Here is a 288,358-nt window from a genome sequence, read left to right on the forward strand (position 1 = left end):
TCATGCTGAAGTTAAGCACTCTTTTTTCTTCTCTTTCTTCTTGAGGAAGCTTGAGCAATTAGAAGAGATTGTGTCAAGTGGATGAGGACCACCTTCAATTCCATATTTCAAATTAAAAACCAAAATTAATATTCAGAGCATCACATTATCAATTGGCTGGAAATAAAAAGATATAGATTTATAAAAAGAGAAGGCAGGTGTATCACTTCAGTAATTTCTGCTGAAAACAAGAAAATTTTCACTAATTTCTGCCTCCCTTTCCATGTGAATTAGGAAGCTGAGCACTGCAGCCTAAGAAGTCGTGGTCTGTGTCTCATGCCGATCTCCTCTGCGCTCGGAATTGCCCGAAGCAATGGCGCTGATCTCTGGGCTCCTGCCGGTTCAATCAGACAACCATAACTCTCAAAGTTTTATCACTTACTCCGGCTGAGTAAAGAAATGGCATCATGATCATGGTGGAAGCTTTAGAGATAGATTGCAAGTTAAAATCCTAACTCTATTCATATCTAGTAGCGCAGGCTATGGTGAGGATGTAGTACTGGGCTACAGTAAAGATGTAGCATTAGGCTACAGTAGAATGCCCCGTGAGCTATACATCAACATCCTGCTGCGGGAAGTAGCCAAAGCTCTGTTATGTATTACCATTCATCCTACTGAAGAAATGGATATGAGCATATGGTTCTGATTTTTATCGCATCTTGCAGCTTAAAAAGATACAAGTGCATGGCCATTACCTGTTTGTCCTCTTTCTACCCAAAGGAGAAAAATTTAAAAGTGTCGCGTAGCTTTTTTTTCATCCCTCAATTTCCCATGGATGCCACCAAGATTTCCATGTCTTCAAACTTAGCATAGTTGTTACAAACCTTATCAAGTTTTGGTCCTGCTACATTCTCATCTGAACAACGGCTTTGCATATTTTCTTGCTGTTGATTTAATGTCAGGAAACTCTCTCTGTTGTTGGATTGTGTATCTCCAGGAAATTCACTGATCATAGAGGGTAAAAAAAAATTAAGTGAAACTTTTTAGAGCAGTTGTTCGATTTATTTTGCAAAAGATATTGAGAAAGAATGGCTCCAATTAATGGTCCCTTTACCGGGCACAAGTTAAGAGCTACAATCCCAACACAATATGTGTATCAAGTGAATTGAGAAACAAAAGTATATTTGACAAGAGTTTGGTATTTGAAGTCCTTTACATCAAAGCATATAGAGATCTGATATTAAACATTAACTTTAGCCTCCAACTTTTTTATTTTTCCATTTAAAAAAAAACCTTTAGCCTCTAAACGGTCCTAGTTGCTGCACACCATTAGCTCTTGCAAAACAATTAGCTGCACCAGCCTCTTAGCAGATTATAATAACTGCTTTGGAGTTGCTTCTGATATGGTAAGATATCCTATGGAGAATTGTCCACGGCAGCCAAAGTAACTCTTGCTTTTGATACAAGAGAGGGCATGAGGTGGTGACTAATGGGACTACCTTTCCCATTAGTCGCCTTCTCATCCAAAAAAAAAAAAAAAAGGAAGTGAAGAAGAAGAAGAAGAGAGGGCATGAGGTGCCTTATTCCTTGTGCACGCTATGTCCTGGTCTTGAAGGTTGGGAAGAACTCTTTGAATCTAATACATTATTCTTAAGCTCAACTTTTGACATCATGTATGTTCCAGCGCCAACTGTTAATATAAAATGCTATCAACTTGCTCATTGAGACTGGTAAATAATTCATTCCTCCAAACCAACAAGCCCTCAATTATGACAATTGTCAAACTCAACCATATAAAAAGTATATGCATTTTTTCTCTTCCATTTAACTCGCTTATTTAAGTCGCTAAAGGCTCATGTTGGATAAATTTATCTCTCAAACCTGACCATAACCCACCTTCTTCTGAAAAAAAAAAAAATTTCCTTCAATTGAACACTGGCAGCTTCCTTGTATTTGGCATCATATACTTAATATTTACTTCCACAAGAAGTCTCACGGGCAATTCAAGGAGATAGGTACAAAGTCTTGAAGACAATCAATAAATCATAACCAGTGAATTAACAATGTCAGACCAAGCTCCTTCCCGTTGATCTACTTGCACAAGACAACATCTCTTATTTCTATGTTTTGAAATTCACCAAATATGATTGGCCAACTTTGTCTAATGATTGACCATGGGTAAAAACACTAATTATAGACAACTACCCATATTCCCCCTAGTATAGCGTGGAATCGTTGTAAGAGATTAATCTAGGCAGTTCATGCAGATCCGCTACTTCACTGAGATAACACAGCAGCAGCATTTAAAATCAGAAGTGCATCTTCATGAAGAATAAAATATGAAATCTTACCAAATTGGTCTGCGTTAACAACTCACCATGGACTGACCAGCATTGGGTTGGTGCATCCACTGCAATAGGCATTGAAATGGCATATAAATTAGCCTCTCTATCATATACAGACACGTGGCAAGTAAGTTTATGAAGATTTGAATTCTGGACACTTGCATATTTGCTATTAAGAGAATTCAAAAATAGAAGGATGATTATGACAGATTTATATTTAAATAAAGAGAAAAAATGATGGCTCATAATGAGAGATGTATATCTCATCCCTTAATTTTCATCTCCAACTATAACTGATCCTTGCTCCACACTTATATGAACAAGGCAAAGAAATCCCAAAAAAGACAGAATTTAAGAGAGAAAGACTCCCACAACTCAAAGTTCTTATGGTGAGAGGCTCATAGCATTCATCTGTCATATTCTTTTCTTTCCTTAATGTAGGTCCATAGGTCATTAGAAATCTAAGAAGGCTGTAAAAGCCGAGGAAGTTGGGAAGACTGAGAAGTTGAGAAAGCTGAAAAGACCGAGAAAGCTGAAAGGGCTAACAAGACTGAGAAAGATAAGAAGATCGAACAAATCTAATTCATTAGAAGGTCAAGTAAGTCAACCTCATCATAAGGCTAAGCAAGTCTGACCCCATCAGAAGACCGAATAAATCGATTCCATCAGAAGGCCGAAAAAGTCCGATCTCATCAAAGGGCCAAGTAAGTCGACTTCATCAGAAATTCGAGAAGGTCAAGCTCATCAGAAAGCCGAGAAGGCCAAAATGAAAAGAGATAAAGCCGTCTAAACTAGACCAACCAGAATAGAATAACATTTTATCCTATAATTCTTTATTATAATCTCGTCATTCCTATTCTTTTAAAGCCCAATTTGATTCAAGTATCAAAGGACCTGGTCGGAGTCAATCCAGTAAGCTCTTTCATCTTTTTGTTATACACATTTGCGACTCTAAGGTAGATTATGTTTTACCATTGTGGATCAAACAACGTCCTCATGATGATTCTAACCTTGCCAGATTTTGGCAGCAACTGACATAATTATCCTAAACCAACCATAGCTAAATTAATCTCATGTATTACAAATATGAGAAAAATTCCATGTTAGGCATGATTATTCAATGCGATAAATATGTACTATTGAATCCTCAGAAAATCAAGATTAATCCATAGTAATTTATATCTCTTTTTCATAATCTCAATCTTTAAAAGGTTTTAAAGAAATTTTAGGGACATACTAGAAAATAGCTCTCAGAACTTGGACAACTGAATTCCCACAATGTGCAATCTAAGAACAAACTCACCTAAAGATGATGAAACCCTGTACATTGGAAGTATTTAAGCTAATCATAGAAAGATGATGAAACACTGCACATTGGAAGTATTTAAGCTAATCATAGACAAAATCCTGAGTCCTAAGTTAAAGATAGAACTTCAGTTGACCAAGGCATTTACACAGTTTAGAGTACTTATCTACTATCTAGTCACAATACAGTGCTCAACAATATGCTACTTTTCCTAATAGTTACTAGTTTTCCAAGGTCATGGCCAGATGAAGAAATGGTATAATGTACCACTTCCTCTTTTTTTTTTTTTTCTTGTTTTCATATTTTTGATAGGATAAGGCAGCTTTTATTTTGTGTGTAGAGGATAGAGCCCTTTGCTGCCAGGACTGCGATGAACCAATTCATGTTGCTGGTACACTTTGTGGTGATCATCAACGTCATCTAGCTATCGGTGTTCTTGTAGCCCTGAGTTCAATTTGCAAGGAGGACTCCCAATTGGGTCGGTCTGAGCAATTAGACCATAATATTGGTGTGGCCCCTCCTCATGTGGGACCTACAATTGAAAGAAAAATGCGGTCCCCTTTTTTTTTTTTTTTTTGCGACAAGAGAATCTTTGTGGAAATAGAGATGGTGGAAAGATGAAGAGGGAAGAAAAAAAAGATGCGAGAAAAAAAGGATGCTACTTTATTGGATGAGCGGATAATTAATTTTAACTTAATTTTGATAAAATTTTAGCATATTGTTTTCGACATCAAGAACTGTAAGTTGAATAATTTCAATCTTTAAAAAGCATTATCTATTGGTCATTTCAAGCTTTCATACTTGATGAGATCTGTCATCTATTGTTGTTTATTGTTGAAATTTATTTTATTAGTGATGATTATTTTTGTTATAGAAGCTAATATTTAATTTTGATGATATATTTGTGTAGCCTCTAGTTGATCTAGAGAAAGACATGCAATAATAATCTTATTATTCTAAATAGTTAAAGATTCACATCAAATAAATTTTCATCTTAAAATTATGGTACCTTTTAATGGATCGTTTGATTACTTTGCTTATTAATTGTTTGAGAAAATCTTGAAAATTATCTCATCAAGGCCTTAGCCAATGATGCCCCAGATACCATCAGCATGACGTCACTGAAGCTCACTACAAAGCCCTTGGCAGTGGTGTCGTTTGTGATGGCCGTATCTCTGTCTTGCACGAGCTCTCACAGGAAATGTGAAGAGAAGAGAGAGCTTAGAAAAGGTGGAGGAGATGATGGACATGAGGCGGAGAAGATAGAAGGGCTGAGGAGAGTCTCAAATGTTTAGTTTTGGACTGGCTGAATACTAAAAAGAAGGTATTTTAAAGATGTTAATATATATATATATATATATATAGACTATGATTTTTTTTTTACTGTGTGGATAAGTGGACACACACACACACACATATATAAACTTCATCTGGTCTTTTTATGAATAAATTAATACAGTAGGATTTTTATTTTCAAGAGAATCTTTATATGGTTGATTATGCTGGATGTGGTTGATAATTAGTGGAAGTATTGGATAGGGGTTAATAATTAGTGGAAGTATTGGATAAGGGTGTAGGCAAATAAAGCCGTGGATAATCTCTATATGGTAATAAGTAATAACTTCTTCTCTTTTATTTTTTGAGTAAAGCAATAACTCTAATTTTTTTAAAGAAGGAGCTGGATAAATTTCTTTATTTATTATGTGAAAGAGAAAGTTGGGCAGCCCAATACTTATAATAAGATTGTTAAATAATGAATGCTATATTTGATGAAGGACCATCTAATAAGAAATCTAGACACATTTCTGTTAGATACAAATATAGAAATTTTAAAAAATTATTTTATTGTAAAACTTTAAAAATCATTTTTTTGTGGAATATATAACTAGAATTTTATGAGGGTCCTAATATTTTATTCTTATATGGATTCCTAGTAGAATTTTGGATTGTTTATATAAATCTATTCTATGTTAATTAAAAACATAATTTATATTAATAAAATTTGAGCATTCAGAATATTGAGTTCCTCTATCTGCTTCTCGTCTTCTCTTTCCTCCCGTTCTTCTTTCTTCTTTTCCTTGTTATGTCCTCTGTCAATATTTTTGTCTATTACATGTAACTCCATAGTATAAATGTATTACTATATATACACCATGAGATATTATGAGAAGATTCTATGGTTCATTTGGGTGTAGAATTTAGTATCTTATTTGATGTGCAAGACTTAATGTTCAATGTTAATAGATATTTTCTCTTCTTTTTTTTTTTTCATGTAACGAGAACCATTGAATAAGATTTATTGCTACCGGTTTTGTTTAGTGTTAATAAAACAAGTAATAGAAAATATTCATATCAATAGTGCCAATCTTTTGTGCAGAATACAAATTATTAAGGTCTCTCTTTTGTCTGGCTCTATGAATTCAACCACCATAGGATAGCACAATTGTCTATCAGCTGGGTCTAGATCCCTCCTACTTTGTCGAGTCAAATCTTATCAAGAACCATCGTGAATAAGATTTATCATCTCGATACAAGATCCTGTACCAATGAAATCCTACTATAGTGTCAGTATATAGTATGGTGCGGTACTACTGTATTGGTATGGGATGGTTCGACATACTAGTACGATATTAATACATCCCATTTTGCTCGATATGGGGCGATATAGTGGACCAAGATCATGAGACTCCCATGCATCATTAGTGCTATTGGGTTGCGAGGCTTCCCCTTGGGGAATATCCTCTCTCACTTGTGTCATGCTTGTTCTCCCATTGTTGCTTTTAACAACTAACAAAGAGGCATTGAGTACATGGTATCAATAAAATATATTTAGTAGTCAGGCAGGAAATTAAGCAAAGAGTGGATCCCATGTAGCCGTGGTCCCATGGACACCACGGTGTGAGCCTTGCATGGGAAACCATGGCCATTTCCTTGTGCCAAAACTGGAGGTGGTCAACGTCCTAGGTGCATGAGCTCACGTATACATGGTACACATTATAACATAGTGATGGGAATGTTTTCTTCACCTTTGGCTGGTCCAAGGGCCATTCATAGTATAGGAACTAAGAAATTGGCAGTTCAAAGGGATGCTTTCTTTTAAACAAGATGATTTTTATAAAAGTATATAAAGGTCTTCCTTGAAAATAAAAAAGGAGGCTAGCATACATTATAATGCAGACAGATGGTTTTTAATATGGGAATCAAGACTTGTTTTTGTGTTATTTTTATTCTATTGAAACTAAATGAATGTAACAATCCATAAGGGCATATTATACCATGCTGCAACATATTTGCTTCATCTCTTTTTTCCTTTTTTTTTTTTTTTTTTTTTTTTTTTCTTTTGATAAGGGGGTTGGGTGAAAATTTGATTGAATATCAGAGTAAAGGCAAGATCAAACCCAAATCCCTGGTATCGATACAATTTATTACGGAACTTTAATATTGTTAAAATTTTTATATTTCAATCAAAATTTTATGATGAATTTGCTATTGGAAATTATGAGATGATTTCCAACACATTAAGTTTTTGACTCCAAATTTATCCCCTGATAATAGGTCCTTCTTTAGTTATTTTTCCAAGGGTCACCTTGTAATTTTATTGAGGACACATTTCAGTTGGAATTTGACCATTTGAAATCAAAAAGTAAGTTTACTTTTTGAATGCTCCTGCCTTGTAATTTTAGTGAGGAGACATTTCAGTTGCAACTTGACCATTTGAAATCAAAAAGTAAGTTTGCTTTTGAATGCTCCCATGAGAATAAATGTTTTTTTAGAATTCAATATATTAGGTCCATCGTTTCTTAACTTATAAACCTTTGAGTGCCACTAAACCATAATCACTTGAAAACATCTTATCAAGTCATTATGAGTATCAATTTTCAAGCCAATTAATATATAGGTAAGTGACTTCAAAATAAATGATTCTGGATTCATAGGTATTTTAGATGTTCTAGATCATCATCAATAGTATATTAACTGTCATTCCAAAATATCATACTTGATTTTGCACCGAGTATTGAGGCCTCAATCTCCTTGAGTATATAGAAGTCTACCTTATGGTTGACTTTTGCACTCACTTGATGCATTGGTTAGAAATCTATTTTTTTTTAAAAAAACTAGATCATTCCCTCAAAAAAAAAAAAAAAAATTTAAGACATGGTTTGTGAGTCCAAAAAAGAAGTGCAGTGTATATCACAAAAATACAAGTAGGTGCATGATCATCTTAATCCTCGATAAGACATGAGAAAGAGATGATTGACTGCTGATACTTTTTTCTTTTTCCCTTCACATACTATTCTTGGGGAGACGAAGCATTTTCCTATTGGTTACTTACCTAGATTGGTGTACAGGTCTGGTTGTCCATGACCTAACCAGGTTCTCAATTTGACAAACTCTGAGAGCTATGGGTTGGTCCACATCTCTCTAGAAACACAAGTATCGCAAGGATTTTCCTTTCACAAGTTTGATGACACAACTAATTCACATTTTTCTTTTGACAATCCAACTTTCTCTCTTGATGGCTTTCATCAACCTCAACTTCTAAACAAACATGGGCTGAGGAAAAATTCAACACCATCAAGGTTATTACAAGAATATAAGACAACAGTTTTTTAAGAAGAAGAGAAAAAACATGGGCTTCACAACAGAATAAAGTTTTGCTCTGTTATTATTAAACCTAGGCATTAAACACGTACGTTAGTTCCATATTTTGGCCTTCTTGCTAAAACTAAAAGAGCTTTGGCCTGCTACTTTTGGTGCTCACTTCCTTCCAATGCCACCATCAAGGATTCCACTCCATGCAAAACATCTTTAACATATTTCAGTCTCCTTTGGGGCATTATTCAATATGTTTCTTTGAATTTGATCCACCTTAGGAGTTGATGCTTTGAGATTTTAGGCCTTACTGCCCTTATCAAGCTAGGCCCTTAGGCCATTAATCATTTCAAGATGAAAATGATGGCTATCGATGAAGGTTTTGTGCATCAATCTATCAAGGACTGCAACGTTGGTCCGAGAAATCCTAGTTGGTGCATCCATTTGAATGCATGGATCATCTCAGTGTGTTTCTAGAACATGTGAGAAATAGATGGCTAAAATGTGCAAACGAAGGAAGCAACTGTTAGCTGTTCTCTTTCTTCACATTTGTCATATTTTCAGCATATTTCTCAATTTGACAAACTCAATTACCTGTCGATTGGTCCAAACATCTGGTTTCTCGAAACACAAAAGTTATGAAATTTTCAATTCGTAGTTTGATACGACCAATTTCGCATTGTTATTTGACAATTGAACTTTTCTCCTTTGATTACTTTATTGACAATCCCAACTTGTAGACAAAAACATGATTTCAGGAACAATTCAACACAAACAGGGCAACAGGAATATAAGACCAAAAAATTCTGAAGCAAAAGAACCAAGAGACACGGGCAGCACAACAGAAAAAAATTTCCCCTGTTATTAAACTAATTGCATTAAACAAGTTCATGGATCACATGTGTTGGAATTTTTGATAAAATGACAAGAGCTCTGGCCTAATCTTCTTGGCACTCAGCACCCACCGACACATCAAAGATTCCACCCCATAGCAAAACCATCAATGGAGAAAAGTTGAGGAAAAATTCAACACAATAGGGGGAACAAGAATATGAGGAGAACATTCTAAGAACGATATGTATTGGGGGAAAAAAATCCTATTATTAAACTAATTGCATCAAATGTGTTTCCTGGATCACATCTTATTGGCTTCTTGAGAGAATCACAAGAGCTTGGGCCTGCATTTCTTGGTGCTCACTTCCTTTCACTGCCACCAACCAAGATTCCACTCCATACATTCCTCCATTCTCAGCTTACTCTACATTTTAACATATTTCAGTCTCCTTTGGTGCATTTATCTCCCAAATTGAGTTAAAGCTGTGTTGGTACTTGGAAGGAGAAGGGAAAGAGAGGAGCCAAATTGAAGGACAACCCAAACAAACTAAAACTTTACATAGCCAAAAATGAAGATGAAAAGAAAGAAGGAACATGGATCCAATTAAAAGACAAGATGAAAACAATCAAATCCAATGAACCAACATACTGCATGAATATGTCGAGTTCTCGATCTTGTACTTTTTAATCCCTTCAAAGGCCCCCCCTCCGACCATTATCTACAACCCCTATAAAAGGATTTCCCCTTGCTTCCCTTCCCTTGTCCTCCTCCTTCCATCCAACCACCATCATCCCAAGGCTGCGAACCCTCCGCCCCTCATCATCTGCTTGAACTCCTTGAAATTGACCATCCCATCCCCGTCGACGTCCACCTTGCTGATCATCCTCCGGCAGTCCTCGACGGTCCTCCCCTGCTTGAGCCCGAGCGATGCGAGCACCGACCGGAGCTCCTCGACGGTGATGAACCCATCGCCATTCTGGTCGAACACGTTGAAGGCCTCCCTCATGTCCTCCTCCTCATCCCGCTCGTCCATGATCGTCTGGTAGAGCGCACCGAACTCCTCAATGTCGACGCAGCCATCACCATTCACATCGATCTTCCCGATCATCGACTCGAGGTCTCCCTCGGGGATGTAGATCCCCAGGTTCTCGAGGGAGTCGCTCAGCTCCTTCTTCGTGATGCGGCCATCACCATTGCGGTCGAACATCTGGAAGACCCGCTTCAGCTCCGACGGGTCCATTTCCGGCGGTGTCGCCAGGATCAACACACGGGGTCGACCGGAAGAGGAGCGCGAGGAGGGGAGGAGGAGGGAAATAAGCTTGTGGGGGAGGAAATAGTGGAGGAGGCTATTAAGGAGGTGGCAAATGAGGGAAATCCTTAGGAAAACGGTTGGCATCGGAGAGTTAAGTGGTGGTGGCGGGGATTGCCAATGTAACGAGTGGTGGGGAGGAATAGGTGGTGAGAATGGTTGAAGAAATGGTGGCTTTAAAGCCATCGGTTACGTTTACTTGCAGTCCCCACACGGTTGAGGCTATCAAAGAAGAATAATTTGGTAGCCAAAGCGCGTTGGCAACGGCCTTTTTTTTTCCTTTTTGTCTTCCAAGTTGGTGACCGTTGGACGCGGGAAAGGGGGAGGACGGCCGAGTTGGGTCGTAGGATGGGAGGTAGAGGGCCAGGTCGGATGACACGTCGAGGGAGGTGGCACGTGGGATCGGCAGGAGATACGTTCCGAGAGGCGCATGAAGGCCGGGAATGGTGCTGGTGTGATGATGCTGGGGGGAAGTATGATATGGTGTTCGTGGATGGTGGGTGGATGGTGGACATTAGATTGGTCTTTGGTTGATAAATTTTATGGATTGTACGTCAGAAAGAGAGGGCATTGTGTCATGTTGAACTGGGAGTGAGCCGTGGGAGGGGAAGTTTGTTTAATGTTGGGTGTGTTACTGTTTACGAGACAGCATTTCAGTGTGATAGGGATTGGATAAGTGGTGCCTGCTTAGTTTAGTTCATGGTGATTAAAGAATTTGTCCATTTGGTTGATGGGAACATGATGGCATGCATTAAAATTTTGTTTGGTAGGTAAGAAGTTCTCTCACGGTTGACGTAAACTTGGGTAAAAGCTTGCTCAAGTAGCTATAGGTTGCAGCAAGAAAGGAAAATGGTGTGTTAAATACTTGGGAAGAATCTCAGGGGGCCATGTTCAGCTCTTTTTGTTTCTTTTCTGGTCTTCTAGTCTTTTTGTATGGAGGCCATGTTCCATGCTCGTTTCTAGCCATGTCCCAGACATATAGCATTTTTTTTTTTTTTTCCTGCTCTCTCATATTGTTGGAGAAATTGATCAGCCTCTATTACAAAACATGCTATTGGAGATGTCGGATGGCATGGAAGCATTACCTAATGACCAAGATGAAGAACCAAAAATGATGCAGCTCCAAATAGCTTGATTAAATTTTAATATATATATCTTACAAAATCTAGCATAGATGCAATGCATCAGGGGTTTGGGCCGTATGTTTAACGCGAAAGAATGATTGATCTTCTTTGGCAACATCAATCGCCGGATCACATATTGCATGGGTTTCAAAGCATATCAACCTCTTCCTTCCATCCATAGCACAGATAATGCCGTGCTTTGAAACAAATAATGCTACTAACTAATGGACCGGTGTGCCATCTAATGGAAACAAATAATCAGCAATCTCCAAGCTCCATAACAATACAATGCCTCCCAAAGATGCCAAGATCTGTAGCACAAAAGCTCATAAATCAGGTAAATATGGGTCACATGGGTCCGTAGTTGATCTCCATTTAAGAGCCCTTGGAGCAATATGTCCCTACCTTGGTCAATCTATAACAGTTTTAACTTGATAACCATGTATCATACTGTTTTGGAACTTCAACAGCAAACATGTCTTCTATTTATGAATCAGCTCAATATATGAATAAAGAATTTTTTAATTAGTAAAATTCATTAATAACTGAAAAAGGTACTTGATTTTGTTTTCTTCTACTCAGGCTATATTTTTTTCTTGATTGAAATTTCAGCCTTTGTAATAACATATGGATGGTGCTGAAATGTTTCCATTTTTCCACCTTGCACACACCAACTAGACATCTTAATACCAATCACCCATCTAAATAGCCAAAAGATTAGAAATAGAATCGACTAAAAATATTAAAGTGAAATCAGATGCTGCTGAAAGGGTGATTTGTAAAATGTACATTAGGAAACATTATCAGATTTTGATAAATAAATAATTCATAGTGGTAACTTGAAAAAAATAAAAAGAAAATCTGGGACTGGGAGAAGGCTGATTATATGAATGTTAGAAATGTTAAGGTGGATTTTTAAGGGACAGTATATTTTCAAAAATAAAATAATGTAAATGAATTCAAAGGAGTAATATGGAAATTGGAAAATGCAAAAAAAGTCATATAAGGATTGCACGTGGGTGGTTGGCACAATAATCGGAACATTTATAAGTTTTAGAAAAATGTTAATAAAAATTAATGACATTGAGAAAAATAAGATTTATCGAGAAATTATGGATTTTGGAAAATATAGAATTGGCTAATAAAAATGCGATAAAAACTAATAAAAATTGAAAAATAGAATTTTATTCTGTAATTCTGATTTCGGGGGAAAATAGTATTATCAAATAAAAGCTTTATATAAATAAACAAAAAAGGAATTTGCCAATAAAAATTGAATTTTATTCTGAAACAATAATAAATAAATGTTACTAGTGACTCAATAATTATGGAAGAATCAAAATTCATTAATTGAAATAAATATATTTAAACTAATTGCCCTCACATAGGATCGGACTGCGGACCTTTAGTTTGCAAGACAAGGATGCTGTACCACTGAACTATAAGGGCCAATTACTAGTCCAAATTATAAATATATATGAATAAATTTAACTATATATATTCAATTAATAAAATTATTAATTAAATTTAAAATTAAATATTTATATATTTTTTAAATAATTATAAATTATAAAGATTATAAGTTTATATATTTTTGTATTTTATTATAAATGAGTGTTATAATACAACCAAAATTAGAGGAATTACCGACTTAATTTTGCTGATGTTAAAAGGAAGCATTGGTAAAATTCATATCCTGTATCCCCCTCCCAATGTTTTTTGTGAGCATTCGAAACAGCGACCTTTTACGACATTTTAAAGCATTGATGAGATTACGATGCTCAAAAGCATGGTAGAAGCCTTTGATTCTCCAAATCTCTATTCCCAAATCGATACCCTGGACTCTTCATCCCTTTTCTCTCTCCCGAGCTAACTCCCCCTTTGATCCAGCCTTTTCGCCTCATCGCTCATAATCCCAACTCATCCAACATCTCTACCTTGCTTCTACTCCTCCCGCATATTGCACTATTTTTTTGAGTGCTTGATTGAGATTGGTTTTGATCTCATTGAATATAATTTTAGTGGAATAGAAGAGTTTTGGCCGGTGCTGACATCTTCCGAGCAAACAGCTTAGAGTAGTTCTGATGTTAAAGTCAACTCGGTTGTTGCTCTTCCTTCCATCACCTTCAATCTTTTTCTCTTCCTTATTTAGATTTCTTTAGATGTTGTTAGCTTAATCTGGTAGATTTGTGCTCGAATGATGAAGGATTTATGGATTTCTTTGATTTGGTTTGATTTTTTTTAGTTCTTCATGTTTTCATAGAAAATTTTGGATGGAGTATGAGTTTTTTTCATATGAGTTTTTTTTTTCCATATGAACAACTTTTTTTTTAATCACACATATTTCTTGTAACTTATCTAAATGTTAGTATGTTTTCCATGTTTTCAAATCTTTATTTTAGCTCTATACTTTCCTACTTTTATTTTGTTTCTGACTCGTATCAACATCCCTGTATATTCCATTCATCAACCCTTTCATCTTTGTCATTGTAAATAATTCATTCCCAATAAATTTGGGTGGCCAAACCTCCGTTTCATCAAAAATTTTTTTTTCTCTTATATACTTTCTAACCTCTGAAAGTTTATAAAATTTATTGGGTGGATGTCTGGCCTGGACATCACCTTCCAAGATCTTTTCAGTACCATGCGATGCAGCAGAAAAAAAGAAGAAACAAAACAAAAGGAAAAAACAATCAAAATACGTGGATCAGCCACAAAAGGGCTCGCCTCCACGGGACATGCAAACTTTACTATGAAAAAGAAATTTTATAAGAGGAGACCTCACCCTCAACTCTTGTACACCCAATTCTCTCTCACTAGAAGTTCCTCTCACAAAAGCTCTCTTTTTCTTGAAAGACCCCCTGAACCCCTGAAGTGCTTGGCGACCGCTGTCCAGGAGCCATCTGCTCCTTCTCTCTCAGTGCTTCCGCCTCTCTCTGGGTTCCGTACGGCTTCGTATGGCACAAAAAATCGATCCACACTGTCTCTGTTCCATGTACAGGGTTTTTATAGGCCTTAATCATGACTTAGATCATGATTAGGACTCCTTAATCAACCAAAATAACCCCTGGACCGTCAGATCAAGATCGGAAGCCACCCACGCCGTCAAATCGCGCTCCGATCCACGGAATAGTTCCGTGGACCGCGTGAAATGCGTGAGAAAGACCCATACGGTCCACAGGCCCAGCCGTGGATCGCCCGGTCCATGATGGACCGATGTAAAGGGCCAGGCAGGCCGCCTGGGCCTGGACCGGCCCGCGTGCGTGGGCCTGGGACACGCCTGCGCGCGGGCCCACGCGGGACTGGGACGTGCGCCCGCCTGGGTCGCGCACCCGCCTGGGCCGCACGCCTGGCTGGGCCGCCCGTCCGCCCGGGTCGCGCATCCTGCGCGCCGCCGCATGCGGCTGCGCTGCTGTTGCCCACCGCCGGTGGTCCTCCGCCGCCTTGAGTCTCGTGCCAACTTCAAAAGCTCGTATATCCTTCATCCGAGCTCCGTTTCGGATGATCTTGATCTCGTTGGACTTCGTTTTTCACCATGAACCTCACTGTGGGCTCAATGTGGACTGAATCTCGAGGCATCAAATCCTAACAATCTCTACCTCGACTCGATATTCGGCCTCCTCCAAACTCTGAGAGCTTCTGGATCTCCTCGTCCCCATGCCTTGGGGCAATCGCCTGCTGATCATGGATGGGCAAACATGGGAGTCGAGCCAGGCTGTTTGATCCCATCTCCGTCGTATGCTGTGCTCCTCCTAACCTGAGAACTGCTCGGGATATCATCCTGCGGCAATAGGAATCTCACCTTGCGACGTCGCCTCTCATCCTTCCGAGTCTCCTGTCTCGTGCCCAATCCGCCTCCCAGAGCTCCACCTTGCTCTGGGCTCCACCTGGCTCCCGAAACTCCACCTCGCACTGGGCTCTCCGCCAGATAATAATGTCTTCTGCTCCCCTTCTTCCCCTCCAGCATAATTCTATCACCGCGTAACACCCTCAGGATTCCTCCACCAGCTACCGTCCTGTAGCCTCTTGAATCCAGTCTACTAAGTGAGATAAGATACCATCTGAAATCGGGTATGTATCGGACCTCCCCTAATCTCCTCACTACACCGTCATGTATCCTCCAGCTGACCGTCCCAATGCCTCTGATCGCACAGCTCGATCCATCCGGTAGATATACAGTGCCCTCACTGTTCTCTAGGGAGTCAAACTGCTCCTCTCTGCAACATACATGATAGGAGCATGCAGAATCTAATATCCACTGCTGGGAAGAAGTAGATATCTCGTCAGATATCTCCAAGATATCTCCATCTGAATCGCTGCCGGCCGTCGCTACAGCAGCCACTGTCCGATTTTTAAGTTGAGGACAATCTCTGGCTAGATGCTCCAACTCCTCACACCGGTAATACCTGATTTTGCTCAAGTCCCTTCTGGACTTGGACCACCCTCGTTGCGATCTCCTGTCGCTTCGTCTACCGCCTCCTGCTCCTCCAGAAGCCACCAAAGCTGAGCTACCGCCGCCTGAGCTCGAAGCTGGGTTCTCCCTCCTGAGAACCTCATTCTGGAGTATTGCTGCGGTGACCTCGTCCATCTTGATAGTGCTTTTCCCCACTAGAAAAGCAGTCACCAAGGACTCGTACGAAGGAGGAAGCGACGCTAGTAAAACCAGCACCCTGGTTTTCTCCTCAACGTTCTCGCCAATGCTGAGGAGGTCGGTGAGGATCTTCTGGAAGTGGCTCAAATGCTCTTGCACGCTCTGTCCCTCAGTCATCCACAGTTGGTAAAACTGCCTCCAGAGGAAAAGAGTGTTGGTGAGAGACTACGCCATGTACAACTCCTCGAGCTTTGATCACAGCACCATCGGAGAAGTCTCGCTCAGCACATGGATTACCACCTCATCCGTCAGGTACATGCGGATGGTACTCACCGCTTGCATCTGTAGTCGTTTCCAATTCTGCACCTCCATAGTGGTCGGCTTCTCATCGCACAAGAGAGCATCGATCAACCCCTATTGGATGAGCATGTCCTTCATCCTTGTCTGCCACAAGGAGAAATTGCTCTTACCATCAAACTTATTGATCTCCATCTTGATTGTTCCTGTCTTTTCCATCTTCAGTCTTGCTCACCACCACTGCAATCTGCATCCTTGTACCGCCTTGCTCTGATACCACTTGTTGGGTGGATGTCTGGTCTGGACACTACCTTTCAAGATATTTTCAGTACCACGCGATGCAGCAGGAAGAAAGAAGAAACAAAAGAAAAGAAAAAAATAATCAAAATACGTGGATCAGCCACAAAAGGGCTCGCCTCCACGAGGCATGCAAACTTCACTATGAAAAAAAAAATTTACAAGAGGAGACCTCACCCTCAACCCTTGTACACCCAATTCTCTCTCACTAGAAGTTCCCCTCACAAAAGTTCTCTCTCTTGGAAGACCTCCTGAACCCCTGAAGTGCCTGACGACCACTGTCCAGGAGCCATCTGCTCCTCTCTCAGTGCTTCCGCCTCTCTTTGGGTTCCGTATGGCTTCGGCGCAAAAAACCGATCCACACTGTCTCTGTTCCATGTATAGAGCTTTTATAGGCCTTAATCATGACTTAGATCATGATTAGGACTCCTTAATCAACCCAAATAACCCCTGGACCGTCGGATCAAGATCGGGAGCCACCCACGCCGTCAGATCGCGCTCCTGTCTACGAAATAGTTTCGTGGACCGCGTGAAATGCGTGGAAAACGCCCACGCGGTCCACAGGCCCAGCCGTGGACCGCCCGATCCACGGTGGATCGGTGTAAAGGGCTAGGCAGGCCGCCTGGGCCTGGGCCGGCCCGCGCGCGCGAGCCTGGACCGCACCTGCGCGTGGGCCCGCGCGGGGCTGGGCCGCGCGCCCCCCTTGGCCGCGCGCCCGCCTGGGCCGCCCGCCCGCCTAGGTCGCACATCCCGCACGCCACCGCCTGTGACCGCGCCGCTGCTGCCCACCACCGGCCGCTGGCGATCCTCCATCATCTTGAGTCTCGTGCCGACTTCAAAAACTCGTATCTCCTTCATCCGAGCTCCATTTTGGATGATTTTGGTCTTGTTGGACTCTGTTTTTCGCCGCGAACCTCACTGTGGGCTCAATGTGGACTGAATCTCGAGACGTCAAATTCTAACAGAATTTATCCTTAAATTATTTTTATTTAGTTTTTTATTGAATTACGAGTTCACCATTGGCGAATTAATGTTTAATTCCAACATTGTTGCTATGGTGATTGGCAAAAAGGGAGTATGATATCAGTTGCAAGTAACTGAATGTCATTAAGATTAATGGCAACTTCTTGAGGTGATGGACATAAATAATTGAATGTTATAGCATCTAAAATCTGGAAAATGGCATCAACCAATTTTGGGATCTAGTAATGGTGCAAGAAAACGGACTTAAATAAAGGAAGCTGCTGATAGTGTTTGATCTGGACAGTGTTGCTTAAATTTGTCTTGATTGGAAAATCATAGTTAACATGATTTTTTATATACAACGATTTTCTATCTAGAACTCCATGTGTCATAGAGCCATTAGGTTGGAAGTTATAATATAATTTTTTGCTAATCTATATATAATTAATATTATTGTATAGAAGTGGGATTTAATGCATGCTAGAGTCAAATTTTAAAAGTTATGGTTGTCATATTTTGACGTAAGATATTTTTTTATTAAATTTAAGGCCATCAATGCCAAAATAAGTTGCTGCAGTTGTTGCTCAATTGTCATTATTTTTTAAGCTATTATGTTCAAAAATATTTGATCTACGAGAGCTTGATCAATTAAAATCTCGTATTGCACTTACATTTTATCATATAGAAAAAAAAATTTATTTCAAATTTTTTACTATCACAGTTTATTTACTCATTCTTTTACCTGTAGAAGCTCAATTTGGTGGACCGATATACTATAGATGAATGTATGCTATTCAGAGATGATGTTGCCAAACTATATAACTATAATTTATAGTTCTTTAGTATAAATAATGTCACACTCGTATTGATATTTTAATAAATTTTAATTTTTAAAAATATTTTTGCACTTAAGAGATTATATACGAAATAGAGCTTATCCTAAGGGCACGAATATAAAAGGATATATTGCTGAAAAGTGCTTGATATTTCGTTCAAAATATCTCGAAGGTATAAAGATTGCTTTTAATCGATCTTAAAAAAATTATGATGTTATTAAGAATGCAAAAATTTATAAGTTTTCAACTACTGAAAGAGTTTTGGATAAGGTTGAAAGTGTTGTTCTTGATAAAAAATTCTTAGTGCAAGCACATCATTATATGTTACTTCATCATAACATAATATCTCAGTATTGCAGGTTAGTATAGTCGTACATTGAATTCTTTCATTGTCATCATATATAATATTTTTAATCAATGAATTAATTTTTTTGTAGTGAATTTTTGGTTGCTCAAAGATGAGCAAACCATAACACTTGATCCAATCCAAAGATTGAGCAATGATGGTTGGTTGAGTTATTTTCAAAATGACTTTTTAAATATGTTAGTTATATATGTGAGGAAAAAGATTGATTTTAAAATATATTTATTCACATCAAATAATATATTAATAATTTGATCATGATTTTTAGATATCAATGATAATAGAGAGTAACTATTCTGATAAATTAATTATCATTGCTCAGGATCTTAACAATATTGTCAATAGATATAACGGTTTCATCGTTAATAGATTCAAATTTCATACAAAAGAGTATGAAAAATTTTAAAAAATATAAAATAGTAGAGTTATGGTGGAACAGATGGAAAGACTTATTATGGTATACTTACAGATATTTTTGAGTTAGATTATTATGAAAAATTTAAAGTATTATTATTTCGATATGATTGGATGGATATAAACTTGCTAAAGAGTTTGAAGCAAGATATGAATAGATTTACACTTATAATTTTTTTAAAATTGATATATATTAGTCTATTATTAAAAGATGATCCATTTATTTTTTCATCTCAAGCTCATTAAGTATTTTTTGTATAAGACTCGAAAGATAAGGAATGAGTTATTATAGTGTGAACAAAACCCATAGATTTATATGATATTGAAAAAGGATTGGAAGTAGAGAATAATGAGATTTATACTCAGTGTATGCCTTACAATCTTATCTGAATAATGATCTAGATGCTACAAGTTTGATTAGGATAGATATTTTAAAAAAAAAAATATTGATTGATTCTTAATTGATAACAGATATTCAAGATGTGTACATTTTGTATGAAATATCATGTGACACCCTTACGTACAAAGATCCATAATTTTTTAGTGTGATATATTTTTCATACACAGATCTAATACATATATCTACAGAAAGGTTGGCATATAATTTTCTATGCGGACCATCTGTCTGCATAGAGTTTTTATGAGTATGTTTTTTTTCATACACAGATCTAATGCATATGTCTACAGAAAAGTTGGCATATATTTTTCTATGCTAACCATCTTTTCACATAGAGTTTTTATGAGTGTGCTGTATGTCTGTATTTTTTTTATATGACACCATTACTTATGCATGCGTCCCTACTAGTGTCTATATTGACGAGCTTAATGTAGATGTCCGGGGATATGTTTTTATACAAATATGGATATGCATAGAAATTTATAAGTTTTCAATTATGAAAGAGTTTTGGATAAGGTTGAAAGTGTTGTTCTTGATAAAAAATTCTTAGTGCAAGCACATCATTATATGTTACTTCATCATGACATAATATCTCAGTATTGCAGGTTAGTATAGTCGTACGTTGATTTCTTTCATTGTCATTATATATAATATTTTTAATCAATGAATTAATTTTTTTGTAGTGAATTTTTGGTTGCTCAAAGATGAGCAAACTATAACATTTGATCCAATCCAAAGATTGAGCAATGATGGTTGGTCGAGTTATTTTCTAAATAATTTTTTAAATATGTTAGTTCTATATGTGAGGGAAAGGATTGATTTTGAAATATATTTATTAATAACAAATAATATATTAACAATTTTATCATGATTTTTAGGTATCAATGATAATAGAGAGTAACTATTCTAATAAATTAATTATCATTACTCAAGATCTTAACAATATTGTCAATAGATATAATGGTTTTATCATTAATAAATTCAAATTTCATACAAAAGAGCACGAAAAATTTAAAAAAATGCAAAATAGCAGAGTTATAGTGGAAGCAGATGGAAGGACTTATTATGGTATACTTACAGATATTTTTGAGTTAGATTATTATAAAAAATTTAAAGTATTATTATTTTGATATGATTGGGTGGATATAAACTTGCTAAAGAGTTTGAAGCAAGATATGAATAGATTTATACTTATAAATTTTTTAAAATTGATCTATATTAGTCTATTATTAAAGGATGATTCATTCATTTTTTTTATCTCGAGCTCATTAAATATTTTTTGTGCAAGACTCGAAAGATAAGAAATGAGTTATTATTGGGAGAACAAAACCCACTGTTTTATATGATATGAAAAAAAGATTGGAAGTAGAGAATAATGAGATTTATACTCAGTGTATGCCTTACAATCTTATCTGATTAATAATCTAGATGCTACAAGCTTGATTAGGATAGATATCTAAGAAAAAAATATTGATTGATTCTTAATTGATAAGAGATATTCAAGATGTATACATTTTGTATGAAATATTATGTGACACCCTTACATACAAAGATCCACAATTTTTTAGTGTGATATATTTTTCATACACAGATTTAATACATATATCTACAAAAAGGTTGGCATATATTTTTCTATACGGACCATCTTTCTGCATAGAGCTTTTATGAGTATGTTTTTTTTCATACACAGATCTAATGCATATGTCTACAGAAAGGTTGGCATATATTTTTCTTTGCTAACCATCTTTTCACATAGAGTTTTTATGAGTGTACTATATGTCTGCATTTTTTTTATATGGCACCATTACTTATGCATGCGTCCCTACTAGTGTCTATATTGACGAGCTTAATGTAGATGTCCAAGGATATGTTTTTATACAAATATGGATATGCATAGAAATTTTATGAGTACTTGTTCGTCATATAGGTTTCATTCAGATGGTAAATCCTAGTTTGATGAAGGTAACTAGTCACTCACTTAACCCTCCAATGCCACCCATGCTCTCCTTGATCTGAGCCATCGAATTCAGGTCTTAGCCATTGTGCCTGTGAGCTCAAGATCCTGTGATGGAAACAAACGCTCTAGGTTTGACCATTCCTTCAAGTTGAGCTGGACTGAGATCCTAGATCTCTATCTAAGATCATCGAGCCCTTCGGTCCTAACCGCCATCTAAAATAATGGCCCATTTCCCCAATTAACCATGAGATAATACTTATTAGTGGTCTCATCAGTCACTCCAATCTAATCCTACAATCGAGAAACGATCTTTGAAAATGGGAAAGTGCATTAGACAATATCAGCTAATGTTAATTGATTCTCAAATAAAGTAAAAAATAGTTAAGGTAATAATATTCTTAAATAATCAAAATTTAAAAGTTAATGATCGTGTCTCAACTTTAAATAACTATCCATTTTGAGCGCTCGCATTGATGTTTCTACATGCTACTCATAACTGCTAGAGTATGTTTTAAAAGTTGATGATAATATCTGCATAGATAATTTATATGGGAGATGGTTTGATTATGGGCGAACGAACGAGAGCCGATTGGGTCAAGGGGATTGGATTGGGGGTGGAATCATAAATCCCTTGCTCCCAAAAAATGGCCGCAACTCCCTTCTCGATTTCATCGATGCAAACTCTTATTCCAAGTGGGGGTGTAGTTTGATCCAAACCAGAGGAAGGAGAAGGGACCCAGAGACAAGCACTAACATTTTGGATCCAGAACCACATCCAAAAGAGCCCAAGAAACACCCCAATTAGGGGTGAGTTATGTCTTTCACCAAGCTTTGGATGACTGGATTGGATGCACTTCTAGGGCTTTTAGTTTTTAAGTACTAACTTGGGCATACCAATTAAAACTAATTATTGTTGCTAAAAATTTTAGCACTAGTAAGCTCTTTTTTATTGTTAGTTTAGATAGATATATTTTTTGTAATCATCAATATAAAAATGTAGATCATATTTTCTCAACCTGTCATTCTTTTCTCCCCCATATGGAAGAAAATTTGCATATCGTTAGGAGTTCATCACCCGTAATTAACTTTCAAAGACTTGTTCATGGATTCAAGGTATAAATGCTTTTCTAAATCTATTCAACCTATTATTCTAATGTTATTTGCGATAATGATCTAGAGTTATTGGAAGGAAAAGAATGAAAGAATCTTCCTCAACAAATTTGGTACAATTCAATCAGCTACAACAAGAGGCCTCAAGAGTATCCCTTCATAGTTATCTGATGCATAGAGATTTTCTTTGCTACAACTAAAATGCCTATTTTTCAATGAATATTCTGCCTCAAGTTTTTGGTGCATTACTACTGCTTTTTTGAAGCCATCCAAGCTAAGTGTTGTATGAAGGAGCACTCTTTGCTTTGCATCAATTCAAACCAAGAGCCTTAGCATAGAACCTAGGCTGTACAATGGAATTTAACTATCAATTTTCATCAATTGCAGGCTGCTTTGAACTGTAAAAAATAGTTGATTTTTTAAAGATTTTTATTTAGTTATCAAATTTTTGTAATGCAACAAAGATGTAAATAATTGAAAAAAATAACTAATCAAATGGTTAAGCTAGTTACCTCGATTGCAACCTCTTTGTAGATGACATTGTCAATGATTTTCGATATGTGTGATGAAAAGTTGTTTTTGAAGTTGATTTTTTATGAGTAAAAAAGATAGAAGAAAAGTTAATAATTAAAGTATGTTACCATGCGTGGTTGGTGATTATTTTGTTAGAATACTTTGCTAAAAGAGTTCATGCTAAATCTTTTCTTTTTGGAAGTTAAAAAGGTAAATTCTAATTTTAGATAAAGTTTTAGATGTAGAACTTTCATATAAATTATTAGATTGAGAACCACTCTCCCGAAAAATATTGATTACCTAGAAACTATAGGTGCTATCATTGAAGTTTTGCGAACAAAACAAAATTTGAAAGATGTAGGTCCCATTGAGATTCTTTTTGATAATGGCTAGAGTGAATCTATCAAATTTTGCATCTGTCATTGGATTGAGTGCTGGAATGCCAACTAAATTTTGAACTAATTATTCAAACATGATAAAGTTTGCTTTACTAGTGCCATCCTCAACAATAGTGCTTAATTTATACCTATGGGGATAGATATATGATGGTAATTTTTATTTGATTAAAGAAAGTATATACATTTAAAAGAAATAAGATATGATAATGAAGAAGATGTTATTATCCTACCATGATATCAAAGGCTGATCACTTTTATCATACCAGTTGCATCAAAAGGCTATAAGACGTGCCAATTTCATAATTAAAATCCAGGTTATACCTGAAAGTCATGCTAATTCAATTGGAGCAATTCTTTGATTGTTTCCTTATTATAGTGATAACTTCATCTTGAGAATTAACAATAATTTGTTGCTCTTGCTTCATAAAAATAATTGGAAGAGCTAGTGTCTTCATGCCATATATAATTTTTTTGGTACATTTAGATAATAATAGATGATTTTGATTTTTTCAAATATAATATTAAAGTTTATATGATGTAACCTATTTTAATATTTTATCATTTTTGACATCTCTATATCCATATAAAATCTTGATGCAGAACATGTTAATAAGCACATTTTTCCTATAGATACAATATATGCAAAGTAGTTCTATAAGAATAACATCAAAATATATAGTAGAAAATATTGTAAAGAAAAAAAATTATCTTTAGATATTCTTATAGTTACGCATGTCAACATAATAATAATAGTAACTGAACCTTCTCTTTTCTTTTCATAAATAAAATTTTCATCAATATGTTCAACAAATTTGACATCAAATATGATGGATAGCCTTTGTATGCAACAAAATGTAAAAAATAGTTAGGTATATTTAATTATATTACATTATTTAAAGATAGATGAACAATAACTATTTCATATGATAAACAAAAAGATCATTGAGTTGATATATGTTATTTTAAATTTTTTACTTCTAAGGTTCTTTTGTAAACCAACTTTTGCCTGCTTGTTCAAAGGATCCAACAGTTATGATATATCTAATAAATACATTAATATAATATTATTTTTTTAAATTATGAAGAATGATGAATAAAGTGCATGCATATTTATTAAATAAATATCATTATAATTTCTTGTTGGTAGTTTATCAAACCCAATAAAATTAAATTTCTGGATGAGTATGGAGTTAACATCATCATTAGTTTATTGTATAATTGTCTGTTTATTAACATAGATAATGTATCGATGCATACGACCTCTATTTTTTTTTGTTTGATGCAATATTAAACTTTTCAAAGAAAAATATATATTATCTTAGGTGGGAGGCTTTTTAATTACATAACATCTTTTTTACAAATTGATGCTTGGATTGTAGTATCCTACAAAAAATAAATTTATGAGACCATAGCTATAGGATGCAAATATGTAATGAAGGATTAAAAAATTATAAAAGAACTGTGATAACCTTTTTATCAACTAATATACAATTAATGCTTAGCAGTTAATTATCAGCATTAGGTTTATTAAATATCAAATTCTTGCAAGTCTGACTTTATTTTTTAGCTTTGTTTCTCCAGCAATAAATATGTGATACTCCAATCCTTATTCAGCCCAAACATTAGGAATAGAGTCCAGAAGGGCTCATGCATGAATTTTGAAATGCCACAAAAAAAAAAAAAGGTAAAAACAAAGAATGGTTGGGTGGAAGAAGACTCCCATTGAGAGTCTTCTTCCAATTCCAATGAGGAGTCCAAATCAAAGCCTAAAACCCCAAATTTTTTCTATAAATAAGAACCGCCTTCCTTCCATGACCTTCCCATCGTCGAGATCCATCCACTTCTCCTGGATTTTCTCCAACTTTTTCTTCTTCATTGTACTTGGGCAACGGCTTTAAGCCGAAGATTTGTGGCCCAAAACACCACCAAGAAGCAAGGTAAATCCATCACGAAACCTTCTCTTAAATTTCTCTTGAAATATAGACTAAGATTTCTAAGGTTTAACCGCTGGTTTTCTTGAAAAAAATTGGGGTTCAAAAATTGTCCTATTTTGGCCATCTGCGTGGGTTGGATTTTCAATGCCGTCCATCATTGGTGAGCATTGGATTGGAGAGCTACGACTGTGCCACCGTAGGCCACACCTCTGATTATCTTCTCCGAATAGATATCTTAGAGTCGGGGGAAGAAGAAGACAGGAGATCCACGATCCCTTTTTCTGTCTAATCAAAGGAAGAAAGAGAAAAAAAGAAAAAAAAAAGAAAAAGAAAAAAAAAGAAAAAAGAAAGAAAGAAAGAAAAGAGACTTTCTCTTTCTCCTTTGTCCTCTCTCTTCCCTCTTTTCTCTCTCCACTTTTTTTCTCTAAGATTTTCTTTCTCTAGATTTTTCTCTCTCCTAAGATTTTTTGAAACTTTAAGAAGATTGATGATGAGTTTTAAAGATCCTAGTGAAAGGGTTTTGATCCGTTATTGTCGTACAGTGCGCTAGCACCTATCTTGATCAAATCATGAATTTGTATAGTAATTTAGTCATATTTTGATTTAAATCATCTTGATTGGACTGATTGAGATGTTGGACTATGTTATCTGATCAATTCGATTGTATCTTATTAATTTCTCTCTCTAACTTTCTCTATCCACTTGATTTATGAACTCAATGAAAGATTTTTAGTTTTGTCGTTTTTAATCTGAGTTAACCCAAATTATCAAACTTTGAACCACCTATATCCTAATTGGATCTTGATCAAATGAAATTAGATGATCAGATCAATCTAGACTGTTGGATATGAGTATTCATCAATCCTATCTTTCTTAATTATTCGTACCCTTTCTAATTATTGAAATTGATCACGCATTGGGTTGTAGATGTCTGATAATAGGATACTGTGATATGATTCATGAACTAAAGATTTTGAAAAAAAATTTGTAGAATATATGGATCTATTGAAATGTGTATGAGATAAGTAGTATTTTACTTTTACTGAATTTATCTAACAAATTATAAATTGATGAATTAATGAATTTTGAATTGTTTTAATTCATGATATGCATGTTATTGAAGATATTTTGAATATTGAAAATATTTTATTTTCTTTTGAAATAATTATTGTGATGTATGATCATAATGGATGATATGATTGATTGGTTCAATTATTATTTACTTGTATTATTATGAAAATAAGATGTGAAATTGGATAATGATATGAATTGACAATCTAACTATGTAAAGGATCCCATCAATGAGGGCTAATATGTTGGCAATGAATTTGTCCTGAAAGTTTATGTCGCTAGCGAAATCAGCGACAAACTGTCAGTAAAACCAATAGTTTCGAAGGACTTTGCTCATTATAAAATGATACGTGGTATTATGATCCCGTCATAAAAAAAATATGGTCATTGTTCATAGTTGATAAGAAGAATTTGAGAATTTGATGAAGTTGAGATGATAAACATAAGTTATATTTATGATGAATTGAAATTTTTATATATGAATATTTAATAGTATGATGCATCAAGAAATGAATTTTTGAACTCATATATTTATTATTCTATTATTAGTAAACTGATATATGTAACATTATCGTCTAGTTTATTTAGTTAAAAGTATATATTGCTTACTGGGCAATTTAGCCTATGACAAGTTTTCTATTTTTTTACTGATTCAAGAAATTAGCTTGATACGAGGTTTCTATTGGGAGTGAGATTAGAAATGAAATTAGTTTATTTTATTTGATTTAAGATTTTATCAGAGTTGATATAAGATCTTATTTAATATTGACTTTGCCAAACATTTATTTCCTTCTTGACATTCAGTTTTGATTTTCTTATTTGAATTAAGATATGAATATCAATTATTTAATTTTATTCTGTTGTCTGTTTATGATATTATAATGAAATGCTCTGTGTGCTTATGGAAAGAGTTTTCTATAAGTACACGGCTGTTGCCATGATCTTTAGTTCATGATCTCGGGATGGAAGAATGACAAAATGGGATAACAAATTGTATTCCATATCTTGTACTATTTTGCTTAAAAAAATAATATTATATAAAATGTACATAGATCTAAAAATCAAATAAAACAACATTGTTCAAAAATGATAATGGATTATAATATGGCCAAAAAATATTTGCAGGACATCCAAAAAAATTTCATTGTAAATAATCTTTCTTATATAATCCTCCATTCATGTATATTTATTTTTTATCAGAACATTAATAATGTAATGTGATGTAATATGCGAGATGGTAACATAAAGTTGACCATAACTAAACGGTGGCTTGGGCAAATATAATCTAACTTTATTCAATATTTGATCTCTATTTTTGTTAATTATCATACCACAGTATAGTCTCATTGGAAATTACCTTTTCTTAATATGCTCCTGTGCACATAGAATTTCTATCCGTCAATCCGTATAAAATCTCAATACATCAGTCCGCATAGGATTTCGATCCTTCATCTAACAATGATGACTGTATTATTTTTTATATATAAAAAAATACATGCTCTATGCACGTGCCCAACAGATCTCCACTAGATTTTAAAATTCATCGTTTGTCTGCTCTCCTTCTCATACAACTACCCAGCTCTCCGAATCCAATGCTTCATCCTCTCTCTCCAACAATGCTCCGCTTTCTCCTTCTCATCCAGCTGCCCGCCTCTCTGAATTCAATACTTCAGACTCTCTCTCTCTCTCTTTCTCCAACAATGATCCGTTTTCTCTTTCTGTCCACCTCTCCGATTTCTATGCTTCATTCTTTCTCTCCAACAATAACCTTGCACCAGAGCAGGCCACTGGATCTATAGCTTTTCTTTTACCCAACCCCTCTCAAATGATATGGTATAGGGAAGAGGAACGTTGCCATGGCATCGGCAGAACCCCCTAATGTCTTAATGAAATCTTAAAAACAACCTTAAAATGAGACAAAAATAGATCAATTTGGTCGCTGGAGAATTTCCTTCCGCAGATGATGTCCCACGGGAGAAGGTGGGCTGTAGCCCACTCAGCAGCAATCAAGTTCTTAAAAGAGGAAAACTAAAGAAAAACACAGAATGCGATGGTGGATTCAACACTCACCACACACGACGAACAAAGAATCAGAATCACACCCTCATAGCCTACAGTCACGACGACAGTGATAGGGGAGCATCACTGGAGAAAGCAAGCTAAATATAATTGGTTTTCCCGTCGCCCTCTGTTACGCCAAGATCCGATACTACAAGATACAACAAAAAATAAAATAAAATAAAATAAAAAATACAATACAAATATATGGATTGACCTCAAACCTATTTTTATGGGGCGTACAAGCTTCACTATAAGAGAATAAAATAAAATCAATACAAGAAGAACTCACCACTCAACTCTTGTACAAAAGTTTCTCAAGAAAAAGCTCCGAAATCCTCACAAAAGCTCTTTGAAATTTTTATTAAAATTTTTTTACACCTTCAGAACATCACCAGCTCTTCAACACAACTGACGGCTCGTCAATCGGGATTTTATAGACTCCAGAAACTCCAAAATACTGTTACACCAGGAAACAGAGTCTCAATCAAGTCTAGAATCATCCATGGCCGTTCGATTGTAATCGGTTCGCATCAGAGCCATCCAATCATGCAAAACAGGACCACTGATCACCTGATGAAACTCGAAATCAACCTCAACCATCCGATCATGACCGACTATGATCTGAACCATCAGATCATGCAAAAAACACCCTGAACCGCGCATGGACCGCGTGTTCGATCTACGCCAATCCGATGGACTGCCTAGCTCCCCGTGGTCCATGGTGGACCGCACAAGCGCTAGGCTTGGGCACCTCGTGCGCGAGCTGGGCCGGCCCGCGTGCATGTCTCTCCGCCGAGCCCGACGGTGCCACCGTTGGCTGCCACCGCCTCGTGCACCGTGCCATCCGCTCCGATCTTCTGTCGCGCGTATCTTCTCCGTTTGGACTCTATTTGCACTATTCTTAGGCTCGTTGGACTCCATTCGTCATCCTGGACCTCGCTGTGAGCTCAATATGGATCAAATCTGAAAATATATTTTTTTAATAATCTTCACCTCGACTCGATATTCGACCTCCATCTGTCTTTGAGAACCTGTGATCCGTCTCACCCCCACACCGTGGAACATGCCTGCTGTCTTATAAATGGGCAAATGTGTGAGTCAAGCCAGGCCGCTTGATCCCACCTCCGTCATGGATTGTGTCCACTCTGACTAAAGACCTGCTCGGAGAAATCTCTTACGGCAATAGAAATCTCATCCTGCAACATCACCTCTCGTCCTCCCGAGTCTCCCGTCTAGTGTCCGATCCACGTTCACCTGGAGCTCCACCTCGCTCTGGACTCCTCCTGGCTCCTGAAGCTCCATCTCGTACTGGGCTTCCTGTCAAGTAGTAATGTCCTCTCGTCCTCTTCTTCTCCTCCAGAATAAACCTATCGCCTTACAGTACCTTCAAGATTTCTCCACCAGCTATCGTCCTGTAGCCTCTCGAATCCAGTCTGCTCAGTAAGATAAGATTCCGTCTGTAATCAAGTATGTATCATACCTCCCCTAATCTCCTCACTGCACCATCATGTGTTCTCCAACTGACCGTCCTAATGCCTCTGATCGCATAGCTCGATTCATCCGACAGATAAACAGTATCCTGACTACTCTCTAGGGAGTCAAACTGCTCCTCTCTGCAACATACATGATAGGTGCATGTAGAATCTAAAATTCACTACTGGAAAGAAGTAGATACCTTGTCAGATATCCCTAGGACATCACCCTCTGAGTCGCTACAGACTGTCGTTGCAGTAGTCCTCGTCCGATCCCTGAGTTGAGAGCAATCTTTGGTTAAATGTCCCAACTCGTCACACCGATAACATCTGATCTTGCTCAGGTCTTTCATCCTGGACTTAGACCACCCTCGCTCTAATCTTCTATCGCTCTGTCTACCACCTGCTCCTCCAGAAACCACCAAAGTTGAGCTGTCGTCTGAGCTTGAAGCTGGGTTCTCCCTCCTAAGAACCTCATTCCGGAGAATCACTACGGTAACCTCGTCCATTTTGATGGTGCTCTTCCACACTAGAAGAGCAGTTACCAAAAACTCATATGAAGGGGGAAGCGACGCTAGCAAGACCAGCGCCCTGATCTTCTCCTCAACTTTCTCGCCAATGCTGAGGAGGTTGGTGAGGATCTACTGGAAGTGACTAAGATGCTCCTGCACGCTGTCCCTCAATCATCCGCAGCTGGTAGAACTGCCTCCAGAAGAAGAAGGTGTTGGTGAGAGACTTCACAATGTACAACTCCTCGAGCTTTGACCATAGCATCATCGGAGAAGTCTCAATGAGCACATAAATTACCACCTCATCTGCTAAGTACAAGCGGATCATACTCACCGTCTGCATCTGGAGCCACCTTCAATCCTGTACCTCCATGGTAGTCGGCTTCTCATCGCACAAGAGAGCATCGATCAAACCTTGCTGGATGAGCACATCTTTCACCTTTGCCTACTACAAGGAGAAATTGCTCTTTCCATCAAACCTGTTGATCTCCACCTTAATTGTGCTTGTCTTCTTCATCTTCTATCTCGTTCACCACCACTACAATCTACGCTCTGGCACCACCTTGCTTTGATATCAATTGTTGCGTCAGGATCCGGTACCACAAGATGCAGCAGGAAGAGAGAAGAAACAAAATAAGAAACATAATACAAATACGTAGATTGGCCTCAAGCCTATCTCCATGTGGCGTGCAAGCTTCACTACGAGAGAATAAAATAAAATTAATACAAGAGGAACTTACCACTCAAGCATTGTATAAGAGTCTTTTAAGAAAATTCTCAAAACCCCTATAAAAACTCTCTAAAATCTCTGTTGAAGCTTTTTTGTACCTCCAGGCTCTCACCAGCTCTCCAACGCAACTGACGGCTTGTCAATCGGAGTTTTATAGACTCCAAAAATTTCAAAACACTGTTACACTAGGAAATAGAGTCCCAATCAAGTCTAGAATCATCCGTGGCCGTCTGATCGTGACCGGCTCGCATCAGAGCCGTCCGATCGTGCAAAATAGGACCACTGATCACCTGATCAAACATAGAATCAACCTCAACCGTCCCATCATGATTGACTGCGATCTGGATCATCGGATCGTGTAAAAAATATCATGAACCATGTGTGGACTGCGTGTTTGATCTATGTCGGTCCTATGAACCGCCCAATGCCCCGCAATCCATGGTGGATTGCACGAGTGTTGGGCTTGGGTGCCCCGTGCGCGAGCTGAACCGACCGACGCATGCGCCCGTGTTGGGCAGTGCACGTTTGTACGCACGCGTCTCTGTCGGACCCGATGGCGCCACCACCGGCTGTCACCACCTCATGCACTTTGCTGTCCGCTCCGAATTTCTTTCGTACGTATCTTCTCCATTTGGATTCCATTTGTGTTGTTCTAGGACTCATTGGATTTCGTTTATGTTGTTCTAGGACTCATTGGATTTCGTTCGTCATCCTGAACCTTTTTGTAGGCTCAATATGGACCAAATTTTGAGACATATTTTCTAACACTCTCCCTCTCATCTTTTTGCATGTTGAAGTGATTAGAGCTCGGTACGAAGGTAATCATACTGAGTCAATTGTTGATATGCTCCGCAGACTCTACAATCCGGTGAAGCACAGCAACTATCAGTTCACACATCCACTGGGCCTAGAAATTCATTTTATTTTAAACAACATCGTACATACACAAAGGAAGAAATGGATGCATCACACAGCTTATCACCCTCAGGTTTCAAGTTTCATTCATCACCGGTAAGAGATATTTTTTCCTCCGGTGCTTTCCTCCGATCTTTGCTCTCTCTCTCTTCTTTTTTTTTTTTTTTTTCCCTCAAAACTGGGACAAGGAATGAAATGGATAGTTCAAATCGTTCCAACCCTATCTATTAGTACAGCCAGATCGTGACACATAGTGCAATGCATTGTGCCAAGCTCATCCTATAGAACAATTACATTGTGGGCGTACCAATTGTTGACACATGGTGTGGCAGGAATGCAGTGCTCTCTTTTTTTAGATGGTGTTTGATATATCGTCAAGTAATCTAAATTGCCAGTAATATTGATTATCAGTAATGTTGACTACTGTGTTTGGTACACGCAGGTAATGTTACAATAAAATTACTGAAAATTTTGATTGACATGTTTGGTATGATAATCAGATTACTGATAATGTGAAATCAAAATTTCAAAATATTTTTAAATCAAATTTATTAAAAATCTATATATTATGATTTATACTCAATATGATTCTGGTATTATGGCTATTGGACGGTAATGTATCTGACCGCAGTCCACCGCCAGTCGCTCATGCACAGCTGCTGATCACTGCCACTACAAATCGCCACCCTCATCGCCACCAATGATGGATTTTTTTATAATTTTTTTATTTTTCACTTAATAATGGAGCTTCGCTTATAATGCACAATTATATTTTTCTCGATGGTGAATTTATAAGTTATTGTAATAATTTTTTTTATTATTTTTTAATCATAAAGATCCAGTTGTACCTCGTGGTCCCAGAGATTGCCAAAGTAGAACAAATCCTCTGGTATGCTAAGCCAAGCTAATCCACCAGTGGAAGAATTTCATTCAATGCATCAATACCATTTCACAAAGATCGAAACCAACACAAAATTGATAGACTTAAAAATTGAAACCCAAAAGGCCAAAATAATCAGATACAATTGATTTCCGAATTCATGTGAATGGTTGCCATATTCCAGATACAGCATCGATGTTGAACAAGATACGGCAAAACAGCTGGGAATCATTAAAGGGACGCGAATGGCTCCACATACTTTTTATTTTCTTCATCTAATTTCTCCATTTCTTTCTCATATTTTGCATTAAGCTCTACTGCTCTGTCCACATATGGTTTATTTTCCTGTTACCAAACCATCAGATGAACACACCATGAAATAATATAATTTAAAAAGGTAAAATCTCAGATTATAGTATCAAAAAGAAACAGGGTTCTACTCACAATCATGGATTTCCGTGGGAGCTGCATCTGGAGGACTTTGGTCTTTAGAACAATTTATTTCTGCAGGATATGAACAAAATCTGATAATTTGACCGCAAGATGAGAACAAACAATCCGAAAATAACATCCAAAAACACCAAAATGAGAACCGATGACATCATGGATAGCAATAACTGGATTTGCAAGCCAGAGGGCAACAATATCTGCACTCTCAGTTATTCAGCGTAGCAAGCAAGTATATCAAAATTCGCTCATGCTGCCACTACTGCCAGCGCCAACCTATCATTCTCTAGACCATCACCAGCCCTCCACCACCGCTGCCGTGCACAACAGACATGTCACCACCACCTGATTTCTGTCATGGATTGATAGCAAATGTAGCAAATAAGAGCATACGACGCAACCGAAATGGGGCAAGTATAGCAAATAAAAATAAAAAATAAAAATCAAACATTAGCAAGAAGCATTTGTAGTTTGTTAGAATAACTATACATTATAAAAATTAATATGTTTAAATCCAAAACTATTGATAAAGCATTTGTACTTTATTGAAATAACTACACGTCACAAAAGTTAATATGTTTAAATCTAAAACTATTGATAAAATATTTTTAGTCTGTTGGAACAACTACACATCACAAAAATTAATATGTTCATATCAAACTATCATAAATAATTCAAACAAACAACCACAGCACCAAAGACAACCACAATTAGCAAAATAGATGTCCTAACTATGACTCAAATCAAAAACATCCATGATATTTTCTCAACCTCTGAGGTAGTGAAAAAAAAGTAAGTCATACTTGCACTATTTATCAATCCAGCTTTAACCATTAGCAATTCATGCAGCTCAAAATCTTCGGTCTCAGCTATTGCCTCATAAACATTCTTCTTCAATTCTTGATTATTTGCAAGGCATTGGAAATAATCTGTAACTTATCAATATCTTTGTCGAAAGTTTGATACATTGCTCTAAAATTGCTTATAGTTTCAATCAAATTACCTATAAGAGCAACTTCTTCTTCATTAGAAACCTTCTTTTTCTTAACCTTGACTGGTTTTGGGATGAAGAAGCACTCTGTTGAGGATGACCAATAGGAGTTTGAAAAATTAATGGAGCTGTTACTCTCAAATCTGATAGGATTTACAAACTGGACCTCTTCCGCACTATTTATCACATCTATGAGGATTTCAGCATCTGCATCTACAGGATCCTCAACCTTTTGATCTGTTGCTCGATCTTTTCCAAATATGATCAAGAGTTCCTCCAAGCGTAAGAATGGCTTGTTTCGAAGACCAATTGCTTGAGGATGACTCTATTATAATGACTAATATAAATTGAGCAAACTATACCTTAAGAATCAAAAATTAAATAAAAAATAAAGAATTAATTAATATGTTGTGCATTTACCTTGATCCAGTTGTTCTATACATCTTGATTACAAGTAATACATTTTCTCACATCGTCCCATCCAAATCCTGATGTGTTCAATATATCATAAATAGTACCATATTATTGTTTCAACAACTTGAACCTTGAATGGATATGTGGCTAAGCCTTGATCCCATAATTAGATATCTTGTTTGCCACCATCTTCTCCAACTGGAGTAAGAATCCGGGCTTGAAATTGTCACTTTCTCCTCTCCACATAGGATCATTCTTCAAATCAAGTATACATCCAATGAGTATAGCTAGCATCTTGCTCCGCATTCCATTGATACTTCTTCCCCTGGCTCCTTCTTTGACTTGAAAGAGCATCCATATCTAAAAGATGATTATTTAATACAAAAGACAAGAGGTATTTATATTGTAAATCTAAATAACAACAACAATAAATTGAATAAAAAATTTTAAATGATAGTAACAAGATTCATGTTAAGACAAACAATTCAAAAACAACATCTGAAATATAAAACATAAAAAAAATCTTGAATACATCGAATAGTAACACAAGATATAAAATACATAGCAAAATTTGTAATAATGTTAAATATTTCTTCAAGCTCTGGATTGATCCCACATTTCTTGTGCCAAATCATCCCTAAATTGAGTCCAAGCATTTGTACTCTCAACGTGATCGATCATTTCTCCTTTATTACCATTTTTTTTTGTCAGAAGGACATCAGGCACCTCATCCTCAATTAGGTCAATTGACATTTCTTCTAATACGGTTATGAAGAAGAGCACGTGCATTAACAATTCTTGCTTGTGTTTTCACTGGATGAAAGACTTCTCTCCAAGAATCACCCATCTCATTTTAAGAAATCCAAAGCATCTCTTAATGACATTTCTAGCAGATGAGTACCTAAATAGTTAAAGTACTCTTATGGTATTGTTGGTTGATGATTTTATCTCCAATCATTCAAATGATATCGTTGACCCATATATAGAGTTAAAAATCCTTCTCCATTTGTATATCCAGTATCATACAAGTAATAAAAATATAACATAAATAAAAATCATATTAGAAAATAAGTTCAACATATGTGTTAGAAAATAAATTCGAAATAACTGGAACTATTATCTTGTGGCACTTTCAAACCATTTCTTCTTGATAAAGTATCCCTTAGTACTCTACCATCTGCAGCTGATCCTTTCCAACCAGATAAAATATAGATGATTGCATATCTTGACTACAAATTTCAAGAATATTCATAGCTATTTCACCTTTCCTTGTTTTGTACCTTGACTTGTCAATATCAAGGACAGTGCATCTAATGTATGTCCCATCTAAAGCACCCAGATAATTCTATAATAAAATAAATACATTATTGTTATTATTATATTATTATAAAGTATTTCTTAAATAATTTAAAATTAACATAATATTTATCTATCTAATTAGAAAAATTATTTTGAATTATTTCCATCAATAGTCAGTTGAGTTATCAGCTACGGGCTCTGATTTCTTGAGTAATATTTCATGACAAAGAAGAATAGACTTCAACACAACTATAAACTGTCTAGTAATTGTCTCATTACTCTTTATAAATTATCTTTTAATTACTTTATTCTTAGTATGGTGAGCACATATGTGTAAAAATATAGCAACCATCTCTTCAACGCACATATTTTTGGTACTCGACAATCTCTCAGTAGTTTATAACATATCACATAATGCATAAAAATTTCTTCTATCCATACGCGTATTTTCTATATATGCCAACTTAGAATCAAATACAATCCTCTTTAAATTAATTTTTTTGATCTTGTGTCCATCATACTCACCAAGATCAATCCTTCTTCTCTTGTTTCTTTTTCTAATCAACAAATAAGCACAATATATATGTGATACACCCGTTAACGAAACAATGACCCTACGAAGATTGATGTATATTATAAGGATAGATGCCAATTTTGGAAGCAACTTCTCTGGCAATTGATCTATCTAAATCACAATGTCACCATAAGAAAAATATGATATTTCATTGATAATTTCTAAGCACAATAACAAGTATTCAGAAACCTATCAAAATATTCTAGTAAAAATATTGAGCAAAATATTTCATTAAATTATATATTAAAATATGAAGATAAATAAAAAAATTTATTCTAACAAAAAAAAGGGCATTGTGAAAATCACAAAGGACCGCACCGATGCTCTGTGTTTATGGGAGTATTGGCAGCTTGGAGCTCCCGCACTAGCCGCTCGTCGGCCGCATGGCTAATCAGATTACACCCCATGTACAAAATTCTCAATTTTTTAGAATAAAGAAATAAAAATATAATATATATTATAATATTTCCATCATCATCTCTCTCCATCGTTCTCCTTATACAATTTTCAATCCAAAGCATTATGCCACACTCGAACCTCTCTGACTTCAACCAGAGCTCAAGCCCAAGTGGCCAGTGACCAAGCCCGACGATCATTGCTCACCCTCCTCGCCATCCCCAATGCCTACCACCTTCACTTCGATGACCTTGGCCACTCCACTGCCGACGTCCTTCACTACCACAGCCTCTTCGAGTACCTTTTTGGGCAGAACTTTACCGCATCCCCGCCCTCGGCAAGCTCATCACTAGGGATGGCAATAGGTAGAATTTGGATCAGTATTGTACTATCCATCCCCAAATACGAACTTAATACCTTATATCCAAACCCTACCTGATATCTGATCAGATAAAAAAAGAGATACCCATCCCCATACCCAATGGATTCGAGGATACCCACGGATAATCTATTTTTTCATACCCAACCCATACCCGCCTCATGCCTATCCCATACTCAAAAAAAAATAAACAACCAAAATAATTTTATGCATATTATCAATCAAAATAAAATTATCAATTCAATATAGAACATAATTTATAAGTCCAGATTTATAGAAATCAAACATAGAAATAGAATTACAATTCAACAAAAAATATATAAATAATTAAAATAATTATATATATATTATCAACCAAAATAGAATTATCAAAATAAAATTATAAACATATATATTCGGATATGGGTTCGGATATTATCCAAATCTGTAGGTTTGGATCGGATTTGAATTCGGATTTAGGTAGAAAATAGCACTACCCATACCCTACCCATACCCATATTACAGTTTTCGGATTTTATCCAAATCTGAACCCAAACCCAGTCAAATCTTATTTTTTGAGTTTGACCAAATTTGGGTAGAGTGCATACCCATCAGGCCGGATCGATTTTGCTATCCCTACTCATCACCACCCGCTACAAGACCACCGTGAAGGGAAGGAAACAGTTTTCCTCCAGAATGCCCAGGTTGCATCTAAAAATTTTCTCTAATATTTTACTTATTTAAGGATCAAATCCTTACCTGAATCACAGTAGAACTAGGGATCAAATCTCAAATTATCTGATATAAACATTCATGGAGGTCTAGATATGCAGATCCTCTATTTCGCATGCACGTCAGACGCTGCAGGAAAGCAGGATGAACTACAATCCAATTGACTTTGCATACACAATCAATTGAGAGATGAGATGTGATGATGTGACATCTCACACCAGCAGATAGGATGTCCAAGAAGGATCCACGCTCAAGGAGAGGAGGCGGCAACAAAAGGAGAGATGTAGAAGATGAAGGACCTCTCTCTTCACACGTCTATCTCTCTCTCTTTTTCTCTTTTCTCAATTTGATTTGTTTGCTATTCTATTTTCTTCTTTTTTTCATAAGTAAAGACCCTCTCTATTTATAAATGATTCTCATGACCCAATGAAGGAGGACTCTTTATTCAAATCTAATTTGAATTGATCTAATACTCATGAAAGAAGGACTCCTACATGAGATATAATTGCCATCACTTATGATATCCACTTTGCACCCACTCCCATACCCACTTGGGACACCTCAAATAAGCACCAAACTAATTTTTGGTCATACTTCATAAGTGGATATTCTCAGTGTAAGTAGGAATACTCATATCTCATCCAAAACAGATTCGATTCGAGTCTGATTCAAAGTCGATTCGAAATAATTTCGAAAGGCTGTCAATTCTAAACTTTTTAGGACTTTTGTACCAAGTCTAATTTGAATTTTAGACCTATTTAAGTCTAATTAATTCAGATCTAATCTGAAATTAATTAGTACTTAAATTCAATCTTTCATATGTTCCATAGATCATAGATAGAAATTGTTCATCTCCGAAATTGAACCTAAACCTCATGTGTAGTGCTAGCTAGACATAGTCAACTTTTCAATCCCGTTTGACCCATAACTCAATTCTCAATCAAGTTAGCTTATATGTTCAATCAAGTCAAGTACTTTCAGATTGAACATATAAATATAGGTCAATTCCTTCCTACTTTATCTGACTTGTGTGCATGACTTCATAGGTTCAAACACTAAGCTGGTAGCACAGGAACCAATTCCTGCACTAATCGAGATACCATCTAGCAATAATTCTCGACGTCCAGATAGATCAAATTATTGCAAAAGAATATTTTAGAATCTATACTCATGGTTACCGCATAATTCATCCTTTTGATCCTGGATGCTCTAGGATGGTCTCAGGTTAACTGTCAATCGAGATTGCTTCATCCATATTGTATTTCAACCTTTCAAATCCATCGTATGGATTATCCTGACCAAGGCTTTACTAAATTGACATACAGTGATACATCAACTCCAATAATCCGGAGGGGTCAATCCCATCTTGATCCATACACAGACTTCGCAAGTACTTGACTGTACCCAGTAACCTTCCTTCACTGCATTAAAAACTAGGTAGTTCGGCATCAAAGCACAATGAGTTGCTTGCAAGTCACTATAGTGATCTCAGGTCTGAAGGATATTTATACCCATATATTTTGCGAGCAGCTCTTGACAGCAGAACGCTCAGCAAGTGAGTCACTTATTCAGTGACGATGTACCCTTACATCACACCTGTATGCCATACCAATGTCACCATACTCCTTGGTTAAGAGGACAACCAACCCATATGGCACACAATAACCTTCACTCGATAAACGTCATCATCCCGTAATGACGTATCATTTGGTCGTGAATTTATTTAAAAACTATACGATAAATCCTCTCTTTATCGTACACTAACATAGTTTTAGGAACTTCATCACAGTACAAGAGTTCAAGAAAAATATCATTTTGTGATAAAAAATATCAGAATAACTATTATTCAATAATCAATAATTCACATACAAGGATGAACTCAATCGTCATACGATTGATTTTAGGACATAATTTTTAACAACTCTCACTTGGACTAATACCAATCAGGACTGTATCTTATACCCATCTTTCATTTGAAGTCATCGAACTCTTTGATCCCGAGAGCTTTAGTGAAGAGGTCGGCTAGGTTCTCCTTTCCATCGATCTTCTGAAGCTCGACGTCACCTCAGTTCACGATCTCTCACACTAAGTGATAGCGGCGTAGAACATGTTTAATGCGATGGTGCGACTTAAGTTCTTTCATCTGAGCTATGGCATTGGAGCTATCACAATACAGCAGAACAGGACCATCAATGAAAGGTACAACTCTCAGCTTGATAATAAACTTTCGTAACCACACCATCTCTTTTGCAGCATCCGATGCAGCAATATATTTCACTTCGCATACAGAATCGACCACAGTATGTTGCTTGAAATTATTCCAACAAACAGCTCCTCCATTCAAGATAAATATGTAGCCCGATATGCTTCTACTATCATCACAATCTGACTGAAAACTAAAATCAATATTTTTCACAAGTTTCAGATCAGAGTCTCTATAGATAAGCCATTAGTCTTTAGTATTTCTCAAATACTTAAGAATTGCTTTTGCAATCTTCCAATGCTTCTCACCCAGATCTAACTGGTACCTACTCACTACCCCTAGTAAATAGGCCACATCCAGCCTTGTACATGTCATAGCGTATATGATAGATCCCACTGCCCAAGCATATGGTATTCCACTCACGCCTCTCTCTCCTCAGGAGTTGTCGGACAATCCTTCTTGAAAAGAGTAATTCTATAGCCTATCGAAAGATAGCCTTTCTTAGAATCATCCATATTGAACCGCTTCAACAAGGTGTCAATGTATGTGGATTAGGACAATCCAAGCAATCTTCTAGATCTATCCCTATAGATCTTCATCCCTAGGATGTAGGATGCTTCTCCCAAGTTCTTCATGGAGAACTGTGATGATAACCATAGCTTCACACTCTGCAAAGTCGGGATGTCATTTTCTAGTAACAATATGTCATCCACATACAGCTAAAAAAAAATGATCACAAAATCAGAAGTCCATTTGTAGACGCAAGGCTCTTCTCCATTCCTAATGAAGCCATACATTTTGATTATTTTATCAAAATACATGTTCCAACTCCTCGATGCCTGCTTAAGTCCATAAATTGACCTTTTCAGCTTGCACACTTTCGACTCGTCTGTGGATGTGAACCCTTCAGGTTGTATCATATACACTTCTTCTTCCAGCTCTCCATTAAGAAAAGTGGTTTTGACATCTATCTGCCAAATCTCATAATCTAAGTGTGCAGTGACAGCAAGCATAATTCGGATGGATTTGAGCATTGCCACAGGGGAGAACGTCTCGTCATAGTCAATACCATAATGCTGACGGTAATCCTTAACAACTAGACAGCCTTTATAGGTCTCTACCTTTCCATCCACTCCTCTTTTTTTTAAAAAAATCTATTTACACTCTATGGATTTTATCCCTTTGGGCGAATCAACTAGTGTCCAGACACTATTGATCTTTATGGATTCCATCTCGAACTTCATGGCCTCAAGCCATTTTTGGGAGTCGGACCTTTGCATGGCCTCCATATAGGTGATCGGATCCTCATCGTTCTCATCAAGTTCAATAAGATCATCATCTCAGATCAGAAAACTCTAGTATCTATCCGACTGATGCGGTACTCTATCGGATCTCCTTAATGGTGCCTCTACTGGCTCCGAATTCGATTCACCAACCAAATACAATTCTATATGTGTCAGTCCTTCCACCTCATGAATTTCATCAAGTTCAATTTTACAGGCATTAGCTCCTTCATCAAGGAACTCCTTTTTCAAAAAGATTGTCTGACTGCTGACAAACATCTTTTGTTCTGCAGTGAGATAGAAGTAGTACCCTTTAGTTTTCTTTGGATACCCTATGAATAAATATCTATCGGACTTCTATCCAAGTTTATCTATCTTTAAATGCTTGACATAAGCTGGACACCCCCAGACCCTAAGATGTGAGAGCACCGACTTACGTCCAGTCCATATCTCATATGGAGTTTTATCGACAGACTTGTTGGACATCTTATTCAAAATATAGCAGGCAGTCTCTAGAGCATATCCCCAAAAAGATATTGGCAGATTGAAAAAAATCCATCATGAATCGGACCATGTCTAACCAGATTCGATTTCTCCTCTCGGACACACCATTATGTTGTGATGTTCCAAGAGGGGTCCATTGTGAGAGAATCCCATTCTCTTCCAGATATGTCAGAAACTCACTGGTGAGGTATTCACCTCTTTGATCTGATCGAAGGATCTTAATATTTTTTTCAGTTTGTTTCTCTACTTTAGTAAGGAATCGTTTGAATATTTCAAATGATTTTGACTTATGCTTCATAAGATAGACATACCCATACTTCGATAGGTCGTCTGTAAACATAATGAAGTAATAGTATCCTCCTCTGGCACTTATGTTCATAGGCCCACATACATCAATATGTATTAGACCTAGGACATTACTGGCTCTTTCACCTTTTTCTTTAAAAGGTGACTTAGTCATCTTACTTAGTAGACAAGATTCACAGGTAAGCAATGATTCACAATTATCTATCTCAAGGATACATTTCTTGATCAACCTATCAATCCTATTCTTGTTCATATGACCAAGCCTACAATGCCAAAGGTAGGATTCGCTGACATTATCTATTTTGGGATGTTTACTAAGTGTGTACATTATACTAACAGATCGTGATATTATGTATATGCTATGTTTTAATTATCCATGCATAATTATAGTATCATTCATAATGATATCACAAAAATCATCCTTTATTATAAACTTGTAATCAAGTTTGGCCAAAAAATCTACAGAGATGACATTCATCATAAAGGAGGGACAATAATGACAATCATCTAACATGACACTACTGGACTCAAAGACAAGCTGCAAAGTTTTCAAGGCCAGAACTGGAACAAGGCTTCCATCTCTAATGTTAAGGAATCGCTCATCCTCTCAAAATTTTTTACTTACCTGCAGTCCCTACAATGAATTGCATATATTAATAGTACTTTCGATATCTAATACCCAAGTAGTAGTATTACAAACAGAAAAATTATAAGGTGTTATCATATAAATACCTTATGAAGCAACCACTTGCCTCCTTCTCTTATTCTTAAGCCTGTTTGAGTCAAGGGTGGCTATATAAGTAGGATAATTTCTTTTTCAATGATCCAACTTCTTACAGAAGAAGCACTCTGCATGGCTCTTGTCAACTTTTGACGGTTTGCTCTGCTTGGGATCGGCGGCACGGGCTTTTTGCATCTTTTTCTTCTTTCCTCTCCTAGAGGATCGACGCCCTACAGATGAACCTTCCACTAAATTCACTGGCTCTTTTTGGAGCTGGTGATCCTTTTCAAAAGTCTGTAATAACCCTAGCAAATCATGGTAGTTTACTGCAGGCTTCATCATTCTATAATGACTAAGAAAGGACAGGTAGGATTTCGGTAGCGAATTGAGGATAGCATCCTTGCCTAACTGTTTATGCAACAGAAAGCCAAATTTGCTAAGGCGTTTAATCTGCTCAATAATGTATAATACATAATCGGTCACTGAAGCTTCCTCTCGCATACGGACATTGAACACTGCGCAGGAAGTTTTATGTCTCTCCGCATCCTCAGGGGTACCGAAGGACTCGTTTAACATTTGAATCATCTCCTCAGACTGTGCATCCTCGAACTTACGACTAAATTCATCATTCATAACTGCCCTCATCACGCAATGCACAGTCGTGCGATCATTGAGCCACTTCATGTAAGTATCTCTCACAATATGAGAAGCATTGACTGTAGGTTCTTCAGGTGCTTGTTCCGTAAGGACATATAAAATCTTCTCGTGCTCCAACATGATCTTCAACTTTTGATACCAACTATCGAAGTTGGGTCCAATGAGCTTGTCGCTGTCCAACAGCGAATGGAGGAATAGTGTGTTGGCCATAACTGAAAGGAGAAAATATTAGCCTATTGGTATATGAATTTTTTTTTTTAATCCTGAAAATATGGACTTTAGTCTAAAGGTCCTCCCACTATTTTTTGCGAATTGATAGCTTTTACCTCCAACTCAAGGAATTACATAGATTTCTTAGCGAGTACTAGAATCCACACGGACTGCATTCGAGCTCGAGTGTGGCTCGGGCAACCCTAGTGCATCCATGGGTAGGTTCATAATCAATTGTTTCTCCAAACAACTTCTAGCATTGGGTTTTGCCCCAGACATCCCTTCAGCAGGCGTGTGGCGCATCTACTGAAAATTCTGATTGGATCCAACCATTAATATGACACATCAAGTGCATCCAATAAACAGATGTCCAGGTCCGAGTGTGGCTCGACCAACCTGAGCATTGATCTGAAGCTACATCATGATGGTCCAATGTCTATTTGAAATATTGGACTCATTATCACACACCTTAATGGGAGGCAATGACCAAGTTATCTCATAACTTTATCACTTTATAGACCTAATAATTTAGAGGATTTAATTTCATTGATCTGAGAATAAGAGAAGAAGTCGACCTGCAAGCTGTAAATTCTTCCACTGACTTCACCAAGTCATGTAAAGGATTAAACACAAGCTGGTCTAAAGACACCTAAATCAATCACACTGATTCACCTTAATGGCATGGGTCTGCACCAATCGACTAGTGACATAATCAAAATATAATCTACCATGTTGGTCAGGTAAGTGAGATCAGTGGGAGGGATCTGCCCTTAACTCACCGTAGACGTATCTAGGTGAATAGCTCTCAATTAAAAATCACTTGATCGAATCTGCCAAACTTATCTTAGATACCAACTGGTTAATTAGTTTCGATTTGGCACACCAGAAGATTCGGACTCAACCACAGAGCCATAATCATGGTTTATTTATTAGGGTCAAACACATAGGCTTGATCAAACTTTAACTATTGAGATTGATTTAGAGAAATACTGACCTAATCTAATTCAACACTTGATTAGATTTAATTAATTTCTCTACTTGGTCCATATGTGTTCCTAACCCTAGGTCTAACCCATTAAAAAGACCTGATCCATGCTAACCCTTTGCTCATCATATTATATGGTGTCTTAATGATCTTCAATTCTCAATTCTAGATCATTCAAACTTAATTCAAAATTAAGTATGTAAAACGTGTGTTTCAGTTTGTAGAACTATTCTACAAAAATTTCAAGTGAAGTATACCATATGTTTCAACACATGAAAAAAAAATTTCATAATATGTTTAACAATTAAACATACATAGGTATGATCTAAACATCATTCATATATCTTATGTATCATGACAACTTTTAGATCAATACCAATTACATCATATGTAACATGTAATTCAGATCTAAAATAATTTTATATCTGAATTTTAACCTATTATAATGAATCATAAATCATTTTAGATCTAATCTAAATATATTTATAATCAAAATAATACATAAAAGTCTGTTCACTTTTTTTCTTCATAAAACTAGATCACAACGACACCCCTACACGTTATAAGAGAATCCATCGAATAGGCAAAAGAGAGATTAATCTCTTCAATCTCTTATGATCGGACGGTCTGGTGATCTCATCAATCCGAGTACTAGGCTACAAAGATCTGAAATCTAATTTCATATATAATTACATCAACATACAATTATTGATAAAACTATTTTATGTCTTGAACATATCCTTGATCTCATCAATTATGTTCTTCATCTAATCCAATTAGATTTGATATATCATATACATCACATCAAATCTAAAATTTATCTTATACTGATTATAAAATATCAATTTTAGATTTGATATCAAATAAAAAAATAATTAGATGCACATATGAATGCATAAGGAATTAATTTTTGATAAAATTTATTTTCACGCAATACTGAATTATGATAGGATTCAGATCTAAATATCTATCAAAATGGATTCAATTTAAATCTGAAATAATCCTCACTTCATAAGAAAAATAATAAAATTAAAATTTTATTAAAATAAATTTAAAATAAATTTTTAATTTATATTATTTTTTATTAAAAATTCAGCAACAGCAGAATTTTGTTATAATAGATTTGTAATAACCTCAATCAACCATTGATTAGGCACCTCTAATCCAATCAAAATCAGATCAAAAATTTTATATAAACAGATTTAAATGAGATTTAATGTTACACAAAAAATCTTAATTATATCTCATGTAAATAATTATGAAAAATTTTGTTTGACATATATATATTTTAGGCCTGCTCTGATACCAGTTGAAGGGAAGGAAATAGTTTCCCTCCAGAATCCCAAGTTGCATCTAAAAATTTTTTCTAATATTCTACTTGTTTAATGATCAAATCCTTACCTGAATCGCAGCAGAATCAGAGATCAAATCTTAAATTATCTAATAAAAACTTTCACAGAGGTCTGGATATGCATACCCTCTACTTCGCATGCACGTCAGACGCTGCAGGAAAGCATGATGAACTTCAATCCAATTGGCTTCGCATACACAATCAGTCGAGGGATAAGATGTGATGATGTGACACCTCACACTAGCAGGTAGGATGCCCAAGAAAGATCCACGCCCAAAGAGAGGAGGCGGCAACAAAGAGAGAGATGTAGAAGATGAAGGACCTCTCTCTTCACACGCTTGTCTCTCTCTCTTTTTCTCTTCTCTCAATTTGATTTGTTTGCTATTCTATTCTCTTCTTTTTTCATAGGTAGAGACCCTCTCTATTTATAGATGATTCTCATGACCCAATGAGAGGAGGACTCTTTATTCAAATCTGATTTGAATTGGTCCAATACTCATGAAAGAAGAACTCCTACATAAGATATAATTGCCATCACTTATAACATCCACTTTGCACCCACTCCCACACCCACTTGAGATGCCTCAAATAAGCACCAAACTAATTTTTGGTCATGCTTCATGAGTGGGTATTCCCAGTGCAAGTAGAAATACTTATATCTCATTCAAAACAGATCCGATTCGAGTCTGATTTGAAGCCAGTTCGAAATAATCTTGAAAGGCTGTCAATCCTAAATTCTTTAGGATTTTTGTACCAAGTCTAACTTGGATGTTAGACCTATTTAAGTCTAATTAATTCAGATCTAATCTCAAATTAATTAGTACTTAAATCCAATCTTTCATATGTTCCATGGATCATAGATAGAAATTGTTTATCCCCGGGATTGAACCTGAATCTCATGTATAATGTTAGCTAGATATAGTCAACTCTTCAATCCCATTTGACCCATAACTTAATTCTCAATCAAGTTAGTTTATATGTTCAATTAAGTCAAGTACTTTCAGATTGGACATATAAATATAGGTCAATTTCTTCCTACTTTGTCTGACTTGTGTGCATGACTCTATAGGTTCAAACACTAAGCTGGTAGCACAGGAATCAATTCCTGCACTAATCGAGATACCATTTAGCAATAGTTTCCGACGTCCAGATTGATCAAATTATCACAAAAAAATATTTCAGAACCCATACTCATGGTTACCGCATAATTCATCCTTTTAACCCTGGATGCTCTAGGATAGTCTCAAATTAACTATCAACCGAGATTGCTTCATCCACATTGTATTTCAACCTTTCAAATCTATCTCATAGATTACCCTAGCCAAGGCTTTACTAAATTGAAATACAGCAATACATCAACTCTAATAATCTGGAGGCATCAATCCCATCTTGATCCACACACAGACTTCGTAAGTACTTGACCGTACCCAGTAGCCTTCCGTCACTGTATTAAAAATACAGGTAGTTCGGCACCAAAGCACAGTGAGTTGCTTGTAAGTCACTATGGTGATCTTAGGTCTCAAGGATATTTATACCCATGTGTTTCGCGAGCAGCTCTTGATAGCAGAACGCTCAGTAGGTGAATCACTTGTTCAGTGATGATGTACCCTTACATCTCACCTGTATGTCATACCAGTATCACCACACTCCTTAGTTAAGAGGATAACCAACCGATATGACACACAACGATCTTCATTCGATAAACGTCATTATCCCATAATGACGTATCATTAGATCGCGAATTTGTTTAAGAACTATATGATAAATCTTCTCTTTATCGTACACTAGTATAGTTCTACGGACTTTATCACAGTATAAGAGTTCAAGGAAGATGTCACTTTGTGATGAAAAATATCATAATAACTATAATTCAATAATCAATAATTCATATATAAGGATGAACTCAATCATCACACGATTGATTTTAGGACACAATTCCCAACACACCAACTGCACCTTCAATAGCCTAGGGGCCGTCGACAACCAACAGCACCACCCACGGCCCCATGGATTTCACCAATGAAGGAGCTCATCATGGGGTCTGCCGAGGTGACGCGCTCATCCGCCACCCGTGAGAGCCGTCCGAGCATCCTCGGGCTTGCACCCAGTGCCACCTTATCCAACTCCACCATCCAATTGCTCACAGAGACAACCCACCTCCAAAACAATTACCGCCTACAGTGACAAAAAAAGAAAAAAAGAAAAATATGACTTATCGACCGACAAGTGGTCACCGACAACGAATTGAACGACGGTGACTTGACTGAAGGCAACATGAGAGGCAGAGATTGGATTGCTAGGGTTTGTGACGCAAGGGGTTAAGGGGAGAAGGGAACGACTTCATGCGAAGGAAAAGAGGGTTCGGATTTTATTTGATTTTTTTTTGTGAGAGTAATTTTGTCTAAAAAATTTATTACAAAATTATTAAAGATGTGGTAATCTAAATTGCCATTCCTTTCTTTGAGAATCCAATTCTCCCATGAAGCAATCTAGATCGCCAAGGTAATCTGGATACTATCCAAAAAAATATACCAAACGCAGTAATGTAGATTACCACATTAAATTATCAACAATCTAAATAGATCGAGAGCTACCAAATGCAACCTTAGTATAATGTATAGATTTCATTCATCTCGATTTAGGATTTGGCTCAGCCACTTTCTATATGCTTTTTATTTTTTCTCATCTTAGTTGTTATTGATAAACTGTGCAGACCTTGCAGTAAAGCAAAGTCCCTTTGTTCCGGTGAAAGATTGAAGACGGAGAGCTTTCTAATATGCTCCATGGATAAGTTAGGATGCATTTGGTTAGCCATTAAAAAAATATTTTTTTTATTTTTTGATTTTTAAAAAATAAAAATCAAAAAATAATATTTGATAACATCATAAAAAATAAAAAATAAAATTTAAAAAAATTAAAATAATTATTTTATATGCAAAGTAAATTTTTTTTACTTTCTGAAATTTGCTTTTCTGTTTTTTTTGCTTCCACACGTCTAAAACACCAAACCAAAAAGTAAAGAGCCCGAATCCTTCTCCCTCGTCGAGCTCTTCACCTCCCCACTCCCTTCTCCCTCCCTTCCTGAACCATTCTCCCTCGTTGAACTCTTTATCTGCCGTCTCCAAACGTTGTTTTTTGCTTTATAATAACGTAGTTACCAAACATACTTTTTACTTTTTTTGCTTTTACTCAATAATAAAAATCAAAAAAAATAAAAAATATTTTTTAAAAATCAAAAATCAAAAAGTGTAACCAAATGCCCCCTTAGGTGATACAATATTTACTTCTTTTTTTTTTCCCTCAAAAATAGTATTTCTGCAGTTATAATCGAAAGGCTTCGTATCTAAGTCTCTTCATAATTCTACTTTGGGCTTCATCATGGCTTGTCACATTACTACACTGGAAAGCATTTCCCATTATATTCTCATTCTCTTCTGATGTTCCAGCACTTCCCCTAACTAATTCTTGTTCTAAAGCTTGAGAATAGGTTGAGGATGGAACTGCATCAACAAAAAGTGAAAGTTTCGATCAAGTTATATAAATATAAAGAGTATTCAATTAAATCATGAACTACCATCATACTACCATTCATGCATGTATCACCATCATCCAGAACTTCCATCACGGTCGTCTGCTGCTGTCTTATGTGCATCCCATGGACATATATAGTTTAAGATGATTGCGCTCTTATCTTTTCCGAAAAGAAGTTCCAAAGTATTGCTCTCGTCGTCTTCTCCGCTATCAGTGTATTCGGCAAACATGTGTTACTTGCTCATCGCCCTGATCTTCACATTTCAACTTAAAGGCTACTGATCATGCTTCAATACATTCCGCGCGCGTGTATGCGCACTCTCAGTGAGTGCGTGCATGCATGCATAGCCGGCATCGCTTCTTATTGTTTCTCAACCAACAATGCCGTGGAAAAATGCAATATATTGCAGGTGATGAATCATCGTGATCGCCTTGAGTCTTGTTGGTTGTTTGCATATCTTCTTCCCTGATCTTTTTCTTGAATGAAAATTTATTCATGCAGGACTCGAAATTAATGAACAAGATCCGGTATGAAAAGTGTTGCTATCTCAAACAAATAAAAAAGCTCAAAATCTGATTATTTATGTGGCTTACAAGGTGAACTTGAATTGCTTTGGCTGAGGTTGATGCATCAAACTTTGCCCGTATTGCCGAGCCAGAGTGTGAAATTCCAGATCTCTAACCTAACATCACCCAACATACATAGATGTACAGCATGTACTTCACCAAGTGAGCGAAAACAAATTAAGCCATTTCCTTGCCCCTTTTAACACTTGCCGTATGTAAGACTATCCTATTTTTGGTTGGAATCAGAAGAGAGACGACGGGCAGAACAATGAACGGCGCCCATCCACCATTAGATTCAAAAAAAAAATTAAGAATAGATGAAAAAATAAAAATTAACCACCTATCCTAACCTACCAATTTACATCAAGAAAAAATAGATGGAGCATGTAAAAAATAAATTTCTACATGGATAAAATTACCATCATTTATTCATTTTTTTGACAAAACCCTAGCACATTCATTTTATTTATATATATTTTTTATTTTACATATATTATTTATCCTATATAATTAAATTTTATTAATAATTACTTTAATTTTACTATATAAACTCCACCATTATAAGTAAACATTAAAAATAGATCACCAGTGAACAGCATAAGCAGTTGAAGATACAAAAGAAACATCACTAGTGTTACTGTTACACTCTTCTTCAGCTGATAAGACCATTACACCCGCAAAGCTCATAACATCACTCAAAACGTTTTCATGTTACTGGTTCGATTATAACAAACTCGCACCTCATTTACATTATTTCTCACTTTGTCTAAAACTTTAAACTAGATTCCTTGAACTGGCAGGTGCTGATCGATTATTGCATTTTAAATTACCAAAAGAATGTTCCTACTATAAAAATCAAAAGAAAAAAAAAATAGTACCCAGAAGAAGCAACAATATACAAAAATGTTCTAGTCACATATATGTTACTCATCAAAACAGGCTTAATTCCCCCTGAATGTTTGTTTGCTGCCATCTCTCAGCCGTCTTCTACCAGGTACAATCCATAATTTGCAATCGGCAGCCTGCAACTTCCCAAAAGAAAGATGAACAACACCATTTAGACCACAGCGGCAGAAAATTTCTGGGATTAAAAAGGCTGCAGAATGGTCATCAGCTGTCGGCTGGTTGGCAGCCAACTGTGCATAGGACGGGTCCCCAGTTCGATCCCGAGTGGTGGCATATTGCTCAAAAAGATAATCAAAGAAAAGCATAGCGACTAGAGAACCTAAACGCAGAATAATCAATCTATGACATAAAAGTGCTACCATTCCAGATATTCTAAATCCTACATTTTCTTCTGAACTTCTTTAAAATAAAAAACTGCTGCAATTACTATTGATCTCACCTTATATCAACATTAAGAATGTCTCCGTAACATGTATCTGGGCTCCATCTATCTTCTTGCTATCTGGTATGAATGCCAACATTCATCAAACTACTAACAATGTTTGGCCGTAGGTCCAGAAGAAATATGCAGAAGCTGGTCTTTTCAGAGGAAACTGCAAAACAATATCAGTTGTTATCCTTCATTTTAAGATCAATCAATTTTAATTTTTATAAATCTATTTCACATCCCTCATTTCTTCTCTTCCAAATTTTCCCTCTCACCTAACTCCCGTTAACTCCTTATGCAACCCAGATAAAGTACATGCCACATATAAAATATTGATCAGGTGTAAGATTTTCAAGTGACACAGCAATTGCCACCATGTGTTAAAGATGATAACTAGCTACTACAGCATTCTTTCGTCATCTGAAATAGAAGTTGTGGACTTCATACTGGTGTTTTATCATACTAATGATTTGAAGAGGTAATTTGACTATGAATTCTAAGAAACTAATAAATTTAACAAAAAAATCTGAAAACTAAAAATATCTAGCATTGGGAAAAGTACATCAAACCCTCCCACACCAACTTCAAGATAGTTCAAGAATGTACCTGATAAGTAAGGCTAGAATATAGACAAAATCAAGCCCAAGTTGTGAGATCCCTGGGCCGTGTAGTCGCCTCCGTTAGAAACTTGACAATATCTGCTCTTGTAACCTCCTTCTCTCTCTTTAGATCAAGTTGACGAACCTGAGCAAATAAATACATGGTAACATCATGAATAAAGAGGTAAGGTAAGATACAGCAGCAAGCGAAAACATTTAAATGTACCATATGTAAACATATACAGTAACCAACAGCAGAAATGAAAAAATAAGATCCACATGGATAATTTAAGAAAACTCAACTATTGAGGTCCTATTTAGTGTGATATTGTTAACGAGTAAACAACCGTCTTCACTACAAATTGTAGCCAATTACAAAAAACTCATCTATTTGAGGACTTATTTAGTGGGATATTGTTAACCAGTAAACAACCACCTTCACTACAAATTGTAACCAATCATCCAAAAGAACCATTCTTAATACTTCAAATAAGTTGAAATAAAAGGCAACTTCATGGACTGATAAATAGCCAATAATACAACGTTGGCAATAAACAAGTAATGGAGAATCACTAAACCTGATAGCTTGTGTGTACAAACAATGTAAGATTTATAATCTGCCCTCTCCAACCTGTCTAATAGCTTAACCTACAATGCTCAGTCTCAGGAGATATGCCAAACATTACCTGCCTATGTTTAGGGACACAAATGGGCTGCTGGTCGGTGCCCGGCCCCAAGTCTGGCAGGTTGCTAGCATGTCCTTCAAACTCTGACACCATACAAGTGGATGCAACACATGATATAGTAGCCTATATTAACCTTGTAATAACTGCATGATTCCTTAAAACAAAACTAGACATCGTGAATGCATTTTCTTGCAAGGAATACAAAACAGAGAGGGAAAAGAAGAAATATCTTGCATACGTCAAATGGCCAATTAAAAGAAACAAAAAACCAGTCATTGCATTTCTCATGTGGCCGCCAAGCAGGACACCTGCAACATAGAGAGGGAAATGTCGCTTTCTTCCTGCCTATGTTTAGGGAATGGGCTACTGGTCGGTAACAGGCCCCAAGTCTGGCCAGTTGCTAGCATGTCCTTCAAACTCTGACACCATACAAGTGAATGCAACACATGATATAGTAGCCTATATTAACCTTGTAATAACTGCATGATTCCTTAAAAGCAAAACTAAACACATGCGCATGCATTTTCTTGGAAGGAATACAAAACAGAGGAAGCGTAAAGAAGTAATATCTTGCATATGTCAAATGGCCAATTAAAAGAAACAAAAAACCACTCATTGCATTTCTCATGTAGCCCCCACGCAGGGCACCTGCAACATAGAGAGAGATATGTCGCTTTTATGACTTAATGTGAAGTAAAAAGGCGTAACTGGTGGAATATCTATGTAAAAAATTGAAATGAAAGGAATGAAATCCACCAAATCCCTCTCTCTCTCTCTCTCTGTGCGCGCAGGCATTTCTATGTGTGCATGTATATCTATATCTCTCTTTCATTCCCTCTTTTCTCTCTCTTCTCTAGCAGATAAAGATGCTTCTCTTTCTCCCTTTCCCTTCATCTTCTTTGCTTCCTCTTTCTTCTTTCACTTTGTTCTACCTCTTTTCTTATTTCTCACTCAATGACAATCTATCGTATAAATTGTTCACACAGAAATACTTCTACCTCACACTTGTAATGGACTACCATGCTTGTTCTGCTAGAAACTGACTCATATTGCAATCTTTCTTGTTTCACCAGTTTTTCTTCTACTTTCTTTCTTCTCTTTTTCCATGGACACAATTAAGTGTCAATCTGGAATTCATCCATTGCATTTGCATTGAATTCTACAAGCATTGCTCCAAATATTATTCACAGGATGACTCTGTATATAAACCAAAACATAAAGAGGATCCAAGTTCTGATTCATTTGATAAAGATAAGGTTTGGGCTGGACTTTAACTTGGATGGTGCAAAATAGTGAGGGAAAAAGAGGCAAGTGCAAGGGTGAGTTATGGTAGCTTGATGATGCACACATGCAGAGAGAGATAGAGACAAGGTTTGCCATCTTGGTACTGGACCTCGTAAGGATATCATTTTATTATAGTATTGGTACATCGCATGATACAAGATAGCAAGGCATATCAAGTGTTGGTATAGAATGAGACTACGTACTGATTCAGTACTGATATAGTGCAATACTAACCAATGTCAAGGTTTTATGTCCCAACGGGACATGAGACATTCTGATTGTCCTGTCTCGTTCCTATTAGAAAACGGGACTGGGATAGGCTCGAGACATTGAAAACCATCCACATAGGGAGAGAAGAAGAAAGAAGAAAGAAGGGAGAAAAAAAGATGAAGAAAAAGAAAAAATGAAAGGAAAGAAGAAGAAAAGTGACAAAAAAAAAAGAAGGGAGAAGAAAAAGGAAAGGAAAGAATGGTAGAGGAAAAAAGAAAAAAGAACGAAAAAAAAGAAAAGAACGGAAAGAAAGGAAATAAAGGGAGAAAGATAAAGGATATCTATTGGGATGCATGACCAGAACTGCTATCGGGATGGGTCGGGCTAGCAGGATGTCCCGTTCCATAAAGAAACCGGAACACCTTTGTCCCACGGGACTTAAAACCTTGACCAATATGGCAAATCTTGGACAAAGGCATGTTGAATCTATGTATCCAAACCTGAAAATCAGGTCAAATACAGATCAGATAAATGAGGCACAAGCCTCCATAAACACGTGTCCTGAGGCAAATTTTCTCCTTTTTTTTTACCAAAAAAAAAAAACAAATGCCCAATAATATAATAAAATCATGTTCTACTTGATCTGACTAAATCTCTCAAAAAAATTTAAAATTGAATTCCAGCAAGCTGGTTTTGGATCTGAATCTAACAAACAAGTTTAAGATCTACACCCGTACCCAGGTCTGAAAAACAAGCCAGAAAAAATAATATTGTAGTCATTTGATTAGTTTATCTGTCCTAGTGCTCTTAACAAATAGAAACCAATTCCCACCTGTTCCACATAGTAATATAAAAGCTACACTGATGTACTGATATGTGATTTCTAACTTCTATATGATTTCGGAAATAGTAGTCCTGCATCTCTGAAGATGAATGAATAGTTCAGTCTCTTCAAGGAGGTTGAACTTAAGCTCAGTGAGAACAAACTATGCTTGTTCTACTGGCTTTTTTTAGCCCATAGAGAATAGAATATCTTACAAATGCCTCCTCAAGGTTCAGATGGTTCTGCTCATGATCCACATATCTGAATTGTAAGATTTTCATCTGAGCCAATCAAGAATATTACTGGAGGAAAATGAAACAAGCATTAAAGGATGTACACGATGATAGCAAGTATTGGCTTCCAAATAAACTCAACCGTGGCTTGTGAGATGAGGCCTCCTAAAAATCCATCTAACTGAAGGAAAGAACCAATGTAATCTCTATAGCAGAAGGGCAGGGCGTGCAAGTCATAGAAATGATTGTATCTTACAGATTTGCAAGCACAAATTAACACATAAAAAGTGTAGGACCTAATTGATCTAAAAAACCTCCAAGTGTTACCACAGACCCGCATATCAAATCCACTATGACAACTGAAAGATCATTGTGTATAAGGTGGAAAAGCTTTAAAAATTTTATAGCAACCCTTCCCTGATCAAGAACAAGATCACAGTTAATAATAATTTCCTGATCAACTTAATAAAACAGGCCACTTTGCATGATTACAATAGAAAGAAAATTCCAATAACATGCTTAACATAGCAGGTTACCTTTCCCTGATTTTGATAGTCTAGGTTACCTCTGTGATAAAGATTTCCAAAATGAAAATTCAAAATATTACCTTTACTAAACCTGTTTGAGATAGACCAGCTTCAGTTATAATCACCAAGCATTTTATGTCGTGCTCGCTTGCATATTCATACTGTTCTTTGACGCTTGGATCTGGCTGGGGAACAAACTCAGCCTGAAAAATAAAATTTATATTTATAGGCGATCAGAATTCAGAAGATAAAGCTTTAACATCACCTGAGGGCTTAAATCTCAACACTGGGCCCCTTGTTTTTGCTTCTATGACACTGATGTACTGAAACAGCTAGTAACAACAAGAGAAAAGAAAAAATTTCCCACTCTGTCCTGATTGTCCTGGTGCATACCCAGTGTCGTGATGCAACTGGGATTGCCGGGATGAATTGGGATTCATCCCAGGTCAAGCGACGACCTGTGCCCCACAGGTGTCTTGGGTCCCAGTTTCCTATTGGAATAGTAGTATAGTACACTATTAACATACCATCCCTTTCTGTTGTCTCATTCTTTAGGACCTAAATCCTTGAATTTCATGAATATTCATCCCAAGATATCTTTATTATTGCAATCTTCATCAAAGACACTGACCTTTATGTTGGCTTGCCATAGTTCTGCAACAAATGCCATGCGCTCTTGTAGCAATCCACCTCCACCTCTAGAACAGACCAGCACACTGGTACTAGATTCAGCTCTGAAATAGACGAATGGTGAGAACAATGTAGTACTTTCCCAAAGGCACAATATATCTTTTCAAGGTTACCCAAAGTATTAAAGATATGCACCTGAAGGGTCTGATATCTATGGAAGAATGATTAAGAATCTTTTCTAATGCAAGGCTGACTCCAACTGCACCAGGAGGGCTAGATTTCTGGTAAACAAAAAGGGTTAACATTAGACAGCATTAAGTTTGCACAAAACTTGAAGCTTTCAAATTTGTTTCGATATTTGATTATGATCGATATCATTTAAATGAGTAAAAAATTATGGAGAGTATACTCTTCTTCTAAGCCACTTGTCCAGAAAAGGTCATTTTCCTGCTGGACGTTACTTAAGAGTTGTTCGGTATCAGAAATTAACAAATAACAAGCCTTGAACCACCTGTTTTTTTGGGTTTATGAATTTCTTCATCAACTCAAACTCTACAAAATCAGGTATCACAAATTTCATCCAGGGTTTGTTAGGTCTCATGATGTCATGAGGACCGCAAATAAATCAAGCTGTTTGTGAAGAGCTTGACAACAGGGTCTTTTGAACTCAGTTTGCTAAGAAATGAGTAGAGTTTGAACATTTTTTAAAGCTTGGAAAGCCAAACTGGAACACCTTAGGGCTTGCAAAAATGAACAAGAGCTTCACTCGATCGGATAAAAAGCATGTTCAAGTTTTACTCATACGACAAGCCAAGCTTGGATATATCTTGTCGAGCTTGGCTTGAGCATAACTTTCCCTTTTACATAACATGGAGCCTGAGAAGCCTACGACTTGGCTCATCTCCTCATTTGGCCCCCTTACATATAATTTGCCAATCCATACTCCTTAGTACAAATAATATCAAGAAAGTGAATAAAATTTTTAATTCCTTTTCATGCAAACCATACTTTAGAAGATTCTTCAATTCTTCCTCGTAACAAAATGCATGAAAACTAGGTTTTGGTTTTGATTTCAGTTAGGTTCTGCAGTTTTGGTTTAAAAAACTTCTGCAGTTTAGCAAGTCTGCTCCAAGTTTTAAAGTTTTTTGTCGAAAAAAGATTTTAAAAAATAGAAGCCATGAAAAGTTACTGTACAACATTTTAGAGTATTTTTTTTGGTGGGTAGGTTCTTTATTTGCGCAGTTTTGATAATTTTTGGCTGAATTAATATTTAATATAAGTGAGAATAAGTTGGTACTTTTGTACCATGAATATAAATTATTCACTTCTTGGACTTCAACTGTTCAAGAATTATTATATTTCACATTTATTACAACTCACGATATATTGAATTTGGGCGTGTTTCTATGTTTTTTGAGGTTAAGTGGTCTTTTGATCAAATAAACATAGTTATAGAATGTTGTACTTATTTTATATAAACAGGTATCTCTTTTATTGAAAGTAAACCTAGCAATCTTGGTTGGTTTGACTCAAGGAGAGATACAATGCATCAAGAATTAATTTAGATATAATTAGCCAAATGTTACAAAAGTGAAAATAGATGCTGATAAAATTATTTACAAGGAGGTAAGAGCAAGTTAGAGAAAGTCGCATGTTATCAGGATCCTCAATGGCTCATGGCTGTTTACTTGCAACTTCAAGTTTTTATTTCCGTGAGGAAGGCTGCATTTGTTCAAAAAGCCACTTTATTAGTCAAAATAGGGAAAAAAAAAATGTCCCAGACAAAGATCTGTTTCAGCACACTGGCAAATTGGTACTCTCAGATCTAGATCCAGCTGAACTGTCTGCACTAGGCATTTCTTTCAACTGGACAGTTACAGGCCTTACTAAACGGCTTCCAAATTTTGTTAGGCCTAGCTAGGAGTTGCATTTTGATTGCTTATAATTCTCAACTGTTGATTTCACAGGGAGTACTTGGGTAAGATTAAAAGCCATTAAATCAGCCATTTGTGCCATGAAAAAGGAAGTCCACTCTTATTTTTGCCTACTGATAATTTCTCATGCAGAGGTACAAACAGTAAATGCCGTTTTTCTAACATGAAGCCATGCAGAGATGGGTTTCATTGCCAAACTAGGTTAAATCCAAAAAAAGGAACAATTTTCATCACGATATTGCATGCTAGCAAAATTCAGGTTGCTTAGAGAGTTTCAGAAGCTGAAGAGTCAGGAGGAGGATAAATACAAAAAAGCTCTGGAATTCTTCAGTACTGCAGAAATTAGAGGCACTTCTGACATCATATGGTTTAATTTATCTAAGAAGCTTGAGTAGTGGGATACACTAAACAACCCCATATGAATGAGACATGGTCTTTTTCTTTATGATTATAAAAGCATAAACTTCTTGCTTTTGCCTTATTATACATAGCGACTTGCAGTCATACAATAATCTTACAGGACTAAAAATAGAAGATTAATTCAGTAGCAACACAATGATAGATAAAAATACTCAGTATTTCACTCAGCCTTCTAGTGGTGTCATAGGCTACAATTCAAGATCAATTCTTTCAACAAGATAATACAGGTTAAGAATTTGTACAACAATGATAAGCAGTATTGAATCTATTGTGCTCTCTGAAAAAGATCATGCGAAAAATAATAATGAGAATCTAAGTGCAACGTGAGTAACCTACATATTCATGGTCCCACATTTGATTAATGAGATGGTCATACCGGCCACCAACAGCAAGCAAGATCGTCTCAGCAACTGATCCAGGGTTACTCTCCTTTAAGTACATCTGTATTAACATGTGGATGAAGCTGTTAGATGATGGCATGCTACCATATCAAGCAACCCAATTTCTAATATGACATATTAGAATCTGTAATTTCCAAAATCAGGTTAAAGAATGTAAGAACCAATAAAAAATGATTCATCATTATGGTAATGTTATCCATGTTTTGAAATACTTGAACAGTTTGATTAACAAGACAATCTTAACAACCTAACAAGGGAAATATAGTTCAGAGAGTAGAAGAGGAAGAGAGAGGTGTTTAGACTGCTTAATCTTGATGAACATGCATTTTTATATTTATAATACTAGATCAACACTATAAACAACCAAAAGATGAAAGTATACTTTTTAATTCAATGTGTAGAATACCATAACCAGCCCAAGAATTGTCTATTAAGACTCTACATAAAATCACACAAAGAAAGGCCACATAATGATAAAAATCAACTCAGAGGATTGACTAAGCCAATGAAGACTCTACATAAAATCACACAAAGAAAGGCCACATAATGATAAAAATCAACTCAGAGGATTGACTAAGCCAATGATTAATCAATAGCAAGATCACAAGACTACGAACCAGAATTACAAAAGAAAGAATTTTAATTTGAGCATGGTACTAGCATCATTAGAAAGCCCCAAATACAAGCTTTTCAACATAGCAGGAATTGCACAAATCATACTCCAAGAGAAGAGCTATGAATGTTTTTTATGAGACACTGCCAAAACTATAGCAAAATTCATGCCATTAGCACACAATCAATTATTTCCACCAAACATAGAAAATCTACTTTTAAAATTTCCAGTTTAGCCTAAGGTTTATTTCCACCAAAGTCATTTGTAGTAGCTATGGCACCATTCTAGTAGCATTGGTTCTTAATCCAAGTAACATTTGGGCACCGCATTGAATCTAGAGTCCAAGTTTGGTAATTTGGGTGCCAAAGTCATGTTTTGGCAATTCATGGGGGGGATGAAGCGAGATAATTTTCCAGTGGTTGGCGCATCTAATTGGGCATGGAGAAGCATTGAGAACCACAATATCTTTCTCCGGAGCAGTTTCTTTTCCCACACTCAGCATAGCACTTCACTTCCAATTCGCCAGAAAAATCAACTGACTTCTCCCTTCATCATTGATCTTTCCTCCATGTCTCGTTGAATCCATAGAGACTGAGCAGTGAGCACTTTCTCAAGGAAGCCCCATTCTAGTCCATCAACTGACTTCTCCCTTCTTTCTAATTCTTGAGTCAATGCACTCATTTGCTATTAAGACTCCATCCAAAATTTGACTATTGCTATTATTCTTCATTCCAAAATAGTCATCACACTATTGACACTTCCAAAAGTCCTATAATTCATGCTTAGGATTTGCTTTTAGGGTTAGGCTGTGATCTTACCTTCTTATTTAACTTCCTTTTCTTCAAGTAGTCTTATTTTGAGTTTCCATGGCATAGGTCTATTATTGAGTTGAGATTAATGAAAAACTGAGCATTTAGGTAGATTTTACCATGTAATTGGTGGTTGAATCATGTAAACTCTTCTCATCTCTCCTTCATTCCCCCTTCTCATATTTTCTATACTCTTGTCTTCCTTTTCTGTTAATAATTTGTTATTATTACTAGCACAAGCTCATTTCCTGGGTAATAGATGCAGGCAAGAAAAGCCCTTGCCACAAGAATTGCATCAAGGCCAAAGGAGCAGTACCAAAGCATCATGGGCAAAAACCCCTAGGATGTCTAAGTTAATGGTCAAGCAAGACCATGTGGTGGCACTTGACTCATAGGTGCCCAAAGAGCTCAAATATTTGCAATGGTTGGAAGAGTCCAAAAAACTAGCTGCTTAAAAATTCATGAAGAATAACACACAAGGAATTTCAGGGTGAAACCACTTCTAGCACATCAATCATCAAGTTTTCCAACCAAGGTTCGTCATCTTGGTAATGGACCCCTACAAGTACCATCCTATAACAGTGTCGGTATGCAGTATTGTACAAAATGGCAAGGCACCAAGTGTTGGTACAATATGAGACCGCATACCAGTTTGGTAGTGGTACCATATGCTTGGTATGGTATCAACTATCAACTCATACAACAACCCTTGTTTCTAATGCAAGTTCGATTGTATTAATGGTCAAATGACAAAATTATGGCTAAAAAAGCTAACCTATGTGAGTACAGCCTAGATTTGTAATAAGATAGAAGCACCAATGATGTTTATATATATATGTAGAGAGAGAGAGAGAGAGAGAGAGAGAGAGAGAGAGAGAATAATAATCTGACGATAGTTAGTATTCCATCAAACCTTTTTGGATGGTAGAATCCTTGCCGTCGGACCCCGTTTTAGTCTAATTCACCTTAGGATACATTTGACAGTAGTCATGATGCCATCCAACCAATATGACGGCACAAAACTTGACTTTAGACCTGCTTTTGCATCTAGAACATCCCTAAGGCACGCCAACTTGTTATGATGACTTGGTGCTGAAGTATTTGGGTCCTAGTTGAATTCTAGAGACATCCCCCAAGTTTTAGTGATTGTGAGGGGGCCTAGAACACTACAAATACCTCCTATAACCCAGTCTTTCAACCATAAAATAAATATTATTGAATTTGAAGCTCTCCATGAGTCTCTATTTGGTGGTGTGACTTTGCCTAATTGCGGTGTGACTCCATGGCAGCCTTCGTGCGACTCGAAGAATCCATTTTCTTCTAGTATGACTGCGCAAAGGTTATAAGCGAAGCTAGTGCAATGTCGGTGTATACACGAATTCTGAGAGAAGACTGGTGTGTCTCTTATCAGATCGAGAGGTTCGGCTGGTGAAACAACTATCTTGCTATCCTTAGATGTAGTTTGCTTCCTCGATCTACTTATTTTAGATTAGTTTTCTTTGGAGTTATTTTTATATTTCTAGTTTGTACAATCATCATAAATGCTCAAAAAAGAAGGAAAAGAGAATATTGTTTATGTTTTTGCATTATTACATATATCCTAATTACTATCAAGGTAAGAGAGGCTATGTTAGTGTTCTCAAGCTCCCAGTGCTGCTGAATAAACAAGTTCTCTTACTGGTAAATGCCTTAGCTGAATGTTTTCATGATCCAATTAGGTTAACCTTTTGCTTCCATGCGAGCTCACCCTAATCTCACGTAGCAGGATCCTTGACCAGTTGACCCGACCAGTCCCGGCCCACATCAATAATATAAAATTATTCTATGTTATGCGGTCATGTTCGTCTCCTACAAGTTAATGCAAATATGAAGCAGTAATATTCCATGCTAGTAGACATGGAATAACAAGTTGAAGGATTGGAGAGAAAAGGGAAGGGAATTATCTCACAACACAATCCTTCATGACAGGGCATGGTTACATCACTGTGACATAATGTACTTCCAATGGGAGTGCACAAACAATCTAACCTAGGACTAGGAGGAAAATACTGTCTTCGCTTTCTCAAGCTGGAGGCTACTAGAGTATGCAAAGCTAGCTAAACTTTTTAAGTATGAGATTTCTTCCATGTGAATGCCCTCCAACAAAAGTTTCAGGCATCCAGAGAATTATGGTTCAATATAAATGACACCATCTACTGATAGCTTTGATAACAAGAGACTGTTTTCCTAAGATTTTCTCAAGCATTTTGGGGCATACTCAAACCAATGTAATGTTAGTTGCATTGGTATCAGCCATTGGTTGGACTACTGTTTGGAGTGAGGTTAGCTGTCCCTACACCGAACTCCATACCGGCACCATGATGCTACAGTGTCAATATGCCTGCTATGGCTGCCATTTTGGCATACCCACTCTGTACACCCTCCATACTGAGTCTCCGTGTAATGGGACAGTATACTGATATTGGGTGGCATGCACCAATATGGCAAACCTTGGCTTGGAAAATGAAGTCAGTTTGGGTCATGTTATGACATTTTCCGGTTAATGTCTTAAAACTAGAGATGGGGACTAGTATTAATAATTATGATTTCAGGGTTTTTCAAGGCCCTACAATTGAGTGGTGGTTTCTTAATTAGGTTAGAGTTTGTTTCTTTTCTTCATAATGACCTTATTTTGAGCTAAGTATATCATAGCAACTATTGATAACGTACGAGTAAGATCATCATGGGAATGAATCTTTTGTATGGGAATTATATTAGTAAGGGCATGAATTTAATGACTCATAAGACCCTAGATATATGAATAAGAAAAGCTCAAGGACTAAATTGCTAATGCTAGAGAATTATGAGCTCCTTGTGCTTTCTGGTAGGCTGCCGCTTAATGCTTGTCCGCTGGCTGCCACCTCATGCATAATGCCACCTCGTGCTTAAATACCATCTCCTACTTGCTTGCACCCACCTCATGCTTTTCCTGGGCTGTCACCTCCAACCTGCATGGTAGCCAATGGTTGACACCTAGCAGCCCCTTATGGTGGCTGGACACCCACCCAGTTACTTTGCACCTTCTTTCTATCTTTTTGCTGCCTGAAATTACAGCAACCATCGTGGAGAAAGCTGCTGAAAAGATAGTGGAGTCGTTGAAAACTAGAGAACTCCCGGTTGTGCTTTTAAAATTGGAAATTTGCTAGGGTTGTAAGGCCCAGCAAACAGCTATTAGACTTGGGATGGGGATTGGGAATGGGTCCAAACAGATGATCCATAAGTCTGCTTACAGACAATTGGCCTACATTCATAGTAAGTCACTCCCTTTCTCAAGTTAGGGGTGCACTATCACTATGTAGCTTATGCTATGGTTGATGACCCAAGGCTTAGAACTGCAATGACAATGATGATGAAGCTTAGTTTAGATTTTGGGCCATGATGGAATAATTTTATATGGTACTAAAGCCCCACATATCCGATGCGCATGCACATGCTACACTCATTTTTCTTCTTCTTCTTTTTTAAATACAATATTAGAGGACCCAAAATGTCCAATGTGCATCCATGTGCTTCCCTCTCCGAGCTCTTTTTTTTTTTTTTTTTTAAAAAAAACTACTTGGACGAGTAGCATTTTCATTTTTCATTTTTCTTTTTTTAAGACATTGACAGAAGACCCCAAGTCTAACACTCATGCTGAACTTGCATAGTTAACATTCAATTTCAAAAGTGCCTGATTTTGGTCCACTGAATCTAGAATTTGTTTTTTTGTCATTTTGGCTATGATCAATTCACAAAAGTGTTTTGCCATATTGTAGTTGGAAGTATTTCATGGATTTCAAACATAGAAAAGTATCTGGATACAGGATCATGGGATAATAACTATCCCAGCTGAAGTTAAAACGATCATAGTTTCATAATTTTGCTAACTCTTCTTATTAATACCTGTGATGAGCTAATTCTGTAAACTTTATTTTACACTCAGGGTATTTATTCTGCAAACTTTATTTTGAGCTCAGGGTATTTATTCCGTAAACTTTATTTTGAGCTCAGGGTATTTATTTATTTTTAATCAATAAGCTTATCAATGCCAAACTGGCAATGTAAATCAAAGCTTATTGCATCAAAGAAATTGCCCTTGATCATATTGATTCATGCAAGGTATTTAAAAGTGAAATATCATATTGAATGAAAACAAACCTTCTGGTCAGTGAATCAGTCAACCCGGAAATAAAAAGCTGGATACTGACTGGTTGCTACCTATTTGATTTTACTAAGAAATTCTAAGTGTAATTCAGTGTTTTCAAACAAGTGTTATCAACTATATTGATAAAGACATTTGATTCTACCATTAGTTTATAAGTGTAATGTTTTCCAAGTAAACTATCTTGGTAAATGCATATACTTGATAACTTTTGTAACATATTGTTTCATAACTATTTGAGTTTCTCTAAGTATTTATCCTGGTTTTCTCTACTTTTCTTTCTTTTATTTTTTGAATTTTTTCTCTCCCTACCACCTCCCCCCCCCCCTCTCTGCCTCCCTTTCTCCCTCTCCCTTTTCCTCTTTTTCTCTCTTTCCTTCTCCCTCCCCCTCCCTAACCGGATTTCTCAGACCGAGGGGCACAACCATGCTGGTTCCCCCCTGGTACAGTCAGGTACACCTTGAACCAGGTGGTTTGGGATGGTTCCACCTTCCATGAACATTTAGCTTTGCTCTATTGATCAAATGGTCATTTTATTCATGACATAACTTGAGGCTTAGATGACAATTATGTGCTTTCACATCAGTTCATTGACTTGAAATTAGACCATTGATTCACATAATTGGAATCAGATAAGGAATTTGTCGAAGCCGGGTTCTACATTTTTAGTACAGCTTTGTTATTCAGTTGAGATAAGCTTTTTGATGGATTTTTCTACATATTTTGGTGGTTGCAAACACTTAAGCCTCCTCTTCTCTATCCTTCATCCTATCATAATTCCTACATCTCTTCTTTCCATTTTCTTTCACACTAACTAATATTCAAAATGTGTAGAATTTTTTTCTCAAAATGACTAAGAAATTTTTGAAATTTTCCAGTTGGAAAAACAAAAGCAAAATTGTGAAATGCAAATTACAAATTTTAGGTCAGTTAATACTTACATATGTGAGATATGTTCTCATATATTTCATAAGAAAGATGGTTTTGTGTCATGGAATAAATGAACCTTACGAAATCCATTATTTACATTTTCAGTTCATTGATATAGTTTTGAAGGTCTTCATCATTCCCCTAATATCTTCATATAGAGCATTTTCATGAAAAAAGAATAGAATATCTGTTGCAATGCTGCATGGTTTCTAGTTGATTACATAATGCTTGTCTCAAGACACATTGAAGAAAATAATATTGATCTTACCTGAAAGAAGAGTTCCCTATGGTAAACCTCTGTAGGAGGCATTAGTACATCAATAGAAACTTGTTGCGCAATGCTCCAAGCCCTTAAACATCTGAGAAGAACAGACAACTCCTCCAAAGCCTTGGAAGTAAATCTATCTGCACAACCATTGCAGTCATGTTAAGATATTCCTTGTACAAAGAACGAACTCTGTGAAAGAGGAAACAGTACCAGAAGAGAGGGCTCCTCTTAATCTTGCAAGAGCTTGGTCTGCAGATCCACAAAACCTTAAATCAGCTGTTTGTAATCTGTCCACAATTGCTTCAGAAAGATTAAGATCCTGGACAACAAATATGACGCACATGTAAGAATCGGTTTATGTGAACAATATGCTTCTTGAGTTCAAATTTTACCTTGTTTTTCTTGATTTATGCTGTATATTTAGCCACTTTCTCAAAAATATATCATGGGAAAAAGTTAAAAATAAAGAGACATCGAACTTCTTTATTTGATTCCAAGCAATTGGACCGCAAACATATACCATGATAAATCTCAATTTTCATATTAGCTACAAGAATCAGAATGCATGATTATAGTCATTAGTTACAAAAATGTTCTAAAATCATGCCCTAATCCTTTCCGATTAATCCAGCAATGCTTGAGCTCCTACCTGTCTATATATTGGACCAAGATTTCAGATGTGAAATGATTTTTATATATGAAATTTCCCTTGCAAACTTGCAATGAAAGAACCCTGATCTGGAATCTAGGATTTTCAAGATGCTCAATCCTCTAACATCAGACAAGGTCATCTTCAACTCATAGCATCAACACATGATCTAACATGAAGCAATGCATGACTCTTCCAGACAGTTAATGCTGTTGACTTGCCCAAAAGAAAGTAGATCCACCACTATGCACCTTTTGACAGTTTTTGTAACTTCTAATTGCACTATTTACTGCAACTTGGTCTTACGGTACACTCATTCAAAATTTATGCTCCAACCTTTAAATTCAGCAGGAACAGGTGCATAGTATTTCTCACGCATCATCCATGTATTGAGGTTAATCCTACTTGAATTTCTGCATAAATTTTACCTTCAGATTTAATTCAGATTGTTCTTTATGTCCATTACACTAGGCTCAAAAATTTTGCAATCATGTCATATAAGAATTCGAGTAAGTTAGAGAGTGAAGTTTATTACAACTGTGGCATGGCATGTTTAGGCTCCCTAAGTTTGTCCTGAATAGCTATTCTACTACTTGTGCTTTAGTTCAAAATAGCTGCCTGTGACTCAGTGGTAGAGGGTTGTAAAGGATTAACTGCAGTGGAACAATAAAATGATAATAAGGTCAACATTAATCTTTGGATTCATGGTAGGTAAGAAAATTGCTCACTAGATTCTGAAATCACCAACCTACAGAACAAGCAACTATAACTGATGGAAAAATCATTTAGGGCTATGTATAGAAAAATGTGGAATATAATGCTTATCAATTTGATAATCGATGACTTTTCCATTGATTAAAGCATACATAGACTAATTTCATCACTCCACTGTCTGAAAGTACATCAATGAGGATCTTGTCATTAAAGAACTCCGGTAACTAAGTCATCAGTTGCAACTCTGTGACTTCGAAACATGCATGATGCATGATTTGACTAGTGCTATGACCTGGGGTCTGATTAATGATTTCACAGAGTTAACGCAAATAGAGGCCTAATCAATGCTAAATATTATATATATGGCTTTCATAAGAACAATATTATTTTTATAAATATTTAAATAAATTACCTTAATTTTTTTTCTCTCTGCCTTCTTCAATTTGCTCTCTTGCTTTAGATTATTCTTCTTGAAGCCTCTCCCAATTTTAGGTAAAGTCTCCTCTTATCTCCAGGGATCGCTTCTTGGATCTCTCACTTAGCTCCAAGACTTCCTAGCTATTACTATGTGTATACACCCATCATCATCACTAAGAAAAGCTAGGATAACCTTTTTTACCATGTGCATGAGTGAAATGCCCTTACATGCTTAGGAGAGTGTAGGCATTCTTAGCAGATTTGTGTCATCAGAAAATTCAAGTACACATGTGCTTGAAACAGGGAAAAGAGAGGTCAATATAAAGCTGTGTTCCTATTGCTCCCTCTACTTGAATCAATATGGTGATATTGACATTACTTCTGATATCATGATATGTATAGACAAAAAGACAGCAAAATATTTCTCAACTTTAGTAAAGCATGAAGCCAGAATCCTTTGCTTTACCTCTTGCAGCATTTACTAAACTTAGAGAAAATTATGGGTATCCATTGGTTGAGCTAGATGAAAGCTTTCTAGTGCAGAGTTTGGTGTGATACCTGGCCAAAAAAAAAAAAAAAAGCCCTGTTTTGATTTTCATCTCCCTTCTTTCTTTCCCTCCCTCTATTTTTAATCTTCCATCAGAGACTACTAAAACTTGATCTAAACTTATCCTCTGTTTTTCATGAATCATGGTTAAAGTTAGGCAATTGATATTGCAGCAAATTTATCAGGTTCTTCAAGATGTGGAGAGGGCACCAGTCCTCGGTGGGCATTGGCTACACAGAACAAGCCTCTGCTGGCAACTATTTCTCTGATGCAAAACAGCCACTTCTATTTTGGTCCTTGTAAGTTTTATTATAGTTGTGAATATCTATCATTTGGCATTGTTAATAGTTCAATTGCTATTTGATGAACTGGTTGCAATCAATAAATTTAGCAACACCTTATAGAAGGAAGAACGGAAAGAAGGCCTCTAGTGCCCGATATGTGAGTTTAACTGCTGTATAAGTGTTGCTTGGGTTTGTAGTCTTCCATATGATGAAACTACAATAATGGCTTGGTATCATGATGGGCAAAATTCATTTGAGACATGGAGATGACAGCAGGATATCTAAAAAAGAGAATAAAACAGCTGGTCCTTTATTTGACTGCCATATGACCTCAATTAGTGCTAACATGGATAATTAGAAGGTTATTTTATCAAATAAATCTTGAGCAGGATATTACTTAAATATTTTAAACAATAATATTATTTTGAGAAAATGTCCAAACAAGGTTTGCAATCTCGGTAATGGATCCCATACTATTACCGTGAAGGTACAAAGTTGTTACCAAGGTTTTAAATCCCATAGATGGGACTGTCTCAATTTTCTCATGGAATAGGATGCGTCACCATCCCACCCCATCCAACACTTAGGATAGGAGATATCCCAATACATCCCAATCAAAGCGCTGGGACAGTTCTGTCCCAACATGTGAATCGTACCCTATCTCAGTGTCCTGCAAGACGTCCTGCCAATACCTGAATCCATGGTCATTACACCTACATAGGGATTGGTTCGGCGTATTGAGACTCGATATGCCTCTTGCACCAAGTCTTAGTTCGATACCGGTCTAATATAATATGCCCAATATGGGGTGGTACGTATTAGTATGGTAAACCTTGAGCCCATATATGTGTTTGTATAAGTCATACTAAATAGAGGTACTGATCAGGAGTCAAGAATAACCACATTGAGGGATAGAGAGAGAGAGAGAGAGAGAGAGAGAGAGAGAGAGCCAAAAATTGTATCGGAGCATTAATACATAGAAAGAAAAAATTATAAGTAACACTATTAGCACTTAAGGACAATGTTAAAATACATTGCGCATTCAAAAAAGACTTATCATTGGAAAAAAAAAAAAAGAAAAAAGAAGGGTTGAAATGTTAAGGTTCCTTTCCACATCATAGCACCATGTTGATCAACATGTCATTAACTTCTACTAACCTGTAAAAGCTGTCGCCGGACAAAAACCCAATTTGATTTGCGGTTAGTGGACTGGGGACAAGATGAAGTGATCAAAGACAGAAGCTGCATTTAATAAAATATAATTAGCCCACTCTGTCAAAAATTATGCATATAACAGAAAAAGAAGTCACACAAACATACCTCAGCTACATTTTGTCTAAGCTCGCTGGCAATTCCTACCCAAGACCAAATTGATTCCAAAACACGGCCATGATTCAAACGAATATCTATAGCATTCGGATGAAAGAAACAGGTTGCAACATCCATTGCCACCTGATATTTTTCAAATGTACTCACCATTTGTTAGAATACTTCACAAATACATTCATAAAAGGGATACAGTTAAAGACATTTTTTCAAGATCAATATATATCTGCCTCTATATCCTTTAGGCAAACAAAAACCACAGCTCTATGCAAGACAATGTAAACACGTATTTTAATTCTGTGCTGTAATTGCAAAAGGCCAAAATAGACACTGCATTTCACAAGCACTTTACTGGTCCAAGGAAGATCCCATAAAGATGCAGATTTAGGAACATATATCACACATCAATAAAACAAGTCTGGAGAAAATTCATTAATCATAAAGAGATTTTAATAGATAAAACTTTCCAAATACTTAATTATTTGAAAACCTTCAACCTGCATATTTAAATCTCTCTTGCTTTCAATGCTTCAATTCTGTTAAATACATTATTTTTAAATGAATTATTCAGAGGTAGAATAATCTAGAGCCAATTTTAGGAGTTCAAGAAGAATTGTCTTAACAGTAAGGACAATTTATTTGCCCATGACAAGAAAGGCATACTGTTCATCCATTGAAGCAAACTTAGACAAGACTATATCAATAATTAAAAGTAATGGAAGACTGAATGGGACAAGACAACACAAGCATCTCCACATTAATATTTAATTGCAAATCTTGATAAACACAAATCAAACGAGCATATACAGTAAACGATGGGAAAAAATTGCCAGAAAAACTATTGCACATGTTAGAGAATAGAGACTACATCAAGACAAATCAATAGTGTTGTTCAAGGACAGTGAAGACGATCAAAAATCTGATGCTTGAAGCTGGAACCAGTGATCTGACCTAGTAGGATTGTCTCTTTTTCCTCAGTGACCTGCAACAACTGATGGCACGAGAGTTGCAAAGCGATTCCCGAATGTTGCCAAGGTTGAAAATAACCAGTATAGGAATTTTAAAACCAGCAGGAAGAAAGATGGGGGAGAAAAGGAAGGTACTTAGAAGGATTAAGAAAAAAAAAAAAGCAGAGAAAAAGGAAGTCAAACATTCCGCCCTGCATATTTTGCAGAGACAAAACTACTCGTGGTGGGAAAAAAATTAAAAGCATGATCCAAGCCAATTCATAATTGCGAACTGAGTGTTGCAATCCCATCAACAAGGAATATATAGTTATATACATAAAAGGAAGAACACAAGGGCCAGTCAGTAAAAGTTCAATTCCTAAATAAGAGGCCAAGTGCTGATGCATAGGGCAGAAGAGTCAAGTAAAATGAAGCCAAAAACATGTAGGCCAAGCTAATGACTGAGAAGGTTAAGAATGTCCATTCAGGAAGCAGGCAAAGTTTACCATCGGTAAGACCGTAAGAGTGACAACAATGATTATTAACTACTGACGAACCTGCAAATGGAATGACTAAGCATAGCAAAAGCTGTTGCATAATGCACCTAGCAATTTGGATATTACAAAGATATAACATATTTAGCCAAGGTCAAAGGTTTTGCCCAAAATCAATCCAGAGCTTGCAGAAAGTTTTGGTTTTGGTCAGTTTCAGCTAGTTTCCACCGAAACTACTATGTTTAATTTTTATTTTTATTTTGTTGCACAAGTAAATATGCATAATACGTTCTGAAGTTCATCAATATAATGGTTTAATCCATGTTACTTTCATCTAAAATTTATTATTTATGTGGTTAAGATGCAATCTTGATATGTGTTTAAAAAAATTATGAACAACATTGCAATATATATAAAAGTAAAGATGTTTGTGCATGTCTAGGAGATTTGATGTTATTTTGGAGGGTGTGGTGCATATTTAATTTGATGCTTATGTGTATTTATATTTTACTGGTCTATGAATGATTGAGATATTTGGTGTTTTACTCAATACATTAGTAAATTATTTATGCATCAAGTTTCAATGAAATTTACTTTCAACTTGGAACCACCCGAATAATATAAATTATGACTTTAGATGACCTAAAACAAAATAATATGCTACAAAATAACTTATCTTGATTTATTTTATCATTAGTTTCATTATTTTTCTTCCATTTTTCAAATTCTTGAAAGATTCCCCAAAACTTGGATTGAACCTGCCAAAACCGCTGGCCAAAATCAAAACAGTGCGGTAGGAGGGAGAAGAAGTGGGGAAAGAAGGGGTTGGGGTTGCGGGCAGTGCGAACTGAAACCAAAACCAAAATTGAGTTTTAAAACCTTGACCTTAGCAGGGCAAATATAGAACCCTTCACAGGAGGGAAAGCATATCTTGGCATATCCAAGCAAGACAAAGGCACCTGAAAAGAAGACCCTTTCACTTGATGAGGACAACATCCTCTTAAAAATTTAAAGATCAAGGAGACCTTCGTAAGACTTCAATATAAGGGAGAGCTGGGTAGTACTGTAAGTCTGTAAGGATGTTGCATAATGTAAAGAAACAATACCTTAATAACTTCTGCCTCTGTTAGTGGTGATGCACCTCCGATAATGTCAAAATCACCCTATCATAAAAGAATCATTCAGTTTATAACTGAAAAGTGCTGGCTACATATATGCTGAAAAGAGCATATAAAGGAAAAAAGATACGAGAATAAGCACAAAGAAATCATATAAATTATCAGTATAGAAACTGCACAGACCTGAAGGAAACGACTAGGAGCAGAATGACCAATTGCTCTTCTATAAACCCATGATATTTCATAACGTTTGAATGATAGTTTCTGCATGCATATCATGAATATGAGAAACACTGCAAATAAAGTTGTTCATCACAATACATTGTATAAGAGCGGGGAACAAAATAAGAATTGTATAAGAGGGGGGAAACACAATAAGTGCAACATTAAGATCAACACAACAAGCCCCCTCTTCTCTCAATTAAGCAACCAACACCTTGGCACTTTTATAGCTTATAAATTAATAGTCTAACTATCATTTAAAAAACAAAACGATGTTTACAAAAAAATGCGTAATGAGCAGACTAATGCTAATACTGGCCTGTTTTAGTCTCTTGACTTTTATTGCCCACTATCACAGTCTTTCACAATGAAAAATACCATGCCTGGAAATGGGACACAGAATGTGGTTTGGCCAACCCTCACTTGGGACACCCATCACCAAAGCCAACCCAAATTGTTTAACTTAGGCCCAAAGCCAAACCTAAGTGAGAGGTCAAACCCTGAACTAAGGTCCAGATGGTCCGAACCATCATTATCAATGGGTTTCCATCACCAATAATAGAGGAAATGAGGCTAATGGAGTCACAAGTGGGTTTTCAGTGTTGGAGATTCAATTCGAAGGGAATAAGTAGAGGGGAGGATGCTAGGGGCCAGAGGAGCTGACTTTAAGGGGTGCAAGAGAGCAGATGGGGAGGACACTAGAGGCAAGGAAGTGGTCATCACAAGATTCTAGTTGGGGAATGCTGGTGGAGTAGGAAACCTAAGGTATAACTCAAGGGACAGTGGAGTTCAACCAATAATAGATTTTCTGGTGAGTAGTTGCCTGAGCTAATAGACATTAGAGCCAGGGTGGAGCAAGAGAGAAAGCAGGGTGGGATGGGAAGGATAGGAGAGGAAGGGGAAATGATGGAAATAGGAGGAAACAACTCTAAGATAGATATAGAAAAGTGGGAAATTGTTAGGGTTTCTTTTAAAGAAAATCAATCCTATTCACCCAAAAAAAGGAAACAGAGAGACACGACAAAATACATGGAATCTATATAATACATATCTGTTATAATAAAAAAAAATATTTTTGGTCATTATATACTTTTTCAAGCTTTCTACCACGACAAGGTTGGGTCAGGACTGCTCTAACTACGCCTAAAATTCAATTGTGCCAAATCCAACCCAAGCTTGCAAATTTCAGGGCCAAAGCCAATGTCCGCTCGACAGGCCTCAAGATAGTGTAGGAACATTTGCAACACTAAATACTACCATCATTAAGCAATATAGGTGTCTGATTCAACTAGACATAATAACAATGAAATTACTCAATGCCAATTGCTTATTCAAGTGTATTTTCTTTCTAACTTTACTGCTCAAAAGCTTTCAAAAGTCTAATTATCTCCTTACATTTTGTTTTTCAATTATTGAATCCAATAAAATGCTAGTTAATAATTTTTTTTTCATGGATATATCTCCAAAGTGTAATTTTTTGTTCAAGCATTATTATCATTGATCACTGGCATGACTTATACTTGCCTATATGATTCCACAATCATGTTCCAAGCATTCAGAACATCTCTATTTCCTGGTTAAAACAATGAAATCTTTCTAACACATTTCAAAATGTTAGTTTTTAATCATCTACCAGCATGGAATGGCATGGCATGCATGCCAAATTGGATCTTAACAAGAATACACATCATACTTTTATTTTTAATTATTTTCCAATTTTTTAATATGTTAACAATCTGATGACATGGTGACCCAGCCCCTTGGCCAGGTCAACTTTTGGCCCAACTCTGAAAATAATGCTACTTCAGCTAATTAGGCTAATATGCATGTTATTTCAAGATTACCAATATCCTTTCTCATGACTTTCTTGTCAAAGACCCCTAAGATCTTCGTGTATGGACCCTGCACCACCTTAGTTAATTCTCCATCACCTGTTGCTTAATTCATGCAACTCAAGGCTCCTATAATATACATATTTCTCACTTTATCTTATTTATGATACCTTCAAGTTGTTTTCTTGGACACGCTTTACTGCTGGATGCTTTCATCTGTATTTGTCAAAAGTAAGGGAGAAAAAACTCCAGAAAAAAATTGTCTCAGAAACAATGCAAGTGATAGGCATGTGGACAAAATAAAGCATGCACTTCAGCCCAGATATTATCCAATGCATGTTCCATCTAAATTTTTTTAAAGAATGGTATATACAGATGTTTACCTGATGGTAAACCAATCATTTGTTAAGTGCAAGATATGTTAGAAGCATGGTTCGCCGTACCGGGCCGAACCGCCCGATACGGGACGTATCGAGCCGGACCGGTCCCTTACTGGTCCGGTTCGGGCCTGTTTTTCGAAAAAGGACCCTGAACCGCCCGGTTTGGTGCGGTTTGGGCCCATATCGCCCGGAACCGAACGGTACGGCTCGGTTCTGGACCGGTTCGGGGTGAACCGAACCATACCGCCCAAGGAAGGTACGCCTAGGCGTACCATGTGTCGGTATGGTACGGTACCGGTACCATACCGTACCGGTCCGGGACCGGCACGCCATCCGGTACCGGTACAGCGAACCTTGGTTAGAAGCTTATGGCCACAAAAGATTTTACCCATTTTCTAATGGAATAGAAATGCCAAGAGGAAACTATGTAAAATGAACTTAAAAAGTAAAATGAAAAAAAAAAAAAAAAGATTCTGGGCAGACAGTTCTACTTGCAAGTAAAATAGATAGGTAATCTTCCATACAGCATTCTTGCAGCCATAGCATATGAAGAATGGATAAGAATTACTTTTCTTGAAAAGAAGTTTTGAACAAAAGATGCTTGAATCAAGATTACTAACTAATCCACAATTCAGCAAATTACAGAAGCACACATCAAAAGACACTATAATATACTTCTAGGAGCTCATGACAATCTTTTAGGTGGAGTACCTGATTTGTTATGATCCAATTAACAAATGGCGAGCGCAACTCATGACAGAGCTCAAGCATATTTCCTCCTTGAGTCAAAAGCCTGACAGGCTTCCTTCTTGGTGCAGGTTAAAAATTAGCAAATCCAAGATGTGATAGAATAATATATGGCTTTGAAGAAACATAATTAGGATGATCTTAAGATTCTTAACAGAAAATAAGAAGCAAACCTGTTCAATGGATAACAGCCATCAAATACACGCATGGGTGATATTTCCATTCTCTTTGCACAATGCTGTTTAAACACTTCCTTGCATGCTTCAGCAACAATGTTGCGCATTTCAAGATCTAATTCTGTGTACTGTATATAAGAAGGCTCATTTTTTGTCATTTTTGCATTGTCAGCATGTTGGCTGTGAGATTTCATTATTAACCTGTCCTCATCAAATATGGTAGACACAACTCGATCATAAACATATGTATCCTCTCGTGTCTGTATTGTCCGTAGTATATCTGCACGGGAAGCATGGGTAGATTAACTGAGTAAAGAGATCAGGGAAATCCACAAACAAAATTTGTCATATAGCATAAAATTTTACAGCAAAATTGGGCAGCAAACATAGGTTGCATCAATCAATCTATGTACAGATAAATCAAGGTCTTAAATCCTGGTGAGACTCCCACTGCCCCCTCCTGAGTCTCAAGATAGGGCACCATCCCAAGTATCAAGATAGAACGAGTTGGGAAATGAACCAAGACATGATGGGACATCCACCATCCTGAGTGCCAGCACATGGGGGGTCCCATTCCATGAGAAAATAGGGACAATCCCATCCAATGATATTCAAAACCTTAGAATAAATGATAAGAAACTATAGATGTGAGAAAAAAAAGGTCTTCCCAAATTGAAACAAGACAAATGCAAGTCCAAGGACCCGACGTGTAACATTCAACACCAAGTTGAACCATGCATGATTTTTTTTAGTAAGTTTCCCACTCTCCAAAGCATTTTTCTGTCCATAATTCATAGCTTATCCTCAAAATCTCTTTTTCCTTCCATAAAATTAATATATAATTAAGATATGTGTAGGTGATATCAAAGAAAGAAGCTTGAGTGTTTGAGTTTTTCATCATGCATACATTGTAAAGAAACAACAGAATATAATTTCCATAAAGATGCATATTCAATTTTCCAAATTATAATATGTTCCCATGGTAACTTCCATGCTTGTTTCCTCTTTTCACCTGTCACATACCCTCTTCACTTTGACTACTAGAGAGTGTCTTAGTAGTTTTTAACATAGCAATTTATCCTACCATTTTAAAGTAAAACTCTGGAAAACAACTCTCCTCCTTCTCCAAGGATCACTCATGGACAAGACAAGCGGGAATACTTTCTCGCAAAAAGCCTTCCCTCCAGTAGAGGCCCCTTTTTCATTTTTTGGTCCATAAGAAATGTAAAAAAAATTATTTTCAAAGAAAATACGTGGATTTAGAAGTAATCTTAGGATGGAAGTGCTTCTATCTTCAATGAAGGCCCTTTGAACTATTATCTCTTCCTAAAACATGGACATCTTGTATATGCACATATAAGGTTCAAGAAGGAACGAGAGGACGTAGCATGTAGACATCTTCGTTTACAAAAAAGCAAGTCTCTTAATAATCATATGTTTCCAGTTCGTGAGCATTAGTATTTAGAACAACTCCAGTGCATTTCTTTCTTGTCATGCATTCCAATACTAACAATTCATGGTCCTATCTCAATGCAACATTCATATAAACTTCAAATGCCCATGTGTTTTGAAGCTAGTAAAAGTTGAGCCAGTCAGGATGGTGATAGATTGTTATAATAAAAGTACCATGATTAACAAGCAAATTTAAGTTAGAGGGATTGTCAACCAACTCAAACAACAGACCCCACAAATCCAAAAACAATTGCGCCTTGAAATAATTCATAAGAGCTTATGAATCAGATGATACGAACTATGATAATCCAGCATCCTATTCTTCTCAACAACCCAAGGGTACTTTAAAGGAATGGCTCTTAATTTTGCTTCAAGTTTTCATCCTTGAACCTATAGTCACACAATTTCCTAAGGATAAGGGCTGCATAATTGCAATGTTATATCAAAATATGGATAAAGCTAACCAGGGTCGAGAAAACTAGTGGCTTAACATCTTGATGAAGGAAAGAGAAGAAATCTAAAAAGATCTAAAAATTTTCGGAAAGGGCCTCTTTAAGATTCCCAGGATAGAATATGGTAGTAAAGAATAGAATTAAGGGTTGAGAAGCAACAGAAATGGGTTATAGGACTGGAGGTAATTTTATGGCTGCTGTGCATAGGCCTCAATACAGAATCAGAACGGCAAGTTTTGAGTAGAAACGATGGTTAAGGGCAAGGCTATAAGGATATTCTGATAGCTTTGGTAAACTCAATGGATGCCAATGGTCATGAGGGACCAAAAAGAGAGGAAAGCAAACTGAAATATGCTTTAAATATAAATAGATCTATCAGTAGGTCAGTTTATCTGAGTAATGATGATAGAGAAAATCAGTAATCGAACAAAAGAAAGTAGATTATAGAAAAGAATGATAAGAGTAAAGGAGTGGAAAAAAAAAAAGGAAAGATGGTAAAAGAGGAGTAAAAACTTTGGGTTTATTCGTTTTTTTCATCCAATACCAAGGTTGGCTTTACTGGTGCTACAATTCATACCAGTCAAGTATCAGGACGGTACACAAAAGCATACTAGTTAGGTGCCGGTTCAACCAAAATGCATTTTTTTAGCCATTTTTTTTTTAACTTTTTAAAGAGAGAGGAGAGAAGGATGAGAGAAAATGGAAAGCAAATATGGAAGGATGCAAGAAACAGAGAGATAGTGTCAGAAGCGAGAGTGGCATTAGTGCCATTTTGATGCGAGGGGGATCAATCATAGGCAGAGTGAGGGTGTGCTGCCACTTGCGATCAAGATTAGACCGAGAGAGAGAGAGAGAGAGAGAGAGCAGGTTGATAGATTGGAGGGAGGAGGGGTGGCTTGCATGCCATCAAGATTGAACCAAAAGGAGGGGTGTGCATACATAGGACGGGTTGGGATGGAGCGAACATGGTACCGCCTGAAGTTAGGTGGAAGTGGAACCAGTTAGTTTGCATAGGTACAGCCTGATTCTGAATAATTCAGTTCCTGCCCTTTTTCAAAGGGCCGAACCATCCGAGTTCGACTTCAATTCAAAATAGCACCCACAGACCCAGCGGTTCAGGATTGTTTGGCACTCCTGGAACAAAAGAAGTAAAGAACTAAACAAATCCTGGAAAGCTTGTAGCTCTCTTTGGAACCAAATCTAAAAGAAACCAAGACAATTTGAAGACAATAAATTCAATTTCTATAATGCAGATCATGATGCTATAACAAATATAGAACTTCAATCAAGAAAATGCAATAAATCAAAGTTCTGATCCATCTGGAAACATAAGATAAATAATATGTTTCATATTCATATGACTTTTAGGCTCATAAAAATGAAAAATCCCAAGACTGCCGAGACTATCTAAAATTTACCTAAACTTAGATAAAAAAATAGAATAAATTGATTATTTCTTTGTTCCTGCATCATTCAGATTTGCTGTAATTCTCATCCTAAAATCTTCGAGGATCTTTAAATGCATGCCTCAAAATCGGACATATTAATCAATGTAAAGTTTCTCAGAAGGCTTAAAGTACCAGCTAATAATGGGCAGGATAGGACATACTATATTGACTTGATATGGTAACGATACAATGCTTGGACTTGGTATGCCCTGCATCAACAGAAGGTATGGGTGTTATGCCACCTGGTAATGTTCTATTTGTCACTGCATGGAGCTATTAGATGATCATACCACACAAGTAAGACACCTTTACATGGCCACCAATTAAGACTTAAAACCTTGATTTTTCATATATTTGCTTAATATCCTGTTTTATTCATGTCTTTTTTATGGGCACTTTTCTGTTTATTTTCTTATTATTGGACAACACTAGCCCAAATTTATATTGCACATGAATGACCACTCATTAGAGGCAATATTGTCATTTTTGCCCTAATCAGTGACCACCCATCCTTTTTTAACAAGAACATATACCTCATGGACAAATTAACTCCATGTAGCAAGGTTCGCTGTCTCAATACCAACCACATACTGAAACCATCTTATTACAGTGTTGGTATGCAGTACAATATTGTACAATACACCCCGTACAGGGCAATACAGGATGGTATGGCAGACCATGCTATGTGGCATCTTTCTCAACTCTCCTTTGGATCTCCTTTCTCTCCTCTATTTCTCTCTGAACTTCACTCTTCCCCTCTAATTCTCCCCTATAACAATACATATTTATTTCCTATTCTACTTGTTTTGATACCATAACAGAACGATCATATGATGTGAAGACAAAAACAAACAAGTTAAGGTATCATTTGATGATTCAAATTTTGCAGTATGGAGGCATTTTGATTTTCCTAAGGAATGGTATGCCACATATTACCCCATCCCAATGCTTAGGAAGAGGTGACATCCTAATCATAACTACTCAGGTTTTCCATGGACTATGGACAGTAAAATGGCCACTAAAGCCTCAAATAAACCACCTAGCCCCAAATAAAGCGCACGAAAGCTGGTTTAACTAATTGTCCCGCATATGCAAAGCGAAGGGGAATCCTAACTCACCCTCTCCTCCTTTATCCGTCACCACTCCTTGCACCCCCCCCCACCCCCACCCCCACCCCACACAAAAAAAAAAAAATCAGCATTAAGAGATGGTTCCTTCTCCATGAATCAGAATGACTTGTGGATGCATTTAATCTCTCCTTGTGCAAAGTGGCCTGTGAACTCTGTATTGCCCCCTTCAACACCAACCTGCCCTTGTCATACATCATTTGGGCATTTCAATGCTTGTATCAGTTCTGATTTCACGTTGGTACAATACAGTATCAATGGCACCATCTCAATCCAACGATATTTAAAACCTTGGTGTCACTCCAATTTAATAATCCAATGATCAAGTTACTTTGTTAATCTTCTCCACTAAGGCTATCAAGAAATTCTCGGTTGAAGGTCTGCAATGAGAATTCAAGCTCAAACTTGATGACATTCTAACCTGCAACTTCATTAATAGAATATCCGAAACAAATGTAAAAGTACTCTTACATTGATCCTGAAGTTATCTATTTACTAATTCTATGAAACTCCCATTGATTAAATATCCAAGTTTGTTGCCTCATTCCTAATGCATGGAGTTTGCACTTCAATACAACTATTGCAAGTTGTCTATCTCTTCACAATCTTTAAATACCCTTTATGTATGCTGAAGCATGGAATCAGAGTTGATCATTTGCTGTGGATGTACACAGAACAGTATAATATCCCACTTATGAGGTTTGTATCTTCTATAAAATATACAATTTCATGGTATACTCCTTGATTTACACAAGTCAACTCCCAACTGATTTTACAAATTGTTTGATTAAAAGATCAATATGCAAAAGCTCCCCAACAAATGAATGTTGATCAAAGCTGGATAATTTTCTTCCGTAAGCTGCAAATTTAATTTAATTAGTTTCAATAATGAGACAAGTGCAAAGAATAAATTGTCAAAAATTGAGTTCATTTTAAGTTTTAACTGTAAGCGGAGAATTTTGTCTTTTCTGGTTCAATGAAATGTAGATTGAGAAAGAAAAGGCTGTATAGAATCTTTCAATGTTCTCCTGAGCCAGGCTTCTAATAATGGAAGAGCAATATTAAAATTTGCTTTAGGGCACATTGTGTGGCTCAAAAGAAGTCATTTTTAGTTTTAAAGGTGCATTGAAATAAATAAATGAATAAGTGAATAAATGAATAAATCGTTCATAACACCATCTGAGAAGTGCTTGTCAAAGAAGTAAAAGCCGAAAGTGGCTTTTAGGAAAAGCTAGAGAAAATTAGCTTCTGGCTTCTGCCATTGAGAACTTGCTTACTGTCATTAAACATGGCAAATCCATCCTCAAAATGGTTCTATTAAAATGTGACTACCAGACAAAATTTACAAAAAAGCACTTTTCATTTAAGAACTTAAAGTGTACTTTTGAGAATGACTTTCTAGAAAGCTTTAGCAACAAGAAGCATGCTCTAAGATACAATAAAAAGTCATGTTGTCATGAATTTAATGAAATGAAATCCATGCCAACCTTGCCAAAACAAAAAACAAAAATAATTGATTATCCTCATAACCAAATGAGTATAATTCAGCCTCAAGACATAGACTTACCATTTAGCCATTCATCTTCCATTCTTGGAGGCAATTCACGTTGTAGAAGTTCAGTTGCAGATGGACGATCAGATGGACTAGGAGACATTAAACGCTGAAGTAAGGTTGACTCACGAGGAAATTTTGCAACCCAAGAAGGAGGAAGCAAACCCTTTTGTTTGAGTTCTGAGAGAACAATGTGTCTTTCCATTGCAGTTGCAAAAGGGTGCCACAGCTCAAAGAATATGACTCCTAAGCTATACATGTCCACCTGTAATATGAAAAAAAATAATAACTAGAATATTACATGGTATGCCGTGTAATTGAATCATAAAGACCAAGCCACTAATAGCTCAGCTTTAGAAATTTCGTTTTCCTAGTTAAGCTATCAAATGATTGATTTTTTTTTAAAAAAAAAAAGGAATAATTTGCCACATGATTGACAATTTGACATGATATCCAACCTTTTCATTAATTTGTGGCCACCTCTGATCAATTTCAGGCGCTGTGTAAAAATACGTACCCACTTGACTGGTTCCATCCACTGAAACTCCAGTTGTCTCAGTAGGAAAATATTGATCATGATCCAGCTGCTCAAGTTTTAAGAACTTGGCTGAAAATGTAAATGTTCACAGTTATAATTCATTCCTTATAAACAGCAACAGTCTACTTATTACTAACAAGTTTAATCAATAAAAATAAATAACTAGGACACAATTTTGCACAAAGAGTAAAAAATTGACTCAACAGATATCAATATGAGGAAACCCCAAAAGAGGCCTGAAATGTATGCAAAATTTCTTGGTAATAAATGATCAACAGTGGATTAGTAATCATATGCAATGATGACTGATATAAGGCAACTTTAGTTGGCAGAGATAATCTTCAATTACATGCTAATAAGAGAATATGGAAATTATACAAGCCGCCAAGTGAACAATAGCTATAACATCAAATTATAATCCATTACAAATCAGAATACACCATTCCTCATATTGCACCACCTAAAATTTATGACGCAAGTAAAATAGAATAACACTTCATCCTATATTTCTAAGATCTGAGATGCAAAGTACTTCATGCTTGAGAAGAGATTAGGACCTTCCAATTCTATTAAAACCATTATAGTTAGCAGTAATGTACCAGTGAGACAAGGCCTTTCTAGTGCACTACTTAAACTGAGCTCTGACAATTAGAAGTAAATGTGAAAAAAAAAAAGAGGAAGGAACCGGACTACCATGCCACTCACTAGTCTTGAGTTTGAAATTTATGATGTAAATTGTAAAGAATAAATACATGTTGCCAAAACATGACAGATAAAAAGATGGAAAATGTTGAAATGGAACCAACATCAAGACAATCTTATGTCTACCTTAAATAGCATGTTAGCATTTGAAAAAGATCATAAAACAGATAATTTGCTAGATTAGAAAAAACTAAACATAGAAATAATGGATCAGAGAACATACCAAGCCCGAAGTCACCAATTTTAATATCATTACGAACATCAAAGAATATATTACTAGGTGTCAAGTCACGATGGATGATCCCTTGACTATGTATATGTGCTAAGCCTTCAACAATTTGGCGAAATAGATGCCACGTGTAATCCTTATCAAAAGAAGAACTATATGATTCAAAATCTTGCCGTAAGGTCCTTCACAACAAAAGAAAAAACAGTGAGGAAGAAAACAAAAGAAGTTGGAGTTCACTACTACATAGATGCATTAAAATATGTAATATAGGGATAAAAAATGTGCTAGTGATTGTTAAGGTAAAATATAAAGAAATCTGATCAGGGAATGAGATAAAATAAAAACAATAGAATGTTTGCATGTCATAGCAATGACATCATCAAATAAGATGGACCTATACAACAACCACTACAAACATTTGTCATGTGATTATTGTACTAACATTTAACAGAATGTGCATCAAACTGAAAGAACAACCAATTTTCATTCAAACTCCAATTCAAAAAACAACATCACTCTATTTATATTATATTTTACTCAAAGAATATAATGTGATCATTTAATTGTTATGATATTAGTACTTGGAAAACCTTGACCTTAATTAGTGATGCCCATCCCAAATATAAAACCACATTTTATATTACACCTTAATGATCTAAAATATGATACAAATTGTTTTAAAATGCTAAGGGTATCTCAAAATTTCAACAAATACATAGTACTTAAATTTCACAAATGACTAACAAAGCTAATCATAGGTTCATAGACCAGATAGCATAATATTTTTGTCCTTTCAACAAATTCGCCACGTATATCCAACTAAGATCTATCAGAATATTTGGTGATCTTGTATACCAAATATATCACCATGTGTAGTATCCATATTGTATATAGCTCATAACCACTATGTATGTACTTTATGAAGTCATTACCCTAATATAAAATGCTTTTGTATTTTTACTTTACTTTACGGCCCCACCTAGCAGATTTTCGCATACTAGAAAACAGATTTTCACAAGCACTTAGAAATGAAAATCTAACAAATTCAATAGATCCAATAATAGAAACTTTCATACAGATCCTATGCACCAGCAATGACCAATTGAATTTCAGGATAAAGTAGGAATAAGTGATATACCGAGGACAATACTCCATTTGTATATACAAGTATGTCAATTCAAGTCTGTTATCACCAGTAACATTTGTTGGATTGACATCCATATAGCTACTAGTAGAACCTTCTGCAGCTCTCGAACCCCACGCAGTCTCTCCATCATAATTACCATATTCAGTTTCAACCCATGCCTGGACCTCTCAAAAGAGGTTAAATATTATATGAGCCAGTCTAGTTTAAAACAGCAAGAATGAATTTAGTAATACAACAATAAGAGCATACAGAGACGGAGTGGATTTTCATCAAGTGTTGTAGCTATTAAAATGGATGATTGTTAAATTTTAATTGCATTCTCACTTATCATACATGAACATATAAAATCTTCAAAGTTTCAATTAAAAAAGTAAAGTAATCAACATTTTCCTTTTAACAAATCATAATTGCAATCTTATACAAGTTATAATTGACTTATTGGGAAGTGGAAGAGCAGTGGGGTTAGAGGAAACATGTGAGAGGCAGAAAAGAAGTGGAGGGTGGGGCGGGATAGTGCACTCCTCTTTCACCTTTGATAGAAACAGAAATTAGAAGAAGTGCCCAAGGGGGTAAGGAGGTTCGGTTGCTTCAATGAAAAACCAGGAAGGAAGGGCCACATATTGTGATTATGGTGAAGTACTGAAGCCAGCACTCCTCAATCTGGAACATTCAGACAGAGCTTCACAAACCCAGCAAGGCCATGCATCCACCAACCCCCAACCAAAAATAAATACAAAAAGCACCTACCGATTATTTGGCTGTATCTCTGAGGATGTAGATTGGCTGAGTAAGCATTGTGAAACCAATCTTCATAAACTTTTGGCAAGTGCAAGAATCCAGCATGAAGAAATAAAGGTAAAAGGAACAAACTACCTTACAGATAAGCAACATAGATTCATATGAAAATGATGTATTTATAGTAGTACAAAAGAACTCTTTTCTTCAACTTGCCAATGTAGGATTCCAAGTCAAATCCTGACCATTAACTTCTTTGATAACATCAAAAGTTCTCAAAAAAGAAAGTTCACAAATAATCAAAACTCCCAAGAATTAAATAACATCAATTTTCGTATTTGAGATAAAAAAATAACTAATCATCAAAAACTAATCATATCCCAAGACCTATGCATATAGGATCCACGACCCATGCAGCAGGGATCCGCGACCTGTGGCGCTGGGATCTGCGACCTGTGTGACCATCATGTGCGCTAGGCACTCCAGCATCACCACCAGTGTGCAAAATGGTCAGTGTACAAAACCAAGTGGGCACATGGGTGGGAGCTGAAACACACCTAGAGAGCCATTATCACAGGAGATTGGATCTTATCAGACCCTATTTTGACATTTGAGTCCCTATTATACGGACAATCAAATCATATGGACTAGAAGGCCCCGATAGGAAGCCTGGATCTCCTCCACTGGATCTTAATCATGATGCCATCACATCTTATTATGTAAATGCAATTAGTTCACATAAAGGCTTCCTAAAGCTATAGAGATTTTAGCCACACTCCCAAATCTTTCACAAAAGTTTCAAAATAGATTCAAGGTTTTGTAATCAAGAGATAACAAAAATGATCACCCCGGTGTATCTCTGCGTAATCTATCATAACTAAAATATTCCAAAATGCATTATATACTTCATTTCAGTTCTACTAACTAATCAATATTTCTCCTCTAAAGGTTGAGCACTTCTTTCTGTTCTCTTCATTAATTCCATATCAATTGCATGCAACAGTGAACACAAGCATTGACTACCAAATTTCAACTCAATCAATCAACCTTGACTGATGTAAAGGAACCTTATGCAGCCTTATGTTTAGATAATCCAACTTCTTAATCAGGTCATTGCTCACTCATACATGTATATAATGATCAATGCATTATCCCCTCATATGCCCTTATTCCATAGTTCCAATTAGATCAAGTCCTTAAAAAACCACATTTAGATTATTCACCTCGCTGAATCATCTTATTAATCAGCTAAGCAGGATAACCACAATCATTGACCCCTTGTTTTAAAGCCAAATTGACTTTCAGATGTTGTTGTCATTTTTTTGACCTTTAATTAATTATAGTAACTTATAAGTTCATAAAGCAGACTATATGTTTGCCTCCAATATTTGTCTACATCACCATACTTTTACAAATCAGTTTTTTATAATATAAGGTATTTTTTTATTAATCTCCACCATAATATTTCTAAAAACATTTGCTATATTTACTTATCTTAGTGAACAGGCTAACAAAAACAATTTCTTTCTCTGATTTTTCATACTGTTACTGTTACATCATTAATTCCTACAGATTTATGATTTCAAAAGGTCATCAGTTACATAAGATGAACGATACCCCTCAATCTATACTCTATCCTTCTAGCATATTACTTGATGACTTAGGGACATTTTTTTTATTATTCAACATATTTTGCCCAAACATAATAATTGTCATTCTTAATCCACCTAATGCAAAGTGTTTTCTCTAGTGTCCCACCATTCATCCAACCAAATTTACTTAACAAAGTTTACTTCAGACGCCTGTGGCCTTTCATATTTGTCCATGTCTAATTTGTTGTTTGTTCTTTGTAGCTTTTTAAGCAAGCATGCTAAATTGCAATCTTGGACTTAACATTCTACCAGCAGAGCCTTATAACAGTGCCTCCAGCTTACTTATATCAGGCATTGTGTAAAAGAAAGTAATTGCATAATATTAAAACTAATCTGATTTCAGATAGTTGTGTTATGACAACAACAACCAAAATAATAATATAAAGATATTAGAAGACAAGGATATGGATTTGATGCTTCACGAAACCAAATTTGCAAAGTAACTAAAGAAACAGAACATTTATGATAATACACAATATGAGAGGATCTGCATAAAAACACTGAGTTGCATATGTTGGTTTATCATGCTCATCTCGAGCTCCTCATGGTCATTTAGTAAACCTGATGCAGCACAGGGTGAAGCCAATAAGTACTACGACCAACTAGACTATGCCAAGCGTCAAAAGAGCCAACAGATTCAAAGACCTTCGGCAGATTTTCTTATAAATTTTCCATTAAGGACAATATCAAATTTTAGCCAGGTTTCCATATTTGTAATATAATAACTCTAGCATGTTTACTTATTGTCAAGTCCTATTTCAAGTATGATCTGTATCAGGTTTAATGCCCGAATTAAAGTTGGGGTATCATATCCTATAAATATGTGCATAATATAATGTAAGGTGCAGCCTTTGAGATATTAATAAAATTATTTTTGATAGAATTTCTTTCACCAAGGATTCTTCGATCCATTTTTCTTCTATTTGTGTGTTGACCTTTGAAGCATAACCTCGTTAATCAAATCTCCCTTCTTCCACTTTCCACTGCATCAAAATCACCTAATCCTAGTTGAGAAATAAGTTTTCCAGCGGGGAACAAAGAAATGCACTGAAAAATCGTAGCCAGGGGGAAAAAAGAAACGCATTGAAAAATCATATTTAGCTCCAAATCTTGGGGTATCATATCCATCATTCCAATAAGAGAACAGGTTGGGTTATATGGCCAGACCATAGCGTACCATATTTTATTCTGGATTTGCAAATAACAGGGATGTGTTCATATATGAAGCACTATAGATGGAGGCAGCAAGTATTCAAAACTTGCTTTTCACTTTTTTGGTGACAATCTCTTCAATACTATTACTTGGGAGCCTTGAAAGGTGCACCATGAAAAATAATTCTCAGAAATCCAAAAATATCATAGCATGATTTGGTTCAAAGAACCCAATGACAAGAATATCAGTCACACAATTGTGATGTGAGATAATATAATATACCTGATTATCAATAAAATAATATTTTGAATGAAAGGGCCAAGAATACGAAACTGAAGACATGCAGAAAGCATTCACCTGATAGTAGCGAACAACATGTTGATGCTGCAAGCGTGAAAGTGTGGCTACCTCTCTGAGCACCTTGCCATAATGAGAAACATCAAGAAATTTAACCAAGATAGCAAACATCCAATTTCAAATTCAGGAAAAAGCAGAAAGGAAATCTAAATGAACGACAGGCTATGAAGTGACTAATTAGGTTCAAGTGTAATAGGCTAAGACTGAACTTAAATAGAAGCCATATAAAATATTAAATGCTGCATTTACAGTGAAAATTCAGTGTATCTTAGTACAACTAGCCATATATGCTTCTCAAATTGTTCGTGAGAATTAAACCTGATAGCCCCAATCATAACAAAAAGCAAGTTGTTAATCAATAAATGCTTTAAGGTAAAGGGACTCCACTTCTCTGAGTTATTTCATTAAATGGAATCCATGTAATGCAAGGTAGTAAGAGCAAAACCTCTATTGTAATATAAAAATGTATGCTTTATTTGCAAGATAATAAGAACAATAGACAAAGGCATTGCTCCCATGATATAACAATTATAAATGAACAATGGCTAATCTCCGTTATTTAAATGACAAGATTCTATAAAATAATGAGAGTCCTCCTAGACTATTATAAGTTGGTTCAAAATCTCGGTATCAGTTTTCAGTAGCCTTACTTGTCCGGGGACTGTAGGGTCCAGTACCACTATGTATATGCAATTTTCCATAACATAATGGAAGTCCTCCTTTAACGGTATGCATACATGCCAATAAGGTACAATACCAGATGGTTCCATGATTCACCGAATCGCTCTGAACCGCTCTTTCTGAACTATACCAGTGGCTTATCAGTGCAGTTCAGACATTCAATCCGAAACACCAGTGAAAACGGAGGGAGGGAGAAGGAAAGAGAAGAAGAGAGAGGTAGGGTGGGAAAGGAGAGGGAAAGGCAAGTAGTGGTCGATGGTGGCCCATTGAGGCCGTCGGACGGCCACCAAACCCTCCAAAACTCCGCCCTCCTCCGAAGAGACGAGAAATAGAGAAAAAGATGGAGAGGGAGCGAAAAAGGGAGAGAAGTGGAAGAAGGGGGAGGTATCCAGCCATCCAAGAGAGAAGCGGAAAGAGGGGGGAGGATCAGCAGCCCTCCGACGGCCATCGCCGGCCTCCCCCTCCTTCCACTTCTTTCCCTATCTTCCTCTCTCTCGATTCTCATCCCTTTGGAGAAGGGCGGAGCTTCGAAGACCTCGACAGCCACCGCTAGCTTCCCTTTCCTTCCCTCCCTCTCCCTTCCTCTCCGGTTCTCCCTTTCCATTTTCTTTGCCGTGTTGGTTCGGGCCCAATATGGGGGTACCAAACCATATTGCCGGCTGGTCGGTACGGGTTCCAATTCTGATTCTGCAGACTTTGGATTGTACCATATTCGCCAACATACGGTAAAGCGACTCTGACACCTTTTTCTTTTTCAGATACAAGGAGACCGTCCTATCCATTCTGCCAATGACTGATCAAGTTCAATATGAAACAATACTTAAATCCTTATTTTGTAACTGCCATTATTTATAACCACAGCTCATTGAGAAAGGTAAAATAATCCACAAAAGACTTTCTTTGCAGATCACTTCTCCTCCGATTCACTTAAGATACAGCCCCAAATCCTTCCTCCTTTAATAACAAAATGCAAAAGGAAAAGAGTATCTGTTCCGCCCACAATCAAGAAACCAGATTTAAGTCCGCTATCCTTCAAGTTTTATATCTATTGGGTTGCATGATGATGATATTTAACCATACCAAGAGCATTTACAGTTCACATACCACCAATGTAGTCTTTAACATAAATATATAGCATGACACTAACTAAATCTCTAAACTGGAGAAGACAACCCTTAGATAATTAGTGCTGATCAAGCAGAGGTCCAAGGATGATTAAATAGAATGGTCCCCAAATTGAACCGGTGACATAGGATCCAATCCCTTGATTTGATCCATGTCTTGTTCTGGTTTCATGACACTGCCAATGGTCACATGCACTTCCGATTCACCCAGCAACATCTTCAAAACTGATCCACCATGATCTTGAGAAAAGGATTGGATGGATTGATATAATCTTGTCAGTATCAGAGGGAGACAAATTGCATGCATATTGTGATATCACACACATTAGTTGAATCACCACAAGGTCATTACCCATGTTAGTTGAATGACAACATAAGTGCAACCTGAGCATATCTTTCCTACCATAATTTTGAGAATAATAATAGTTTACTTTCGTACTACAACTCAATCATATAATTTTTATAACATATGCAGTAAATCAATAGTCAATCCAAAACACTGTCATTTTTCTATATGAAATAGCATTACACCAACCAATTAGCATAGATATACATTTCAACCTTTCCTCAAAAGATACATGAAAACATGGTTACCATCCTGAGGCTATTGAATTCTGCAGGCTAAACTTGTCTGGTAAAAGAAAGGACCAAATTGTTGAATTATAAAGAACAAAGCATAACCAATAGTTCTGAAGGTTAAACAAGACATTAGTGTGGGTTCTCCCACAAATAAAAAGAAAAAAAAAAGGAATAAAATATACCTCAAAATCTTCTCATTAACATAAGGGCTTTTATCCTTTAGGCGAATCCTTTTTACAGCATACTGACGTCCATCCAGTTTATTTTTACACAATACAACATGGCCAAATCCCCCACGACCTGCCAGAATGCATACTATGTATTATGGATACAGACACTCCAAACTTAATTATCAAAGCTATAGCTTCAAATTGAAATTTGTGCTTTTTTTTGGGGGGAAGGGCGGGGGGGTGGGAATTTCTTCACATGAACAATTAAACAAATTAAGTATCAAATGCTCAATCCCAATTTAACCGCGTGCTATAATGACTAGGTCCCATGCCACTAAAATGCATGAATGAATGATCTGTCACTGGTGATTCCTATGTAAACTTCATCTCGTGCAGTGGCTACATTATTACAGCCTTTTTTTGCATCCCAAGTACTTACAAGATTGTCGGCCATGTTTAAATCATTAAACCTTGTTATATGAGAGTTCCACTCTAGATGATCTATGAATCAAAATATTTAGGACTGCAGCTTCTTATTCTAGAATGGATAGAATTAGCTGCTGCCCACCGGTATGACACTTTCTACAGATTTTGTGAAAGTGTGGAACTCTCTGATTGGAATAAGAAGCTGGACTGACCAGGGCACATGAGGGTGGACCATTTTATTTAAACTGTACCGCAGTCTGGATGTGGCCCAAAATGGACCAGAGAGAGCGGGTTGGGTGCATGCACGAAGAGAACTCGGTGAAGAGTGCGTCTGGGGTAGCTCTCTCGGGTCCATGCTGCCAGAGATTACATACAAGCCTTTTCTTGTAGTAGTTTAGAGAAACTATGGGATTGCTCTACATTTGTGTGGAGCATAGACTAGGGAAAAAATAAAGATATGGGGAGAGAGATACAACAAATATGAAGGAGCACTTGAAAGTCCAACAAGAGAGAGTGGTTCAGGATAAACAACAGTAAAGACATCAAAGAAGAAGAGTAGAAAGGTTGGGGGCCAGATTGCTGAGAGCCTAGCTTAAAACAAGGAAACCTATAAAATCACAAAATTATGAAATAAATGTGAGGAAAATAAAATGATGTAGAAATGACTTCATATCTAAATATTGAATTTCAGAATGAAAGAAGATACCACAGGGTGTATCATTTTTGTTTTCTTCGATCTATACGGAAAAATGGAGACACAAAATCATATCTAGTGAAATTTGTGGTTGCTAGATGATGTGGCCAACTAAAAGTCAAGAAGCTATAAAGTATTGACTAGTGGAAATCAAGTTCAGATTAGAGTTTCAATCTGGACTTCTCACCAATTCGAAATTTTTCCTGCTATTTAGCACAAAACAGTCTGAGAGATATCAGATCTGAATATAAGTAGTTTACTGATATGTAAGCAGTGGAAAGAGGAGAAACTAATAAAGGTTGTGAAGAATTATCATTAGATGGGAGAAAGTTAGGAAAGAAGTAAAGGAAGAAGAAGGAGAGACCTCCAGCCTGTCTTAGTGTTGAAAGAAATCTGTAGTACAAACTTCAATGACCCCAAACAGCTATCTATGTTTTTAATAAGCAACTTTCTTCTCCATGAAAGACTTGATGAAAGGAAACTCAAAAAGCCTAAAGTGGTCCGGCCTATACTAATTAAGTACTACTGGTTTAGAGAACAAATCAATTGACTCCAACAGGGTCTACAATGGCATGGCCAGACACTTTGTTAGCCTAGATTGAGTTCCATTAGAACTCTTACATACAAAATATACTAAAGATTTGATTGGTGCCTATACCAGCCCATGCATGTGTGCAAACACCTCTTAACCAATTCGTCGAAATCAGCAAAGCAAATCCTAATGCAAGCAGAAAATGTTATAACAAAATAAGGCCTTAAAGAACCAAAACAAGACCATTCTATGTTCATTTTTCTCTGACCAACAAGGACCATTCATATGGGCATGCATGGCTGCTCCTTTCTGGTCCTTCGGCTGAACCATTAGATGAAATGTAATGCATGTCCATAAGACTAGAGTTAAGATGTTAAGGAGGCAATAAGGCCCAGTATATTTTAGAATTAAGATATTTTGCAATAAAGAAGGTCCAAGAATACAACATGTGTATAGGAAAGAATGGACAATAACATTGTAAGGCATAGCATCAAGAATGAGTGTGATAAGGATAGTGTAAAAGTTGGAAGGCAGAGTGGCAGAGACTAAGATGCCATTGCATGTTTAACAAAAAATCTAAAGAGGTTCCAATAAGGGGCTAAATTTGCTTTAAATGGCCAAACGAAAAGAGGAATACCTAGGATAACATGATCGAACATCATAAAAAGGGATTTAGAAAGCATGCGACGACCAATAGTTGTAACCAGGGATTAAGTACCAGTCCTTAATGGCCACAATGAACTAGATTGATGAATGCCGGTACTCAAGACAACCTTCTTAACAGTATCAATGGGAAAAAAAGGTGCTGGCTGCTATGCCGGTACCAATTACCATACCAAGCACTGCTATGGTGCAGGCAGGTATTAATATCAAGATTTTAAATGTTGGTTGTAACTCTTGCTAGGAATAATTTGATGAATAAGATTTGGTCAACCCAAAAACTTGAGATATGGGTTGATGGTTATGGTGACGGTATTCATAAGGAAAAAATAGACCAACATGAGAATTGTTTGCCCTCACTGGTGATAATATACATCTCTAGAATAAGCTTGACCGGCCACAAGCTGCTCATATAAGAGAGATAGAAAAGATCCTAGCATCTAGGTTTTAAGTTTTAACCGATGTTAATGCTAATGATAGAACTACAGAAAAGTGTCATCTAGAGCTACTTATTGTTTCAAAGTTTCAGCTACTCAATATACTGTGATGACCGTCAGAGAATCACGCACCAGACAAAGGTCTCCTCAAGCTATCAAAGAAGAACCTTTGAGAAATTCTTAAGCTGGGAAACATTCCAAAAGGCAAGATCTAGATATCAAAATCTGATGGCACTATGGTAGAGCTGGTTGCCGAAGGTACTACAATCACAAGATCATTGAGGGCATGCTTAATGCTGAAAATTACTAATGGTGAAGAAGCTTTCTCACGTTAAGTACTTCAAGTTTTCAGAAGAGAAATATTTGGACATAATACACAATGAAACTTAGGGAGCATGTGTTGGATAAGTTGTATTAATATAATAAGTCAAATAACCAGGCGCTTCCATCCCTCCGGATCTGGTACATCATGTAAAGGCAGTACACGTATATGCATGACAATTTATTCATCAATATAACAACATCCACAAAAATAAACAAGTCACCACTGTCCCAGAAGTAGCAAATCCAAACAAAATTTCACTACAAAACTAAGTCAATCATAAAACAAGTCCATGTCTTTACAATTTAAAATATATAAAATATCTACATTAGAGCTCATATACCTAGAATCACAGGACATTTCTATTTACCTATTCCTTATTTTTCCTAGCTCTAATATTTCCATCTTACAAGATGCCCAATCATGATTCTCCATAGTGTGGTTCAAATGCTTGTATATCTTGTCTTCACTCAGCAAGCTGTTATATATTTTGGATATTCAAAAATTAAGAATGCAAAACATGCAAGGGAAAAAGTTCTAATTTATTTAAGGGTGTGACGGGAAAAAATAAACATCAAAAGGGAAGCTCCTTACCAAGGGAACAGACTTCTTCAAAGTCATTCAAATAACGAGAATTTGGTCTAGATGAAGCATTATCTCCACTATAACTAATACCCGGTTTCCAAAACTCAGAGAATCGTGAAGAAGTCTATAGCATCATTCAAAAGAAAAAAGAACAGTCACCACAGTGATCATCCACTTTAAAATCCAGTAGGGGAAAAGAGAACACAAAATCAAAGGATAAAATCACCATGTGCTGTTCAAAAGCACGATCAAAAGCTTTGGCAAAGACTGATGGTGGTACAGCAACCAAATCTCTGGCCCATTCTGAAAGTACCTGCTTCAATCCAAAAATTAAAATGAGACAAAAAAAAAAAAAAAGGTTTAACGAAGAAGTGGAAAATCAATAATAAAATAGACTGATATAAACATTACATATACCCCTAAATTGTACAACTCTGATGATATTTCTGGCAAAGCAGTAGCCAGTGATCCTTTAGAAAAACAAACCAAGTGAAGCAAGTGAACCTAACATGAGATGTGAACAACTTAGTTAACACCGAAGAGATATAGGTTACAAGCATATTGTAAGCATAAGCAAATACCAAAAGAAGATCTTTTTTCTTGCTCTGAGGTGTATCATCTTCAGTTGAAACAAAACTTGATGAGGTTGAAGATTCGCCTTCTGAATTACAAACATCAACCTTCCTTGTTTGGTCAACAAGGTCAGCGACCTGACAGGACAAAAAAGGTAATATAAGGCCACAATATACAAATCAATACCATTATCTAAAAAGTAAAAAAAATATTATAAGCCATTTCATTTTTGTATGTAAGTAACTTTATAACACATGTTCATTTCCAACTTTTCTGACCATGTACTATTTGAAACAGGTTTGTGCAATGCCAATGGCACTTCTGCAGAAAAAAGAACAGTGATCTTCAACAGCTTTCCTGATTGACTTGTTAGTGCAATGATGAGGTTATTTTAGTCGATTACATCTTAATGCAACTCGCTTTTATCAGTGTTAATGTGGTGACAGCTAAAGTTTCACCATGCATTCTCTTTATTAATAGTAGATGTAGTTGTCAATTTTGCAAAATCACCTCCCACCTACCCAACTCACATCAGGATACCTCATTGCCCCTATGCCATGGAAGGTTCATAAAAAAAATAACCAAATAATGATAAAAAAAAGGACAAATGAGCATAACCTACTGTGATGAATTTGCCAGACTTATACACAGAATGACCACTCAAATATGGTGATGCACCATAACATACTCGGCATCAATATTAGATATCACCAAAACAAATTAATTACAATTTTTCATGTCAACCAATTCTAATAACACATGCACAATACCTAGCGCTGGATCTTTTCTAAATGCAATGTGCGAGTGCCTCCTGCTAGGTCACTACTAAGCTAACATAGGATGCCTATGAAAGTGTTAGCAAAAGAAACCAAGAAGAATACATCCAAAATCCGACCTTGTATCTATTAGATGCAGAAGCTTTCAAAGAAACCTGAATCTACCTAGGCAAAACTAGTTGGGTGTTCTTCAATGCTCACAAGGATATGGGTGTACAAATCAGTATCTATGCATCCACGCATGTCTAAATATACCTATGTACCTATATACCGCATACTGCATACCAACCTACCTGTCTGCATAAGTCCATAGAGCACACAGCATGCTACTCCTGATGGCTCATTGATCACGCTAGATTATGGAGGGGGAGGGGGGGGGGGGGGGGAGGATTGATAGGTTCTACTTAGTAATAGGAGCAAGGGTCCATGGGCAAGAGTAATATCGCAAGATATAGGTAGGGAAAAAAAGGATAAACTACATTTCCCGAATTGGCAAATAATCACTTCTGAGCCAACAGGAAATGAGATCACCATTCTTTGGTTCCTTTATGGTACCTGTAATGCAGCTTAATTTTTTATAGTTTTCACCATCACATCTAATGGTTCTAATTAACGATCTAAGTGCTCTTGTTGACCACTTTTTTCCCATGGAACAACTTATCTTACAGTCAGGCTGTAAAACAAGAAGTCGGACATACAAGATACCTCATGCTAATTATAGGACAGTGTAAAGGGATTTAAGAAATAATGTGAAAAGGAAAAAAATCACTGTACCTCATTCAAATGAATATGTTAGACTCATAGCCACATAGGATTCTCATATTGCCATATCTTTGATTCCCTAGCTATCACAACAGCAACATTCGCTCTTACATTGCATAATGCACACAGCAGATCAACTGAGACAGTTGATACCATGTCCAGATCTGATGCAATGTGCTCATGCTAAAACAGGTCAAATCTGATCAGATGTGATTCATCCCAAGGCCCAATTATTCATGAAACAGAAAGACGGAAGAATGAAGACAAATAGAGGAGTAAAACAGCAGAAGAAAACAGGAGAAAGAAAGAAAAAAAGGGTAGATTGCTCCCTCTATCTTAGGAATTAGGAGATTCTCATTTTCAAGAAAGGAGGTAGAGAAAAACTGCAGACATCCCCTACTTTTGATTATTTCAATTAGCACACCATAATTGAAGCCAATCTGAAATTTCTTGGCCCTAGAATGACCTCGCATAGGAGGACCATGGATAAGGTTGCTCCATCGTAACATGAGTGCACAGGTTCAAAACATAGAAATAGTCTCTCTGCGAGCACGGGTAAGCATGCATACATCTGACCGTCCCCAACCCAATGGTGGCAGAAGCCCTCATGCATTAAGGTGCCCTTTTCTAAAATGACCTCATAGAGACTAAGAGACAAGCCCGGCAAATAAGATATCAAACAAATAAAAGAGCCTAAAGGCCCTAAATACTCTAGATCTAAGAGTCTTTCACCGTACTGAACTTTATTTTTAAACTTTTTTATCCATTTGATGCAGGTTTCAACTTATTTACGAAACTAATGCAAAAGCGAAAAATGCCATTTGGAATCGCATTTTCTGCTGAGAAAACGCCATTTGGAATGGCGTTTTCTTTGGTGCACTCAGCAAGCTCCCCAACCTACGTGGAACCGCAGAAAAAAAAAATTAGTATAAAAATGCCATTCAGAATGGCGCTTTTAGACGTTTTTACATCATTATATATATATATATATATATATATATATATATATATATATATATATATAGTGCTCCTTCCAGCGCCGCCTCCTTCCCAACGACGCTGATCCCTTCCGTAAGCCGCCGTGCTCTCCCTCTCTCCCCCCACGGCCCTCTTTTCCTTCTCTCTCCCCCTCCCCCGGCACCCCACCCCCCCCCGACCGGCCCTCTCTCCCTCTGCCCGACCACCCGCCTGCCCCACGCCCCTCTTCTTTCTCTCTCCCTCCCCCCCGGGCCCTCTCTTCCTTCTCTCGCTCTTTGCCCGCCGACCGCCCCCCTTCCCCCCACCCGACGCCCCCTCCCCCTCCAATCTGATGCCGCCACCCTCCCTCCCCCCCCCGGCCCTGTCTTCCCATTTGACGGCCCCTCCCCCTCTGCCCAAACCCACCCCACCCCCTGCCCCCGCGTCCCTCTTCCTTCTCTATCTCTCTCTCTCCCCCCGAGCTCTTTCCGTTATCTCTTCCTTTCAGCTAATGTACTCGTTAATTTAATGTATCTGTTAATGTATTAATCTTGTTTGTTATATTATTGGAAATGGACATGGATCTGGTTTTTCCTAAAATCATCGGACTTAAGCCCGATCTGAAGCCTGAAAAGAATTTTCGGACTGAGCTCGATTAGGAGTAGTGCCCAGCCTAGCCTAACCCGTTTGCAATGCTACTCGATACTACGGCAGACAGCTAATTTAAAAACTTTAAATATATTACATTGCATAGAACCGTAGACCCGTCTCTTAATTAACGTACATATTCTACGGCATCCATACATTTATATATTTTTGTATTGATGGAAGAATTATATATATTGATCAATTGACTGTCTAGTTTGGACAGTTTGGGAGTTGCAATTAATTCTATAGGTAATTACAATAATCAAACGATACGCAAAGGATTCGAGAGAAATTTCGGACAATATTTTTCTTTAGTTCTCCTCATACATCTTCAGCTGTGTGGGGAGAACTAAAGAGAAATGCTGTCGAAATTTCTTTTGATTCCTATTGCATATCGTTTGATTACTGTAATTACCTATAGAATTAATATAATTCTTGAATGGGATAGGACTTATCTTTATCTATTAGTTGATGATAGGATACATTTATTATGTAAACCATTTTATTAAAATAATTATTAATACTAAATATTTTGATTTTGATATTGTCATAGAATTTTTAAAAAATATGACCAATACTCGAGCTCGTCTACTATTGTATTATGATGGCACAATAGAAAATGATGAAAATGACGTGCAGTACAATCAGCCTACGAGTCGGATAGTTAGACTGTCTTCATCATTATCACGTTAAGAATTATTAGACCATTTATACAATGGTATTCCTATAGACAGAAAAATATGAAATCAAATTGAGATGGAGATCTCCTAATTTATCGGGACAATTAATGCAGAACAAGTATATCTTAGTTCTAATTGATGATGATGAAGATATCCAAAAAATGTTGACATTTCCTTTGAACTTTCCAGAATGCCGATATATTGAATTATATATTGAAAAGAAAGATGTACCCTCTACTAAAAATACTACTCAAATGATGGTACCGAGATTTGGATATTTTAGTAGGCTTTTAACCTAATACTCCTGGACCTTTCTCGCCTTTCATAAGTTCTATGGTGCGAACCATTGGGGTTGAAGCCATGTTTGCAAAACAATATTCTAATACTGTTGGCCCTAGTGGTCCAATTATTCAAAGTCCTATAGTAACTTCTCCTATAGCGATTTCTCCTATGATGACTTCTCTTATGGTGGAAGTAGCAGTAAGTGTAGAATACGACACTCAAATGAGAGACGATAATTGGATCAGCATTAGAATAAATTCTGATAACCGAGATTTTGAGTCAGATGAGAATGAGATTGAAGAAAAATGACTTGATGAGGACAGTAATAATGATGAAGATGAAGATGATCAGCTCGATATTGTAGGAGAACTTGAACCTCGTTTGCATGAAGATGGTAATGTAGGAGAACCTGAACCTCATTTGCATAAACCTCCATAATTTTTTAGCAACTTAAATTTAGATCATGATGGTGGTGTTAGTGCTAGTCAAAGATTGAACTCTGACTATCAATTTTGGAACTCCTCGATGATTGAATTTTCTATAGATCTGATTGTTCAGAGTAAAAATAAGCTAAAGAGAGCTGTTGATCTTTGTCACATTCGGAAGCATCGGACATACAATGTAGTTCAGTCACATTCAAAATTGTGGTCCATACAATGTGCATCATCAGATACTGAATAAGAATGTAAATGGAGGCTTCGTGCTGTATTTTTAAAAAAGCATAGATATTTTCAAACCATAAGATATGAGGATTCTCACACTTATTTATTTACGGGACTAAGTCGAGACCACAAACATGTCAGTGAATGGATGATTGGCACACTAGTATGACATTTGGTTGAGAAAGATCCAGATGTTAAAGTTGAAGCTATTGTGGCAGCCGTTAATGAGCAATTTCAATACGCAGTGTCATACAGAAAAGCATGACGTCGAAAACAGAAAGCATTAATTGATACTATTCATAATCTACTGAAAAATGAGCTTACTAATCCGATTTTATTTTTAACTCTATCAATTTTTGTGAAAGCCATACACAGATCAGATATTATCCATATTACCACAGATTTGCACAGATGGACATGATATATGGACTGCTAGGGTGCCACTTATTTGTTTTGATGTGGAGTGACATCTTTCAGATCGTGTGCTACAGCAGTTTGATCGGATTCAGGGCATCATCCCAGAGCAGTTTGATACCAGCCAGCGACTTCATCGTATTGATCGATGAGGGAGAACTCATATTGACTGACGTATCAAACATGCAGAGTATATCACTATTTGGAATGCACAGCGAGATCATATAGTTCATGATAATGACATATTGGGAGGCATCCATATACCAAGGACTACATAGTTTGATTTTTTAGCATTATAGTATCGGTCATCGGACAACCTCGGTATGCAGTTTCAAAATATGAGGATGAGAGTTCTGCTGTGTACATGTTGGTAAGGTCACGAAAATTATGCCTTATCTCAATCTCATATTGAATTTCAATTCATTAAGTTTTCATTTTACTTCTAATCGTTAATGCAAAATATTTTATGTAGTTATGTTATATCTTTATTTTATGTTCTATAATGTATTGCTAATTTTATTTTTATTATGTAGAATGATCATTTGTCGGATCTTATATTGGACATTCATCGTGCTCTATCTACGACTGATGAGCACGAGCGGATCCGAATACTGTAGGAGATGGAGAGATCATGTTTAGAGATATTGACGGCGATCAAAGCATCCTATGCACCAGATATGAGATATACACCATCACCACATGTTCCACATATGCCATTACCATGTATTCCGTAGATGTCATCACCACATGCTGCACATATGCCATCATTTTTTGATCCACAGATGCCGGGCCTTCATCTTCCTACATGTCTCAGATGACAGCACCGGATCCGAGTTGACATCATGAGTCTTCATCTGAGTGGTCTGATCTTTTTGTTACAGGCCCATTATTGGATCCAGATAAGGTGGTTGAGAGGGTCATTCAGTTCGTAAATACTCCGACAGCACCTGTTATTCTTCATATGCATGCCCAAGAGACATCCACTGATATAGGAGAGGGGCCATCACAAGTGACATAGGAGCAGGAGCGACCGTTGAGGTCTTCCTGAGAAGGTCCAAGCAACCACGGGCACCACGACGCTCTTGTGGGACTTAATATTTTTTTAATTTGTAGTATCGTGGGATTCCTTTTGTAGACTTTATATTTTTATTCTATCTTATATTATTAATTATTGTTTCTATCGAAGTTTTAGATATTTTGCTTGTTTAATTTCAAATATTAAGATGCTATGGTTTGTGGACATGGATACAGATCTTCAAATGTGTTTCAGAAAGTTGAAGAAGGAAATGCGATGCTAAAAGAGCCATATAAATTAGTTTAAAAAATAATATCACGCACCAAAAAAATACAAATAATAATGAGAAACATATCACGCACCAAAAAAAATTAGTTTAAAAAATACAAATAAGAAACATATCATGCACCAAAAAAATTAGTTTAAAAAATTAAACTAAGGTGAAAGAACCAAAAAAAAAAAAGTTTAGAAACGCCATTCCGAATGGCGTTTGCATAGTTTTTTTTTTTTTTTGCGGGGTTCTACGTAGGCTGGGAAGGTTGGTGACTGGACCAAAGAAACGCCATTTGGAATGGCGTTTTCTCAGCAAAAACGCCATTCCAAATGGCATTTTTTAACTTTTACATTATTTTGGTAAATAAGTTGAAACCTGCACCAAATGGATAAAAAAGTTTTTAAAAAAAATTTAGTACGGTAAAGGGCTCCCAGATCTAGCATATCTGCCAACCCAATCACAAAAACAGGTTCTCAATTCCAGCTGACAATTATGCCACCTCAGTTCCATTAGTGGTGATCATTGCCCATGCAATAACTCCTCTAAAAAATGAAAAATTCTATAATAAATGCTCAAAAACCCTAAAGATTGGGGAGAAAGCATATGGACCTGCATAATGAAGAATATAGAAAGATACAACTAATTTATCATAAAAAATATGCAGTTCACTGTATTGTCAGACTGCAGAATCAGTTAAAAGTTATTTAGAACATAAGCATCAACATATGGACTTCAAAATTCACATCCAAAATGCAATATATTTGATAATATAAGCACCGTCAATCTACAAACTGTGAGAAGACAAGGCTAGAGGCAGATATTTGAGATCAAAATGGTACCAATAAGGTGCAGGTCATGAATCTAGAAGTAGCATATAAACTACAATGATAAGAGAGGGAAATCAGGGTAAAACAATCCCCCACTAACATGCAAAAAAAATAAATAAGAATGCAAGTGGTAGGGAAGCACATTGGGCAGGGAAACCCACCAATTTTACTTGGAAGCCTGAGACATCAGCCAAGTGTCGATGTGTCCAAAAGAATATGACATGAGAACTTACAAATCAAAGACAAGAACACATCCGCATCATATATATGTATGCATAGCATAGAGCTAACCTGACGGAACCAATTGATTTGTGTATTTGGATTACAAATAAAGAGAACTCGCAAATATCGTATAAAATTCGCACATAACTCTCAAGATGGAAGTTAACTTATAGATGCTGCATCCAGGCCCATTTGAAATGTGAATCACTGCATCCATTCTTATGGGAATGGGGATGAAAAACAAGAGATAGTTTTTCATTAATCACGGACAGGAAAAGAGGGAAAAGGTCATAAATGTAATCCATCCATGAAGATTAATAAGAAAGATGAGTACTTTATCCGAGATTGGGCAAATATAGATTAGATCTATTGGAATGAAATATTGCTTTTCATTGTTTTTATTTTCCTATCCCTATGTATTTACATGAACATGTGATAATACTTTTGGACATGATTCTAGTGCTATCTTGATTGTGTCTCCCTCGTTTGTTCAACCATGGTCGATTCATAAATAAGTAGCAGGTATAATTTAGTGGTAAAAGTGTGATTCATTCTAGGAAAATAGAGCACCTCACAACACATCTTCACAAACCAAGAACTATGAGATTGCCCCTTTCATTCTAGGTAGACAGAAAGAACATACCATTCGAGCCTTTTCTATGTATATGTATTAATGTATTTACATCTAATAGGGGCACTTTTGCTTTTAAAGTTCATAAAATTGATAAAATATATGCTAATTGTTATGTGAGGCCAACATTTTTCCACTAGAAGTGACAAAAATAGATATATAAGGATGATGGCATCATGATTTGATGTCACAAAGTCTCAAGGAGTGTCATGTAGTGTCCCAGGTGTCCAGGTGTCTGGCATCATCATGTCAAAAATCCACAAACAGTGTGTGCCAAGTTCTCCAGCCACAACCTATTCAACCCAGCCCACACATTAAGTTAGGCCAATGTCAGGGAATCCGATCTTGGACTCCAGATGTTCAGTCAGAATCGTCAGACTAAATCTAATATTTGCACCAAGCTCGGACCAATAGTTGTCAACTTAATCCAGCATGGCCCAGCCCAAACCATACATTGTATGCTGCAATATCCTACATATGTCAACTGGGAGAGCATATACAACATATTGGCAAGGTTTGGCCTCAGCACATTACTTGAAGCATGGGCAGGCTGAGCTCAGGCCTGGGTCTTAGTAATGGAGGCTAAGCCCAGGACCACCTATTGCCTGCCATCTAGCCTGCAACGCTAATGCAACATCATGCATGAATAATTCTCAACCTATGCAGGTAAAAAAAAAAAAAAGGATTAAAAGAATATAAACATGAGCAATATTGATTACCTCATGCTGTGCGCTGTCAGAACCTTTCTCTGAGGAATCTAGCACTGATTGTTGATCATAGGCCTTTGGGGATGAAAATTTGCTGTCAGTTTCAGTTTCCTCCGCAACAAAGTTTAACTTTGTAACGACCCATGGGATAGCACCATGTTTTGTAGCATGCAATGCTTCAGGTGTCATGTTCTGAAAGATACTATGATCTGGAATGACACTTTCAAGGTTGGCCAAAGTATGGGACTGCAACAAGATGTTTTTATCTTTACTCTTCCCAATTAAGCCAGTTTGTGCCCTAAATATTTTACTAGAGTTCTGATCTGCTACTTTTGAATCATGACTGCCCCAAGTTGCATTGTCACCACATAAGTCACCATACAGATCTACGCAACTATAAACAAAAGGTTCTTCAGAATGATAGCACACATCAAGTTGAACTGCTGCACCCTTACGAGCCGATTCATCCTTTCTGTTTGCACCCAAGCAAGTACCCTGCCATGAAAAACTCGACATTAGCTATAATAGATTCCCAAAATCCGAACACTCTCCCCATCTAAATAACAACAAGAACATTGCTGAAGCAACTCATGGCTAAAAAACAAATCAAGGTTTCATGGAAAAAGATAATTTATCACAGAATATAAAAGAAGATGATAATGTAAGATCAATAATATACAAAGTACAATATGGACATTCCACTTAGAAAACAAAAAATAGAAGAACTAGGGCAATTTAGAAAGATCTTGATATAAAAAGACAAGAAGAACAGCAGACAGCTTCAGGTTTAAATGCTCAATGGTCCCAATATCATATCCACAATATAAAGTGTGCCAGCAGGTTATCAGCAAACTATGCAGGTGCACAAATCTGTATTGTTCTTGCCAGCACGTATTGTTTGGTGCCCATTTTGTTGTGTTACTGCAAGTATCATTATGTACCTAAGCAACTGGAATTGGCATAGATAGGTGTGGTAACACTTAGCAGATATCAAATATTCTTCTTAAACTAAAGGAATTATGAGAGCACATTATCCAGTCATGGATCTCTGTATAAAAAGCCTGGAGTGTTATAGTTTTGGATCTGCATTTTTAAATAGTAGTTCTATACTTCTATATTTTTTAAGCCTGTCTGATTTTAAGTAGGTTGTTCCCGATTTCTAATGAAGAACAAATATATGCAGGAAAAAGCATTCCATGGATGTCTAGTTGGAATATCCAACAGATTTAGTAGAAAAATAAAATAACCAATGTCCTGACATATGCAGGGGTGCATCACCATATGCATAAAGGCACGAATGTGTATTGTAGCCTACAACCGTGTGTGCATATATGTGTGTGTGTGTGCATGTACATATACACAGCATAATCTAATGTATTTTGTGTAGGTCGCCGAAGTACCTACAAAATAAATAGACTCAGCCTGCCAAATCTGCCACAAGACTGCAAAATACGAAGAACAAGTAATACAATGAGGTAATTTAAAACAGATTCAATGGGTTTTTACTTCACGCAAGGCTAGTCAAAGAGATGAATGTATGAAATCAACTGGAAGAGAAACAAAAGGTAATGACTTCCAAAGTAATTTGCATTCAAAAGCATGACTAAAGTAACAGTCAGTAAATCTCCACCCTGGAAAATCAGGAGCAGAAAATATAGCTACATCCCATGTTATATTAGAAGTTCGAAGCATATAAGAAGTTGACTTACAGATTTAAGGGGTTGTTCCACTGGAACAATTTCAGATAGAAACTCCTGAGCAGCCTCCACCAGATTGAAAATCATTACACGTCCTTCTCTGGCATAGATATTAGCCTGATTGATAAACATCAGCGAATGAACAAGGTTTCTCAAAAGATATAAAGATGAAATGAACACATGCATTATGTTTATGAATCCAATTGCTTCAGAGACACTGATCAGTGATTTTTATCAATCTAGTTGTTTCATAGAACTCTACACAATGACCATTTATTACATTAAATCAGTATAAACAGGGAAAAGAAAAGGCTTAAGTAAAGGAATGCAGAACATTTATGATCATCTTTGAAATGTCTGCATTATTGAAGATACTAAAAGATGTGACATGTCCTAGTTATTTGCTAATAGCTTAGGAGTTTCAATTTAAGATTGCAGCTTCAACAACCAAGCCAGTCAGTTTCTAACATAAACAGTTAAAGGCATCATACCATCAAGCATTCAGCAATATAAACTAACCATTCAGGAATTTAATGACACTTCCTATCCCTAAGCATTTTTGGCACAATGTTAGGAGATAAAAGTTCTAATTTGCTAGAGTAGAATGCTTTTATGTATATGACCCTTCAGATAGATCCCAGGGAGTGGTATCGAAAAGGATTTTTGTTACTTCATATCTTTGGGGCAAATCAAATCAAGAGGCTAAGAAGTTTTGAACTTTCTATTACATATCCATTGAAATAAGTATGTATGTGTTTCCGCTTCAGCCATACAAGATGAAATTCTCATATACGGTTCTCAAAGGGGGAATTCCTTTGGATTACCTAATCTCAATAAGGTAAATGACTGGTTTGAGGAGTGTCTCAAGATTCAGGCAATTGTAGATGATATAACTAGAAAATATGTCCCTCTCATGTCAACATATTTTACTGTTTAGGGGGGATCACACTTGTTTCTTTAGTACATGTATTTCCAGGTCTTATTCCAAGCAAACACTGTTTGAAAAAACCAGGCATGTCCATTTACATGTATTACTTGTTTCAATTGTGGATGTTATAACTAGTAAACATGTTCCTCTTCATGTCAACATATTTTATTGTTTAGGAGGAATTCCAGGTCTCATTCCAAGCAAACACTTCTTGAAAAAACCAGGCATGTCCTTTTACCAATTTTTTCTAGCACAGCTATTCTGTGTGGACCATGGAACAGCCTTATGCCAGCTTTTGAGGCCCAATTTTGTGCTAATTTTGGTCCGTGCCCATCAAAATTCTCTTTCCTCCATGACCCTAACCCTCTTTCACTTGACTGACCATGCCATACCCTCTCCACCCCTCACCAACCTAGCATCAGCATAGACTCCAGATGGGGCCCAACTCATCCCTTTGTTGTTTAAACCAGCAAATTGTGAAGAGATTGTATGATGATTCCAGCATTATGGTTGATGACCTTATCTCAACTGTCTCAGGCAAGTTCCATCTGCAACCTTTGTTCTATTTTGTGTGCTCGCTGTTTTACTTCACAAGATCAATACAGAATGGAAAGTACGAGATTGTTTCCTATTATGGTGATGAAAATTATAGGGATCAATTTCAGTTTTTATTATTTTTTTATTTTATAGCCATGTATTTTGATTTTTCACACGACTTGAATATTTGAAAAAAAATGCCAATAATCAATTTGAATATTCAATGTATACCATCCATGACAAATTGATCAACCAGTCTGCCTGTCAACTGGAACTGGAGCTATTCGAGCGCTAAAACCATCTAAACTTAGCCATATTCATGTCACAAGCCAAAAAAAAAAGCAGCAGTTTATTCCAGGTCTTCAATTTATTCCAAGAAACCAACAAATGATATCTGACACAATTCCATCTTGGCATAAGATTTTGATAACCAAATAGAATCTCTCATAAGAACCTGCCGTAGTCCATATATTACATGGACTTGGGCACATGTCAGGTGTAGGTACATGCCCAAGCATCACAACTTCTCAATATCTAACAATTTCTTTTATAGAGTCATGTCCAAGTGGCATAGCACCAAACATGTTTTTTTGTCTGAATTTCTGTGATTTTATTTTTAAAAATAGAAACAAGAATAAAGATATGCAAACGGGCCCTAACTTTACTACTTAAAAAAGTAATTTTATAGTTAAATTAATTAGAGCAAACAGAATACACATGATTTTACATCTAAATAGCATAATCACATCAAATCTCATGATCTGACATTCTGAATGACTGTATAATTCATAACACAGATCTAGATCCATATTCCTAACCAATCATAATCCAAATATTAGATTGTTCAGGGATCTGTATCATAAATCATAAGATTTAACAACAACGCCTAGCTACTGCAGCATCAGTATATGAGCCAGGGGTCTAAATTTTGATATCAGTACCTATCCTAACTTGGCCTCAGTTCAGTACAGTATAGAGAAGCTCCCCACAAACCTTCTTTCAAAGTTTTTTTCATTGTTTTGTAACTTTTGTTGGTTTTATAAATTTTAAGATCTTTTTAGCCTCTTAAATAGGTTTTGAGTTGAATTTATGCAATGGTTCCAGCATAGAGGAGACCAAGTCCGTGGACTACCTCTCCTTTCTTCCTTTCCTTTCTCTCCTCTACCTTATTCTCCTTCGTATCTTTCTCTCTTTTGCTTTCCCCCATCTGAGAACCTTAGCCTTTACAAGATAAGAGAGCATCATGTTCTCTTTCTTTTACCAAGACCCACCTATCCTATTTGGTTCCGGTTGACCTAGCCATTGAATCTGTCAATCTTGGTTGGCAGCAACAAAATGGTCAGGACAACCCAATCAAGGAGAGCCCCACATCCCACGTGCATCCTAGGACCTGATCTCTCTCCAATCTTGTATGGTACCACCAATATGGATTGAAGAAGGCCAGGTACTTGATCATTGGTTTTAAACATTAAATCTCTTAGGACTCCCATTAAAAAACAAGAACTTTCTTAAATAATTTGAATAAGTCCCTTGTGCCAATCTTAGATCATCTAGGGCTCCAAAGCAAGAATGAGTAGTTGGCCTGCTCAAAACCGTAGCATATAGTGTATTGTACCTTCTTGAGACAATTATAGTCTTTGCTCCTGCGACCAACTAGCGCATATGTTAAATCACATTGGAAATGAGATAACCACCTATGTACCTACCTTAACAAAAGAAAAAAGATCAACTAAAAACCCTAAATATATTAGACAGATAACAAACTTTAAATGGCCCTTTAAATTGATCCAACTGAACGAGGAAAAAAACCCAAAATCTGACCACAGAACTAATTCCTCGCTGACTTCTTTGTATCTGATAACTCCCAATGCTTCAAAACCAACAAACATTTAGTTCTGAGGTGGATGAGAGAAGGAAAAAAACAGAAAGAAGGCATACAAAGAGGTCTGAAGGTGTTAGAGCAAGTGGGTAAGAATGAATCTAAGTAGGAAGATCCTGAAGGCAAAACAGTATTGGTCCAGCTTATGTATGTCCAAGAATGTCAGTTAATGCAACTAGAACTAATATTTTAAATTTTTTGGGTCTAGGATAAGGTTAAATATCTTCTATTTTGCTGTGATTTCCACACTTAAATTCAGGACTATGTTTATAGAGAGCTTCTAAGCCATACTTTAAATAGGAATCATTTAGAGATCCAAATTGGGATCTTTAGGAGAAGGTTAGATATCTTCTATTTTTCTGTGATTTCCATACTTTACTTCAGGGCTATGTTTATGGTGAGCTTTTAAGCCATACTTTGAATAGGAATATCATTTAAAGATCCAAATTTGGATCTAGGTTGTATTAAAATTTAAGAACGTATTTAACTCATAAAGATTGTGATTTGAAAAAGATTTTTTCCAATGACTCTTTACCATGAGAATTGTGATCCTATGGGATTGAAAAATTGTTATTTTAAGTATCTGGTTACTTTGCCTGGAAAATGTAAGAAAAAAGTAAGTGTCCTGGTCAATTCAGGAGTCATATTTGGTCAAGTCATATAGTGTCTTTAGCTATAAAAGGAGGACAGGCATTGGTGCAAACATAAGTTCTGATGATAAATATTGAATATATTTAAGTTTTTCCCCTCTCTATTGAGCATTGAATCTCTTCCATCTTCTCCTCTCCTTAGATTTCTCTCCGATAATCTCCATTATTCTTCCTCTCATCCACTCTTTCCTCTCTTGTTTTTTCACATCATATGGAAGAAGATCATATGAAATCTTTATCAATACATTTCAATCAGATCTCATGCTAGTGGATCAAACTTAACTGGTCAAGGGGAGGAAATCATAGCAAAAACTTAATATTTTCAAAGCCAAATATTAATTCACAGGGTCTGACCTGCAGAATAAGTAGGTTGAAATCAGCTAATGCCATGCTATTCGGATCAAGCAAATTTCAATAACATGTTCATTAAAAGGGCCAAAAAAAAAAAGATACCAAATTTTACAAGCCCAAAGTTCTGTCTGACCTGATCAAGAAGCAGAGAGATGAGTCGATCAGCATCTTTCTTTGACAAACCCTTCTCTGGCACTATCTGTAGCTTGGGACACTTATGAGGATACCCAGGTAAGCATCTGATATTTCCAATGCAAGAATTAATACTAGGAAATGCAATATGCACTTAAAAAGCAACAGTCTGACAACAGTACTCGACCTTACTAATAGAAGTGCCGAAACATTGAGATCTTCAAAGCCCATATCATTTGAGTAAGGTCTGTTTACATTTTAATCAAATTAACAATATGTTTTACTCAGAATCATCAAACTAGAACTCTATAAGAACAGCAAAATTGAAATGCAATTTCATAAGTACCTCAGATTTATAGCTAACTGAGTATAAGGAGTTTTTGAGACAACTTTCAAGTCTTCCTGAAATATTGCAGCCCTAAAAATAGGAGAAAAAATAGGTAACGCAGTCTGTCAGTAAACCCCCCCCCCTCCCCAAAAAAACTTCAGGAAAAAAAAAAAGCTGACATTACCAAACAATCAAGCAATCATTATTGAAATCACTAGGAATATTTCTTAACACCTTACTCTACAGGTTAAAAAAAAAACATAAAAAGAAATGCTAGCACGTGTGGATAGTCATTATTGAAATGGCTAGAAAGATTGCTTGACATCTTAAGCCTAGAGACCTATAAACATCACTCCTAATGTGCAAGGTCAATCAATTAGATCAATTTGAAGCCCAGGAAGGGAAATCTCCCTTGATTTTAGACAAATTAAGGCAAGTTTCAAAATTCAGATGAACTGAACAATCACACAAATTGGCTTGGTTGGGCCTTCTTGTAGGAATGCATCCCAGTCAGCACACTGTTTTTCTGTTAGTCTAGCCAAGTCAACTAGAGATTCACCCAATTGTCATATGATCTCCGTGCAGATTTCCATCTAGAGGATTAAAATATATTCTTAAACCATAAAACAATTTTTGCAAACCCAGTAACCATGTTTGTTGAAATTGGCAGTCAAGATGAGATATTGATCTTGAAGGTTTCTTTCCCCTTACTAACTGATACATTGGACTTCTATCTTCTATGGAGTCTGGTGAAATGCTAGCACTTGACATACACATTAACCCCAGCAAAAAATCACACATTTCGGCAGCAGTCCATCAGATTCGCAAATTATACTGCTGATCAGCATGGTCAGCATGGCAAGGTAAATACCATAACAGTGCATCATTGGCGTGCAGCAATGACATGACACCAGATGCATTCCATTGCTAGGCATGATGCCATGCAGTGTCAACCAAGCACTGGAATAGCATGATACATGCCATGCTGATGCCAAACTAGCACAACACCACGACAGGATACCTCAGCACTTGGTCAAATTTTTGTGAGCCTAAAGTATTTTTATTTATTCCTGGCGCATGGCCAACATGTAGGAGAAACTTTGTAGAATAAGTCACCCTAAATGAGAGTGTACAACTCAAGCTCATGCTTGATGCCACTTTGTTTTAATAGTGTGGTTGGAGCACAAGGTTTAGACCTTGAAGGCAATCCTTTTCTGCAATATGATTATAGCCCCATGAAGAAGCACAAGTATGCCGCCTCATCAAAGTGTCAGTTGTGCAATGAGAATGAGATAAGTCTAACCTAGGTGCTAGCATGCAATGCCAATATTAGCACTAGTCAAAGTTCAAACACACAAAATTGAAGGTGCCCAAACTCGACTTGAGGTGCATTATATGAGTGAGATTTGTAGCTCTGTGAACGTGGGAGATATGCAGGGCTTATGATGGTGTATTGGTGAGCACTTACATAAGACCAATGTGCTTGAAGTGTGGCAAAAAAGGACTACTTTTAGCCCCTTAATCCATGTGTACTGAGTAATGGAAAAGCTCGTAATTTTTAGAAACCAACAATCGAACCAATAAGCTTAAATATGTACAATAGAGAATAATGACTATAAAGACTTCCTAGCACTGCTGCTCAAGAACAAAGCTATGTCCTTCTCGGTTCCTTCTCCCATAGCACACAGAAGAAACAGAGATGACAGAATTACTAACAATGTAGTCAGAAAATTGATAATAAGGCAAAATTGCAAAGAAAAATGGTGGATTCCAAGTAACATGAGCTTCAAACCATTTGCAATGTAGAAGCCATTCCTGCTACGAAGGATAGTCTGCCCCTAGCAACAGGCCATGAAGGTAAGGCACCAGCTAGGGAACATGCTTACCTCCCACTCCAATGAGCGACCGTATGCAAATATCTCCCCCCATACACATAAACAATGAATTCAAACCCGGACACCCACAAGCTTCAAACCATCTGAGGTATACAATGATGCACATATCCAAGATGCTACTAGTAACATGAGCTCCTAATAGTACTAACAGTATCCTAGTGATATCTAAATATATTATAAATGTGTCACGTCTCCCTACAATTTTATCATAAATTTTAACTTTATGTGATGTTAATATGTAAGATAGTTGGGTGATGTTAATTTAAGATAGTTGGGTGATGTTAATTTGCAGAAGAAATTACTTTAAGTTGTAAAAGGAAGGATATAAGTAGTCCACATCATAGTTGCATCAATTAAAGGCTGGCACGATACATCTAGTGTGCCATATAAAGGTGACACTCGACACACAATGCCATGTAAAGATACACAAGTTTGTAACAAGATTAAGTTTTTGAATCTGGCATACTAAAATAAAAAATTTATCCATCCGTCCCATAAGATGCACCAATTTTAGTTGTTAAAATCATTTTATACAAATGTTTCAGACATATTAGTTGATTTTTAACTGATATATGCAAGGTTTTATGTCATGATACGAGGTCCCATGTGCCCCCAACAATTGACCTATGGTAAAGATGCTAAGTCAAAACAACACCTAAGTCCCATATGGTGCACCCACACCCCCCCCCCCCACCCCCCTTTTTATCGACCCATGGTAAAGATGCTAAGTCAAAACAATACCTATACCATGTGTTGAGTCAGTGGCGTATCAAGCCCCTAGACCATATAGGTTTGCCATTGGTATGATAATGTACATCCAACACAGACCGGCAGGGTCCCATATGTAAAACCTTGGATATATGCATATCAAGATATCTACAATTATAAAAAAAAATACCTATCTTGATTGCTTTTTAGTATAATTATTGCATAGCATCAAATAGAAAATAATGTTAGGTAATTAAAATGGAACAAATAACAACATAGAAAGTAAAAAATCAAGGGAAAAACTACAGGACATACAAAATATTTATGCACTTTTAGTTTTAGGTGTTGTAAACTTACTGCCAATATCGAGGGAAGCTTGGGATCTTGATAGTACCATGGGACACTTATCCACTAGAGGCTATCATAATGTATAATCTTTTGTCTGGTTTTAATTTTTGAATGACTATTTAGCTTCTTATCAGGGTTTTAAATCCCATGGGATGAGGGTGTCCTAGTTTCTAAATGGAATAGGACATCCTACAATCCCATCCTGTCCCAATGACAATCCTGGTCAAGAGTGCCATACCCTCCATCTCACTCCCCTTCTTCTTTCCTTCCCTTTACATTTTTTTCTTTTCTTTTCTTCTTTCTTTCCTTTTTTTTTCCTTCTTTCCTTCCTTTTCCCTATACCTTCCTTTCTTTCCCTTTTTCTTCTTTTTTTTCTTATCACTTCCTTCTTCTTCATTCCTTCTTTCCTTTTTCTTCTTCTTTCCTCATTTTTTTCATTTTCTTTATCTTTCCTTTCTTTCTTTCTTCTTTTCCTTTCCCCACATGGATCAGTTTCAAAGTCCCAACCTTGTCCTGATCTCTTCTTGCAGGAACAAGACAAGATGATCAGGATGCCCCTCATCCCGCTAAGACTTAAAACCTTGCTTCTTATTGCATTCAATATGTCTATTAGGCATTCATATTTGTTCAGAAAGAACTCCAAACAATTTGAGTTGACAAGATCTCTGCAGAAGGGTTGAGCATGAATTTAAAATGTGAAAACAGGATAGAAGACGATAGGAAAGATCAGCAACTCAAAATCGGATCTTATGCTAGGAGGTCAACAGTATGAGTCGATACGCCCTGATATCGGACCATACTAGACCCAAACCAACACGAAAACAGGGGATGAATTGGGGAGGAAAAGAAAGAGAGAAAGCGGGGGCAGGGAGAGAGGGAGAGAAGGAATAAATGATTGGCAAAGATACCTGCGGTGGCCATCAGAGGGCCGTCGAGGCCTCCTAGGCTCCGCGGTCCTCTGCGAGAGAAACTGAGAAGAAAGAGATAGAGAAAGAGGGGAAGAGAGGAAAGAGGAGGGTTGAGAAGGCGGCAGGGAGGCTGCCGGAGGGCCACTGTGGCCGTCGAGCTGCACAACCCCCTCTCCCTCCCCGCCGGCCACCACGGGGGGATTTTGGGTCATCCGATGGCCTCCCCACTGTCCTCCCCTCCCTCCTCTTCCCTCCCTTCCCCTCTCTCTCCATCTAGCTATCTTCTTGATCTCTCATGGACTGCAAAGATCCAAAGTCTGGGCAGTCCTCTAATGGCCTTGGTGGGCCACCACCGACCTTTCTCTCTTCTTCCCTCTCCTCCTCTCTCTCTCCTCTTTCCTTCTCTCTTGCTTCATTTTCGCTGCCGTTCCGAATCCATTGATCGAGCCACACTAGTTAGCCACCAATACGTTCGGCACGCCCCAAACCACCCATTTCGACGAATATGGACCATAGTGCTCACTTAATATCAGTGTACAACTGTAATATTACTCTTTTAATACACAAAGATACAAGCCAAACAACACACAGGCAAGCACCAACATATTTTACTGATAATTTCCTTGCACACCACATGTGTCATATTTGACCGTATCGATGTACACCTTAATTCCTGCCACAATCCACATTTTGAATTGCAATGAGCATAGGCACCACAAATGATTTATGATTCTAAATTCTAGAAATATGACATGAATAACATGATAACCTCACTGGGCTAACACGTGCAGCTGTAAAATGTGATACGTTGGTCCCTGCTTCAGAAAATCAATTCGGGCTTCAGTTTCCACCAGCCAAACTAGAAATCAACTTTTGCACATACCCTAAATCCTTAAGAATCTAGTTGCTATTGGATTATCTTTACGTTACTGCTGCAACTCGCTCCTTTTAATGAAATACGAATAACACCAGTACCATTGGGCAACACCAATAGATGCAATCCTGTAACATTAAAACCACATCCCATCTAAATGATGTTGGCTTCATGCATCACTCTTCACCATTTCTTTCAATCACAGGTTGGATCCTCTTGCGAAAAAGGGGAAAGATGGGTTCTTTTTTCTTCAAATATGTTTATAATTCCACAAATAATCACTTAAAGCATACCAAACTTCCGAACCACTGTTCTTGGGTGGGTTCGGGTTGTATCTTTCACGCGAAAGAATGATTGTTTTTGTTTTTCGGCGTCAACCATTAGATCGCGCCTCACACGTATTTCAAAGCACTCCAATCACTTTCTTCTGTCCGCCTGCACAGATGTCAAAACGGATATTGTGCAATCCAACGGTTGATGCCGTGAGAAAAGGTGAATCATTCTTTCACGCGAAAGAACCAACCGGAACTCTCCTTGCGCATCACGGAAGATTAATAAAACAAAGTCGGGCATATCGTCATAGAAACTTACAAAGCAGTTATCTCCTCGGAAAGAAGATCCTGATCATCCCCAGAATGAGAGTGGTCCTTCGATGGAGCCCTTCCTCGGCCACCCTTATTTCTTTTCTTCTTCTTCGAGCTATGCCCCATCACTCCGAGCTCCCCCTCCCACTCCTCCCAATCCCATACAAGCCTCACCAACGATCTCCTCCTCTGACTCCCCAAAATACTCAAGCCAGGGTTTGACAAGATGTACAGAATTCCAACAAAAATTCTAAACCCTTTCGCTTTGCTTCGAAAGTCTTCGCCGGAGACACTCGCTGCTAAACCCTGCCATAATATTTGGATCAAGAACCCCGGGGAACAGGAAACCCTAGAGATAGGAGTCGAGAAGTAGTACCCCAACAATAACGGAAGGGGAAGATGCGAGAGCACGCCAAGGTTCAACAAGCGATGACGGAGGGAGGACCAGGTGGGTGAGGATGGGGCAATGGGAGATCGGAATGATCGAGGAGATGATGGATCCCTTGACGGAGAATCGGTGGGTTTCGATCGGCAAAAGAAGACGGATTGAGGAAGCGCAGCGTTGAGGGGATAGAGGGAGGGAGGAAAACGCTCGATCTTTCTGGCAGCGGCGGCGTTTTATGGGTTTTGGTCAGCGGCCTGGCACTGCAATCAGGCGGGCCCGAGATGCACGTGAAATGCATCGGACTGGAGTCCCAGTTGTGGTAATTAAGCACGCTTGGGCTGTTTCGGAAGAAATTATTAGTTGTTGGACCAACCAATAACAAACCACCGTATTATTTATTATTAAAAAAATATATATTGTTATTCAAATTTGATTGAAAATTTTGAATGAAAAAAAAAAAAATCACTGATTGATCAATTGATAATTTTATTATTTTAAATAAAAGAGATTCATTTTTTTGGATCCTGTGATGATCACTTTGGATACTGTACTAGATGGAGCTCATGAGTGACGTAAAACATAAAAAACATTTGAGAAGCATTTGCATGCTGTCACAATCTAATGGAGTTATTGCAGATGGAGAGAAAAATGAAAATAGAAAGCCTTCAATGACAGAGCGTAAAGTTGTAGGTTCATATAATATGTACACATAGACAGGTGCCTGTTGGAATGATGAAATACCAATAGTTGCAAGCGCAGAACCACTATGTCTAATAGGTCTACTATCCTCAAAAATTATACCAAAAAAAAGAAAGGAAAAGTCTAATAGATGTAATTTTAGGAATAAAAAGGAATTCTTCAAAACAAATTAAGCAATAATCATGCAAAGAAGAAAGATTTTGAAGGGACCAATATGCATTAAATCCTTCTCAATCACGACTAAATCCTTATTACTATTAACTTACAACTCTAACTGGCAGCGGATGCAGTTAAAGGCAAATTTGAACGAAGTCTTCAGTTAAACCCTTTTTTTCAGTGATGCAGACAAGTCAAACCCTTAAACATTTTCAAGGACAAGATATGCTGAAATCTTAACAAAGGTAGTGACCTAACAACTCTGATGGCAGCAGCTATCCATAATTTCAGGTTTTACCAATTTGGAGCAATGATAGTACATGTGCTTGCTGGTTGGAATGCAATTAATAAAGTATTCGAGGGGGAGCATCAGATAGTAATTAGTTTGCTAAACACTTTGCCTCCATCGGAGAAATGGAAACCTCACATTCAAAAATTTAATTATTCTTCAGATTTCTTTTTCTGAAGTAAGGAGAAGGGAGGAACCCCGCCCCACAAATACAACCAACAGTTTATTAAAAGAAAACAGAGAGAATTACAATAGATTTCAGTGTCACAATTATATAATTATATGCTGATTCCATGTGCCCCTATAACATAATGCTTCTACCACAAATCCACAGGATAACATGGAAAAAAGGAACTTGTCTCATGTACAAATCAAACTTCAAATTAATCCTTTTCTGTACATATCAATATGAGAAAAGAAAAAAAAAATCTACAAAAAGGTAGCATGGCAACATTTCAGCAAGCTCATGAAACCAATGATTCTGGACATTTATCAAATAAAATATAACAAGAAATTTGCCCTCGGTGGCATATGCAGTGTATAAGAGTGGAAACCAAGGGGTTCGTGATGTTAGGGAATCACCTCTTTCTTGTCCCCTCAGAATTTACTCACTTGAAAAAGAACTTCCAAATTTCCCCGTCTGCCAATTCGGTAACCACATGGGCACCAAAAACAGCTTCCTCATCCACGAGGGCTCTCAGCTGCCGTGCTCCAGCATTAGAACCAACAAAATTCTTCTTGGCAGCCACATACAACACTCCATATGGTGGTCTCAAGCACTGCATCAAAGAAATCCAGTCAATCTACTGCAGACAAAAGGCACCTAAGTCATTCTCTTCAGTGGCTTTAGCTCAATTTCAGATAATCATGATATTCCAATAGTCAATGTAACAAAATACCGTGGCCTTACTGAGTGAAGAATCATTTCTAATAATTCATCTAATATAATGGACCTTTTTCCTTTTAAATCAAAAATAAATTACATACAGAGAACCCAGTCTCCGAACTATTATGTTTGGTCCATTTGTACTAACAGAATCATGTTCCTAGTTTGATTTCAAACATTGATAAAGTGGCACAGGACAACAGGAAAGTTCACCAGTCTTTTTTGGGTACAGACAGGCTACTTAGTGATGTACCATGCCTCAAGTAAATTCAGCAAACGGTCCAACAGCATTTAATGTTCTTAAGATTGAAAGGCAGATAAGAAAATTAAACAACCTACCTTTGTTATGAGGGCATATAGCTTCCGCAGAGAGCTCAGTGAATATGGGATTTCAGTAATTAAAATAATATCATAACCACCATTCCCAGTGCCTGTCTCATCTGCCCTCTCCCAAGCACGGCTTCCAGAAAGCTTCCTAGATCGCCTGGTGGAAGGACCATGACAAGCGATGCTTCCATCCTGACTGCTACACCCATCTATGAAGTCATCCTCAGAGAAGCTGAGGCTTGTCCCTGGTGCTAGCTCAAACCCATCCATCTGCATCACAGAGAGGACCATATGGAGCTCCTCCCAGTCCCCAGCATAGAAATGGACGTCAGGAGACAATTGCTGCCGAGATGGGGTGAGTGGACTCTCTGGTTGGCGGCTCTGCCTGTCCCGAGCATGCTCAAGATTTGCCAGGACATTGGGAATGGTCGTGCATCTTATAGTTTCTGCATTTGGATCCTGAAAATGCACTGTGGAAGCACCCTGTGAAAGGTCTCAAAAAGCGACAAAAATATAAGTTTCATGCAACAATAAAATGTGAGTAAGACATGCTTTGGTAACAAAAAAAATCCAAGGATCAGTCAAATGCCAATAACAAACTATCCCATTTAAACAGCTAACGTTAGTTTTATTAAAATTGAACACTCTAGAATGCAGCATAAGCTTCTAATCATTTGGATAAGGCATACCTTCAGGAAAGCAAAAATCCCAGCCAGGCCATACCCACAACCAAGCTGCAGCAATCAGCAAAATAAAATGATTTTAGAGACAGCAAATATGACTTGACAAGTTACATGATAAAATAAGGAGCAAACATTCTTTACAGAAAAGAACATTTTCACATATTGAATTCTGCTATTTAGGAAGAGGAGGGCTAACATGTACAGGAAACCAAATAAATTCACAGTAGTTTTCATGAGCTCCAGAAGAAAAACTTTCCATTTGAAGTGCAGCTTTGGATAGCAGTTCAGCACTGAAAATCAATAGCACACAGACAAACATATGAAGAAAACAAACAAACGAGAAAAAAAAGGTCAACGAGAATGATGTGACTATTGAGAACTAATGTGCTTTATATCTGGGAGTTCAACCAGTAATATAGTTTCCTACTATCTTGAGGAAATTAGGTTGAAAATGCTTACCAGCTTGGTTCTCAGGAATTTCTACAGCAATCAGCAAGAATAAACTATGAGTGAAGAGGAAGCATCAACCTATGGTTTTATTGGCTGTTGGAAAATATCAGGATTTCAGCAGCAGATTTAAGGACAAAATATCTACTAAAAGGTATCCTTTTACACATTACAATAATATTTCTAAATTAGAGAATTTGTGATCAAGTATTATAATGGTCTCTAATTAAGAAACATGTGCTAGAGGTCTTTCCTGTGAACATCAAAAGCACATTCAAGGCAGTAATAAAAGATAAGATGCCAAGGACATGATTACATTTACTTTTGAGATGACAAATAGAACCAAGGAAAATTAAAATTATGGACAGATTGTCCCTTTTTTTTTCCCTTGAGAAATATGCTGGAAATGTGCCGCCATAGGTGTTTAAACCCCAGAACTCCCACAAGGGCAAGCCCTCAGGAAAGGGGTGCAACCAAGTTAACAGATGTTGGCTAATTATGGGGACTTGGGGAGAATCTCTTCATGGTAAAATTTTTAAAAAGGTCTTTAAAAATACTTCCAGATATTTCAATGCAAGTCTTCTTTGGTCTGTCCCACCATTTTTTAAAGCTGTTCAAAGTTCAAACTGGATTTAGGTAATAGATGATGGAAATACAGATGGTAGATCAAGTGGATATGGATTAAGAAGGGTAGAATATGCATCAATTGTAGCAATCAAAGAGAGATCCAGTTAAGATTTCCTCTGCAAAGACATATACATATGTTACTCTTGCTTCTTTTTTTTGGGTGGGGGTGTGGGATTTGGTAAGAAGCATAAATACTATACAAAAATTTAAAAGAAATAAAAAAGATGGAATCAACAAGTACAAAATTGGAAGAACTTTTTGAAAGCAGCAGCTACCTCTAGAATCTGTTTGCCCCTGAAACTCAACTGCCCGTCACGGATCTCATGCTTAAGTGTATTTACGAGATCAATTGAACTCTCCCAGGCTTTCAGAGATCCTGAAAGACCAGAAGTTACAATTTAGAAAGTAACTATTTCTTCTGCACCAAATTATTTATATATACAAACCACACAAAGTGATCCACAGCTTTGGTGCACTCACCATCAGGTTTTGACAATATCATCTCCAAACTGGAAAATCCAATCATGTCTGCTACACTAACTCTTCCCTAAAATACAAATTAAAAACAAACAAAAGGATTAATTCTACAAGCACCTGTACAAATTGATTGCAAATTCTGAAATACTACCACATGATTAAATGTTCCATCACTTTTCTTCCAAGTAGCCAGACAGGTGATCCATCACGTTTAGTACAGATAATGAAAAAAAGCTGGCATAGTTTCCCAATGGCAAATTGACCCTTAATGATGGATATAATTCAATGTCTGATATAAATATCACAAGTAGAATTTCAACAAACCATTGTACAGCATGTACCTTGAAAATTTTGAGACCTTGCAAATCAACATTCTCTCCAGCATACTTGTAAGGGTGAGCATTCTGTTAGAAGGACAAGAAACATTTACATTGTTATGGAAAGGATACAAAATAGTCACCTTTAATACAAAAGAAACAACAGCGGAAGTTCACCTACAGATCACGGGCAACCAAATTGGCAATGAGATTAATCATAAAGGGATGGCGATACCTTTGAAGGAAGAATCTCAACAGCTGGTGAAGGAAGATGCAAATCCCTTTCAGAAACTATGGAAATGCCGTGACCATTCTTGTCATGGGTCATCAATCCTGGCAAGCATTGCGCAAGCAGTGATGGTGCCCGCATTTTCTACTGATATTGCCACCAAATTAAAGTCCCAAATTAATGAACGCATGAGCCACCAAAATAAATTAGGATCCTTACAGTTCAAACATGCCTAAAACAAATAGATCTCTTTAAATCCTTGACTTGCTCCCCGTAAACTACTAAGCCAAACTAATCAAAGAAATAAATAAATCAACACATAAGTGAAAGCAACACTAAAACCACAATCTGGAAACCTATCCAATCAAATTTCACAAATCATCTATATATTTTTAAATTCGAAGTCCCCGAATCCTAGAAATTGCTCCTCCAATGGGGGTGCAAACCAACTCAATGTCCAGGCTACACAAATAAGGGCAAACCCAACTTATAAATGAAGAAGAAATTTCAATTTTTAACACTAGAAACCATAAATAAGATCAGAATACCGAATACCGCTAGTTCCTGAATAAATACTCCATCTTTCCGATTCTCACAACAGCGAAGGCAAAAAAAAAAAAAAAAACAGTGAACGGGGAAATTCAAAATTGTACCCAGATCTCGAGAAGATAATGCAGATGCGTGATTCTCGGGAGAGGGAGATCGCTAGGCGCTTTCGATGCGATCCAATTCAAATACCAGCAGACATTGCGGCTTCAGAGAAGGAACCGGAACCCAAACCCTCACCCCTAAACCCCGCCATGGACCGCTGCTCGGCGAGTCGAAAGAGATCACGGCGACTCGGGAGTCGGGAGGAGGAGAAAATCGGCGACGAAGCTTCGTTCCCGTGTCCATGGCTTAAACCTTTACCGACGGCTCGTATTCCCATAATGCCCCTGGATCTGCCGTTAATTTCCCGCTTTTTTTTTTTTTTTTGAGTACACGTGGGAAGGGCGCGCGAGGCCTTATTTTTTTTTTTTCTTTTTCTAATTGCTTTTTCTCTGGGTCGCAATGATGCTATATATGTTGGCAATAACAAGCAAGATAGTTGATAGGTTGGACCCGGGCTTGTCATTTTTGTGTTATTTATTTATTTAGTATGAGATCAAGCTAAGGTAATTAGACAAACACGTGGTTTTATATGGGAAGTAGCTCCACCTGCATGCATGTTTCTTCTTGCTGTGCTCATTCTATCCCGTAGAAACAATGGAAGTCACGTTAACTATGATCTTTAGATGTCAAGTTTTCTCTGCTGCATAGATATCATAATCGAACTTCCAAGCATTGTCCAACAAGCCACCCAGTTAGTCTCCAGGTAGATATTGGTTGATGTGAAAGAAAAAAATAGTGTAATTCTACTGTGATAATATATGTTTGGAAATGATCTTTAGAAGCTACTACGCCAAGCGACTAGCATGTGGAGGGAGTAAAATTTTACTTATCATTGGCATCATTATGTTATGTATTAGTATCATCAAATACAAAGTATCGCTTGCTTGGTTAATCCTTAACTCTCAATGGTAGTCGGGGCTTGATGCAATACAATAGGAAGGGTGAATGACAAGCGGGGCTTATATATCATCTAACCAATTTGCAAACAGCAAATCAGCAAAGAAAACTCAACAAGGGTTTTAGCCTTTTCTTGGATTTTTTGTCGCTAATACACATCCTATTGTACGATAATATCAATTTAAATTTTATAGTTTGAATTTATTGTTAGAGTAAAATTTTTCTAACTACTGAATCGAAAAAAAATGTAGAAAACAATTGGTAGCATTCTTTTTGCTATATTGATGAATACCTATTTCTCAAATGCCATATATGAACAAAGATTACGATATGTTGTGATAGAAGTGAAAGATTGTTCAACTTTTCAACTTGATCAACGTAAAATAAGATCTCAAGTAATTATAATATTGATTGTTTGTTAGAATTGTTGAGCCCTGAAATTTTCATTTTATGCCAGAAATAAAAGATTCTGTAAACTTTCAGCTTGGTCCACGTAAACTAGGATCTCATTTAATTATGATATTGATTGTTTGTTAGAACTGTTGAGCCGTGAGATTTTAATTTAACATTGTTGTGCAGTGAGGTTACATGCTAATAACCTCACTGCACAAGAAATAGATAACATTAACTTAACAATTTTATTGTGCAGCGAGGTTACATGCTAATATATGCCAACATGGGATGCTTGTTATTATCTCTGTCTTTTTCCTGAAATATTTTTATAGGGGTGGTGAGGAGCTTGTTTCAAGTATTTCACATGAAGCGAGATGGAAACTGCTGTATTTCTTATAAAAAATTAAAAAACAAGTTAGTACTTGAACTTTTGTAAAATGCACAACATACTTCATTATAGCTATCCCTATCAAGAAATAGTTAGCACAATGTGACCATTAAAATTGGTGCAATTGCATTGGAACTTGATTTGATGAAGCAATTGGAAGCCTACGAACAAGTGGTTGTTTCTTGTTCCACAAGATGAATGGGGAAGGCCACTTGTCATGAAGGAGGTTGAACTTGGTTGGCATACGTGATGTTCAAGACATCTCCATAGATTAGTTAATCAACCTAAACCTCTTCTGGAAGCACCTAGAGGAATATGAGGAGCACGTGGTTCCCATAAAAATATTAGAGTAAATCATTATACTTTTTCATTTACATCAAATTCTAATACAACTAATGTTATATCAAAAAATTATATCCTACACTATGTGCACTACGTGGTGGTGCAGCACGTCAATTACCTCATTTAGTTTATGTAGGCTCTATTTATCATATGCTTGTTTCGGATTGCGACCTCCCTTATCTTATCTCGATTGACATGGTGCATGTGATGTAAGGTATAATTTCTCTGGCGTATCTGTGTAAAACTATTAGCCAAACAACTTCCTAACACTTACTCCTCATATTTGAGCTCACCGGATATTTTTCAAATATTTTTCAATTTTGAACAAGATCACAGTAGGTATCACCATTCATTCAGTCACCTACATGGATTAGATGGACTTATCCAAATGGATGGTGGGTGAATCAAGGACAGAGACACCAATTATAGAGGATATAAAGGACCCACTCCATGAACCAATGATTGATTTGGATAGAACATGAACTGGAATGGTCCCATCAATTTAGTCACCAACCATTGGTTAGTCAGACCCACTTGATCTAATGGACAAATATATCATAATTTGACTCAACGAGACAATAACAAGAAAGGATCAACACACTGGTCGAATCATGTTTCTAAAGCCTTGAAACAAGGGGACAAAATTGAAAGTTGGAAAAAGGTAGCAAACTATTCACCAGACGGATAGGATCACTTCTTTGAAATTCTATTACCACATTTCCTACAGACTTGTTAGGAAGACTTCATAGGCTAGAACTTATCTTTACATTGCGATGCGAAACTGTTAACTTGCTACTGTTCTTTCTTTTTTCTTTTTTCTTTTTTCTTTTTTCTTTTTGAAAGAGATGGAAAAGTTAAAGTCTCAATCAGGATCATTTTTTTTTCAAAAATAAAAATATTTTTTTTTCTATATTATCTTTGAATTTTTAAAGATATAAGTATATTTAGTATAATTAATTATTTTTTAAAAAATAAATATGATGATAGTGATCAGAATAATGATAGTAACGATACACCTTGCCATCTGTACCGTATCGTATATTAACACTATATTAGGATGGTGCAAGTATAAAGTATGGCACTAAGGCGGTGAACCTTGGTAAAGAAAATGAAAGCCATATCTTAGTAGTGGCGATGATGAAGAGGTACTAACAACGTAGTAGTCATGGAAATAATGTAGGCAATGATGATCAATAGTAACAATATGGTAAGGTGATCGGACGACAATGACAGTGATTGTAGTAGTGATGGTGGCTATAGCAAGAGCAGTAATGAAGATAGTGATAAGGCGATAATAGTGGTAGTGAGAATAACAGCGATTATAATGACAGCAATATTAGGAAAGAAATTAGGCTCGGTCGGGTTAAGCCACACCCTTGCCCAAGACAAACCCAAAATTTTTTTATACTTCGGACCGAGCTTAAGCTTGAATATTTTTTTTTTCAAACTCTCAAGTCTAAACTCAACTTGTGCCTGTATCCAACCTAAACCCTAATCTATTGTCACACTGTATTACCCTATTCCACTAGCCCATCTATTTTCTTTCCTCAAACTTCCTCCATAGCACCTCTGCCATCTCTAAAAAAACTGTGAGCCTAAAACCCTAATCCCCACTCCATCTCACTAAACTTCAACACGAAAACCCTAGCCATGCCTATCCTGGTCTTGTACCAAAGAAAACTAATATATGAAATAAGAGAGCAAAATTCATATCTTTGTACCAAGGTAACAAGTTTCATACATAAACAAAACCATAAAGTAGAGGAGGAAAGCATATACCCAACCTTTAACAAGGTGTAGTTCAAAAGGAGGGTGAATCTCTATGGGTCAAGATATTATACCTTGTAATGCCCATTTACATGAGAGACAACTAAACCAAATGCAATGCAGGAAATGTTGAGACTACTCATTTGACTAAAATCAGACCAAGTGAAGGACTCAATTTTTCAATGGCTCCTCTAGAACACACATTGAATTTTTTCAATGGCTCCTCTAGAACACACATTGAATTATGCACAACTTAAAGCAAAATACCCCACTACTCTAGCATGCAATGAAAAAGCAATATTGTACTTATTTGCCAAGGATGCAAACTATGCCATTTCTCTGTAGAACTTTATTGGACCAATCACCAACTGATGAACAAGCCCACTGCTCTAGACTGCAATATTAGCATTTGAGGTTAGCGAGCTACAGCTATACGCTGCTGTTCTTTCCTTGCTAAAGACCAAGACTATGAGTGTGCGAACCCTATATTGATTCCCCATCTGGATGCCTGGACTAATTTTCATTTCTACCGATGCAAAACTCTTTGCTCCAAACTACAACAATGGAGACACTGGGCTAAACTACCTTTGTTGGCATTGGCATATGTGATGGTACACTTCTTTGTTTTGCAATACTTCATATATACCCATAGTAGAATAAACAGTTGAAGCTTATTCAGTCCGTGTTATCTAGGGACAAATCAATATTCCCTAAAGGCATCACCTTTATATTCTTGCAGGGTAATGCATAAAGAATAAACAAATCCTGCTCAAATTCTACATTGATGCCTTCATGACCATCAAATTCACTCAGCCCAACTAACTTTCCAAGAACTTCTTCTATGACTAAATCCTGTAAATTGCCACCTCCAAACTCTTGCAAAGGTTGATACAAAATCTACTGACCACTAACGTGTTTTGGCACATCAATTTTTAAGTGAGGTGGTCTTCTTTTCTTAGAGATGTTGCATAGATGCTGGTCAAGAGAAACTTTGATTGCTTTGCTCAACCTTGAAGGTGAGGCAGCAGCCTTTTAGACACCTTTGTCAGAACCTCTAGTTTTACATTTGGTAGCAGCTGACTTTGGTGTTGGACTGAATGTAATACTTCTTCTACATCCTTGGTTGACTTATCCACCGGCTGGCATGTTCTCCCGATGGAGTCTCAAGCAGACTAATTTTGATTCATAAGGATCTGAAACACCATCAATGCCTCCATCCTTATGAGGTGACAAGGATAGGAAGCTCTTCAATTCAAGACATCTATAGGAGCTATGGTCAAATGGCCAAAAGAGAGGTTCATCAAAATCAGATTCTTCTGCAGCATTGTTGACTTCATCTTTCTGGCCGATAGAAGATCTGGAAGAATAGCTAGAAGGCCTAATTTGAAAATCCTATTTGGTACTAAAGGAAGGGCTGAAAAAATCCAAATCAAGGATGTCAAACACTTGTTCCCTATCTTGTATCAACTTGGAATCCTCCCTTTCAAGATCCAATGTTGATACCCATATGTTTGTTCTATCAAGATATCGAGATGGTGTATCATCATATGTATTGAAGGATGTATAAGGATGACTGGTAACTGGCAAATCCTCCCAGCGAGATACCTCATATTGAGAATCACCACTCTCTGAATGCCCAATCTGAGGATGTTTTACCTTATTTCTGATAGTTTCATGTAACTGCAAGATAAGTTCCTCGTTCAGATCTTTTCCCTTCGTACCTTCGTAGGGTCTATTAAGAACTAAGGGTGTCTTGCCCGTAGGACTCATACTAAACCCATCGAAGTCAAAAAAATCAGTATCTTTATCTGAGGAAACATCAAAGCTTTCAGATAATAATGATGATGATGATAGCCGATCATGGATGGACAAATCCCAGCAATCAAACTCCCATTTATCTTACGAGCCATCAGAACTAAACAATGATGAAGACTATCTGAAAATAATGATCCCATCAGAACTATCTAAAGACAATCATGAATAGTCACTCTCATCAGACAATCCTTCAATATAATCCATTGGTTTCTCAATATCAAAATTTTTGACTTCTGATACTAGAAGAAAAATAGTAGCCTTCTCTATGTCAATTTAATTCAGGCTTGCCTTATAACCTTTGATAGCCTTCTCTGTGTCAATTTGATTCAGACCTATCTTATAACCTCTAAAATTATCTTTGGACCAACTACAGGTACCGGTGTTCCTAAAGACTGACTGGATTCTAGGCAACATCTCCTTTGTTTGTTTGAAAGATTCATTACTACCAATGAAGTCCATTTTTCTAGAATTTAAAAATCAAGCTATCAGCACTATAATATATCCAAATTAGAGCTGATCATGGGCTGGGCTTGGGCACAGAAAATATCAAATTGTAAATAGACCTGGCTTGAAGCTCGACAAAAATGAATAGAGTTTAGGCCTGAGGCCCGACCTATGATCAGTTCTAATCCAAATATGTAATAAAACCAAAGATCCAAATCTTATATGAAATTGAAGAGGCCTGCTAAGACATTAGACCTTGACAAATCACAAGAAAACAAAATAAACCAAGTTAAACACTCTGTAGAGAACAGGATAAGGCATCTCACCTTAAAAAGTCCAAAATAAAATTAATTGAGTTTGCACAAAATGACATCTAGATAGAACATCATGCTATTCTCCAAAAATATTTTATATGCCACAACTACTAAAAGCAAATAGAATAAAAGAAATTCTAACATTAAAAGCTTAGTAAACTACACAAACATATACCGGGTGACAAGTTAGCTTAATAAATATCAAATCTAACAAAAGAAAATACCTACCATAAGTACAATAATCCTTTACTTCCAATAGCCACAATAGAACTCTAGCTGCTACTTTTAGCATCTTAGAATCTCCAAATAGTCAGATGCAAACCAATATCTAGCCATATTAAAAAAAATAAGCAAGTTCAAGTAGCTCCATGGTAATGCAAATCTGTGTTTTCATAATATTTATACTTCATCCAAAAATCACTAGAATGGACTTTATCTATTAAATACTTTCATGAATTCATGAAACTGAATAGATGGACCAGTATACATATTTTAGAGTAAAACAACCCTTTGATAGTAACCCAAAATGCCCCCAACTGCCCCACAACCCTCTTTTTTATCATAGACATTATCTTCAATAGCGCCCTAGATAGTCATTTCAAAATAAAATGCTAAGTTAATTATTTTAAATTATGACATTCAAACTATATCAGGAATCACATGGAACCAAATGCTTCAGTGAGTCAAAGATGGTGAAATTCTCAACAATTATCTTTGTTGAATTAAGGGATCTAATATATGCAGCACAAGAAAATGATAACTGAAGAGGTCAATATAATAACAAATAATTTTTTTTGAAAAGGAACGAGTTCATTCTCTAGATAGAAGCTAGCCAACCCTGTCAGCATTTTCAGACTTCAATACAAAAGTAGGATTAAGTATAAATATGTAGATATTTATAATAACCCTGATGTACTGATGCTTTTGTTAATAAAATAAGGGAGAAATGAAGGCTACAAAATTTCTCATCAACAATGTATGCATGGAATGAATATGGGTTACCATGAAACATGCATAGGATATGTCGTGTATTCAACTTCTAGTAACTAACCTCAAAAGAAATCCTTCAAAATTATTATGTTACTGTATTAAACTTAAATGCTGTAGAAGAATTACAACTCTATAATATGAAAAAAAAATGCCTGGTGATGCTTCTCAGTGTATACAAAATACTTTTAGGGCCCATCTAATGCTGACTTGGTAACTTGATATTCAACTAACCCCCATGTATTGCACTAATTTTTATTGTGTTCTCCATTTGATATAGATAGATAAACTTATCCTGTGCATGATACCAGTATGTTATTTTTATATTATAGAGCATTGAAGATATCCCCTAACATGATATAACATTTTTTTAAGAAAGTGGGAAGGCCCTCTCAGGTACTAAAAGGAAAAAGAAAAAGCATCATGATATGCTTTCATGATATTCCTAGTTTTGTTTGCTCAAATTATAAGGATATAAATTGGAAACATAAGGAGAGAGGGCAGAAAAAGTCACCACTTTTAAAAATTCAAAAGTTTTAAATCCGTAATTTCAGAGATTTTTCTAATTTTTAGGTTTGACAGACCCAACCACCTTATTATATCAAAAAAAAAATTTCTAAAAGCAAGCAAAACAATAAATGAAAAACTACCCTCAGTAATCTTTGAAAAACATCCAGTAAACAGAAGTTCCTCTTCCTAAAAATAAATTACATTAAGTGAAAAATTAGAAAAAGAAGATTATTATGTGCTTTTCATCTCAACATTACTTGCAATAGACTCACTTTCTTACCAAAATTCAAAAAAAACTCAGAAAACAAAATAGCTCACTCATTTATAGTCACCTGATCAACATCTGATGATCAAAAGCCCATCCAACTATACAGTTACCAACAAACATGTGACCTTAGTATCCTGTATCACAAATATGCTAGAAAAATATCTAATCAAGATCCTCCTATAAACACCCTAAATTGATGATGACCATAGCATCAGGGGAGTGATCAAGGGTGGATTCATCACTTTATGAACTGACATGGAGTTTAAATAATAGCAATCCAATCCATTATTAGTGGCTACTATGTTTGACGATACATCCATTTTAGCATCACATATATCACATAATATAACAATAATATCAATATTTTTTGTTACACAAAAAATGAATCATTCGTCACAACCAAAAGAAAGAAGCAAAATTACGCATTAAAAGCGAGATCACAAATTAAGTGATTCAAAATTTCGGGTAGAGCTTAGAAAGAAGAAGAAATAAAGAGGCAGAAAAAACTTATTATCCTGAAATGAAAAAAAAAAGAAAACAAAAGCTCATGCACATGCAAACGATTCTCATAAAAAAAATTGAAGATCAAAACTGAATATAAAATATTAGCCAAAGCATCTAAAAAATTTTATTTTTAATCTTAAAAAAAATATAAAACCTCCTAAAAATCTCAACTTTCTATCAATCCAACATTAAAGAAATGAACAAAATGAGTTCAATTAATCGAACAGATTAAACCCCAAACAAAAAGAAAACCATCAACTTTTTATTCTAAAAATAAAAAATAACTAATCTTTGATCCTTTCAACAAAAAAAAATCCCAATCTAAGAATTAAAACATAAAAAAGTATCAGATTAAGCAGAAAAATAAGAAAAAAATCCAATTTAAAAACCAAAAAATTGAAAAAAAAAATAATCCAAAGAAAGGTATCCGTGAGAAGCGACGAGCAGAACAAGTATCAAATCTCTCCTATCATCGTAAAAAATAGTGTGATTACTCGATCTTACATTTATAGGCTGAGAAAGATTTTATTACTCCCACGAGACACAAGAGCGAGAGGGAGAGGTCTTTTATACATTCGACTCAATTTCTCTCGTCGTCACACACCATAAATATCGTGCTTATCAAAAATATGATGTTTAATGCACAGAATCCTCATCTTTTATTTTTTTCTTGTGATGAGATCTAGGGCATTTTGATCATTTAGAGTCATGAAAGTACAAATAGGGTTGAGTTGGTGAGAAGGTCAGGAATGCTAACGTATTCTGACCATTTGATCTTGATCTAACTATCACTGAGAGGTTTACGAAAACAGAAAATATAATGCCCTTACGGTTTACATATCAACGACTAGAATCAGGCTCGACTTTTGAGTTAATAACAGATATGCCAAGGCATACTTTGTTCCTCCGTCATTAAATTTTGAATTTTGCTGCATGCTCCATAGAGCATTCTAATCTTTTTATTTTTTATCTATTTTTTATCATCAAATTAAATATAGATCATCTAGGTTTCAACTAGATGAGATATTCATATGTATGATTGGTGCAGTAAATATTTCAAAAATTAATATTACTTTAAAATTGTAAACGATGATTTTTTTTTTCAAAACCATCATCCCGAAAGGTGGAAGAGTTGGGAGAGATAGTGGTGGAGGATCCGACAGCAGAGGCACATGAGGAGCACCGTGGGTGAGGGAGGGGGCGCGGTGGCGAAGCCGCATGGATGGGGGGAGCATCAGTGGACGGAGGATCCTCGGGTGAGCGGTGAAGAAGAAGAATAAAGAGAAGGGGGTGCAGCTTGAGGGCGGGCACACGATCATCGGTGGGGGCCGGGGGGGTAGTGCAGCATGAGTAGGGAGGCGGCACGATTGTGGGAGGGGGACGGGGGTGGCACGAGCACCAATGAGGGGGAGGGTTGGGTGCGTGCATGAGGGCCGGGGGAGGAGGTGCTGGAGAGAGAGAGGGAGGGAAGGGGTGGGGCGGCACGAACGTGGGGGAGGGGGGCGTATGAGCTCTGATTGTGGGTGGGGGCATGGGCGGGGGGGGGGAGGAGAGAAAGAGGGAAGGGAAGGGGTGAGGCGGCACAAGCAGCGGAGGGGGGGGTGCATTGCAGCACAAGCAAGGAAGTCGCACGAGCACAGGGGGGTTGGGAGTGTGCAAGAGTGCCAATGGGGGTTGGGGGTGCATGAGTGCCAGTTTTGGTGGGGGCGAGGTTGGAAGAGAGGGGAGGGAAGAGGTGGAGCAGCACGAGCATCGAGGAGAGGGGGTGGGGGCTGGAGACAACCGCCAGTGAGTGGGGGTGGAGGCGGCACGGAGGTGGGACAAGTGGGAGGGAGAAAAAGCAAAAAATCTGAATATCTTTTATAATGAAATATAATAAAAGAGTATTATAATAAAATCTTTTTTGACTTGCAATTCTGGTGTCCCGTAGGTACACTGTATATCAATTTACTAACTGATGTTTTTGACAAAAATTTATTGACAAATGTTGTAAAGATTGATGTTGTTGGTAGAAAAGATGGCTTAGTCAATTGGTTACAAAAATCAGTCCAAGCACCCAATGAGAGTATGTTTGAGTCCAAGATCGAGTCAAGAGACCCCACATAAAGACAGCTTATTTAGACTTTAGATTGATATCTAAAGTTGCAAGGCATGTAAAAGATGACATCAAAATCATTAAATACCATTTATTAAATTAGAGTAATGGATAGAAAGATGTAACAAGAGGTTACAAACATAAAACATTCAATATAAGAAAGAGAATGTTAAATGAATGATCTATGAGTGTAAAGAAGGATTGAGTTGAAAGTGAGTTTGCTGAGGGTGAAAATTAAGGAGAAAGGAAATTCGCTTGGGATCAAGATTTGTCTAACCATAATGAGTCATCATAATTCAAATTTAGAACAGGAAAGTAGGAGGAAGCATGCAAATATTTTCTTGAAGAGAAAAATTAACTAGTGAAAGGTCGATCCTGATTCCTCATGAGCATATAGTTATGATTACATAATAAAAATAATAATAAAAAAAAAGAGATCTTGATTTTGTTTGTAGATTAGGAGAAGGACCGGGGATAGGGGCTTTTTTGAAGTTTATCCATAGATTTTGATTCCAAAATTAGGAGTCAAAAGTTATGATTATAAAAAAGCAAAAAGATAAACAGTACAATAAAAAAGTGTGGTCTTTTTTGGTTGTCTTTTTGATTTTTTTTTTCTTTATATTTCTACTAGTTGCCTTTGAACCTTTCGCCTATTGATATAGCTATCAATTTTTTATAAATACATATTCCTGAGATAAAACCTAAAATCACATAATTTTGTAAGATATATTATCTATAGCTAACCTCATCATTAGCACAATTAAAAAAAATAGATATTAGTAGTTTTTTATTTTTATTTTTGAATTTTTGAATTCTTTTTCTTTTTGGTTAAGCCAAGTATTGCTAGCTTGATCCATCTAAATATTAGCAAATAGATTGTTGAAAACATACACTACTATGGTACTCATTGAATCTTCATCAAAAAATCGGAGAGTTTAGGGGTATGCTTGCAAGGAGAGTTATCCCTAATTTATGGTGCAAATTTTTTCAATAGGCTTCATCAACCGAAAGAAAGCTTCTCTTTGCTTGCATAAGTAGATAGCTATCTATCATTCAAACTAAAAATCTGAATTTAGTTTTGTTTTGAATAGCCAGGTTGAAATCATATATTTACGATATAATGAAATGTATAATATCATGCTATATTTAGAATTATAAGGATTAACTTTACCAACCCAACTATAGCAAAATTAAAATAGAAAATGAATGAATCATAAAATATATAGAAAATATTCAAATTATGATACATCTTCAGCTACTGGACCACTCTCCCATAAATAATTGGAGCATAAACAAGAGAATTTAGAGTGCCGAAGAAGAAATTTGATGCAGAGGCCACTCCTTTCATGAAGATGTTAACAAGTTGATAGTTAGATCAAACAAATTGAACTCAAAAAGTCTTGTTGACAATCAGATCTCAAACTAAATAATAGTTGGTCTCGATTGATAGGTTTTATTCAAGTATGAAAGATTAGGTTAGTTGCCATGTGTGCTGTGTTAATATTATCAAACTTTTTAAAGAAAAATTAATATCATCAAATTAAAGAATCATTGGAGTATATATAGGAAATTAAGATCTTGCAATAAATAGAAAATCTATATCATTTCAGGGGCCATGACAGCGAGAGCTTTGTAAATGTAACTTACATAAAAATTAGGTCGGCTAGGAGCCTCAAGCCAGCTATAATTACTTGTAAGTTTTGTAGCTCCCATTTTGGAGTCTGCAGTTCCTGTGCAGAATCTATGGGAAATGCAAGGTACCTTTCGTTACCCACACATTTCTGTTTTTTTTTTTTTTTTAAATTAAACAATAAAAGAAATGAAAGGAGTGTCTACCAGAAAAAGGGGTGAGCTTATCATCTTTCATGGGAGATGACCGTTGGCCTCGCTTTACATATCGGGGAGGAGACTAGCCGTTAGGTTCATGCAGTCCTTCTCTTCTCGGTTTTCGCTCTCCCAAGAATAGCGCTCTCGCCGCTTCCTCTCGGATCTCGGGCAAGAGGTCTCGTCGATAGTTTTCCAATCGATCCAGAAATCAGGGTATCTCCCAGACGCGAATCGATCTCTGGTAACGCCTTCCCTTCGTCTTCCCCCATTTTTCTTTTCTAGTTCTCGTAAGTTCTCCGAATCTTGGTGTTTTAGGTTTTTCCTCGCATTGATGCGATCCGCTTCTGTTTGATTCTTTTCTCCTTCTAGTTTCCGGAGCAATTTCTCTCTCTTGCTTGATTTTGCATAAATCTTTTTTTTTTTTTTTGCATTTTTTTTTAAAGTATTGCCCCGATTCCACTTCTGAGATTTCCCCTCATCCCCTGGTTCCTGTCTCAATAAAGGAGTTCTTGCTTAATCCCTTTTTTTTCTACTTGGATGATTTCGTCTTAAAACTGAATTTCTTGAAAAGAAATGATGGCCACCCATGAATCTTTAGCATGAAAAGTTTTGAAATGATTAATTTAATCCCATCCCCCCATCGCCCCTCCTGGTTCTTTAAAGATGTGTAAGTCTGTTGTCTCTGTTATATTTCTTTTATCTTGCTACCAGATTATACGAGAAGATGATGTTTGATGGGAATGTCGTTAGGCTTGGTTTCCAGGGATGGAAAATTTTAGATCCCAACTTATTGTTCCATGTCTGTTTCCTATGGTTCTTGGGCAGTGATCTGTGTATTTAGAATCTATTACATTGATTAGGTGCTAGTTGAGAATGTTTGCTTTCTTTAAACTTGATGTTGGCGGCTTACCTTAGTGATGCATCAAGAAGGAGAACAGTCTGCATGTTACTTTGTGTAGCTTTCCCAGAATGCTTGCTACGTACGTAATTATTATTATTCCATTTGTAATCATGTGATCTTTATATGGCTATATGCTTTTCAAGTTTATTAAGAATCTGTGGCTTATTGTGTTGATACATATTTTATTTACCATGATTGTAGCGTTAGTGATGATGTTTAAATTACACAAGAATAACAAACAATTCTCAAGAAGCAAATACTTCATCTTGCTTCAGATATTCTCGATTCCTTCATCTTCATGTGAGGTTTCCGCAGGTTTTTCTAAATTGTTTTGCATGTGTGACATTTGTCATCAGGATTTTCTTCGACTACTTCTGAAAGGTTGACTTTGGCAGAAGTCTATGGCTTCTCGAACTCCTCTTGTTGTTCACAATGAGAATGTACCCAATTATCGAGGTATACATGGTTCCTGATGTTTGCAAAACTGGATTTTAGCTGCACATGTTCATGTATATTTTAATTTTGGAAGACCACCATGAACTTAAAAATGTTTGTTGTATTTCCAGGAAAGGGTGTCGGTGGGGTGAAAGCTGATCTCTCAAAACCTGCAAAAACTGGGCATCGAGTCAGAAAAGCTTTGACGGATGTTTCAAATACCGGCACACCTCTGTTTGCTGGTGTATCAAAGAGCTCCACTTTGAAAGAGAAGTCTGGAATACGGAGCCGTCAGACCACCCTGAATGCCCCGAAGAGTACTATTGTGACAGACGAGGATATAAGAATTTGCAATGAATGGGCCAAGGAGGGAATTGAGCATGCTCATTTCACAGGAAATGACTTACAGAAGCTCCAGAGTGATATGGTGGAAGGACGTAAGATCCATACCAAGTCTTATTTTCCCTTTTTTTTTTTTTTTTTTACCAGAATGTTTATTAAGATTTCTTGCTATTTCTTAGTTTCTAGCTTCTTATTTACTGTATCACTGGTTCATCCACTTATTAAAGTGATATTTTCACCTTCTGTTAATTTAGGCATAAAGAAGAAAGTTGAGAAGGTACTGTCTGGATTGCACAAGTGGTCAAATGTTGCCTACGATTTTGGGTTGCCAGCGAAGGTATGTTTTTTGATTGGTAATCTTGTGTTTTAAATATCCTATAATCCTAAGGTTGTAGTAATTTATAAGAAGTGGTCCGTGACAATTTACATGTAAGGGTTGGAACATGGCCACAAGATACTATAGTGATATATCTTACAATGACATAATTTACGAACGTCACTTGATTTTTATGAAAATAATGATTTTGGGTTTACCATTTTTTTTTTTAAACAGAGCATATTATGTGCATGCTAATTGAGCATGTTTTGTTCATTATGTTCTCTCTCAGGAAAAACATATAATGATGTCATCCTCATTATAAAACTTTCTATGAACACTACTAAAATTTTCTAGCAGGAGGCACTCTTTGGCTTATTTTTCTTTCCTTTTTCTTTTCTTTCTTGTTTCTTTCTTTGTGAATGCACGAAGACAGAGGTATGATTATTTTATCAACTCTGGCATTTGTCTGAAAGAAAAGAAAATACAGGATATAGTTTTGCTTATGTTAAATTGCAACAGACTATAAGTGAGATTTTAGCTTAATTGCTTCCGATGATTCTCAGACCCAAATGGAGTAGGATATGGTTCTTCTACCTTTCTCATCGCTTCTTAATTATAGTGCTTATTATCTGACAATAGCATGTCCTGCAAGTCTGATCCATATACTTTGGGGGTAGGCTTTTCTGAAATATGTAGCAAGGCTTTTCTGAAATATGAACTTTGTCTTAAACAACCAGGTCCTAATAATGCAAGTAAATTAAAATATTTTATTTAGAACACCTGTGAATTCATTATGTACAAATATAGAACTGCTGAGATATGTCATCATAAAATCAAATACTAGCATTTGGCATTGCAATTTTTTTCCTTCATTACCTTGCACTGTCTCCCATTTTCATCAGTATACTGGTGCATGTTAAGAAAGATAGACATCATTTGGAATTTCTTTAGGTTGCATTTCAATTTCAAATTTAGGTCCATTTAGGAAATGGATAGAGCACTTGTAACAGCAATATTAGACCTTTTTTATTGGGGTCATAGAAGAGAGAATTAAAGAATGTATACGGTCTTTTCTACTGGGGATTATGTTGGGGAGTTAGCGCTATTAGAGTTGATGAATTATGAGTGGTACTTGTTATGCATGTGCATGCAGCATTGTTGGCAAACATGTTGACCTGGTGTTTGTGCCCCCCCTTACATTGGAGGAGATTGTTCGATTCTTGGGATGTGTATTCCCAAGTATTTGAATCGTTTCTATGAAATGATTGGTGGCACTTCTGCTATTATTCCCGGAAGGAAGAAGAAAAGAATCTTTACCATGTTTGCATGTGATGGGGCTATGGCACCATGAAATATTTCATGCAACACTTCAATTTTTATTTGACAAGATAGTCTGCAAGCTTTCATCCCTTATGTGGGTTATCATCATTTTAGCCACATCGTATCTGAACTTATTTAAATCTGGGTCTTGCATGTTGTTACTTGTTAAAAGTTTCACTGATGATATCTCTTCTCAGCCTCATCTTATATTCTCAATTCTCTGTATTTCTTGTGTATTTGCAACCTTTTCTTTCAGTTATTACCACAAAATTGGTCGAAAACATTGTTCATCCAAAAGGAAACAAGTTTTATTATCATTCATTTATTACCATTGGAAGGGTATTTACATTGATAGACAATCTTTATACTATCAGGGATGATATAATAGATTATAGGCATTGGAGTAAATAGCTCTATGTATAACATGAACTCTAGGGGCAGCAACTTCACATGAGTTCCACTCCATTTTTAAGTTATTTACTACACTGCCCTCACTCTCCCATCACAATGGCTCTAGAGCCTAAGTCCTTTCTATTAAGAAACGCTGTCCCACTCTATTGCATGCAAAGCACATACAAGTAACTAATTTATGTAACTGCATGAATATTTTCATTTATATTTTTTAAAGAACTAGCAGCGTATTTTCAAAGAATTGCTTGAGCTTAACTTTTTTTGTTTTTTTGCTTCCAACTTAGGAAATCAAGGATACTGAATATACAATGAAGATAGAGTTGGAGCCAGAGTTGCTTCCTCTCATTAAAGAGTCAGCTTCAGGTCTCTCTCTCTCTCTCTCTCTCTCTGTGTGTGTCCATACATATATACAAAAGGGTCAGATTCTCAAGGTACACATTTTTTGAATTGGATGGTGGTAGTCCCACATCGATGATCCGAGCTTTCAGATGTAATCTGCTATCTTTAAATTGCTTACATATAAAAAATCTACTGCCTTTAAATTATTTACATATAAAAAATCATGCAATTTGGAGACCCTACTCTATGCATCATATGATCAAAAGTTGGATAGTTCAAATAACACAAAATGATACATATTTTTTGACCACTTCATTGCATAAGCCAAGGATCTCCAAATCACATAATTTTTGATTCATAAATAGTTTAGAGATAAATGAACGATGGGGAACTCCATCCAATTCAAAAAATAGGTGCAACTCCATAAAAATTGCACCACATATAACCTCATCTTGACCCATGTGTGTGTTTGTATACATATTGTAGTTTCTAATGCAACATATGCTCATGCAATACCCACTTTTTACTGTCTTGTAAATTTGAGTATTATTTTTTCTTCTAATATGTGCTACTTTTTTGCTTTCAGTTAAGAAAAACATTGTTGATCTTCCTTTTGAACTGGAGCTTGGTCATCTTCCAATTGTTGACCATGAAATTGAGTTCAAGCTGAAAGATGAGCTGTCGCCTCAGAAGAATCTTCCATCATCCATCTCTTTGGCACTAGAGTAGTGATCAACTTGAGTAGCATTAAAATCTGTCAAGCTTGGGATTTTTTTTTTTTTGAATGCATTGGTTTTTGGGATACCTTATGATGTTTGTACATAAAAAGGTGTTTGTTCATATGGCACATGAAGATGCTGCTGAACGCAAATATTCTCATGTTTCTGTTTGCAATGGATCACTATCTACATTTTGCCATTACTTGCCTTACTGTTCTTCCAAGACTTCAATGCTGAGCCAAAAAAATCCCATGCAGCCCCTGTTTCCCTGCTTGGTGGAAATCAGTACAATAAAGGTTCATTAGAATAAAACATTTAATTTTTGACAGAAAGGTATATCCTCAGCTGTTATCTTAAGATGAAGGCAATGAGTCAATGATGTTAGGGTTTGTAAATGAGTCAATGATGTTTGGGTTTGACAATAAAACCATTGGCTTACAAAACCTTGCTACCAACAGACCAGTCTGAAAATTTCTCAGGCCTTCTGCAGCTGTCACACGGTGTATTATTGTTTCTTGAAAGAAAAATTCTTAGTTGCTGCACTTCAAGATAAAACTCTATATGCTTCAGAACTACACCATCCAGCAATACTAGAAATGTACAACCAGGAGCACTGCTCAAGAAACCATCTTCATCACAGCATGCACACTTTGCTGGTATGACCATCGGCAATTAGATGCTCGCCATAATGGCTCGGCCATGGCATGTTAATTTGTAGATGGAAGAATGTAATGAAAGTGACTGCCCATGTCATATCCCAGAAGAGACAGCAAAGTGTTGCAACTGCCATTGACATGCTGCTGCTATGTCACTACCCCCTAAGAGCATAACTTTATATGATGAAGGAGCAATGACAACATGATCCCCACCCTTTAACACGTAGCTTGACTTATAAAATGGAAGAGAAACGAGAACACGATTCCCATTTCAACGACAGGGAGCATGATCCAGGTGAACTTGGGATCTGCCCATATTTTCTTAGCAGTGGAAAGGCTCTGACCTTCCTATCAGGGCTTTGCGACTCGTTCTTCATCATGCACACACAGAGAGAGTGTAATTAAATATTTGAAAGATGTAGCGGGAATGGCTTCTTGGAACTAAAATGGGGCTTGGAAATTAGGCTGCAGCAGCAAGCTTGCTTGTGGGGAAGGTGATTCATGAGGTCCTCCAACACAGAAATTGGCATCTCGTTTCAGTAATCATCACCATAATCATCGCCATATGCGTGGTCTTCATCTCCATTTCCATAATAGTCATCATAGTCTGCTTCCTCAGCAAGATCACCGTCTTCAAATGCTCCAGCCTCATCACCATCATCCGCTGTCCCTGAATTAACTTTCTCTTTGATGTTGTCAGGGTGACCATCGGCATCACCAGTATCTGATTCAACTTTCTGTTTCTTCCCATTTTCTTGATCAGACTGTCACAATGGATAATAATTAGTGATGCATCACGCAATGTTTAAACCCATCTGTTCTAAATTCATATTGCCACTTGACAAGAGCAAAAATAATCCCCAGGACATGATATCCATGGTACCTCCCACTTGCAACAACTGAAGACTAGTTTTTCCAAGGCTAGAACAAGTTATAGAGGAGATGACAGCTTATTGTATTTCTTTAATGACAATATAGTGCCTGACAAATACACTTTGAAAAAAGGGCGACACCTTGATGGGCATTCTCACTCGAGTTCTATGAGTATTACTAGGTGCAGACACATCAAGGTAAGAAAAATAAGCCTCGCTAACGCATTATTGGTGAAGACTCTCAACTTCTTTCTGGCGACAAAAATTTGTCTGGTGATAAGTACATGGAGTGAAAATTTATTCTCAAGTTTCCTCTGTATGCTATAGAAGAGGCCCATTTGCTGAACACAAAAGAACTTAAGTTGAAAAATGAAGGAAAGAGAAACATACAGTGTATAGACTCTCCAATGCTCCATAGTTGATTCTTGAACTGAAGGTCTGCAAAATAAAACCAATTTTGGTATCCAAAAAATTGGATTAAAAAGAATACATGGATAAAACAAACAAAGAACAAACTCCATAATAAAAACTCTGAAATTTCATTAAAGCAAGCATAAAGAAGAAGATGAAGAAGTGTCTCAGGAATCTAAATATTGTAGTACTCATTACATGGGGAGAATACCTTTCGCTTAAGCATTTGACGTGTTGCTTCGAGAGGAGTTCGGGCAGGAGTTGAATTCTTAGCTTCTTCAGCACGTTTTTGTTTTCTTTCCTGCACCCGAAATCAACATTATAGAAGGAGAGGACATAAAACATAAAAGGGCAATTGTAAGTCCAAAAGTTACTCTCAGAGAATTAAAATATGGTAAACAAATTCAGCATGTGAAATGGATCAATTTTGTACAGCAATACTTATCTAAACAGCAAAACATATACATTTTAAAGAAGTTGATAACAAAGAACCAAGGAGATAGTTTACAATGACAGTGTTTTGCAGTTAGCAACCCTCATTATTTTATGCTTTTTAAAGCATTTCTAGATTTCCAGGCAGCCTGGCTTCCAGTTTTGGAGGAAAACTACTGGAACTTAGAGAAGCTACAAGATATATATTATACAGTTTCTTCTTGTATAAAATGGAATGAGCATTTTTCTTAATAATTTTTTAAAGAAAATATTTTTAACATTAGAACAGGGTAGGGTTAACAAGAAACACATTTATAGAGCTTAAAATGACACGAACAAGTCAGTATGCACCAAGGAATTTTACAAAGACAAATTATGCGATAGAAACTGAATTGGTAGACGTTGGAACTCAAGTGTCAAGTACAGATGCCAGCACACATGCAAGTCGCCTGATGGAATGGTACATGCCATGTTGTTGCATGCTGGACACGAGCCATGCCATGCCCCACAAAAGATTTAACAACCATTTTTCTAATTAAAAGATTAATAGAAAAGGTTAAATTGGTGCCCTTTGAGGCACTGGTACTGGCCCGGCATGGTACATGCCAACTAGCACATCCAGCACCAGAAACCATGATTTGGAAAAAAAGAGGCTTCATATTGCATTGAATATGCATGGTCAAGTACCATGTTGACACACTAGCAAGTGGAACCACTAGAGGACATATTGATAGAAATGGAGGTTAGCATAGACTGCACGGTTTAAATGGTGCAACAGATAAAGCTCCAAGAACCAAGAAGGGTCCCTCAAATATTAGACAAAGGATTTAAAAGAGCTAGTGGAATTGCCATGGAAGTTGGAAAACCTGGTAAAAACGTACAAGAGGAAATGACCCTAGATACAAAAAGTGGTGGAAGATAGTTCACAAATCCAGATTTAAGCTGATGGGACAAGGTTTATGGTCATCATTACCCAATGGAATGGATGCTGCTTAAAGTAATCGCACATTTAAGAATTCTGGACGGCTGAGTTAGCAAATTATCATCATCATCACCAAGACTTATCATCAAAATGGAGTTGCTATGGATCAAAACCCTTTGGAAAGCAAACGGAAAGAAAAAAAATGGACAAAAACAAAATTTTCCAATGTAAAAGAAGTTGAGATGCAGGAAAGGGAAACTGATCTATCTTAAAAGATTTGTGGAGAGAAAACATCTAGGTTCTTACTATTTGCCACTGCTGTGAGAGCATTTGCACATGGCTTTGGATTTTATTGCAGGATTGTCATCAAAAAGTTTTTTTGAGATTGTCATCAAAATCATGTTGATTTGGGGATAGCATTTACATGTGGACGATTCTTTTGGAAGATGTTTGTAGATATCAAATGGGTGAAACATTCAACCAGTTTCTTGTCATTCAATTAGGGAAACTTTGCAAGAAAAATGCAGATTATTTTCATTTTTGCAAAAATGGCCACTTTTATATTTGTTTGGCAGAATCCATCACTTTGGACTTTACTGGACTGTTATGCCCCTGCTTTGCACCCACTATAAGAACATTTTACTTGTGCATTGACCTGTATCATGTATACATTTAAATGTGCATTCACTTGTGTTGCCCGTGCATCCATTAGCAAAATATGTGCATTCCTTTGAGATGAGGGGCATATTGATCTGCTAAAGTCCAAAGTAGACCATTTCTGGGAGGAAAAAAAAGGAGTTATAGTGACATGAGTTTGCAGAACTGAAAATAAAGTGGATTTTTTTCTACAAAATCCCCTTTCATTTGTAACATTTTGCCACCTCTGGGATTCATGAAGCATATCTAGAACCAACTCTAGTGCACCCACGCGTTTTAGATATCAACTTAAGATTGCAGTCCTCTTAATAAAATCCAGTGCGCAGCTAAACTCAATAATGCCTAAAAATCATGCTTGTTGAGAATAATTGGTGAGTTCTAACAGATGTTTTAAGTACAAGCAGCAATTGCACTAGAGTCAGTGTCACTAGATACATCTTATTGTCTTATGATCCTTGCCCCAATATACTGATAAGGTCTACACATAGATGGGAATGATTTTTACATAGAAATTTTAGGCACATAATATTGGAGTGAATGCAATGAACGCAATAATCCACAAAAGCCCAACTAACATCCTTAAAATAGACTCTAACATGTACATGATACTCATGTAACACACACTATCTAAATATTATGCGCATCATTTCCCAAATACTGGATGGTCTGTGAACAAGTTCATACGCTAATCAATACTCTTAGCAGTACTGGGAAGTAAAACGGTCTCTAGGCAGTCATGGTGGACAGAACAGACATCAAACATCATAATGATCATAGCAACAACAATACAAGGAACTTGGATATCATAGAACAGAGATACAGAGTAGAAACTTGGAATGACAGCAGTGTGAGCCACATACATCCACATCAAACATGATAACAATTATATCAAATTAATGATTATCAAGCAGTGAAGAACTGCCCCATTTGGAGTCCATTGTGAACATTGAGAATTCAATCTCATAACAGGTTGACTTATACCAAAATCTGAGAAAATTAAACAACATGCTAAGAATCAATATCATGGTGTATGATAATCTACTTTACCTTTTTGGACTTCGCTAGAGCTGCTGCAGTTGCTGTAGCAAGTTCCCGAGCAGCAAGCAGATCTTCAGAACTATCTGCAAAATTGGCTTCATAAGCCTCCTTTGCAGCTGCAGCAGCAGCTTCCTTAGCTGCTTGTTCCTGTTACATCCATAATCAATCACATTCACTAACAGCATTAAGAATTCCATTCATAATAAGCAGTCATCAATGCCTTTTATCACCTCAAGATATTCTCTGTTCATTTCTTCCCAGATAATTTTTTTAAAATGCTTCTCCTCCTCATTGTGGAGGTATCCATCAACCTGTAAAATTGTCCAACATTAGCTACATATAAGCTGTTCAACCGTGCTAAGAAAATTAGAGGGAAAGCATGTAATAGTGCGTTCATGTAATCAATGCAGGCAAATGTGTGCACAGTATAAAGATTGGCCAACATATACAAGAACACTGATCGTTGGTTAAATAGAGAATAAGCTACAGGCATGGTGAGAAGAAATTGATTATCATGGATAAAACACCTCGACATCATCAATATCTGAAAATGTTTCGGATTCATCGACTGTAGTGTCAACTGGTTGGCCATCTGGTTCCTGGGATTCATTGCCACCAGACGCATCTGCAGCTTCATATCCTGCAGAAGCCCTCAGAAGACTTCAGAGTTCCCAATAAAGCTATCCCCATTACTACGATAGAACGAAGCACCAACAACAGCCATGTTATCGAACTTGATGAGAACTATCCAACATACCAACACTTTCATGTCCTTTAGAGGTTTGTGATTCATATCCAGTTTCATCTGAAGTAACCTTGGCAGAAATTTTGGCTCCTTCCTTTTCCTGAAAAGACAGCAAACTTGTAACAAGAATTTTTTTTTTTTTTAAAGGCAGCAAACCAAGAAGTATATTAGACTAGGTCAATAGGATGTCATGCACATAGAAAGGCAACCAAGGATATGCAGACCTTATTTGGTACCTAAGGTTTAAACCCAATGAAGGATTTGAGACAGGACCGAATAATAGCAAAAAGCTTTTGTAGCTGGGCACCCATTAGATGGTTCATTGATCCGCAGAAGTAGCAAAATATATGAAACAACTCTCCCATTAAAGGCTTGGTAGTTCAATCTCTTAGGAGAATTTAACTGGCATCTTGTCTTAACCTTGAAATCCAAGACATACTACATAGCATGTAGCTCTCACTTTAAGGACCTTGCTTCTCCACTCTTTCCCAGCAATTCTTATCCCCCTCTCAATCATTGCAAGTATATATACACAGAGTTGCTTCAATCTAGATTTCACCATTTATTGCTTTATCACTTTCTGGATGAAGACAAAAATAGAATTAGAGTTGAGTGGATGAAGTGATACTGGAATGCAATGTCCCCTACAATTTATAGGCCACCAAGAAAACTTGCGGTTTGTATGTATTAGAATGCTGGTCAATGAAAGAGGATTCAGGAAGCAAGATAAGAATATAAAAACTGAGGACGTTGAGATAAATGTGTGGTAAGACTATGAGGATAGACTAAATCTTTGTATGTTAGACGAAATGTGGAGTCAACTAAATAAGGATAGTGATATAGAACCTATGAAGATGATATAGGAATGTTTAATGAATATTTAAAGAGCTTTTGATCCATGGTGAGTCAGTATGGAAAGGTGTTCGAATAATTGTTGAGGGCTCCAGAAGGACAGAATTTGGACAACCATACAATAGCACCATAGATAGCTCTTATAAGTATTTAGAAAGCCAAATAGCTGGGGGAAGGTTTGATGGTTATGATGATGAATATGGATGACCATAACTATCAAGGATGGAGAACAAACTGCAAAATGGTGGGAGAGTTGGAACAAAAACAGACATGTCTTTTGATAGCATTTGAACAGCAATCTATCCAAAAACAGGTAACGAATGTAACTAAGTAACAGTGTTTGGAGAAAAACAGTATTTTCATAACTATGAAGAGGGGACAATTTACAAAGCCTAGACAACATGATGATGTTTCGGTGGGTATCTGATAAACTAAGTAAAATATTCCAGATCTATAGGGACTTGCATTCATTATCAAATAATTTTCCATATGCACTGCAGAATTTTTATAGTATAACTCAGCTGCAGGGTGCATGATGCCTCAAAAATAATCAACACGCCCATGAATCTAGAAATAGTAACTAGTAAATGAGAAGCTCATCATGTACCTGTATAGAACTGTCTTTGTTGTCAAAAAACTGAGCGTCATGGCTAGATTCTCTCATCTTTTCCTCTTTGTTTGCTTCTTCCATTCTCTTCCTTTCAGCACGTTGGAAGGCTGGAGGTTCTGCACCACCTTGAAGTCCTCCAGATATTTTGATGAACTGCAGAAACCAAGATAAACATCAAATATAGCATTACAATCCACTTACAGGTAGGCATCAAAAAGAGCAAACAAGGAATTACTTTATCATAGCATTTTTTACAAAGGCCATGGGCAAAATGAGAAGCCGTATCCTTGTGTTTACACAGCACTTCACCAGCTTTTGGCAATTGGCTTGAATGAGACTCTTCATTAAACTCATCTGCCCGTGTAAGAAACTCTTCAATCTAAGAGGCAGATGAAAAATGTGGAACAAGCCCAAGAATCTCATTAGACATATATAAATATCATTGCTTACTGTTACTGGAAATTAAAAACATGGTCTATGTAAACAACTTCTCATTCTGCAAGATATGAATGGATAACCAACCCATATAGCCCTTAGTGCAGTTTTATCATATCCTTTTCAAATTTCTTATCTATGCATGCTGTCACTGGAGCGGTCACAAAATGAACAGTATGAATGAATCCAATTTATGATTTAGAAATACCCAATCCTGGTGATTAGGGTTTTTATTTTTTTTTAAGACATGGAGATCATGTGGATATTAACTTGTTAGCCTTTCCATTCACCTTTTTTTAACCTAGAACACCTGCATGCATTCATTATACAGCCATCATATGCATAAACGACAAACCCCAAAAACATCTGATTTTGGTTTTAGGCATTCTCATTTTTACAGATTATGATCTTCTGAAGGAACTTTTAATCCAAATGCTGCATCATTCAAGTTGTGCTGACAGGATTGAGTCTCAAATTCTTGTCCTAGGATTCCAGATCAACTGAACATATCAAGAATGCATATACTATGGAAACTACTCAGCTCATTTTAATGGTCCAGGTAGCAAAAAATGGTTCTAGGATAGACCTCTACTGCAAATTTATATTATGGTTGTCCATGTTCCACATGTTTGAGGATCCTTCAAGAGTTGTCCTCCATTTTAAAAGAAGCTGATTGAGTAGAGTGACACAGCCTTCAATTTATCATATGGTTGGAAATATAATTGTACAGTGATAAAGCCTTGAATTTATCATAGACTAAACCATAACTATATCAAGCAAGGTTTTGTCCGTAACAAGCTTCTTTCAGTAGTCCTATTATTTTAATGAGCATATTCTTCTTAATCCTTGAATAACAAGTATCATATAAATGCAATCCATTTTTTACATCCACCTCTCTTATGAGTTTCCACTTCTAAAAACTATATTTTAGCAAGAAAAAAAGGTTATTAAATCACTATGCACATGCATGAAGGATATGAAACCATGCGAACGAAGACTCTAAGGCCTAGATGCATCGAAAGGTGGTAGCCTTGATCTTTAGCTAAATACTCAAGGTTGTACATCATTTTTGATATGCAAGAAATAAATAGTAAAACCCATCAAGACTGAAAAGCAAAATACGAACATAATGTTTCAGAAAATCAAACAAGCATAACATATAACTAACAAAAAAGAAGACAACAACCTGCAGCCTCCCAACTGTGTATCATTCACTCTGCTACTCATACCCTTGACCCATCTAATTCAGATAAAGAATTGTGCAGTAATAAGTTTCAGACCTATACATCATTCGACTTGTGTTATGTCTTCATTCTTAGCCATCTGAACATAGATAGTGACATGATTAGGACCTCGCAAGAGGTGTTCCATGGTTGGATGGATCATATAGTCAGAGTTCACTTACATTTTAATTACCAAGCAATCTGTATTAAGTGAATCCTTTCATATTAGAGGAAACTATAGAATTTTTCTTGAATATAGAAATTAAAAAAAATAAAAAATCCAAAATTCCCCAAGTTGTGGCTTAGCATGACTTGAGTTTTGCGTAGGACCATATCTCCACATGAAATACTATTCAGCCTTATGAGAGAAGCTCACCGTCAAGCAGCCGGACTCAGTATTCTCGAATTCAATCAGACGTTTAGTCAGTGTTGCCTCGCAGATGTGTACAACGGATACCTGATCAAATATGAAGCACACATTGTATCAATTAACAAGGCAGTCCAGGTAAAATGATGATGTATTGATAAGAATAAACTTCACAGAAGCTTTTTGCCCTTTTTGTCTCTCACAAAACAGTTTTAAGATTTTATTTATTGAAATATTCCACTAAAAAATAGCAATAGAATTTGGCACAGTACAAAAGCACCAACATTTCCAGACAGCTAGGAGTTACATTACTAGAGCTATTTTAGATACATTGATAAGAATAAGCTTTACAAACACTTTTACCCTTATTGTTAAACAAATTCAAGATTATACTTATTGGAAAATTCAACTAAAAATGGCAGTTAAAATGTAAAATATGGCATCAGCATGAAAGCATCAACATTTTCAGTTAGCTTTAGAAAACCAATTAAGAGTTCACGTGTTCTTGTAAAAACATCAAAAACCATACCATTGTTACATGGATTTGGGTATGCGGGTTAAGATCAAGGGTGCGTCTAGCAGTTTGATTCATCATATACCCATGCATTAGGATACAGTGTGGAAACTCCATAAAATGGGTATGAGTATGCTGAAGCATGGTATATCACCTAAGTCTGTAGAGATTGGTAGTGTTTCATTTTATTCCCCTGGATATATACTTTATACCCACTTGTGCTGTGTATATATACATTTTCCTATTATGTACACACTCATGCTTCTTTCATGAACACCTATTCTTGTTTTTCACACAAGCTAGGGGCTAAAAAGTAAATGGTTAAAAAGCAAGGGACCAGAAATAAAAGTTTTTATCAATAGCACCTGAGTCACAAAATGGTATGTAAATTGGGACTTAAATTTAATTTGCACATAAAAGTATAAATTTTGATGGAATCAAGCTATTCATCAAATGGTCTTAAAGCAAGGTTTGTTGTATTGGTACCGGGTATTGTACTAGTATCTTACCAATGCAGTACGGTAAGCCGAATAAGGTATGGCATAGCTCCTATACCAACACATGGTTGGGCGACACTTTTCTCACATCTAGACATGTTAACCCCTGAAACCAAGTGGTATAGGCCGGTACAATGGAAAACTAGTCATTTCCCCTTGGTACAAACTAGTTTGACCCTTGCATCACACAAAACCTTGATACCATATTGGTACGTTAGCGGTACAATATGGTCCAACCAATAGAGAGCGGTATGAGTTGGTACAGCAAACCACTCTCAAGTAAACTACATGCAATACATGCTGTCGACAGCCCAACCAAAACCCTATCCCTAATCCCTTTCTGACTGTTTTGGCACTAAACGAATCGTAGCCTTCATCAACTAAGTGCTCACTACTGACATGCTACATCCTTCTCCAAGCTTGTTTGCCTGTCATGGGGAACATTCAATCCGACAAACCCATCCAATCCTAGGTAGGTAGTACCTTGCACCCTCCCCTTCATCTTCTCTCTCTTTCACATTTTCTCGTAGGTTTCCCTAAACTTTTCCACCCCCTTCTCTCACCTTCCCAAGCCATTAAAGTGCCTTGCCTGAGAGTTTTGATAACATGTTGGACACACATATCTTACCCCAATCGTACTCGTGTCATGAGCAAGTTGTCACGAGTACACAACAACATTGAAGTCTAGATATCCTAAAGTCAAACCAGCCAAAAGCTTTTCTACCTTCATGAAAGTGAAGTTCAAATTCCTGACAAAGAACATCACAAATATCTTACAGGAAGTCACTTATCTCGCATTGCAGGTTCCCATTCGCATTGGTTTATGCATTTTATTCATGTCAAAGCAGAATGATGAATAAGCAATTATTCCCCCAAAAAAATAACTAAAGCAAGAAATGATTTAAAGGAGGGGGAAAAGGAAGGTAATGAGTAGAAAAGAAAAAACAGTCTACCTAAAAAGGGTCTAATAAAAGAAAAATTGGTTATTGATTGAAAGTTGAAGATTGGCATCCAAAACCTCATTTAAGAGATTTTTTTATAACTGATCCAACCAATAGACATGTGAGACTTTATAGTTTCTACAAGAGAACAAGAAATCATTTAGAAAAAGAAAGAACTTTGATTTGTTTAAGAGATATTATTATTAGATAAAGCATACAACCAGTACAGGCCATACAAAGATGGTCACAAACCTCAAAGGAAAATATGGCACAAGCAAAAACTCCACCATCGATCCAACAATTATTTGAACATCAAGCGAAGCAAGGTTTGCCACATCAGAACCAAACCCAATATCAGAATCATCCTATTATAGTGTTAGCACATGGTACGGTATGAGACAACGAGGCATACCAAGTGTCAGCATAGTACAAGAATGCATACCGGTCCAATACTGGTACAATATGGTGCACCCGGTATGGTACAGTACCGACCAGTAAGGCAAACCTTGATGCAAAGGAAGAAGCATCTAAAGCACTTACTAACCCCTGAGTAGCATACATCAGAATCCCATGTTTCAAACCTACATGTGGGTAAAAAAAGCAATGGAAGGAGGTTAAAAAGATAGGTCTAGAGGGCTTGTCTGCACTAATGCATGTGTCAGATGAATGTAAGGCGATGATGATCCAGCACCAAGGATCAAGCAGGCACAACAAAGAGACAATACATACTCAAGCATGAGTGGCCACAACCAGTGACTCCACCACCATGTCTACCTTAGATGGATCTGCCGCATCTTCAACCGAACTGGTTGTAGTGATATTGGTGGGTTACAAATACAGGTGATAAAATTCAATATGCTGATCGAACCAGGTCCATAACGGTTCCTCCTCGTCCAACATCCCCATCGATTCCCAGTCCCTCCTCAGGCCACCAACAACCATGTTCCGTTCCCAATCTCTCCCCTCGAATGCTTCGTGTGTCACTATAGGCTGCGATGCCTAGCCTTGAACACCAAGCTCATGGCCACCTGATTGTCAACAACATCCTCCACTCCTTGCAACCCCCACGCTACTCTCCACTTCCATCTCAAATTACATTATTCTTTTTTTTTAAAAAAAAGGAAGAAAAAAAGACCCTTTGAGTTCCTCTAAACACTCCTCATCCTAACAACAATAAGATTTAATTCTAGATCTCTAGTCCAAAAAGAAACTTTGACTGTGATAAACTTTTCCAATAATCATTGGATGAATATGTTAATCTTTGCTGACACTTTGACAGCAGCAATCGTGGGAATAAAGGTGAGGAGGTAGAGAAATGTCAATCACTTCCAACATTTGGCTCCTTAACATGCCTCTCCAATTTTCACAAATTTATCCTAGAACTCTCATAAAGTCATAGGCAACAACCTAAGTTTTTAATAACTTTATAACTAAGAGAAGAAAGTTCAAGAAATATAAACTGTACCAAAAAAACACATGCATGCATTGCGACATACCCTTAATAAATATAGCTAGATATGAAATGCACATGAGAATTGGTCACCACCATTCTAAGGTACTGAGAATATTACATTATAGAGAATACAACAAAACAGAACAAGCTTATACACTGACAATTTCCACGTCCACTATTACCTTTCCCTCCAATTCTTTTTGTCTTTCTCTAATCACCAAAAAATTGAGATTACTAAATTTATCATTCTTTACAATATCCATTTCAACAATTGGCTAATGGAAACATAATTCTAATATCCCCAAAATAATTTATCATGTGACTAAGCTAGATGAAAGGGAATTACATGGTATAAGAAATTGTCATTGCTGTCAAAAAATTATAATTCAGACACATGCTCTTGATGACAAGAAAGGTGTCATACTACATTTCCTTCAAAACTAACTACAGGAAGTGCTTAGGAAGCAGGTACTAAAACAAGACTTAGAGAAAAACATATGAAATCTTGATTGTAGCATAAGTCTCAAAGACATCTTACATGCTATATCAGAAGTGGGGTATTACCTGATTCTGCAAATTAAGTAGATAGTGGCTGTACCACGTCTCATACCATACTAAAACCGGCATGCCTCAAGAATTCAAACCTTGTTTGCCAGATACCCTAGGTAGAAGATTTGGCTACCAAGGGTGAAAGACTTGAAATCTACCAAGCAAGCACCCAGACTGAATATTGCCAACATTCAAAACCCACCATGCAGTGCACATTAAAACTTGATAGAAGTCTAGGTATTTTTTGTTTCATATAAAGTAAATATGGCAGGACTTATGAAAATTGATCATTTTAGATGTTGCTCCTAGCTATTTAAGAAGAAGCATGCAAGGTTTTTTCCACCAATAGCAAGACTTAAAAAATAGTTAAGTTTAAGATTATTTAATTGATAAACATATGAAAGTTTTGGGAGTTAACATTAAACAAACAGTCATTTCAATTTTGAAAAGGACAAATCATACAACAAAAGATTCATTGTGGCACTATCTCATATGTTATAATGTGAGTGTACACACACACTCTATCATCCCAAGAAGCAAGGTTCGCCATCTCGATATCGGACCCCCTACCGATACCATCCTCTTACAATCTCGGGACACAGTTCGGTATAGTATGAGGCAGTGTACCAAGTGTCGGTATAGTATGAGACAGCGTACCAGTATGGTACGGTATATGCCTACAAATTAGATTATCAATATGGGTTTGTTATTGAGTATAGAGTGATTTGAATATTTGCTAAAGTGGGAGAAAAACTGTACATACTTTAAAAATTCACATAGAAACAACTGCTTAATAGAGGATGAGTATTGGAATTTAACTTAATCAAATCATATGAAAATACAAACAACGTCAATCATGACCTTTTAATTTCGTAATACATTATTCATTCACATTCTATTAGATTTATTAACCAATCAATCATGTAGCATATGATGCAAGTTTATTTGAAATAAGCTTCTTATAACTTACGATATCAGATTTAGAATAGTTGAGCCCCTGAGAAAGTGCAGATATGTACAATGCTGCACCACATAATCCACTAGGTTTTCTCCCTGTCTGTAATACAACAAGCCATGTCATGCAATGAAGAAACATGCTTGATTGTATTAACGTCATCATCATGTTTAAAATTTAAAAAGGGGTAGAAGAACAAACGCAGTGAGATGCTTACCTGCATCCAATCTCGCTTCATGCTAGCTACTATCCGCAGTGCAGTTTCAGAAACTGCATTATTTTTTCGGCCCAACAAACCTAAAATTTAAACAAAAAAATAATATATCTGGTAATTTATGGATGAAATCAAATCCACAAGTACCCTGACAGGCTAACAGGGAAACATATCATATAGTTTGGGAAGAAGGATAAACATATAATATTGATCAACCGATAGTTTCAGGCATGACAAATAACATTGAATACCTTGATTTAACCAGATGAAAAGGAAAGCAATTAAATTATGGAACCAGAAAACTTATTTCTTAAACTTTTTCTATTTTATTATGTAAACAATGGATATGTATTATTTTTGTGCATAAATAATTTGAGTTAATATATGGCATATTGGCAATTTTCCATTAAGTGGTCCATCTGTCATACATGATATAGCAAATTTTGAAAAGTTTGGAAGGAGATTTTATCAGTTCAAATATATATCTTCTAAAAAGGAGTTCATCTATGTGCAAGCTCACTTCAGTCTTTGTTAAATCTGCTACCAGATTGTTAGAAATGGTTATGAATGGCATCAGTAATTAAGGAACCTCAACCAAAAGATTGTCAGCTGTCAGAAGTCAGAACATAACACCTGAATTGATGGCTCTAGAATCAGTAACCTAGCAGACAAAGTAGCTCAATAAAGGGATTACATGATCTTAAGCACAACTTGCAGATCCCTTTCCAATAATTTTAACTCATCTTACTAATTTCCTCTTAAGAATCAATTATTAAAGGGAAAAATCTTCTATGTTCCACATCTCAACCATTCGATCTTCAAAACACTTTTCATCCCAAATCCATTCTGTTTATAACATTATCATTCGCAGCAACCATTGAAAAAGAAACCCTGATATGTTTCCATTGAAGCATAGTGGTTACACCTTTTATGTTACTGTTCATCACTAAATTGGCACAAGAAGATTTGACACCAGAGATGAATTGCCTCCAAAACAACACGCAAGTCATCTACATGGGTGCTACATGATCAAGTAATTAGCTGACTAGCTCAAGACTCGAGTATCACCAATTACTAGTGTCTGATGGTTGGTCACCAATCAACACCGAACACATAAATTGAAGCAAAAGGTGGGGGTTCAAATGGACAACATAAATATCCAGTCAGGATCCAAGTCACCAGAATTTTCAGCAATTGCATGAGTAGTGATGAGAAAAATTGGCTGTAAACACCTTCAATAAATAGATCTCATATAGTGGGTCTCAGGACTATAGTCATGATATGCCAATTTAAAGTGGCAGTTCTAAATAAACACAAAGGTAAACATACATCCAGATGGACCCTCACCATATACTGACACAACAGAAAAAAGAGTTGTATAGGATCATCACACAAAGAATGGACAAATATAGGGACATTACACAAAAATGATAATGCACACAAGAATTTACACAAAATTAATTATCGTATATGAACTAAATTTCTACTACCAATTTGCAAATGTTCTGATAAAATGAGCGAGACAATTATCAAGGCAGCACAAGACCAAAATGTCGACAGAGGGAAGGAGCCAAGAAAATACAAACTAAATAGTAAATAACAATACACTGAAAGAACTCAACAAGCATCACCTCCAAAAATTTAAAGCATCTTCAGGGATTTAAAACACAATAGAATTATCCAAAAGAAATTTATCTCTTGAGAACAACAAAATTCTGATTAGAAAAAAAAGAACCAAATCAAATACAGAAGAGATAACAAAGGATTATCATGCACCTACGCTCTGTGAATCGATGGATGAAAAGGCTGGGATCAATAAGTTTCTGGACAATTGGATGTTCCACAAGACTTAATGTTTTGCAGAGCTGTAGAAACACAGCACCTAACACATAACTGTTAAAAAGAACTTTAGATGAGCAAGGTTCACCATGTATATATGCTATATATAAGACCAAATAAATGCCACAAAAGATAATCTTTCTCTATCTGCCTTTGAAGAAAGAAAAGGGGTCAGAAGCATACGTACACATTTATCTGTAGGTAGTCTGAAAAGTCGATAAGAAGGTATGCTTTCTTAGTTTGCCTGGGAAAAGAAAAAAAAATTAAACAAAGCATGGACAGCTAGAATGTCAATGCTCACTGCATTATTGTCTCTCAAAGATACAAAATTAATTGTTTGGTACAATTCATGCACACTTCCAAGTAGCTAACAATACATACACTCGCATGTTACATAATGTTGTTAAAGGCAGTTGCCTAGGAGCTTGGGCAGCTGCCTAGGGGACCATGTGCCCACTAAGTTTGAAACATGTACGGCACCATGATTAGCATGGTCCAAAGAGGCTAGTAGAAGGGTCAATCTATCCACTCCTTATGAGATTGTCAACTATTACCTTGATAAAGAGGTTGAGAAGTCAGGGACCTGTAATTCCTTCATTAAACAATGGAATTCATGCGGTCTGATCCTGATGGATGGTAGTTGGTCAGGGTCAAAAATGATAAACATCATATTTCCACACACGGAGGTAAGATTGTGTACATCTGACCCTCCCTAAACCTTGCAATGGTGGGAGACTCGTGCACTAGGATACCCTTTTTAGCTGACCCCAACTAGTTTGAGATTAAGACTTAGTTGAGTTGAGTACTCAGACATAAAGGCTGTTTTTCCACAAGACTAAAAATGTATTTACACACATCTAAGACCACATATACCCACTCAACTTTGATGGTGGGACCAGCTAATAAGATGGACAAGAAGTATGATGTGCAAGTAGAATGGGAGCAATAACTAAAAGAAGGTTGGAGAGGAACTGACAGAGAAGGGGCACATATTATAGATCCCCCATGCAGCATATTACATTGATTTGATGACGAAGGATATTTGGAAAGTGTAGGCTCAAGTCTATGGTGAAGATTGTTTAACAGTACCTCCAAATACAAACAAAACAACTAATGCCTGCACAAATGATGGTTGTTAAAAATTATAATGCAATTAACAGCCATTTTTGAGCCATTTACAAAGACATTGGGAAATCTATCTTAACTAACAATGGACTGTGCTTTACATAGCGGAGCTCCTTTTGAGTCTTATGATTAGATAATGGTGACAAGCACACAAATAAGCATTTCAGAAGATAGAGTGCCAATACTGAAAACAGATTTGCCTGGCCAAAGCACTACGCAAGATGCTAGAATATTTTTACAAGAAGTAAAACATGCGGATGGATAAGACACGCATTAGCCACTTTGCTTTCACAGTTTAACCTAAATATTCCATCAATATTTCCACCTTCTGCTTTGCATCTGCCCCTCGATGGTCATTGGTCATAAACTCTCACCCTCTCGAGATGGTTAGATTATCTATTCGGAAATCCAGATTAATAAAACTCCAACTATAGAAGACAAGGATAAAATAAGCTTATCAATTCTAAGAGTGTGCATTGAAGAGCAAGCTGAGTTTCTAAATTTTGACTTTGATGATGCAAATCAAACTCATAACAGTCAAATTTTCTCCTAATCTTGGATGGTAGTCAAACCAATTTACACTTACTTCCTTCCAAGGAAACAATTTTTGGTGTCCGCTTCAAAACCGGTTGTGAAACATCTACCTAAGTCTACCAAGCCAAGTGCTGGGTATCTATCCAAACAATGACTTCCATGAGGTAGAAGGAAAGGTAACGCAAGACAACCGCATCTAAGTACCTCTCAATTTATTGTGCATTATTTACTTCTTAGTTCCATTCTTTATACACATATATCAACTGCACTAACCATATATTAGTCTGATTTTACATGATTTTCAATAGTTTTTAACCCAAAATTTCAGCACAACTTTCTTGCTAAATTTTGTTTGATGCTATGCAATGCTAGTTATTTTTTAAGTTGTATTTTTAGAGAGTTAGTACTTGAAATCAAGGTTTCAGGAACCGGTACCAAGACCCGTAATTGCATATCTATCCATGTAATTGCATGCTGAAGTGTCAGCACATAATATATACCATGTCAGCCATCAGATCAAACATGATACATAATCCTGAAGTCTAATAGCTAGAACAACTTCAAGCCATAAATTTCTACTAAATAGTCTCTCTTATTAGCATGTCAACCTCATAGTATGCTTCGCCATTTTATATAAATCTATTGAATCTCACATAATTACTTCAAAAGTTAAAATCTCAGCTACCTCTGACTCATAGCCAAGGTTCTAAATACCAGAACCAAACCCCATACCCTTTTTCCATCAAAACGGTTGGTACTGATACAGTACCAATATCAATGGCATGTACCGAAACTGATAGCAGCAAAAAGAATGAGAAACCATCAATACCAACCAATACAGTTGGCATGGTACCATCAACATGAACAGGTACAGAAGAGAACTGCCAATATGTGCTAGCACTAGACCTGCAAATGGGTCGGGTCGGACCGAGTCCTGAGTGATCCCGACCCGACCCGATTTCTTGATCGAGTCTTGATATTGGACCCATACCCATCCCGATAAAAAATTGGGTCGAGTCGGATCGGGTCGGGTCCGTGGTCGAATTTATTGATCCATTGGATCATTCAGGTTGAGTCGGGTCCATATATAATCCGGCCTCAAACCATGAAATGCGGATCCAGTTCGGATCCTATTTGGGTCGGATCGGATCACGGGTTTAATTTATTTGAAACCTACCATCAATGAATACTAATACTGGATGACAACTAAGAAAGGCCTCTTTTCTTTTGTTTCTTCCAATCCTCTAACTGTAATTTTTAATAATTAATTGTATTGGATAGCATAGGAAAACAAGTGATTTTTTAGAAGAGTCAAGATTTTAGAAGTCCACACAAAAAAAGAAAAGTAAAAAAAATATATAAATTTTATATAATGATATAATTGTCCCAATCTAAAACATTATACAAGAGGAATACTTGTACATGATTAAAAATGAGATTGCATATACTGTGGATGACACAACATCTGTGCACATTAGAGCATGCTCTGAAATTTCTTAAAGTCAACAAAATGAATTGGAATTCAAGAAGCCCTCTTGCTTTTGTACTTCATGGCACAGTAAACGTAAACCAGAAGGTTTAGAAAACTGAGTCCAGCTAGAAGCCAAAAGAAGTAATCGAGATATTCTTCATTTAAATTATCAAGAATCCATCCAATCTTTCCTCCTCGGGTTATTATAGATATTACAACAGTTAAAATAAATAAACTGAAGGGTTTGAAAAATTTTTAGTTTTGGAGATTTTTAGTTTGGGAATCGGATGGGGAAGCCCAAAGAGTTTGAAAAATTTTGACCCAAATCCAAACTCCTATTTGGGTGAGTCACTCTAACTGAGTTCGGATCCTATGTTTGGGTCCGGATCGGATCGGGTCGGGTCGGGTCATGTATCTTAAGTTCCAAATTAACCCAAAAGTCTCCGTGGGTCGAGTCGGGTCCAAATTCGGAAAATCCAGATCTGACACGAAAAAAGGAACGGATCCAATTTTAGAACCCGACCCGGCTCCATGGATATTTTAAATGGGTCCAGATTGGGTCGAGTTGGGTCGGATCGGATCACGGATCAACCCAATCCATTTGTAGCCTTAACTAGCACAGAAGGTTTCAGTGACACAAAATCTGTACCGATGCAGTTTCATGTTGAAATGGTACGGTACCAATAGACAATAGTATTGGCCCATAAAGTCGATTTTTGAATCCAAGCTCATAAGTCATAACTATTTAATACATAAAGGTTTTGAAGAACTAAACTACCTGAGTATTGTTTTATGTACTATGACTTCACCTTTCCATGTATTGCCATGAGTTCATTTCCTATGGGACATCATTTAAATTTGAATAATACAAAAATCTCTAACTTGAATAGAATTTTCCTTTTTTTTTTTTGTGGGAATGTCATAAAACACAAGTTATATGGTCAACTACACATGTAAATTTTCTTCAAGTTTTGAACCTCGATCCGAGATGTCCATACATTATGCTATTCGCTGGTTCCAAGTTTCCATTAAACATATAAAATCAAAGGCTTATTTTAATAACTAAACAAATGGCCCTGACATAGACCATCTTGTATTTTTATTGTATATCAACTATGACTTCATTTAGAAATTTTCCTCAAGGAAAAAAATTCCTAAGAATCCTCTTAGGGCCTGTTTGGATAATCCTGTGCAATAGGACCATAGGGAGGAAATAAAAAGACATGGTCCAAGTCAGGCCTATATTCACGGGATTCACAGGAATACCTTTGGAGTGGGTCGGCTGGAATGCCATAGGCAGAAAAAAACAATGACCTCGGCAGGTCATTTTTCCTCATTACAGTAATGGGCCGGGAGAGGTCCAATTGAGATGGGTTAGGCCAGACCTCATATTCAGCAATACTAGAAATCATGTTTCCAATCTTAAGGATCCAGTAAGATTATCCAAACTGATCCTAATCTTTGAATAGGGTAATTTATCAAATCATTTGGTTTTAATGGTTCTTAGTTACTGGTCACAAATTATTAGTTGATGTGGGTTTAACTCATGCAACAAGGGTCGATTTATCCAGTATCCATGATGTACATGTTAGTGCCAGCAATTTGCCACCATGATAGTGTTCCATCCAGATATTAAGGTTTGCCTACTTAAATGATATCAAACTCGTTTCATCAAATTCATTTGTGCTGCATGAATATCTATCACCTACAGTGAGGACTAAGAATTTTACACCACATGTTGCCTTCTTATCATTCATGTGTTGATCGAGCATTAAGTATATGCTCCATCTAGTGAGTGGACCACTAATAAAAACTCACAGGTAATGAAGTGCATTTAATCGGAAACAAAAATCTCTGAGCTTAATACTATTTTAGAATTTAGATTTCAAATCATAAGAAAGCCATGACCGTAGCACTACGACTGATAATTACATTCTAGAATAATGCTTACCGACAGGCAATGTAAAGGCAAGCAGCTGCAACGTGAGATGTTCTACGCCCCCTAGTGAAATTCTTGTCAACAGCTATCTTCAAAAAAGTAGAAGGCAGGATCTTGTGAGTAAATTAGTTTACATATGATTTTCTTGAAATTAAAATCAAGCTTGAGTCAGAAGTTGAATACTTGATAAAAAGCATGAGCTTTGTTGATTATAGAATCCCCACCACCCACTCGCAGACTATTTACAATATCCCTAATCTCATCTCTCCCTGTAAGATGTTGAAGAGGAAAATGATATTGATGGATGAAAAGGAATTAATATAACCCATATGATAAGCTAAACTTCAGCTCCAAGATTGCATGTTAAAATAGATAAGGAAACTAGAAGAGCATGGGTAATCATAAGCCGTAAGCATACAAATGTAGCATAAATGCATTTCACGAAAACTTGTCCTTGACATATTAATAACAGAATCTTCTACTTTCTATTACCAAAGCATAAGAAGATATTTTCAGGTACAAAAATGGGGAAGTGAAAGGGAGAAAGAAAAAAATAAGAAATCATATCCCTCCCGGCCTTTTCTTTCTGGAGATGGTAAGGTTCGCTTTGAGGTCACTATGTTAGATATGTTTCAACAATTCTCTTGTAGTTCTCAAGGATAGCAAAAGGCAGAAAAGGAACCTAGAATACTATGAAGAAGTTCTAAAAGAATCTAAAATCTTCTTTGGTCTTTAGATACCTAAAAGAAGTGACATGTATCTTTGAAACATGAAACATACCTAATATGCACTAGAAGCATAATTATGAGACAATGACCATCATTGGACCTATATGGATTCAAAATTTCAGAAATTGGCTCTGCTTACACAACATCATTCTTTTTTGGAGAAAGTCTACCTTGTTATGACCAGATCCATTATAATTTCCATTGTAATCCATCTTTTGCAATCTACCATGATGTTTCCCTAAGAATCATATTAAATCAGTCTTTTATTTTAGATAAACTCAAAAATGCAACTACATGCAATAAAATATATTTTGTTGGATCCCTTCCTTTGCATAACATACCAGAGTCTAACACTAAGACCATTTTCTGTATCCAAGCAAAGCTCCAACTTGAGCTATTAACCCTTATTCCAGCTATATATATATATATATATAGACACACACACATCTTACATGTCTGAAAAAAGGTAAGTAAGCAAACCAAGAATTTCCAAAGATTAACATAAAATCTTAGTTCCACACACATTTACCACAACACAAGTGACTAACTTGCCAATTTGCATTATGTACCCATGCATTTGATTAAACACAAACAACAAATAGACCCATGAAATGGAGGGAAACTCATAACATACCCATGAAAGAGAGAAAACTCATAACATACCCTTCATTAAAGTTCTTTCATGAGATGCAGAATACCCGCTCTGAACACTGTGCAGGATGGAACCAGCCAACCGACTCTGCACGAGAAAACAAAATCAACACAAATTTGAGAAAAAGAGAACAATCATCAAAAGCATTAAATCAAAAGGCACCAAGTCTCTCTCAAAATAATTCCACCAAAGCATAAGTCGTCCACACATAACAAACCTGGCCACTACTATCCTTTATGAAAGTAGGCTCTGTAGCATACAAATCTTGATCAAGAATCTTCCCGCAGTAACCGCAGATTCTAACAAGAGCATCACCACAAAGAGTCCAAGCAACAAAATCAGCAATTGTATCATTTGGCACCAATTGCGAAGTCACAGAGACAGTAAAACAAGAGAAAAGAGAGAGAATCACTCACATGTATCCCTTGTCCGGGTCTTTAATGACGGGTGTGTCATCCCCGCAGTGACTGCATCGAACCATCGCAAAAACCGATAGCAACCCCTTTGATCTGGCTGCAGATGACCCCAAAATCAGATTTTGAAACCAAATACGCTTTTAGACCGATCTAGAGAGCTAATGCAGCCCTTAAACCCTGGAAAATTGAAACCCTAGGAGCTGGGCAGGGGAGAGGGAGTATGTTCGAGGTCTTTGGAGCTACAAGAAGGCACGAATCAAAGAGGAAGAGTGCAGTTTGGGGACAACAAGAAGAATCCTATATGACGGGAAAAGGGGAGATATGGTGGGGGGGAGGGAAGAGAGAGAGAGGAAGGGGCTTCACGGCCTTGTGGGTTTACGTTGGGTTCCCGGGGGGGGGCGCGGGTGTGGGGGCCGCGTGGAGGGAGGAGGAGAGGAGAGGGGAGAGAGAAAGGATCTTCCACGGGTCTTACGTAGATTAGGTTAAGATGGATCATGGTGTTGTTGATTTGCACCCGTTGGATTCGATGGATTTGGAGATTGATTGGATAGATGTGGTTGCATGTATTTGGAGCAAAGGCGCAAACAAAACGATCCACCCACGGGCTACTCATCCTTGATCGGAATCCAAACTCGATTCAACTTAATTATTATCAAGCACAAATAATTTAAATAATTTTTTGAATCGAATTTAGGTAATAAGATATTTTATTCAAAAACTGATAAATTTATTTAAATTTATATATATTTTTAATAATATTATTTTTATTTATAATATATATATATATATATTAATATATATATTATTAGTAGATTAAGTTTTAATTTCGAATTTGAATTCGAAATTAAGTATGACTCGACTGATATTCAAATAAAATTGAGTCGAATTGATCTTGAGTTTTATTTATTTTTCATCGAGCTGAACTCGAATTTGGGATATTAAAGTCCAATCAATCTCGAATCGAATTTCAAATTCAAGTATTTTGAGTCAAATCAAACTTGAACTTCCAACCATTCGATTCGACCCAGTTCGATTGCACTCCTAAATAGAGTCATGTACAATTTTGATTGCAACATTTTTTTCTCTAATCTTTAACATGACTGTGATTTCAAATCTTTCGAGATATGATAGTGAAGAAATATTTTTAAAATCAAAAAAAATAGATGTCCGATTCTCAAGTCAGTTGGTCCAATCAATATCATCAACAAGATATCATTATGGTGTCATCATCATATTTTATTCTCAAAAAATTTTAAAAATAGAAATAGAAAAAAAATCCTCAAAAATAGAAAAAAATTAGCAAGGATAAAAATGTAATGCTCCAGCCTACTTTTTAGTTAATATAAACCAAAATCATACAGTACATTATCAGAAAATCCTCGTGAAGCCATTCACCTCAACATGCCTAAGCCTATGTAGCTCAAAATAGCAACAAAATAGTAACCAACAAAAGAACTATTCTCACTACTTATGAGTTCCCAGATCATTGTTCAGTCCCAATATAATTCTCCAGATTAGAAAAGGAAATAAGCTTCAAAATTCGATATATGGTCCGCACACAAAATAAGGAGGCTGCCTGATTTGTAATGGCAAGGGGTTTCTGCATCAAACTGCCTGCTACAAATTAGTCATACATACCTCCTCATATTGCTCTGCTCTTTGGATTATTATCACCTTGGACCGAAACTGTCACGCCCCCGATCCAAGATTGTGAATCGAAGATCATGGCAACCGCCGCATATTCATAGAAAATTTTTTCCATAAACATGTAAGGCATCTTATCAAACTATTCTAAAACAACAGCGGAATAATTAGACAATAATTCAAAATCTAAAACGATCTACATTTCTTCTTTAAATATCTCAATAAATTCAACAATGATTCATAGTCCTTACATCAAATTCAATAAGACTTTCAACTGAAAATAAAAATATAGAGATTCTGCTTCTGATCACTCTTCCATTCATATTTTGTATCATCTTAATTCCTCAACATCTGTAAAAATAGTAAAATAGGAGGTAATGAGCTAGACAGCCCAATAAGCAATGATCACTTCTCAACATATTTCATCAGACATTTAAGTAAATAATCATTTATAGAAAATAAGCATATAAAGTTCATCAATTCGAAATCAATTTCAATTATGTAATATAATTCATGCCAAATTCATTTCTTTTTTGAAAATTCAAGTTTCTTTCTAGATTTCAATTTCTTTTGTTCTTCAATTCTTTTCGTCAACCATGAGCTATGACCACATTTTTCCTGTGGCAGGGTCATAATACCGCATATCTGCTTGCGGTAGGCTGCGAATCATCTGGCAACCATATCCTTTGGAACCGCTGGTCTCTATGGCGATATGTCGCTGGTCCCGCTGGCGACATAAACCCTCAGGACAATCAATTGCCAACGTATATGTCCTCATTGGTAGGGTCCTTTACATAGTCAGGTTGTCAATTCATAATGTTCTTATATCAGAATTCTTCATAAATCATATTTCATATTCTAATTTCAATAATAAAATATATAATCATGTAGTATCGAAATCAATCAATATAATGCATCATGAAATCAATATATTCAATCATGCTTTATCATAACATTTCAAATAAGATATTTTCATAACAAAATACCATTCATCCAATTCATGCATTGTTTCACAAATCATATCAGAAAAATACATTATAATTTACCGATAAATCTAAAAAAAGTGAAACTTTACTTACCTCGAACGCATTCCCATAAATCCATATAATTCTGTAAATTTTCTTTCAAAAATTCTGTTCGTAGATCATATCGTGATATCCCATGATCAAACATCCACAATCCTATACAGAATCAATTTCAATAATTAGAAAGAATACGAACACCATATTTCAACGGTTTAGATTGGGTCCGATCATCTAATTTCATCTAATCAAAATCTAATTAGGACCTAAACGATCCAAAGTTTGACTATCAGATCAAATCGGATTCGAAATGATAGGACCGAGGTTTCTTCATCGATTTCATAAAATCAAGTAGAGAGAGAAAATCAGAGGAGAGAGAATTCATGAGGTACAATTTGAATTGATCATGTAACACAATCCAACATTACAATTGGTCCAATATCTCGAGTGGTGAAATCAACATGATCAAATCAAGTCATGGTTAGATCGAAATCATAGATGATCAAATCTAAAGATTCATGATCTGATCAAGGTGGGTGCCAGTACGCTGTCAAACAATCATGGATCAGGGTTCTTCATTAGAATCAGATCAGGATTATTAAAAGAAATTTCTTCATTCACTAATCTTTTTAGAGAGAGAATCAATCAAGAGAGAGAATATTTTAGAGAGAGAAAATTCTAGAGAGAGAAAATTCATCTTGAATTTTTCAGGCAATATGATTCAACAAATTCGATCGATCAGATCAAATCATGCTGAAATTATCATGTGGATAATTCAATAAGATCATGAGAATTAAAATCTAAAAAATATCTGATCTGATCAAAGTGGATGTCGGTGTACCGTCCGACGATAACAGATCAAAAATCCATCACGAGGATCATTTAAATTCATCATCATTCTTCTCAAAATTCTAAAAATCTTAGGAGAGAGAAATAATCTTGAAAGAAGATTTTAGAGAGAGAAAGTAGAGAGAGAAAGTCTAATTCTGGAGAGAGAAAATACTAATTCAAGCTGAAGAGAGAGAGGAAAGAGAGAGAAACTCTCTTTCTCATATTTTATTATTTATATCATTATTTATTAATTTATTTTTATTTTTTTTTCTTCATCTTTTCTTTTCCTTTTTTTTCTTTTCTTTTTCTTCACGGAAGAGAGAGGAGAGAAAATCTTATTTATTATATTATTATATTATTATTATATTATTTTTTTTATTTCTTTTTATTTCCTTTTTTTCTTTTCTTTTTCTTTTCTTTTTCTTTTCTTTTCCTTCTTCTTCTTTTCTTTTTCTTTTTCTTTTCCTCCTTCTTCTTTTCTTCTTTCCCATGGGTTTCTTTTGGGTTGAAACAGGAGACCTTGAGGTCCCCTCGTTGGCTAGCCGGCCGGCGGTGCAGCCGGCGTGGGACGGCTGTCGGCAGGAGGGGAGACGATCTGGCGGCAACAGGAGGCCAAACCGATGGTCGGCGGTGACCACCGGCGACGGAAAAACGACAAAAAGAAGGTTCTTCTGTAATAAAATCCGACGACTTCGGTCGCCGGCGAGCGTGCACATCGGCACGGAAAGGAAGGGGGAGAAGAGAGGAAGGGGAGGAAGCTTACCTTCGACGCCGACGAGAAATTGGACGGCACAGGGACGGTCTTCCGCGGTGGATTTTCCGACGATTGCCGCCGTTTTGTCCCGAGATTCTTTGGTAGGAAGAAGGGAGAAGGGTCTCCCCTTTAAATAGAACCGGAGGAGAGGAGTTTGACTCCTCTCCGGTGAGGTTTCCGACTCCGATTAGGAGCCGGTCGGGAGAAGAAGACTCCCTGCGGGAGTCTTCTTCATTTTTTTTTTTGTTTGGGCTTTGGCTGGGATTCTGACATGGGTTGAGCCGTCACATTCTTTCCCTCTAAAAAAAATTTCATCCTCGAAATTTTTCTTGCTTGAGTCTTCATAGTTTCTTACTTGAATCTCATCCACAAATATTTCAATAGTCTAATTCTTGATATGAATTCATTCTTAAATCATTTCATAAAGAAAAAGTCGGTATATTAATATCGATCTGAAACGGAACCATTCATTTTCTTATTTATCAAGATCAATATCTCAAAGATTTTCAATGTTTCAAGATTTCAAAATTATGATCTCATTTCCTATAAAATTAATGTTCAATATCTCATGACTAGATCAAAATCAAATCTATCTCTTGTGAATAGAAGAAGGTCAATGTCTCTATTCTTGCATAAGAACTTCATTCATCATCATTCATTTATTTTTTTTTATATTATCCACTCTTAATTTCAACCCATCATAAGATAGGAAAAATATACTTCTTATGAATCATTTGATGACATTCCAATCAATCAAAATTCAAAAATATTTTCTCGTATTCGTACTTTCAAAGATTGAAGATTTATCATTTCAATCTCATTCTCGAACTTTTGATATTTTAATTCTCGATACAACTTCATCATTAAGTCATTTCATAGAGATCAATATCACCATTATTGATTGAATCAATATCACTATTTTTAGTCATCGAAATTTTTCTACTCAAACCCTCAAACTCTTAAATATTCTAATTCTTGAAGCAAATTTTATCATTAAGTCATTCCATAATAAAAATCAATAACTCAAAAATTGATCTAAATCAAAACTATATTTTTCTTATAATCAAAATCAATGTCTCTATTCTAAATAAGTATATCAATTTGCTTTATCTAAACATTAACAACTCTTAATTAATCGATTCATTATCAAATTAAATTATAAATAACTCCAATCCATCTTTTGTAGAACAATCGTCAATATCAATAGATAACCTCAATCTTTTCCATTCAGTCAGAGAAATAATAATGATCAAAAGAGTTCTAACTTCAAATTTCATTATACCCTAGAGATAAATATTTGAGTATAATAATCTAAGATCAAAATCATCATTCGATAAATGATCTCAAATTTTTTTCTAATAAATAGAGAATTATAAAATTTAATTCTAGGATAGAGAAAATTTATCTCTAAATCTTTTAAATCTAAAATCAAAAATCAAAGGTCCACTCATCCTAGAATTAGGATGCTAATTATTTTTGTAGCACAGTAAGTGGAAGCACTACTTTTAAAAATTACATTAAGATATCTAAAATAATTTAAAATTTTAAAATATTATTCTTTCTAATATCGATAAATTTCTTGTATCAAACCATATCATCTATCATAATTCTTTAACTCAAAGGGTCAACATTCCTGACTTACTCAAAGAAATCCAGATTACCATGCTTCTGTTGCGCACTCTGATCTAACAATCAAAATTTTTTAGCTTTACCATAAAAAATTTTGATCAAATTATTTTTTTACCTTATCAATAGAAAAGACCTAAAATTTTAAATTTCAATTGAAGTCAAAGATTAACTTTCGATTCTCATTCATACTTTTACTGGTGTACAATAATCTTGATTAACCCTTGAGTCCAATATCATATTTAAACCATCATATAGATTTACTATAATCAATATGAATCAAATCTTAGTTCTCATATCAATTCAATTCGATAATTTTTAAATCAAAAAAATTTTTATAAGTCAAATCAATGAAAAAAAAATCCTTCGATGCTCCACTAAATTGGGACATAATCATAATATATAAGAATTTCAAATCATTATTTTTTTTTAAAATTTTTATCATTAGGATCTTCAATATCTATCAAATATCCTTTCATAACAATCATACAAGCTTCAAAAAGAATCAAATCTCCATTTAATAGTAGATTCAATTAGGAACCTCGTTAACAAAAGCAAAAGAACTCCATATCAATTCTTAAATCCAAAATTTCTAAATTATAAATTTACATGGATCCCTTAGTCTGAAATAAATATAAATCAGATCTTTTATCTTAATTTAAAGATATCAATTTTTCATTAACAACCTCAACAATAATATCAGAAAATCTCTTGATCAACTTAGATACGAAATCTTTAAATTGAAATTTCATACACATCATGTACTCTCCAAGAGACATAATAAGATCTATTATCTAGATCTAAGGATGATGATTAAGGATTCCAGTACGATGAATATTCTACAACCTCATAATCGATTTTATCAATAAGAAATAGGTTTCTTTGCAATATCCTCAAATATGTATTCATCCTATTATGCCACTTTATATATAATCCACATACCAAATTCAATTTCAATAAATATTTCAATCAAGCATCATAAAAGATTTTTTCTTAGTCCATTCTGGAACAACATTTTATTATCAAATCTTTATCTTTCCAATAATAGTCAACTTCTCAACTAGAAGTAATATCATAGTATTATTCTCACATCGAATTTGAACTTACGGTTCACTTGAATAACCAATGATCAAATTAATAACCATAATGCACAATAAAATTTTTTAATGTCAATCCTTTTGTGATTATTTTCGATCCAAATCTAACTGATCATATCATGATTAATAGATCATCCATCATATTTCAAATTTTATATGTTATAATCTTTTGTGATCCTTTCATACATAATCACAATGTTTAATCAAAATTTTTAAATATTTCTCCCACTACAATCATCAAAGATCTACACTATAATGTCCCTGGTGTCTATCTACTTAAACCGATTCTATATCTGATTCTATGTTTCATAATTCATCCACTTATGCTCTGATACCACTATAATTGTCATGCCCCCGATCCGAGATTGTGAATCAAGGGTCATGGCAACTGCCGTATACTCATAGAAAATTTTTCCCATAAGCATGCAAGGTATCTTATCAAACTATTCTAAAACAACAGCGGAATAATTAGACAATAATTCAAAATCCAAAATGATCTAAATTTCTTCTTTAAATATCTCAATAAATTCAACAATGATTCATAGTCCTTACATCAAATTCAATAAGACTTTCAACTAAAAATAAAAGTATAGAGATTCTGCTTCTGATCACTCTTCCATTCATATCTTGTATCATCTTAATTCCTCAACATCTGTAAAAATAGTAAAATAGGAGGTAATGAGCTAGACAGCCCAGTAAGCAATGATCACTTCTCAACAAAATTCATCAGGTATTTAAGTAAATAATTATTTATAGAAAATAAGCATATAAAGTTCATCAATTCGAAATCAATTTTAATTATGCAATATACTTCATGCCAAATTCATTTCTTTTTCAAAAATTCAAGTTTCTTTCTAGATTTCAATTTCTTTTGTTCTTTAATTCTTTTCGTCAACCATGAGCTATGACCATATTTTTTCTGTGGCAGGGTCATAATATCGCGTATCTGCTTGTGGTAGGTTGCGAATCATCTGGCAGCCATGTCTTTTGGAACCGCTGGTCTCTCTGGCAGTTTGTCGCTGGTCTCTCTGGCGACATATCGCTGGTCTCGCTGGCAACATAAACTCTCAGGATAATCAATTGCCAATGTATATGCCCCCATTGGCAGGGTCCTTTACATAGTTATGTTGTCAATTCATAATGTTCTTATATCAGAATTCTTCATAAATCATATTTCATATTCTAATTTCAATAATAAAATATATAATCATGTAGTATTGAAATCAATCAATATAATGCATCATGAAATCAATATATTCAATCATACTTCATCATAACATTTCAAATAAGATATTTTCATAACAAAATACCATTCATTCAATTCATGCATCGTTTCACAAATCATGTCAGAAAAAATATATTATAATTTATCGATAAATCTAGAAAAAGTGAAACATTACTTACCTCAAATGCATTCCAATAAATCCATATAATTCTATAAATTTTCTTCCAAAAATTCTGTTCGTAGATCATATCGCGATATCCCATGATCAAACATCCACAATCCTATACAGAATCAATTTCAATAATTAGAAAGAATACGAACACCATATTTCAACGGTTTAGATTGAATCCGATCATCTAATTTCATCTAATCAAAATCTAATTAGGACCTAAACGATCCAAAATTTGACTATCAGATCAAATCGGATTCGAAATGATAGGACCGAGGTTTCTTCATCGATTTCATAAAATCAAGTAGAGAGAAAAAATCAGAGGAGAGAGAATTCATGAGGTACAATTTGAATTGATCAGGTGATACAATCCAACATTACGATTGGTCCAATATCTCGAGTGGTGAAATCAACATGATCAAATCAAGTCATGGTTAAATCGAAATCATGGATGATCAAATCTAAAGATTCATGGTCTGATCAAGGTGGGTGCCAGTACGCTGTTAGACAATCATGGATCAGGGTTCTTCATTAGAATCAGATCAGAATTATTAAAAAAAATTTCTTCATTCACTAACCTTTTTAGAGAGAGAATCAATCAAGAGAGAGAATATTTTAGAGAGAAAAAATTCTAGAGAGAGAAAATTTTAGAGAGAGAAAACTCATCTTGAATTTTTCAGATAATATGATTCAACAAATTCGATCGATCAGATCAAATCATGCTGAAATTATCATGTGGACAATTCAATAAGATCATGAGAATTAAAATCTAAAAAATACCTGATCTGATCAAAGTGAATGTCGGTGTACCGTTCGACGATCATAGATCATAAATCCATCACTAGGATCATTTAAATTCATCATCATTCTTCTCAAAATTCTAAAAATCTTAGGAGAGAGAAATTATCTTGAAAGAGGATTCTAGAGAGAGAAAGTCCAATTATGGAGAGAGAAAATACTAATTCAAGCTGAAGAGAGAGAGGGAAGAGAGAGAAACTCTCTTTCTCACATTTTATTATTTATATCATTATTTATTAATTTATTTTTATTTTTTTCTTCTTCTTTTCTTTTCTTTTTTTTTTTCTTTTCTTTTTCTTCACGGAAGATAGAGGAGAGAAAATCCTATTTATTATATTATTATATTATTATTATTTTATTTTTCTTTTATTTTTTCTTTTTTTTCTTTTTCTTCTTTTTCTTTTCTTTTTCTTTTCTTTTCCTTCTTCTTCTTTTCTTCTTTCCCGTGGGTTTCTTTTGGGCTGAAACAGGGGACCTTGAGATCCCCTCGTTGGCTGGCCAGCCGGCGGCGTAGCCGGCGTGGGGCGGCCGTCGGCAGGAGGGAAGATGATCCGGCGGCAAGAGGAGGCCAAACCGATGGTCGGCGGTGACCACCGGCGACGGAAAAACGGCAAAAAGGAAGGTTCTTCCACAACAAAATCCGGCGACTTCGGTCGCCGGTGAGCATGCACATCGGCACGGGAAGGAAGGGGGAGAAGAGAGGAAGGGGAGGAAGCTTACCTTCGACGCCGGTGAGGCTTTTCCGACGAGAAATTGGACGGCACAGGGACGGTCTTTTGCGGTGGATTTTTCGGCGATTGCCGCCATTTTGTCCCGGAATTCTTTGGTAGGAAGAAGGGAGAAGGGTCTCCCTTTTAAATAGAACCGGAGGAGAGGAGTTTGACTCCTCTCCGATGAGGTTTCCGACTCCGATTAGGAACCGATCGGGAGAAGAAGACTCCCGTATTTTTTATCTTTTTTTGAGCTTTGGCTAGGATTCTGACATGGGTTGGCCCGTCACAGAAACCTTTCATATTATACTTGCAATGTTAAGCAAATCAGAATTCATTCTGACTTGGGGAAAAAAAAAAAAACCTTGCTTATGTGGTTAAAATTCCAATTGTACCTTAGATTTTACCGATCACCACAGGTCCTCCTTTTGTTTTGCTTTTAGTCTGAGAATGGATAGGTCAGACACTTTCACTTGCCTTATGTTGGTAATATCCAAGTGAGATTTTATGGTCACGCAATCATTTGCATGGAGCACATTCACATGTTTGTTTTGAAGCAAAAATCCCTGTTTGTGTATGCTCTATGATCCATTTGGAAACGAGGAGGTCTTCCAACGTAAACATCCTTCTATTCTTCTCCGGGCTAAATCAGGATGGGTAGGGGCAGGGTGATCGGAGCGAGGCTAGAAAGCTGGAGATGAAATGAAAAAGAAGCGAAAAGAAAAAAAATGATCATCTAAGTGGGAAAATGTTTTATCTTTAAATTTTTTCTATTTTTTTTATTTTGGTTGATTTTTTTTATATTTTCTTCCATTTTTTCTCTATATTTTTCGTCCTCAGGAGTACCAACTAGGTGGGAGACTTGGAGCGCCGAATAGGGAGGTCTAGACATTGGATGGGGTTTTGTGTTGGATACTTACATTCTTTTTACCGTTCTCGATGTCTCGATTGGGTGGGAGGGCTTGGACTTGGAGCGACCGAATATTACCCAAATATCTAGTAGTGGAATCCTTCTGTTTTGAGAGATAAATTTTAAATTCTAATAAATTTTAATTTTAAATTTTATAGGATATTATTTAATAGATCTTATTAGGATTTAAAATAGATCAGATATCCAAAAAAAATCAGCTGATTGCCAGCACTAAGCCCTGGTAGCATTAGATGTAAGGTTGGCCCATTACATTTTTAGATGTATATATCATATTTTAATATATTTTTTTAGATAAATTTTAAGAATTTTATACAAATGTGTAAAATATCTTGATTTATTATATATGAATAAAAAATATTAAAAAATTAAAAAAATAAAGTGGATCATATTAATTAGATGATCCCATTCATAATCTTTTTTTTAAATAATTTTAGAATTCTATATTAAAATATATAGAATTTAAATTTATTATATACAATTCGAAAAACATTCAAAAATTGATATAAATAAGATTCGTTGTTCAGTTGTACAAAATTTAAAATATATATATATATATATATATATATATATATATATATATATATATAATTTTAAAAATTGATAATTAAAAAATAAATTTAAAATTGTAGATTATATACATTGATTAATTTTAATATTTGATAATAAATAACCTATTTGTAGGCTTGGATCTGGTCAAGGCATATTGGGCTGGATCATTTTAGTGTTATCCTATATATTGAGTTTAAAAAATCAATAATCAAGATTGGATTAAAATACAAAGTTCCTTTATTTTTTTCGAAACCAATTTGAATATATTGTTAGTTTAACTAGGAGTTGATTTAGAGTTGGACAGATATTGGAAAAATTAAAATAAAATAATTTTGGATATCATGTTCATATAAAAAAAAGATTATTGTAAATACTTTATTTTCTTTTTATCCTTATTGAATATGTTTTTATAGCATTGATGTATTTATATTATTTTTGTATTTGCATTATGCAATAGAGACTTTTATTGTTCTAACTTCGATTCGAAAATGATATCGTTGGATTTTATTTATGGCATGAATTTAAAATGATGGAATAAGATTAAAAAGATCAAGTAATTTAATTTCAAATATTACTACTTATTTTTTTTTCCATCAATTTTTTGTTAAGAAACCTTCTCTATTCAATAATGCCCTATAAATTTTTTTGAAGTTCATATTTTCAATTTAAATAAAGATGTTATGAAAAATGAAGATTAGTATGGATATAATAGATTCATTAGTTAATGAAACACTATATGTTACACTGTATGAAAGATCTATATATTAATAAAATATTTTAATTTTTTTGATTTTAGTTAAATTCCATCGCGAAGCATGGGTTACATGGTAATAGTTACATTATAGAAACAGAAAGACCCACTCCTCTTGGTAATAACCTTGACAGAGCGCGAGCCCGTATAACTCATTGCTGCAAAAAGGAACTCCCAAACAGCAAAAGGAATTGGATGCAACATATAGACAGAGGCCAACCAATACAAAAACATACGATTGTAGAAATTTAGAACTCCAAATCTAGAAGTGTGCAACAAACAACAAACCTGTGAACCTGAACCAACTCTCTTTGGTCCAGTATGTGTGTGTGTATATATATATATAAATCCAGTTCCGGTTTAAGAAAGACTTGAAATTTTAAAATTTTGACTTAGTCTGGTTAATTGAACATTAATCTCAAAAACCAAGCCGAACTGAATTTCTCGGATTGGTTTCAAATATTTTTTACGGATGGTCAATTTGATTTGTTTGGATTTTAGGAAACCGATTTGAATTCGTTTGATTTCAAATGTATCTCTAAACTAGCCTGACTTGACCTGGCACAAGCACATCCCCACCTTCCATTGTGGTTCTCTTTCACAAAATATCGGTCACAGACTGAAGACAATTTCCTCTCCACCATTGGTCATCTCACATCGCTCAATGCCATCCTCCAACCGTCTGAATATTATATGTCAACCTTCCATCTTCCATGATGGGTTATCAAGTGAATAAACAAAGATGAAGAAGAGTTTCCTTTTTAATGAGAAAAGGGGCTTCGTTTGAAAGAAAAATATGCTTGGCAGCTTAGAGTGTGTGTCAATTGGAAGAGATGTTCCCTCTCGTATGATGCAGACTATAGAGCCCTAATTTCGTTTGGCCCAATTATCATTTATAATTCAATTTTAAATAAGTGTACAATATTTTTAGATACATTAAGAAAAAATTCACTTGTATCGGTCAATTTGCAAACTCAACCGCTTTATAATGTTCTTAGACTTTCCACTTTCCTACCGTAAAAAAAATTAGGGGGGTATTTGGTTGGGAGGGGAGACTGGAGTCTGGAATGAAAATGAGAATAAAAATGGATGACTCTCATTTCATTCATTTGGTTAGAAAGAATCATGTTCGATTCTGATTCTAAGACGGAATGAGAATGGCTCAATTTTTCTAAAATCCAATTCCAATTTTCTCTTAAAGATTCAAATTTTTATTTTGATTCTGATTCTGATTATAAACCAAACACTTCGGTAGATATGATCATTTCGAATCCGATTCTAATACATTTTGGATTTAATTTCGGTCATAAATCAAACACTCCCGAAGATCTCATCTCTATCTAAGAAAAAGCCAATGTTGTGCACGTGATTGATACGCTCTAATGAAGCAAAAATTATTTTTCTTCTATAACTAAAGAATTTATTTCACTAGATGATATACAATAAATTAGTTTTGAAAATGTGTCTTTTTATGACAGCATGCATTTTGTAATAATATATCATAATACTAGTTATAATGCACAACTGAATGTATATGACTTTCAAAAATTTTAGGCATACTCAAGATGGTAGCTACTCTCAGATCCAAAATCACTAACGAGCCATTTACATGGAAGATCCATACCATCCAACATGATATGTACTATTAAAAATATTAAAAAAACCAAAAAGTGCAAGCTTTGATTGTCTCTGACCTATAAAATTATATATATATATATATATATATATATATTAATGAATGATTTTTATTATGCTGCTATGCAACAATACATGATAAAATATTTAAATTGAGAATCTATCTTATGGATCATGATTAACATATTTAATATATATATATAATCAATAAATTTTGATATTTAAATCATAGCAAAGCATGATAATATACCATTTTAACTATTCATTGTTGTGTTGATATAATTTATAAGTTAAAAACCATTAAAACATGTGATTTATTTCTTGATATATGTCATTATGTAGATCATGACTGACACTGTAGATCTTTGAATTGGATACTAGATTATTGATTTTGAAAATTGAGAGAAGTAGACACCTTTCGTTTAGAGAAGAGTAAAATCTATCTCTCTGTATATGTATATATGTTATATACATATATGTATGTATATACACGTATATATTTTCTAGCTTTACTTAATATTTATTTACTAAATTAAAAATTCAACATTGACAGTTTTTAACTCTTGCTATGACCAATAAATTACCATGTGTTAATATAGATTTTAGAATAGATAGAATCATTCAAACTTGAGGAGAGTTCCCCTTTTTGCTCCTTCACAATTCAGCAATATCAAATTTTGCTTCTTATAAAAATTTAGTATGATTTAAATTTTTTTAAAAAAAATTAATTCAATTTATCATGAGAACTAAAAATTTGGTGATCTAGTTTCGGGATTGTCCTCTGCAATATAGCCATCAACTAAGCTTGGATTAGATAAGAGTAACCAATAGTTAGGTTCATGGTATGCTCTTTCATGTAAGATAAAGCCAAAACCAATCCCCAAAACCTAATAAATGAACACCAAACACAAAAAAATATTGTGCGAAGAAGAATATTGGAGAATAGAAAAGCAATAAAAATATCGCAATTAGGGACCCAACATATTCTGGGTCCATGGCCACTCTCCATAAGTGGACTTTACTGAGAGCTCTACGCAATGGTAGACTCCTCACAAGAGATTCCAAGGGACACCAAGGCTTTTGCAATTGACGGCCCACGTCAAGGATGCTTACCTTCCTGTTAGAGGCAAATAACACAGTATGACACCCCAAGGTTTCTACCTTTTAGGCTACTATAACACCACTTGGTGTTATAATCTAACTAGTCCAACTTTATCCATGAATCCATGCTATTCCAACTCAATACCAAGTCACTTCTAGAATAACACTAGAATAATTAACAAACTAGGAATATACTCCTAGCACAACTATGATTAAAAATGATTTTGACACACTCTCTACCTTATTACAAAGTTTGCACCAAGAAATTTGATTGTGCTAAACAATGTACTCCAGAAAATAGACAAAATCTTGCCCTTCGATCACTAGCCCATGCCCCTTCACTGTCTATGCCCAAGAATTTGACACTCCCTCTCAATATTAATTGCCTCCATCATTTCCATGCGGAGATTGCATCAAATATCCAATAAGGAGTAGCAAATGTCCAATGGCCAAATTCTCCGATCCTTGTATGATGCAATAGTTGCATCAGATAAATGAGCACTTTTATACATGTATGCAAACATGATTCCGCATTTGGCCATTTCCCATACATCTGCAGCTTGAACACAGTATAATTCATGCGCACCTCTGTGACCTCATGCTTGTGTCCTGCATGCTGCAATCGATCATGCTTGTGCTTTGACATATGCGAACCTTCGCTCGAACATACATGCACCCCTAGCATAGTTGCATCCATGTGGCTCAGTCTATCTTATGCTAAAACTTTATGCACTTGTACACAATTAGCTCCTTCTAAATAAGAAATCCAATGTGGGACTGCTATTTTTCAATGCCATCTCTCATGTTTAGAGCCTGAGAGATGGAATCCGGAACAAGAGACAACACATGAATTAATAAGTAGAAGTGTAGAGGTTTCGATAAATAAGAAGAATCGGTGGGCAAGAAGGATTGATGGAATCGGATACCATGTTAAGACCCTATCTCTAAATAAGGAGTCAGTTCCCATATGTTACTTTCATTCAATACTGGGACTATTGTTTTCTCATGCATAGAGTCACCTAACTATTTGATTTCTATAGTAGTTTCAAACTTAATTGGCTTCTTGAACTCCAAAATAATTAGACTACTGCGAATCTCCTGCATAAATTTTGTATGAGCCTCCCCTTTATAAATTCACAACAAATAATTTGCTCTCTTCAGGACTTGATACAATATCCACCTGATTAGACTCATTGTCCTCCAGATTTTCCTGTAAATTTTGATCCTTAAATTGATCAACTTTGTTATGTTTTGAGAACTCAATATTGTCTCTAATTGGTCAAAAACTCTCTTTGCTAAAGAACATGGGAGATGGCATGTTGCACTCGTAAACACCTTACTCTTCCATTTCTTCTGCCAATCCAGCCATAAGCTGGTGCAGGAGAAAACATTACCCACCTTCCATTCATGGCGACATTGTTGCTTCTAAATATCCATCTTATTCCACTAAAACATGAGACCAAGATGGCCCAACAGTATCAACCACTATTCCAACCACGACTCCATAAACTTTTATTAGAAGCTTACAAGATTAATGTCATCTCAACAAAGAACAAACCAATCACATCAGCAAACAATTTACCAACAATATTTAATCAATCAACAAGTCCATAGCTCATCACATCCCAATATCCACAACAGCAAACGGTAGCAAATGCCCCACTCTATATAGACACACTATTTGGAATTCCTTTCCCGGTGACTCCTTTCTCCCCCCCCATATTTGAAATATCCGGATACAACAGCGTGTAAGGAATCTTGGCCGGCCCCCACCTATTCTTCAGCCTCGGATTCTTATTCCTCTCCTCAATCCCGTTTTCCACTCGCCGGAGATTCTGTCCGAACTCCTGGAACATCCGGAGGACCTCCCCGTCATTGGTCCACGTCGTCGACGTCCTCTGGCCCAAGTACACCTCGTCGGCGGTGTGCCCAGAGAGCACCTCTATCAATGCTATTCCTAACGTCGTCGTGAACCGGTCCGGTAGCATCTCAAGATAGTACTTATCAGGGTCACGCAAGAAGTCGGCGTACTCGGGCGTCCCCTCTGCCGGAATGAACTTTCTGCACCGGGTCGGGCGGTTCGGGGGGTAGCCGGCGTAGCCATACTGCCCAAAGTTGATGGCTGCATGGAGGGCGGAGGCAATCCAAATGAGGGTGGTGAGGACTTGGACAAGGTTGGTGAGTGAGTCCAGAGGGAGCCAGCATTCGTCGTCGCTGCGCTTGTCGCCGTGGCCGATCTGGCAAATTTCCTTCCACCATGCTTGGATTTCGATGTCGGTGATGATGGCTTGGTCATCATGGTAGAAGTGCTCGCAGTAGTTGGTCACCCATTCCTGGATGGCAGTCCATACGTCGAGGCCATCGGCGCCATAGGGGTAGTCTTTGAGGAGCAGACGGACGCCGGAGGGTTCGTCGGGGTCTTCCTCGGCCAGTCCTCTGAAAACAACCCAGTGTCATTAGTCAGAGTAGATTTTGAGACCAAGAATGCAATCTTAGGAAGGCTTTTTTAGAAGTTAATTTGTAATTAAGTTTGTAATTAGTATTAGCGCGTCCAAGCGTCTTGACGTATTGTGGAGACCAAAGAGTTATGTAACTCCAGTATTTAATACATGATGGAGATTAATCATTAAAAAGTCATCTTATGTAAACTAAAGAGTCATATCTCACTTTTGTATTGACGATGGATAGCCTCGGAACCACCTTTGTATCTATAAATAGGGGATTAGAATCTTTGGCAAGGCAAGTCATTGAAAGTCTCTTGTACTACTCTAATGAAAATCTCCATGTTTTCCACTAAAGAGTTCTCTGTCTCACATCTTGTTATTTATATTTCTTTTTGCACCCAACAGGCTCACCATGGGATCGATCGGTGCTAGTTACCTAAGCAAAATTCCATTAAATTAGATGTTTCTTTAGAAATCATAGAACATTAAGTTATAATGTAAATCAATAAAATTTCAGTACTCAGCTAAATGTTGAAATGTAGCACAATGCAAAGCATCGAACAAGAAAAGAACATACTGCTATATCTGTAATTGATCATCTTGGTTTTATTTCAATGAAGGTAGCAGCAATAAGAGATTCTTTACTAGAAAGGAGTTGACATTGGTGCAATGCCTTAAAAGATGCAAGAGGTTATGAACTTATGCTATACCTTTTCACAAGATCTTTAGGAAGAGCCTGCTCGGTGAACCGCCAACTCTCGTAAATTGTTGAAGATAACTCCAAGGCATATTTGCCTGGAAACATTGTTTTCTCAAGGATTCCACCAGCATTCAGAAGTATACTCCGAGCAAGAGAATTTATATGCATGGTGTCCTTAAAATGTGGATCAATCAATTTGTAGATAGGATGCATTGTGCTTAGATGCCTTCTTGTAGCTATGATAAAGGGCTCGACCGTTGCATGTGTATATAGCCTATGGAGACATCAAAGGAAAAAATTAGGCAAGATAGATTACTACAATCTTAATTAGTTAATTATATTAAAAGTAAGGATTTAGATCCCGATGGGATATTTCGCAGGACATCGAAATAGGGTACCTTTTCAAATATTAGGACAGGACTATCTTGCTAGTATCTCAGTATCTCGATTAAGATGTCTTAGGACATCTCCCGTCCCAAGTGTCGGGATGGAGGGGCATCTTATTTCATGAAAAAATCGAGACAGCCTGTCTCGCAAGATTTAAAATTTTAGTTAAAAGATGTAATGGTCATATTTAGATATGTTCCTCAGCTTAATTTGATCCTGCTGAGGATGGAGAACTGAACATAAATACTAGCTAATCATCCTAGAGAGCAAACCATTTTTTAGCACACTTAGAATTAAAGGGTAAGTTACCAAGAATTTACTCACCAATGACTTATAAGCTGATGGTGTCCTGAGTCATTGACTGCCACTTGTGCTTTAGCAAGTTGCCACAGTGCTCCGTCAGGACCCTGGCTTGCAGGCAAAAACACCCTGCTTATCTCCTCTCCTCTCTCATCTACTGGTAAACTTAGCTCAATGACCAAAGGCCTGAGAGTTCTATCCCTCTTCACAAATAGGAGAGTCCGGGATGCGTATACGCACACCCCTTGCGCATTGATGCGTCTGAGGTATGGCATTAAATAGTCATGGTGATCAAGAATAAGGATCCTATGATCATCAATTGCCTGTGCACAAATAAACATCACACATTCAAAAATTTTACTATGCACGTCTTAATAAGCAGTCAGGTTACATAATTTTGCCACAAATATTTCCGGTATCAAGGTCCACAATACTGGTACATAACATCCCATACCAGATGTAATCTATTGTATGGTATATTGAACCAACCCTACACCAAACATACTGATAGGATACCAGCATGGTACCGATATAGAATTCAGTACCGGTATAACAAACCTTGCTTAGCATATCTATTTACATGTTTATAAGATTGTATTATATTTTTCAAAGAAAATATCTACTACTACATAGAATTTCTTCACCTTTTTTTGTAAATCTGGGTTGAACATTGTGCAAGTGTCTAGACTAATGTAATCTTTCTTTTGCTGCCGTGCAGCAAAGCAAATTAAAGTACCTATCAGATTGGAAGCTTAACATTCCAAAGATGAGAAGCAAGTTACCTGTTCAATGGTTAGGCCATCGAGCTTGCCTTCTATATGTGAGGCAGTAATGGAGCTCTGTCTCTCTCCTCTACCCACAGGTGGAAACGTCTGTATAAGATAAAGAGATCTTCCTCAGTCTTCCAAAGTTAAAAGATAGATGAAAGGAGTCCCTTTTTGATCATTAATTAGATGGATCTTTCCTCCCTACCTCCAAGCATCGGATAACAGCTGGGTTTAGCCCAGCAAGCATCTCTCTTCCAAATTCTTCATCAGTCCTCCATGCATTGTCATCAGCTACATGGTGGTACAAATAATTTGGTGAGATTATAGCTAGAAGACATGAAATCTATCCTCTGGTGCTAACGTTTATAGGATTTGCTTACCGGCAATCACCTGGGGAACTGGAAATTTAATTGGATGTTCCTTGATCGCTTTATTGACTTCCTTGAAGAGATCATTTGGAAGAAAAACCTTCAACTTCTCCATTACTATACCTTCGATGACACGGTTCCGCTCATCATAATAGAGGTCTCTTTTTATCCGATCCAATGACTCAAAGTTGAGGAGATCTCCTTGGAACAATGACTTCAACTCAGGGATGACAAAGTGCACGACAGCTTGGATCGAATTCGATATGAACTCTGATAGCTTGATGGGGCTGAAGCGCTCATCCGGCGGGACGTAGAAGTCGAGGTTGATGATTTTGTTCCGAGTCTCGGTCGCCCGATCTTAATTACATGGAGTTCATGTGAGTGCTTGTACAAGTTGAAAGGAGAAGGGAGGCATGCTAGTTGAAACATGAACTTGATATAAAACTCTAGTGCAATGTTAGCTTGGACAATTTGAGAAGAGAAAGGAGGCATGCTTGTTGAAACATGAACTTGATAATAAGACTCTTAGTGTGTTTAGACTGGACAAAGTGTTTTCAACTATCTATTATGTCATCTTATCAGGAAGACAAATTCTTGCGTCCGGCTTTTAGTATTTTTCAAAAAATTCTGGGTGGATTCCCTTTTTAATTTCAGAAAACAGAACATATTAGTCCTGAAGGCTTGTTGTAGTCTATACTACCATGGTTGTGAGTCTTTCCCTGCTTTACCCATTCAAATATAAAAATTTAAAAATCTATTTGAAGAATTGCTCTGTTGCTGGAAATACTCTATGTAGGGAAAAATAATAAAAGAAAGAAAAAAAAAAAAGCTGCAAGACCCAAAAATTATGCCAAAATAGAAAATTTCAATAATCCTATGAAATTTAAAATAGCTTATTTGAAAACAAGTAAATCGGCAATTAATTATGGTTTCTTGGAACATCTTAACAAGCCCTTAGTCTTTCCATAATTTCTCTGAAACTGATGGCTATTTGAAAGTCGGAGGATCTAAGTACCCATGAAATGAACAAAGAAATCAAGACAGCCATGTAGTTCTTTTAAAGGAGACAAACATCATGAAGACTCCACCATCTCCTGGGCCATGTACCTGTTCAAATTGTATTTTCAGAAATACTGATGTTAACCCCAATCAGGGATACAGCCAGCATTGTTCTCTTTGGGAAGACCATCGAATAATATTATTAATAAATTAATAAAATACTAAAATTTTATTTAAAATTAATAAATGGATAAATTGAAAGAATTCATACACAATTCAATTGATATGTTTGTCAGACAAAAATCAATTTGACTAGGAGCACCTCTATTTTGCTAAAGATGCATAATTCCACCCACCCCCAAAAAAAAGGACTCTCAAGTAAGGATGGTGGAAATTTAAGATAGAATATATGATCTTTCTCCCATCATCTGTAAGGAAGAGGCTATGGCACCTCCATACTTGTATGGCCAAGTAGAAAATAAGATTAAGACAGAGACAGGCAGGAGTAACATAGGATGACCAAGATCTATGTTTAGAGAAAATAATCAATAAAAAAAGATCCATAACAGTAGGGCCACTGTTTAATATGAATTAATTTCAGTAGAAGTGATTCCATTCGACATGGAATAAATTTATAAAAAGAGGCTTGGATTCCAACTTATATATGAAGCTCTCTATGATTCCTTCAACACCTCCATTTTTTTAATTGTTAGTAGAGAACACCCCTTTATTCCATGTTAGCTTTTCCCCCTCCGGTGAAGATTCCATGTAAGCTTATCAACGGCAGAAAGAAGAAAAGAATGCTAGAGCAGTGGCTCAAGCCAAGACATCCAACCAAAAACTTTACAGAGGTTGCCAGAATTTTCATACCACTGCATAGAGGTCTCCCTGTCCTACCCCTGCGAGGGTATGGGTATGCCTTGGATCCCCCTAACACAGGCCTGACATGATCCTGGCCTTTATCCGGTTCTCCGAGATCATTGTAACGGTCATAATCATATATTCTTTCCCACTCCTTCCTCTCCCCTCTTCCATTTCCTCGCAGACTTATCAGCTCATCTTGTCGGAGGTCTTGCAGCGCCAACGGCGTCTGTCTTGGTAGAAAGCTCTGCAAGCAAACACATCCATATGATAATTTCATTGGTAGATATTACTTACGACCGGAGCCATCAAACTTTGTTAAAACTATATACATCGACTTCATGAATCCTTATCAACTGTTGTTTCAATGCGTAAATGAGCTTAAAACAACCAAACAAGCATCGAAGCAAATAGGGGGTCAGAACTAACAGTATTAAAGAAGAACACTCGATCGGTGTTGGTTTTTTTAAAAGGATATATCCATGAATTGCAATCGAAGTGGATACTGCTGCTCTCGGACAACTCCAGCGTCACAAATCTCAGAAAAAACTCATCACGGTCCCCATTTTTCACCACAATTGCACCTGGTATTCCAAAATCTGGCTCGAGGATGAAGTAGACCCGGTATGTCAAAGTGTCGATGCTGCCATGCTTCGTTTTTTTACCTTTTCTAAGGCTTACTTCTCCAGGACTTAGCTTGCCTCTGCCTGTGTCTGCAGCATAACAAAGAAACAAGCATCAGTTTCCCATTATGGAATGAGTTAAGCTACAAGTCTCTGAAGCTCCGTACTGATATCAACATGAGAGCTGCTATAGAGCCGGAATGTAGTCTTTTTCCCAGGTTTTTGCCATCTGGACTTTCGGGAGATGACAACCGTTGCCTTGGTGGCATGTTCATCTTGCTGGGTGCAAGGAGGGCTTATGTAGCCAAACTTCTGGCGTAGTTTGGCAAGACCTTGCATCATCTCAGGCCTTTTAGTTTGATGTCTGAAACTTTAGTCTGCTATAGATTTGGGAGGTCGTTGTGTGCTTTTATGGAGTGTACAAAGGGTTTGGAGATTGTTTGTTCCTCGAGCAAGATAGGTATATTGGATCAAGAAGAAGAAAGAAAAGGGGAGAATCCTGTTGGCTTTCACTTTACCCTGGCACTGAAGCATTGTGCTGGCTTTTGCTTTACACATGCATCTGATTCTAACGCTCCAGAATAATTAAAGGCCCCAAATGCCATTCCTAATGCTTTCGTACCAGGTGTTTTCTTGCTCTTCTGAGAGATCGGGCGTTCTAGCTGTCCATTTCTTTTGGTCGTTGTTACTCTCCTTGTCTCCTTAATTTCCTTCTATGTCGGCTGGCGTATGCTTTTTTTTTTTTTCTAATAAATTTAGTGCGCTCGGCTGCCATCTCGATCAAGGAAAAAATACACCGCTTCATCGATCACACGGTACAATTAATAAGGTGGTTGACATTTAATATAATTCAAATTATTTTTAATTTTTTGATCAAAATATTTTTTTTATTTTATTTTATCTAATCAAAATATTATGAAACTAATAAAATATCATAATAATGATATGATAAGTTATATTTTATATACAATTATTAAATTATAAAAATTTATAAAATATTATAATATTATTATTATATTTTATTATATTTTATATATAATTATCGAGATATCATAAAAACTAACAGGGCGTCTTAATAATTTTATAATATCCTATCATATTTTATATATAATTATTGAAATACATAAAATATCGTAATAACATTATGACATCATGTTGCAATCCTACGACATCTTGTTACATACTATAGATAATTATCATGATATCATAAAAATTAATAAAATATAATAATAATATTATAACATCCTGTTGTAATCTTATGACATCCTGTTGTAATCTTTTGACATCCAATTGTATTCTATAAATAATTATTAAAAATTTATAAAAATTTATAAGATGTCTTAATGATATTATGATATCCTGTTGCAATCTTATACATTCTGTTGCATCCTATAAATAATTATCAAAATACTATAAAAATTAATAAGATATGATAATAATATTATAATATTACCATCCTACGACATTCAATTATATCTTATAAATAATTATCAGAATATCATAAAAACTAATAATATATCATAATAATAATATTACGACATTCTATTACAATTTTATGACATTCTGTTACATCTTATAAATAATATTTAAAATATCATAAAAATTAATAAGATATTATAATAATATCATGACATCTGATTTATATCTTATGAGATTTTGTTATATTTTATTAAAAAACAACAAGACGTCATAATATTATAAAATAATATTTTAATCAGAATAAATTTAAAAAATAATCAAATTATATTAAATATTTATTTTTTTATTAATTGTAATGCATGGCGCAATTTGATAAAGCAGTATTATTTTTCTCTGTCAGGTGCACGGACAAACAATTCTAGATGCAACAATACCCGCTTCTTATTGTTTGGGCCAAGGTCCATGTTCGTCCCTTGCTGCTTCCAACCATTAAAGTTTAATATTGTATAACCTTATAAATTAAATAAATAATATTATTTTGATTGCTTAAATAAATATTTGTAAAGTATAAATTAATTATTCTAATAGTTTAAAATTACTAAAGTATTAAATAAATTTATTATATTATACTATAATAATTATTGTTATATGCTTAATGATTTTTTGTATAATCTATGTTATATTATAATAATCATAATTCTATTTTAAGGATTATTATATTATCATTGTCAATTATAATAATAACAAATATTATAAATATATATTTTGAGTGGCTCCATGCTTTTGCAAGCAATTAAGGACGGTGCAAAATGAATTTTGAAGGTGATGGCACGGAACCGATACTTGGACATTTTGGTAGTGAAAGGCTGCCAGATAATACCCGGACGACCAAGGGGTGCTGTTTCAGTAACAAGGTGATTACATATTTTCAAGGTGGTGTAAAAAATTCGACACCGTCTTATCCAATTTGTTCATGTAAGCATCGCTTTTCAATATATATAATTTTATTTTTTTATTAAAAATTTTAAATAATAAAAATATTTTTTTAAAAAAAATAATTATGATATTTTAAAACATATTATGATATCCTGCATTAAATTATAATTTTCTATATGTAAGATATATGTCATAATATAACTCAGAAAATTATGACATCCTGTAGTATATTATGACATCCTGCGTCAAATTATAACTTCTGCACCCAGAATATTATAATATGGGATGGACATTTTTATCCAACCACTTTCCAACACGCATTTAATGTTTACAGTTCTACTTTTTCATTTAAAAATTTTAAATAATGAAAATACTCATATTTTTTAGAAAAAGATTATGACATCCTGTGGCACATATTATGACATTTTGAATCAAATTATAATTTACTGCATGCAGGATGTCATAATGTAGATATAAGATATCATTTTTTTTTCAAAGAGCAGAGGTATTTTCGTCATTCAAAATTTTAAATGAAAAAGTAAAACTATAAGCATTAAATATGCATTGAAAAATAATGGCTATATAGAGCAATCAGATAAGATGGTGTACTCTATATCAGATTTTTTATACTGCTTATGGTGCACAAAAAATTTCTCAAAAGTACTAAGGTTCAAAATTTGAGTACGATGTCAGATTCCACGATTGTTGAGGGTTTCAAATAGCAAAATTCAGCTATAAGGTGAATAGAAATAGGAATTTTGAATTTGAAGACTCCATGACAAGAATCTAATGTCAAAGAGGCTCTAACGGCGATAAACTACCGTTGAGAGACTCTAATGGTAAGAATAGCCCGTGGAAAGCTCCAAGTGCTACGAACACAAATATGGCATGTATTTGCATGATTTTTATGGTTTTATGGCTCAAAAGCTCAAAAACTTAATGTTTTGGGATGTCACATGGGTGGATATCTTCAAAGTATACATTGGGCATCAAAATGGGGGTGTCTAAACATCTCCCCTCATTATGGGCCTCCTCGTTTCTCATCCTTTGCTTGCATGTGAGTCACAATATTGATAGAGAAATCATAACTTACAAACATGCACCATATGATCATATATGGGATCAATCATAACCACTCGTTTATATAACAATACACTAAGATGAGCACTTGATGAGGGATCCATAGAAACTAATCATTATGATTGGCAATATGAACGGCCGTATAATCACTCGTTCATATAACAATACACTAAGATGAGCACTTGACGAGGGATCCATAGAAACTAATCATTATGATTGGCAATGTGAACGGCATGCATGCTGTATAGGATACAATTTTTTATATTGCTCTCAGTAATTTTCTCTATACCATTTACATGCCACATGGCACAGGATGATCGGTTCAATTCAAGAATCATGCCATCAGATTCTGTGATATACCAGTCCAATCCTATCCTAAAAGAAAGAAGCTGCTAATTTTTCTATAATTTCATGATACAATACGGTTTTCTTAGTGGATCCTCGGACTTTTGATTCCAAGGGAGCAAAAACACGAAAGCTTTTTCTTCCCCTCAGATTCCGATCCCAGTGCTCATTTTCCAACTGGAATTCAAAGGAAGTTCTAAAATTCGACTTCTCAAGGTAGAAACCAGATTTCTAGACCTCGGACCGAGGGATTTCCGATGAGGTTTTATGGTGGAATCGTCGAGCATTGGAGCATAAATGAAGAGGAATAGAGAGAGCCAGAGGTGAACACCCAATTCCTTCTGACATCAATCCCAGGGTGCCGCACTGAAGGAGTCATCAGGTAGTCTGTACAAAATAAAAATTAAATCATCCTCTGGTTCCTTTCTTCATTCTTTTTTTTTTTTTTTTTTGCATGATAGTGAGAAGATTCTCTGTCTCAACAGCTTATCAGAATATGACCTAGTGTTATGATAAAATTGGCATAACGATCTAAAGATTCCAACTAAACCACCTACAGCTCCATGTTTATATAAAAAAATACCAAGAGGATCCTCTTTTAATTGAAAAAAATATATATATATATATACCATCACTCTCTTCCCATCCTCACTCTTTTCTCAACTGTTCTCAAAGCTCTAACTAACTTTAGTATCGAAGGATCCTCCATCAGAAACCTTTTGACGAGTATGAACTTTTCTAACAAGTTTTCTTCGATATCTCATTCCAGTCATATCATCAATAACCGGAGACTTGCGGCAACATTATTCGTCTAGTCCGAAGAGTTTGATCTAATATAGACCTAACTATTGCACATTTTTTAACGTCTTATTTTGGGTGTTGTTTGACGATGAATTGATTATAGAATTAGGTTTGAATTTGACATAAAATTTAAGTTTGCTTGTATGTATAATTATACAACCTAAACTTGACCCATCCCACAATATGAGATTTATCAATTACCATGTACCATGTATAAGGGTGTGCAAATAGCTCGGTTAATCAAAAAAATCGAATCAAACCGTTAATTATTTCAGTGTTTGGTTCAATTTTTTTATGAAAATGTCAGTTTTGGTTTAAAATTAAATCGAAATTTTTTAATCGATTCGATCTTTGATGTTTAATTTGATAATTTTGATTAATCGAAAATCAAAATTATCTGATTTTTTTGATTTAATATTTATATTTAGATTAAATATTATTTGAACCAGATGGTCTAATTAGACCATGCCAAATCCCATAATAGATAACAAGCTAAGTTATCCCTTGTATTTGACCAATTCTTAATTACACACCATCCACCGTACATCTGCTCTCTGAGAGGAGCTTCCTGCTTTGAGTTTAAAGTAGTTCATTTTCAAATGTTAATATTCTGAAAATATATTTGTATAGATTTTGTACTTTTTTTTTCTTTATTTCTTTGAGGCCTCGTTTAGGTGAATCAGATTGATGTTATTTCTTTGGATGATATTCATATTTAGGAGAACGTGTGACAAAATCTCAGAGTGAATTTTTTAAAAAAAATATATATCTTTCATGGTTTATTTTGTCTATTTTTGACTCAAACTCACTTATCACGTTCTTTTTAAATCATGGTCCATCTAGACTAAGCCCAAGTATAATTCTGTGGCCCAAATAATGAAACTATTAAAGAATTTAATAAGTTTAAATTAAAACCAAAAGTTCAATATAGAGAAGTCCAAAATTGAATTACTGGACCGAATCAATCCAAAATTATTTCAGTTTGATTTGTTTGATTTTAAGCTATTTCAATTCGATTTTTGGTTCTACAAAATTCAATTTCCTTATTACTCCTACTTTTTAGATCACAAATTTGAAATTATGTTCATTACTTGATGGCCTACTATTCTACTTGTTTTTGAGCTTCTGTGAGAATTATGAGATCATACCATGCTGCATTTTTGAGATCTGCAGCTTTGCAATGGTTGGAGAGTGATCCAAATGTGACCGTCAGATGCAAAAATTGCATAGATGGTTACCTTGGTTCGATCGAGGAAGATGGCTCGAATACTTTTGCTGATTGGGTCTAAAAGAATTCAATTAAAGTTGTAAGTAATTCTGATTTATTACGATGAAACTAATTCATTTGAAGTTCTTAATGAGTTCCTTAGTTGAGGAAATTTGGTAGGTCCTCTGTTTAGACATTTCCACATATTTTCTTTTACTTTACGGTGTCAGAGTAAATGAAGTAGTGATGGTGTTTCTGATTAACCCGTTGCAGGTTTTGGTGGTAGGAATATGCACAGATATTTGTGTGTTAGACTTTGTCTGTTCCATAATGAGTGCTAGAAATATTGGCTGGGTGCCACCGGTGGAAGATGTTGCGGTGTATTCATGCGGATGTGCTACATATGACCTCCCTATTCATGTCACTAGAAATATCAAAGGAGCTTTAGCCCATCCACAGGTTTGAAAGTCTGACCTCTGTTTTCACTTTTAGATTGCATAAAACAGGCGCCATGCATTCAAAAATACTATAAATTTCTGAAGTAGATAAGCTTTTTTTGCCATATTGAATGCTTAGTACAATTTTTATTTTCAGTGATTATAAGAAATAATACCATAGAAGCTACTTATAACGATTTCAACTAACGAAAGAAATGGTGGATTTTTATTTTTTCTCCCATAGTTATTTCTCAGAATGGGTCATGAAAGGAATGCTTCTTTCATACTGTGAAAATTGGATTATTTTTTCATTTCTTTTGAAATGATACCAATAATTCCATTAGAAACAAAGAACCATCGGTCCATACTCATGCAACCTTGCTTTTTTTCCCCTTCCTTTTCTATGTAAAGTAGACCTAAGCTTATATCATGTCCAGTATGTATATATGTGCATTCATGTGCATAGGGGTTTATGACCCTGTGTTTGTGTGTCCATGCCAATTCATGCATGTTGATTCTAAATGCTTGGTGGCCAATTCTATGAATATGGAGATAAACAATATGTGTTTTATTGTCTTGGATTTGCTATAAGCATACCCTTCCTAATATTGCACCACCTGGCTCGACCATTTCCTTTTCCAGGAGATGTGCTTTTGGTGAAAGTAAATTAAGATTGGAGACAGCACAATTGACTTTATTTTCCTAAAAGAACACTTTTTTTGACATATTGAAGGAAGAAAAGTTTTAGTTCCACAGATTCTCATTTATCTGCTAATCTCAATATTTTTTTTTTTTACCCCACTTACATGTTTAGAATTTTCCAACTTATATTATTTGCCCTTGTCATATCCTGAGAAATTTTAGACAGTAATCAATTTGGAACAAAAACAAGAGGTTCTTGACACCGAGCATTTACACATTACAATGCCATCATGGCATGTATGAAGCATATGTGCTAATATGCTGTTACATTGTTAACCACTATGATTGCTGGGCACCTCAAGTGCAATTCCTTACCTCGGCACATGTTGTGGACTACAACATTGAACCCTCTGACAGATCCTTAAATTCTCCTTCTCTAGCACTTGTTGCGAAAATTGACTGCTTTGTGGCCATGATCAATTTCAGAATTTCTACAGAAGTTCCATATTCAGTAACAAAAGCTAACTATCTATACTTATGTATGTGATATGGATGTCCTCATAAACAACTCGAGTAAGCTGACTATTTCTTCCTCCATTCTGTGTACCATGGGTACTTCATCGACAAACTATAATATATGCTCATCCTCAGTAAAACACAAGTATTTTGGACTCCTATAAATTAGAATCTGACAAATTATTAGCACAAATAAAGACTCTTTAGATCATTTATGATATCAGTGGAATGAGTAAAAATTTGTGTTATAGACTCATCAGGTTTTATTGTAAACAGTTCATAATTGTGCACAAGCATGTTAATTTTTGACTCTTTTACTTGGTTTGTGCCCTCATGTGTAACTTCTGACATATTCCAATTTTTTTTAGCTGAATTATATGTGAAAATATGGTTAAATTTATTTGCATTTAAAGTACAGTACAAGACATTCATGGCTTAAGCATTGAGCTGAGTCATTTTCTTGTCAAGCTCATCCCATTCACCTTCCGACTAGGGAGGGACACACCATCAATCAACTTAGTGGGTGTGTGAGATCCATTCGCTATGATACTCCACATATCATAGTCAAGTGCTTGGATAAATATTTTCATTCGAGCTTTCCAATAGGTGTAGTTGGACCTATTAAAAAATGAAGGTCGGTTGGTGGATTGCCCCTCGGCTAGAGATGTGCCAAATTAGGTTGCCATAGATCTTTGGCTCTTGATGGTTAAATCAAGCAAGGACTAGAGCACTGAGCTCTAATACCATTTATTGTCCAGATATGGAGCCCAAGAGGAGAGGTGAATTGGGTCTTTTAAAATTTTTAGTGATTAGTGCTCACAAGGAATGTGCTCAACTTGATGAGTGAGGTGAGTTAATTAACACTGACAAAAGATCAAATATAATTAACAAATGAATAAGTATAGAGCACAACAAGGAAGAGAAAATATGCAAGCATAGCAAACACAAAGGATTTATAGTGGTTCGGTGCTAACCTTGCACCTACATCCACTCTCCAAGTTCTAACTTGAGAATTCAATCCACTAAAAGAATTTTCAAGTACAACACATCGGATTACATCGATCCTTACTATCCAAGCAAGAACGCTTGTTTTTCGGATACAAACCAACCCACAAACCCTCCGATTACAGGTTCGGATTAACCTATCTGAGTTTTGGTACCTTTCAAAACTCAAAACTCAAAATACAACAGTAAATGAATAGAGTACAAAATTTTCAGTACAAAAGAGCTCCTTAAATGAGCGTAATAAAATAATAAAAGCACAATACTCAAAGAGTAGAAGCCTTTGTTAGATACCTCCAGATGATTTGAACACTTGAATGTAGCTAGAAAGTAGTTGGTGAGCTGATTGAATACTTTTTTCTCTATTTCTAGGGTTTTCTTTCTCTTTCTCGGATTTGACCTTGAATTTCTCAGTTTTCTTTAATTTTCCACCTCTAGAAAGCATTTATAGTCTTCATTAAGTTTTGAGAGTGTCTTAGAATTGGTTAAGAGCCATTGGAGTGTGTTTAATACGCATTAAATGCATAAAAAATAGACTGAAAATTAGTCATTTCGTGCATTTGCACCGCAGGGGTCGACCCATAAGTCGATCCATTGTCAAGGGATCGACCCATGGGTCGTCCCTTTTGGCCAAACAGAAAATTTCACTTTGTTTTGGTCTCAGGCTCTCAGAGGTCGACTCATGGATCGCCCCCTAAAAAATGGGTCACCCCACTACGTGCCAAAGGCTAAGATAGGTGCGTGCTGGCTCCTCTTTGCAAGGAATCGACCCAAGGGTCACCCCACTCTTTTCCAACCCAATTTTTCATACATTTAAAGTACCGAAACTTATCAAAATACTACCAAACACTTTTAAATGGATTTGAATACACTTAACACTCTCAAAAGGCTTCAAAATCGTCTCCAACTTGCAAAATTTTCAACTTTGACGCCCTTAAAAAAGCTTTTCAAACTCTATATTTTTGGACTACCTAAAATCACACCAAAGTATTTTTCAAGGACAAGAAACTCATTAGTAGTCCTCTTAAATAGTTTGTGACTACCAAAATCAATTCTTAAGACAACACCATATTAAAAAATGGTTATATGGATAAGTGAGGTTCATTAGACTCCATGACCTCCTCTTTCCTCTTTAAGGCATGCGACTCGATAAGCACATTTTTTTGCCTTTAGGACATCTAGATTCTGCAAGTTATAGTAATTTACTTAGATCAAGACTAGACTCAAATGCACATAATCAGTTTGAATTTTACAATGGTTTTAATTTAGTTTAATGATGTGGAGGAAACTGAATTTATTTTTCAACTTGTCCCCGCAGGAGCTGCTCCATTATATAGGACTTTACATGGCGAAGGGAAGGGGAGCTAAGGTAGTGCGCAGAGTATTCTTAGGTTCATCAGAGGATGCATGATATGACTGCACCAATTATGTTCTGTAACTTGTTTTGAAGGATGGGACTTTAAAATTCATGAAATATCAAGGCCACCATGCTCATTAGATTCTTGTAGGATATGCATCTGATATTCAGCATAATTTGGGCCTGCTATGTACACTGGGATTATTATGCTGGTAGTTTTCCTTTTATATAGTCATAGTCCATGTTTAGAAGTATTATGTTGCAATACCTGAGTTGTTTTTTCCAATTTCATCTTGATGACTGAAATCCATAAATGCTGCACATGACTGCAGGGAAGCAGCAAAAGGCCATTGTTAAATGAATAAGTTAATGTAAATATAGTTTTTGTATGCTATCATTATTAATTGAATTTTTTCATTTGTGTGCTTTAGCTGCATGCATTTCAAAACGCTAGCATTTCAGTGATCTACTTCAATTTCTAAGGCCACGTTCAGTTTCCCATGGTGCACGTATATTCTGGGGTTGTTTTGGGCTCCAAGTTTCCTCAAAGCAGTCACTTCGCTTCAACTTATGTTTGAACTATGCTAGAATGTTAGAACAATGACCTAAGCTTATGTGGTGTTTCTTAAAAAATGGAAAAGAGAAAAAAGAAAATAAAACTTAGAGGCAGATATATAACATGTGAGCATTTGCTTTATGAAAGTAGGTTGTTGTTCTTTTACCATAAGGTTTTTAATCCGTTGTGAATTATAGGGCACATTGCATTTAGATGACTAAATTAAACCATTTGATTGGCCATCATACCATCAAATAAATGATAGAATTAAGTGTTCTGCTCTGCAATTTTTGTTAAAAACAATAATGTGATAAGATTGCAGACAAAAGATCTGCTGTTGTAACTTATAGTCTTGGCCAATATGAGCTGATATATTTTAAGAGATTGATCAGCCAACACAATGTCAATATGTGGGACAAGAATTTCATCCTTCTTTACTATCTTATTATTGATTTTATACTTACTGCATGTCAAAATCGATTTTCCTAAAGAAAAATAACTGCAATTAATATATCAAACTTATTTTCGCAATACTAATGGATCTTTCAACATTATTGTCAGATAATATTGGTAGACATCTTCGAAAATTTTGAATATTTTATAATATGTTTTCTACATTTCCCTCTTGAACAAGTAACAGTTACGCATCCATTTTTCCCATGACCTTGACCTTACTCTCTAGGTTGCTTTGTATTTTGTTTTCCCATCAGGGGTACAAGCAGCATAAGATCACCACATGCCTCAACGCAAAAAAGGTTGTGGGCCTCGAACGATAGTTAATGTCATTGCTTTTGCACTGCAAGCTAGAAAAAGATTGCACTGAAGACAATCCTTATCATAGTTACCTGATTCATCTCCACATGAACATGATGTTTGACAGAAATTAGAAAATTTAGCTCAGATGATGAATTGGCTTTCTTAACACTTTCCTCTGTAAGACTCCTAGCTGGTGAGTTCGGGATGTTCTCTTTGTGGTGAAAATTAGGAAACTTTAGGTGATCTATTCATCCATTGCTTCTTCACTAGTAGTATCTTCTTTGCTTCTTTACTGTCACTCTGAACATGTAGAGATACAAGAGAATAGGATCGATGATCTGAAGAGCTTGGAATCAATTGGTCCTGGCAAGTTTGTAGTGAAAGAAACTCTAGGTTGTTTTCTTCAAAAGTAGTCTTTTGGCTCTAAGTTCTCCAAACTTTTCATCTATGGAGAAGCTTATGTGCAGGGTGCTTATAAGCTTAATATACACTATTAATCCTTTTCCTATCAGCTCAAGTTTGGAGACATCTGGTCGGTTAACACAGAAGAAGAAAGTAGGCCACACAGCTATACTGCATTCTCTTCCCCCCTTGTCTCCTACCAATCCGTTTGCCTCCGCTACTTTCTTCTTTTACTTTCTGTATGGTCCTTTTTTAAATTTTTTTAATAAAGCTGGGGGAAGGTCTTCGCATCCAAAGAAAAAAAAAAAAAACTTGACATGATAGAGGGACATATAGTTTACGTACCATTATAGCACAACCTGCAGTATGTTTGTATTTAAATTTTTAATCATAGTTTACGAATACAGGATGGCATGACACATAGTACATAGTATATTTAGCAGCTCTGATGTTGATATATATTTAGCCATCATTTGGTATGACACATAGTAGCTCTGATGTTGAAATATATTTAGTCATCATTTAATGTGATCACCATGTTTCAACTCATTTTCTTGAATTGGTCATATGTTTCCATGACGTGTTATCATAGTAGCTCTGATAAGTAGAAGGACAAAATGAACTTTCTATAAACCCATTAAATAATAGTGAAAATATGAGGCTTTAAAAATTTTGGATAGATTAAGGACTTGTGTGGATGCTGCACAATGGTACTTCTTTTTTCTTTTATTTTCTTTTCTTTTTTCTGCAGAGGGGCTCGGAAAAAAATGATGATTAGTGCTGATGGATGGTATTTCCATCCAAAAGAAATTCAGGGCAGATAAGCCAGGCACCGTCGCAAGACTAATATTTTCTCATCAAGATCTTTGGAGATAACTCGTACTTCTTCCAGAGATTTCTAATGCCAAGGTGCCTGATTTCTGAGGATCACCTCTCCGCCAGTTTTTTTTTTTTTTTTTTGGGTATAAGTGGGCGTTCAGACTAGTCTAATCCGAGAGCAATCGACCATGGTACCGGGGGCTTTCCTCTTCCTCTCAATCCGACCAGGGTTTTTTCTTCTAACAGGAGAAGCGTTCAAAGTTTATTCTGTAACATGATTGAAGCCCTCAGTGCCAGTCCCAAGCCTCAATAGATAGCTAACCAACTCAAACTAGGAATAAAGTGTCAGTGCAGAAGCAAAAGCCTGAACACCTGATAGCACAAGCAGAGGATTTCACTTCCATCCGCGACAGCCCTTTCCAATCTGCGATCCCAGTCAGTGATATAACCATAAGTGCTCTCTGCCTACAGTCCTTCAGCACAGTTTCAATTTCAGAATCACCTGGGATCCTAGGTGAGTAGCCACTACCAGTCAACATTTTGTTTCCCACATTTGATTTCCTCTCGGACAGCTATAAAAACTGTGTCCAGAAAACCATTTCCTACTCCAGTTCTAATTCAGAAATTCCTCCGCAGACCAGCATGCTTGCAGGAAAAAGACAGCAATAAGTCCGCCATGGTTGGTGAAAGGCAGGCAATGAAGGTAGCCACCAACCACAGGAAATGCAAAAGGAAAGTCATATAGTTAGTAGCCCATCAATCAATGGTCCCGCACACCAGCCAACAAACATTGCCATCTCATTACCTGAACCATGCTGTAACTATTTAAGAACCAAACTATAACTCAGATAGTTTACCTAATTCCATTAATATACTGGTACATACCTTGATTCAGACCATGGAAAAAAATTGAGGCATAATCTGTTTTCTCAGGGTAATTCATTATTGCAACAACTGAGCATGCTGGACTCTGACTAAATTAAGCAAGGGAAGCACATACAGAGATAAATATATATACAGAGAATGAGCCAATGTTTCACTTGTTTCTGATCACGAAACAGAACACTATACGAAGAGGCAGCTTTTTGCTTCCTTCCTTTCCTTTGTTTTCCCTTCCTCTCTTTTTTATTCCACTTCCTCTAACACTCACAACCTAGGAGGAGATTAACAATACATTCTTGCCAGCATCATGGAACATGATTCTACCAACAAGTCAGGCCAGTGGAACAGGTTAAGGGAGAGGATTTTTACAGATAAAATGCTATCTGGATGCAGGAGGAAGCTCTACATGGTCTATCGGCGATGCTCACACATCTGACACATGTTCGTGGACCTGGGGTTGGCATAGGTACACTGATCACATGACCAGAGATTGCTTTCATCCAAGCTGCGGCTAGGACCACCAGATTTAGAGCTGGTCCCACCAGCCTTTATCTTTCCACTTTTACTCTTGCCTCCCAGGCACTTGGAGCTCGAAGTCTTGCTGCATGTGGCCTGGTTATTGGAAGAGCCCACATCCTTCAAGCCAGTTTCCAGGGCTCGAACAAGATTCTCAAAGTAGTTTCGAGTTACACTGTCAGGAAATGTTCCACAAGGCACGTGAAATGTAAGCTTTCGTGCCACAGACACTAAAAGAAAACATTCAGAAATATGAATGCGGAGACACCCAGCATGTATGAGATGCAATCTTGAGTGTCAAAGCACACAAGACAAGTAAAATTGAGCATTCATATGCACAAAAAGTTTTCACATAAAAGATCATGCACTACTAGAAATGAATTCCTTGTCTCTCTAGATCATAATAGACATTAGAGAGATGGCAGAAGTGTATATGTGAAATTATAGTATCACAATGACAGGCTTCACTTCTCATACAAGCTTCACCTGTGTTTCGCCCTGATTTTCAAAATGATTCCCACTAATGATGAAAGAGAGGGCAAAATGAAGGTTGAAGAAGCAAAGAAATCATGTCTAGGGCTAATATTTTATCAGTGCACCAAGCAGCAATTCAAAGCATAGGTTACTACAAGGTACTTGCATCAGCTTACCTAAACAGAGAAGAATAAATAAAACATTATAACAATAAAATTGCATTCGAATTTTGAGAAAAAATTCCTTTGCTGTTGATATTTGTTAAAGTTTGATATATATTGTTGACCCCTTCCCTAACAGCCTAAGCTTGTGGAGTCTAACGGTAAGTTAACATGGTATCAGAGCTAAAGGTCATGGGTTTAATTTCTAGTGATGCCAATTTTGCCTATTTATTTTCTCGAGTCTTTTCTTGCCTTGACGGGTTCTTGGTTGTTACTTGACTGGTTCTTGACTTGTCATCTTGAGTCGTTTTTGACTTGTTTATGCCTTCAAGTGCATGGTTCAGGCCTTCACGTGTTTTGGTCAGGTTGCATACGAGGAGAGTTGTTACGGCCTAATATATATTATTGACCCCCTTCCCTAACAGCTTGAGCTTTGGGGTATATGGGTAACTCAACAGATATAACATAAAATGAGGAACCATCCAATTTTTAGTGCATTAACATATCAATTATTCTATATATTTTTCAAGTTCTGTTGTTTCTCATCACAAAGACATGAATTTCATAAAAGAAAGCATTAGCCAACTCAAAGTCACCATAATCAAGTTTTCTCAGCATAGAAAATGAAGGTGGCTTATCTACTTTCTTGGTGAACCGTCTTGGCATAGAGAAGAGAACTTAAAATATTAAGTTAATCACTAGGGTCAAGCAGTTGCACTACCACTTACAATAATTCACATGTGAGATAGGAGACAAGATTTAAGACTGCATAAATGGTCTATAATATCAAGTCTTAACAAATTAGTTTCAGTATGAACAGCAACTGATTGTTACAAGTTGCAATCAGCACAGCAGAAAATTGTGCCAAATTTCAGATATGCTGTTACCGATCAAAGATTGTAGCATAATCTTTTTCGAGAAAAGAATAGTAGCATAATTAAAAATAATGGTTTAGATTTCACCACTAGAGACACTTAATATCCCATAAACAGGAAAATGATCAAGCATCAATATGCTTCGAGGTGTTTTCCTAAGTGAGTCCCCCACCATAACGAAAAAAGAAAACATGGGGACAGATTATGAGACAGATGATTACCTTTTTTTTCTACAGTGTTGACTCAGAAATGCATTGACTTCTTCTCGTAAGAAGAATCATATTTATGCGGACATCACTAACAGACTCAATTGTATGCTTGAACTTTATCAAATGAATCAACCATGGTTTGCCATACCATCCCATACCGATACAGGGCATACCATACCATACCAGGAGGAAACTAATATGAAATCTCACTTCCAGTCATTACAAGCCCTGTACCACCCATATCGAGACATAAAGCTTTGCACTGGGATGCATACTAACCCATACTGATCTGAACCAAAGTGTATTGAAATAAAAATTATGAAAAGTGGTTTCAGAGCTATTTCAAAACAGGATGCATATTGTACCGTACTGACCGTATTGCACTGAATTGGTAAGGTACCGATATGGTATCCGATACCAAGATAGCAGATCTTGGAATCAACATTTGTCAACAAAAGAATTGGTAGAAGAGCAACAAGTTTAGAATAGCCCCACACAACTAAGAAATAATACTAAATTACTGCTGCATGGTATACGACAAGATTTTCAGAATCATCTCGAACTAGACAATTCAGGGTGTGCCAAATTGGATCGATGGAGAACCGGGACGGTTCCGGCTTGGAAAGCAGCACACGCGAATGCTGAGGGAGAAAGAGAGGGAAAGAGAGGAAGAGAGAGAGGAGAGGGAGACAGACAAGACGCCGTCGAAGACCAGTAGTGCCCCGCTGCAGCTGCCGGAGGGCCGCGGAGGCTTCTACAGCTCGACCATCATCCGACAAGGCTTTTAAATGAGTGAGAAAGAGAGAGGAAGGGAGCGACGTACTGGAGGAAAGCGCAACCAATGAAGGAGCCACTGGACGGCAGAAACCGCAAGGACGGAGCCGCGACCGCGGAACAAGGGCTACCACCCCTATTCCTTCATTACTTTTTTTTTAAAAGGATGATGAATAGTGAAGCTGGCACTCAGTTTACCAGTTTTACTTAATTTTTTTTAAAAAAAATTAAAAACAGTGAAGCCGGCAATTGGTTTGCCGTGAAATAGAGACGTCGCCCCTATTTCACACCCGCGGTGCCGCGCACATGGACTGCGCCGTCCAACGGCCTCTCCGATGGCTTCTCCTCCTTTTCTTTCTTCCCCCTCTCTCTCTATTTCTCTCTCTTTCTCTCCTTTCCTCCTCCCGGTTCGCTTCTTTTTCCTACGTTGGTTCGCACCGGTCTGGTCCAATCCCATATGGACCCATACCGCCGGCCAACCGGCACTACTTCCAGTACTGAGTCCACGAACCTTGATATGCGATCTACATAACCTGATTAGGATGCACTACCTTTACGATCATGAATAACACTTGACAAAATAATATAGAAGAAATACAATCTTAAGTCATACAGTGTAACTATAAACAATTATAGTCGACTGGACCAATAACCACAAACAAGCTTTACAACAATATTAGGATCAACTTTGTTGATCCTTAGCAAATTATATCCATTAGGAACATCTCATGAAAAATCATTTCTCACAACTTGTATCCAAGTTCTTAAGTATGCACAATTCATTCCTATCAAGAGATTTAAAATTCTGCCTTAGTTTTTGTCAAGATTTTAAATCCCATCGGATGGAGCTGTCTTGATTTTTTTATGAAATAAGATGCGCCGCCATCCTATCCCGTCTCGACACTTGAGACAAAGGATATCCCAAGACGCCCTGATTGAAATGCTGGGATGCTAGCGAGACGGTCCTATCCGGACACATAGGATAATATCCTGTCCTAGTGTCCCGCAGGACGTCCCGCTGGGATCTGAATCCTTAATTTTAGTCCACAATTTTTTAACCTGTCTAACATCCTTATACAACACATGAAATAACCTTTTTAATTGCTGAACATGTCTTTGCATCTTAGCCAGCCTTTCCATCACTTCATCAACTGGTCGGTTCCTGCACCTCCTCTTGGATGCTCATTTTCAATTCACCCTTGTTCCACCACTCTGTCCCAATATTATATCCCAATCATGCTCAATTCATGTGCTTGGTCCCTTCTGATTTCCTTAAATTTTTACATTGCAATGTTCCTAATCCAACTGTTGTCTAATCCACTACATTAGTGGTCACCCAGAAAACAAAAAGGATCATATATTACCAATAAATAATGTGGAGGCACTATCTTGAAAAGAACCAATGTTATTCATGATGGTATCACCATCTGCCACATAGGTAAGGGGCAGGGGGTCAAGCCCAATTAGCGACAGCCATCGAAGGGTGGGATGAGAGGGTAGCAGGCGGGATTAGACCTTCAAGGTGGTAAAGGGTAGCAAGTACGGATTAGTCCTTCTAGCCTCAAAAAAAAAAGAAAAAAAGAAAAGAAAAGAAAAAAAAAAAGAAAAAGGAAGAAAGAAAATCAACTAGATCTTCATTTTTCTGTCGTACTAAAGAAATAATTCTTGATAGGTCATGGACACCAACCATAAAGCCATATTGATTATATATAACAAGTTAACATTGGACAGGTCACCTGGTTAGGCCAGCAAGCTTTGTACGGAAGTCATTGAAGTCCTTCATGGGAGTTTCCGCATCAAGGTAGACTTGGAGCTCCTTCTCTGCACATTGATGAAGACGCTCTAACCCAGACTCAGCCTCACCTAAAGAATCAAATGCAGGAAATTCTTTAAATGAACAGCACACACTCAATAACCAACTCCGATCAGCAAAGAAAAGAAATATGAACCTTGCAAATATTCAAAGAATTGTCTTTTGGCATGTTCGTGCTCAGGCAGGTAGTAACCATATGCATATGTCCACTTTAATACTCGTCTACATTCCACAATCTGCATAATAAAATGTCAGACCAACTTGGGCAAAGGTTAAAAAGAATGATTAATGCCATCCTTCAAAATTATTACCAAATTACAGCCTACCTGTAACCAGGCTTCTATTATGAACTTGAGCTGGGACTCAGGTTGGCTTTGTCTGTCGCTTAACTTCTCAAGCTGCCAGATTTTAAAAGAAATCGTTACAAGGCACAATCCTTACAATAGATCAGCAGGAACCTTTCATACAAAATTAAATAAATTGTAGATGCCTTGAACATCGAGCATGATCATGCCAGTAGCTCTGGCATTCTCAAAGGTCTTCAAATGCAATTTCTTTTCTTTAAATAGATAAACAGATGAACATAGTCCATTATATGCTTAACCCCCAAATACACATTATCTTGACTAAGAAATTTAAGTGATTTTCCACATCCACTTCAATGCCAAAATAAAAGTTGATGCAGAAGAACTGTAACAAGATTATGTACCTTTTCAGTTTGCATACTATGTAGATCTGTAAGTGCTTTCTGCCTTGACTGCCAATGATGGAAAGAAAATCTTAAAATCAGTTTGGTAAAACTGCACCTTAATCAACAGAAGATTAGATGAATTATGTAATATAAAAGTTGAAACATGCATCCATACATCTTATGAATATATAACATTACACTTAATAAACTCAAACAAAAGAACATTAAATTTAGAACAGAATGAACAAAATAAATCACATACAGGCAAAACCAAACAAAGAAGAAAAATTCATTCTAAACCACAAAATAACACAATTCTTTGTGCAGCGTGAGAAACATTAAACTGAAAAAATGAACCAAAAAAAACATTAGTATGTAACCAGAACAATTATTGTTACCATTTTCATTTTCAAGAAGAAAAATTTTAAAAGGTGGATAAAGGAGGAAGGTCTGCATTATATCTTGCATCAGGTTGTCCAATAGGTAACAACTCAAACTGTGAGGATTGAAAGCTAAGAGTTTCAATGGGAAAAATAGTGACCACAGCATCATTCACCAACTTCAGTAAACACATTCGATGTCTTCGATCATAACCATCAACCCTATCCAGCCATCTAGTGTTTGTTGCAAATAGAACCAGGCACAAAAAAACCATAGCCTGACCGACCCACCTAGCCTGGTCCATTTTTACGGGGCTTAAACTGGGTACTCGCTCAATGAGCTGGGCCTGAGTCTAGGATTTCAGTCCAACTTAAAATCGAAATGAGCTCAGGCTCCGCAAATTTTAACCTGGCCCAGCTGGATATAAATTAATAGATGACTTATATACTTAATTATCTAATAATTCTTAAAATCTAGATCTCAGGTTCTAAAACCTAAATTACTAACCCTGTCCGCTCCCCCCCCCCCCCTCCCCGCACCCACCGCTTCCTTTTGTGGATGATGCTCCTGTCCCTTCTAGACAACCAAGCAGACACCACTGGCACCACTTGCTGGCAATTACCAACAGAACTCAACACTAGGTAACTCTCTCTCTCTCTCTCTCTGCGCGCGCACGCGCCCCTCACTTCCTCCTCTATCTATCCCCCATCTTAATCTCTCTCTCTCACATGCAACCAGTGCCGAGCAGAACTATCAACCCTTGCTCTAGAAGCAATGACGTCATGTCGAGTCAAGCTGGTCCAGATGGGTCAAACCAGGCATGATTTACCCCACTTACCAAGTTGAGTCAAATGTGGCCTTGGGCCCTACCATTTTCCACCGAGCCAAGCTAAGGCTGCAATTTTCAAGCCCAAACCTCGGCTGAGTGGGCCACAGACCAGCTGTTTTTGTATTGTTATGGTACATAGGCCCGCCTCAAACCCAACCCAGCCCAATAAATGCTCAGGTCTATTTTCAAATATCAAAGGAACCCTTATAGGAAGGGATCCCTCTCCCATAACAACCTACTAATCATCCTTCATGACAACTTTCTATATTAGAATGAACACAACAAACCTAACATCTCAAAATTATAGACCCTAAGTGAATCTTAATTGAAAAATTCAAACAAAATTAGTGGAATGCAGCGAAGTGCTTAAATTCCTATCTAGCAAGCATGTGCATGGAATGACCACATATTTAGTGACATCTTAACTCGATGACAACCCTTGGAAGTGCTTAATGTATAAGGAACTTGAGCAACGAACTTTAGCGACAAGCTCTTTAAAGAAAAATCAATATATCAAGAAATGGTGCATTATATGGCTAAGCTAGCACATTTAAGAATATAAAAACATATTATCAATAAAAAGTTTTCAAGTATATCAATTAAAAATTGAAATGTGGGAAACAAGGTTGTTGAGAAATATGGTGATAATGAGCCACCAACCATGGGGTTCAAACTCTACACCTCCACCAAGAGAAAACCCTTGGGAGCAGGGTGCCAACCATTGGACTCAAGTACTCTTGGTGAAAGGCATAAAACAAGTACGATGATGATTTATGTACAAAGGGAAAGGGCATATTTTAAGCTTAAAATATGTATGTATTTATATATGTGCGTGCGTGTGTGTGTGTGTGTGTGGGTGGGTGTCTATGTAATAACATAATTATTCTCTAACTGAACTACTTGGAAGCAGGAACAAGCAAATTAGAACAACTGGCTGGAAATAGAAATAACTATATGAAAGAAAAAAAAAGTTTATCAATAAAATTAGCTCCTCAAAAGGACTAGCTTCATCAAGTTCATCACTAATCATTATGGAAGCAGACAGGTTTTGCCCAGCCCCAACCGGCGCTTTTAGATGGGCTGGAATGTTCTTAGCTTGAGTGGAACTTGAGTAACAATATTCAGGCCCAACTGACAATCAGGCCAGGGTTAGGCCAGCAATTTGTAAGCCCTACGGCCCAGCCTAGGCCAGCTGTCCCATAGTTCTCATAGTATGCATTATGTATGTTAGGTATTTCCATCACATATATGGTATTAATACAAATTCTATCATTTAAGTAATGCTGAATTGAAAGTTCAGGTAAACTTAATATTGACCAATCTTATAGTTTTTGGTATTTCCAATTGTGGCTGAAAGGAGAAACAGACTTTGATTAAGGAAATGATTCCCCTCTAGCATTATTCAAACTGACATAGTCCGATGTCATCCTGAGTTCCGATGTTGCACACTAGGCAATGCTTGGGCTTGGGCAAGGTGTCTCCTGATACGGGCTGAACTCTAGATAACTTCCAACCCAACCTGACAAGCCATATGTGTTTCTATTATTCACATTCCCTAAGAAGCAAAGCAACTGCTTAAGCAGAACGGCTCAGCCAGCAAATCAGTTATTCATTCTTTAGTTGCAGAACACCCCTAAATCCAATGTCTACACACAAGCTGAATAAGTATTAATTTCATTATTTAGTTTGGTACCCAACAAGCCTGATGAGCATTCCTGTTATTCACATTTCCTAGGAAGCAAAGCAACTCATTAAGCAGAATGGCTTAGCCGGCAAATGAGTTATCCATTCTTTACTCTTGTTGCAAAACACCCCTGCAATGTCAACACACAAGCTGAACAAGTACTAATTGCACTATTTAGATTGGTCTGCAATATAGAATGTGCAGATTAATACATGAAACTAGCCATGATTCTTTTAGATTTAAAAACACGAACAAAACATGTGATGTATAAAAATATGGATTATTATGCCAGCAAGAAAAGCTCACATTATTAATATCAGTAACTGAAAGATGCAATATTCAAAGAAAAGAAATGTCAAAACCAGAGCCTGTGGAAAAGATAGAACATCTGAAAAGTTACATACTGATTGATTGGTGGCCCATCGCTCATAATAATGTGTGTACCTCTCAAGAGAGTTTTTAGCCATTTCTCTTCTCCTTTCAGATTCATCATACTGAAACCATTTGTGAAGTGATAAGTGTGATATTAAGAATCCTTAAGAACCAGAAATGAAGTTTATTGTGAAATGAGAAAACAAGACTGGTGATTAAGAAGCACACCGCCCCCTCCTGCTTGGCTGCTTCATAACGATTGCAAGCATAGAAACCACCAGTCCTCTCCCCATGGTCTGACCATGCACCAAGACATAACCTGCCATCACATTAAAAGGCATGAATTTAAAAATTAAATATAGTGAAACCATGAAAAAATTTTAACCATTGAAGCTGCCAATTTGAAGATCTTACCAGCAAAACTCATATTTACAAGGAGGTGTGCATGTAATATGCATACACCCCTGGTTTTTCTCAATAGGACGCTTGCACTTTGGACAGGGCTTGGAGTTAGCTAATATCCTGAAAAACAAACTTAGCAGTACATATGAATGAAAAAAGATAAAATGAAAAAATATAGCAAACATTGTTGGAAATAATAACTGATAGTAGGAAATTTAGGCACGCAAACAAAAAATACTGTTCAAGAATCAATAATACAAAATCAGACCTCCAGTACATACAAAACATTTATGCACTCAGTTTCACAACCTCAGACTTCTCAGTTCCCACAAAAGAGTAGGTCAAACGTTAAAATGTAATGCAATCATCAACATGAGTTTCATGTAAACAAATGGAAATCAATTGGATCCATGAAAAATGATCTTAGACATTGATCTGACAGATCTCAGCCCATTATTATAATTGACCATATATAGAACAAACAAAGCCGATATGATAATTCAAATCTGATAAAAGACAGAAGACATATAAATAACAAACTAGCATGTGATATCAATTATGAAATCTCCAAATTGAAAAAAATAGAAACATAAAAAGTTGAAGCTTTTTGGGGTACAAATGCAAAAAATCATAATTAAGCAGATTCCACTTCTGTGAGCAGGCTGGGACAAGATATAAGTGGTAAAATAATCTTTTAAACGAGTGATGACAAAAAAAAAAAAAAAGCTAAAAGAGGCAAAAGTCACACAAAATGCAAAATTTAGCATTGAAATGATGAATTATGTTGCAGCACCTAAGAGTAGCCAAAACTATTGTATTTTAATTTATTTCAGTAAGAAAATTCCAGTGAAAACATATTATAATAAACCAGCAAGGACATGAATCATACTCGAGCAACCAGAACATAACTCGCTAGAGAATTTGAAACAGGAACAGAAAGGGCGAGATCTCACCAACAAAATTATCAAATTTAATCAACCAAGGATCTAAAGTTTGAGTATTAAGTAACAGAGAACCTTGGTAGAGATATCATAGCATATTTTGATCAGTGATCAGTAATACCAGCAGCAGATGTATAATAGTACACAAAATATGCACAATGGACAAGATCTTAAGAACAATATTGTCCAAGTCAATCACAACTAAAGGTATAAAGTTAAAGTTCGAATTTCAAGTAACATAAAACTTCAGTAAAGCACATCATAACATATTCTAGTCAGTATGAAGGAGGAAGAGAAGAAGATGATAATGATGATTGATGATGATGATTTTTCGTGTGTCCTACCAGTTCATGTTTTCAGACTCTGCACTATTCTTTAATATCCACTTTGCTACTGTGCCACAGTCCACAGGCCGGTGAGCTTCTTCAGTACACTGCATGTTTTATTTGAGCAACTCAAAATGTTATCCAATGGCAGAGAATAGATATTATGGAAACAATAAAAGCAAAATTCATTGGTCTGGATATACTCACATTCCAACAAAAGTTGTATGAACAATTGCAACAAACATCATAGTTTCCACTACCGATCACAAATTCCACTGCAAAATCACAACCAGGAGCAGGACACCATTTTGTCTATGCAGAAAAATAAAAATTCAAGGTAACTAATAGAAAAGTTGAGGGGAAAAGTCAATTCTCCAGGACATCACATTAAAGCAAAACCTTGCTAAGCAATATAGACCCGTTCCATGATGGTTAATCCAGGAACATCACATGAACTATGAAGGTTTCAGAAGACACCAATAATGCACAAATAGCATTTGACAATTGACAGAAGTAATCCACAGAAAAAAGAATGCCAATGGCTGAAATGAATTAATAGCATATCTATTCTTAACTGCATTCACATGGAAAAACAATTTCAACTTAATAATCATGTGAATACCGCCCAGTGAGACCCTCAACATGTGACACCATGAAAATGTTTGAATAGAACCAGAAAATGCATATAGCAAAAATGATTTATGATGAACAAATAACCAGAAAATGCAAATAGCAAGAATGACTCAACATGTGACACCGTGAAAATGTTTGAATAGAACCAGAAAATGCATATAGCAAGCGTGACTTTGTTAGGAAATGTGTCCTAAAGCTAATTGTTTGAACGATTGTGTTCATTTTGTAATATATATATGAATTATTAATCACATGAATAAAAATTATTTTGGCATCTTTCATCACAAAGTTACATCTTCCTTGCTAAAACTTTTGTGTTGTGATGAAGTCCTTAGAACTATGAAGTAATCGATAAAGGAGGATTTATCGTATAGTTCCTAAATATGTTCGTAACCAAAAGATACGTCATTAAAGGACGATGATGTTTATCGAGTGGAGATCGTTGTGTGCCATATGGGTTGGTTGTCTTCTTAACTAAGGAGTGTGGAGACACTGGTATATCATACAAGTGAGATGTAGGAGCACATCGTCACTGAACAAATGACTCATCTGCTGAGCTCTCTGCTGTCAAAATCAGCTCGCGAAGCGTATGGGCATAAATATCCTTCAGATCTGAGATCACCATAGTGACTTGCAAGCAACTCACAATGCTTTGGTACCGGACTATCTGCATTTCTAATGTAGTGACGAAAAGCTACTGGATACAGTCAAGTACTTGCGAAGTCTGTGTGGATCAAGATGAAATTAACCCCTCCGGATTATAGGAGCTGATTCATCACTGTATTTCAATTTAGTAAAATCTTGATCAGGATAATCCATGTGATGGATTTGAAAGGTTGGAATACAAAATAGATGATCCTTCAAGGTTGACAATTTAACCCTAGATTATCCTAGAGCATTAAGAGTCAAAGGGATGAATTATGCGGTAACCATATGCATAAGTTCTTGAATATTGCCTTGCGATAATTCGACCTATCCGGACGTCGGAAATCATTGCTAGATGGTAACTTCGATTAGTACAAAAAATGATTTGTGTGCTATCAGTTTAGTATTCGAATCTATGGAGTCACGCACAAAAGTCAGACGATGTGAAAAAAATTGACCTAAGTCTATATGTTCAATTTAAAAGTACATGACTTGATTGAACAAGTAGATTAACTTGATTGACAATTAAGTTATGGTCATACGGGATTAAACAGTTTACTATGTTTAGCTAGCACTAAACATGAGGTTCAGATTCAATTCTGAGAATGAGCAAGATTTGGTCTTTGATCCAAAAAAATCTATGAGAGATTGGATTTAGGTGCTAATTAATTTCAGATTAAATCTGATTTAATTAGACTTAATTGGATTTCAAGTTAGACTTGGTCCTAAATCGTAAATAGTTTGAAATTGACAGTCTATTTGAAATTGTTTCGAATCAGGTTCGAATTAAATTCGAATTGACCCATATTTGGATTAGATCCTTAGAGTCCACTTTTACTAGGACTCTCTCTCCTCATGGCCGATCAAGGGGTGATGGGGTGTTGATTGTTGCCGCCCCACCCTTGGATGAAGGCATGCGTGCGTGTAGGCGCCAATCTTTCCTCGTTTAAGACTCCTTTGATAAGATATGGATTAATTCAAAACCTGTTTGAATTAAGAATCCTAGTCTTATGGGTTATGAAAAATCATCTATAAATAAGAAGAATCTCTAACTATCAAAGTATAACAATTAGATTGTGTGCTAAGGAGAGAGAGAGGAAGAGGAGGCATCAAGATAGATTGGACATCACCCATCCTTGGACTCCCACCTTCCCACGGCGTGAAGGCCCTCTTAGGCATCCCTCTTGCTAGTGTGAGTCATCACACTAGAGGCTCTCTCTCCTCCCTTTGGTGCCTTACGAAGGTGCTTCAATTCGAGGCTTCATTCCGCTTTCCTGCGAAGCTTGATGTGCACACGAAGTAGAGGGTTTGTAGATTCAAACCTACGCGAGACTTTGAATTCAAAATCTTTGAGGATTTGATCCCTATTCCGCTGCGTATCAGGTAAAGATCTAGTTTTTATTTAGTTATAGAAAATTTTTAGATGCAATCCTGGCAATCCATCGTGTTTTTGATAGAAACAGACTTTCTTTCACCTTCAACTCGTATCAGAACCAGACTTTGATACATGGATGCATAATTAATCATTTTTGATTTATTTACATATTGTATGTAATTAAGATTTTATGTTAGACATTAAATCTGATTTAGATCTATTTAAATAAAATTTATGATCTGATTTTGATTAGATTACAAGAATCTAATCAATAGTTAGTTAAGATTGTTATAAAGTTGTTATAACATAATTTTTCTTGTTGCTGAATTTTGTTGGAATAATAATCTGATTTAAAATCTATTTTAAATCTGTTTTAACAGAATTTTAAAGTCGTTCTTTCGGTTATGAAATTGAACTTATTTCAGATCTGAATTGAATCTATTTTGACAGATTTTTAGATCTGATTTTTAATAAAATTCTGCATAACATCAAATCAGATCTAACCAAAAAATTAATCTTTATGTGTTCATATGTTCTTAAATATTGCCTTGCGATAATTCGACCTAATCGGACGTCGGGAACCATTGTTAGATGGTAACTTCGATTAGTACAAAAAATGATTTCTGTGCTACCGGCTTAGTGTTCGAACCTATGGAGTCATGCACAAAAGTCAGACGATGTGGAAAAGAATTGATCCAAGTCTATATGTTCAATTTGGAAGTAGATGACTTGATTGAATAAGTAGATTAACTTGATTGAGAATTAAGTTATGAATCATACAGGATTAAACAGTTTACTATGTCTAGCTAGCATTAAACATAAGGTTCAAATTCAATTCCGAAAATGAGCAAGATTTGGTCTTTGATCCAAAGGAATCTATGAGAGATTGGATTTAAGTGCTAATTAATTTCAGATTAGATTTGATTTAATTAGACTTAATTGGGTTCATAAATCCAAGTTAGACTTGGTCCTAAATCCTAAATAGTTTGGAATTGACAGCCTATTCGAAATTATTTCGAATCAAGTTCGAATTGAATTCGAATTGATCCATATTTGGATTAGATCTTTAGAGTCCATTTTTATTAAGACTCTCTCTCCTCATGGCCGACCAAAAGGCGATGGGGTGCTGGTTGTTGCCGCCCCACCCTTGGATGAAGGCGTGCATGCATGTAGGCGCCAATCCTTCCTTGTTTAAGATTCCTTATTTGATAAGATATGGATTAATTCAAAATCTGTTTGAATTAGAAATCCCAGTCTTATGGGTCATGAAAAATTATCTATAAATAAAGAAACCTCTAACCATCAAAGTATAACAATTAGATTGTGTGCTAAGGAGAGAAAGAGAGGAAGAAGTGGCGTCAAGATAGATTGGGCATCACCCATCATTGGCCTCCCACCTTCCCACGACGTGAAGGCCCTCTTAGGCATCCCTCTTGCTGGTGTGAGTCATCACACTAGAGGCTCTCTCTCCTCCCTTTGGTGTCTTGTGAAGGTGCTTCAATTCGAAGCTTCATTCCGTTTTCTTGCGAAGCTTGGTGTGCACGCGAAGTAGAAGATTTGTGGATTCAAACCTACGCGAGACTTTGGATTCAAAATCTTTGAGGATTTGATCCCTATTCCGCTGCGTATCAGGTAAAGATCTAGTTTTTATTAAGTTGTTATAGAAATTTTTTAGATGCAACCCTGACAATCCATCGTGTTTTTGATAGAAACAAGCTTTCTTTCACCTTCAACTGGTATCAGAGCCGAACTTTGATGCATGAATACATAATTAATTATTTTTTATTTATTTTCATATTTTATGTAATTAAGATTTTATGTTAGACATTAAATCTGATTTAGATCTATTTAAATAAAATTTATGATCTGATTTTGATTAGATTACAAGAACCTAATCCATAGTTGGTTCAGATTGTTATAAAATTGTTATAACAAAATTTTTCTTGTTGCTGAATTTTATTGAAATAACAATCTGATTTAAAATCTATTTTAAATCTATTTTAACAGAATTTTAAAGTCGTTATTTCGGTTATGAAGTTGAACTTATTTCAGATCTGAATTGAATTTATTTTGACAGATTTTCAGATCTGATTTTTAATAAAATTCTGACAACGTCAAATCAGATCTAACCAGAAAATTAATCTTTATGTGTTCATATGTGCATCTAATTAATTTTCTATAAGATTTTAGATCTGAATTTGATGTTTTATAATCAAATATGTTTCAGATCTGACATGATGTATATAATACATCAAATCTGATTAGATTAGATGAAGAACATGGTTGATGAGATCAAAGTCATGGTCATGACATAAATTATTTTGTCAAATTGCATGTTGATGTAATCCTATTTGAAATAAGATTTCAGATCTTAGTAGCCTAGTACTCGAATTGATGAGATCATCAGACCATCCAGTCATAAGAGGAAGAAGGGATTCATTTCATTCTCTTGTCCATTCGACGGGTTCTCTTATGACGTGTAGGGGTGTCATTGTGATCCGATTTCATGAAGAAGAAAAGCGAACAGACTTTATGAATTGTTTTGATCATAAATATATTTAGATTAAATCTAAAATGATTTATGACTTATTACAATAAGATAAATTCAGATATAAAATTATTTTGAAATCTGAAAACTATGTTACATTAAATGTAATCGATAGTGATCTAAACGCAGTCATGATACATGTGATGTATGTATGAAGTTTAGATCACACTCATGCATGTTTAATTGTTAAACACAGATATAAAAATTTATTTTCATATTATGAAATATATGATATGCTTCACTTGAAATCCTAGTATAATAGTTTTACAAACTGAAACACACATTTCACACACTTAATTTGGAATTAAGTTTAAACAATCTAGATTTGAGAATTAAAGATTACTAAGATACTACATAAATCGATGGGTAACGATTTAGCATTAATCAGATCCTTCTATTGGGTTAGACCTAAAATTAGAAACAAATATAGACTGAATTGAGAAATTGGTTAAATCTAATCAAGAGTTGAATTAGATTAAATCAGAATTTCTCTAGATCAACCTTAATAGTTGAAGCTTGATCAAATCCATATTTTTGATATTAATAAATGGACCATGATCATGGCTCAGTAGTTGAGCCCGAATCTTCTGGTGGATCAAATCGAAATTAATTAACCAATTGGTGTCTAAGATAAGTTTGACAGTTTTAATCAAGTAGTTATTAATTGGGAGCTACTCACCTAGATGGCGTCTATGGCGAGTTAATGGCAAATCCCTCCCACTGATCTCACTTACCTGGCAAAAATGGTAGATTATGTTTTGATTAGATCACTAGTCGATTTGAGCTGACCCATGCCATTAAGGTAAATTAGTATGACTGATTCTTGTGTCTTTTGACCAGCTTGTGTCTAATCTTCTACATGACTTGATGAAATCGATGGAAGGATTTACGATTTGCAAGTCATTCTTCTCTTATTCTCAAATCAACAAAATCAAATCCTCTAAATTATTACATCCTTAAAATGATACAGTTATGGAGATAACTTGTTCATAGCCTCCCATTAAGATGCGTGATAATGAGTCCAATATTTCAAATAGATATTAGAGACACCACATGCCTGGTGTCTATTGAGTATTGAAATATCATTCATCATATGATCATCTTGTTGTGCCCTTCAGATCAATGCTCAGATTGGCCGAGCCACATTCAGATCTGGACATTCATTTGTTGGATGCGCTTGGTGTAGTCATATTAATGATTGGACCTAACCAGAATTTTCAGTGGATATGCCACACGCCTGCTGAAGAGATACCTGGAGCAAAATCTAATTACTAGAAATTGTTTAGAGAAATAATTGGTTATGAACCTACCCATGGATACACTAGGGTTGGTTGAGCCACACTCGGATCCAAATGCAGTCTGTGTGGATTCTAGTACCTACTAAAGAATTAATATAATTCTTCGAATTGAAAGTAGAGGCTATCAATTCGTATAAAATAGTAGGAGAACTTTTAGACTAACGTCCATATCTTTAGGATCAAAATAATTCATATACTAATAGGTTTATGTTTCTTCTTTTCAGCTATGACCAACACACTATCGCTCCATTCGCTGTTGGACAGCGACAAGCTTATCGGATCCAACTTCGATAGTTGGTATCGAAAAATCGTCCTGGAGCACGAGAGGATCCTGTACGTGCTTACGGATCCACCACCTGAAGAACCTGTTGCCAATACATCCCGTGCTGTGAGAGACACTTGAAATGGCTCAGTGACTGCACGACGATGCGTTGTATCATGAGGGCAGCAATGAAAGACGAACTTAACCATAAGTTCGAGAATGTGCAGCCAGAGGATATGATTCAAATATTGAATGAGTTCTTTGGCACCCCAAAGAATGCGAAGAGACACAACCTCTTGTGCAGTGTTCAATGCCCGTATGCGAGAGGGGACGTCAGTCACTGATCATGTATTGTACATGATCGAGCAGATTGAACGCTTAAGCAAATTTGGCTTTCCGTTACGTGAACAGTTAGGCAAGGATGCTATTCTCAATTCGCTACCGAAATCCTACCTACCATTCTTGAGTCATTATAGAATGACCAAACCTACAGTGAACTATCATGGTTTGCTTGGATTGCTGCAGACGTTCGAGAAGGACCATCAGCTCCATAGTAGGATTGCTGCAGATGTTCGAGAAGAGCCATCAACTCCAGAAATAGCTAATGCATGTATGGAAGATTCGTCTGCAGGTCGTCGATCCTCTAAGAAAAAAAAAAGGTGTAAAAGAAACGTGCCGACGATCTCAAGTCAAAGCAAAGCAAAAAGTCAAAAGTCGACAAGAGCCAGACAAAATACTTCTTTTGTAAGAAGCTGGGTCATTGAAAAAGGAATTGTCCGACTTATATAGCTTCTTTTGATCCGAACAGGCCTAAAAATAAAAGAAATAAGCAATCGATTGCTTCGCAAGGTACTTATATGATAACTCCTTGTAATTTCTCTGTTTGTGATACTACTATTTGGATATCGGATACCGAAAGTCTGATTAATATTTGCAATTTGTTGCAGAGACTGTAGGTCAATAAAAAATTTAGAGAAGATGAGCGATTTTTGAACATTGGAAATGGAAGCTTTGTTCCAATTCTAGCTTTAGGAACTATGCAGCTTGTTTTCGAGTCTAATAGTGTTATGTTAAATGAGTGTCATTATTGTCTTTTTTGATGAATGTTATCTCTGTAGGCCTTTTGGCCAAACTTGATTTCAAATTTTTAATAAAAGATGATTTTTGTGATATCATTGTGAATGATACAACAATTATGCGTGGATAATTAAAACATGACATATATATATATATATATATATATATATATATATATATATATATATATATATATATATATTATCACAGCCTGTTGGTGTAATGTATACATCGAACAAACATCCTAGGATAGATAATGTCAGTGATTCCTACCTTTGGCATTGTAGGCTAGGTCATGTGAACAAGAACAAGATAGATAGGTTAATCAAGGAGGATGTCCTTGAAATTAATTATTGTGAATTATTACCGACTTGTGAATTCTGTCTACTTGGTAAGATGACCAAGTCACCTTTTAAGAAAAAAGGTGAACAAACCAGTGATGTTTCAGGTCTAATACATAGTGATGTATGTGGACCCATGAACATAACTGCTAGAGGAGGATACTATTACTTCATTACATTTACAGATGATCTATTGAGGTATGGATATGTCTATCTTATGAAGCATAAATCCGAATCATTTGAAATATTCAAACGAATTAATAATGAAGTAAAAAAACAGACTGAGAAGAGTATTAAAACTCTTCGATCAAACCGAGAAAGTGAATACCTCACCAGTGATTTTCTGATATATCTAGAGGAGAATGGGATTCTGTCTCAATAGACCCCTCCTGAAACACCACAATATAATGGGATTTCTGAAAGGAGGAATCGAACTCTATTAGATATAGTTCGATCCATAATGAGATTTGCTAATTTGCCAATCTCCTTTTGGAGATACGTTTTTGAAACTGTCTGCTATATTCTGAATAAGATTCCAAGCAAATTTGTCGATAAAACTCCATATGAGATATGGACAAGACGTAGGCCGGTGCTCTCACACCTTCGGATTTGGGGGTGTCCAGCTTATGTCAAGCGTTTAAAGACAGATAAGTTTGGACCAAAATCCGATAAATGCTTGTTCGTATAGTACCCAAAAAAAACTAAAGGGTACTACTTCTACCTTACTGAAGAAAAAAGGTATTCATCAGCAACAAGATAGTCTTTTTGGAAAAGAAGTTCCTTGGAGAAGAAACTAATGTCGGTAAAATTAAACTTGGTGAAGTTCATGGGGTAGAAGAATCGGCACACAGAATCGGATTTGATTGAAGAATCGAATTTAGAGCCTGTAGAGACACCATTAAGAAGATTTGATAGATAACCGCATCAACCGAATAGATATTACAATTTTTTCATCCGAGATGGTGATCCTATCGAACTCGATGAGAATGATGAGGATCCGATCACCTATATGGAAGCCATGCAAAGGCCCAACTCTCAGAAGTGGCTTAATGCCATGAAATTCGAAATAGAGTCCATGAAGATCAATGGTGTATGGATACTAATTGATCCACCCGAAGGGATAAAACCTATAGAGTGCAAGTGGATTTTCAAGAAAAAAAAACGAATGAAAAGGTGGAGATCTATAAAGCTCGTCTAGTTGCTAAAAATTACCATCAGCGTTATGGTATTGACTATGACGAGATGTTCTCACCTGTGGCAATGCTCAAATCTATCCGGATTATACTTGCAATAGTAGCACACTTAGATTATGAGATCTGACAAATGAATATCAAAACCGCTTTCCTAAACGAAAAGTTGGAAGAAGAGATATATATGATACAACCTGAAGGGTTCACATCCATAAATGAATCTAAGATGTGCAAACTAAATAGGTCCATCTATGGACTGAAACAGGTATCAAAAAAAGAACATGCATTTTGATAAGGTGATCAAAGGTGATCAAAACATATGGCTTCATTAGGAACGGAGAAGAGCCTCACATCTACAAATGGACTAATGATTCTATAATCATCTTTCTTGTATTGTATGTAGATGACATACTGTTAATAGAAAATGACATTCCAGCTTTGCAGAGTGTGAAACTGTGGCTCTCATCACAGTTCTCCATGAAAGACTTGGGAGAAGCATCCTACATCCTAGAGATGAAAATCTATAGAGATAGATCTAGAAGATTGCTTGGATTATCTCAATCCACGTACATCGATACCATGTTGAAACGATTCAATATAGAAAATTTCAAGAAAGACTATCTTCTGATAGATCATGAAAGTACTCTCTCCAAGAAGAATCGTCCGACAACCCCTTAGGAGAGAGCGTATGAGTAGGATCCCATATGCTTCAACAGTGAGGTCTATCATGTATGCCATGATGTGTACGAGATCGAATGTGACCTATTCACTAGGAGAAATGAGTAGATATCAGTCTGATTCGGATAAAAATCATTGGAAGATTGTGAAGACAATCCTTAAGTATTTAAAAAATACTAAGGAGCAATGACTTATCTATGGGGACACTGACTTGAAACTTGTGGAATACACTAATTTTAGTTTTCAGTCAGACCATGATGACAGCAGAAACGTGTCGGACTACGTATTTACCTTAAATAGAGGAGTAATATACTGAAAGAATTTCAAGCAACATACTGTAGCCGATTCTGTATGCGAAGCTGAATACATTGCCGCATCTGATACTGCAAAGGAGACGATGTGATTGTGGAAGTTCATCATCGAGCTTGAAGTTACACCCTCTATTGATGGTCCTGTTCTGCTGTATTATGACAACTCTGGAGTCATAGCTCAAACGAAAGAATCAAGTTACACCAGTGTACCAAGCACATTCTACGACACTATCATCTTGTACGAGAGATCGTGGATCGAGATGACGTCGAACTTCAAAAAATCGACGGAATGGAGAACATAACCGACCCCTTCACTAAAACTCTCGGGATCAAAGAGTTCGATAATCATAAGTGAAAAATGGGTGTAAGATACTGCTCCGATTGACTTTTGTTCAAGTGAAAGTTGTTAGAAAATGTCCTAAAGCCAATCGTTTGGACGATTGTGCTCATTTTATAATATGTATATGAATTATTAATCACATGAATAAAAATTATTTTGGCATCTTTCATCACAAAGTTACATCTTCCTTGCTAGAACTCGTGTTGTGATGAAGTCTTTAGAACTATAAAGTAATCGATAAAAGAAGATTTATCATATAGTTCTTAAATATATTCGCGACCAAATGATACGTCATTAAAGGATGATGATGTTTATCAAGTGGAGGTCATTGTGTGCCATATAGATTGGTTGTCCTCTTAATCAAACAGTGTAGAGACACTGATATGGCATACAGGTGAAATGTAAAAATATATCGTCACTGAATAAGTGACTCACCTACTGAGCGTTCTGCTATCAAAAACAGCTCGCGAAGCATATGAGCATAAATGCCCCTCAAATCTGAGATCACTATGGTGACTTGCAAACAACTCACTGTGCTTTAATACCGGACTATCTGCATTTCTAATGTAGTGACGGAAAGCTACTGGGTACAATCAAGTACTTGCAAAGTCTGTGTGTGGATCAAGATGGAATTGACCCCTCTGGATTATAGGAGCTAATCCATCACTGTATTTCAATTTAGTAAAATCTTGATCAGGATAATCCATGTGATGGATTTGAAAGGTTGGAATACAATGTGTATGATCCTTCGGGATTGACAGTTTAATCCTAAACCGTCCTAGAACATTAAGGGTCAAAGAGATGAATTATGCAGTAACCATATGCATAAATTCTTGAATATTGCTTTGTGATAATTCGACATATCCGAACGTCGAAAATCATTGCTAGATGGTAACTTCGATTAGTACAAAAAATAGTTTCTGTGCTACCGGCTTAGTGATCGAACCTATGGAGTCACACACAAAAATCAGACAATATAGGAAAGAATTGACCTAAGTCTATATGTTCGATTTGGAAGTACATGATTTGATTGAACAAGTAGATTAACTTGATTGAGAATTAAGTTATGGATTATACGGGATGAAATAGTTGACTATGTCTAGCTAGCACTAGACATGAGATTCAAGTTCAATTTCGGAGATTAACAAGATTTGGTCTTTGATCCATAAGAGTCTATGAGAGATTGAATTTAAGTGCTAATTAATTTCAAATTAAATCTGATTTAATTAGACTTAATTGGATTCATAAATCTAAGTTAGACTTGATCCTAAATCCTAAATAATTTGATATTGACAACCTATTCGAAATTGTTTCGAGTCAGGTTCGAATTGCATTCGAATTGACCCATATTTGGATTAGATCCTTAAAATCCACTTTTACTGGGACTCTCTCTCCTCAGGGCCGACCAAGGGGTAATAGGGTGTTGATTGTTGCCGCCCCACCCTTGGGTGAAAACATGGGTGCATATAGGGACCTAGTTAGGTGCCAATCCTTCCTCATTTATGACTCCTTTTTTTATAAGATATAGATTAATTCAAAACTTGTTTGAATTAGAAATCCTAATCTTATGGATCATGAAAAATCATCTATAAATAGGGAGGACCTCTAACTATCAAAGCATAACAATTAAATTGTGTGCTAAAAAGAGAAAGAGAGAAAGAGGCGTGAAGATAGATTGGACGTCACCCATCCTTGGCGTCACCTATCCTTGGCGTCCCACCTTCCCATGGCGTAAAGGTCCTCTTGGATGTCCCTCTTGCTGGTGTGAGGCGTCACACCAGAGGCTCTCTCTTCCCTTTGGTGCCTTGCGAAGGTGCTTCAATCCAAGGCTTTCATCCCGTTTTCTTGCGAAGCTTGGCGCGCACGCGAAATAGAAGGTTTGTGGATTCAGACCTACGCGAGGTTTTAGATTCATAATCTTTGAAGATTTGATCCCTATTCCGCTGCATATCAGGTAAAGATCTGGTCTTTATTAAGTTGTTATAGAAAATTTTTAGATACAACCCTGGCAATCCATCGTGTTTTTTGATAGAAACAGGCTTTCTTTCCCTACAGATTTATGATGAACAAATAAACAGAAAATGCATATAGCAAGAATGATTTATAATGACACACAATCATAGAGTGCCAAACAATCATGCAGATAGCAATACCAATGTCCACTTGGCAAATATTCAACATCCATTAAAAAGACAAGTGCTTGGCACACGGTTTATTCAAGAGAAAGGAGCACTTGATGGATGGCCTTGATTGCAAGAGTTCACAAAAACAAGAGTATTTTATAGAAAGGGGTGGGAGCATGGCCTCACTGCTACTAAAATGAGACATATGGCCTTACACACGAACATCCAAAATTCCAAACACAATGGGCATTTGCATTAACAATGGCACATAAGAACTTTATTTGCATGTTTTCATTGACTTGAAACACAATAATTGAAATGATTACTAGGTCTGCAAGTGTGATCATCTAAAGAATGAAGGGTTTTCCCAAAGTGGAAAATGAGAAACATCCACATCCACATCCACATTTCTTGAGTCACTATCCTCACCACCAAGGAATATGCTGAAAACACATAATGTAGCATGAGTAAACCATTGCTCAAACAGTTTTCCTTTTTTTCGAAATGGTGAAGTTTTAAGAATGAGAATGCAAAGAAGAAACCAAAATCAAACCTTCATTCATTTGTGTCAAGTATATTAACAATGAGTCTGATCTGCCAAATGATACCCATAAACTCTCTTATACAATTTTCTACAATTCTGTCTAATAAGTGGACATGTAGATAGAAAGGAAACGGATTATTTAACCTCCTCAATTGTGTTTTATAATAATGAAAGCTATTTTCTCAATCAATGCTTTTATCATAGATGGCAGTGAAATAAATACAATTCCTTTTTTATTTTTCTTTCAGATACAAGCAGAAGATGAGAAGAAATGTTATAGAAATACATTCTGCAGACTCAACAATGCAAATGCCATATGTACCTTTCTGTTATCTTCAATATAAGACCTAAGAAGATAGCGCGAGTACTTCTCCTTATCTTCATCAGTTGCTAATACATTAATCATGTCTTGACCAACAGCAGCACTACATGATGGATCAGGGCATCGCAACGTTAAGCATCCTGGGCCATCACTTATTGATGTACCAATATAACCTGCAGGTGAAAACTTGAGATCAACCTTTAAATGATATGTTCAACCAAGACAAAAATGAAAGACAACTGCTAGGGAATATATAATACAAGTCTATGTCATGAACCTTCTCCTGCCCATCTGGATTCTAATTCAGAGTAAACTCTATTACAAGGAAAAAAAAAGAGAGGATATTTTCAGGTACCATCACAATGACAAAAAGCCCAGAAAGGTATGCATCAAAACCCACTAAGGTGATTCCACAAGGCAACATAAAAGGCAGCTACTATAATCAGGATTTGGAAGGATGCATTTTTCCTAGGAATAAATATCAATCAAAGAAAAGAATCAAGGGCCCCTCATCCTTCAGATTTTAGAACAGTCATTTCATGATTAAGTTAAAAAGAGCTTGTCAGAGGTTATTTACTTGTAAAATTTTACAGTGCCCTCTATATGTAACCTCTCCGTATTCAGATGCTTTTGTTGTTTTCACTTGACAATTAATATTTTGCAGAGCATTAAATTGATCCAGCATCTAACTAGTGGGGGAAAGCAATGTAACACTCGACAACTAATGTTGAGTAAAGGTTAAAATCAACACAATTAAGAAATTTATATATATCTCCATAATAAATTTGCCATGATACTTTTAAAACATAATCTGGCCCAGGTTCCATTAGAATTACATCAATATAGGTGCACCAAAGCACAAACTGAATAAGTTAAAGAATCCAATATAGTACCAGCATTTCTGAAATTATCTCATGAACCACTTTCATCATCCTAAAAATTAAAATTTTGGACACTCCATTATGTCTATGTACAGTGCCATTATTGCGGTACAATGAAGAATCATTCTTCCAAACAAGTCCAAAATATTCAAATAAGTTGTTCACATAAGATATTTTGAGACTAGTTTCCAACAGACAAGTCCAGTCAGTCCCATGAATGACCAAATAAAATATAACACTTCTCCAACCAATGCAAGAAATTCAACGCCAAGTCAAATAGGTTTTCTTTCTTAAACAGTCTGATTATTAATCAAAATTATTAATTAGCCAGTCTGGTTGCTTCAAAAGAATTTCTTTGATTCAAATAATATAGACCAGAAACACATCCAGCTTAATTATTTCTGGTGTTTAACTATGTTAGATTTCTAACTGTCCTTCTTTGCTAAGTTAATGACATAAAGAGCTTTAACAATGCAGAAGCTGCAGATGACCACTTCAGCACAAATATAAATAATAAAGGTGTGTAAGAAGATCCAATTAAAAACAAAGTCAACATACTAATACATCAGCATATACTGATAGTTGAAATAGGGTACAACACTCAAAACATTTCATTACTAGCTGCTTCACTATCACAATTCATAGATAATATAACACTAACGTCAGAGCAGTCACATTTTTGGTTGATCACCTGTCTCTACCACCCACCATACTATCACACAGGATACAGGTTGGGCACTCTATGCAGTAGCCAACTGGCATTAGTCATGAATAAATAGATTTAAAGATGAGAGTGTGACATAGGACAGAAGAAGAAAGAGATAGAGAGGAAGAAGAAGAAGAAGAAGAAGAAGAGAGGAAGGAAGAGGAGGAGGAGGACAAGGCAGAGAGAGAGGGCACTCAACATTCCTTGCATTCTCAATAAAAACTGTCTTCTCGATTAACACAGCAATAGGTTTATACAGACAACCAAAACCCTAATAAGAGTCTGCATAAAAAATAAATTCCAGAGTCTAAATAAAATTCTAGAATCCAAATAAAATAAATTTCCCTAATTTCCATATTTCCATCTAACATAAGTGTGCCTTGATTCCTTATTAATGGAGGGCCTCCGCGAAGTTTTATCAAAAATATTAACACAAATCTTAAAGAACATGTATATTTCACCATATTTTTCTCTTTGTGCAATGGAATCCAAGGTTTTAAATCCTGTGTGTAATGGGGTTCTCCCGATTGTCCAAAGGAACGGGACGCGCCGCCGTCCTGCTCCGTCTCGACACTTAGGACAGAGGATATCCCATGATGTCTCAATCAGGACGCTAGGACACCAGCAAGACGGCCCTGTCCTGACGTATGGGATGGTACCCTGTCTCAGTATTCCGCGGGACGTTTTGCTGGGACCTAAATCCATGGTGAAATCAAACCTCCTCTTGTCAAACACCACTTGCATTCTACATATAATTCTCATTATGGATAAAAGGCAGGATAAGAATGATATCAAAGACTGAAGCCAAGAATAAGTCTGGAAAACTTTTTAGGAAACCAAATAAAATCTAACAGGTTCTGGATAAACAAACCTCTCCAGCATGAACCACAAAAATGATGGCCACAAGCAGCAGCACTCATGTTATTATGGGGATAGTTTTCAAAACAAATTCCACAAGACAGCTGCCACAAAAGCAAACAGTCCATAAGAAGCAAAGAAAATGAATTAAATTATAAACAGAGTTCATCCTAACCCTAAAAATATCGTGTCTGACTTACTTCCCTAGCATTTTGCATTTCCACTGGATTCTCCAACAAGCCAACAGCCTTCCGAACATTTTCTTCATCTGCAAACCATTCATCATGCACCTTACTAACACTCCTGTATGCCCAAGAAACAAGTATTTCAGACTGAAGAATTAAATAGTCAAAGATTAACAATAAATGCATTTCTCCTGCAAAGATGGCAGATAGACGACGTGTCCTATATGATTACCTAAACCTACAATTATCAAACAGAAAAGTTTCAAACAAGTTTATAGCAATTTGCATTCACAACTTTATATTATATCACTTGTTACATGGGCCCCTTTATTTAGCCTTAATTAATCAAACCCAACATTTAGATCTGGCCATGGTATGACACTTGGATATGGTTCTGTAAGAAGAAAACCTTACGACACTGGAAGGATCCAGCACTTAAATACATGTTCGACAGACATGCTTACCTGAGTCCATGTCATATACAAACTCATGCAACAGCGAGCGTGCTAAACCTACACTGTTGGCATTCCTTTCACCAAAATAAGTTTTTCATGGTTATTATAGCCAATTTCAGATGATCTTCTATGTTCATTAAAAAGGTTAAGAAACTCCAGGCATATTTATAACATGGTGCTCTAAAAATGCATAAGATATTACAAGAAGTATGTCATCAGCCAAACTATTTGAGCAAGCACATCCAATAAAAGGAGAAGGTGCAACAGCTGTCTTCTGTTTTGAAATACACGATACGTTAAAAAGTGCTACCTCCACTATTGGAAAGATGAAATAAGTCGATTCTGGTGATGCATATGCATATAGAAGTGCATATATAATCACTTAGATTAAATTAAATTGGAGGTAGCTTATTTTACTTGTCATTGAAATACTTAGAAATTGCAATCTGCATTAATGTACCCAAGCCCATTGGCTCTTTGAAAAATTTTTCACCTATTTGCATGTCGGCCATGATCTCATCCATATTATCTCCTATAACTTTAGTTCACATCAAACTAGTAACTCCTCATCCTAAAAGGCTTGTATATATAATTGAAGGCATCTCAATAGCTTCCTAAAGTTTTCACACCCTCTCACTTGGATAAATGATTTGTTGATCATAATTTTGAATATATCATGCATACACAACCATATGGACTATTCCATCTCGATCCTACTTCAACTACTAGCGTATACCCCAAAATTTAGGTGCAGTAAAATGTGGGCCCAACCAAACAATATCAAATGTGGTGCATGCTAAGAAAGAAGGATTTGTGTCCTATAAGTGTGCATCCCCAATTGTAGGGCATGTGACTCTCATGTGCGGGAAGTTGAGTGCATTGAATGAAGATAGTGGTATAAGACACAAATCAAGCCAGAGAGAACAAAGGCTTCAGACATTCTAACTCCAAGCAGTCCAGTCAGAAGGAGGCAAGTGGCAACCAATCATGTAATGAAGCAACCCAAGTGATCACTGGATAGACAATGAAAGGACCGCCATTTATAACACTTAGCACACCTTTCCATTCCTAAGAATGATGGCGCAAAAAAACATGTCAATAGATTTGTTCCAGCGCTAGAGACTGTAGGTCAGACCCGCACTTTAGACTGCACTATCTAAGCTACTCGACCATATCCCTAGGGAATCAAGGTCCAAACTGTTTGTGCACATCGTCATTGTGCACACTAAGCAACCCTCAAAATGGAAGCCCAACTTGCTGTGTGGTTTATCTTTCAACACCTTCCCTCCAAAGCATTCCACACAATGGAGGCTTATCCATGTATCATTTGTTTCCTTCATATTCAAAAGAAAAAAAAAGGACTTCCACTTTGGGCATGTCTACTTTTTTATTTTTATCTCCACTTTTGACCATCTGATTTTTGCTAGAAATTGTAAAGTCCTCTTTGTTGAGACAATAGAACCCGAATCACCAAGTCAACTAACAAACAAACAAGTGATCGGTGCCCTCAAGTCAAATTTATGATTGTTATAGATTGCAATATTTTTATAACAATATTTTTAAGGTACTTGGTCCATAGACATGTCATCGCACACCAGTACCAGTACAAGCCAAGGTTTTAAATCCCATGGGATGAAGGTATCCCAATATCTCCATAGAACGGAAAGCCCCGCTGTCCCGTCCTGTCCCGATAGCCGTCTTGGTCATGCATCCCAAGATATATCCTCCATCTCTTTCTCTTCTTTTTTCCTTTCTTTGTTTTTTCTTTCCTTCCTTCTTTTCTTTCTTTTTCTTCTACCTTCCTTTCTTTCCTTTTTTCCTCTCTTTTTGTCACCCCTTTCTTTCTTTTTTCCTTTTTTCTTCTTTCTCTTTCTTTCTTCCTTCTTTCCTTCCTTTCTTTTTCTTCTCCCTTCCCTTCTTTGTTTCATTTTTCTTCTTCTTCTTTCCTTTCACTTTTTTCTTTTTTCATATTCCTTTCTTTCTTTCCTCTTTCTTTTTCTTTCTTTGTATGGATGAGTTTTGGAGCCATTCCCATTTTCTCATAGGAAAGGGACGCCCCCCATCCCACCGGGATGTAAAACTTTGGTACAAACTATCCAATTGTCTATGATCCAAGTCCACTCTTTCACCAAGATGTTGACATAATCCATCCCAATGCAGTGCAATATCCATCATTGACCTCCTGAATCACCAAGGCGTTAGTTGTCTATCCTTTGTGCCTTTCCCTGAACTGCACATATCCAATCTTGGAGTCCCAGAGGACAAAGCCTGCTAGAAAGATTAGTGAAAGAATCTTTGGGGTGGAAGCCAAGGGAATATTGGTGGGGACAGCTGTGGAATCAAAGGAGATGGCAGAAAAGGTGGAGGTGGGGAGGAGGGAAACTCGAACAAGCTGCGGAGGAGGGCAATAGAGGTGAACATCATGGCAGGGTAGTTGATGAGTTCTAAGGGAAACATAAGGCACAAAGAAAAAGAGAAGAGAAAAGACTCTTCTTTCTTCCAATGGGATAGACATGAGAGTTACAGAGTTTACATTTTTCCCAAGGGAGATAAGATGTCACCCAAGGCTAGATATTTAGAAGTTAGGGACTAATAGCATTGAGAACATTCTGCAATGAACCCCACAGCACATTCTGGTAGTGTCAATATGTGCTGCTAACATGTTCCTCACTAGGTGCACTATCATGTGAGTTGTGGGTCCCATAAGGATCATGGGCCCATTTTTGCCCCAACAATGTGCTAATTCGGTTCAAGGGCTGCAGTGCAATTGCAGTATGTGATCACCCTCCCATCTAATGATCCCACCTTTCTCTCCCCCAAGTTCAAAAGCCCCTCTATTGAGCTCCACTACTTAGTATGAGATGATACTCCCCACCTCTCATGTAATTATAATCTGCTATTATACGAGAAAAAAGGTATAAACTATGGATTTTTTACCGAAAGGGAATGGAGAAGGGTGAGTAGCATCCTATTAGTTTCAAGGCAAACTAACCATTCGAGAGAGCCACTCGGTGTCCAATTGCCACTCTCCAAAGTCTACATATCACAACCGTCCATCAAGTAGATCATAGACCAACAAGACATGAAGGCGAATGTCACACCTTTTGACGTAATTTATTTTACATTCCTAGGTGGATTATTAAAAAGACAACTAGGTGTAGTCTCGCAATAGAATTATGTGTTAAACTCAGAGCTCTACTCTCTTGATCATGATTGAGATTGATGATGGAGCCACCATTGATCAAGTTAAAAAGAATAAAATGCAGATAGATCTGAATTGGAAGGCATGTATCATTTTGGATAAGTAAGGCAACATGATAACACAGTAATAGCACTCTTTTGTTTTTTCCAAAAAATAAAAAAAAATGTAATTAGTTAAATTTAAAGAGATAAATGCAATACATTGGTTCAATTACAATTTTATAGATTTGTTATAAAAACATATTAAATATTTAAATAAGTGAAAGTAAACTGGTTTTGATTACAATAATTTTTTTCCAACTACATTCTTATAAATTCTTATTCTATAACAATTTTATGATCTTACACAATTTCTTCTTTTTGCATATTTCATAAAATAGGCATTTCACCCTAAAAGCAATCCATTTGAATCCAAATTTAGCCTGATATATCTCATTTAAAGTTGGACAACTAAACAAAGAAATGTATTTTTACAATACTAATACATGAGCACATAAAGAAAGTGTCCCCCCCTACAAGCAAATAATAGCATCTTGCAGACTGAAAATGGAGTTTATATCAGAAACCTGAACAAAAATATAGAAACAGATATTCCTCTCCTATAAACTGGACTCTCTTACCAGTTATAATGGCGCAGAAGGATGCATGCTGCAGACCTTGATATTGAAAGTACAATAGAGACCCTATTTATGTCTTCCTCCTGATGCTGCCGTATATCAGCTTCACTCAAAATAGTATAGTTTTGCTGACATGATAAATCAGCAAAGTGTTCAATAAAACTAGATAATTATCGCAGATGCACAAAAGAACAATACATGGAACATATAGCATAAATAACAGCATATTCTCAGTTAAGTTTTCTCGCATTGATCAACGAATTAAAGCCCCTTTTAAATAAGTTACAATTACTTAGCTAGAACTTTCATTTGTAGATATGCAAAATGAAGAAATACAATCAAATATAATTATATATTATTATTTTGAATAAGCAAATAAGTAACCAAATGCAAGCATAACGAATTTTAGTTGCTAAGCTCTTCCTTGATTGCGTCAGCTGACCCAGGAAATTATTCCAGCTCTTACTCCTGCTTGTAGGTACTTCAAGAATTTCTAGAATCACATACCACAAGTTACTGTTTCCAGGGACCCATATCATAACCATATCCATCTAACCTTGTCAGAACTATCTCGGATCAACTAGATGGATCCTCATTTGCCAAGCATTCCTATTTAGTGCCATTTATGGCCTATCTATTCAACTTTTGGCCGAATCATTCAAAGCTTCTTTAACCTTTGCATACTGCATGTCTGAATCAACAGAAGTTATTTTAGAAATTTAAAGGCTACAATCAAATTATTTGCTAGTAACAACTACCAAGCATTGAAATATTCTACCTCAAAAGCTAATAATTTACTGCCAATCCTAACATTTTCTAGAACCATCCCCTCATTATTTACATAACCATAAACTCTAACTTTGTGCTGTTATACCACAAAACTAACACCCGTTATTGCTATGACCATCCAAAGATATTAAGAAAGTCCAGTCTAAGACAGCAAGTCAAGATAGCTCACATGCTAAAGCCATTGAACCAACAAATGCACAATCCTAGCATGCTAAAATCCTTCATCAAACAAAAAAAAAGGTCGAATTTTAGTTGAGATGCTTGTAAAGATAATGTGCTGAGCAATAATTCATAAAATCCTGTGCACAAAATCAGAGCAAACATTTAATGTTGCTATGATCTCTAAGGTGATTAAACATCCAATTCACCAGCACAAGCTATGCTTGGCATTGACAGGGTGATAGAAAGGATACAGCCAATATAAATCAGGCAGACATAAAATAGGGAGGATTATGGGATCCATGTGATATTTAGCTCCCAGGAACAGGTAAGTATCAAAGAAGAACTGCAGATGCAAATGAAAAGCAGAATACTATTCAAAAGCCTAAGCACACGCCCTTGACTTGTTATATTCATCTGATGAATGCACTGCTAGATATCACTTGACAAAGTCCAGTAAATGAAAACATCACCCTTGGAGAGGGGAAAGAAACTAACTTGTTGATGAAAAAGAAACATGTGACTTGAAAAAATAACGGTAGAATAATCATAGCCCAACAAAGACTTCTATCGCTTCGATTAAGGCCAAATGCACCGTCCAAACGCACCGTCCAAACTATCAAAACCTTAAATTTCTCACTCCAAGCCCATTTTTGAATCAAAATTTTGAGAGAGAAACAATCACATCATGTTCGGATACTAAATTACCACAAATTTTTCTAGTTTATTCAAGATATCTCCTACAGCTAGCTCATCCGTTAAAAAAATTTCAAATCCCGCTCAAACGTCGATACCACCAAAGCTAAACGACACTGAAGCGAAGCAAGACATCAAGCACAAGCGATCAGCCAAAAAAAGCCAGCCGTTTCCTCTCGCTTCACCTGCTGCCGATGGGAGGTGATGTCCTCGGAGTCGTCCGACTCGTTATCCACGAAATCGTAACCGGCGTCCCCATCGTCGCTGCCCATCGCGGTCTCCCCGCTGTAGAAGTCGTCGTCCAGGGACTCCAGATCGTTGGCGTCGTGCATGTCGTCCTCCGAGTCCATCTCTCCCCGCTGGACCCCGTTCCCGAGCCCCAGGCGCCCCAAAAACCCTAGAATTCCGCCGGAACGCGCGATTAGGGCAAGAATCTGGAGGACCGGCGCGATACGGAGGATCCAATCGAAGAAGAGGGCGAGGAGATCGGGTTTGGGGAAGGGAATGGTGGGAGCTTGGAGCGCGAGAGAGAAGAGAGAAGGGAAAGGGGAAGGGCGATGGATTCTCGAGAGGGGGGCAGCTCGGGTTTGGGTGTTGGATTTTTACTGGAAAGGAGGAATCTCGTGGACATTTTATATGCGGGAAGGGGGAGCAGGGGGGAATGGAGGGCAAACAGTAACCAGATGTTATTTTATGGCCATTAAGAAAAAGGGGAAGACAAGTGATAAACTCACTCCACCATTTTGACATCGTGCGCTGCTATCGCATCTGTGCGTTCAATGCGGAGGCATCTCTGAATTACCTCTTGACTTACGATCCTTCCAGGTACTCTCTCCAAGCAAAATATGAAAATTAGCCTAAATGGTACATTTAATGGTTTCACATTCGATATTTTGCAGATAATTTTTTAATAATTTGTTGTCCTTAGAAATTATAAATTATAAATTTTAATATTTTAAAAATTATCATTCTTTCCTTCAAACTCTCTATTTTATGCTAATCAATTCATTCTTGGATGCTAGATTAGCCATATAAAATTAAAAAAACAGAAGAGAGAGAGGATTAGACTTATACCTATATTTTAATTTTAATTTGCATGTCAGATATGTAAAAAAAAAAAATAGCTCGAAGTTTAGAGGTTTAAGTCTAAGTCCAATCTAACATAGGATCAAGATTGTGTTTAGTTCCAAAATGAAAGTGGATTTTTGGATCTTTTTTATAATTATAAATGTCTTTTATACTCCCATTCGCCATTTTCTCTTTCATTGATAACTAATTTCTTTGCATTTTAACTTTCACAGCAAAGGGAATAGAAAAATAGAGATGGTGGGGTGAATAGAATAGAAGGGTGATAGGTAGCGTGGGTAGGAGAAGAGAATGGACAGGCGCAACCTGTATCTGGATCAGACGATCCTGACCGTTGGTCCAATAAACATCACTTCAATCCCGTTCCTCGTTGGCCAGTTGGGCCACCGTCGGCTGGGACTTCGAAATGAGAAAATAAATTGAAGCACTGGTGGTGCCGTGGAATCATCATTCTTCGAAGTGGAGATAGAGTGCCACGTATCCTTGCCGCGGTTGGAAACTCTAACCGGAATGGCGGAAAATCTAACAAGTTCACTTCTTCGGAAAATGTTACAGGAAATCTATTGGATGAATGCTTGGGCGCAAAACGTGGTATCCTGCCCATAACGTTTTAAGAGCTACCTATCATGCTTCACGAGATGTGTCAAGCTTGCATACCTTATAATAGCTTTTGGTATAGGTAGTATTATAGTCGAAGGCTCATGATTCGACAAATGAGGTACTCGTGATTCGGTATATAAGGTATTATCTATTCTGATCCATGAGCTGCACAGTTTTGTTTCTCAAGATTTCGATCCAAAAAATGTCTCACGTGAAAATAATGGTCCCTTCTTATATAAATTAAAATTCTTCTTGACTCACAATCAATATCGGACTAATGATGTCCTCTCTTTTATACCACAACTTAACCCTCCAATCAAAAGAGAGTTTGTATGCGGACAGAATTTGCTTTCTTCCTTATTTTTATCCCAAATTGATATACGAGCGGAAGGAGTCATCACATAGTTGCAAGGATGGTCCTAGGACTGAAACCATATCAAATACCAGCATATCTATATCCATATTTATTTTATTTGATGAGTATAAACAGAGATACGAATATTATTCAGATGCAAAAAATCATATTCATATTTGTTTTAAACGAATACGAATATCGAAAGTATAGATATATTATGGATATAAATTGGATAATTAAACTTTATGACTATAAAATCAAAGATATTACTAAATATATGATAAATTAAGTTAACAACATATTTATAGTTGGATCCTCAAATTTTTGTCCACATCCAGATGGATTCAAATACAAATACAGATATTAGATATACGAAAATGGATCCAAATGTCATTGTTGTGGCCAAGGGCTCATGGTTCGGTGCGTAAGGAATTATCCGCTCTGGCTCATGAGTCTCACACTTTTGTCCTACCTCATGTAGAAAAAATGATTTATTCTTATATAAGCAAAAATCCTCTTGACTCATAACTAATATGGGACTAGTGATGCCCTCCCTTCTATACCATAATAGATAGCATGGCCAATAACCATTTAATATATTTAACTTGTTTCAATATATTATAGATCGGATTAAATTGCATGTTTAATAAAATAGATCTGGATTTTTTATCCGGTCGATAAACAAGTTCAAATTGATAAAATTTTTGTGTATCATGTATTCCATCAGATCTGACTGCCACCCCAAGTTTTTGGAGTATTTTTATTATAATCCAAGATTGAGAGCCAAAGTGGTCTGAGTATCCATTCCCTGCGAGCTATGAAATGGATTATAAGTGATAAAATGGATGGTTCAAGTAATGCCTGGATCAATTTTATGTGATCTTACTTCCCTATATACCATCAATGTTCTTTGCATGTGATGTAGCATAAGCAAGCCTTGCCATTTTGTTGATGGCTTGGTAAGGGATGTGCTTTTTGGTGGGGCGATGGTGATGGCTACTTTGGATTCCTTTTCTTGATGGAGTTGTACTCGAGTGGACCAATTCACCGAAGATTCATGTTAGCAGCGGTCTTGATCATCTAGACAAGCCTCATTGTCAAGGGATTGGTGAAATTAGTGAGAACATGGAAAGAGACTCTTCACTAACTCTATTTTTCAAATGCATCTAGGCCTTTCCTTAGAATGCTATGGTGGTAGAAACTTTACTTCATTGGATTGATAGCAAAAGATAGAGTTGCCTGGTCTATGTTCAACGAGGCTTTTTGAATAAAGGCACGTAATGAGAATATTCATCTTGACTATGCCACGGTGAAAGCATAAATTCCTCATTTCTTTCACACACTAGGGGATTTCTAGACAAATTGAAACACTGGCGGTATCTTTGGTTGGTTCCATTCCAATCATTTGGTTAGGGAGAGTCCCATTTTCATTTTGATTTTAAAGTGCTAATAGAAACTACTCCAATCCTCCAAAATCTAATCTTTATTCTCCTCAAGTATTCAACTTCCATTCTGATTCTGATTTTGATTCTACCAACGAACCAAACATATTAGAGGTATATCACCATTCCAATTTTTATTCCAATCCATTCTGATTCTAATTCTGACCGTGAATCAAATGCTTTCTGGAAGTGAAATGAACTTTCTCCTTGCAAATAATGATTTCTTATATATATATATATATAGAGATGGATGGATGGATAAAATGAAAGCTTAATTACTTTAAAAATCTCAAATTTTTAGAGAATTTTTATTTTTATCCTAAACTTCAATTCATTGCAATCAGATCATTGAACTTTTAAAATGTTGTAATTTCTATCTTGACTACTATTTTCGTCTAAAGACCGTGAAGAAAATGATCACGTGCCATCATATGACACTTAGTGAAAGCTGATATGGTATGAAATTAGCGGATGTAGAATCCTAAGCTTTTTCACTCTTTTTCTTCTCTTCTAGCTAGAGTTTAAACTCTTTTTCTCTTTTCTTCTCTTTTAGCTAAGACTGGGATTTACCTTTTTTTTCCTCCTCTCCTCCTCTTCTAACTAAGATTTCTATTTTTCATTTTTCTCCGATTTCACCCATCACTATCTCTCTAAAACCCACACCATTCATACCTCTTTTTGTAGATGTTTAGGGAGGAGACAAACACATGGGATTAGCATAGTTGTAGGAGTTTCATAACTTTAATGGACTATTATATAAAAGAGATTTATCTTTCATAATGTATACTCTATCAAAATAACTTGCTGCTCAAGAGTCATGGGGACCACAGTGGTGGACTTGGTTGTATTGGTGGAGGCAGTCTTAGTAGTGATGGAGGCTTTGGAGTTAATGATGGTAGAAATAGAGGTGCCGATAGTGGTGTATAGTAAGATTTTAGAAAAAATGGTGGTAAAGAGGAAGAAAGAGTTGATAAAGATTCTATCTTAGCTATTTCATGCCATATCAGCTTTCACTATCATATTGTTTGGATTGGGGGTACACGGAGATTCATAAAGGGAAGGGAGGGGAGGATAAAGAATAAACTCATGTTTGGTAAAATTTTTTGAGAAGTAAGGGAGGGTAGAGAAGGGTTCTCTCAACCCATCCGTACCCCTCACTTACTCAATTTTCTGTACCCTCGATTTGGGATGTAACGGAGGAAAAGGTTCACGTTTAATTTTTATTTTTCTAACTCATCCTTAATAAAATTTTAAAATTACAACTAGACCATTATATACTTTATCTTCCCAACCGCCTCTTTGCTCTTCGCACAACTCAGAAATTCTATAGCTGTCTTTTCGTCCGCAGATCGCTCCTCACGCAAATCCGGATATCACGATTTTTGAAAGACAGATTCCAGTGACAGAGATTTATGATTTTTGTCAAAATATCACAAACATTAAATAGTACATCTATTAATAAAAAAGGATATATTTATCAAAATATATATAAAAATTTTTCTACCCCTCTCTTAACCCCTCTATCCAAACAAGGATAAGGTATGTACCCTTCTTTACCCTTCTTCTCCCTTTCTAAACAAGGATTCATTAATTTCTTAACCCTCCCCTCCCTTCCCCTCCATTACCCTCCTCTCCTTTCTTTTTATGAACTCTCGTGTACCCCTAATCCAAATAAAGCGTATATGTCACATGACAGTATGTGACTATTTCGATCATAACAATTATACGAAAGTAATAGCTAGAAAGAAATTGTAATATTCTAAAAGTTTGATGATCTAATTATAATGAATCAAAATTCGGGATAAAAATGAAAATCTCCCAAAAAGTTTGAGGTTTTTAAAGTAATTGAGTCTAAAATAAAGACAATGCATATAGGAAAGTTAATAGTGATAGAGAAATTTGATATGTAGATCTTTACTTTCAAAATATGATGTGATTGGTACAATTATAATGTTGGTCCAATGGTTTGACTGGGAATATGAATGTTGCTGTATACTTGCTTGCTTATTCTAGTACGTTTATATGAAACTTTTCTAATAGATTACAAGAAATGATTATGCAATTTGTTGGGATCCTTGTTCAAGCCTTTATTTAAACTGACTTTAACAAGCAATATTTTCTCTGACAGTAACTAGTGAGCAATATTCATATTTAATTTATCACTTTCTGAACTCAGCATCTACATGATCGCCACATACTCCTTAGGATAAGATCTTAAAGAATATGTAAGCTGATCTTTTTATCCATGCCTCAATCCAACTCAGATAGCGGTAAAAGCAACTTCATTAATTTTTATTTAATATAAAGATAAATTCTATAAAGCTAAAAGAAAATAGAACAGAGATCTAAGGAAGGTCCAAAATAATTTTTATTTAAAAATAGTTAAGCAAACAATATCTAAAATCTGTTCCTTACAGATTGATCCTAAATTTTATAGGATCTTCTAGATCTGAAAATTATAAAATATAAGAGTAAGCTTTACAAGCTCAATAAGTTATCAAAATTTTTAATTTAATTAAGTATTTTGTACAAAAAATAAATTTTCAAGTTACATGATTTTTTTCATAAAAAATTTTTAATGAATATAGAAGCATGCCATATCAATCAACATAGAACTAAAATATGTAATTATTCGAAATAATTTTTTTAAATAATCAAGGATTGACCTTTCACTTTTACTCTCCTAATCTCTCTGACTATGGCCACAATCGGTTCGTTGTTAGTTCCGAAAGAGACTAGATCTTGATTACAGTATGCCATTCATCGATCATGTCTAGTGAGTCTCACTGAAAATTCGAAAAGAAAACTAGCTCTAATATCATACGGAGTTACATACTCTCAATAGTATACGCCAGCAATCAACCCTGCCTCACTATATTCGAAAAGAAACTAGCTCTTAACTATAACACACCATTAATCAGTGTGTGTCAGTGATCGTCCTATCAAAGGTTAGATCTTCAATCTGTATGATCATAGTCAGACTATAGAGCAATAGAATCCACAAGTAACACAGAAAATATAATTCATATATCAAGTAAATTCAATTTGACAAATCGAAAGCATTTTCATGTAGAACATATACTATACTTAATTTAGACAAAGATTCATTGCATTAAAATAATTAAACAACTACGGATGGAGGTAACTTACAATACTTGATCTAGATTGTCATGAAACTTCATCAATTCTGGAATCAAAATCTAAATAATTAATCAAACTGTTAGACTTTTAAAAAGTAGTAGATAACTAAATTTATCTCAGGTTCTGATCATCGAATTTGATTTATCATCCTAGGACATCGATCAACCCTAGAATTTAATATTTATCAAAATAGAGTTCATAGTTACCTAAATGCAAAGAAATTTGATCACAATCATGCTTCCTCAAAATCCAAATATGCAGTTCTACCTAATTCATTTAAAATCTCTAAATCATATTTAATTTACAAATTAAAGAAAAATTAACCTAATTAAGAAAAATTAGAGTTGAATTGGGTAGATCAATAGACGTAGAGGCAAAGATAAAAAGAATTAGTCTTGGTTGGATCTGAGTTAGGGTTCGATCCATTATATAGATCAGAGAAGGGAGACTAACAAATAGAGAGAAAAAAATTGGATTTATAGACTTAATTAAATAATGAAATAATAAAGGAAATGGGAAGAAAATGGAGGGGAAAGTAGAGAAAGAGAGGAAATAGGAGAAGAAAAAGAAGGAGAAGGAGGTTGTGGCAGCGGGGTGGGTCACCGGCTAGCCAAGGCTATCAGTGGCAATAGTGGTGTCGATGGTGGTGGCCCAAGAGCAAGGCTAAAAGAAGAAAAATAGGGATCAAAATAGATTCAAAATAATTTGAAAAATAAGGCTCGGATCTGATGTCAAGGATGGTGGAACTTGATCGACAACAGCAGCTTTCCAATGGTTCAAAAGACACGTAATCGAGGCAAAATAGGGTGAGAGAGAGAGAGAGAAGCAAGGGGGGTTCGGGCAGTTGGACTTTGGCTCAAGTAGCTTATTGGCTGCTGGAGAGGAGAAAGGGTGGGAAGAGCTTGCTGATGCTGAAAGCAGAGGAAAGATGGGATTTAAATAGGAAAAAGTAGGAGAAATAAGACCGGCCTAATGCTGACCTTTCATTGACTATACTGGCCTCCAATGGACCCTGATGGTTCGCACCAACCACCATTGGGTGGCCTTAACCTTTGCCCTTTGGTAATAGTGAACGGATAGGAGATCGAGATCTCCTCTATTTTGATTTCTTTTTTTTTTTTCAAATTTATGATGGAAGTCGGCACTAAGTTTGCCGATATCAAAATAAAAACGACCACGTGGGTCGGATTTCACATAAGTAGAGAATCACACCGATCACCATTATTCAAAATACAATAGAGTTCTATATTTCAAACACAAAAAGATCAAATATAATGTGTAGCTTGAATGTTAGACAGATTTGACCAAATAACAAGTTGAGAATATTCGGACTCATATTAAGCTTGCAGGTAACAGCAAAGCTTGGTCTCTAGTGGCAGGGACGAGTATGTCTATTTTGTATTAAAATACATTAGTATTAGACAAAAATACCTAAATCTACATATTCCAACATTTGGGATAAAAATGTGTTTCATTTATCAATTGAAATATAGCTAATTATTAGTTTCACATGTGCAATTGGCAAAAACATCGTGAAATATTTCATATGCAAAAGACTAGGGCAATCTTAAATGCAAGATAAAGAAGGTGATTGAGCTATGAAAAGGATGAAAGATACCAAAAAGATAACGTATGTTGAGATAGAGCACCGAGCATCAAAATTTCTATTATATTGAAGGTATGACTATTAAACTAATGAAGTCACCGAATGTTACATATTGGTAAAATAAATTCAATCTCGCTCTAATCTTGATTTCAGTTGATTTTTTAACCATCAATTGGATGCTGTTTATTTTTAGGACATGTTTAGTTGGGGGAGTTGGATTCTGAAATAGAAATAAGTGACTTCCATTCCAGCAATTTGATTGAAAGAGGTCACATTCCCATTTCAATTATTGAAATGAATGAAAATATTCTAATTTTTCAAAATCTAATCTTTATTCTCTCATAATATTAGATTATTATCTGACTCTAATTTCAATCACGAACCAAATACATCGAGGGATATAGCCATTTTAGTCTTTATTCAAATTCTGATTATGGGCATGAACCAAATGCACCCTTAATTAATCATATATGTGGGATCCAAGGAATTTGAGTAATGGATGGATAATTTATCGGATTGATCTGCACTAGGTGGCCCTTTTTGCTATCAAGCCCAGTGGACTAAACCTATCTATGTGGGCCAGTTTTTAAGGTTAAAAGACCAGGAAACCGAACGAAAATGCCTCGTTTTGTAAATTTTTGAACCACTTAGATTTGAATATGATCAGTGGATACTTAAATCAGAATTGAAAAGTAGTATGAGAGAAGCATATTTCGAATTGACTTGGATATATTACCTTAAACTTTAACAATATTTGGTTGGTGATATCCCATTTTGTCATGCACCAACAGAATTCGATGTGGGCTCGAAAAATTTTGATTTGTGATCTAGCCATCTTAATTATTTGGCCCTCAAATCATTTTAAGCGGGGCGGGCATCCTTGTTTTATGAAATCCAGGTGCATTATATAAAAAAATATAAATAAAAATTAATGATGATAGAAATATTACAACTTAGATTGATTCTAAGCAGAGCTTCAAAAAATCCAATATCCGCAAATAATCACTGAGTGCTACTTTTCATGATAATGAAAATAATGGCTATTTTTCATCCAATTCAACCTTGAAGTGGAACTTTTGGTGTAAAAAAACTGAAGCTATGATCATTGTTATTGGAATTGTTTTATGGAACCAGAAATTAGCATCGAGATTGATTTGAGTCTAGAAGGGAAACAATCATTTTAATGAAGTGTACATTGAATATGTAAAATACCAATAATTATAATTGGAGTTTGGATGCTCACTTTAATGTCTTTGAATCTAATATTGGTGGTATTTAATATGAGATGATGATATCAAAAATTAATAGTAAAAAGTAACGTTGAGCTAAAATTTAAAGACAAAAAGGCCCGTTAGTCTAATGACAAAAATTGGTTCAGCCCCTCTAAATTTTTGGAAAGAAATTTTTTTAATTGGGAAAGATTTGATAGCCTCGTCAAAAAATAAATAAATAAATTTTTTAGTTAAAAATGTTTGATTATATTTTGGAGGTATTTTGATGTATTTTGATTAATTTTTTTATCTAATTGGATTGTTCTATACTAATAAATTTAGATAATTTGATTTATAATTATATATATATATATATATATATATATATATTTTTTTTTTTTTTTTTTTTTTTCTTTGCTCGCATCACATCGGTGGTTAAGCGGTGGCTGAAGGGAATGTGAGCCGGGTGCTGGATGTAACGTGTGACAAGAACGGTGGATAATGGATAAGAACAATAAAGAACGTGGCGTAAATCACATGAGAATTGCAGTATGTAGGATATAATATTTAAATAAAAAAGATAGTGATGGAGTTTTAACTTACAAATATTTAAATTTTAAATTTAAAAATTTAACTTCATCCTTCAAATTTTGGTTGGTACAAATTTTTTAAAATACTTTATTTTTTTGATCCGACACAAATGTATGAGAGCAAATCCTAGTTCTTGAATGGAAATTTCAACTCATTAAATATAATTTTGATCATTACATTATTTTTATATATATATATTTTTTATTGATTGGAGAAATCATTCAAATCAAATTTTTCAATAATCATGTTTATTATAAAAGAATTGGATTGAAATATTTTATTATATTTTAAAAGTTGAATGGTATTTTTAGAGTAATTTTAACCATACGTCTGGATTCCGATAAAATTATTCAATCTTCTTATCTTTTTTTTCATATATTTTTTATAATTTTATTTTAAAAATAAAAAAAAAAATAAAAGTGTAGCAACTTCTAGATGGCAATCTTGGACCGCAGACATTTGAGAATATCCCAATGCCAAATGTCTTGTTGGGTCCATCCATGCCAAATGCTTGGTCTTGTAGGGTCGGGGTTGGTAGGTGGCCGGAATTGCAAACGACCTCCTTATAATGAAAAAATAAAATTTAGAGAGGCAACCTTGGACCACAAAATTGCTCCCAACTTGTACTGATTTGTAGACTTAACTTCATTAGTCACGTCAAGAAGCCCATCAACGCAACATGTCAGTGACCACATCAAAGTGGGACGCAACATAAAGTGATCCGAAGAATTCTTTTAATTTTTCAAAAAAATTTAAAATTTTTAAAACCAACACCGACGGCAGTATTACAAATGACTGAGACGATGCAACCTATATCACCTTAAATTCGGACGTCAGATTGTTGGCCACGAGGACGTCAATCTTTTTGAGCTTTTCATCTCAAGAATAAAACTCTATACTGCTTGAATGGGTACCATCTATTTGAGACAAAAATTATGGATAAAAAAAAATTATTGAGAATGACTTCATCATAATCATCAATTAGATCCGAAATAAGATGAATAGAACTGAAAGTGGGTTCGGATCGATCCAAGACCCATCGAATCGAGTCGGCTTCGAATTGAACTTTGAGCTCAGTTTGAAACCATTCAAGTCGGGTTCGGATCCAAAAAACTAGATCCATTTTACTTTCGGGTTGGGCTCGAGCAGACTTTTGGTCCGATCCGAATCTGATCCGAGTTCAAGTCTAAAATCAGACTCAAAATCATCTCCCTCTGAGGAACAGATTCATCTCTTTCTATTAATAAATCGATCGTAACAACATGCGCATTTTTCTTCTGCAGCACCACAAAGTAAAACACCCTATCAAAATTATAACCAAGGAGGAAATAACAAAAGCCGAAATACCGACATATAAAAAGATGAATCAGCAAATTACCTTATACTGATCACAGCTACCATCCCAGCCCATGTAAGGGTAGCCCTCTTAGGTATCAATCCTCCCAGACACTGTCGATAGTAGAATTCTGGCAGCGACAGAAGTCGGCGGTCTAGATGCCAAGGTAGGTGGAGCGATACTCCTCGTTGGTGAGGTCGGCGAAGCGGATGGGCCGAGGTGGAAGGAGTTTTTGCCGGCATCGAAGGACGTGTGCTGGTCGATGTAGCGGAGATTATCGTGGAAGATCTCGAGATGCTTCTCATCCTCATCGAGCGTGTTGTTGGATCGCGCATGCTACGCCTTCCAGGCCTGGTAGAGATAGTGGACCTCATCATCGCTCCTCTCCTTGTAACTCAAGATGGACATGCCGACAGAGGAAAAGATGGCGGTGGTGGCGGTGGAGGCCAGGGCCAGGAGGAGGAAAAGGAGGGTGGTGACGACGGCGACGGCCACGGATGAGGAATCCGGATCGATGGCACTAGATTTGGATGGGGAGGGGGCGAAGGGGGAGGTAAAAATGGGATTTTTTTTGGGTGGGAGAGGAAGGAAAGGTGTCTCGGGCCTAATTTGGGTTTGGACGCGGGTTTAGATTCAGGCTGATCTCAGACCCAGGCTCGGACTTTATTTTTCTAAAAAAATACGGTCTAAGTTCGGCACAAACCTTCAAAAATTATTTCGGACTGGATTCGGACAAGGATAGAATCCGATCTAGCCCGACCCAGTTTCAATCCTAAAAATGAAGCATTCAGAAGCTCATCTGCTCCTTTGCGGTATTTGGAGACTCCTTCATCATTTTAGTGTGACTAATGTTGGGTATGCCTTTCGAAAGACGAATAATATGGTCGATTGACTTGCACATTTATTGCCGAACACATTGGAGAGTATCAAATAAAAAAATAAAAAAAAAGCAGCTATAACAACTTTATTCCTAAAACCACCTCTTCTTCTATAGCGTAAGGTTGGCTGGATAAAACCCCTTATCCCGGGGATATCCCAGAACAGCCCAAACGAAAGGGCCAGGATAACATCCCGCCAACTCACGAGGTGCTCCGCGAACCGCCGGGGATAACGACGACACACGTTACCATACAACCACCGCCCAAACCAGTTCGCCCGAAAAGTGGCCCATACAATAGACACCCAACTCACGTTGATTCCATCTCGTCCAATAAGCTCGTCGCTTCTACTGTATGGTCCCACCAGCACTGTTACTTGGGTCCCTCTTGTCTTATTCTGGGTGTCTCCGTACGTTCCGACACCTGTAGACCATGTAGTGTTACCAGCTACCTCCAGAACAGCGAACAGCAATTTCCTCAAATTATATCAAGCCATGTAACTACCAATATTTGTGAGGAGGAAGGCACGAGGCAGTGACCATATTTCCATGCATGGAACGCTGACCTCGTGACACTGTACGCAGTCGTGACACGTTGGTAATGTGTTTGGGCCTCATAGTATTCGTCGGTTTAGTTCATCACCCAACCAAGTAAAATGGCTATAATGATACTTTGGAAAGGTTTTGTCACACTATGCTCCTGAATATTGAAATAATAGATACATTTAATTGTTTTTCGTTCACAATAGACAGTTGTTTGGCACAATCTTTGTATGATCATGAACAAAATTTAATTTAAAATTTTATATATTTTTTTATAAAAATTGTGTACTGTTTGGAATGTATTAAATAAAAAATTATTTGGATGGAAGTGATTTTTTTTTTGTTGAGAATGATATTTTTTTAAAAATATATTATTAAAAAAATAAATATAAGATGATTTGGATGAGAATGATATTATTTTCCAATCATTATTTATTATTTTATTATAATATTATTATAATAATTTAAGCTTGAGATTGGTTTGAATATATCCATAATTTTATTTATTTTATTTGATAAATATAAATATAAATATAAATATGAATATTAGTTGAATAAAAAAATATTTATATTTATATTTATTTTAAATTGATACTATTACAAATTGAATATGTGAATGTAGATATAAATATACATATAAATTAAATAATTAAATTTTATCATTATATAATCAAGATGTTATTAGATGGATGATAAACAAAGTTAATATAATATTAATATAATTATTAATTTTTTTAAAATTTATGAGTGTTTCATAAAATTAAAAAAATTATAAATAATATAAAATATTTATTTATAAATTGATAATTATTATCTATATTATATTTAATTTTTTTAATAGATATAATATAGATATGGGTATTAGTTAGATGTTTATTTATTTATTTTTTTTTATGTGGGATAGATTTGAAAATAAAGATATTACGGGATCTACTTCGGCCCATATAACAATCACTAATAGCTATTTTTTTCCTAACAAATAATATTATTTACACAAAATAGGGTAAGTAATGACCGTAACTTGTCCATAATTTTTCTTACCCGAAAGTTCTCAGCCGGCCCTCCCTCTTCTCCACGAGAAATTACTGCCTGGACCCCCCCAGGTCACATCTTGGAGATGTGCACGGTGGACAACGCGCAATCGAAAATTTGTGAAATACAAGGGTAGATGTGGCGTGTTATTCACCGTGGGATTTGGATGGTCTACCTGGACCAAGCCCAGGCAATAATTTTTGTCCACCTCCACAGCCGTACGACGAAATCTCCGCCCTTTCCTCCGGAAACCGATAAACAGCTTTCCAATTATCCCCAGATACACTCCCCCGGTCCCGTCAAGAGCGTTAACCCCCTCGTAATAGTACCGAAGATTCTCGAAACCACGGAGTGCACTTTTAAAACCCGTTTCCTTACATAACAAAACCGGGCCCCACTCCCATCCCTCTCTCGTCCGTGTCCGCATCTTTTTAGCCGTCACGAGTTTCTCGCCTCCCTCAGAAAAAGCGAAGGGAAAGGAGAGTAGGAAACGAAGCCGAACGCGATCTCTCCTTCTTTGTCGTCTTCCAGCCTTCCAAGAGAAGCGATTCAAATTCCTAAAAACCAAAATTTTACGCCCTTTCTTCTATAAAAAAAGCCCAAGGGCCACCCGTAATCCCTAATCCTTATCCCTTCTTCCCTCTGGGCTTTTTTCTTCCCCTCTTGGAGTTTGTCTCCTCTGCTCCCTCCTCTCTTTCTCTCTCTCCTCCTTCATTGATTGAATCTTCTTTTTATATTTTTTTCTTGGATTTTGATCGGGATTTGGGGGTTTTGGCTGTTTTTGGTTGGTGTTGGGTGGGGGTGTTGTTGGAGCTTTGAATTGGTGGTCGATTTGGGTGGTGAGAGAAGGCCAAGATGACGATCCTGTCGATGGCGGGGAGCTCGGGGACGCTGGACCCGTTGCCGAAGAGGAAAATGTCGTACTTTAGCAATCGGTATGTGGTTGGGCTCACGGTGACGGCTGGAATTGGAGGATTGCTCTTTGGTTATGACACAGGTATGGATTACTTCAGAATAAGCTGTTCATCGATCTGATAGTTTTTGTTCTGGGGCATGAGGTTCTTGAAATAGATTTTAAAGTCAAAAAGTTTTGATTTTGATGCACCCGGACCGGGTTACTGTTGTTGGGGGCACGTGGTTTCTTCATCCGATGGTCCAAATGGATTTTTCTTCTGTTTTTACAGTAAAGTTATAATTAAAGTTTAACTCTGTGATTGAGCGTAGCCGGTATTGGTTTTGTGCGTTCTCCACTGCTGTTATAAATATGCGGTTTGTTCACCTGATTGTCCAGATCGATGTTTTCCATGCTCTTCCAGTGCATTCAGCATCAAAGTTTGAGTTTTGACGTAGATCAAACTTGATAAGAAAAATAATGATTCCCACCTTGTTGCTGTTGCTGATGTCGTATGTTTGTTTGTTTGTTGCCATGGCTTTTGGTTTATCAGCAAATTTTTATTTATATACGGAAAGATTCCACATGATTGCTCCCCTTTTTTTCAATAAATAAAAAAAAAAAAACAGAATTTGGATGTTTTTTAGGCCATGACTCAAACCCGTTTTAACAATTTTTTTGGGAATCATTTTTGAGTGAAATTTGATATCTTATTTGTATGCTCTAACGGGCAGAGCGTATTTTTTTCCCCCTTTCTTCATAAGCAGTGTTGGGATTATTTGCATTTAAACCAGGAATCTGGTGGTCTATTGGTTTTTACTGCGTGGTTAATCTGTTAGAAAATAGCACTGTAGATTTATTTGATTCCTTGTAAAAAAATTGCAATTTCTTTTCTGATCAAGATTTTTCAGTTTTTAACATTGAAAAAGATTTGTTGGTGGTGGATTTTGATCTTCAGGTGTCATATCTGGCGCACTTCTCTACATCCGTGATGATTTTAAGGTGGTCGGTGAAAACAGTTTTTTACAGGTATAATATGTTCCCTGTTCCTTTTCATAACTCCAGGGAGATGCCGACATGAAAATATGGAGGCGTCGATGATTTCCTATAATTCCAGGAGATTTTTATGTTTTCATATGAGCTTCTTATCACAAAGGCTACTGAACTTATGTACCTGCTAGGAAACAATTGTAAGCATGGCATTGGTAGGAGCTATGATTGGAGCTGCTGGAGGTGGGTGGGTAAATGATGCATATGGGCGCAAGAGGGCTACTCTTCTTGCTGATGTGATCTTCACCATTGGATCACTTGTTATGTGTGCTGCTCCAGACCCGTATGTCCTCATATTTGGAAGGCTCCTTGTTGGTTTGGGTGTTGGCATAGCATCTGTCACCGCGCCAGTTTATATTGCTGAAGCATCTCCTACAGAGATTAGAGGAGGTCTTGTGGGCACGAATGTACTGATGATCACTGGTGGACAGTTCCTCTCGTACCTTGTAAATCTCGCTTTTACAGAGGTAAATTAAATTCATCTTGCCTTTTCCCGTTATTGCAGTGTCAGTTGTAATATTCTATTAGTTATTTAATCAACCTCCAAGTTCCCTTCCAAGATGAAGCATATTTATCACTCCAAATCATCTATATGACTTCTCTCCAAATTGAATTTCATAATAAGTGATTTGGCGAGTTATGCATGTTATGCAGAACTTCTTATAACTATAGGATTAAACAAGTGACTTGAAATTCAGCTATATAATGATGATAAAGAATTTGGCATATTCTTTAGTATCAGCCTTTTCCTTTTACATGTTTGTTTTGAAGTTATTTTAGCCAATTGTAAAAAGACATTCCCATACTTGGTTCTTGGAGCCCAGCATGACCAAGTCAGCCAAATTGAGTCTCAAGTCGGTTAGTTTGTTGGACCTTTATTTACGTTTCTGTCAATATGTATTACATACATGCATGAAAACTTTTTGGTTGCACGGTTTTGAAGGAGCATCATCGTCGCGTTCCAGAGATGCATTCTCTGCAAAAAGCTTCGAGGATTAGCATCACAAAGAAGAAAAGGGAAGCTGTTTTTGTTTATATTCCCTTTCACTTTTTAGACCACCAATGCTTTTCTAACTCTATATATAACTACCTATTTTAAATACACGTACATCAACATCTTGAGAAATATACTTTGTCAATCACTGGATGCGTTTAACATTCTTGTGGATGCATGTTACTTAAGTATTTAGCATTCATTATATGTCATGAAGAAGCTTTGGTCTTCCCTCCAACTGCAGCAATGGATGTTTGGTGCGCTATACCAGCCACCTGGTATTGGTGAGTGGTGACTTTGACTGTCTGTCAAATTGTAGATACTGCCTCCTTTAACATTCATTATTATGGCTCTTATTGTAGGCGTACACTCTCTTCAATCTGGTTAACGGTTAATTCTGATAGTTCACTTCTTGTTGTTGATAATATTGTTTTGATCTGATTGCTATCTACATCATATCTAGTTATGCATAATGTCAACTTTCTTTGACATAGACCTTTCTTTTCAAAACGAATAAATGTGTAATAATTCATTCTTATTAAAGTCAACTCAATGAAACCATCAAGTAGTTCATTGAACTTATGATTCTAATAATTGCAAAATGTTTGAAATGTTTTCTAATGTGGAGTGTCAAATTCTTAGTGGCATGAAATGTTGCTTAATTTGTCTGCAGTGGCTCATCTTCTCAACAGAAATAACAGAGGAATGGCTCCTTATTTGTGATTGCTAGTATTTCCAAATTGAGATTTATTAAAACCATCTTTTTTGATAAGTTTGATGCTTTATGCTGCTTTAGAACATAGGTTGATGCAGCAGCGAGCTAAGTTAGATGACTTACGAGTCATGAATGTGGTTTAGAACAACAACCAGTTGAGGTTGAGGCAGGGAAATGGGAACTAGTTTCCATTAAGAATTCCTATGGGAATATGAAATATAACATCCTAAATGTGTGTAGTAGGCTACAATGGGATCGACACAAACTCTAACTAGCCTAAAAGTTTGGATCCCATTAGACTTATTTTTGGTAGGCTGGCCAAGAACTGGACCTGTCTTACTATATGTGTGCTTCCAAATGGGCCACGTCAGCTAGGCCCTGTTCATGGGCTGCATCTCCTTGTTGGTTAAATCTTTCTAAGTTCAAATCCAACTCACTATTGAGCTATGATGAGTCTCTTGCTTGAAGGTGAAATTAGTTTGAAACTTAAATGCCTAGAGAAAGCGGAATCAAGTAGTTGATGATCTTAAGTTTCAATATTTGTACCATTTATTTTTTATTAGTTGAGTAAAATATAAATTTTCATACTAAGTGTTGGGCTAATTTTAATTTCACTGTAGATCTAATGACACTCCCAGTTGAAGATGGCACTAGTTTGAAACTTTGCATGCACGGAGAAAGTCTAATCAAGTAATTGTTGTTGATCATTAAGTGTCAATAACTGTGCAGCCTTTTAGTCTTGAGTTAATTATAAGTTTTCCTCATTAAATTCCTTTCTTTTTGCATGTTTCTTGGTACCATCTATACATAACAAATGGATAATGAATGTTAAGAAATGCTGATACTTATCAAAGCTATCCTATATAACAATGTTCAATTATATATGCTACAATCTGTGATGTTATGCGCTAAAGCTATTGGCTCTAATCAGACCAGAACATCTTACAGAAATATTTCCACAGTTTTCATTCTTTAGTAACCATGTTTTGATGTCAGGTGTAGCTTGCAGTTGTTACATAGGTGTGTTGTGATATTATGAATGTTGATGGATGTCAAATAGGATTAATGGTTTATAATGAGTTAATTACATAAAAATTATTCAGTTTAAATGATACAAGTATGTCCATTCAGCATCACATGCACCATAGATAAGATCATAAGAGATATAGGTTTGTTGGCTAATATTTCATTGATGGACATATCTTTTCCTACCAACATAAGTGAATGGCTAGAGAGGTGCCTTTTTTGAGGATTTCTATTTAATAACTTTTATTTCAACTATCATTAGGCTGCAATTAGTTTGTTTAAGGTCCAACTGTTTGTTCAGAAGTTGTATCTTGGAGTCAAATATTTGAATATCTTCCATGTGTACTTTCTTAGTACAGTTTGTTGTTGTGGAGCAGGTTTCTGGGACTTGGCGCTGGATGCTAGGAGTTGCTGCAGTGCCAGCCATTATACAATTCTTTCTAATACTGCTACTTCCTGAATCGCCACGCTGGCTTTATCTGAAGGTGGACAAACTATGTGCCCTTTCATCAGATGTTTTAATAGGTCATATTGCCCCCAACATGTAACCTTTTTCCCTGATCTTTCATCTATGTTGCAGAATGAAAAAGCTAAAGCTATTGCTGTGCTTGCAAAAATCTATGACCCTGACCGTTTAGAGGACGAGATTGATATGCTTGCTGCTGGTTCCGATGATGAATTTCAGCCTGAGAAGTCTGTCAGTTACTTTGATGTTTTCAAATCCAAGGAAATGAGACTTGCATTTTTTGCAGGAGCTGGCCTTCAGGTAAAAGGTGGAGGTAAGTGGCCCAACTCCTTTGATTGTTTCCAGATGACCCAAATCTCATCAAAATCTGAGACCACTTGAAGACAATAGTATCTCTAATAACTTGGTTTTAATGATGGGGATCCTGAGAAGGTTATATCTCAATGATGTGACTCTCACTATGTAGTTTTAATGCTCGCAATATTTCTGATTGTAATTTGACCTTGGTACTCTAAATGTAATCAATATCCCTTTGGTTTTTAGCTATTTTAATCAATATCCTTTTAGTTGACATAAAACTGTTTTATTTGACATAAAACCTTATTTAAGTTAAATTGCATGAGAGATATGTTGACCTCATGCGGGTCAGATTTGGGTTACTTGGAAACATGAGGGAGTTTTTTGGCAGGCTGCCTCAAGAAATACACTTTGAAGCTTTGGTTAAATGTGCTATGTATATATGCATGTTTATGTTTTTTTACATGCATATATACATCATATGGTGACGAAACTAATTTGATCAATAAAATCCATATGTGGGCAGGCTTTCCAACAGTTCACGGGGATCAACACAGTTATGTACTACAGCCCCACCATCGTCCAGATGGCTGGTTTCTCTTCCAACCAAATTGCACTGCTCCTCTCCCTCATTGTTGCAGCCATGAATGCTGCTGGGACCATTGTTGGAATCTATCTCATTGACCGTTGCGGCAGACGCCTTTTGGCTCTCGCCAGCTTATCGGGTGTCTTCATTTCCCTTCTCATACTCTCTGGGGCATTCTTTCTGCAGTCCACCAGTCTCTGTGGTGTGCACACGCTCCATGGTAGCTGTGGGAGCAGCCTTGGGTGGTTTGCGGTTTTAGGCCTGGTACTATATATTGCCTTCTTCTCCCCAGGCATGGGCCCTGTACCGTGGGCGTTGAACTCAGAGATCTATCCGGAGGCCTATCGTGGTGTGTGTGGGGGCATGTCGGCCACTGTAAATTGGGTGTCCAACCTGATTGTGGCCCAGACATTCCTCACGCTCGTGTCTCTTGTGGGGACTTCAGGAACCTTCTTGATCATTGCTGGATTCGCACTGGTGGCATTTGTCTTTGTGGCACTCTTTGTGCCGGAGACCAAGGGCTTGACCTTTGAGCAGGTGGAAAGGTTATGGAGGGAGAGGGCATGGGGTAGTGATGGCAGTCAGCAAAGCCTCCTCGCAGCTGAGGCTTGAGTTCCACAGAAAATCTTTTCTCCTGCACATGTTCTATCTTTGCTTTTTATAAGGGTAGTGCTTTATGTGCATGGAGATCTAGTCAAATCTAAGAAGAAAAGAGGACAAAAGCATCTGCATTTGTAGAGTTGCAAGCTTAATTTGTTGTTCCTTATTGTGCTGCCAGCCAATTTGTTGTGGCTGCCATTATGCAAAAATCATGTGTGTGTACTTTTATATATAGTGAAATGTGCTTTTTTATCTGAATTCTTGTGCAAGGCTCTTTAAATTTCTTATGCTAATGGTGGGAATAGAATGTCCAGGATTTGTGCATTGATACAGTCGGCAAGCAGTGCCTTTATGTGTTTGTCGAGTCCGTTGCCCCCCCACACCTTTATGTTATCAACTATTTTTAAAAAATCCACTTAGATTTCTCCCTGCTTGTTGTGCAACTCATTGGAAATGGATCTGAAGCATAAACTTGAAGGCGATAATTTGATGTCTTGATTACTTGAAACATAAGACTGGCACTCTTATTTTTGTGCTTGGGACCCTTTCATGTGGGCATATAGATTGAACATGAAAAAAATTTGGAGTTTTAAGGTTAATGTGCATCCACGCCTGGTGGAAGCCCTCCAATGTTGACATTTTCAGCTGAGCAGTTTTGTTTGGACTGGTACAAGGGGAATGTATCACAGACGTCTTTATCTTGTATCTTTCTCCTGTCATGATAAGAAGAAACATGACATGTGGCATGTTTTATTGATAAGGATGAAATTTTGGGGAGATCACCTGCGAGCAAATCTAATCTCGTTGGATATGCTTTAAGAGATTGGAGTCAGAGTGATCAAGACTGCCAGAGCTGGTAGTACTCCTAGTGTTTGAATGGAAATCTTTCTCTCCGGGCATGCGATTGATCCCTTCATCCGGCACATTTTGTTTGCCAGCTTCATGGAAATTTCCACTTTCCAGGCTGGTGTCCCACCCGTATGACATCATCTTTGCTTGGGCAATTCACTTTTCCACCGGCGTGAGCTAAATAGAAGATGCCAACCTGTTTGCACCTAAAAAGTGCAGGTCAATGGTAAACGGACGCAGAGCCCATCTCCATCTCCATCACAACGCAATACCAAGTGGTGGGGTCCATGCATCACCTCTCTCTCTCTCACAACGCAATACCAAGTGGTGGGGTCCATGCATCACCTCTCTCTCTCTCTCTCTCTCTCTCTATATATATATATATATGGTGATTTTTAGATAAACTTGAATCATTAAACCAATCTAAAGTAAATATATTTGTGAGCATCTGAAAAGAAAATATCTAACAATTCAAAAGGAAAATTTCTTCCAGTCGTCCATGGAGTAGGTCCCGTGTGAATATATATATAGATGGCCTTGATGTTACGTATTTTCTCTCACCTCTACAAGAAATCATTGTGAGCTGATTGCGTGCCTGCTACCCTTTCTATGTATGTATGTATACCATTCTTATATATATATATATACATTTCATATTCATGCTTAAACAATCAAGCAAGACAGAAGAAGTAAATACTAAATGGTGATTCAAGCGACTCCCACCAATCTTGACATGGGGTGGAATCACGGTCATCCATCACTTCTTTTCTTTAATAAACTGTGTATGGCAAGCGACTTGAGAATAAAAACTATTACAATGTGATGGGCTCCCTTGTCGTTTACCCAAGTCGCTCCACATAGTTCTCCATGACAGTCAGTATATACATTCTGGAGAACTGACGGTCATTATCTTTATTTTCCATATTTGAGAAAAATGATCAGATTTAATTTTATTGACGTAGTGGACTTTGAATTGGTGAACATCGGAGACTCAGGTAGTGGAATTCCAATTGGATTGTTTCTTGTTTTGTATCATTCAGTTGACTTTTATGAATTTCTATTTGTTGATGCAACAAGAACTCAATTTCAATCTAAATTCTCAATTATAGTTAATCATTTGGCCATACTCTGAATACTAATCCATCAGAAAATTTGGTCTAGTCAAATGAAACCTGATCGAATTAAAATCAAACATAGTGAACTCAGAAATGTAGTCACAGATCATCTTTTACGCATTCCTGCATCAAGCCAACTCAACTTGACTGCCAATCCTACATAAATTTTGTAGTAGTGCATCAGAAAAAACAAATAAAGGCAAAACTTAAAGAACAGTATCCTCATATTTCTGCATAATAGTACTTTCACGCAACCACCACTCTCATACAGCAATGCCATATCAACTTATTTGCATAACAAATCCAGCTGCTGGAATCAAGACCAAGACCTTGAGAACTTCCAACTCAACAGGCATCCATAACAACAAAATTATAGATGTTGCATATCTTACATTGTTTGCATGTAACTAAAAGCAGAAAGGGTTCACTTTTCCAATTAACCGAGATCCATGAGATGCGGCATCATCCAGCGGGGCTTATGACCTCCAGGCTGCAGTAGAGCAGCAGAAATTTGAAATTGCAGAACTCAAAGCTAAAACTACTCTATACCCGATGGTAGAGATGTTTACCTTCCACCCAAGCACTCAATAATATCTGTGGTGAGGGTTGCTCGTTTCTTGGATGCGAAAGCAAGTGCTGCAGATTTCCTTAGTAGTGCAGAAGCAGCTATGGATCCAAGCACCATTGGATTTGACAAACTAAAATAGATATAAATTAGAGCAAGATGACATAACCACAAGCAAGGACCAGAAGCAGAAATCAACTGCAAAGAAACATTGTTGATGAAGGGATTTGCAGTGTAAACTGCCAAACCTCTTTTCAGTGGTTTCTTTGGTAGATGACAGATGCTGGCGTGCCCAAGATGAAAATACTGCAACACTAATACCAAAAATTAAAAGAAGACTGTTTGAGTTCACTGGGACAGGATTCTGGACTTTGCAAACACGAACATGTGAAGAATCAATGCAGAAAGTACAAAATATATTGCATTAGAAGAAATCTTGACCAGCATCAAACCCTAGAAAATCATAACTCAGCTACATGCCGGTCAAGTTCTTCCAGCATCTGAATAACCATATATAGCTTTCATGTAAACTACATTTGCTGAAACTTCAGCTTTTGGCCAAATAAGCTAAAATCTCAAACCCCACTACTACATGAATTATTGAAAATCTATTTATCTTAATCTGAACATGTCTATTCTGTCAAAGCAGGATGTTGAAATCCATCATAATTACAAAGAACCATGTAGCAAAATAGAATAATAAGTGTCTCAATAGAATACTAAGCAGTGAATCATGACATGATAATAACATATTTACAACTTAAAAAATCCATGAACTTGAATAGTATAAGCAGCACCAATGTTTTAAAAGATGGCTGCAGTATGTCAGGGGTCAAAGGACCACATAAAGCATATATGGTATGTGGGCCGCACATGCAGATGCCTACATGCTTACCATTTTTTAACTAGTTAAAAACAAATAAAATACATTAAACATAACAAAAATAACAACAACAATAATAATATTTTGGAGCAACATTAATAACAATAACAACAAACAATTAATGCTTAGTACTTAAACCTAATAACAGTAGTTATACTAACATATTAACATTCTTAACTGCCTAAATGGGAGTTGAAACTTACCCATTCGCTGAAACTTGCCATATTTGCATAGACTCAATATAGAATGGGAGGCAAATGTGGTCGTATAATGCTAAGTGGGCTACATATGTAGCCTTATAATGCTAAGTTGTCTGCCTTTTGGGTGAGCCCATATGAAGTATGACCACAATTTGGTGCAGTCAGGGAACCATATTTGCACATGCAGCCATTTTAAAACGCTGAGCAGCAAAACCCATAGGATATTTGTCGATAGGAAGAACATACTTCGTGTGACAATTTTAATATGAATTCAATGTTATTACATGCTGTGAAACAATTCAATATAGCTGCCGCACTGGGGTGTGTATATATATATATAACTCTCCTTGAAGTCCGGTTCTTACAGTGCCTCTTTCAATTTTCCCCTTAAAACCTATTTGATTGCAGGATAAGGAATTGCATATGCCCTATTCCAGCCAAAAAGCAGCCCCTTGTCCCAGTTTATACAGGAACAGATTATTTTGGTCAATGCCCCCTCATCCACCTTATTCAGATTTTCTGTGGTTAAACTAATTCATGTGAATGGATGGAATAAGTTATTCATGAGAGAAACGGGGAATACAAAATTTCAATACTGGCTTATTTTATCTCAAGGCAACCAAAGAGAACCAAAACTATCCAGTATATAAGAAGAATACAGACTAACAGGGATAGCTATTCCAGGCTTCACTATCCCACAGTGGGACCTTCAAGCATATCAGAGTATTCTACTACTGCATAACTAAATACATTTGTTTAATCAATTTGATAAGTTTAGTGCACTACAAATAAAAAGCAAAGAACAAGAATGCCAAGAGAGATACAAAAGCCAAGGTTATGGAACCCTAAATATAGTATTAGATCTAAAGTGTAAGCCAGATAGTAATTGGTAAAAGAAAAACCACAAAGCTGAAAGTTGTGTATAGCACCCAGATCAAAAACAAACCTGCCAGATAGGATATCACCTTGACCCCCACAACGCCGAGGTGATCCAGAAATGCTCACCTTACTGACTGAACACCGAATAATCCACAGCTCATTAAATATCGGTTGTCCCAAACAACAAAACAAAGAAATGGAGAAACAAACGTGTTCCATGTAAATACTGTAATTGGTATAAGCAATTCAAAATGTTGCATTAGATGACTTAAGAGTACGTCAGTAACTTAGTGCAGACCTGTTTCACCATCACTGATAAGGTCCAATTTTCCTTTACGAAAGATGGTTACATCACCGATCCTGAACAAGTGAGAAAGCTATTTGTGTCATTTTATGATCGACGAGAGCAACAAAGAATATATATAAACAAGTAATTACCATCTAGCAAGTAGTTTTAACTGCTCGGAAGCCTCTTGGTCATTTACTTCACAATCTAGAACCTTATCAACAAGACGCTTATACTCATTAATATTAGGTGTTAGGACAGCTAAGTGGTATCCTTTAACTAGATCAAGGTTGTTCATGACAAGAAACAAACCATCCTGCACAACATGAGCACAAAATATCACCATAAAGTTGTAAGGAGTCCAGTTTATTTGATATAGAGGACACTGCTTGTTTAGATTATATACAAAGGTGCATTTTTAAGTCACTCATAAAACACATACCCCATCAATCACAATTGGGATATTTGCTTCTCGTGCATGTCTAATGATACCGCTCACACAATCCTGGATACATGAAACAAGATTTAGATAAAATGGGTCAAATTATCTACTTCCTCAGCCAAATAGTGTTGTGTTTCAGTTTACAAGTAGCAATATTGACATTGATGAACCATGTTTATTTGAGGCAAGACGAGTCTATTACTTGTTTTGATTCCAAAATATCTCTATTCCTAAGTTTATCAAATTGAACAGCCAATAGCCATGTGAAAAGGAAAAGCAATTGAGGAAAGATTTGGAAAGCATAAGGGATAACAAGAAGAGAAATTGTCTGTTAAGTAATAAAGAAAATCTTCACATGAAACCTCTTTAGAAAGTTTGATATGCCTAATTTCCAGATGCAATGCAACATGCTGCGAGAAGGTTACCACAATAACAATTGGCAATTTGCCCTAAGTTCCCACAAATCAAATAATTATGGTACACAAAACTAAAGAGATATCAACAGATGTGATGAACTAAAGGAGTGCCAATAAAATTATTAGGATCAATAAAGAACAATCAAGGAATGTAGAACTAGTCCATGGCACAGATAAAATGATATTCCAAAAACAAAACAAACTTCCTTCAAGCTACAGGGCCTTGGGCTGAAAAGATTTGCAGTAAAATCATCTATGCAATGCAAATGCATGAAGAGAAAGATACGCTAGCAGGATAAAATTCAATATACACATCTGTTTTCAAAAAGCATACAATCAAGAGGACTTTTCTTTAGAAGAAATTCTTCCATTTGGAAACATACCAGAAGAAAAGTGTCTCTTCCAAGACCTGGACCAACAACAAGGCAGTCAAACCTTTCCATCCACTTTTTAACTTCACCAACAACCTTACCAAAAACTGATGCTTTCTCATCATCCCTGAGAAATCAAGTCATGCAATTAGCCTAGATTGTCAGGTTCACAAGCTCATTAAATCAAGCTAGTGAAAATTACCTGACTCCATATGATTCTTCTAAAACAGGGTGTACAATTAACTCAGGACTGTAGCTTTTTATTACTGTTGCAGCATCTTTTGTACAGAAAACATGAGATAAGTCTGCACCCTGTGGATGCATGTATAATTGTTAGTACCTTGTGTACAAATATGCTAATGTGAAATTGTGAATATAAGTATCCTAAAGTGTGACTGAATAGGCAAGTATGGCCCAAAAAACAAAAATATTGACCAATACAATAAATGAACACAAATGTTACAAGAGATAAGTACGGACAATTTTCAGGGCTGATATAGCTGCAAAATATGGAGCACCTGTATACTCCCGGCAACCACCAATAACTGCTATCTTCCCTGAAGAAAAAAATTTAAAATTAAAACTGGAAACATATTTTGACTGAAATATTACTGAATGTACAAAAGTTATATGAAAAAGAAGGCAATGCCATTAAATATATCGAATTAAAATACAGATAATGATAAGTGTCAAAAGAGAATTTATGCTTAGCAAAAACGGATGCAGTTTTATGCAGAATATCGTTACATGTCACAACATTTTTCCTTTTCAAGGATACATTAATGCATCATGTAATTAGCAATGAGAATCTGAACAGAACCTTCAGGAATATGTTTAAATTTGGATTCTCTCAAGCCAACAGTTCAATTGGCCAGCAAAGTTATTTTCAGCTTCTACAAAAGAAGCTCTAATTCTATTCAAAAAGTAACAACCTGCTACACCCTCCTCAAGAAAAAAAAAAAAGAGAAAGGAAAAAGGAAACAGAAATAATGAAAACAACCACCTTCCAGATGTAATAAGCCCTGGCAATGGACATCAAGTTTCTATTATTGGAATACATTTAGGTGTTATAATGCTTTTTGACTAGCATATAGGTAAAGAAAACACATTCAACATTTGAACCTAAACTTGAAGCACTACGGACCAGCCGAAATGAGATGGTATCATGGGTACCGTACCATTCTGACAAGTCAATGGGATCAGTACAAGGTATGAGACACTAATCGTTACCGAATCAGGATGTCCTGCCCATCATGGTGGAAACCAGTTGGGCCTGGCTGGTATCAGCACTGTCTCAACTGGTACTGAGTGACCACACTCTCTATCCCTTTACTTTGTCTCAGAACTGCAATGGGTGGAGACTAAGAAGGAGAGAAGAAGTGAAAGAGAGAGGAGGGATGAGGTGATGGAGGGCAGATCTGGCCCATCCACGACATGCTCCAGCCTCCTTGATACACAAATCCACAATGACGCACTAACCTTACATGACCTTGTCTGGCATTCTAACAGGCTTATCAGCCTCTATCTAATTGATAGATGGAACATGAGATTTCTTCAGCAGCTAGGTATTTAGCACCTTGTTGCCTTGAGAAAAATATCCAAGCAGGGCATGGTTGAAAACTGCTTACCTATTGTACAGTTGTCTGCTGTTGGACAAAACTGCTAGCAGCCGCATAAGGCATATGCAAGCTCAACATGCAAAGCACACGCATAGAACAAAATGCTCTATTTCAATGGACAAAAAAAGCTGACTTTTCCATTACTCTTCCACCTTAAGATTTTCTCCCTGCATCACCACTTTTGCAGTTCTTGCCAGAAAGAGATTGAGAACACTCTCTTTTCTTGATTTGAAGTTGATTCGCCATAGCAAACAGGCAAGCAACGCACACCATAACCACAATCCCCTGTTATTCTTCAATTTCCATGTTGATCAACCTAAGTTGGGCTGTTTATAGAAGAACTCTTCTTTTTTTCTTTTCTTTTCTTTTTATTTTAAATTACTGCATAAGCATGTCCCATTTTAAGTATTTTCTAGTTCCCATACTTTATGTTACTGCAAAACTTTACAAAAATTTTGAAGGAACCCACCATAAGCTCGATAAAATGTAGGGAACACATTAAACACCCTTATCGACCTGAGCATCAAAAGCGATACAACAACCTAGCCCAAAGCTGGTCAATCGAACTACGGTTGATGACAATGCAAAGCTTTCCATCACCAAAACAATGTGATTTTTTTTTGATTTACTGGTTTCAATTTTTCATATATTATTCTACATCTTACTTCAAGAATTTCAACAAACCACGGCCTTGGTGATCGTGAATACAAACCAAATGGATGGAATGTAACGGTCATGAACATCAAATTACCGATACTAATCCAAACTAAATAATCAGCAAACATACCTGCTTGCCCTTTATACAGTCTAGGGTCCATCACAGGCGTAATCTTTCGTATTACCCCCTCAGCATCAGCCTCCAAAGTGGCAGCTCTGGCGCCTTCTGCTCCCTGCATTCTCTCCATATGGACTCGGCAACAATGTCCACCCAAAGACCTTATCAAGAAGAGCTGCCTCCTGAATACAGCCGACGACGCCCACATACAATTCTCGAAACAACCGGATAAAGCAACCGAGCTACTCATATCACGTCTCAATCACTGGTTATCCATCTCCGCAACACTCTAAATACGATCATACTCAAAATTAAAACAAAGAAAACGAGGAAAACCCAGAAAACGTAAGAAGGAACACATAGATGGATTCAAAAGATCGTTTTTGTTTGTTTTCTGAATGATCACAACAAAAATCACACCAAAGCAACTGGGGAACAAAGGGTTTTCATATGAGAAACGTTCTATAGATAAAAATGAGAGGAATTAAGAAAATAAAAAGGTACAAATTGGGCTGAAACACTAAGCCTAGTTCGAGGTAAAGATTGATGGCGAAACAAATGGGATGAGATTATGAACCGTACCTGATCGGTGGGTAGGAAATCTTGGACATAGATGTAGATCGATAAATCTTGGACGGATGGCGAGGGAAGCGAGTAGAGAAATGGCTACCTCTCCAGAGTCGAGATGAGGCGAGCCCATAGTGCGCAAAAAAACCAACGGCCATGAACCAAACCGCTGCGCCGGGTCGCCGTTTGCCGGTCCGACCGCGGGTAGACCCGGAAAACATTTTTCTTTTTCAAATGAACATTAAGTTGGATAAATCACCATTTTTTTTTATTTTTGTTCCTCCTTATCTTGTCATAGGACCAAAACCCACACCAAAATTTTTGCAAGATTTTGGTTGTTATGGGACGCCAGAAGAACCATTGATGTCATCTAGATTATTTCGAAGAGAGGACTAAGAGCCTCCAGTACTTGGAAGTAATTAATAGCATTGTAGAATAACTAAAAAAGTTAAAATCAATTTTTAGTTGCATAAAAAATTATAATTTGAACCATATGAATTTTTTTTTTTTTAAATGATGCACAATTTCAAGAATTTCAATAAACGATTATCATCCGAAAACAAGAAATAGCTTAAGAAATCAATAAAAAAACTAATATTAAAAATTGCAAATGAAAGAAACCTATAGATTACATGGCCATCAATTTATTTGCAGCTCATGAATCCTTAGATGCTGCTGAATGATGAATGCATTAAAATCATAGAAAAAATTGGGTCATTTTGATACCAAGAAGAAGAAATCTTGGAACCAATGAGAAGGCGAACAATCAAGAGGGTTCTCAAAGGGGGAAGAGGTAGATAAAGGAGGAAGTAGAAAAAAGAAATTATTGGTGATTAACACAAGCAACTGATTGGAGGAAAAATATGGAACATTAATTATATGGAAAGAAGAGAAACTTTCTCTTCCCTACTCTATTTTGTAGTACCCTATATAGACAACAGATAAGGGAACATATAGGTGGCAAATGGAAAGCTTTGCTAATACAAAGCCTCTACATATATACATACATACATGTGTGTGTGATAAATCGAAAAAATGATTAAGGCATATTTTAGTAGGAGTCCTTAAAAGAATAATGCCCTACAAACCAATCGCATATGGGATGCAATAAGACGTTTATTATAATTTATCTTTCAGACTTATGTAATTGATATTTATGATTAATAAAATAAGATATTTTTATTTCATTATATGCTACATCTTATTTATTTTAAGATTATAATGAACCCCATAGGTTTGGACAATGATTTTAGGATCGTGATAAGATCACGCCAGTGAGACTTAATTCCTTGATAACCCTAATCTAAAACATTCCTAGTCGTTAGTACATTGAGTTGGAGGTCAATGATACCGGTAAGACTGGCATGTCCTATGTATGCTCAGAATTGAGGATGGTTGATCTCACAACCACTTGTGTGGTGACACTAATACAAGAATATGGGTGCTTATTAGAGAATAAGTTTACTGAATTGACCTGTAAGAGAATATCAGATGGAGTCTTATTTACATGTCAACTGATGTTTCTCTAGTGGAAGTTGTGTATGTGATCCTCAGACCTGAGGTCACCATGGTATCTTGTGTAATTGCATCCATATTTTGGTTCACTATCTAATTTGATTCTCTGATCCTTATGTGGGATATTCTAGATATGGTGAAGAGTGCATGAAGGTTATAAGTGATCGATAAGGGATCGGTCACTCATAATAAGGGGAGCAAACATCCTATGTGATCTCATAGGTCGTTGATTCGAAAATCTTTGGTCAAAGCAGGGTGATAATTAGAAAATTTTTTTTTAATGTATCATCAACTGAATTAACGTCTTCAGATCGAGATACATAATGATAAGTGATTGAGTTTGATATATTTTTATGTCCACAGCTCATCTGAGATGTTGTTTGACTGAAAGATTGAATTACACGAAAACTTGTCACTGAAGGATATTTTGATAATTTTTCATCAAAATTTCAAATCTTTTAGGTAGTTATGACATGTTGCTAGACATTAATCTTGACTTGTGAGCTCGTCAAAATTGAAAGAATTTGATTCTGAAATCAATTTGAAAGAGTCCAAGTTGATTGGGACTCTTCAGGTGATCTAATTTCATCGGATTATGATTACATCGAAAGTCTTGGTCCACTGTTGGCTAGATTTGGAACCCAATGGATCACACACTTTGGGATTTGATCTTGGTCTGATCTAATTAGAGTTTAATATAAATTCTATGGGTTAATTTGACATGCTAGCATATTGTATTAACCCAAATTCTCAAATTGGTTTGGTTCAAAGTGTTTGAGCTAACCTAGACCAGTTGCCTTTTGATGCAATGAGATTGGGTCAATTTAAATTGGATCTTTATCCAATTTAGATCAGTTTCAAGTAGAGAAGGACTCCTCTGCACCCACCAGAACCTATGCAAAAAATTAATGCCACCCCCTTTATTTTTGGCATGTGAAAGGAAGAGTCCTTCTTAAAAAAGGCTCTTAATTTTTACGCGTTGCCATAATTTTCCAACCAGATCTCCTATGTTTTGATGCCAAAATTAAATGAATTTTTTATGACATATAGAGAAAGAAGAGTCCTTCTACTACAAGTACCTCAATCATCACAAATTTACTCGTGAATTTATTCTGCATGTGGGAAGTTGGAGCGCCAAAAGATGGCGCCCCTTCATCCCATGTGACATCCCTTGGTCCCCTATTTATAGGGGACACCCCAAATGGATTCTTCCAGAGATTTTTGGCTAAAATCAGAGAGAAGGGATGTGGTAAACATATAAAAAATTTTGAAAAAAATTTGAGAAAAAAAAGAAAAATTTGGGTGGCAAAAGTTGTAAAAAGAGTGGTGAGATTTTCAGCAAGTATTGCTAGAGTGCCCTAGGGTTTGGTTTTTCTGTGTTGGAGCCAAAAATCAACTCCTAGGATGTATGACATCTGAAGAGTATCTTTCTGGTGTCATTTTGGTGGCAAGATCGAAAGTAACTGGACTTTGGCGCAATCGTGACGTAAGTTCGAAGTCGGTAGTGTTTTTGAGAAGATAAGGCTGCGGCAGCGCACCGGTTGGGAAGGATCTTATCCAACTTCCATATGGATTACTGTTGGAGAGCTTCTACCTTGGAGTCTTGTGGAGAACACCAATGTGCCATTTTTCATTTTGATGAAAGTATAAAATTCTATCCCTATACATGCTTGGTTTTGCTTTGATCGATATCGGCAAAGTGATTCTAGGGTTTGGATTCCGGCTTTGTAGTTTTATGTGATAGAACTACTGATTTGTATAATTTTAAAATTTTTAAAAATTACTTTCCGCTATGTGGCTGGAACCCAATAGTAAGCCTTAAAAGAACAAAAATTCTATAGGGGGAGTCTTTACATGGTTTCTTACAAAGAAAGTTTTGAAATATGCCAACAAATTGGAAAAGTAACGGGATCTAACTGCCAAAAATTAACTACTAATTTCTCGAGTGCGATATTGCCCCATCTTCTCAAAATTATTCGTTATTAGTATGTAATAAGTGGAGGATTAGCTTTATTAGGACTTTGCTAATATTGTGATTTTGATTTCTTACTTATAATCGATGTTAACAAGCGAATTTGCATTGATGGAGAAGGAGAATGCACATCTACCATTTTAAGTCGAGAAAGTAAAAAGACTAATCTAGTTGAAAAATTTTTATGGATTAAAAATCCAAAATCCAAATTCTTAATCAACTTCTCATGAGAAATAGGTAAAATTGCTTAAGTTAAGTAAATTACGAAAGTGGGTAAAGGCAAGACACTTACAATTGCATGAGATATTTAAATGAAGAAAAAGAAAGGATATTTCCTTGTTCTCTATGAAATTAATACATCCCACATGATATCACTAGGATGGGTCGTTAACCAAGAATTCCCATGAACTCTTCATTGTCATTTTCACCTTTTTTTCCTTGTTGACACAATGACAAGGGCCCATCTGGGCCCAACCCATCCTAATTGGTAATTGACGAGTCCAGTTATACTTTGCAAACATTCAGGCATAATCTACCATGATTTAACTAATTATGGTGTCAGGCATTTCAATTGAGACATGCAACATCGTTCTAACCTCTTGAGGACTTGTGATGAATATTGACTACTCCAAAACAAATGCAAATGTTTATACTTGTAATCTTTGTTCTTTACATGTTTGGAGATATCATCATTTTCCTAGAAATTGATGAGAGTAGGCAAGTTGATGATGTCTATGTTTATCATAATTTACTTCTAATACAATCCTCTCATGTCAGTCTGAACCTCAAACAATATACCAAGTCCAATATTTTGAAGACATGGCAGTGATTTGTCTTTCTTTTTGTAAAATAACTTTTTTTTATCTTGCTCCCAGGGACAGGGATTATATCTTTTGCACAAAAGATGGATTCATCTTCCAATGTGGGAATCCACGTTTGCATTGCAATGGTTCCTTCGAGATCTATACAAATTAAGATTTCACATTGTTTTTGAGATGTGTGCATGACATGATCCATCAGTCAACTTTGTGGAAGAAGAGATACAACCCGAACCTATTCCCAAAAAGTACATGGTTGGCAGACCACATCATCAATGTCTCGGACAACTATTTACGGTCAGAGAGGAAGTAGCGGATTCGAGTGCGTTGGCATTGGAGTCGGCAAGCGACCAACAATATCGGATTATGGTTGCTTCTTGGATTCGGATCTTATTCGAGTCTGCTTATGTTCGGTGATCTTTAGTTTGAAATTTTCTGCTAGATATACCATCCATGATACGCTCATGAAATCGTCCTTAACCAGTAGATTAATTGGTCAGGACATTTGGACTCACTGTCATAGAAATTATTGGTTAAAATTATTGTACCATATATATTTTAGACCATCCAATAAAAAGTACCGGCATCCAAGTTCTATTCAAAATTTTGAATGAAAAAAAATTTTATTGCTAAATATGATTGTCCAGTTGGCAATTTATATTATTTTGAATGAAAAAAAAATATTTTGATGCGGACATCAGAGCCATCAAAAATCGGCAACATAATTTAAGTTCCATTTGGATCGAAGAAGCCTCATTAAATTGATTCTACTTCAGTTATTTATTTTCAGTCAATAAATTTTAATGCATTTGGCTTTGGATCCATAGGGCCATACTTGGATTTATCCACGTCACCTTTGGAGCCACCACTCTCCATATGCTAAGAGAAGAAATATGCATGCCAGCATGTGCCGTGCTCATGCCAAGTTGTGTCAAGCATCAAGCACCCACATGGAGTTTCATTTCTTCCTTAGAATTCCTTAAGAGTTCTTGGCTACTTACTTATTTTGTTGAAGGCTGATTTTTTTCCTATGGTAGATTATAATGCTTTACTTTTTTGTGGAGGGTTGATTTCTTCCTTGTAAAGATAAGAGATTCCTAAATAAACAGGACCCTTAGAGTCCTATATAAATCCTTGTATCTTTCATGAAAAAAACAATGAATGATTTTACAAACTCCACAAATACTTGTGTCAATCGCTCCGAGAGGGAGAGGGAGAGGGTGTGAGACCCAAAATCGCCCCACAAGGGGAGGGTGTGAGGCCGATTTTCTATCCTATTCCTTCTACTTAAGATTCAGTGTTCCTGCGACTCTGATCGACTCCACCATCTACCCACGCAAGCCTATTCCGTCAAGAGAAGATCTGTCTCCTCCAGAATTTTCATCTGTCGTGCTGAGAGAAGGAGTGATTTCTTATTCTACAGATCATATGCTGTCAAGGACCTTCGTTCCTTAACAGTTGATCTTTGATTTTTTTTTTTTTAATCCGATGTTGGTAAAGACCTAGTTCTTTATCGATGGATCTGTTTGGTTAAAAGATTAAGAGTCCTAATCAGAGTAGTTTCTTAACTACCACGATCCGGATTCTTATCATCTTCTTGGATTTTCTCACGGGTTTAATGTTTTATTTTCTCTCGTTCAATTCTTATTTCTTTTTTGCATTTACTCGTGAGCATGTTTAATTTCTGCTATCTGTTTATGAAATTTTCTATTACTAATTGTTTACTGATCTCTCGAATGGCATTCGTCTGTATCATTTAGATTGATCTCGCTTTAGTCTCGTATCAATCAATCACGCCTCCTGAGCAGATTATAGGCAACTATACTGTTTGTCCTGGAAATAATGAGCCCCTGGCCGGACGTGATTTGTTGTTGATGAACAGAAGAGAGCTTGATTATTACGATTGATTTTTTTTTTAGGATTGTCCCGCATCAATTTGGTATCAGAGCAGGTTAATTAGGGCTTTAGTTTAAATTCAGCAATTTAAATTTTCGCAAGTTAAATTTTCACACTCTAAATTTCGTACTTTACTTTTAAGCATTTTAATTTTTATTGCACCTTATTTCTGCATCTTAGAGTTGCATGACCACTAGATCAGGTACCTGGTACCAACATCTTACTTTCCCACCCAACACCAATATGGATCCCAATATAGCAGCCATCATTAATGCTCTGACTGAAAAGTTTGATGACATGAAAAATTTTATGAAAGCCATGGATGAGAGAATAGTGGTATTAGAAGAAGCTAGGCAGAAACAACCTGAACCTGAGTCTCCCCGACTACCTATAGGACAAAGAGGTAGGAATCTAGAACTTGATCGACCTATAGGGGCACGCCCGCACCATAACCAGTTTGATCAAGATGAGCATATTCTTAGGAATGTGAAAGTTGAAGCTCCAAGTTTTGATGATTGTCTAGATCCGAGAGAGTACCTAGATTGGGAATCAGGTATGGACCACTATTTTGGATGGTACGAAATGTCTGAAGCAAGGAGAGTTAGGTTTGCTAGGATGAAATTGGTGAGGCAAGCCCGACTTTATTGAGAAAGTGTTGAGCATCTTCTCAATCAGAGAAGACAAGATCCGATAGAAACCTGGGATGAGATGAAAGAAAAACTCAGAGAGAAGTACCCCCCACTCTTACCAACAAAGACTTTTAGATCAATGGCAGAGGCTTACTCAAGGGAATAGATCAGTCACCGAGTATATCACGAGATTTGATGAATACCTCACGAGATGTGGAGTAGCCGAAGATAGAGTTGTTACCTTATCTAGATTTAGAGCTGGATTACGAGAGGATATTCAGCGTGAGCTCTTTCTGCGAGAGGTAACCACGTTGGAACAAGCTTATCAACTTGCCTTAGATTTTGAAAGATTTTCTAGATATTCGACTCCCCGTCGTCCTGAACCCAACCGAGTAATCCCTTCTAGATCGAGACCTAATATTAATCAAACTCCTAGTAACGGACCTCCACTTACAAATCCTATTGGGAGAAAAGAAGATAAAGGAAAAGAAGCTATAGGAGAGTTATCAAAAGGAAGTAGTTCTCGATCTCATTGCTTTAAGTACCATAGTTACGGTTACTTTGCTGCACAATGCCCCAACCGATCATTATTCGTAGAAGAATTAGAAGGAGAAACTTTAGAAAATATTGAGGAGGAAGTTTATGAAGCTGATCCAGATTTAGCCGAGCAATTTGAGAGTACTGAGGACATCCTAGGTTATGCCACACCTGAGTCAGACCTTAGGCTTGGAGTCGTTAGGTATGTCCTAGCCCAAACTAAGGAAAGTGAAGACTGGCGTAGGACCTCTATTTTTCATACCTTCATAAAATTTGGCGATAAAATTTATAAGGTGATCATTGATAGCGGTAGCTGTATCAACGCCATCTCCATCGACACGGTTAAGCGATTAGGATTAACTCCTGTAGATCATCCCAGTCCATACCGTGTGTCTTGGATTGATTCCTCCTCTATTCTCATTAAATTTAGATGCCGTGTGCCCATCCAGCTTCATTCCTATCAGGATCATGTGTGGTGCGATGTCTTACCCATGAAAGTCGGAAGTATCATATTAGGTCGGCCTTGGCTATTCGATAATGATGTTACGATTTATGGCCATACCAACTCCTGTAGCTTTACTCATCAGGGTAAGAAGATCACGATTAATCCTTCCCCACCTAAGGCTACTAATAGAAAGATAGGCTATGAACCAAAAGAAAATCTTAAGAAGAAAAGCCTCAATCTGATAGGTGCTAAAGAATTAGAGACGATCATGAGTGAAGGATCACCAGTTTGGATGCTTGTTGCTAGAGAAGTTCGTGAGGATTCTAAGGTGGATTATCCTAAAGAAGTAGCTAGCCTTCTTACTGAGTTTCATGATGTCTTTCCTGAGGATCTTCCAGATTACTTACCGCCTATGAGAAACATTCAATATGCCATTGATTTAGTTCCTGTATCTACCATACCCAACTTGCCCCACTATAGGTTGAACCCTAATGAGCATGCCGAGCTACAAAGATAAGTTGGAGAGCTGATAAAAAAAAGATTTGTGAGAGAGAGTTTGAGTCCTTGCGCGGTTCCTGCACTACTGACTCCAAAGAAGGATGGTACATGGAGGATGTGCATAGATAGCCATGCCATTAATAAGATCACCATTAAGTATCGCTTTCCCATCCCTAGGTTAGATGACATGTTAGATATGATGGCCGGATCCACTATCTTTTCTAAGATCGATCTTAAGAGTGGTTACCATCAAGTAAGGATTAGACCGGGACATGAGTGAAAAACTGCTTTCAAGACAAAAAATGATTTATATGAGTGGATGATGATGCCATTTGGATTATCTAATGCCCCTAGTACCTTCATGAGGTTGATGACCCAAGTACTACGATCATTTATAGGAGTATTTGTAGTCATATATTTTGATGACATTTTGATCTATAGTCGAACTAGGGAAGATCATTTAGATCACCTCCAAAGAGTGTGTCAAGTTCTTAAAACAGAAAGCTTGTATGCTAATCCTAAGAAGTACACTTTTATGACAGACCATATCATCTTTTTAGATTTTGTTGTTACCCCCAATGGTGTATCTGCTGATCCTGAAAAGATTAGAGCAATAGTTGAGTGGCCGATGCCCAAGAGTGTGCATGACGTGCGGAGTTTTCATGGATTAGCAATCTTTTATCGTAGGTTCATAAAAGGGTTTAGCACCATAGTCGCTCCCATCACTGACTGCATTAGAAAAAAAAATTTTGAATGGACTAGGACAGTCAATAGAGCCTTTCTAGACATTAAGGACAAGATGACTCATGCCCCAATCTTACATCTCCCTGATTTTTCTAAGGTTTTTGAAGTAGCGTGCGATGCATCAGGAGTTGAGATTGGTGGTGTCCTTAGTCAAGAAAGTCATCCGGTAGCATACTTTAGCGAGAAACTTAACGATTCTAAACTCAAGTATTCTACCTATGATAAGGAGTTTTATGCGGTAATTCAAGCTTTAAGATATTGAAGGTATTACCTACTACCGCAAGAATTTATTTTGTACTCTGACCATGAGGCCCTTAGATTCCTGAATTCTCAAAAGAAATTGAATCATAGACACGGTAGGTGGGTCGAGTTTTTGCAAGCCTATACTTTTATTTTGAAACACCGTACAGATGTAGAGAATCGTGCTGCTGATGCCCTGAGTCGTCGTCATACTTTACTGTCCACTGTTAGTATAGAAGTTGTTAGTTTTGATAAGGTTAAAGAAAATTATGAGGAGTGTCCAGATTTTGGTGACATACTTACCGCTTTACGTAAGGGGCCATCTAGAGAACGTAGTGAATATACCCTTCAGGATGGTTACCTATTTAGAGAAACTAGGCTGTGTATCCCCCGTACATCTTTAAGAAATTTTTTAGTTTGGAAATTACATGCGGGAGGATTAGCTGGACACTTTGGTAGGAATAAAACTATAGAGTTGGTAGAGCCCAGTTCTTTTGGCCAAGCGTGAAAAGAGATGTCACCCGAATTGTTGCCCAATGTAGAACATGTGCCGTGGCCAAGCAGAGAAAATAAAACACCGGCTTATATACACCCTTACCTATACCAGACTGTCCTTGACAAGATGTTAGTATAGATTTTATTTTGGGATTACCTAGGATAACTAGGAAGCATGATTCTATTCTAGTGGTTGTAGATAGATTTTCAAAAATAGCCCATTTCTTGCCCTGTTGCCAAACATCTGATGCGTCGAAAGTTGCAAGGATATACTTTGATGAGATTGTTAGACTACATGGATTGCCTAAAACCATTATTTCTGATAGGGATGTTAGATTTATAAGCTACTTTTAAAAAATCCTATGACATCTTTTAGGCACAAAACTAAAGTTTTCTTCTGCCTATCATCCGCAAACAGACAGTCAGACCGAAGTGGTTAATAGGAGTCTTGGAAATCTTTTACGTTGCTTGATTGGGGAACATATGGGTAACTGGGATCTTTTGCTGCCTCGAGCCGAATTTGCATATAATAGCTCTGTTAATAGGTCCATTGGCATGAGTCCTTTTGAAGTAGTTCATGGATATCAACCTAAAAAATTAATAGACCTCATCCCACTACCCATGCATGCTAGGATTTTCGAATCTGTAGAGTCATTTGCACAGCATGTCAAGAGTCTGCATAAAGAGATCAGTAAAAAAATTAGTATGAGTAATAAAGTTTATAAACAGAATGCAGATTCTCATCGACATGTTCAAGAGTTGCAGAGGGAGACTATGTGATGGTTCGATTGAGGCCTGAACGGTTTCCCCCCAGACCCGTGAAGAAGTTACATGCCCGAGGAGCAGGTCCGTTTAAGATCATAAAGAAAATCGGATCAAATGCGTATGTTGTGGACCTACCTTCTGATTTTGGAATTAGCTCTACTTTTAACATTACAGATCTTGTCGCCCATAAAAAACCAACTCGGATACCTAGTGAGCCATTTGAGCCTGAACCAACCTTTGAGAGCGAACCTATCCCTGAGTGTCCACCAGCCAAAATGTCAGCAAAACACGATCAGATTGAGAGAATTTTGAATGAGCAGATCCTTTCCACCCGGAGTCGAGGCTATCAGCGGTATCTGATCAGATGGCGAGGTCGATCGGAGTCTGAAGATACCTGGATCACTCGAGAAGAGCTGCAACGCATTGATCCCGATCTACTTGAGCGTCACCAGAGCGGAATCGACCCACACTCGACAGGGTCGAGTTTTTCCCACCCCAAGAGAATTGGTGCGGACACCAGAGCCATCAAAAATCGGCAACATAATTTAAGTTCGATTTGGATCGAAGAAGCCTCATTAAATTGATTCTACTTCAGTTATTTATTTTCAGTCAATAAATTTTAATGTATTTGGCTTTGGATCCATAGGGCCATACTTGAATTTGTCCACGTCACCTTTGGAGCCACCACTCTCCACATGCCAAGAGAAGAAATATGCATGCCAGCATGTGCCATGCTCATGCCAAGTTGTGTCAAGCATCAAGCACCCACATGGAGTTTCATTTCTTCCTTAGAATTCCTTAAGAGTTCTTGGCTACTTACTTATTTTGTTGAAGGCTGATTTCTTTCCTATGGTAGATTATAATGCTTTACTTTTTTGTGGAGGGTTGATTTCTTCCTTGTAAAGATAAGAGATTCCTAAACAAACAGGACCCTTAGAGTCCTATATAAATCCTTGTATCTTTCATGAAAAAAATAATGAATGATTTTACAAACTCCACAAATACTTGTGTCAATCGCTCCGAGAGGGAGAGGGTGTGAGACCCAAAATCGCCCCACAAGGGGAGGGTGTGAGGCCCACTTTCTATCCTATTCCTTCTACCTAAGATTCAGTGTTCCTGCGACTCTGATCGACTCCACCATCTACCCACGCAAGCCTATTCCGTCAAGAGAAGATCTGTCTCCTCCAGAATTTTCATCTGTCGTGCTGAGAGAAGGAATGATTTCTTATTCTACAGATCATATGCTATCAAGGACCTTCGTTCCTTAACAGTTGATCTTTGATTTTTTTTTTTTAATCCGATGTTGGTAAAGACCTAGTTCTTTATCGATGGATCTGTTTGGTTAAAAGATTAAGAACCCTAATCAGAGTAGTTTCTTAACTACCACGATCCGGATTTTTATCATCTTCTTGGATTTTCTCACGAGTTTGATGTTTTATTTTATCTCGTTCCATTCTTATTTCTTTTTTGCATTTACTCGTGAGCATGTTTAATTTCTGCTATCTGTTTATGAAATTTTCTATTACTAATTGTTTACTGATCTCTCGAATGGCATTCGTCTGTATTATTTAAATTGATCTCACTTTAGTCTCGTATCAATCAATCATGCCTCCTGAACAGAGTATAGACAACTATACTGTCTGTCCTGGGAATAATGAGCCCCTGGCCGGACGTGATTTGTTGTTGATGAACAGAAGAGAGCTTGATTATTAGGATTGATTTTCTTTTTTAGGATTGTCCCGCATCATATTTTCTTGGACAATATGATGACTTCTTATTAGATGGTCCGAGATACATGTGGTAAAATAATTTCAAACTCTCCTCGGGGAGAGAAGACCATCATGTGGTCGGAATATGTCAAAATGAGATCACATGATGATGGCTTGAAATTGGATTTTGCGTAGTAGTAACTGTATAGGATGTATTAGCTTTTAAGGGCCTGTCTGAATAGTTGGACCCAAAATTCAATAAAATTTATGGTCCAATCATAAAAAATATAGGATTATAAGTCAATCAGACTTTATATTTATAAATATTTAAGATCATTTTTGAGTGGGCTGGCTCAGATCCTATAAGGAGAAAAAAATAGTCTGTTGAGATCTTTTTTTTTTCCTTATGAGATCCGAGCCGGCTCATTAAAAAAATGATTCTGAATACTTGTAAATAAATAGCCTCATCTGCTTATAGTCTATTATTTTTTATATTTGAACCATGAATTTCATAAAATTTTAAATCCAATCATCTAAACAGACCTTAAATATATGGATAAGCTCAGCTAGTTCCACTATGAGAGGGTCTACGTGGATCCAAGTAAGTTGATAAAATGGATCCAATGAAAAGCCATAGGAATACATATAAACACACACGGTCTGAAAAGGTCATCTGAGTATCCGTCTACGGAATATTTTGTTAGTAGTTTATTTAACACAAATCAATGACAATTACATGCCTACCTAATCTAATGATCTATTAATTTAATTTTATCCATAGTGGAAGAAGGATGGTTGTTATATTGTCTTTCTATTTGAGGATTATAATGAAAGGAAGCTCGACTAAGAATGAAAGCAGGATATTAGCCCAGGTCACGGGTGTCAAATCCTCAACATTTTACCAACCATACTAGTTAGCATCCTCCTTATCTTATTCTCTTTCTTCCACTTGTTCAGTTTAGTGACTAATTTTACAACCAAAAATGCTAAGATAGCATTTTTTAGCTGATTATATGATTATATAGGGTAAGTATACAAATACACTCATTTTTGACATGAGGCCTTGAATGTTGCTCATAGGGGCCTGCTTGACCCGATGTCGATGTTATCTGATCTTAACGCTTGTATATTCATAATGATATCATGAGCGTTTTAGAACGGCCCCAAAATATATTTTCTGATACTGCTATACAATTATAATTCATCTTTTCTCAATGGGTACAAAACATTCGTGCTTGAGCACTTTAAATGATATATCCAAATGGGGGCTTATATGAGTGACATGCAGCATAGGTGGATGAGTATAATTGTTAAAACTTGCCTGAATTCATGTAGCAGGACAATTGTGAGCTTAATTTTGTGTCCTCGATTTCATGACTCAAATATACTATTGATAATTAGTTATTAGTACTTTGTTGTGATTTGGATTTCTTGCTTATAATCAGGTGTGATGGAGAAGGGGAATACATATCTACCATTTCAAGTCGAGAAAGTGAAAAGACTAATCTAGTTGAAGAATTTTTATAGATTAAAAAAAAAAAATCAAAATCCAAATTCTTAATCAAGTTCTTATGAGAGAGAAGTAAAATTGCTCGAGTAAATTATGAAAGTGGGTCAAGGCAAGACATTTATAATTGCACGAGATATTTAAATGAACAAAAAGAAAAGATATTTCCTTGTTCTATATGTAATTAATACGTCCCACATGATATCACTAGGATGGATCGTCAACCAAGAATTCCCATGAACTCTTCATTGTCATTTTTACCTTTTTTTTCTTTTTGACACAATGACAAGGGCCCATTTGGTCCCAACCCAGACTAATGGGTAATTGACCGGCCCAATTATACTTTTCAAGCATTCAAGCATAATCTACCATGATTTAACTAATTATGGTGTCAGGGATTTCGATTGAGACATGCAACATCGTTCTAACCTTTTGAGGGCTTGTGATGAATATTGAATACTCCAAAACAAATGTTAATTTTTATGCCGGTAATCTTTGTTCTTTAAATGTTTGGAGATATCATCATTTTCCTAGAAATTGATGAGAGTAGGCAAGTTGATGATGTCCATGGTTATCATAATTTACTTCTAATACATTCCTCTCATGTCAGTCTGAACCTCAAACAATATACCAAGACCATTGTTTTGAAGACAGTACTGACTTTTCTTTGTTTCTTTCCTTTTTTTTAAAAAAACTTTTTTTATCTTGCTCTTCTACTATGCTGTAAACATATCACCAAATATGAAGCTTTAACCTTTATGAAAAGGTTCTCATGATGAGGATAAGAGCACAGCTTTGGAAGTTATTTTTAGTTTCATCTTGGATCTCCATAGATTATGTAATTCGCCACATTCAGTTTTTTACATACATAATCTTCATCAGAGGGGAGGAGTTAGAACACTCAAATATAAGCTGGTAGCTTTTTTCTGGAGGTGGCTCCTGAGGTGGATATCTAGTAAAATATTAACTTATTTTCTGTTGTCTGTGGAATTGATGAATAAATAATGATTCATTTGAGACACTTGACCATAGATATGGACATATCTGAGAATTTAAATGATGGTGAAGGGGCCCACAAATCACAAGATTTGAAGATAGCTGAAGTCAGAGGGGGGGCCAAATGGAATAATTCCTTGAGATACCCAACCCATTTGCTTAAGCAACAAGCTATTGGTACAATATGTTTTTTTGGTGTGGAAGGAGAGGACTTGGATGTTCTTTACATTCTTGAGGAAAGTTCTCTATCAATTATGTATTGGCGCCTTGTGGTCACATCCCAAGTGTGAATGCAAGGTAATGTACACCAATACATGGTCTAAAGTTTGAACATTGAAATCAAATCTTTTGCATTAATAGGCTACCTGACTTGCAGGGTCAACAATGTGAATGTTTCAGTATGTCTTCTTGGTTGGCTAATGCTTAATGATGAAGACAAAGCAGTGAGAATTTGGACCAGAAGAAATGTTACTTCAATTGCTACATATATGATGTTTTAATCAAAATGCGGTGCCTTATTGTCAAGGATCAAGAGAGTTGCAATGTCTCACATGCTAACCTATGCTCTCATTTTCATGTGCCATTAGGCTCCAAGAGCTAAATTAGATAAGGTGTCGCCGGAGAATAAGATAGTTAGACTGCTCTAAAGTGAAATTTATTAGGGCTATATCTAGATTAGGTTTATCAAATTTTGCTTAATTATTATGAAATCTGATGGTGGTGCGTATAAACTAGATCTTCACACGTGCAATGCATGTGATTGAATCTACAGTTAAGAAACATGATAGAGCAAGGTATTAGAAGCGAAAATGGACATTGTGATCTCAAAGACATGCATGTTGAAACAAGCAGGGGAAAAAAAAATAATACTCCTCTCTGAAATCCAAACTATCTTGAAAAGCATTTCAAATATATATAAGAAAATATAAATCTCGATAAGAATCACTGGGGGAAAAAAATATCTCGATTATGCTGTTGGGAGCATAGTTGTATATTTTTATTTTATTTTGTGATATATTTCTTTCATTTTTTTTGTAAGACTACCTTATTTTTTTTGAAAAAAAATTGAATTATGAACTTCTACTTTAATAAGAAAATCTACCTGAATCCAACTCTTAGTCCAATAAAAAAACCCTGTAGGAAGTAAAAAATAAAATGTAGGCTTATTTTATTTTATTTTCATAAGCAAATCTTGGTTTTATTTAGAAACACCCGAGGGGACAATTTTTAATCTAATAAAAAACTTTGCAAGGGGCGAGAATAGAAAATAAACCATTGTTTTCTTAAACATCATTGAAATCAGAGTTTTTAGTATATTTTGCAAGCCTTTATTTTTATTTTTAATTTTGATTTTTACATCCTAGAGAGTTGGGGTGTTTGCTTATTTCTCTTAAAATAACCATTAGATCGGAGTCCTCCTCCGCTGCTTTGCATCTCACTTCACTTTGGCTCTATTTAAGATTGCTATTGGTAAAAAAAGTTTTTGTCAGTTTTGAATGTAGTGCTTTTAATAAAAAGCTATTTGTTTGGTAGCTACATTTTCTAAAAGCTCGGGAATTTTAACATTAGCTCAGCTAAGTTCCAAGTTGAGCTTTAGTTGAGTCGACCTAAGCTTCCCCATTATACTTGAATAGACCACATTGTCAGACTTGGTTCATTTAGAGCCAATGTTGGAAATATGTTTGAGCTCGGCTCATTTTCTAGTTCAGTCGAGCTCAAACAAGCTCTTAATGATCCGATCCCTGGTTGCCTAAGTAGCTCAGTTCATTTTTACCCCTATTCTATGCATTTACATGTCATTGATTAGTATTTGCACAAGTTGAATTAAAATGAATGAATAAGATACATAGACAAAGTATTTGCTAGGGCATCTTGATAATGAGGTTTAAGATTCTTGTATGTGAACGAGCACAAGACAAAATCTAGAACATTCACATAAATGATATTGGAATGACAATTACCACTCACAAGGCATAATCATAATCCTTCAGCATCCTTAAAACCCCAAGCTTATCTGCATGACTTTATCACCAAATTAATGTGGGTGGCACATAATGTTGTCCTGTTCAAAAACTCCCATTATGCTCTTCACCAACCTATTGTCCCCATACCATGACTTCATTTCAACTTCAAGATGGTTGGAGCATTCATCACATCTTAGGTGTACGCGTGCTGAGGAAAAGTTAGACACATGAACTCCTCTTAGGTGATAGGATATGGCTAGATCTTGTCTAAGGAGGAGGGGAACAATAGGACAAGGTAACTTTGATGCCATAGACAACATCAAAGGACTCAATGGGGACAAGGAAAAGGGCAGCCAGTCATTCTTTAGTTGAAGACAGCACAAAGTTGGCCTTCTTTTTCAAAAGGTATATATAAACTTTCTTTCCAACTTCCCAAGTTGTCTCAGCTCTTAAAGTATATGTGGAGCCTCTTCTGTATTCTTTTCTATGAACAACTCAAAAGATTTGAACTTGATTCCTACCTTTTTGTTGGCTTCGTTTATCAAGGACAATGCTATTCTTCTTTGAAAAGAACAACTATCCTAACTGGGTTTTATTTTATTTTGTATGTGTTTCTTTTGTATGTTGACATGCATGATGTGGTGTTTGAGTGAAAAGGGTCAAGAGAAAGGAGAAGCTATGGAGAGAGGTCGGAGATCCAGCAATTGCTAAAAAATTAGGTTCCTGCAAGCTAGCTTGTATGTGTCCTAAGTAATTCAAGCATACAATTAAATGATCTGGCACTGCGATGGTTGGACAACATGTTGGAGAATCTAAAATCTTCGAAAGAAGGCCAAACATGAGAGACACCACATGTAGTCCGAGATGGTTATAGAGACATGTAGGCTTTAAAAAGATCAGTTTCTTTTGGCTTTTTTTCTCTTTCTTCGACTGAGTGTTGAAATGAATTAGGTTGCTCACAAGGAAAATGGTTGCCATTGCATTTGGTGTACAAGCTACATAGCATGCGAATGAGATATATATGATAGAAAGCAAAGTCATTGGAAGGTTTAGATATTTGAGATTACATTGGCATGCATTAAGTGCAGCAGAATGGTAGTTCGTAATGACAATTTTGCATGTTGTATCAAATGTATATAGAAAAAAGTCAGAAATTAGTGGTGGTTGCAAAGAAATATGCGGAAGTGAGAAAAGATTTCAAGATAGAAGTAGCAGCAAAGTGGAATGAAGTGGAATCAAATAGTTATGGCATTTTCATAAATAATTTTGTTGTAATAGCTTTTTGAAGCAGGTGTAGTATTCGTTACAATAACCAAAAATTAAGCAAGTAACATCAACCAAGATTTAATACAATTGTTGAAGGCTGATGTGTTTTTGCATGTATAAGAAAGAAAAAAAAAAGTTGTTGGATTCTAAAATCATATTAATTGTGGTGTTTTCTTGTAGATAAGCTTTGATGCAATATTACTCAAAACAAACTTCAAACAAGCTATATATCCATATCTCTCCTTCTATATATATATATATATATATATATATATAATTAAAAAGTCTTCGAAGATGGAAATCAATCAATTGGGACACTCAATCTCTTCCATGGGATTATGTGAGAGAGAAGTTAGGAAAGGTGAAAATAAAACTTTTATACAATGTCAAACCCTTATGGTGATGTAACGGAATGCTATAACTCAATTATGATATGCCATGCAATGATAACATGCTACTTCTCCACATCCGTGGCGTTATATAAATGGAAGAGTTTATTGTTTTGTGTTTCATCCTGCACATCCTATCACTTCAACTCCTTCTGACACTGATACCGCTGGAAATCTCCAGCCAAACCTATCGCACCAAAAAGACGAAACTACCCCTATACAAAGTCACGCGACCGACGACCGTGTTACTTTCGCGATTCAATCACTCCAAAACACTTAACGCGTCGCGGGCCCCACCTCTTTGCACCGCCCAAATCTCCCCGAGCCCAATCTTACACTGATCCCAGCCGTCCGATCACCGTCCATCATGCCGACCTTCCTGGTGCTCCGCGGAGCAACGCACCGCGGAATGATATGAGGGGTATTTTAGTCATTTCAACTCGCGCCGTCCAGCTCATGTCCTCATCGTTGCCGCATTCCATGCCATTACCACGCGGCATGCATAATACCACCATGTCATCCCTCCTTCCAACTTAAAAGCCCTCCACATCGCCAGATCGAGATCCAGAGAGATGGGCATGGGAAGCTCTTCCGGTGAGACCGAGTCCCCTGTTTGGATCCGAAACCCTAACCCTAGATTGGAGATGAGCAAGAAAGGGAAGAAAGCGCAGGAGAAGAAGAGGAGGGAGGAGGAGGTGGAGTGGGAGGGGAGGACATGGGAGGTGGGCTGGCCGAGAAAGAGCAGGGGCGGCGGTGGGGTGATGCTGGAGGGCTACGTCGAGGCAGGGGAGGGAGTCGACCACGGGACGGGCGGAGGAGATGGGGTGGTGGGGAGAACGAAGAGCCTGACGGACGAGGACTTGGAGGAGTTGAAGGGGTGCTTGGATTTGGGGTTCGGGTTCAGCTACGAGGAGATCCCCGAGCTGTGCAACACTCTCCCGGCTCTCGAGCTCTGTTACTCGATGAGTCAGAGATTCTTGGACGAGCAGCAGCAGCACCAGAGCCGGTCGCCGGAGACGGCGGGGGATGCGGCGGCGGCGGAGCAGAGCCCTGCTGCGGCGTCTTCTACTCCCGTGGCCAATTGGAAGATCTCCAGCCCCGGTAAGATCGAGTTGTTTGTTGATTTTTTACTGGATTTTACGTGGAATTTGGTTACGTTGGTTTTGATCCGAGTGAAAGTTTTCATTTTGATTCTAACTCATTTCTCATATTGACAAAAGAAGTACTTTTTCTCATGTGTGTGGGAAATTAAGGCTTTTTTTTTTCCTACTAAAACCCCGAGGGATTTGATGGGTATCTTTTCTTAGAACGACTAATGGGTGGTAGATTCGATTTTTATGACAGATTTTTTTGATTTTCGAACGGTGGATAGAGGATTTCTGAGAAAGATCGCTTGAAACTGTTTGACAAATGCGCTATCTTACATCTATTTTTTTGTATAAAAGCAAACAGGCCGTTTGCTTATCTGATAAAATTTTTATGAAGTAGCTCAATGAAATGATAGAAATTTCTTTTTTACTCAAAAAGAAAGAAAGAAAGAAAGAAAGTATAGAATTTTGACTGCTGTAATAGGTTATATGTTTGATGAAGGTTTTCTTTATCTCTTCATTTCTGTTCACTTTTTGTGTCTTTGATATATTGGTGGGACTCATTCATGGATACATATTTCATCAATAGCTTTGATCCTCCTTGCGTATTTAGCAAACAACTTACAGCTAATGGTGACCCATGACCAGTTGCAATATATGAGGGATTATTCTTTGTTTTTAATTGCTATATGAACTTTTTATCTTAATCTTTTCTTACATCCCTAGTATTTCTTATTGTTTAGAAGTTCGTTGGTTTTTCTCTAATTAACATCTCATGAATATTGTATATCGGTTCTAAACTAATCTTGATATGATTATTGTTCTAATCCCTTCAGTCATGTGCTTTTTGTCTTCATTGGTTTGGAGTATTAAAGTTTGTTCTCTGACATTAAGTTGTAAAGGTGTAGCCTCAACTTGACCCTGCCTTTCTTGTTGTCAACCTGTATTTGATAAATGGATATGCTTTTCAAAGCTGCTACTCGAGTTGTAATATAGAACTTGTTTCATAGTTGTCTTTGTGTGATGAATTCTATTTAGCTATCGCAAAATTTGCTGAGAAGATCCTTATCTTACTATTCCTTTCTTTTCTCAGGGGACCATCCTGAAGAAGTTAAAGCAAGGCTGAAATATTGGGCCCAAGCAGTGGCATGTACTGTTAGATTATGCAACTGATGGATCACTGTTGATTTGTCATATCAAGAAACACAATTTCATTTCGATCAACAACTGGCAATCTTTTCGTCGAAAGAAGTCTTGGCTGATTCCTTGCTACTCTGTGCCCTTTGGGATTCTTTGCAACTCTCTCTTTGATGACAGGCTGGCTATGGATCTGATTCAAGACGAGAAGAGTTGGAAGAAAGAGGAGGAAGAAGTCTAGGACTTTAAACTAATGACACCATGTACCTCATTGCATTAGCTATACATGAACCTGATTACATTGTTTCTTGTATATACCAATAATTTAACGTAATTAAATGCATTTTCTTCTTCACCTTGCTCCTACTCCTATGAATTTGGCTCTTTGCTATGTTCACTTTTCTTCAAACTATTATATCACCTTATTGTCAAGTATATGTTATTTCGGCATTTTTTAGCTGTTCCTTCTGCAATGGCTGTTGTTATTGTAGGGAAGTTGGCTCGGCACATTGATTGCAGGCCAACAGCATTACAAGCAGGCTTGAAAGCTTCATATCTTAGTTGGCAAGATAAGTCTTCATGTGAGCTCTTGCAGTTTATTACATTATCTTGTTACATTTCATCTGACAGAAGACAACCTGGGATACTAAATTCTCTTTCCTTCCAGGCAATTCTAGTAGGAACTGTGGTCCTCAAAACAGGGAAGGCTTTCCAGGCTGATTCCCTTAACTGGCAGATGAGAATGACATTTTTGTTTTATTCCAGCAGGATGATTCCTTTGGTATCTGGGACCATAATGCTATCCATATCAGTTGAAGCCCTCTTGTTTTGTCCTTTGCAGCAATTCCATTTAATTTCATATTCTATTCTGCAATTTTGTTCTTCTTTGCCTTAATCTATGTCTTGCTTGCGTGTGCTACTGTGACCATTTATGCTGAGGCCATTGTTTAGCTACAGAGATGGTGCATCTCCAGTCACATACCACTGTATATTGGCCTTCTCTGACAGATATGGATCCTTTCTTGGACATGATAGCAGTATTGCTGGAATTTCTTCCTCCACTAGAGTCTTGTAGACAAGAAACAATTTAGTTTCTGTTTTCATAGCTTCTTTATTAGTGTGGCAAATGGTTTACAGACTGAACGATATTATCTGAGCAACATGCTATTATTTAGACGTGCAGATGAATTGGAAGATTCTGTGGCAGGATTCTTCTTTCTGTTTGCATGCTTTACTGAGTTGATTTCTATTTCAAAAGCTTAAGAGTTGCTACATTTCCTCTCTACAACAAGATTATGCTTAGATGCAACAAGACTCCAAGAATCTTGAATACAATTTTATGAGAAAAATAGCAGAAAACCATGTAACTCTGTACGTGTTCTACCATTGATGGTTATTAATTTCAACATTTAAAAACTTTGGAAAGGAGAACGGAAGGACAAACGACAGTTATTGTTGGATTGATATAGTGAAATGCTGGAAGTGGTACAGAAAACTTTAATGTTTGATGTGTCACCCCAAGGAGCAGCTGCCAACCTCATACAGTACTAACTTACCAGCTGCTGCAACAGTGCAGCTCTGGGATGACTCCGATAGGTGCTTTTACTTACCCTGCACATGCACCAATTAGTTACAAAGATGATGCATTTACTTTGGTACCAGCTTAAGCAACACATGACATCATAATTTATTTATTACTGCTTGTCCTTGTCCTTGTCCTTGTCCTTGGGAATTATTTGTTTAGTAGATGTTGTTTTGTATGTAGCTCCATCAATTATTCCAATGTATACCATTGCAAATTTAGAGCCTCGCTCGCTCTAAAGTAGCAGATGTTCTGGCAAATATGGCTTGTGATCTCCCTTCTCCTATAATTTGTGTAGTTAGTTTCTCCCATGCTACAAATTTTAAGCGCAGACTGATGTTATATCCTATTCCTTTTCTAGATTGTGATTTTTTCCTCTTCTTTTGTATATGAGTTTTGGATTTTTTCTCGACTCAAAAAAAAAGAAAATTTTTAAAGTCTCTTATTAAGACCGACTAAATGCATGTTTAGGAGTGCATTTATACTCGTTACACAAGTGATTCTTAGTTTAAAAGTAGAATTTTGGATGTTCCGCGGCAGCTCAAAAATAATTTTTCACTATGTTGAGAATCCTTCAAAACTTGGTTTATTTAAAATTGGCCTTCAAATAGAGGCTATAAGTCAATTAATTCTCTCTCCAAGTCATTGTCATTTTAAACTCTATTTGTACATGTGATGATGTGACATTGTATCTTTCCAACAGATATAGCTTGTTATGTTCTGGATGTTTTATTCCAGAGACTCAATCCGGTATGAATTGAGAAACCATCACCATAAGATTTAGATAACTTAAAATGTGCATCTGAAAATGATTGAAAAGAAATATAATATTTCTAAATGCTCCATGATTTCCATGTAATTTCTCATGATGTATTCCAGTTGTTCCTCTCCTCCGTGGCAACATCCGAATCACATCTCTCCAATCTTATCTACAAAATTTTTCAGAGTACATGTTTAGGTTGCATGTGGTCGTGTGAGATAGAAAATCTCAAGATGATCATACTTAATCTTTGGTATCTTCTAAAACTCTTTTTCTTTTCTTTTGAATTTAAAAAAATAATTATATTTTTTATTATAAAAAATAATTATATTTGATGGAGACCTGATAATGTTAATTGAATAGGTGAATAACATAAGAAAAAGTAAGAAAGAAGAAAAAAAAATCTCCTACCCTGAAATAATAATTTAGTCAGGATAAAAGAATAGATACTGTTGGTCTAATTTACGTTATTCTGGTGAAAAATGAAACCATTTGGTAGGCTAAAAAGATAGATAGTGTCGATCTAATTAATTTGGTGGGATTGCAAGATAAACCAACTCTTGTCAGAGATTAATTACCACAAAACCATCCAGACCCTCAAAAGGAAATGGATTTCAGGGAGGTAATGTCCATACAGTCCGACTTGCAAAACGGCTTTGTTAGGTCTGTTTTGTTCGTTGGCAGCTTAGCTTCTAAAACCAAACTCCCTTCTTCACTCTTGCAAAATCATTTAAATAGTTTTTAATCTTCCAAGAAGTATTATTTTGTCCCAAATGGGCCTAGACTTGTTATCAATAATACGCATTATACTAAATAGATATTTAACCAAATTGATTGTTTGCAAATGCAAATTTACATCCTGATGTGACCATATATATATATTATGAAAACATGTGACCACATATGTTTGACAAGACATATGGTGTACAAGCTAACCGTCTCATGTGCAGTCACATCCAATTTATATATGAGAAGGACAAAATTCACAACCTTTTCTGGGCTAGTTGTAGGAGTGGTAGCTGCTTCTAGGTGAAATTTATCCATTTAATAAAAAAAATATAAAATTTATACATTAATCATCCTAATTGTTACATCTAACAGTGATGTCTTGTCTATTTGTCAAAAAAAGAGGATCAAAAAAAAAAAAAAAACTTCATGTTCCATATGAGTCCGTTCATTGGACATGGATCCTGTCTTGCAGACAATCACGGTCTTTCTAAGTACTCTTATCTTGCAAATGATCATGATCTTCCTAAATCTTGGCTCATCAAATTCTGATTGTTATTCTGATTTTTCTAATGATCTCTATTCAATATAAAATAAGAGAATTTTTTCTCTAATGACTTCAGTGGATAATAGATATATCTAGATATATCTATATGCATGTGCTCACGTGTAAAAGATAATTTGAAAGTCTAGTTTTCTCTGTAGGTATAATTTAGCAGTGAAATGTAAAGAAAAAAGTAATTTAACAATGATGTAACTCTTTTGTATAGAATTTTTATGTTACCATAGCAAATGTTTGTTATATATTATTTTCTAAGTCATTTTTTTAAAAAAATAATAGATGAAAGGCTTAATAAAATAGAACATGTTAAATTCCACTGCTCCATTTCTTCTTTTGATCTGACAATGTACAATAACATAGCTTATCAAAAATAAAAGAAAACAAGCAATATCAAGATATTGCAAGATAGTTGGACCATATCTTACCTTCCATCTTCTCCCACTCCTTCAAAAAAAAAATAAATCGGAACTTATATCTGCTACAACATAGGAACTTATAATTTCGTCTTCAACCCTACCAATCATGCATAAAGGTACTTTGAGATTTAAAACCTCAAAATCTCAAGATCCATGGTGGATGATGGTAGACAGCCCAAAGTGGATCCTAAAACTTCACTTGGCACTTGGCAATGGATCTAAACCGATACCTTCTCCTTGTTTGTATTATACTGATTGTGAACTGGTGCATTATACTGGGAAACTAGGAGAAACATAAAGTGGTGGTTGATAGTGGTGCTTATAATATATTAATTTGCATCAAAATTTTTAGAAGCAACTCTCTCAATTTAAATACAAAACCTTGCCATGTGACATTAGAAAATGAAACATCCTAGATGCACCAACAGAATTTTTTATATGGGCATCAAATGGTGACCATTGTAAATGAAGCAATGTACCCTTTGTAGCATTACATTTTAGTACCGTAAATCACATTTACATAATGGTAAATAATCAGTAATTCTTACATTATAATAACTTATGGTAGAGACCTTTGATTTTCTAGGCTGCAGGCTTGGATAGATAATTTCTTTAATTAAATTACACCAAAAATTGCACTTTAGTGGGACGACATTCAGAGGTCGGTTGTTCAATAAGCTATAACAACAGATTAGAATAATAACATCCGTATTTATTATCATCACTTACCTAATCGTAATAGCTTTGTGTTTATCCTTTTTTAAAAATACATTAAGACATTAAGATGTAATATCGAATAATCCGTTAACGGTACTTGAAAACAAACAATTTTGGTCTCCGTTTCTCTGCGATAGTTTTCTTTCTTTCTTTTTTTTTTTTTTTTTTTAAAAAAGATCCGAAATCTCATTCTCTCCGTTCTTGATTCGAAAACTTAAACGTTGTGATCCAACGGTCAACAACTGCCGTGGTAAATATAACCGCCAAGTTCCCGCCATATTCTGTCCTCACTTTAAACCAACTCTTTTGGGCTCCTTCATCCCCTCCGTTTTCCTCCATCTATATTGTCCCTCCCACTGTGGCTTCTCCACCTTCTCGGCCTCACTTGGCTTGCCCTGTGTTCGCCGCAGGGCCAGCCAAGTGCCCGGCAATCCAGCAGGAAACCGGAGGAGTCTCCCTCTGGCATTGCCGATGGATCGTTTCCAGCCATTCGATTCTCTCCCCAATTCAACTGAATTCCATTCTCGAGATGATGATGTCCTCCAATTCCTTGAATTCTCAGACCCAGACTACGGCCAACCTCTTGCTCTCCCTGCACCACCCAATGATGAAGCCACTATGGAATTGCCTGACATGATTCAGGACGCATCATTCTGGGATTTTGATGTTCAGCAGCCAGTAAATAAACAGTTTGTGTTGGCCGATCATGGAGTTGGGAATTTTGAAGCCATTCCACCGGTCAATCACGAGATTCCAGCAACAAGCACCCCACACCCACAGGTCCCGCCGTCTACTATAGATTGCAGCGGATGCCAGGTGTTGAGAGAAGTGGTTCATTCCAATGGTTTGTTGCATCTCACGTTTAACCGTCGCAAACTATGATTTTAAGGCATAAATTTCTCTTCTATGATTGTTATTTGAATGAATGGAGTTGATGATGATCTTTGTATGATTAGGATCACAAAATTTGAAGCTTTCAGTCCATGGAGGGCCTGGCACTTTCTATCATGCGATACTTGATGTTTACCACAACATCCATGGCTTTCCACCGGCTGCAGAGCAATCGTACATCGAGTAAGTGTTCGGACTTTTTGTCAGGAAGAAAGAAAAGTTGTTAAAGTCAATGATTGATCCCCATGCTCCACTATTAAATGCATAATCTGTTATAATTCTTGAAATTGAGGTTAGAATGCTCTTACAAAATTAAAGAAATATCAACTACTCTTGAGACACTAACAGCGGGTCTTTGAATAGCTTTCATGTTAGTTCTTTATTTGAATAAGGGTTCTTTTCAACAGTACTTATTTTCTTATAGCTTCTTGGGGTTCAAGGCCTTTCTGTCTAGGGGTCCCTAAATCATATCAACAGTTAACAATCCTTTGATAAAATGTGATAACTATCAACAGTGTTACAAGAAACAACATCCCAAACTCCAGTCCTCAGTTGCTTCTCCATTCGCAAAGAAATATTACACACTTCACAGAGCGCAAATTGGTACCCATTCCAACTGAGGAAAGACAAGATGTTTCTTTCTAAATGGAGAATGTGATTAAGTAGTGAAGTAGCTTCGGCTTTGGTTCTCAAAACATTACTCAGCCAATTATATTTCTTAAATCACCATAAAATCATCTTAACCACTTTATTTGAACTGGACTTATGCACCTTCTTTGTTGCAGCATTCCCAAGCACATATGGTGATAGATTTAACTAGAGATGCAATCAACTGCAATTCACATTTTTAACTTGCATCCCCCATTCGAGCATCATCGCACCTCAAATAATAGGCAACAAATTAAAGATCAGTATTACTTTTACATTAATCTTTTTTTTAAGGGAAAGATTAGGCTCCAATAGCCTAACTGATCCATTGACATGATGGAAAAGGACCTCAAAAAGCACTTTTGCACAATTTGTATGTTAAAGACTTAGAAAATGTCGCTTGTTTTGGTATGTCTCATGATGTGCAGTCTCCGCACCCGAAGCTTCGATTGGGTCAAGAATTTCCTAATCAACTATGGCCTGCTTCGAGTGCATGATAATTATGTTATCCTGCAGGACACCCTCTCTGTCTTCTATGATGCTTTATGTGCAAACATGAGATATGTGGCAGCCAGCACTGATACTGTCAATGTATCAACTTCACCAGAATCAGGTGCCCTTTTTTACCTCATATGCATGGAGAACCTAAGTTTTTATGCTGCATCCACCTTAACTTTTTTATGATTACTTCATAATAGGGTTATGTCAATCCAGACCAGTAGAAGTGGATTGCAGCCATCCTGTTCGAACCCTAAAGACTGGAATTGCTGCACAGGTATGTATTGAAGACTATGTTGTCACCTCGTGCATCTGTAAATGCCAGGCATACTTATGGAACTTCCTAATTATTCAACAAACTCTTTAGCTTCATGAATTAAGG

At 36.4% G+C, this 288,358-nt stretch overlaps 12 protein-coding genes, 1 long non-coding RNA gene and 1 pseudogene across 24 annotated transcripts in view; 6 read left to right on the forward strand and 8 right to left on the reverse strand.

The window, feature by feature from the left end:
• LOC105038624 (transcription factor bHLH153) overlaps positions 1-693 on the forward strand; it is a 3,591-nt gene extending 2,898 nt beyond the window's left edge. For both annotated transcript variants that reach the window (XM_073260233.1, XM_029262602.2), the window contains exon 6: positions 274-693. In XM_073260233.1, the coding sequence (XP_073116334.1) occupies positions 274-399 (126 nt within the window). In that variant the 3' untranslated portion in view covers positions 400-693. The remainder of the gene's footprint in view (positions 1-273) is intronic.
• An 8,609-nt stretch (positions 694-9,302) lies between these two features.
• On the reverse strand, positions 9,303-10,568 carry LOC105038625 (calmodulin-like protein 3). The gene has a single exon (XM_010914488.4). It carries the CDS (start codon positions 10,551-10,553, stop codon positions 9,846-9,848), a length of 708 nt encoding a protein of 235 aa, XP_010912790.4. The 5' UTR covers positions 10,554-10,568; the 3' UTR covers positions 9,303-9,845.
• Positions 10,569-51,287: 40,719 nt separating this feature from the next.
• On the reverse strand, positions 51,288-117,096 carry LOC105038626 (eIF-2-alpha kinase GCN2). 6 transcript variants are annotated; one of them, XM_073260262.1, is made up of 32 exons: positions 116,842-117,095; positions 116,473-116,771; positions 111,167-111,238; positions 111,008-111,067; positions 110,822-110,927; positions 106,356-106,460; positions 104,659-105,141; positions 95,798-95,926; positions 95,634-95,720; positions 95,443-95,529; positions 95,226-95,340; positions 91,573-91,690; positions 89,007-89,061; positions 85,101-85,267; positions 83,957-84,144; positions 82,952-83,100; positions 82,509-82,758; positions 76,460-76,742; positions 76,251-76,344; positions 73,289-73,369; positions 73,094-73,150; positions 70,541-70,672; positions 70,379-70,462; positions 66,820-66,928; positions 66,610-66,746; positions 59,745-59,849; positions 57,250-57,335; positions 57,056-57,158; positions 56,505-56,627; positions 52,669-52,806; positions 52,075-52,228; positions 51,288-51,751 (listed from the first exon to the last, which is right to left on the reverse strand). In XM_073260262.1, exons 2-30 carry the CDS (start codon positions 116,589-116,591, stop codon positions 52,699-52,701), a joined length of 3,792 nt encoding a protein of 1,263 aa, XP_073116363.1. In that variant the 5' UTR covers positions 116,592-116,771; positions 116,842-117,095; the 3' UTR covers positions 51,288-51,751; positions 52,075-52,228; positions 52,669-52,698. The 6 variants fall into 6 exon arrangements, with proteins under 6 accessions (XP_073116363.1, XP_073116361.1, XP_073116354.1 ...); XM_073260260.1 differs by lacking the exons at positions 116,473-116,771; positions 116,842-117,095 and adding exons at positions 53,348-53,430; positions 115,008-116,459; XM_073260253.1 differs by lacking the exons at positions 116,473-116,771; positions 116,842-117,095 and adding an exon at positions 115,008-116,456.
• LOC105038627 (uncharacterized) lies at positions 111,008-122,868 on the reverse strand. Of its 3 annotated transcripts, XR_003799824.2 has the most exons (10): positions 122,641-122,868; positions 121,994-122,134; positions 121,783-121,845; positions 121,445-121,511; positions 121,240-121,340; positions 119,897-119,941; positions 119,220-119,690; positions 118,577-118,773; positions 111,167-111,238; positions 111,008-111,067 (listed from the first exon to the last, which is right to left on the reverse strand). XR_003799824.2 is itself a non-coding variant. In XM_073260278.1 (8 exons), the coding sequence occupies exons 2-8, from the start codon at positions 122,126-122,128 to the stop codon at positions 118,603-118,605; spliced, it is 1,053 nt and encodes a 350-aa protein (XP_073116379.1). In that variant the 5' UTR covers positions 122,129-122,131; positions 122,641-122,868; the 3' UTR covers positions 118,194-118,602. The 3 variants fall into 3 exon arrangements, 2 of the variants coding, with proteins under 2 accessions (XP_073116379.1, XP_019703934.1); XM_073260278.1 differs by lacking the exons at positions 111,008-111,067; positions 111,167-111,238 and having other exon boundaries at positions 118,194-118,773; positions 121,994-122,131; XM_019848375.3 differs by lacking the exons at positions 111,008-111,067; positions 111,167-111,238 and having other exon boundaries at positions 118,195-118,773.
• A 4,232-nt stretch (positions 122,869-127,100) lies between these two features.
• On the reverse strand, positions 127,101-137,648 carry LOC105038710 (uncharacterized; annotated as a pseudogene).
• On the forward strand, positions 135,220-140,174 carry LOC105038629 (uncharacterized). The gene is made up of 6 exons (XM_010914495.2): positions 135,220-135,430; positions 136,447-136,546; positions 136,657-136,962; positions 137,122-137,204; positions 139,202-139,280; positions 139,843-140,174. The coding sequence occupies exons 2-6, from the start codon at positions 136,492-136,494 to the stop codon at positions 139,983-139,985; spliced, it is 666 nt and encodes a 221-aa protein (XP_010912797.1). The 5' UTR covers positions 135,220-135,430; positions 136,447-136,491; the 3' UTR covers positions 139,986-140,174.
• Positions 140,175-140,334: 160 nt separating this feature from the next.
• Positions 140,335-163,418, reverse strand: LOC105038628 (transcription factor IIIB 60 kDa subunit). The gene is made up of 19 exons (XM_010914492.4): positions 163,023-163,418; positions 162,824-162,905; positions 162,618-162,693; positions 161,410-161,495; positions 161,239-161,315; positions 156,345-156,401; positions 156,099-156,211; positions 154,322-154,401; positions 154,120-154,206; positions 149,205-149,285; positions 147,406-147,549; positions 147,168-147,323; positions 145,721-145,808; positions 145,491-145,603; positions 145,194-145,274; positions 144,973-145,110; positions 142,126-142,215; positions 141,894-141,941; positions 140,335-141,395 (listed from the first exon to the last, which is right to left on the reverse strand). Exons 1-19 carry the CDS (start codon positions 163,085-163,087, stop codon positions 141,168-141,170), a joined length of 1,890 nt encoding a protein of 629 aa, XP_010912794.1. The 5' UTR covers positions 163,088-163,418; the 3' UTR covers positions 140,335-141,167.
• A 15,925-nt stretch (positions 163,419-179,343) lies between these two features.
• Positions 179,344-185,969, reverse strand: LOC105038631 (probable linoleate 9S-lipoxygenase 5). Its single transcript, XM_010914496.4, has 9 exons — positions 185,482-185,969; positions 185,121-185,404; positions 184,701-184,938; positions 182,844-183,188; positions 182,669-182,754; positions 182,479-182,568; positions 181,721-182,019; positions 181,020-181,283; positions 179,344-180,301 (listed from the first exon to the last, which is right to left on the reverse strand). The coding sequence occupies exons 1-9, from the start codon at positions 185,654-185,656 to the stop codon at positions 179,530-179,532; spliced, it is 2,553 nt and encodes an 850-aa protein (XP_010912798.1). The 5' UTR covers positions 185,657-185,969; the 3' UTR covers positions 179,344-179,529.
• Positions 185,970-191,016: 5,047 nt separating this feature from the next.
• Positions 191,017-195,445, forward strand: LOC105038711 (uncharacterized). Its single transcript, XR_012137925.1, has 3 exons — positions 191,017-191,202; positions 191,376-191,561; positions 195,018-195,445. It is a non-coding gene; the product is annotated as an uncharacterized lncRNA (long non-coding RNA).
• A 3,123-nt stretch (positions 195,446-198,568) lies between these two features.
• LOC105038632 (probable E3 ubiquitin-protein ligase ARI8) lies at positions 198,569-231,745 on the reverse strand. 2 transcript variants are annotated; one of them, XM_010914498.4, is made up of 15 exons: positions 231,339-231,745; positions 229,513-229,637; positions 225,252-225,354; positions 225,065-225,155; positions 222,607-222,779; positions 209,127-209,231; positions 208,938-209,026; positions 207,665-207,772; positions 207,479-207,569; positions 207,283-207,372; positions 204,003-204,050; positions 203,620-203,691; positions 203,430-203,529; positions 203,217-203,343; positions 198,569-199,162 (listed from the first exon to the last, which is right to left on the reverse strand). In XM_010914498.4, the coding sequence occupies exons 1-15, from the start codon at positions 231,501-231,503 to the stop codon at positions 198,883-198,885; spliced, it is 1,767 nt and encodes a 588-aa protein (XP_010912800.1). In that variant the 5' UTR covers positions 231,504-231,745; the 3' UTR covers positions 198,569-198,882. The 2 variants fall into 2 exon arrangements, with proteins under 2 accessions (XP_010912800.1, XP_010912799.1); XM_010914497.4 differs by having other exon boundaries at positions 207,665-207,784.
• A 13,728-nt stretch (positions 231,746-245,473) lies between these two features.
• Positions 245,474-251,857, forward strand: LOC105038633 (inositol transporter 1). Its single transcript, XM_010914501.4, has 6 exons — positions 245,474-245,970; positions 246,824-246,894; positions 247,047-247,382; positions 250,028-250,135; positions 250,231-250,416; positions 250,940-251,857. Exons 1-6 carry the CDS (start codon positions 245,829-245,831, stop codon positions 251,609-251,611), a joined length of 1,515 nt encoding a protein of 504 aa, XP_010912803.1. The 5' UTR covers positions 245,474-245,828; the 3' UTR covers positions 251,612-251,857.
• Positions 251,858-253,769: 1,912 nt separating this feature from the next.
• On the reverse strand, positions 253,770-260,700 carry LOC105038634 (ATP-dependent (S)-NAD(P)H-hydrate dehydratase). 2 transcript variants are annotated; one of them, XM_010914502.4, is made up of 12 exons: positions 260,582-260,700; positions 260,012-260,288; positions 258,086-258,162; positions 257,808-257,917; positions 257,618-257,732; positions 256,819-256,881; positions 256,529-256,692; positions 256,389-256,450; positions 256,158-256,224; positions 254,377-254,442; positions 254,133-254,261; positions 253,770-254,053 (listed from the first exon to the last, which is right to left on the reverse strand). In XM_010914502.4, exons 2-12 carry the CDS (start codon positions 260,247-260,249, stop codon positions 254,026-254,028), a joined length of 1,119 nt encoding a protein of 372 aa, XP_010912804.1. In that variant the 5' UTR covers positions 260,250-260,288; positions 260,582-260,700; the 3' UTR covers positions 253,770-254,025. The 2 variants fall into 2 exon arrangements, 1 of the variants encoding a protein (XP_010912804.1); XR_830763.4 differs by having other exon boundaries at positions 253,872-254,053; positions 254,377-254,434.
• Positions 260,701-279,478: 18,778 nt separating this feature from the next.
• On the forward strand, positions 279,479-281,531 carry LOC105038635 (uncharacterized). The gene is made up of 2 exons (XM_010914503.4): positions 279,479-280,052; positions 281,133-281,531. The coding sequence occupies exons 1-2, from the start codon at positions 279,524-279,526 to the stop codon at positions 281,210-281,212; spliced, it is 609 nt and encodes a 202-aa protein (XP_010912805.1). The 5' UTR covers positions 279,479-279,523; the 3' UTR covers positions 281,213-281,531.
• Positions 281,532-281,728: 197 nt separating this feature from the next.
• The window catches only part of LOC105038636 (uncharacterized), an 8,076-nt gene continuing 1,446 nt past the window's right edge, over positions 281,729-288,358 (forward strand). For both annotated transcript variants that reach the window (XM_010914504.4, XM_073260322.1), the window contains exons 1-4: positions 281,729-286,783; positions 286,896-287,013; positions 287,907-288,091; positions 288,177-288,253. In XM_010914504.4, coding sequence (XP_010912806.1) covers positions 286,411-286,783; positions 286,896-287,013; positions 287,907-288,091; positions 288,177-288,253 — 753 coding nt within the window. In that variant the 5' untranslated portion in view covers positions 281,729-286,410. The remainder of the gene's footprint in view (positions 286,784-286,895; positions 287,014-287,906; positions 288,092-288,176; positions 288,254-288,358) is intronic.

Source organism: Elaeis guineensis, chromosome 1, assembly GCF_000442705.2.
Source record: "Elaeis guineensis isolate ETL-2024a chromosome 1, EG11, whole genome shotgun sequence".
Taxonomy (NCBI): domain Eukaryota; kingdom Viridiplantae; phylum Streptophyta; class Magnoliopsida; order Arecales; family Arecaceae; genus Elaeis; species Elaeis guineensis.

What these genes read in the sequence shown, in the direction of transcription:
- LOC105038625 (XM_010914488.4), bottom strand. Translation starts at nt 10,553, where the DNA reads ATGGCTTTAAAGCCACCATTTCTTCAACCATTCTCACCACCTATTCCT.
- LOC105038626 (XM_073260253.1), bottom strand. Translation starts at nt 115,219, where the DNA reads ATGACCCAAAATCCCCCCGTGGTGGCCGGCGGGGAGGGAGAGGGGGTT. An exon ending in AATTGGTGACTTCGGGCTTG is followed by an intron (nt 83,101 to 83,956) that starts GTATGTTCTCTG and finishes TTACATTTTCAG; the next exon opens with CCAAGTTCTTAAAACTTGAG. An exon ending in AAGAGGAGCCCTCTCTTCTG is followed by an intron (nt 66,747 to 66,819) that starts GTACTGTTTCCT and finishes ATGGTTGTGCAG; the next exon opens with ATAGATTTACTTCCAAGGCT.
- LOC105038627 (XM_073260278.1), bottom strand. Translation starts at nt 122,128, where the DNA reads ATGCGGGCACCATCACTGCTTGCGCAATGCTTGCCAGGATTGATGACC. An exon ending in GATATTGTCAAAACCTGATG is followed by an intron (nt 121,341 to 121,444) that starts GTGAGTGCACCA and finishes CTGGTCTTTCAG; the next exon opens with GATCTCTGAAAGCCTGGGAG. An exon ending in GGGGCAAACAGATTCTAGAG is followed by an intron (nt 119,942 to 121,239) that starts GTAGCTGCTGCT and finishes TGATTGCTGCAG; the next exon opens with CTTGGTTGTGGGTATGGCCT.
- LOC105038629 (XM_010914495.2), top strand. Translation starts at nt 136,492, where the DNA reads ATGGCTTCTCGAACTCCTCTTGTTGTTCACAATGAGAATGTACCCAAT. An exon ending in GAATGTACCCAATTATCGAG is followed by an intron (nt 136,547 to 136,656) that starts GTATACATGGTT and finishes TTGTATTTCCAG; the next exon opens with GAAAGGGTGTCGGTGGGGTG. An exon ending in GAGTGATATGGTGGAAGGAC is followed by an intron (nt 136,963 to 137,121) that starts GTAAGATCCATA and finishes CTGTTAATTTAG; the next exon opens with GCATAAAGAAGAAAGTTGAG.
- LOC105038628 (XM_010914492.4), bottom strand. Translation starts at nt 163,087, where the DNA reads ATGGTTCGATGCAGTCACTGCGGGGATGACACACCCGTCATTAAAGAC. An exon ending in GTAAAAAATGCTATGATAAA is followed by an intron (nt 147,324 to 147,405) that starts GTAATTCCTTGT and finishes TGGTTTCTGCAG; the next exon opens with TTCATCAAAATATCTGGAGG. An exon ending in CATTGGAGAGTCTATACACT is followed by an intron (nt 141,396 to 141,893) that starts GTATGTTTCTCT and finishes CCATTGTGACAG; the next exon opens with TCTGATCAAGAAAATGGGAA.
- LOC105038631 (XM_010914496.4), bottom strand. Translation starts at nt 185,656, where the DNA reads ATGATGCAAGGTCTTGCCAAACTACGCCAGAAGTTTGGCTACATAAGC. An exon ending in CAGCTCTCATGTTGATATCA is followed by an intron (nt 185,405 to 185,481) that starts GTACGGAGCTTC and finishes GTTATGCTGCAG; the next exon opens with ACACAGGCAGAGGCAAGCTA. An exon ending in CCTAAAGATCTTGTGAAAAG is followed by an intron (nt 180,302 to 181,019) that starts GTATAGCATAAG and finishes GGTTGTTTTCAG; the next exon opens with AGGACTGGCCGAGGAAGACC.
- LOC105038632 (XM_010914497.4), bottom strand. Translation starts at nt 231,503, where the DNA reads ATGGACTCGGAGGACGACATGCACGACGCCAACGATCTGGAGTCCCTG. An exon ending in ATATTGAAGATAACAGAAAG is followed by an intron (nt 209,232 to 222,606) that starts GTACATATGGCA and finishes TTTTCTGCATAG; the next exon opens with ACAAAATGGTGTCCTGCTCC. An exon ending in ATTCTTTGAATATTTGCAAG is followed by an intron (nt 203,344 to 203,429) that starts GTTCATATTTCT and finishes TTGATTCTTTAG; the next exon opens with GTGAGGCTGAGTCTGGGTTA.
- LOC105038633 (XM_010914501.4), top strand. Translation starts at nt 245,829, where the DNA reads ATGACGATCCTGTCGATGGCGGGGAGCTCGGGGACGCTGGACCCGTTG. An exon ending in TAAATCTCGCTTTTACAGAG is followed by an intron (nt 247,383 to 250,027) that starts GTAAATTAAATT and finishes GTTGTGGAGCAG; the next exon opens with GTTTCTGGGACTTGGCGCTG. An exon ending in CACGCTGGCTTTATCTGAAG is followed by an intron (nt 250,136 to 250,230) that starts GTGGACAAACTA and finishes TCTATGTTGCAG; the next exon opens with AATGAAAAAGCTAAAGCTAT.
- LOC105038634 (XM_010914502.4), bottom strand. Translation starts at nt 260,249, where the DNA reads ATGAGTAGCTCGGTTGCTTTATCCGGTTGTTTCGAGAATTGTATGTGG. An exon ending in TATCAGTGATGGTGAAACAG is followed by an intron (nt 256,225 to 256,388) that starts GTCTGCACTAAG and finishes TTCGGTGTTCAG; the next exon opens with TCAGTAAGGTGAGCATTTCT. An exon ending in AAAGAAACCACTGAAAAGAG is followed by an intron (nt 254,262 to 254,376) that starts GTTTGGCAGTTT and finishes TATCTATTTTAG; the next exon opens with TTTGTCAAATCCAATGGTGC.
- LOC105038635 (XM_010914503.4), top strand. Translation starts at nt 279,524, where the DNA reads ATGGGCATGGGAAGCTCTTCCGGTGAGACCGAGTCCCCTGTTTGGATC. An exon ending in TTGGAAGATCTCCAGCCCCG is followed by an intron (nt 280,053 to 281,132) that starts GTAAGATCGAGT and finishes TTCTTTTCTCAG; the next exon opens with GGGACCATCCTGAAGAAGTT.